General features: G+C 46.5%; 4 protein-coding genes and 2 long non-coding RNA genes across 10 annotated transcripts; 1 reads left to right on the top strand and 5 right to left on the bottom strand.

Annotated features, from left to right (window-relative positions):
• Window positions 1-10361: 10361 nt before the first annotated feature.
• On the bottom strand, window positions 10362-17261 carry LOC137668232 (uncharacterized). 3 transcript variants are annotated; one of them, XR_011048904.1, is made up of 3 exons: window positions 16004-17261; window positions 15559-15728; window positions 10362-11026 (listed from the first exon to the last, which is right to left on the bottom strand). It is a non-coding gene; the product is annotated as an uncharacterized lncRNA (long non-coding RNA). The 3 variants fall into 3 exon arrangements; XR_011048903.1 differs by having other exon boundaries at window positions 15559-17035; window positions 17184-17242; XR_011048902.1 differs by having other exon boundaries at window positions 15559-17261.
• A 2110-nt stretch (window positions 17262-19371) lies between these two features.
• BHLHE40 (basic helix-loop-helix family member e40) lies at window positions 19372-24387 on the bottom strand. Its single transcript, XM_068409422.1, has 5 exons — window positions 24105-24387; window positions 23932-24001; window positions 23571-23678; window positions 22841-22964; window positions 19372-21832 (listed from the first exon to the last, which is right to left on the bottom strand). Exons 1-5 carry the CDS (start codon window positions 24182-24184, stop codon window positions 20982-20984), a joined length of 1233 nt encoding a protein of 410 aa, XP_068265523.1. The 5' UTR covers window positions 24185-24387; the 3' UTR covers window positions 19372-20981.
• Window positions 24388-68933: 44546 nt separating this feature from the next.
• On the bottom strand, window positions 68934-231883 carry ITPR1 (inositol 1,4,5-trisphosphate receptor type 1). The gene is made up of 58 exons (XM_068409372.1): window positions 231764-231883; window positions 217624-217731; window positions 213800-213870; window positions 182283-182398; window positions 178574-178660; window positions 177230-177388; window positions 175907-176005; window positions 175320-175403; window positions 175090-175236; window positions 173511-173606; window positions 172130-172174; window positions 169148-169302; window positions 167996-168095; window positions 167392-167552; window positions 166474-166615; window positions 165936-166094; window positions 165200-165372; window positions 164819-164938; window positions 163301-163495; window positions 162055-162306; window positions 160434-160575; window positions 159639-159792; window positions 159114-159301; window positions 157289-157427; window positions 155762-155820; window positions 154449-154610; window positions 154180-154350; window positions 153191-153256; window positions 152305-152442; window positions 150621-150746; window positions 150048-150248; window positions 148283-148534; window positions 147629-147754; window positions 146770-146898; window positions 142871-142991; window positions 142046-142230; window positions 140928-141076; window positions 139887-139998; window positions 122701-122833; window positions 121679-121869; window positions 109013-109193; window positions 108135-108388; window positions 104040-104240; window positions 102872-102982; window positions 101615-101710; window positions 100728-100850; window positions 99612-99716; window positions 98609-98801; window positions 96579-96701; window positions 93555-93730; window positions 91887-92051; window positions 90590-90785; window positions 89139-89240; window positions 87178-87317; window positions 85708-85873; window positions 85066-85226; window positions 74595-74756; window positions 68934-70271 (listed from the first exon to the last, which is right to left on the bottom strand). The coding sequence occupies exons 2-58, from the start codon at window positions 217713-217715 to the stop codon at window positions 70185-70187; spliced, it is 8139 nt and encodes a 2712-aa protein (XP_068265473.1). The 5' UTR covers window positions 217716-217731; window positions 231764-231883; the 3' UTR covers window positions 68934-70184.
• Window positions 231884-234498: 2615 nt separating this feature from the next.
• Window positions 234499-237557, bottom strand: LOC137667874 (uncharacterized). The gene is made up of 3 exons (XR_011048849.1): window positions 237349-237557; window positions 236870-236969; window positions 234499-234684 (listed from the first exon to the last, which is right to left on the bottom strand). It is a non-coding gene; the product is annotated as an uncharacterized lncRNA (long non-coding RNA).
• A 56-nt stretch (window positions 237558-237613) lies between these two features.
• SUMF1 (sulfatase modifying factor 1) lies at window positions 237614-269603 on the top strand. 3 transcript variants are annotated; one of them, XM_068408941.1, is made up of 9 exons: window positions 237614-237823; window positions 241642-241815; window positions 244069-244143; window positions 255939-256021; window positions 258213-258335; window positions 259300-259414; window positions 260359-260472; window positions 266652-266711; window positions 268268-269603. In XM_068408941.1, exons 1-9 carry the CDS (start codon window positions 237623-237625, stop codon window positions 268286-268288), a joined length of 966 nt encoding a protein of 321 aa, XP_068265042.1. In that variant the 5' UTR covers window positions 237614-237622; the 3' UTR covers window positions 268289-269603. The 3 variants fall into 3 exon arrangements, with proteins under 3 accessions (XP_068265042.1, XP_068265040.1, XP_068265041.1); XM_068408939.1 differs by having other exon boundaries at window positions 268254-269603; XM_068408940.1 differs by lacking the exon at window positions 244069-244143 and having other exon boundaries at window positions 268254-269603.
• A 2116-nt stretch (window positions 269604-271719) lies between these two features.
• Window positions 271720-275289, bottom strand: LOC137667565 (histone-lysine N-methyltransferase SETMAR). The gene is made up of 2 exons (XM_068408349.1): window positions 275038-275289; window positions 271720-273289 (listed from the first exon to the last, which is right to left on the bottom strand). The coding sequence occupies exons 1-2, from the start codon at window positions 275287-275289 to the stop codon at window positions 272477-272479; spliced, it is 1065 nt and encodes a 354-aa protein (XP_068264450.1). The 3' UTR covers window positions 271720-272476.
• Between the last annotated feature and the right edge of the window lie 227 nt (window positions 275290-275516).

The raw sequence follows: 275516 nt of genomic DNA, 5'->3' as shown, positions 1-275516 counted from the left end.
CTGAAGTGCAAAATAGCCCTGGCAAAGCTGGACACCTTCTGCCTCCAGACACTCCCCGACTCCGTGGCTGCCGGGGACGTGCAGCCCCAACCCCGCAGCCTCCATAGCCCCAAAGGACTCGCCTGATGCAGGCGAGAGGCCAGCCCTCCCCACCCCAGCACCGCGCTGGGAGAGGAAGGTCCAGCATGGACTGGGTTCCATTATCATGGACTCTATGATCCCTGAGGGCTCTTCCAACCTGGTTGATTCTGTGATTCTGTGATCCCCACAGCCCCAGCCGAACTACCTGGTTACGGACATCCCAGCTCCAAGGGGAGCAGGGGAAGCAGGTTAAGCAGTTTTATGGAGGCTGAATAATGAAGAGAGAGAGGGCCCAAGCAGCTCAGACGGTGCAGAAAAGCACACAGGGAAGCAGTACAATCAGTACCTGGGAATTTCGGCATTTTTTAGCATTGCTCGTATTTGCGAAGAGCCACAAATACAGCACTGGGTATAACCCAGTGCCAGGAGAAGCTAACAGGCCTTTTCCTTTTTTTTCAGAGGAATGCTACAGCTTAGCTAGTCTAGTCCATGGCTAACAAAAATCACATATAGGAACTGCTTTCAAACACGGGCAGGCCGTGATATAATGTATGCAGCTGGCAGGTAGCCTTCTACTCCCGGACGAAGGGAGCAGCGGCGTCTGCAGCTGATGCATTTCGGGCAGCCAAGCGCCGCACGCACCTCCCTGCCGAGGCTCCCCTGCGGCAGCACGGCTCTGCTCTCCCCTCTAGTGCCTCAAGATCACGGGTCGCCCCAAACACGCGAGAATAACACATTTAATAGCTGAGACCAACCATATTTCGAGGTAGAATCAGTCCGTTGTGGAGGTGTGGTTCCTGCGTGCCTTCCCTCCACGTGCCTTTGCAGGCTTTCCTCTGGGTTGCACTCCTGCATTGCCAGCATTAATGAGGTAAATGCAGCCATAACACTTGCACATGACAAGCGTGGGTTTTAGCAAGGACATACATAAAAGGACAGATAAAACATGCCAGAAACATAACGGCATATTCCAGTACAGTCATCACTAATCATTATTATCAGCACAGGTCTCATCTGAAAAGCCTCCAAGCACCCTGAGCTCACGCTGGAGTGCAGGGCACCCATTGGCTTGCTGCAGGAGGCAAAATAACGGGTTGTGGTTTATATTTTATTCCTTGTCTGAGGATCTGGCAGCCCATAATATTCTTTATTGTTTGTCACACAATTGCACAGGAGAATAGCACCAGAAGTCCCCTTCTGACCATGGTTTGCACTTATATACGTTCGAGATTTCACGGAAGGTAGAAGCTATGCCAAGGCACTCCGGTTACAAGAGCCAGCTCAGAGGCAGCCTGCGTGGTCAGTTGCTTCTGTATGTCCATCATTATTTCAGAGATAAAAGCTTCCTGAGGTACACATTGTAGCTCGCTGCAAACAGATGTGGAACAGGCAACAGCACATCTTATAGAGCAGTCATGTTTTCCACGAAATAATAAATGAATATTTTACTCCTGGGAGCAAATCCAATTTGCTAATTCACCCACTGGAACGAAATAGAGAGGTACCGAGCACTTTTATAGCTGAAAGCAACAACATGATGCTCCCCTCTCCCTGTATTGCAAAGATATCACAGACACTTTCTGCATGGGCTGCAAATTCTGTGCAGAGGAAGTCTCTTCTCATCTGTAACGTGTTTTCAGGCAACAAACTTGTGATTTACTATCAGCTCCTTCCAGAGCCAGCAAATGGGGAAGCTGTGTTTGCTCTCTCAAGCCTGGTGAAGTTGCAGAGTATTTCAGGTTCTCCTATGTCTGTTTGAACACCGTGAATATTTCTCCCAATAAAAACCTGCTATAATGTGTAGCGTAACAAAAGGTGTGTAAGTGTGTCTAAACTCAAAGAAATGATAAAACTCATGACATCAAGTTAATAGTTTGTTCTTGGCATTCGCCTCAAATTATGGGACTCCCAAAACGCCTTTCACTATGATCAGAAGGGCAGCACCAAGCACTAATCTGGGTACATTATTCTGTTGACTGTTCTGCACGGGGTTCTCAGGCCTTTGGACTTTGACTCTGCTTCCCCTTTCTGCCGTCAGCTGTCTGCGTAAGCACCCCGGGAATCTGTGCTCTCACGAGTGCGGCAGCACAGAGCACTTACAGCAATGCAATTACTGAGGCTGTGGCTTGCAGGGTATTTCTGGCATCTGAGGAGGACCAGTCTGCAGATGGCCCTATCAGAAGACGACAGCACATAAAAACAGGATCAGATCATCACTTTCTGCGTCTAGACATTTCCTGGAAATTCTCTGGAGGTTGGAGGTTGTGAAACACAAGAGGAGAGCCACTGGATTCATCCAGTGACACAATACATCCTTCTGGAATGGGTACACAATTTGTTTGGCATTTGTTTAAATGACAAACTACCTAAATTACCAATGTTCTGTAATAACACGAAATGGTGTATTGCTGTATCCTCAGATGAAACATAAAAGTTCACAATGTTTGGACAGTGAAAGAAAAAAATGCTCTGTTACTGCTACGAAGGACAAAAGCTTCAAGGTTTTCCATGCCCGTTCAGGAAAATATTGACACCACAAAGGGAGTCTTTAATCAGTTATGATACGGTGCCAAACCAGCACTGACCAGTAAGAGGTGTGTGTATATGGGGATATTATGTTTCACCTGGTAACCTCAGGGCCCCAAGTCATCACGGTGAGCTGTGTTGGCATTGGGATCCTGCAGCCCAATGCTGCATCCTGCACCTGGGACACCTGCAAAGGATTCTCCTTCTCCACCACGACCAGAAGGAAATTTTCTAAATCACACTGCATTATTTTTCTGAGTAAGAAAAGGGGGGGACAAATCTACTCTTACAGTCAAACAGGGGTGAAAAAGCAACTAGAATGAGATGGGTATAATACCACTGGGACTGCATGCTAGGGCACGATGGTCTGGCAGCAGCTGTGCCGGCCCCATCAGGAGGATCCACACTGCCCTGACTGGCTCTTTATCTGCTTGGCAGCTCCCCTGACCTTGCTGGGAGAGCTGTACTAATTGGTTTCTCTCCGCAGGGCGTTATGCAGGAGGAATGCTAAGTACTGCACGCAGAGGAAAAAGCCTGTTTCTATCCTTCTTGGCTTCACGGGCGGCACGGACTGCTGTGGAGCGTTTGTGGAAGGTGCCTCCCGACAAATGCCACTACTCTGCAGCACTGAAATAAGAAATTTCCCAGCTCCCCAGTGGCAAGGAAGGCGGCTGTGCATGTGCTTTTCCACCCCAAAACATGGCTTTCCTTTGTATCCATAAAAAGCCGACTAATACACTCCTTCCAATTAAGCTGTGATATGAACTGCACTTTGAAAGTTCTTAATCCATTTTATGGTTCATTAACTCAGAAAATTTCATACCCACGGTTAGCCCTATCAAAGAGGATGGAATGCCTGGCACCAATTAGTTCTAATAATGAGCTAAATTGTGCACAGATTTCTGAGTCTGTCGTTAGTATGAGAAAATAGGACAGCTCCTCTCAAAATAGAATATCTTATTGGACGTTTCTTTAATTTGTCTTCGGCTAAAGACTGCTCCCACTAGCTGATGCAGACAAACTAATTGGTTTGATGAGTTGCAGAAGCCTGCTGTGTGGCACTTTCCCCTGCTGCTGAGCACGGAACCATGGCAAAATAATAGTGTCGATACTGCTCTGAGATTTTGCATTTCTGCTTGTTCACGTTCTGTACTTTAAGGAGGCAAATACACCTGCCCTGTTTGTGCTGTCGGATCACTTTGACACTGATTTTCTTTCCAGAAGGACTGAGCTGGCCATTTGTAAAATGTCTTAGGACCCACAGGCGGGGTCTGTTTCCAGCTCTGCATTTTCAAATCTCACTTAAAATATTAACAAAAGGAACAGAGGCAGATGATAGCGTGTATGAGATACGTGTCATCCTTATGTTACAAATGCTTAAAGGAAAGGGTAAGATTAGTGGTCACCTCTAAAGAGATGGACATTGGAGTAACTGATGATTCCTCAATCTACCACACAGCCTGTAACACTGTGTCTTCCTGGGGTTTTACTCAGGGCTTGCTCTTTTGCAAGGCTTTCGGGTGCTGCCACACTATAAATACTAAAGAACCTGAAGAAGCAGAGGAAGGATTTCACTGTGTCTTCCCCACAGCTTTCCTGAAAAAGAAACATGTCTGTTGTGCTGTCACTGCTTGAGCTAAACCAGAAATATTCCTTTGCCATTAAGAGGGAGACACGCCTTGAAAACTAAAACATAACTCTCATTTTCTTAGAGACGTTTGCATGCTGCTAGCGTGCCTTTCAGTCCTGCCTCTTCCCTGCAGCCCCAGACAGCATAAAGTCTTCAACGCACTGGGGAGAAGAGACACAGAGAGGGAGGAAGGTGCCAGCGAGGGAGGCACAGCCCGACTTCCCCGGGGCCACAGGCAGCAGCGTGACTCCTGCATGAAACCTGACATGAGCAGAAGTATCTCATTTCCCCATGTCTTGCATGTTTGTCTGAGAGACAGACTGGTGTGTCAGAGGGGTGCGTGCTTGGACCCTAGGTTTTCCAAACCTCGAAGAGGACTGCCTATAGGTGAGCCCAGGTGAAAATCCTCAGGCTGTCATGCCACTGAGATGACCCAGTGTGGGGTTTGTTGGGAGGCATTCCCTTTCATGCACCTCCTTTACCAGCTAGCAGTCTAGCAGGCTGGAAACGTGGCAGCTGCGAGGCTGGCAAGCTGTAAGATTTTCCATCGCTGACAGTGAAAATATAAATGATCAAAGTAGCTTTAGCATTTTGATTTGGTAGACGCTGGCAAACGCTTTGCAGCGTGAGCTGCTGCATGCAAGTGATGACCTTCAGGAATGCTGGCGTCTCCCCGTGGCGAAGCAGCAGGAGCATGAATCAGCAGAAGGGAGAGGGGAAAAAAAGGATGGTTAAAAAAGAGCCTGCTGTTAGCAGTAAGTTAAAAAAAAAGTTTCCTCCTGGTCCTCCAGTCAGATTTATTAGCAGAGACCTTGGCACTTGCACAGACCCCGGCGCAAAAGCCAGGCCCATGCTTGCAGATTTATTGCACAGTCAGGGCCTTCGCCAGCTCAGTCACAGCATTTCACCCTTTCTGTAATTTAGATTTAAAGTCCAAAAAGAAACAAAACCATTCTTCCAGTGCTAAGTCTAAGCACAAACAGTCTCCAAGTGAGCCTCCGAAAGAACGGCACACAGCCCTCAGCCTCCAGCCCTGTGCAGACACGTGTGCTACCAAATTTAGAGGAAGCCAGCACCAAGGGGAAGCCCATAGGAGCAACTTCGTAGAGGTCCTTGGCTAGGCTGAGTCACGAGCCACCCACCCAGCCACCACGTACACGGAGCCACGGTGGCACCATGCACATGGGGTGACAGCGGCAAGCCCCTGCTGCTGCCACAGTCACCCGCCCTGCTTGGGGCTACCATGAGCCCTGCGTCCCAGCCCTGCTGGGCTGGTGGAGAGGAAGCAGGGCTCGCTACCTTGGCCAGAAACCACAGGCAGCTCTGCAGCACCCTGCCTGACAAATGTGGGTGCCTATGGTTCAGGTTTCCTTACATATTGAAGTCCCACCAAGGTGTTTTGCACCTCAGTACCCGTCAGCCATGGCCCCTCTGCACCACCTGGGCTACGAAGCAGCTTTGATTCCAGCACCAAAGCACTGACCTTGTCCATACAACCCTTCTCAGTTATGCTCCCAATTTTCTGGCTGCTGGCAGAGCACACCAAGTGGTCAGGACAAGAGGTGACCCACGGTGTCACCCAGCGCGGTGTCCCAGACCCCTGAGCAGGTCAGCCCTGTGGGGACACCCCATGCCCAGCTCTTCTCCATCCATCGCCCCTCTTGCTGCCCGGCGGCTGCCTGTGCTTGCTGGCAGCCCACATCACTGCCCCACTTGCCAGTTCCTGTGACGCAGAGTGGGATTACGCCTGGCACAAGCGAGACACGGTCCCCAGAGGGACAATTTCCACAGAGGGCCTGATTGTCCCCGGCCAGAGCCCTCTCAGCGCAGCCAGCAGCGGGTGAACCCCCAGCTGCAGATTGGGGGGGCTGTGGCCACGTCCCCTGCGGACCCCGGGGGACCGGGGCTCACTCGCTTTCTGTGCACATTTGTTCCCTCTTTTTCTCACCCCGGTTCTCTCCCTGGGTGGCAGGTGCTCTCTGCCTTTGCTTGGCTTTTCCAGCAGAGGGGGATGCAGCCTCACCAAAACTGTCCTCCTCGCCCGAAGCCTTCAAACATGCCCTCACCTTCATCCTCACCCTCACCTTCATCCTTACCCTCACCCAGGGATGTGCTCCCTGCGCAGCAGGTTCCCCCCGGCCTGGCAGTGCCAGACCCACACCCCAGCGCTCCCCGGGCACATGGGCACCCTGGGGTCCAGCAAATCTTCTTTTTTAATCGCACGTAACAAATCCAAAGCAACGGATTTGATCTGCGATAAGCTGTTAACGAGAGATGAATGAACATCCACAGCGACGCGCGTCCACGTGTCAGCCCCAGCCTCCACGGGGTGAACGTCTTTGGTTTTCCCCAGAGTTGTCACGGACAAGGGGGGAGATAATCCTGGGAACTGGGTGTCACTTTGAGATGAGGGAAACAGAGGGATGTTTCTTCCCAGCCACAGTGGCTGTATAATGTTCAAAGTCCTTCATGAAGTGTCATACAGTCGGGGGAGCTGAGGCAGGGAGGGGAGAAGCGATGCACCCAAAGGCAGCAGGCAGCCGGGGTCAGGCACAGATCCCAGGTGCTGGGAGCTGTAGTTTCACTTGCAGGCTGCAGAGCAGATATGATGCTCAGGGAGGTACGAGTTTTTGCCCAGGTATCGCTCTCTGCCGCGGTCCTACAGCATCAGCGTGGAGAAGCTGCCCACACTCTCACCTTGCGCTGAGGGAGCGTCCGACCTGCTCCAGGTGCGAGGGGCAAGGCCCAGGCGATGTCTGTGCCTTTAGTGGGGGAAGCAGCAACACATCTACGGGTACAAACATGCTCACATGAACCCAGTCGGTTGAGCTGCACTGTTTTACACCAACCAAATATCCAACTTGTTGCCTCAGCACCTCGTAGGGGTCCTAAACTGAACAGGAGGAGCTTTACCTGTGTCGATGGTGAAACCATTTCTTGGCCAGGAACAGAAGGGAGCACCCAGCTCGCTCTGCAGTCTCTCTTGCATTGGATTCTGTGTGCTCTCGTGGTCTTTATTGTCCGTTTTCATCTCTGCTGGAAATTACATTCCCCATTGGGATTTCATGGAGCATGGTCATCTCAGAAGCTGGGCACCTCACACGCCATCATATCAGAGATCTGCACCCCAAGGTTATTTCCTATAAAATGCTCCTTCTTCCAGCTATGCTATTATTTTCTCCTTGGCTAAATCATCTGAAAATAGAAATAGTCTGCAGCCATCCTAGTTCTTCCTGCTTTATATGCACGAGCAGGAAAGGGAATTTAGGATTTTACTGTAATGCCATACACAAAAGCCTGCTGGAGAGCATCACTCTGATTAGCTCTCATTCTACAACCAAGAAAACAAGAAAGAATAAAAATAAGGGAGAGCCCAGCATGTGGCTTCTGTGCCTTGCTGCTTCAAGGCTCCTCAGAAAACCCGCCCGGTGGCTCAGGGCCCTCATCAATGGCATGTTTGTGCACATCCCAATAGCTGGTTGGTTTTTATCCTCTTTTAGTAATGAGGAAACAAAGTGCAGGAGCAATGTAATGATTTGCTCACTATCACATCAGAAAGCTTTTACTCCATTTGGCAGTAAATGAACCCGGTGTCTAACCTTGAGGCCCCCCCTTCACTCAGCTGTGGCTGTTGCAGGCAGGTAAACACCTCCAACATCTCACCAAAGCCCGAACAGCTTCATAACTGCAATCAATGCATCCCAGCTCGTGGAAGTCTGAGATGGAAAAATTTCATTTAGATCTGGGAATTAAATTAGCAAAAGGGATGAAAAAGAAGAAAAATACCTCACATCCAAGCACACATCTTGGGCAGGATGCATCACTGGAAAAAAATGTTGGGATGTGAATTTTGCAGATAGCTCTGATGCATGGTGGACTGGACTGAACTCCTCGTTCTAAACTCCCTGAACTTTGAGGATTTGATGCAGATCCAGATTTAAAATTTCCATTGGGGCTTTTCTCATTAAAACCAGAAGGATCCAGTTTCCCGACAGAGGCTGTGCCAGATATTAATTTGCCCTTCTCCCTCTGTGTACTTGCCGTCCCCCTCTTCATCCTTTTTCAGTTTATGTGAGTCTTGACATAAGGCACTCACAAACCAAGCACCCTGGGTCCTGCCTAGACCTAGGGAACTCCAGGTTCTGAAAACCTGGGCTAGAGAATTTAGTGCAGATACCTGCATAGGGATTTTTTAAATAAACTTAATCCCAAATAAAGCTCCTCCGAAGCTGTGGGCACTCAGAAATCGTGTTTAAAACCCCAGGAACACAGAAGGGACACAATGCAAACGATGCATCCCTCCTTCCCACCCTGCTAGGCGAGCACCAGTCATGAGACTCACACAGCTCAAATCCCACTGTTACACTTTCCCACCAGACAAATCCTACTTTATTAAACTGAAGTGCAAGGGAATTAGCAAAACTGCCTGATTCCTTCACACTAGAGTATATCTAAGCAACCTAATCCATACACCAAAGCTCCCACTGCTCTTGGAAGCCCTCAGCTGGGAATCCCCATCAGCAGCTCACAATTCTCGTTCCCTTCTGGGGCACGGGGAGGAGAAAAACGTGTGGATACCTGCCCAAACGCATCCCTGCAGCTCTCCTTCCACGGCGGCTGGGTGACCCCCGCCTGGGTGCTGGCTCACGGAATTAGCCACCAGGCTAATTAGTGCTGGGCTTTTAGTTAAAAAGGCTCGTTTGGCTGACCTGCCCAAATCTTTCTCAGCTGCGTCTGATCCCCTGCCCGGGGAGGAGGGGGATTTGGTGCTCAGCTGGGGAGGGATCCCCGCTGCCTGACCTGCCCTTCACCCCGCTGGCAGGGGCAGCCCAAACCTCTGATGAAAGCGAGAGGAAGCGCAAGTCGCTGCGAAGACGCGTTTCATTTACATGAGATAAGCGCCTTCGTGTAGCAACTAGAACTCGGGGGTAATTGGTGTGGTTGGGAGCCCGGAGTCTTTTGTTACACGGGGCGTGATGGGCCTCCTCGGAGGGAGCATCCCGGCGTTCCTGCGGGCGCCCGCTGCAGCCTGGAATAGCCTGGAATAGCCACGTGCTACATCCTATTTCTCGGGAGGGAGGAAGGAAGGAAGGACACGTGAAAAGAAAAATAGCAGTAAATGATCCCGCTTCATCATTTTTTTCCTGTAACCCTTCTGGCCTTACAAACAGGAACTTCATTTTCAAACTAAAAATAAAGCATGATGCCCGCTCCACAGTTGCGGAGGGGTGTTTCCAACTGCGCTGCTGGGTTTCAGCCCCTTTCTATATGCAGCCTGAGCAAGGCATGGGAGGAAAGTGCCTGGCTTTGCATTTGCTATATTTACATCTCATCAGTTACCAGGAGAACAGGATGTCCCAGGGGATCTGAAATAGGATCCCCCGCACTTCAGCTCCTGGGCAGCTCAGCCCCGGGCCAGGTCCGTATCACTGACACTGCTTGTCTGCCCGTGGCCCCGGCGGTGCCCGGGCGGGTGTTATCCATCCCCGGCACGCGGGCCGAGCCGCTCTGGCATCCCAGCCTTCCTCCAGACCCAGTCGCACGCGTGTGGCTGGGGCAGAGGAGCGCCGGGGGGGAGAGTAGGAAGGTCCTGTTTCTCTTTCTGCCTGTTTCTCTCTCAGGGGTGTGAAGTGTGGTCAGAGAGAGTGGGTGGGCAGCTGGAGGGGCTCGATACCCGGTTCTGTGCTGGAGAGGTTACACCTGGCCCTACAGACCCCGCAAGGCAACGAGCTGCCTCCCTCAGAAGCGCGTTGGATGCCCTGCCTGCCTTCCCACCTCGGATTCACACGCCTTTCTCACACGCTGGGCGTAGCTGCCAAGTATTGTGCCTTCCGTGCATCACTCCACCTTGATTTCAAACCACTCCAGCTTGGGGTTTGGGAGTGGTTTCCAAGCATTCAGCTCGCCCATATCTTATCCACACTGGTTTCCTTTATGAGCTGCACCCACTACAGGTCCAGAGCTTTAAATGCAAACCCAAACAAATATGTGGTAGTGCTTCCCATTCCCACTGGGCTGGCCTGGAGTGGGAGTGGAGTGAGTCAGGAGTACCATAAAGGAAAGTGAAATAGATCCACCCTGAGCAGACGATAGGATCAGGGCAGATTAGTAGCCTTGGATCAGATTCAAGGGTCAGCATAAATCTTTAATCTTTGCAAAGTCCTAGAGACTCCCTCCCCTACGCTCTGTCTCACATGCATACACACCAGGCATGACTAAACAGCTCTCTGCGGGGATGGCAGACACTTCAGAAACTCCCGGCTGGTTTTGGTTTGCAAAATAAAACAATAAAGCTGCTCTCTGTTCTGTAAACGTGAGAACTTCCCTGTGCAGGCAGATCACGACTGATGCAAGCCCTGCTCTCGAGATGCTGCCTGGGGACCAGTGTCACCCTGCGGCCGCTGCTCCTGCCAGCAACCGGGGGCTCTTTGCCGACGTGTCCCCTCCAGTTTGCTCTGATCTCATGGTCAGGCTGGAAAACACTGGGCTGCCTAACGCAGTCAGGTGAGAGCTAAGCACAATCCCCACGTTGCGTCTTATTAGGTCCCGACAACACGGTCTGCCGGGACGTCATTAGTTATTATTCCTCTATATTTGCTCCCCACTGACGCTGTGCTCGGTGGACATAATCTGGATAGTTCCTGCGTTTCACGTGGAGCTGCGAGTGATTCGCTCGGGGTAATTGGGGTGGGAGAAATGTCGGGCCGTCCCGTGTGGCTGCGCTGGGCTCCGTGGGGAGCGGTGGGGCTGGAGGAGAGCCGTGCGCCAACTTCGCACCCAACTGATGCACTAAGGGAAAAGAAAGAAATAAAAAAAAGAGCAAAAAGCCCTGGCCTAGTTTTTGTTTCACTGCGCTGGGCTCAGGCTCGAAGGATGTGGTTTGGTGGTCAGCGCGTAAGACAGCGAATGAAAAAAAAAAATTCCTTTGATTTAATCCAGATCTCGGGTCTGTGCGTGCTCTTCCTGCGGCCATTGGGAAATCACACGAGGGAAAACCCAGCCCACGGCTGGGTGCTGAGGGACGTGGCACAGGTCCTGTAGTGCCCCTGTCCTGCTACATCCCACGGAGCGAGGTCCTCAAGCCCCCCATCCATCTCCTCACCCTGTAGCGGGCTCCATCTCAAGCTTCCTTGATAGATTTATAACAATTCAAGTCACTCTTGCCACCGCTCTGTGCGCAAAGGGCCAGGCAAGTTCTGTATAAGTGGATATTTATGTATTCCCACAAACATTTTTAATGGGAAATTGCCTAATATGCCTTATTAAAGGGAAAGCGCGAGCAGCTGGCGGGGGGAGCCTGGCAGTGCCGCTGACGGTGGATGTGTTGGTGCTGCGGCACCTCGCAGCTGTGACCGTTTCAGGCATCCTTTGACTCATCTGCATGGTGATCTCGGTGTCACCGGTCTCCTTAAAAACACCTTTGCCTCGCTCCTGGGTTCAAAAAGCTCCTGTTGCAAATACCTCCTGACCTCAAGCGCCCAGGTGTTTGCCAGCAGCTGGAAAACCCCTCTGCGGTTAACGCGTCACTAGGGTGCAGCAGCCGGGTCTCGTGCTCGTCACACACGTGGCAACACCGGAGCAGGTGCCCGGCTGCCCACTGGCACGGTGCTCACACCAGTGAGACCCGGCGTGCAGTCGCTTGCTGCGGGCACTGGGGACAAGCCTCTGCCACCAGCCGTCCCTCTCCTGGGGCAAACTCCTACCAGGTCCTGGCCAGCCCCACGCCTGCCTGGCTGTGCCATCCCCTCGGTTGGCAGCTCTTGTTTGCTTTTCCAGAGCTGCAGAGGCACGGCCCAGGAAAGCCATCCTCAGGCTTGTGTGCCCCACCGAGGTGTTGGGGTATGGCACCCATCAGGGTATGGCCTCAGGGGCCTCGGTTCCCGTCTGGGGACCAGGGATGTCACCGACTGCTGCAGTGCCAGGCTGCTCTGTTACTATGGGGACGAGCACCGCGGGGACGACAGGAATAAATGCAGAAAAATCCCCGCAGCTTTGCTCTGAGGGCGGCGGCGGGGGTCACTGGGGTGCCATAACCTGCCCTCCCTCCCTGCCTGGCTCTGTGGCCGCCCACCCCTTGCAACACCCGGCTCCTTCATATCTTTTTCCCAATCTGCGAGGCTGACGACTCAGAGCTTTACACGCAGTTGTGGTAACGCTGGCCCGGAAACGCCTCGCGGCGGAGGCGGCGTGCCCGCTGCCCTGCCCGCTGCCCCTGCCTGCTGCCCTGCCCGCTGCTGGGAACGGGCCACCCTGGCTGCCTTGCGAGCATCCCTCGGGGGCCATATGCCAGGCGAGGAGCCTTGTGCCAGGCACATGGGCTGCAGGCACGGCACGGCATGCTCCATGCTCTCTGCCAGCGCAGGTTTTGCAGCAGCCGTGTCAGCACGGGATGCAAAGCGCCCCATGGGTTTGCACGCAGGAGTGGACTGAGTCGGGTGTCGCACACTCACTCCTTACTCACTCGGCTACGTGAGCCGTCGGGCAGAGGCTGAATTCTCCATGACCTTTGGACGCTTGTTTAAACCACGGGAAGCGTGACGGGCAGCCAGCGGGCAGGGAAAACAGGCCGGCGGCCTTCACGAGATGGCGGCGGATGCCGCTGTCAGAGCCTCCATCCCAGGGTTGTCCCTGAGTTGGAGCGAGCATGGTGCCCGTCACCCCTAGAGCCTCCCAGCACCCGGTGTGGGGTTGTGGGGCTGGCCGGCATCCTCTCACCTTTTACCCTCCTAAACCAAGCGGTGCAGCTTGTGGGACACCACAGTGCTGGCGGTCACTTACCTGTCCCTCCTGGGAATGCCCCTGCACACCAACAGCCAGGCTTATCCCCGCGCTGAGCCCCTGCCTGGGGCCTTCAGAGGCTCCTGGACCTGCTTTTGCTCCTCAGCCGCTGCCACGCAGCCGAACCGAGCAGAGAAGCTCCGACAGAACGGGGCCTGCGGAGCGAGGGAGCCCGGCTGTGCCGCAGGGAGGGAGCCGGGGCGGCGCGGCCGAGGCGATGACAGCTCTCCCGAGGGCATCGCCTTAGAAAGCGGCTCCTCGGAGGCGTGGTGATTCAAGGGGAAAACTCTGCAACAGTCATTCTGGGAAGTTTCCGTTTGAATTGCCGCAAAGAGCAGTTTTTCCATGATAAACAGATTGCTTCAGCTCCCCAGCAGCACTGGGGGGGTCACGGCCACCCCCTCCCTCCGCGGCCCTTCCTGCACAAGGCCCTGAGTCACCCTCCACCCAAAGGCTCGGCCGCCAGGGATGGGGTGGGGATGAGGACAAGGACGGGCAGGTCCCTGGTGGGATCCACGCTTGCAGCTGCTGCGGTGCCCTCAGGAGCCTCCCACACCACGAGGGGAATTCAGCCCCAGAGCAGCCACTACGGCCTTGAGGTCAGACGCTTGTTCAAAATCAAGAACCAAAGAAAACTCCTCCCCAGCTGACTCCTGACAGAATCACAAAATCAAAGAGGCTGGAAGAGCCCTCTGGGATCATCGAGTCCAACCATTGCCCTGACACCACCATGGCAACTAGACCAGGGCACTAAGTGCCATGTCCAGGCTTTTCTTAAACCCCTCCAGAGATGGTGACTCCACCACCTCCCTGGGCAGCCCCTTCCAATGGCTAATGACCCTTGCTGAGAAGAAATGCTTCCTAATGTCCAACCTGAACCTCCCCTGGCGCAGCTTGAGGCTGTGTCCTCTTGTCCTATTGCTAGCTGCCTGGGAGAAGCGGCCGACTCCCACTCCACTACAACCTCCCTTCAGGTAGTTGTAGACTGCAATAAGGTCACCTCTGAGCCTCCTCTTCTCCAGGCTAAACACCCCCAGCTCCCTCAGCCATTCCTCGTAGGTCAGACCCTCCAGACCCTTCCCCAGCTTGGTCGCCCTCCTCTGGACTCGCTCCAACACCTCAACATCTTTCTTGAAGTGGGGGGCCCAGAACTGGACACAGGATTCAAGGTGCGGCCTCACCAGTGCTTTGGGAACCCCTGCCTCCCGCCTGCCTTGTCCCCACACCACCCAGGTATGCTCGTTCAAGGGGGTTGCCCAGGTGTGCTGCGGGGCTGCCCAGCACCTCACGTTTAACCGGCACCCCCAGAGAGGCCCTGCAGCCTTGGCTGACCTGCGGGAGCACATTATTTTGGCACTGCTGTGGCTGCTGCTTGCCTCCTCCCCGGGTAGTCACCGAAACCAGGTTGGGTACCTCGTGTCCCGGCCAGCTCCAAGGCAAACATCTAAGCGGTAGAGATCAGCAAGGGAGAGGAATCCCACTCCCTGCGCCTCTTTAATCCTGTGGAATAATGCATACTGTGAAGGGAAAGCTGGATGCGGTCCAGCACTCACTGACAGACCTCCCACTGGTTTCAGTGGGAGCAAGCTGGGGTTTTTAATCAGCCTGGTACCAGCAACAGCAACAGCTCGTCAAGCCCTGGCGCTACCCGTGCAGCGTAACGCCGCTCACATACATTAGCATGTGGTTGCCTATGCCCATAGGTCACATTTCATCTCGGATCACACCGATTTCACAACGACACGTGCTAACACCACGTGATAATCATCAGCGGCTCCTTCCATCGGGGATGAAATATTACCCCGCTGCGCACCGATCAATGGCTGCAGGTGAGCGCTGCCGGCGGGCTTCCAAACCCCCGCTGCAGCGGGAGGAGGCCCTGAACGTGGGCATAACCTTATTAATGATTCCGCATCAAGAATAGAAATAAGAGTTAAATCTTCCCTAAGCTGCTCAGCTCCACATTTGTGCTGTACACATCCCCAGGCAAAAGTGCAAATACGAACTCCGTGCGTGCCCCGTGACAAGGATAAGTAATATTTCAGGCCTAACTGTTTGCATATTCATCAGGACTTTCAAAGCAGAATATATCTGTGTGCCTTTCTTCCAGCTGCCACTGAAAGGAGGCACCGGGAGAGCCCCGTGCCGGGGAAGGGAACGCTGCAGCACCGCGGGCTGAAGGGAAGATAGAGCTGTGCTGCGAAGAGAAAACTAATTATTCCTTCTTGTGTGACAGCTCTGGCAAGGACAGGCCGCTGCCACCATTTTTTGGCCTGAGCTGCTGTTCATAATAAAGTGGCATCCTGTCCTGGGTGATGGAACAGAAAGCAGAGGCCGGGAGAGCAGATAAAACGGACCTCTGGGGCAAGCCCAAGGCTGCAGACAGCTGACCCGGCTCTTCCCCAGTCCTTATTTTTGCCACCCTAGAGCAGGGTTCCCCGGCCACAGCCCAGCGCGGAGGAGGGCACGGGGCACCGCTGAGCCAGACGAGGGTCCAGCGTCCCACGGCAGAGACCTGTGTGCCTTACCCAGACCTGCCTTACCTGGACCTGCCGTAACCCGGCTGTGCCGCAGGACCGTCGGCAGCTGCATGGTGTCACCCAGCCTTCCCCAGCTTTGCAGTTTTTAACAAGGCACACGTGGTGAAAAGCCCTTCCCAGCCAGAGCTTCGCTGTTCTGCCATTTCCAAAGGCACTGGGTGTAATGGCAGTCGCTGGGTCCAATGGAGTGATGTGCCCAGAGCAAAAACACACCCGGGAGAAAGAGAAATGTGTAAGAAATAAATTATTTCAAAATGCCAGGTAGAAGTATTACCCTCTGTTCCTTAAAAACATGGGATTGTGGTGCTGGGGGAGCGTGGGCACCCCCTCCTCGCTGCCCTCCATCGCACCCACCATCTCTAACGCTGCACAGACACTGCCCACCCGGCCATCGAGCCCGGGGTGGTAACGGACATATCCAACATAGGGGACAATGAGTAGTTTTTACCCATCCGGCTGCCACCGAGAGGTATTTGGATGTTTCTCAAGTGCTGTGAAGCGCCCAGAGAAGGGTGGTGGGAAAGGTGTGGGGCGGGGGGGGGCTGTGACAGCCACATCTTCTGGCTCTGGCAGCGAGTCGAGGTGACAAACCACAAACACCCCGTGTCACACAGTGAGGGACAGTGTCTGTCACCGGCTCCGCTGGCCACGGTGACACGACCTGAGCCCAGCAGAGTCATTTCACCTCCAGCCCAGCAGAGCGGCACGCAGCACCAGCTGGGCTCATCCTGCCCCATCTGCCCGGGCATTCCCGACCCTCTCCTTCCATCCCGAGCATCACACCAAATGTCTAAAGGGAAAAAAAAAATAAAAGACTTGCTCAAGACCGGCTGCTTTTTTCCCCGATGAAGCAGCTGAAGCAGAAACAGCAATTATCTGGTTCAGTCTGGTGCTGCTGGCCTGGAACATGCCATGACAACGTGTTTCTTGTTTCAAAGCCTCTTTTGTACTAGGACACAGTTCAAGGGATCTTGCAATGCCTGCATTTGTAAACACGCGGCACTTGCAGCTACACGCTTTGCAGATGGAAGCCGGGGCAGAGCAGAAGGGCACCTCTCCCCGCCGTGGCTGTGGCCATGTCCCGGCCGGGGGAACACTCCCCCCGGCTCCGCGTCTGCAGGCGGACGTGCTGAATCAGGGACTCGGGAGCCCTGGGGCTGCTTAACCATGCGCCGTCCTCAAAAGTCACGGCACGTTCAGAAAAATGGAGTCCTGCTGAAGAAAAAAAAATAAAAGGGAAAAAAAAAATCACAGCAAAAAATGTGCGTCACTGCAGATTATTTTAGGCCCTGGTCCATGCATAATGCAAACAAGCAGCTCCCGGGGTACATGCCTGTAAAAACCATCCAGTCCCAGAGCCCTCGGTTAGAGGAGCTTTCCAAACAGGTGGTGAAAAGCTAAAACGATGCGTCTCTGTGTCCTCACCGGGGTTAGGAAGGGCCCTCGCTCTCAGGAAGGCTCCTATCCCACCTCCACAGCGCTGTATAAAACAGGACTGAGACATTAAAAAATTCAAGAGCGTTTCTTTCCTTTTGAGGCAATCCTGTGCTCGTATCAACCACACCACGCTCAGCATCGCCGCGATCTCCTTTGATCTGCTCCGCACCCAGCTGCCTCCTTGTACTTACTTTTCATGCACGCTGGCTTTATTTTTTTCCTTTTTTTTCTAAAAATCATTGTATCCTCCTTGCCTGACTTCAAGGAGTCGCTCGGGAAGCCCTATTTATGGGTTGAAATGCTGCTGAAAGAGTTATTGCCATGTTATTCAGCTGTTGTGCCAAGCCTGCATGGAGATCGGGTTTCTGCTGAAAGGGTGCCAGGCACGTCTTTTTCCAGGAACCAGCAGCCGTATTTAGCCTCCGGCTGCACATGAAAGACTGCAGTCGGAAACGTGACATTGTGTCAACATTTGAGGCAGGTCAGAGCTGGGTGAGACCATGAAAACAAGTCCGGGGAACTCAGCACAGCCCGCCGGCACGGCGCGGCACGGCACGGCCTGCCACGACCTGGCACCGTGCTGGGGGTCGGCCCCTCCAGCACCTTCCGCCCTCGGCCGCCCGCGTTGCCCCCTCTGCTCTTTGCACCGGGATGGAGCGTGGCTGGGTGGGATGGTGGGATGGCGGTGGGGCAGCGATGCCGCGGTGGGGCAGCCCCGCCGTGGGCACAGCCAGGGCAGGGGGCTGCTGGAGGCACGCGGGGCCACAGGCAGGGCATCCCCACGCCGTGCTGCCGGCGGGCACAGCCCCTGCCCCACGCTGCCGGCCAGGGATGACCAAGGGCCGCCAGACCCTGCTCTGCCCCAGAGGACTCACCTGTCCCGCTGGTGCCAGGCCAGGGAGTCAGAGAAAATCCCCGGCCTGTAATTAGCCTTCGCTTCCTGTGTAAATCTTCTCTCTTCCACTTCTTTTAACAATTTTTTTCCTCCCTGACTGAAGATCTGGAGCTTCTGTGAGTCCTCCTACCATACAAGGTGGGACAGAAGATGGAGACCGAAGGGGAGCGAGAGCCGTGGAAACGAGCCAGAAATCCAGCTGCTAACGAGGCTTCAACGCTGCTGCGCTGAGCACCAAATGCTGTCCCCAAAATGGGGTTGCTCACAGTCATCTTCAGCGAGATCAATATTTAGCCCTAATTAAAGCAAACACAACATCAATATCAGGAGGTATGGAGGCCCCAAATAAACGAACACGAGTAGCCCTGTATTTTTGTCTCACCTTACTCAAGCTAACGTTACTACAAGCTGCCCGTAGTCCAACCGGGCACCTGCCTCTCCTCCGGTGGGGTCCCCGAGGTGCCGCAGCCCAGGGCTGAGCCGCGCTGTCTGGGTCGAGCATTCAACCTCTCGCCACGTTTTGTGATTCATCAGCGTTGTGAAAACCTCAGACACCCCGCAGAAGCACCCATGCCCCGTCCCCGTGTAGGCAGCGAAACCGAGTCCTCCCACCCACCCGTCCCTCGCAGGCCAGAGCCGCGCTTCGCCCATCTCTTGCCTCTGGGGAGAGGTTTGGGGTCCCCTCCGCTTTGCACAGAGGTTGGAAGCAGCGTGTTGCTGCTGGCGAGGCAGGGCAGGAGCCCGTGGGCAGCGCGTACCACATCTCCCGAGCACGAGCCAAGAGGCACCAGGCTGCTCGACACCGAACCTGTGAAAAGTCCCAAACCAGTAAAACAGCCACGGGAGCGCAGGGGAGAAGCGCGGCAGCGGGGTGGGGTGGCCATCCCTGCCAGCCAACGGGCCCACCATGGAGCCAACCGGGGCTTTCCTGGGCGGAGGCGGGTGGCCCTGGCCCCCCACCAGCCACGCCAGCCCTCGAGCAAGGAGCCACCCCGTGCCTCGCACGCCCCCCGTGCCCCTCGCCCCGCGAGGCTGGATGCAGGGCTGAGGGACACTGGCAAAGCAAAGCCCGTTTGTAAAAAGCCCAAAGCCTGCAGAAGACAGTGGACCCTCCATGGCGAGGGGCTACCTTCGCCTCCTCCTCCTCCTCCTCCTCCTCCTCCTCCTCCTCCTCCTCGCTGCTGAGCTCAGGGCAGATGAGCCAACAAGCCAGGCCCAGGGATCACCAAGTGCAATAAGGAGACAGCAGACAAGCCAGCCAGGCTCTCCTGGCACCTCACATGGATCAGGGAGGAGAAAAATCCCTGGGGGTGCCAAGGGAGTTAAAATAAGCAACTCCCCCTGGGGACAGGGGTAAGGGGACCCTGACTGCCTCGGGGCACCGATGGCACGGGAGGTGCCAGGGGAGCCCCGCTCCTCCCTGCCCACCTCAGCCCACGCGAAACGACCCTGCTCAAATATTTACAAGCGCAGGAGGCAAACCCTTATCTTCCACAGGAAAAGAATTATTTTATTAAGTATTTTTAAACAACTACTTAACATTTACTCAAGATAAAAATATGTACAATATATCCCACCTTGAAGAAGGCTCCAAAATATAAACACTGTACCTCTCCCTAGAGAAAAACGAAAATTTCTTCTCTTCAAAAAAAAAAAAGACAACCCCGAAACAAGAATACATTCATGTTTCTCACTTCTTTATGCTCAAGTAGTTATACAAATAGACATCTGAAACGTTTTACCTTTTAATATATTTATATAATATATATATATATTTATAACAGGATTTTACAAATAAAGGCAACAACTGTATACCAAAAAGAAAAAACCAAAAACCGACAACAAAATAAACGATAGAACACAATCTGCAATCGAGCATAGTGCATCTCAACAGCTGGTGCAATGGGAGGGCGAAATGAAAATCCATACAACAGGGTTTCTGGACACGAGTTCTCAAAACCAGTAAGAAAAAAAACACCCAGCACTGCATTTTGCAGTGGTTTAATCATTAAAAAAAGCCAAATTGGACACGATGTTCCTCTGTGGAGAGAGACCCTGGCAGTGCAACGGGACGAGTGTCACCACCCTGACCCTCGCTCTTCAGCACAGCAATGTGGGCCAGGGTTTGCCAAGGAGACTTAAGGAATTTAGATGCTCAAACCCCGCCGGGATCAGACTCCTTTGAGGATCCCAGCCTCGCCGTTTCCAAAGGCACTGACAGGGGCACGTTCAGCGGGCACCGCGCTGCCGCCTCCGGCTCCATCACCCCTCTCGCGGGCAGCCCTCGCCCCACCGCTGCTTGCCAGCTCACAAACCGTTGTCATCTCCCCCAGACCAGACCCGGAGCAACCGTACAGCGGTGGCGCGGGGCCCGGAGTCAGGTGCAACAAGCACAGTGATCCTTGGGATATTTCCTCCCCTCCCCGGCCCAAACTAGCAGCCCACGTTCCAGGAAGGGGCGCCGTGTTAATTGATTTATTAGATGTACGCCATGTAAAGCTTCCAAGCAGCATCTACCTCTTATTTCTTAAAAAATATATATATATATATATGTATCAGCAAAGGTGTGGAGAGAAACCCGTCTTAAGTCTACCTGACTGTGCATGACCAAGCAGTGACCGCTGCTCCGCTCCTCCTCCGCGCTCGGTGGCATTGCCACCGACACAGACACCGCCGACCCACGGGGTCAGCTCAGCTCCGACCACCGGCAGCGGGGCCCTTGCCTTAAAAGCCCTTATGAGAAGTACCATATTTTTATACTCAGACCCTACCACCAAGTCTGCCCAATGGAATATTTTTTCACAGCTTTGCAACAGAGTCGCAGCTGAGCGAGTCAGCTGCTGTTCTGTAGATGCAGAGAGGGAAGGGAAGGAGGAAAGCAGAAAACCCTTTTTTTTTTAATTTTGAAAGTAGTTCTGAATCGCTAACCTGGGCGCATCCTTCATCCTTCTCCAAGCTACCTGACAGGTCAGAGAAAAGGGGATTTAGCTTCCTACTCGCAGTGAACCGCATCCCCACACCTCAGCCCAGCCAATATAGAAAAGTGAAACAGTCTCAAACTAAAGAAAAAAAAGAAAAAAAAGTCACACTGTGCTTAGTCTTTGGTTTCCAAGTTCAAAGGAGGAATCTGCTTCAAAGCTTGAAGCAGAGCCGAGGAGTCGATAGGGGAATGGGCCGGGACGGGAGAAGGGAGTCTCTGGGGCATCAGCAGAGGCGGGGAGATTTTATCAGGGTTCATGAACCCCGAAAGTGCTGCGGCAGAAGCTGGGAGGCTGGGGTACAGGACGGGCACGGACGCCGGGTACCAGCACTTCTCCAGCATGGGCAGGTAGGCGGTCGCGGATGGTGGGATCAAATAGAAAGGCAGGCACAGGGGCGGCTGGTGAGCGTGGGGGCCCAGGAAGCTGCTGGCAGAGCCCATCACGTCGCTGCCAAAAGGGCCCTCGTCCTCCGGCGACTCCAGCCTGCTCCTTTTGGCCGGCGGGTCCTCAGTCTCTTGCTTAATAGAGCTTATTCTCTCCTGCACAGCGTACTTGAGTTCAGTATCCTTTTTGAAATACTGCTGTTCGGATTTGGAGTCACTTTTCTCCAGCTCTCCCCCGTACCCGCTGTCTGTGTCCGTGTCGCTGCCGCTCTGCTCCCCGCTGGAGTGAGCGAATGTCCTCTGGATCACGGGCACGCAGTTCTTCCCGTGCCCCTCCGCCGCTTTGGTCAAGGAGACGGGTTTCTCTTTCAAGTCCACCATTTTGGGAGGGATGTCTGCGGCCTTGCGGCCCTGGAGCACCTCGGAGGCCATGCGGTGCAGGTGGCTGACCAGCTGCGACGGCTTCAGGTCCTTGCCGTTCTCGTGCTTCGCCAGGTATTGCAGCATTTCCTTGGCACACATCTGGAAACCGGATCGAAACATTTCCTGGCTGGAGTCAAGGTTTCTTGATGACAGGTCACCTGAGGAAACATTAACAGAAAGAAATTAAAAATTAACAACGTGCTAAATAGTTCCATTACCATCTTTGAGGTGGACTCGAGGCGATATTAAACTTTGGTTACAGCACAGCCTGACAAGGGGACCTGATGGCCAAGCTGAGCTTTGCAGACACCTCCCTGACCTCTGCGTAAGCGTGTATTTTTATTTGAACATCCACCTGTCTGCTTTTATATAACAATTTTATTATTTTTTAGTATTTACTGTATATGCCACCTTCAACAGGTGCTAAAGTACTGAGCAAAGGAGCTGAGCTGGTGCCTTCTGTGGGAAACACCCCGGGGAAGGCAGAGCGCGTCGCTCTCCACCTCCAGGCACAGCTCCCCGAGCACGTCTGCCCGCCAGCAGCTCTGCCAACCTCGGGCGATCCTGCTTCAGCTCCGAGCTCTACTGCACTCCCTGTGGCTGTCAGAGCAGTGGAAGGCTCCTCAGAAAAACTACATTTCACTTTACCAGATTCACATGTGAAAACAGAAGGAGGAAGTACATCTAAAGCATGATAAGCTGATAAACCAGGTCCCCTCTTCCCCTGCAGAACACAAGCTAGCTCATTTCTAAACAGCACTAAAAAAGGTGTGTATAAAAAGTAAATTTTATGTAGTTTCAGGAAAAAAACCCTCAAACAAACAAAACAGGGTTTGATTCAAAGCTCATGAACACGAATGGCAAGATTCAAATGGCTTTGGAGAGAATCTCACAGCAAACCTGGGCTTTAAATAAAACTACTTAAAATCCAATTTAATTGGCAAACGACTCCACAGGGCACTCGACACTGACCATATTGAGAAATGCACCTTTTTTTTTGCAAAAGCTCATAAGCAAAGCCAGAGAAAAATGACAGCGATTAAAGGGAAGAACTCCTGCCTCCTCCCTTCTCAGGAACGAAGTGTCACAACTGCATTTCAAAGGCTCTGAGAGAAAAGTCCGTCAAGCGCACGCAGGTTCTCACACGATACGCTTTGAATACTCACCCGCTTGTAAACCATTCTGCAGAGCAATTATTTTCTGCTGCTGCTGCTCGATGAGATTGGTCAGTGCCTTCACATGCTTCAGGGTGAGCTCGAGAACCACAGCCTTCTCCAGGTGACCTAGAGTCTGAAAGCAAAGGGACAGGTTGGCGTCTGCCGCGGCGATGGCCACGCACGCAGGAGCCCGACGGGGCTGCCAACTGTTTCCGAATAACAGGGGAAGGACCGAGGCAGTTTGCAGAAAAGGCTTTAAAGGCAGAGCCTTGATCCTGAACCGTGCAGGACAATATTCCGTGACAGCAAGTTGAAAAGCGGGCTCCAGGAACTGCTACCACGGAACCCCGGGGGTATTTTCGGACCAGCCGCATAGCTCAGAGAAGCGTTTTATTTCTCCGTTCTGCTGCCCCTGCTGGCACCGCGACCCAGGCACGGGGGAACCCGCCCGGGGGCTCCCCTCGGCCGGCACCGGGGGCACCCCGCAGCTCACGGGGCCACCCGAGGACTCGCCCCCGGGGCAGCCGGGGATGCGTTTGCAGCCAGCCTCGGGCGTGCGGCCACCGCGGGGTGCGGGACACCGGGGGAACGACAAAAAAAAGAAAGAAAACGGAAAAAAAACCCCACCACCCCACACCCTCGCTGCCATGCAGGCAAAGCGCCGGCCGCGGGAGCCTTTGCGGGAAGGCACCGGCTCCGTCCAGCCCCGGCCCCGGGGCCGCCCCCCGCTCGCACCCACCGTCAGCTTGAGGTGCTCGGGCAGCAGGTCCTTCAGCTGGGCGATGCACTCGTTGATCCTGTCGCGCCTCTTCTTCTCGATCAGCCTGTGAGGCAACTTGTAGGTCTCCTGCAAAGCCGGTGGCAGCGGGTCAGCGCTCCGCGGCAGCGCGCCCTGCGGATCCCCCCTTTCCCCGGGGTAACGGCTGCGCTCCCGCAGACCCTGCCCGCTCCCCGTGTGTCCCCCCTCTCCCCGGGATAACGGCTGCGCTCCCCCAGCCCCACACCCGCTCCCCCAGCCCAGCCCCACGCAGGGGGCTGCCTCCGCCGGGAGAACTCCCCTGGGCAGGGCGGGCTGTCCCGCAGCCCCCCTCCCCATTTACCTTGCTGTCCTCGCTCCTCTTTAACCCCCTCCTGGGCTTGTAAACTTGGTACATGTGCGCGAAGTCCAGCCTGCACGGGGCGAAACGAAAGCAGCGAAATTACCCCTGTCCCCGGGGGGGGCCGCGGCGGGGCCGCTCCTCCCTCCCGAGCCCGCCGGTCGCCGTCCCCTTACCCCGGCACGTCGCCGCTCTCCAGGGCGGGCAGCTTGCCCAGGCACACGGGCGGGGGCTGCGCGCTGGGGATCCGCTCCATGGCGGCGGGGGGGGGGGGTGCGGAGCGCTGCGGAGCGGAGCGAGCCGGGGCGGAGCGGCGCTCAAGGCGGGCTGCTCATGCCGCGTCCGCGCCGCGCAAGGGCTGAGGAGCGGCGGGCGGCGGCGGGCCGGGTTAAATGCGGGCGAGTGGGTGGACGGGAGCGACGTGCGCTACCCTGTGACTGCCGGCACGTCTGGCGGCCGCCGGGGCGGGCGCGCCGGCCCCCCCCGCCCCGCACACCCCCCCCCCCCCGTCACATGAGCCTCACGTGTCGGCAGCGCCGCCGCCGCCGCGCAACGTGCCGGGGGGAGGCGGGGCCGCCCCGGGGCGAGCACCCGGCGCGGGGGGGCGAGCACCCGGCGGGGGCCCGGCGGCAGCGCTCCCCCCCCCGCCCGCCCCGCCTGCACGTGTGTCCCGGTGGGAGCCTCCGCCCCCGCCCCGTTTCGGATGGGGCCCGGTGTCCGCAGCGGGGGTGCGGGGTGGGTACGCAGCACCGGGGCAGCTTCAGGCCTGGAACGGAGCCGAGGGTGCGGGATGGGCCGAGAGGCTCCTACCGGCACAGCGGCGACGGCGGCGTCTTGCCGAGCTCCTTACGCAGAGTGGGAAAACAAACGCACCCCCAAAGCGAGAGGCACAAACACAGCCCCCGGTTCAATCTGCAGCCCCAGAAGGCTGGAAACACCACGCGGAATAACCGAGGGTCGCTACGGAAGGGCTCTCGGTGGACGCCGGTATCACGGAGAGCTTTGGGACGTTTCATGCCCCTGCAAAGCACCCGCAGCCCCTGGGCAGCAGCTGGTGAGTGCAGGGCCCATGGCTGTACCTGCCCCAGCAAAGCTCCGCTCTCGCAGGGCCGTGGTCACGCTGAACAAGTAGGGGCAAGCTCATCAGATACAGGGCGCGTTCACCGAGATAAGGTAACAGCAGAACTCCAGCGCGGAGCCTCTGCTGTCGCCTCGGAGCGTCCTGGTCCGCTCCACAGCGAGAGGACTCTGAGGTCAGGGGGTATAACGTGAGAGCACATTTCATAGGGGCCGTGGAGACGGGCCTTTTAAGGCTCACCGCCAGCTGAAGGTGCGTGTCGTTACCAGGAGGAACCCTGAGGGAAGTCAGAGCCTCGCAGAGATCTGCTAGCTGTCAATGCGAGGTTTAGAAAACCCCAAAACCTCTTCACGAGACCCCGGCTGCATCTCCAGCATAAAGCAGCGCTGTATCAGTGACGCGGGGCTCCCAAAAAGCAGATGCTTACGTTGTCCCGCTCGATACGGTCTTCTCGGTATTTCACGTCTGAGCCCGCAAACCTGGCGTTTACAGCCATAATCTCTGAACAAATTCAGCAATAACCATCAACAAAAATGCAAGGGATGTGTTTGTCCCCTCCTGCACTTCAGGGGAAAGTAACCAGCGTAAGTAACGGGTACTGAATCAGGTGGGTCATTCTCTGCCCTGCAGACCCAAGCTGTCATTTTCCAAACAAAGGACAGAAAAAAATATGTACAATTTTTAATCTGTCCCGTCACTGACCCTCTGTCCGAGGCAACAGAAATAATTAGAGCTTGCTGCAGCTGATTGCTAATGAAAAATGAGGTCTGGGGCCAACCTGCTCTGCATTTTAAGTTCAGACTCCAAGTGTACGTGGACAGTTTCATGCCCATGAATCGCCTGACTCCTGCATGCTCTTTCAGATATTCGGTACATTCCTGCAGTGGGTGGTGAGCTACACATCAGGGTTAGAGGTAATCCCCAATTATTTAGCCCTTTTACTGTTCTCGTGCCTGCCAAACAATTCTCCATATCAGGATTTGCTCATGACCTTAAGGGACGTTGCCAAGGATTTAGGAGTCCCCCTAAAAAGAGGATCCCAATGGAGTTATTACATTCTTGGGCATCAAGTTAGATTGCTGGAGAGTTGAATTACATTTTCCCGGGGATCAGTTTTCATAAGCTAGGGCTGATGCAATCATCAATTTGCCTTCTCGATTTTGTTTGCTGAATTATTTCTACATGGAGGGTTCCTTTACAACGTACAATTAAGGCAGGAGCAAAATGTTTAAAAAGGCTTAATTTTTCTAAAGCCGTCCGCGGAGCAGCAGGTCTCCTGCGCGCTCGTTTCAGGAGGGCTGAGAGTCACAGGACAGCGGCAGCTCGTGTCCAAGGGGATTTGCAGTTATTTACAGGCGCAGTAAAAGGCACGGGCTTGGGGGGCGGCTGGAAGGTGTGGGCTGAGCCCCAGGACCTGCCCCGTCCCCGGGACCCCAGCGATTTGGGGGGGAAACGTTCCGAAAATCCCTGGCACCGACGTCTGATCGGAGCCTACGTGGGCAGCGCCGGGAGTTAACAGATGGGTTGTGGATTCAGGCTTACGATAAGGTTACTGAGGGTGGTTTTGTTTTAAAATGTCTCTTACTTAATATATCCATGAAGGCCAGGCATGTGCCTGTGGCCTGTAATCAGAGCGCTGACTCTCCCTCGCTCTCATTTCCAGCAATCCCGTTTCGGGTTACTGGCACCGGAGGTGAGGGAACAGCCACGGCGCCGCCCCGCAGCCACGGCCGGGCGCTGAGGTTGCGCCACGCACGGACACCGTTAGCCCTCCGCACCTGACGGGCGGCCTCAAGGCCTCCAGAAGGAATTCCCATTACTTTTTGCCCAAATAAAAGTTTCCCAACTGCCCCTAAGAGCGCAGCGGAGCGGGGTGCGCTCCTCGCCCAGCCTTTGCTCAGTAAAAGTGGCGGCAGCTCTTCTGAGAGAGGCAGGTCTCCAGCCACGGCACCAGCCTCTGGGGTGGATTTGAAAGTCCGCAGTGGGCAGGAGGGTGCTGTCAGCCACGCGGGATGGTGCTTCCATCAACCCCCCACCGCCTCACAGAATCACAGAATCAATGAGGTTGGAAGAGCCCTCTGGGATCATCGAGTCCAACCATTGCCCTGACACCACCCTGTCAACTAGACCAGGGCACTAAGTGCCATGTCCAGTCTTTTCTTAAACCCCTCCAGAGATGGTGACTCCACCACCTCCCTGGGCAGCCCCTTCCAATGGCTAATGACCCTTGCTGAGAAGAAATGCTTCCTAATGTCCAACCTGAACCTGACTGCTGCAGGATCCCCAAGGGGCACGGTGTGACTTCGCAGCGTAGGCTCTGAGGAGCGGTCTGTCACCCACCAGGGCTCTGCCTCGGCCGTCTGGTAGCCCGCAGGTAGTTACACAAGCTTGGATTTAGCGTGAAGGCCGGTGGGTTCAGCTGCATGTGTGTGACTCTCCGCCTCAATGGCCCAGCTGGCCACGCTTGCCGCCGCCATGAAAGGAATCGGAGTAAGTCGAGATTTAATATTGCGAGTACGTGCACCCATCGCTGCTTAATTACCTCGGCTGCCATGCCCTCTGCTTGGATAAATCACGGGGAAAACCGAGCGAGAGCTGTGGTCTCTGTGGAGTCGTGGGCAAGCGAGGGGCCCTCCCTCTGGCACTGCCCGGGATGGCTGCCGGGCACCCGAGAGCTGCGGGAACGACGCTGGCACCGCTCAGTGAAACTTGCCCCAGGACTATTCAAATGAAAGCCGTTCCCCTCTTTGAGCCGAGATGTTTGCCAGCACCCAGTGGAGCCGTGGGAGGAGCGCGTAGGTGGAAACTATCTGGAAGTGGCAAAATTTGTGGACATTACAATTCATAATAAGAGAGTTTAGCCCACTTTGGGGCTCTGTTTAATAAAACACGCCGGCTTCCCGGGTGACATCCTGCCCTGCCTCGCACCGCCCAGCCCAGGAGCTCACGCTGTTTAACCAGTTCCCCGCTGGCTGGTTGCACCATCTCGTGGGAAAGAACTCCTGGTGTGCACCCGTGCACAGCCACATACACCCCTCCAGCTGCACGCCCCTCCAGCCTGACCCTGCTAGCACGAGCAGGGACATCGCTTGTCCCCTGCTGCCGTCCCCGGGCTGTGTGGCCTCTGCAGAGCTCAGGTGGGGCAGGGGATGGCGGAGGCTACCCCAGTTTGGAGGTGCCAGAAGGCAGCTGCGGGCAGGACAGCTGGGCTGCCAACCCATCCTGCTCTGGAGCAGGAGCTGCTGCTCCTCCCGAGTGCCAGAGCTGTCTGGTGGATGCTTTGCACGATGGTATCTGATCACATTCCTCCTTCTGCCTCACATCAAACAGTGAGTCAGCGATGAAGCCTCATCAGATGTCTCTCTGCTTCGGCTTTGAGATCTGAAAAGCAGGAAGGATGGTGCTCTGCAAGTATGCAAAGCAAGTAGGATGCCTTTAGATCTATGACTTAGAAAAACCCCACCTTTTAACTACAGCATTATTTATTTTTTGCTGGCATCCCCGTAGCCCAGCAGGATCGATCCCACCGGGGCTTGTAGTCTGGGGAGATTTTGTTCTTTCAGGTCGATGTAGATAACAACAGCTACAGGGCCAAAGTCCATCACAGCTGAGTCAAACACTAACATAAAAAGTATTCTGAACTTGCTCATTGGATTTCAGAAATCCTATGTTCCTCCTGCAGTTCATGTCAGGACACAGATGAGTTCAACCTTGAACTTTGAGCCCGAGCGTGTCGGCCCAGCCTGGTCTTCGCAGGCTTGTAGGAGCACCCGGGCTCAGGCACCTGCTTGCGAGGGAGTGGGGTGTCCCATGGCTGGCTGAGGGCTGCAGCTGTCCTGCGGCGGGTGTGCGGGTGGCTGACTGTGCTGAGAGAGAGAGAGGGCTTACTGGCACTCGCTCGTTAGTAGTTAACGAACATTTGACCCCTTTGAATAAATGGGACGCAAAGAAGACGCAGGCGGTGGGGGAAATGCAGGCACACGGGCTCCTTCCTAACAGGCCAGACAAACCATACACATGAGATTATTGTTTCCTAGTCATGCAGACTCAAAAAACACTTGGATGTGAACATCATTAAGCTCTGGGGTAGTCTGGAGCAGCCGTGGGAGAATGTAACCAGTCATTTTCTAAATAAGAAGCCAAACCTCTGAATCCAGATCCACCTCCTCCCAAACTCCTGGTCTGATCCCATGTGCATCACGAGCCAGATGTGGATTGGGCATTACTCCTGCTGCAAGCTCAGCTGAAATGAGCACAAACGGGAATTAAATGGAATAGGAAATATTCTCGGTGGATTCGTGCCTCATCAAGGTTACCACAGTTTTGTTGACCGCGTTCCTCCGGCACGAAACTGGACCACTCCGCACTGCTCAGCAGCCCCGATGCCATCGGGCATCCCCACCTCAACAGCACCTGGAGAGGAACGTGCCCGTATTTACATAGAAAACGCAGCCCACCAGGACAGAGAACAGGCCAAGCACACCCAAGGCATCCCTACGGGAAGTCCTAGTTGACAGGAATGTCTCTCATAGGGCCCTTCCCTCCGTATCAGGAGTGATCTGGCTGAGAAGACCTGGAGCTAACCACAACTGAGGGTGTTGCTGTCTTTCCCCAAATACTTTCTCTAATGAGGTTTTTAAATAGTTTTGCCCCGCCTACACTGGCAGCCGGAGCACTTTCATCTCCAGGTGAATGGGAACCGAGGTGGGACCGTGCTGTCTGCTGGGGAGGTGATTTCCATAGCGCAGGCGAGGCCGGCGGGCAGCACCCGCGCGATGGCAGGGGAGGGCTCGTGCTCTTCTCCTGCTGACCGTGGCGTGAATATTAACCGCGTGCATCGGCGTTTGAGATGCCAAGAGCACCCTGGCAGCGTGGGTCACGGGAGAGGAGGCGCGTTTCGGTTATACCTTCACGCTGATGGGAGCTGCGCATCAGCCCCCAGGTAGCTGCTGTGAACGTGGGGTTTACAAACAGGACTCGGTTTGTTGCAACCTGTACGTGCGGTGCTCCGAGTAACCACACACCTTTCGTTCTTAGGTGGCAAAGATCACGTCAATCCTAGAGGTTTTTGGGTGGGTGTGGAAGTACTTTCCACGTAAACGCACCTCGCCCCCTCTCCTCCCCTGCGCCGGCCGGCGGAGCAGCGCTGACGTGCAGGCACGGAGGCGAGCGCTCGCCCACCCTCTCCACCGAGGAGTCTGAGACTTGCCTCGTACCTCCGTGGGTTCACCCCCCCGGGGATGCCAGAGTCCGGACAGCGTTGGCCTCACACAGCCGCTCCGCAGGGCTGAGTATGGGATGAATGTTGGAGAGGTCGGACGGTGCTTTGTGCATTTTTCTCCAAGGGAAAAAAAATTATTTCATCACAAAAAATTCACATGGGAGAGATCCCAGTGATCTGGGGAAATACGAATGGCCACACGAGCTCGTTACAACCGTCCCTTCCGATTTTATAAACCGTATGTCTCTCTAGTGAAAATAAAGCCCCAGCCCCAAAGAGCTGCGAACATCTGCAGCTGCTGCCCAGATGTGGTCGCCCGGAGCCTCTGCAGAGGTTTCAGGGGAAAACCCCCCCGTCTGCCTCACACGTAACACCAAAACAGAGGACAGAGGTTTCGCTTTGTAAACCTCGACCGAGGAGACATTAAGTACCTTTGATCTCCAGCTACAAAAATGATCTTTTGATTTAAGATTATGAAAACGAATAACCATCTGCTAAGAAACAGCTACGGACCCACGTTTTATTGAGGCCAGATGGTGTCCAGGGTTCCTACGTCTGAATTCAATTAGCTGCCGGTGTCTGCGTCAGTAATTCTGTATCCACCCAGTCATGTTTTTGGAACAAATACTGTAATATTCCCATGGATCCTCCAGACGGTGGGAGGTGTTTCCTTCACTGTGAAGGTTTTGGGAAGTGATGACTTGGTCTCGTTTTCATCTTACCCTGCTCTGCATTTCTCATCCCTCGCTTCCCAGGGCTCAGAGCTTTCCCTGGGATCTCAGAGCCAGCTGTGGCTCTGAGTAAAGCCATCCCCGATGCCAGTGTGCCCATCAACCAGCTTTCCCTGTCACCCCCACCTCTCCCATCCACCTCTCCTCCACTGGGACCGACGCTGCGGTGCTTTGGAGAACATAACCCCTTTCTAACCTAAGCCAGATCTACTCCAGCCTCCTTTCCGCGGTGCTTACCAGGGGTTTACTCAGGGTTCAGCTCTGCTGAGAGCAAGGTGTCTGTTGCCACCACCTTGCAATCCAGAAGGGTGGCATGATGTAAAGATACAGTCCTTTTAATAGGGTGCAGGAAGGTAGAGATGACCACTTGCCTGACTGGCCACCAGCCCTGGCAGCCGGGCGGCTCTCCTGCCCGGGGAGCCAGGCTGTGCAGAACCCAATTAGCTACTGGGATCTTTCAAATCTAATCATCTGGAAGTCCCTTTTTTTTTCTAAAGGTGTGGCTCGGCACCGCACGCCGCACTCAGCCAGCTGTGTACTTGCACTGCTTTGCCTCTTTGCAGTGTTGGAAGTGGGAAAAATCCTGTTACGGGAGCGGGCTGGGCAGAAGCCCTGAGAGCATCAGGCTGTAATTAGGGGCTGGAGGTCCTCGCTCGCAGCCTGCACCTTCCTCTGCCTCCTGGTATCGCATCTGCTCAAGAGCCAGCCCTGAAAAACGCTCCTGAGCAGAAAGTATCCCTAGCAAAGGGATGGTATTTGCTGTTTTCTCCTGACTTTTTTGGGGAGGGATGGGGCTGTCAAGATAAATTGCTATTTATAGATGTCTTTCTTGAAAGGTTTGCCTTCTTCCCTCCTCTCTCTGTGCACACACTAGCGCAGCACAGACACTGCAGGGCTGAGCTTAGGCTCAGAGAAATCAGCTTGAGCGGAGCCCCCCGTTACGCCAGAACAACACAGAACAGAGATTATCCACGAGCTCCCGCTCAGGCCAGGGCTGTCTCCTCCTGCGAGGACGTGCTCTATGGAGACATCCCCCTGTCAGCTGTCAGCTCTTGCCCCTCATCTCCTGCCCCCATTCTGGGTGTCTGAGCATCTCCGAGCAGAGTCACGGGCTGCACACAGAGTCTGGAAACAGGGTCTGCTGCCCTAGCACCTACCTGGGCTTTATTTACTTTTTTTCCCCCCTTATGAGCATTTTTTAATCTTAACATCTTATAATTAAAAAAGCTACAGCTGGTGAAAGGAGCTGGTCAGCTGAAACGTCCCGACATCCTTTACATCTGTAAAACATGGTTTTACCACCTGTGTGACCACTGGGCCAGGGCCCCTTGGACCATCCTCCTTCCTCTGCTACACTGAGAGAATGTGAACCAGGAGGATGCACTAAAACCCATGGCCAGGGCAGCACCGTCACGCAGCAGCCACCCGAGCTGCCCGTGGTGGCATCTCTTGTTTCAGGGGTTTCTCACCAGTCACCTGTGCTTGACTCTGTTTCAAGAATGGCTTCACGTTATCAGTGCGTGGTCACGTTCCTTCGCTCTGATGTTGTTGCTGGGAATTGTCCATTTCATATTTCTGCCACCAAGGCCCTCGCCGCCGCTACTGGGAGGTGCATCTCCTCCCTGCCCCTCCTGGGGACCAGCCGTGGAGTCAGTGGTCCATCAGGGACACCTCTGCGGGCTGGCTCTGCTCGTCATTCTGCATGGCTGTGATGAGAGACTTATTACCAAATTAGAGGATTATAAGCATAATAACGCACAGCGAAACTACTAATTTCCAAAGATTTTTCTGTTTTTAAAAATAAAATACAAGCCCTTTGCCAGGTGGGTTTTACAAAGAAGGGCTCTGAAGAAGCAGCCATGAGGAAAGAGCAGCAGAGTGGAGGGATGAGAAAATGGAGCAGGTTCTCATTAGAGTGCAATAATTGTCATAATTACTTGAGGAAGCCCGGGGATGGCAGGGCTCCTTCCACGCCGGATCCCACAGTGACTACAAGCTTGCTCGCCTGTGCAGCTGCTATAGGCCTGCAATAGACTTTTACAGCTCTAACCCAAACATCCCGTGCCCCTTCCTTCCCAGGAACTCTCAGGAACCTGTATCTGATCCAACAAGCCACTTAGGGTTGGTTTTTTTCCTTCCCCTTGGTGCTGAACTGCTTGGAAACAGGATTTTAGGCAGCTAGTTCAAATCTGACACCCATCAACATGGATTAGTCAACTTTACGCCATAGTCATCACTCCAGCTTCTTCAGCCTCCGTTGACAAAACTGATAAGCATCCCCACGATGCCGTTACCAGGTGTTCTGGTTTTCCGTCCTCATGGTTTGCCTTATTCAAGGGACCCACCAAAGACCCTCTGATCTGCTGGCAGGTCCCTGGGGACATCCCTACGTCAGCCCAGGCAGCCGGCAGGTTTTGGGCTCCCAAAACTCAACGCAGAACCTTCCGCAAGCGCTAAATCCACCCACCCCTGCCCATCGCCATCACACGTTGCTAACGTCACCCGTTTCAAACTGTTTTGAGGAAGGTTAAGAGTTGGCTGGTTGAAGCCAAAGTTGTGACTAATATTTTATGGGGAAAGTACTTTATGTCAAAACAAGTGAATAGTGAAGCGGAGACATGTGGTACAGAGATGTGTGGAGGTAGGGAGGGGCTTTTTTGTGCCAAATTTCCCTTTTCCCTAAAGGGAGAACCCAAGCTGCCTTATTTCTTAATGTAGAATGAGACAGAGAAGGAAAACTTCCTTCTTTACTTCTTTTAGATCCTCACATTTCTAGAAAGCCACTGAATCACACCCTTATGATGTGCTGTCATGGCCATGGGCCCCCTCGGCTGTCGCTGGTGGCCACCGTGGGCCAGCCCCCCATTGGGCTCCGGGGCTGTTGGAGCCGGGGGAGCCCCTGACCCCCATCCCGCCTGAGCCCTGCGCAGCGCAGGCTGTAACCACGATTGCGCTGCAGCAATCAGGTTCAGGTTGGACATTAGGAAGCATTTCTTCTCAGCAAGGGTCATTAGCCATTGGAAGGGGCTGCCCAGGGAGGTGGTGGAGTCACCATCTCTGGAGGGGTTTAAGAAAAGCCTGGACATGGCACTTAGTGCCCTGGTCTAGTTGCCATGGTGGTGTCAGGGCAATGGTTGGACTCGATGATCCCAGAGGGCTCTTCCAACCTCATTGATTCTGGGATTCTGTGATCTTTCCTTCTCATTGCTCCATCCTGCAGCATGAGGCTGCAGGTTTCATCCTTCCAAGCCTTCCCACAGCCAGAGCAAGCTGGGGAGCAGGCACACACAGACACCTGTAGGAGCATCAGAGGAGCCCAGGGGCAGCTGATGTATCCTTACGGGCTACAAAGCCAACGAGCCGGAGCCAGGTATGTTACACGGAAACATGTGGGTCCTGTGACTTCATAAGTGAAATAAAAGCAATTATTTTTAGTCATTTCGAGCAGGCAAAGGACTCAGCCCTCATAACTACTTTGCTTCCAAAAGTTATTCAAGCCCTATGGAGCCACATATATTTGCTTGTTAACTATGTGACTGTGTTAGCAAAGCCTCCTTCCTCTCTCTCAGGCTAAAACGCGGTATGTAAAATGGCAGTGCCTTTTATAGCCCCGTGCCCGCAAAGACTCAGCTGCAGGAGTCATTTCCTATTTACATTAAAAAAAAAAAAGCCCAGTTCAGCAAAGATCGCTGCGGCTCCAGCCAGCAAGGTGCTGTCTGCAGGTGTGGAGGGTGATTCACGCGGCAGCAGCCCGGGGCTTGGCTCCAGCCAGCACCCTCTGCCCACGGGTTATCTTCGTCCGCCGGCTCCCGGTGCTTCCCCGGGCCCAGGCAATTCCAAGCACACCCAAGTAAAGTCCCAAATCAATCCTGTCTGGCCTCACCCTCTTTCTCAGCAGAGGGTTTGGATCGTTTCCACGGCTCTTTTTCTCTTCCTCCCAGAGGAAGTCCTTAAAAGCAACTCCCTTTGAAAACCGGAGCCAGACCGTCCTCGCCTGCCTGCCCCGCTCTCCTCATCTCTTCTGATCAGAGCAACAGCCCCCCAAGTCTCTCCTACGCCCCAGACGGGCTTTCCTCTGCCCCCCCAAACAGCATCCCCTTCCAGGGACCAGCCCTGTGCTATTTGTGCCCTCGGTGGCACAGCCCGACGCCGGGAGCACCGCAGCCCTGGCGGCCGGCGACCCCTGCTCGGGGGCATCGGGGCCCGTTCCCACTGATAACTACACCGAGGCAGGAGGGAATTAGGAGCTGCACACAGAAATAAAACATCCCATGGCATAACAGCTGGTTGGAGCCTGTCAATTTTGGCTACTCCTTAAAAACTCATCGGAAACACTAAAATACACCCATTTTTGCTCGCCGTCCCATGGGAACGCTGGTATTGTTCCCAGCCAGCAGCGAGGAGCTGCCAGGATGCCCAGAGCATGACATGACCAGCTGAATGCCTCTGGCAACCCCCGTCTCGCTGGAAATCACGGTGCCGTGCCGGACAGGCTGGTGCTGGGGCTCTGCCACCGCCCAGCCCTCTCGGTGCCAACACACAGCAAGAGGCACTGCCCGCAGACGGAGCTTTCAAAAATGAATTTTATCACTATCAGGACTCGTTTCAGATGATCTTCACAGATAGGTACAGCGGCCTCAGGGACAACCCCCCTTAGCAGAGATTGCTCCGTTAATCATTTCGGCTGCAACTCAGCACCACCAAAATCAGCGAGGTTTGAGGTTGGCTCTTCAATCTGAGAAGCCGTGTCACATTGTGACTAGATACTGTGCTGAAATTCAGCTGCCGGAATTATGGAGGTGGAAGACCTTTATTTAGCCCGATCTTCCATCGTGAAACCTCCTCCAGATTTCCAGCGAAACCCCTTTCGGAGCATGTCAGAGTGCTGAGTAACAGGACCAGCGCAGCTGAGTGCCGTGACCTCCTCCAAGCTGCTTATCCTTGTGTATTTTGGACACCAAACTATTTTCATCAGAAACTAACTTCCTCAGAAAGTTAGTGGGAGATCTTTAGTTCTGGTTTTCAAAACACAAATAAATTCTATTTCTGTTTGCAAAGAAAACTCTGAAACCTCCTTTAACCAGAAAACAATTTTGAAGCCCATTCTGCGCTTGCCTCCGTGGTGCTCTGCCTCTTCTACAACCAGCCATGGCTGTCATTTTATTAATCACTTAGCAACATTTATGTCATTAGACATTGGAATGAGCTGCGCAGGGAGGTGGTGGAGTCACCATCTCTGGAGGGGTTTAAGAAAAGACTGGACATGGCACTTAGTGCCCTGGTCTAGTTGCCATGGTGGTGTCAGGGCCATGGTTGGACTCGATGAGCCCAGAGGGCTCTTCCAACCTCATTGATTCTGTGATTCTGTTTCCGAGCATAAGGCTGTGCAGTGCCGGGGTCACCACACCCACCACCAAATCACACGTCCACCCAGCCAACTTTCCAGAAAAAAAAGAAATTAAAAAAAATCTCCTCTTTTGGCACCTCATTCCCACTACTCAAACGTTACCGATTTGGGGTGGAAATTCCCTGGCAGAAGGTCCAGTTTCCATTCTGCATGTTCCTGAGAAAAATGGTGAAGAAAGTTTTTCAGGAGGCGAGCTGTGGTGTGCCAGAGCTGCAGCCTCGCCCAGGACTCACCCAAACTCTTTAAACATAACCCCAGCACACGTTAAAGTTGGGGCAGCGATGGGGAGATGGCTGATGTTGCTTAACCGAAGCCGGCTGTGTTCTCCTCATCGCCTGAGCAGGGATGCTCTGGGACTCCATGGTAGGAGAAGCCGCGAGTGGCCAAAGGAAGGCTCTACCTCCGTCCCACCCCACTGCAGGACGACAGCCATTAGTGGTACTTTTCTGGCATGAGAGGCACCTTCTGCTCATGCACAACCTTCCCTCTGCGCTGTGTCCTCCGCCAGTGATGCCACCAGAGCTGGCAGGAGGTGGCAGACAGGGCAGGAGCACAGTCACATCCACCATCCCTTGCCACCACTGCCCGACCTTGTTTCTTTCCAATTGCAAGACACAGAAAGCCCCTAGAGCTGGCCACGTCCCGAGGGCAGCTGAGGAGGAGGAGAGTGACTCAGAGGAGGGGAGACTTCCAGGTCAGCCAGGCCACGGGGACCCGCCAGCGCCCGTGTCCCAGGGGGGAAGTGAGATGGGGAAGCGGAGCAAGCTGGCACAGGAGGAGGTCAGCAACGGGTCAGGCGGGTGTGCAGAGGCATTTCTGCACTTGCTTTCAGATGAAATTTAGAAACAAATGCTCGTTCTCACCTCTCTCACGAGGGCGTACGACATGGGTACATATATAGGTACGTCTGCCTCGCTGCCCCGCTCCCCCGGCGTTCAGCAGCCTGGGCTGGTGGAAGGTGTCCCTGCTCATGGCAGGGGGGTTGGAACTAGATGGTCTTTAAGGTCCCTTCCAACCCAAACCATTCTATGATTCTGTGAATATAAGGATTTTCTTTACTTCTCTTGCCGATGCTATCACTCAATTGTCATATTTTGTCTCTAAGGACAGTTTCTGCATCAAATTCTGCCAGTAAAGTGCTCCAGGACTTTTTAGTATGAAAAGCACCGTGTAAGTTTAAAACTCTATCTCTCAGTGCCATTAAAGTTACCTAGAAATAATGTAATCCCTTCAATTCTGGAAACTCAGCAGGATGCAGGATTTAATCTTTACCTGTCATTGGCCAAGTACATTCTTGTACTCCACCAAGATGTCTTAGCAACTGCCCTAAAGTGAACACAACGCCACGATTTCTGCTGTTTAGGCTGATGATAGATTGATTTTCACTGCTCGGATAAAGAGAAGGAAAAGAAGTGAAACAGTGAAATGAATAAAAGTGAAAACACAGCGTCGTTAGAACAGCACTACCCACCATTGATCACAAAATGGGATTTCTGCAGCCTGGATGGCAATGCCTCGTCACTTAAACCTCACATTATGGCCCGCGACACCCCGAAAGCCACGGCAGTACAAATCCTGTGCTGTTCCCTGCCTCCCTTCCCCAAGGCAAAGAATTAGGGACAGCGAAAACAAAATCATGGGACTGAAATAATGAGAATTAAAAAAAAAAAAAAGCAATCACAAGACGGGCGGTTGGAGCCGGGCAGCGCAGGGAGGGTGTCCACAGCCAGAGCACGGCGCAGCCCTCTGCCACGCAGGGACCACGGCTCGGGCTCTTGCCACCACGCAGGACCTCTGCAGCTGGGATTTCTCCCTCCTGCCTATCTTTTTGCAGCTCTCCAAGTCTGCCCCTGAAAAGAGGGCACAGAGGACCCAATTCAATTTACTTAATTTTATCTTTTTTTCTCCCCTATAAGGAAGCACCCTTTTTTTTTCCCCATTAAATTTTCAAAACCTGTACATTTTAGGGGTGGAAGCTCCTCTGTATGTCTTCAGCTACAGAGGGACTTTGACTCCCCACCCGCTGCTCTGGGACTGATGGAAGCAGGATAGCGAGGAAGCCGACTCCCATTTCCCGGGAGATGGTTCAGCCAGATTTAGGAAAGACTGAGCAGTCTCCCGTGCCAGGACCCAGTGCAGATGCTGGTGGAAAGGCAGGGATCCAGCTCGAGCACTTGAAGCCTGTGCTACGGCTCATTGCCAGGCGATGCAGCAGAAGAGTCCGTGATGGGCAGCACGCTCAGCTCCCCACGGGGACCCCCAGGCATTCAGCACCTACATACATAACCCAGGGTCCCCTCGCTCTGGTCTGCGCGGGGAAGAGAGGCATTTGACTCCACTATCACTCCCTGGTGACTGCACAGCACCTCAGGCAGCCCTCCTCCAGCCCCGTGGCCCTGTACGTCAGAGGAGAAGCTTGGTCAGATGTGTTGTCCACTTCCCCGCCATGGCTGGAGTCAGGGAAAGCCCCAGAAGGGGAAGGGACGGGGTGAGACCTCATGTCCAAACACGCCTTGCCAGGAGGCAGATGCTCTGTGGCCTCTCCTCTGCTTCATCTTCCTCCCTCCCTTGCCCCTTATAAATCGGTCCTGAAAGCCATTTTCACAAACTTCAGGCTAAGGCCACTAAAAGTTCCTTGGCTCCATCACAGCAGAGTTCATCACTGGTAAATTATTTTGCTAAATCCGTTGAGCAGTTATTCATTCCACAAGGACAGCACAAGACCCCCAAAACATGCTGCGTTCGTGGCAGCAGGCAACCTGCGCATTCAGAGGTGTCAGAACTGTTAACCAATATTAGCAAATCAAACCTTGCAGCAACCCACATCGGCTGACTCCTGGTCTTGTGCCTTGATCACAAGACGCTCTTTCCCTCTGAAGAGCACTGAGAGCAAGGGATGAAACATCACTTCTGTTGCCCAACACCTCCCCCACGGACATGTTCCACTTAGACCTTGGTATACGTGGAGGGGAGCCAAGAAACCAATGTAAGAACAAAAGCAATTCCCGGGCAGCCTCGTGTGGGGCTCTGCTACAAGCTCTGATCAGAAGCTCTGAGCTGGCAAGGTTTTTTCACTCCCATCTTGGTAATCCCTGATTTTTACAGCGCAGATTTAGGACTGGGGTGAACCTCAGGCAGGCAACACTGCACCGCGAGCCATAACAGATTTGGCCATGTGTGGTCTCGTTTCTTAGGGGAAAAAACAAAGATAACACCCTGGAAACTAAACACGACTTTCTGCATCCTTTCTTTTTCTTCTTATGAGGCCAGCGAGGCCACTGCATTCCTGAAAAAATACAACTGCAACGCCACTGGCTAACTCGTATGGAAAGTGGCTCCAGCCCACAGTCAGGATTCAGTATCAGGATAAGTTTTGCTCAACGGAACATCTTTATAAACCCCAGTCCCTGTCTTGCAGAACTGCATTCATGCAGCATTAATATTTCTCGAGCATCCTGGAGCTCACTCTCTCTCTCATTAGTCAAGTGACTTTTTCTTTCTGTAATCAATAATGACCTTCTCCAGAACTAGCTAATTTGAAAAAAAAAAATGTTTTATCGATCCCATTTTAACTGATCTAAACTGAGCTGCCCTTCCTTAGGAGACAATGGGGCTTTTCATACCCTACTCGCTCTCCCTTGGCTTGACCCATTTCCTTTCTTTCTCTCCCCTCTTGCCAATTGAATCAAATCCTGCAACTAACCTTTAAGGGTTCCTCAGTCTTTATTTTGTTCCTATTAACCTTCTGTTTCTCTGGATAATTCTGCAGCCAAGAGTAGGTGTGACTCCCACGTTACAAGTCTAGCTGTGCTGTTGACTCATGTGCTGTGCTCGCAAAGCCAGCTCCTTTCGGGGGAAGGCTTATGCAATGTAGCGAGGTCTCCCAGAGCATATGCTCTTACTCGAGTTGTGAGATTTCTGCTTGTTCTCTCTGCTAAATGAGACTGAAAACGCTGGTGGGCCGCACAGAAGGTGCACGCTATTTCATGAGCCCTTACTACGCCCCGAATGCACACGCGAATCCCTGGGCCCCCGCACAGTCCATGTGAAAGGCACTTTGGGCAGATTCCCCCCCCTCTCTAGACCCAAAAATCAAATATCTGCAGAGATGCTTCTTGGCTCTGGACCACAGCGATGCTGCAGAGCTGCCTGCCCTCCCGGAGCTCCCTGCATCGCCCACCGAGGAGTCCTGCCTGCTTAAAGGCCACGCTACGGTACACAGAGATTATATAAAGTGAACTTAACAGCCGGTCAGATTGGGCCTGCCGTGTTGGGAGGGCTCTCACACAGATATTTTTTTTTTAGGATGGAAACTAGCAAGACATGTGGTGAAAAACACCCTATAGCTTTTAACTAATGTCTTCGAGATCTAGCCATCTGTTACCATGAACTTCAAGTGAGAAGCAGCCACCATTTTGAAGACAGACGCTTAAAAAAGTGAGAGGATTTAGCCCTCGATTCCTTGGACAGAAACCTGCTTCGATGCCAGCCCGAAAGGCCAATGCACGAACTGCAAACCTCTCCGGGTAAGACTGCGTCTTTCCTGCAAGGCTGAGTAAAAGCTGAGCTAATGGCTACCAAATCCAGGAGGGAGCAAGCCAGGGGGGTGCGAGGGCACCGTGGCCCCCCCAGCAGGCAGGAGACCCCGGCGGGCACCTGGGACCTTCCGAGCCGGCGCTGTGCAGCTCAGAGCAGCCTCTGCTATTTCCTGCGAGGTTCATTGTCACCCAGCCCATAAACACACAAGATGCATAAAGTAATCACAGAATCAATGAGGTTGGAAGAGCCCTCTGGGATCATCGAGTCCAGCCATTGCCCTGACACCACCATGTCAACTACCAGGGCACTAAGTGCCATGTCCAGTCTTTTCTTAAACCCCTCCAGAGATGGTGACTCCACCACTTCCCTGGGCAGCCCCTTCCAATGGCTAATGACCCTTGCTGAGAAGAAATGCTTCCTAATGTCCAACCTGAACCTCCCCTGGCCAAGCTTGAGGCTGTGTCCTCTTGTCCTGTCGCTGGTTGCCTGGGAGAAGAGGCCGACTCCCACTGCGCTACAACCTCCCTTCAGGTAGTTGTAGGCTGCAATAAGGTCACCTCTGAGCCTCCTCTTCTCCAGGCTAAACACCCCCAGCTCCCTCAGCCGTACAAAGATAAAACCTCCTTAAAAGCCCTGCTACAGAGAGGAAAAAAAAAAAGCCATCTCCTGCCAATGGAGCCGATGCCCTGGTGATGGAGATGGAGCCCAGGAGGTGCCGATGCGTTGGGGCTGCGCTGCCCTTACACACGCTCCGCGCGCGAAGCCACCGGCTCCTGCAAACGTGACGCAGGAAATGACTAAACGTTTAGTGCTTGTTATTTAGCAGTATTCCTGGAGACACGTAGGTGGTGTGGACAGCATGGTATGTGCATTAAAGTGCAATTTAGGTCAATGATTCTTTGAAAAGACCTTTTTTTTTTTTTTCCTTTTCCCCCCTTCTTCTCCCTTCAGGGGCATTTGCTATTCAAAAATTAACTTTTCCAGCTATCTTTTCCAAACAGTTCCCATCAACTCAAAATAAAACAAAAAAAGGAGGAAAAGTCTGTAGGAATTACCCTGTGTTAATAACATTGTGATGTCTCTGCAAACTTTTTCTCATTTCATCTATTTTTTAATGCTTAGAAAAAGAATTTAAAAGAAGCTTTACAGGGAAAAGTGCATGTTTAGACAAAACCAATAATATTTAATAAGTTGTCTGAGCCTAATTTTTTAACAGGTGAACTGACACCCCAAAATGAAAGCCAGCCCCAGAAAAACCAGCATCATGCGGCGTGCCGGGGCTGCGATCCTCCTTTGCCACGGACCCTCTGGTGCCCAGCAGCTCGTGAAGCATCTCCAAGAAGGCGAGGCGGTGCCTCCAGCACAGCCCTGGCACCTGGGGGAACCTCATCCAGAAACACAAACACTCTCCAAAAGCTGCTACAAAGCTCTCAAAAGCACACACTGCATCGATCTATCATTGTGTCATCTAACAGAGGTGCATTATTGTAAGGAAAACAAGTATCTGCACAGCACCCAAGCGAGCAGAAGGGTCCTCGCCCTCCTGGGAGACACACAGACCCAGGGGAGATAAGGCTGCCGCAGAAAAGCCACGCGACTCTGAGCACAGGAGTCCACCTGCGGTGGGAGCAGACCCACAAAACCCCCAGGTTTCTCCCCGATGCTATTTTCAGTGGGAGCCAGAGAAATGCCAAACTGGAATGGGTGGCAACTCTCCAGTGGGGCTGGGGGAAGGCAGCTGGGGTTGCTGGGAGGACAGGCCTCTAACTCAGACATCATGAAAGAAAAGGTCTCTCCGCTAAAGAAAATAAAATAAATTATTGATGGTGATGCAGTTTCCTGCCAGAGCACCAGCAGTGAGACATTCAGAAGACCCTTTTCAAACAGGAATGAGACCAAGCAGAATGTTGGTCTTCTCAGGCCACCTACTTTTTTTCACCCAAGGATCAGCTACTCAAAATCCCCAGAAAAGCTCATTTGTATCCATTTAATAATTTAATCAATAGTACTGCTTTCAAATCTCCTCCTCACCCTCACTCAAGAAAACGCTGGTGTCCCTCGCGGTATCTGTGATATCCAGGGGATCGCAAAGCATTTCAGGGGGAACTGCTATGGGAGTTGAATTTAAGTTAAATTTAATTAAAGAGGTGTTAAATTAAATACAGCCCGTGACAGAGCAAGGGAAAACAACAGCTACACCACCTGCCAAAGCTCACTCGCACGTCTAGGTACAAAAGCTGGCTTTGAGGAGGGCGAGCGTACTGCTGGGATGCCCAGGTCATCCCAACGTCCTTCCAAGAGCTCCATGGGTCCTGCGGTTGCCAACCGGGCACAGAGCAGGGGTGGGCAGCGGGGAGCTCGGTGGATCATCTTCTCCCCAGGACATCACCTCCAGCAGCCTCCTGCCCCGGGCATGAACCCGTCCCCTCCTGACCCAGCAGATCCCCACACCAGTTGAGTCATCCTGACCTTTAACAGCGCAGACTGGCAGGCTGCTGCTCGCTATTGTTGAACCAGGAGAAGGATCACAACAAAATTTAAGTCCAAATAATTTTTAAAAGCTTCTTACTTGCTTTTGCAAGTGTTTTCTCCAAGTGTTTCACCCGTGCCTGCAAGGTAAGGAAATAGCTGCGGATGACTCCGAGATGCTATTAATGGTCACCAGGCAGCGCTTGTCTATCAGTTCTGAGAAGAATTGTTCAAATCCTTGGGAAATCTCAGATGAACTGGAGATGTGTCTCTGGAGGCTTACATCAGCTGGGATACACGTCTCTCTGGTTAGGTAGTCAGGACGGGTCAGGCTCACAGTGAACGGATTGTGCTTTTGCATGAACCACAGTTTTAATAAAACTTGATTGTGGCAATGGGCTGCAGAGATACGCCAGGTGTGAATCTCATGGGAGAGTCAAAAGGCATGAAAACGCAAAGCACAATGCAGAAGGGCTCAAAATAACCCCTCTGATTATGCAAAACACTACACATAACTGTCTTTAGTTTCCTCATATCTCATCTTTTCTTCCCTCCCTTCCCTTGCTCCCTAGTTTTGGTTTGCTCCTGATTGACGTTGCTCATCTGAGGCTGGGACCAGGCAGCAGCACCAGCAACCTCTTAATAGCAAGCCTTCGCCTGGCCAATTTTCCAGCATTAACTGCCTTTCAAGGCCATTTGCTCTTAGGTATAAAGCCCTTTTTTTTTTTTTTTCCCCTAAGGGAACTGATATGGCAATGCTTTCAGGACTGCTGCCAGGGAAACAGTGTCCCTATTGCTCCTTCATTGCCATGACAGCTACTGGGACCTTTGCTGCGTGTCTCGGTATCTTGGCTGCAGTTCCCCAGACTGAACAATCTTTCCAAATGCAGGGAATTCCCTTCGGATAAAGGGAGAGAGACAGACGCAGGAAAGCTTCGACTGTCATTCCTCAAATGTGTTTCTTCATGCCCTTCCAGGCAGCTGCAAACGCCGCTGAAGGCAGCCGGCACCCCCGCGCTCCCTGCAGCAGGCTCCAATCAGCCCAGGGTACGAAGGTCAATTCAACCTCCGGTAGCGCCAGTTTTACAGACACAGAAATCACAATGTGCCGAAATCAAAATATGGGAGAACTTCAGTTTTTTCCTCTTAACCCACTTAAGGGTCTTAGTGAAAAATGTGTAACCAAAGAAAACAGATATAATACTGAGTATCATTAAAATACGAGTAGCTCATACAAATGCTGTTAGGAAAAAGAGCTCCTACATTTCTGCTCCTCTTAGTGAAGGGAGAAGCTATTAGTGATCACCACAGAGTTCCTCCTCCCTGCAGCTCCTCGTCTCAGTTCCCGGATTAGAGGAGCAGAACCGCTCTCTCATCTGCTCTGTTACCACCCTGACCTTTCCTGAGTCGCCGCTCACTATCTTGCCTGTCAGTGCTGTATACTTTTCACTCCAGACACTCTCTCTGGAGCATTTATTACTCAGAGACCTAATTCAATCACTCAATCAGATTGGAAGAGGCCTCTGGGATCATCAAGACCAACCATTGCCCTGACACCACCATGTCAACTAGACCATGGCACTAAGTGCCATGGCCAGTCTTGTCTTAAACAGCTCCAGAGATGGGAATTACTTAGTGCCACCTCACTCAGTCACAAATGCAAGACACCAGGAGAATCTAAGAGTCCAGCTTCTTTGAGACCCCAAAGTGCAAAGACAAAAAAAATGCCTTTTCCCAGGAAAACTTAATGGAAAACCATAGCTGTGCTACTTAATATTTATTCCATGAAGACATCTCACGTCCTTATTTTAAACAAGGATGACTTTGCATTAACAATAACATCACCCTTTTGGAATGCATCAGCTAAAGACTGTGAGCTTGGGCTGGTGACCAGGGAAGGTGCGGTGGGGAGCTCGTGTGCTTCCCAGTAACGACGCTGGACCGCATTACTAAGCGATACGCATCCTACGTTTCCCATGCACTGTTCAGCGTTTCACGCACAGACCTTTGCTTTCATCTAAAAAACATAACATGGGTGGGATTTGTTTACACTGGGTGGAAGTATATATGAAAGCCAAGCCGGCGACCGCAAGCGTTAGGAACTGGCAGAAAGGGCAACAGCTGTTATGATGCAAAAGTACATATTTGCTTGAAGACTCTGGCTAGAAAACCATTAGAGAAATCCAGACTGATTCATGCTCTGCTCCCTCACCAGATGACTTCCGATAGAGTAACACCAACTTTCCTGGAGAAGCCTGAACCCAGACTGCGTGCCGGCTCCCTCCCGGCCAGCTGCTTGCACGCAGGTACTCAACGCCGGGCCACTTCTGAGACCATGGTGCTGGGACCATGCAAGTTCTTCCCTTGCAAACTAAACACGTACCGCTGTGCTGCTTTGAAGAGAAATTTCCTGTAGATAGATTTCTCTTTGATCAAAGTCTAGCAATTAAGCAAGCTATGAAATGTATGGTTTAACTATAGCATCAACAGTTGAATCACAACGGCTGAGCAAGCAACTGGTGCCAGACAGGCCTCGTTCCCCACGGTGCCTGGGGAGCCCCAGGGCAGCAGGTGAAACCAGGCAGGAACGCTCACGGCTCCAACACCTGCACTGCCAAATCCACCCAGCGACAGACCCGTGGCAGGGCCAGGAGAGAAATGCCTACGTCCTCCGTAACTGGATTTGCAAGCAGCTGTAGAACAGTCTAAGCCTCATCTCTGTCACCAGATGCAGAACAAACCTCCTCTTTTTAGGGACAAAAATCAGGGAAGTGGGAGAAGTTGGTCTTCAAGATGTGAAGACTTTGAAACACGGGCTGAAGTTTGAGCCCGGCAGAAGACGACTCCACAAGTTAGTTTACAATCTTTAAGCACAATCCCCCCTCAGCAAGAGCTTCCAGTTCACCCTTCAGAGGATAAGGAAAAGATGGAGAAATACTTCTGTGGGGGTTTTTTGAGCTTCCTATTCAGATTTCTATGTTTTGCTTGTGATATTAAATGAACATAATATGCTGCCTGAAGAAGGTTTCCACTCTGCTATAAACACAATTGTCCAAAATGAGAAAGGTAAAATAATTTCCCCTAAAAAGTTTGTAAATATGAAAATTATCATCAACTCTTGGGGTTGTTCAAATTTCCCAAGATTTGCAATTGTGATCTCAACATCTCAAATCTTGGTGAAAGGATTTTTTTTCCCCTCATACTAGCCATGCATTCCAGTATTTCCTTGCTAGCAGCAACATATTTGGGTGCTTCTAATTACATCTAGCAGTATTCTCAGAATCAAGCACCAGTCCTAGACACATCAGCATCAATCAGCAGAACTCTTCCTCCACATCCAAATGACTTCACTCGTGCCTGCAAGCTCCAACACATGAATCCTCAAGTAAAAAAGCCAGTCAATCAGGCTTGGGGATTTTGTGCAGTCCATGTAGTACTGGGATGGGACAGGCTTTCCCCCTGCCAGGTGACACTACTGCAGATCATGGCCACCATGGTCAGACCTCAGCTCCTGGGTGGATAAGCACCTTCACAGACGTGAACATTGATCTGGTTACTGTAAAAGGGAAAAAATATGGGCTACTCTGTAGAAAAATAGCAGCAACCCTCCCAGAAAGTCATTAGAGCAAATACAAGTCCTAGCTTTACAGAAATGAATGAAGACTTCTTGTGAGTATTTGTTTTGAGTCAAATCTGCTCCAGGGTGATTTGGTTTGTTCTGCTGATAGCAGAACGTGCTCAGGAGCTTCATACACGAGCAGGATGTAACAGCAGCAGAGTGAGCAAGACCACGCTGGCACCAGAGATTAATTTTACGCCTGTGTTGTACTCCCAAGATGTCCTCATTCCCTTCAGGTTGTGAACAGAGTTTGGGGGAACTGGCTGCTATTTTTGGGGGGGCAGTGGCCTTTTTTTTTCCCCAGGGCTTACAACAAGACCTCTACTCACAGTAATGCCTGCAAACTCACTTACCCGGCCAGCAAATAATGTCTGAGCACGTTGCTCAACCAGACCACAGGCAACAAAGCCACCAGCTGACAATCCCCCAAACCCTCCAGCACAGGCCTCAGAGCGGGATGGGAGAGGGCCAAACACCAATCCCATCAGCAGATTAACCACTTGGCAACTGCTCTGCCTTCCCTATCTGATGGGGTTTGCCCGTACAGCTCACGCAGACCTCTACGGGCCCATGCGTGCGTGTATAACCACCTCACCCTGCGTGAGGGCTTCAGCATCAGCGCTGGTGGCTGAGGTCCCCGAGTTCAGATGGACCACAAAGCTCCTGTTGCGTTGTCCGTTGTTTCAAGTGACATGCTGCCAGCGGGGCAGGGGACCCACAGCACAGTGTCCTCCTCCAGCGAGCTCCCGCTCCCCACAACTGCTTGCATCACCCCAGCACGATGCTGCTTAACTGCAAAAAGGCAGATGTTTGCAGCAACCAAATGCTAAGGGTGCCACATGCACGTTCCCACTTAACTGCGTCCCTTTGGGTTGCGCCCTGTGGAATTTGGGTGAATTGCATTAAGGAATCCAATGCATAATAAAGAAATGCAAGAATTTCCCAGCTTTTCTCTCCCTCCTCCTATGCAGTCTGGCATCAGCTTTTTTTTTTTTTCCCCCTCCTTGCACTAACTTCAAACACTCCCCCTTGGCCTGCAATTACAGCATCAAGACCCCCCAGCAACGCAATGGTTTCTCTGGGCTCTCCAGCTTGAGAAGTTTACTGCCCACACTGGATTTATTCTGTGTTTGTTTATTTAATGGCCCAGTTAGGAAACTCAGGGGAGTGGGACCTGTGCACGGGATACACAAGACCTCACAAGAGTGCCTGGGAGCTCTCTAGGCCAAAACCAGAGCGGCGTTAGGCCACGTTACTTCCCTGTCATTCACAACAAAAACGAGAGGATATCGCTCCCCTTCTCTGTGAGAAAAATCACCCATTTCAGTGGGGCTCCACACAAAGCTGGGCTACCAACACCCAGCCTCGGGCCGTGGTCAGCCACGTGGTCCCCAGCCCTGGTTTCTCCATCAGATGGCACGCAACGGGCTGCAGGCCTCAGGAGCAAGCTTCGCCTCCTCCATTTCCATCTGTCCCATTCCTGGGAAAACTGCGGCATCGAGGATGCCAGTCCCACATCTACAACATTTGTAAACCAGTCTGTAGTTAATCACATCAAACTCCCAGGCTTTGCTAGTGCTGACAGTCCTACTCCTCCACTTTCTATCCCTTCTATCAGAGCAGACTGCATTCAGATGCTGCAGGAAGCAATGATGCCATTTCTCTTAGCTTTATGTAAACAGAAATTCTCCTGTGGGACTCTCCGGCTGTTTTAGTTTCATGTTACGTTAAATGGAGCAGCACAACCAACACAGAAGAACACAGAATCCAGCCCACAGTGAGTAACTGTGAAAGTCAGGCACAAAGGAGAGTCTCTGTTGACCCTCCCTACCCCATGTCCAGGTGCTGGCTGGGCAGGTACAGCCAACAAGAGGCTTCTCGGCCACCAGACAGCATTAAAGGAATGACAAAAGCAAGCACCTGCCTCCTAAAGCACTAGTACAACTTCTGCTCCCATCACCCAGGCCCATGACTTACTTTTATGCTATTCAGAAATCTCCTTCTCCCAGCTCCAAACCAAGACTTGAAGTCATTAGAGGAAGTAATGCCTCTCAGGGCAGAAGGCAAATTTAAAACACTTGTCCCAAATAACAGGAGGTAGTAATTAGGCTCCAGCACCTCCACAGCAGCATCCCTCAGCTACACCCTTCCCTGCACTGCTACAAGGATGTAGGACAGGTACCATGGCCATGCTGGTAAAATGCAGGCTGCAGGAGGCTGGCTTTCTCTGTATGTTTCATAAATCAGCTCCTCTTTTTTAATTTTCCTCCTTTACTCTGGCCTCTTGTCTATCTTTGTTTAAACTTTTTTTCTTTTTCTCTTGTTCTACCCCTTATCCCAGTCCCACTTTTTAAAAAATATTTTTTAAGGTGCCTGTTTCCTTAAATAGTTCTTCTCTCTCCTAGTCCTTCCTCCCTTTTGTTATTATCTTCTCTTTCCCCCAGTTAACCAGTATCTCCTTCCTCTTCCCTGGGGTTTCCTGCAAGGCCATTTGCATTCTTTCTCAATCATATCAAACAGGTGATTTCAACTTAGCAGTGACCAGGGAAACACCTCAGAGATCCCCATGGCATCAAAGCCTCCTGCCACCTCTGTTCACAAAATCTCACTGAACTCTTGCTCTGCAAAGCAGAAGCTCAGATTCACCTTGCAATGAAGTGACGGGGTGCATGAGGTGCTGCCACCGATCTGTTCCCAAAGCCACCCTCCTCCTCTGCTCTCGGTGGGATGTGTCGTGTCGATTCTGACTGTACCGATGTCACACTGTGTGTCTCTTCAGGCCAGGAAGGGCAGCCCTCCTGCTCTTGTGATGCAAAAAATGAAGTTAAGTGCATGATGCCGATGCTCCCAGTAGGCGTAGAGCTGCAGGATGAGGGCTGAGCTTATGGCTGCTGCAAGGATAGAAAGCTGGAGGCAAAATAACCTGGCCACAAGTACCTTGCCCTGCTAGTGCCTGTGCCCTCAGGGGGAAACAGCAAGCTGGAGAAGACAAGCCTTCATATGGCTTTTAGAGAGTAGATATGTTCATTATAGACCAATTAAAATTCATTCCAAATCTGCTGTAAAGTTAGCCCTGGAATCAATGAACGGTCATGGATCTCCTTAAGCGCAGGATTTATGTTTAAGCAACTCTACCATTATGGTAAACCTACCAAGAGCGTGTCCAACTGGGACAGCAAACACCCTGGGTTAATGCTGCTACAGGAGAGCCTCCAGTTCACTTTGTTCATCCCGACTCCATTTTAAAGATGGGCCTGAACTGAAATCCCAGTTAAATAAGTCAACCTTGTTTGACTTATTTAAATGTTTCCATAAAACAGATGTTTTCAAAAAGGCAGATGGAAGCAGTCCAAGTATGGTTTTACGTATCACTTTTTCACTCTCAAATTGTTTTAAGTTAGAATTGGTTGGGAAAAAGGTCTCCAGACCCTCTAAATGCCTCTTGGCCAAAGGTTCACACGCTGAGAAAGCAGAGGGGGAGCAGCCCTGTACCAATTACACACCAATTATACCAGCCCAAGGCTTCAGAACTTGTTCTTCAGGCCAGCCAGAAAATTAAGTAGAGTGAGGTATCAATTGCTAGATTTTTTAAAGTTTTCTAATTCATCTGGAAGTTTACTTGCTCTCTGACTTTTGAGATGCTAATCTGCACTTTCAATCCTTCTGCAGCCACCGTGACAGCTGGAGGCACTTTGGTTTAAACCAAAAGCAGAGCCCTTGGGTGATCACCCACTGTCAGGTGTGGGAGCTCTGGACATGCCGTGAGCCTCGCAAATAGGGCAGCGCTGCTAAAGCCAAGGGGAGAAGGTGATGTGCGCGCCTTGAACGGACACGCCATTGCTGCCCATACTGGGGGAGGACGAGCTGTGCCCGCCCCGTCCCACGCCGTCCCCAGTGCACTGACCCATCTGGCGTTGCTCGACCACTGCCATCCTGCGCCCCCACCCAGGAGCCCTGTGATGCCTCCGCTCCGGCCCCACGTGCTGCAGACATGGACATCTCCCAAAAGGAGATGTAAGGGTGATGGGGGAAAGAGGGCCAGTCAGCATGCTGGGGCACGGGGCAGCGCTTGGGTCTAAGCTGTGGCTGCAGAGAGGGCTTTGAGGGAGGCTTGTTCCCACAGTCCCTGGTGCATCCCTGCTCCGGGGCCAGCAACCTCCTCCCGCCCAGACCAGGGCTGATTTCACATCCTTCCAGCCCAGCATCCCTTCCCAATGCTGCGGGAACTGCTAGCATGGCCCTTCCCGATGCCCAGTTCCTCCTCGTGGCACCCTGTCTGGGATCAGCTGGCAAATAACGCCAGCAAAGGACCGTATATCTTCTGCCCCCAAAAGCATCCAGCCTGCTCTCGGCTGCACCAAAACGCCCGACAAACAGCCAGCGCAAGGGTGCAGCGCAGACATCTCCGGCAGGAAACGGAGCGCAGAACTTGCTCTATTTTAATCCTGTCAAGGGTCTTCTTGGAAGCGAGGCAGAGCCTGGCTGTGCAGAGTTAAGAATGAAACCCTATTTTTAGCGTGTCCCCGGTGAGGTAAGTGCGCGTGAGTCAGACCCCGGCGTGGGATGTTGCATAAGACACAGGGTGCGAGGAGGATGGAGGGAGCCTTCCCTCGCCGCTTCCTGGCATTGTCGTTTCAAGACAGACCCTTCACGGTATTTAAATGCAGGGTTCGTTCTTCCTTCCCCCCCCCAAAAAAAAAAATTTAATTAGAAACAGCAGTAGGCTGGTTATGTAATGTGATTAATTGCAGCATTAGAGTGAAAAAATATAGGGCATACAGGTCTTAAAGATTCACATGCAGAGTCATGTGTGGGAGTGAGACAAGGGTGAAACGCAAGACTTATCTGTTTGATTAGGTCCTTTTCATGGGGCAGTGATTTATTCCCTGAGTAATTTAATCGGAGTAATCTGCAGATAGCTAAAGCAAAAAAAAAAAGCAAATAAACATCCAGAAGACAACGAGACAACAGGACAAAACTGCTTTCACAGCATCTCCAAAGGTTAGCTCTGTACCTTGCTAGCAGGATGTTACCCTCAGCAGCAGACCTGCCCCTTAATAGCACTCACTCACACCAATAAAAATGAGGTTTTTCCATTGAGTCATGATTAATGAACTGCAGACACATGCCGAATGGCAGGATTGCAACGAACTTTCACTATGCTGGAACTTTATCCGAGGGAATATCTGAAGCTTCAGGATTAATTTGCCTTTTGTAAACCTCTCACCGGGGCAGACCTGAAGCCCGGGCTGGCATTCCCTCCTGCCTGTGCCCTCCAGGCACCCGACGCTGGTGGGTGCAGCTCTGTAAATGGTGAACTCTCCGTGGCTGTTGATTAAATTCAACCTAGTTCAATAATGGCAGCAAGTCGCTGGTGTATTCGATTGCTCAGGTGTCCTATATGGCGCTGGGCTGAGCGAAGGCATGTCTTCATTGCAAAACAACGGGCCGTCTGGGTCGGACTGAGCATCCTCACTGCAAAACTGACCTCGGCAAGGGTCTGCTGGGACTCGAGGAGGCATAGCTGGCTGTATTTTAGCACTGCAGGCTTTTAACACTGCAGAAAGAACCGTTGTTAATATTCATGGCAGGGAAGATGAAAAGGCACCGGAGAAGGGAGCTCGTGGCAGGGTACCACGGATGTCTCAGCAGGTTTTATCCTGTGCTCTCGGTGGGGAGAGGAAGGTTCACAGCCTAAGTACGGCTGTTTTTGTACTATAGATTATTCTCCAGGATTGTCTTGATGCCAGCTACCCCTAACTCAAGTCTAAGGCTCCAGTGAATGAAGAAGTATTAAAGGCAGCCTATGAGGAAGTGCCTGAGCTCCCTCTGAACTGAAGGCTCTTCACTTGGTGAGCTCAGTCTAGTTCAAATAAGCTTCATTACTGGCAACCTTAGCTGTAAAGCCACGGCTGGCAACAGAAAAACCCCTAGACTTGATCTCTCACAAACAAATTTATTTGCTACAGCCATGCCATACCCTCGTCGTGATTTCAGAGGCCCCTGCTTCTGGATTTGTCAAGCAGCAAAATGCCAAGATTAACTTAAAAGCAGCTTTAAAATTACTTTGAGTTTGCATCTTGTTTGATTGCTTTACTAATAAGAAAAAACACTAAATGATTCATATTAGAAAAACAGATTTGAACGCCCTTCTAAGGCAGGCCTGGTGCTAACTCTGAACCAAGGCCCTCCGAAGTGATAAAAGCAGAAACGCCCTTCCATGAGGCTTCCAGTCTGACTGGAGACATAATGCGAAGGAGAGTGAACTGGCCAAGAAGTCTCAAGCCATTAGCTGGGTTTGTGCTGCTACCCAGCATTGCAATATTCCTCAGCGCTTTTGTGTATTTCGAAAGCTTCCCTCACCACTGCACGTGATAGCTGAGCATGAAACACATCCATCCATTTAGCATTTGACTTCATCTGTCCCAGGGCCTGCGTTACGTATCACTTGATCATGCTTGCTTCCTTATGCAGAACCTATTTGTAGACAATTATCGGGCCAGATCCTGAAGATGCTGCTCGCTGAAATTTTTCTTTTTTTTTCTGAAAAACAACCCAACCCACCCAGCTTCCTGCTCCTCGCTCCCAGTGTCTGTGCTTGCTTTCACAGGAAGGTTGTCTCGCTCTCCTTTCCCTTTTCCCACATAGGTCAATATTGATCTGATCATTCCAGCAGCAGTTTTGTGCTAACGGCTGTCTCTATGCTGTGCCCTCTGATTAATCCATGACATGCAAACCGTCCTTTCTTGCTTGTTGCCCTTGTCTAGGTTCATTCCATTAGTTCACAACTTAACTTCACAGAATGTTTTACCAGGGGGGTGGTCTATGCTTTACTTCACCAATTACTCCCATTTCTCAACTGCTGTGCAGAGATGATGGCACAATCCCTTATGGGTTCCCTGTCTCTTCAAAATTATCTCCAACTTAATACACAGGCACTGTATTTCCAGCAACATATTTCCTTTTATTGGAAATCATGCCCTAAAAATAACTTGCTAGAATCCCTGTAGAAGTTTATCCACAGGTAGTGCTCTGAAGCTGGACGGGTAGGGCTCAGGTCAGGTCTCGATCCCTATTCCTGATGAGCAGAGCACCAGCCATGCAGAAATCAAAGAAAACATCCCTGTGGAATGGCAACACCTCCTACAAGTTCCCCACGGCCTTGCAGACAACGCAAGCATGGGGCTACAGCACTTTCAGACGCCATAGGTCAAGCAAGACGGATATTTTTTCTTTGATCGTGACTGATTTCTCACTGCATTAGTAACAAATTTTGATGGGCTTTGACATATACTTTATCTGACCCATTGGCAAGGTTCTTCAAGTGGGACCACCACACAGGGATCCCTGGGGTGAACGGCTCATAAAGTAAGTAATTGTAAATAACAAAGAGGAACCAAATGAATTCCTTCACACTGAAAAGCGGCGTACATCTGCTGAGCCAGGAAACAAAGGAAGGATTTCCATGGCATTCCTCTACAAAACTATCAATCATTTCATTATCATGAAACAAGCTTCATAAAATATTCTGTAGTTTTACCAATAAACTGATAAAACCAAGCCCCCATACTGCTTAATTGCACTTATTAGCAAGCCAATTGTCTGTCAGATTTATTTCTTTATGTGAGCCATGCTCCCAAGAAAGCACATGTGATTTTTAATCAAACCTGTGGTACTCACTACAAGACAGACTCCTGAGGGGCACAGCTTCACCCAAACAGGAACATTCATCAGAGCTGGACACAGAGAAGAGGTGGCTGTATCTTGTTATATGAAAACATATGGTTGTATGAAGATTTATCTCCTCCATCACACTCTAATATATTTGCAGACCTGCTTGATGGACCTTCAGGTCAACCTGGGGCTGACCTGTAGCAGCTTTTCTTCAGTTCCTGCCCAGGTGTGGGGCATCACGGCACAGCAGCAGCTGACAGCCAGCCCGAGCATATAAATCATTGACAGAAATACAGATTTACATCCATGTTATCTTTTAGTAGGAGTTTTAGCAGAATACTGGGAATTACTAAATCCAAGGCTTAATGTGGGGGGGTACCTCAGTATGAACAGTTTCCCCTGGCACACCGACAATGGGACACGGCAGGCAGTGGTCCGAAGGCATCCATCCCTTCCCGTGGTGCTCGGCCGGCCTCTGCGGGCACCCCATCTCCCAAGGAGACACCAAGCGCGGCTGCTGTTACCATGGCTTTGCAAGAGAGACCTTCAGCAAACACACGGCGCTCACCAGTAAAAGCTGCTCCTCTCACCGGTTAGCACAGCCGTACAGGCCGGGGACCACTGCGTCACGGCAGCCTCCGCAGCCTGCAACCCCACATCCCAGCAAAGGACCCCCTCAGTATTCTCCCTTACTCCCATACCTCTAGTAACATCGAGGCTCAGAAATTTAAGTTAATACTTTCTCTAAAAGTTTACACAGTTTGGCTCTTTTACAGGTTCAGCTCCACATAATTCCCTGTTGTAATTCAGTAGTTAGACCCAAGATTAATTTAACCCATTTTTCCCTTCAGTGGGGTTACCCAAAGGCAATTTTCAGTGGAATATGAGCCCTCAGCTTTAAACAAATGCTCCATGTTTCTTATTAAACGCTTTTCTGTTTCCTGACAAAGAGGTGAGAGAACTGTGGGACTAAGGCAACCTTGTTTCTTGCAAACTTGGGAGACTGCTGCTCACATGAGTTTGGTTCCTGAAAAGCCACAAGGACAGACTGCAGATCTCACAAAGCCGAGTGCTTCGGTGTCATTGCCTCTGTCTTTCCCTTCCCCTCTCACGTGGATATGCTCATGCCCAAAGAGTGAACTGTTGCTACTTCTTTCTCAGCTGGGACAATTCCATCGCTCACTCCTCTTTTAGCTACCTGTTCTATCAAAACACAACTCCGCAGCTTGGTTTGCTTTGTAAAACCAGGCTGGTCCCAGCCCAGAGTTGCTTGGCGAGCACAGGGAGGCAGGCAGAGGTCATGTCAGTGCTGCCTCCCCAGCAGAAGCGTTCTCTGGTGGACTCTGAACTCGCTGCTCGCTGGCACGCTATCTGCGTCGTTTCTTGGATGGCGCCCGTCATTAAGATTTCTTAGGTCACAGAGAGCACTGAGGTTGAGATAAATGTCTGGAAGAAAAGTTCAAAAACCTGCGCACATCTTTAGAACGCCGCCCTGCTCTTATTACTTCCAAGAATATTCCAGGCAGGACCGGTACACCTATCACAAAGGTTGTCCAGCACCTTTCACCATAAAAACCCTGTTTTAAGTTGGTTACAACTTTGAAAAGCTTCACTGGTTCTTTCAATGAAGGAAGCGGTGGCGGGGCAGGGCTCTTTTATCCATGCTAAAAGAATTCTAAAAATGTTTTTGTGAAAAGGCCTAATGTCACTATGCCTTGGGACTGCAGCCCAAAATCTGACAGTGGAGGGAAGGGTGAGCTTTGCCATCTTAATGATGAAGCAGTCAACCTGTGGACAACTGATAAGCTTCTGAGAAGCTGCAGCTTGTGCACTGTCTCAGTAGAGGTTTGCTAGATGCTCCCAGCTAAATTCCCCAAAGATTTCATCTACACGAGGCCTGGTGGGATCTCCTCTGCCACTGCATATGGTCTAGGCTTTTCAGTCTTAGATTTTGCAACCACAAAAATGGTCTTTTAGGATTGTTTCATGTCTGTGCGTTAATTATTTGGGGCTTCACCATGCCAGCTGCTGTACGCAGGTGGGGAGAAAAAAAAAATACCCAAGAGCCACTGTCTTCCTTTAGCCCACAGCCAGGGCTAAACAATAAGCAGTTGTTCTATCACCCAATGTCCCTTCCCTGACCATGAAAGGGAATCGGGAAAAGGAGGGAGACCTGTGGGTTAAAGTTTAAACAGATTTAATAAAATAAGGAAACCAACATCAACGCTAATACAAAAGACACAAAATTATACTTAGCCCAGAGTGGTGGCAAGTCGCTCCATGGATGATTGTTGAGAAGAGAGGACAAGGAAGAGTATAGTAGAAGAGAACAAAGCAAAGAGCCCTCCATCCCTCCAAGCTTTCCCATTTATAGTGACCCTATACAGAACACACCTGGGCCAGCCTGGGGCAGCTGCCCTGGCTTACTGCTAATGGCCTCGATCACCATCCCACAGCTGGCCACACACTGAAATAAAATGTAACAGAAAGTTGATTCTATAAATTTTATCCCCACAAAACCAGGACAGCCACCTACACCAAGGTGCAGCAGGCGGGCAAGGGAAGGGCAGCGTGGCAGCGGCAGACAGGCTGCCGGCGGAGGGTCCCTCGGCACACCCTGAGGCTCAGCAGAGTGACCCTTCGTGTGCAGCCTGATGCACGCGAGGAAGCGTGGAGGAGGCTTCCACATGCTTGTAGATGTAAAGAAGGAAACAAGATGTAAAGAAGGGGCATGAAGATGCTCAGAGGGCTGGAGCACCTCTGCTATGGAGACAGGCTGAGAGAGTTGGGGCTGTTCAGCCTGGAGAAAGCTCTGGGGAGACCTTCTAGCACCTTCCAGTGCCTGAAGGGGCTACAGGAAAGCTGGAGGGGGACTTTTTACAAGGGCATGGAGTGATAGGACAAGGAGGGATGGTTTTAAACTGAAAGAGGGGAGATTTCGATTAGATATTAGGAAGAAATTCTTTGCTGTGAGGGTGGTGAGACCCTGGCCCAGGTTGCCCAGAGCAGCTGTGGCTGCCCCCTCCCTGGCAGTGTTCAAGGCCAGGTTGGATGGGGCTTGGAGCAACCTGGTCTGGTGGAAGATGTCCCTGCCTGTGGCAGGGGGTTGGAACTGGATGGTCTTTAAGGTCCCTTCCCACCCAAACCAGTCTGTGATTCTATGAGATCCACTGTACAGTGTTCCCAGAGCAGGACGCCATTGCAGCAGCTGGAACCGCCAGGCCCCAGGCACCCACTGCCCTCCAGGTGCACATGTCACCCCGTTTCTGTCCAGCGGGGAGGGCCGGCTGGGCCCGTACGGTACGGGAGAACTTTAATGGGTTTCTGGAAGCCCGAGGCGCCCACACTGCCCGGCTCGGCCACGCCGCTGCTGGAGCTGCCGCCCGCCCGCAGCAGCCCTTGAAGGCGCCCGGCGCTGGGGAATGGCGGGCGGCGGCGGGGCTGCCCTGAGGGCCGCGGGGCGGGCCGGGCTCCCTCAGCGTGCCGGGCCCCGTGCGGGGCGGGGCGGGGGGCGGGCCGCGGCCGGGCCATGCGGAGCGGAACGTGAGCGGGGCCGCCCCCGCGGCCGCCGGCCCCGCCAGGGAGCGGGGGAACGTGGAGGGGGGGGAAGCGCCGCCTCCCGGCCCCGTCCCGGCGCGGGGGTGAGGCGCACGGGGCCGGGCGGGCGGCCAAGGCGTGTCGCTGGCGGGCCGGCAGCCAGGGCCTCCCCCGCGGGCAGGGCCGCAGTCTGCCCGTGGCCGCCGGCCTTCCTGCCGCTCCCCGCCCCCGGTGGCGGCTGGCAGCCGCCGCCGCGGGGTTTTCCAGCCCGTTCCCCCGCCCCGGGGGTGGCCGGCGCTGGCAGGCCCGGCGCGGGGGTGCCGAGCGCTGCCGCGGGGCTGGGCCGCTGCACGGGGGGAAGAAAAAGGGGTAAATAAACCGACCCCAAACGCCGAGGTGAACCAGCTGGCCTGGGCCCGGCAGCGCCAGCGGGGCTGTGCGCGCTGCTGGTGCGATACCGTTTGTGTGCCAGGATGTGGTTAGCCCGGGTAGCAGAGAATCGCAAACAGCTCCGAGATGACCTCTCGTAAGCGGGCCGGGGTGTGTTTGCGAGGGGAAAACACGAAACAACCCAGTAACCAGGCGGGCACCTGCTGCCTCACACCGCCGTACAGGCCATTTCTTGAACCCGCTGCAGGCTCTTCCGTCAGCCCAGCTTTTCCCATTCGTTTTAAGATAAAAACACAAATAAAGCGTCTTCAGAATTTTTTTACAAGTTCCTTAAACCATGGAGTCGTCTCATGGACGTGCGCAGAGGGGGAAATGTCACATCGTGGCTCCCCCAAACTGACCCGGGCTCCCAAGTAACCACCCGCGAACGTGCAGGCTGTGCTGGACGCCGGCACAGCTCTAATTTTCAAGTGCAGCCGTGCGGAGTGTGTTATTTTGGAAATGTTGAGCTCACCTTTTGCTAAGCGCGTTCCCCAGAGATTTCGGGAGGTGCAGCCGGCATTTAAAATAGAAGAACATGTGAGACCTTGTTCCTTCCAAAAGGCCTGAGCATGCACTTGCATAATATTCAAATCTTATCCCTGTAATTACATTAGGTTTACTTTTCACAATTAAGAAAAAAAAAAAGGTTCAGTTAGAACTTCACTTTGCAGAAGCTAATCTTCCTGCTTTTTAACATTGTATAGTTAATATTCTACTTAAATGTATTTAACTTATTCATGAAAAGGACTGCTTCTCAGGCTGTCATCTTGCAGTTTATTATTTATCAGTGCAGAATTGCATTTACTTGGGAGTCTTAACTGATCCACTTGACTCAGACTCGCAAAGATGATGTGATTTTTCCAGACTGAGTCCTTATATTGTGGTAGGGCTGGAACCTAGTGGGAGATTTATGGCTACAACGTCACGTCCGATGTGCCAGTGTCCATTACTGGCAATCCGGGCTGGTCAGAAATGCTGCTGCATTAACTTGGTTCAGCAGAAACTGGTAATTCAGCACTGTTGCTTGATCAGTGTCTTGCTTCCTTTAAGAGAGAAACCTTTCAGATTTTTTAATTCTGTGCCTTCTCATCTGCTGCAGGTATTGTATTTCCCCAATATAATCCTGTAAAATAAAAGTGTTGTTCCATCTCTTAAATAAAATATGCATAATGTATAACTGATGCCTTCTGCAAACCTCCTTTAACACTGACAGTACACAGCAAAAGCGTTCGACATTATTGCTTTTAAAACTACGTAATATGTAGTTCAAATATGTTTGTTCCAGTAATAAGGGAAAAGGCGATGATCGTTGACAAGAACCAAATGAAAAAGAAAACACAGCACAGTCATTTTTAAAGTCAAACATATAGGTTGTGCCAAGCCAAGAGGGAAAAGATTTTTCTGCCGTGTTTTCACACGACTGGGACTTCAAAGGGGATGTTGAACCACCACTGCCTTTCCCATGTGAAATAACCATCGTTGGGTTACAGCTTGGGTTTGCACGGGCAGGCGTGAGGAGCTGTGAGGGGCCTGGGCCGTGGGCTCCCCACGTGCGGTGGGACCTTCTGGGGGCTGGCCTGACCCTGAACTTGCTGCACAGCATTGCGTTGGGCCGTGCAGGAACCCGCTCTGACCTGGCAATGGGCAAACGCAGAAGTAAACAGAGCTGGTGGAGCTGAGTTTATTTGGATTCTTCTCCCTGGCACTGTAGCATTTAAAACTTAGATTTAGGAAGGCTGCTTCAGACTCACCCTGAAGTTCAGCACCAGCCTCCCTGCGGGTACCCCGGCGCTTTCCCAGCCAGCACCGGCACTAATGGCGAGCAGCGCTAGGCAGCGAGAACACAAAACTCCTTCTCTAAAGCTGTTGGCATCTACAGAAGACAAACTATTAAAAATCTACTAATTGCACAAAAAGTGGATCCATTGTGCGTCTTCGTCCTGAGCAGCAGCCTCTTCCGATAGTGCAAGAGATGGCAAATCCAAATACCAGCAGTGACGGGGCAGAGAGGTGATGATTGTGTGGAGAAACGTGGCAAAAATCTGTCACATCCCACACCAGGAATCTCCCCACCGAAACGTGTGTGGAAAAGAAACTGGTAGTATAAGAACGGAGGAGAAGGTCAAAGATAGTCTACAAAATATTTGACCATTTCATACTTAAATAGCTTTTGTGTTCAGCTTGTATGCAAAGTGTCAGACCAATGCAAATTAACACTGCTGAGTCATGGCCAGAGTGGGGGGAAAAAAACCCCTTAATTTAAAATGTGACCTGAAAACTAATATGAGGGAAAGAAAAAAAATCATCCTGCAGCCTTTGAATTTTGTGTGGAATGTCATAGTGTGCGGTCAGGGGACAGTATATCAAGGCAAGATAAACGCTTTAAGATTAACAATTTAAATGAAACACTTAAAAAGCCCAAATTATTGTAAATACCAGGTAAGGAACAGCAAAAATATTTGTCATCTCAGCATCTTTCAAGAGCTGGAAAAAAAAAAGTCCCCAACTTCTTAAAATCAAAGGTGCTGCAGAGCAGATGGGTAAAAATCTGAATAGCAGCAAAACCAGCTAGCAGCTCGGGGGTTATTTTATGTAAAATAAGACTGTATCAACGAAAAGGTGATGATTAAGTCATTCTGGGTTAATTTCTCTACCTATTTTGGGGTTTGTTCTGCAGGTGTTCTGGTCAAAGGCTGTAGAACAGCACAGGGATTGCGTGCCGCTGCAGCAGGGTTTAGCTGGACCCCGTTTTCCCAGCACTAGGGATGCAGAACGGTGCTGGAGGGTGGGCAGCCGGTGGGGAAGCTGGGGCTGGGCAGCCAAGGGGGTCGGTGGTAGGGGGTTGGATTTGGGGCGAGGGTTATCGTTGCCCTGCGCCCGTGCTCATCGGCGCCTGCGTCCCACTGGTGCTACACCTGCTGTCAGGAGGGGTGCAAAGTCCTCGTCGTCATTCTGGCGTCACTCGGGCGTTTATCTTCAAAGGCTCCTGTTGGTACGGAGCTAAAATGGGGCAGAGGGAGGGAGGTGGGACGGAGGACTTTGGGCTGAAACCGTGGCCACAGCAGCAGGGCTACAAGCCGCAGCTTAGGAAGGCCAGCAGTGAGCCTGTGGTGGGCAGAGGTGCTCTGCATGAGGGTTGCTGGTTGTTGGCGCAGCTCTTTCCTTGACTCCCTGTCTTGGCTGGTCCGGTGCCTTCGGCAGCACATCATCCAACGGGCGCCAGGGCTTAGAAATCTCTTTGGAAATAACCTCCAGCCGAGTTGTTCCGTACAGATGGCATCCCTCCACACAGGTTTTCCCGGCCGTTTCCCACCTTTCCCTCAGTTTTGGTGAGCCCACCTGAGGCGAAGGCTGGAGGAGAAGCATCTGCACCAGGGCTTTGGCTCTAAGTGGGTGTTAGGAGAAAAAAAACCCTGAGCATTCAAATGAAGGGCAGGAGTAGCAGCTGTAGTAGAGTTTATATTCTACCCGATCATGGGACTTTCAGTTGTTTCCTATCTGTTTTTCAGTACCATGTCTGGTGGTTATAAAATGAGCAGTATTTATCTGACCCAGGAGTCAGAGACATTACCTCATTGTCACGGGGTCAGCGGCAATTAGACTGCAAAGCCCAGCCAAGCAGTGCCGCTGGGTACAATAGGCTGTGGCAGGCTTAACCTTTACGGTCACCGCTGCTGTGGAGGGACAGCCCAGCAGCGCGTTACAGCCTCGTGGCACCGCCGAGACGGGCCTGGCATTTTAATGGCAAGAGATTAGATATTAGGAAGAAATTCTTTGCTGGGAGGGTGGTGAGACCCTGTCCCAGGTTGCCCAGAGAAGCTGTGGCTGCCCCCTCCCTGGCAGTGCTCAAGGGCAGGTTGGATGGGGCTTGGAGCAACCTGGTCTTGTGGAAGGTGTCCCTGCCTGTGGCAGGGGGTTGGAACTGGATGGGCTTTAAGGTCCCTTCCAACCCAAACCGTTCTGTGATTCTATGATTCATAACCTGTCCCAGAAGGCCCAGGCACGCTTATCAGTATACACATTAAAAGACTGCAATATATTAATTTAGGCAGGATTAATGGTTTATATCAGTTCTACGTCGATTTTGAGTTAAAAATTAAGTTCACCCAAAAAAAAGTTGTAGTACAGATTGAGTGTACCCCAAGTACAGTGATTTATAGCCATCAGTCATCCCGTAGTTACCATAAACACGACGTACGAAGGTTAGGAGCCAGGTCAGCAGCTGTGTGCAGCACAACCAGCTCAGCAGGGAGAGGCAGCTGGATTTAACCTGCAGCCGGAGAAGGTGACGCCGGGAGGGCAGCGGCACCGGGGCCGTACCCGCTCCTGCCTTCAGCGTCACCGAGCCGTGCGCCCGAGGGCATTTAGGACTGAAACCAGGTGCTTTTCCTTTCTGGAGGTGGCAGCCTTCTATTTCTCGTCTGTTACTATGTGGTTATTCATCACGCACTCTTCCCGTTCGCATACAACAGACCTGAATCACAGGTCTGCCCCATGCAAGCCGGAACGTGATCGCTGGATTGAGGCGTTCACTTTCAGACAGCGCGTTTATAGTCACCCCAAGCGAGCCGGCCGAGCCGCCAGATGAAGGCCGCTGGTCGCCAGCTCCCCACTGTTATTCATTAGTGACTGCGAGGGTTTGTCAGGCTGGGTGGGCAGGATGCTGCGGGAACCAGGAGCTCTGCCTCACCCTGGCTGGCGGCCAGGAGGGCTTTCCTCCTCCATGTTGTCACCCGGCCCTCTGATTCATCCTGGCTGCCTGGCTTGCTCTTGCACGATTTCATGCACCACCTCTGCTTTTTTTTTCGGTTCAGGAAAATTTAATGTTCTGCCTATTTATTTTTCCACTGTATAAAAATCTAGTTTTGGCATAGGCTGAGATAACCCTGCTCTCCCAAAGAGAGAAGTTGGGAGAGGGTTTAGGGGGTAGCACTGTAGGTGTTTTACAGGCATGTCACCTTCCCTTCTGCTTTACAATTCAGATTGCTCAGAATTAGGGTGAGGATGTGGGTAAGGAGCAAGACTTCTCCCTACCAAACTGTCAGACTGAGTACTAGGCCCACAAAAAGACTGGGGACTAGAGTCACAAAAGGACTGTCCTGTTTGGGGTGGTACGAGCCAGGTCCCCCACCTTCAGGGCCATCCATCCCTCTGCATTGCTGCCGGTGTCGTTGGCTCTGGGCAGAAAATCTTCACGGGGCCCTGAAGAAACTTGGGAGCGGCCGTGATGGCACCGACATCAAAGGCACCATGAGGAACCTGCATTTCCATCTCTCTTCCCAACATTTACATGGAGTAGGCTTTGGAGGCCACCATTTCCTCCTCTTCCTCCCACTTCCTAATTTTAGAAAAAAAAAAGAGCAGGCTCTCGTTGCCAACCACAAACACGTACCTTCAGGAGAGAGGCTCCTTGATGCAGCAGAGCGGGATGTCTGGGAACACGTTTGGGATGAGCCCATCAGCAGCACTTCCCTGTCTGGCCCTGCCTGTTTGAGGTTTTCTGTAGCTCTAGTCCTGCCTTCTTCCAGACACAGAGCAGCTGCAGGTTTGGGGGTGTCCTCAGGGGGAGTCTGGATTTCCAAGGAAATCATTGAGAAATCGTGGGGAGGTGTTCTTCAAAATGTGGGGCAGGTTACCCACCAGTTGGGGTTGGATGTGGGAGCTGCTGGGAGATACTCTGTGGTTTGGATCCTGAAGGTAGTTGTGCTGCTTAGTTATAGTGGTTCTTTGGTTTATGAATAACGAATCATCCTGCGATTAAATTGATGTGAAAACTCCCATGGTGTGTAAGTAGGGGCAAACTGCAATTTTTAACTACTTTCAAGTATGCTGACACTGAGGGGCTGTAATTTTCTTTCTGTAATTTAATTGTACACGTTTGCTCCCATCATTCATAAGTAAAAGTTTCTAACAGACTTAACAGATTGTGTTTCCATCTCTGTTGTGTAAAAACAGTATTATGGACACAAGCGAAATGGAAATCATAACGTAGAGTCTCCACTATTTTAAGAGTCATTGAAACACATGGAACAGATACGCAATTCCACTCTTCAGATTTGGTGCTCTGAATATTTACTTAGCACTAGAAAAGGAAAGTGAAAACAAACCCGTTGCCTCAACAAGCCCCAGGAACGGGCTTCGCTTCTGCCCGTAGGACCGGGCACCATTTCCAGGCAGTGGAAGGGCCCTGGGCAAGCGAGAGCTGCAAAGTCCTTCCCGAAATTAGACAACAGAGAGAAAGGGGAAAAGAAAAGGGTGAGAACAGCTAGCTGAGGAGGGCTAACGGGGGAGAAAGCGGAGCGATGGCTCTGAGGATGATAGCTCTTCTGGGTGGAAAGGCTGAGTTGAAATGGGTCGGAGCTCCTGCTCCTGGGCAGCACCTGCCTTCGGGCGATCCATCCACGTCAGCCTGTTCTCACAGACTGTAGAGGCAGCCCGGGGCTGTGCCTTTGTCCAGGCACAGCGTGGTTTGCCCATCTCGTGACTATTTTTGACATTTCAGATGCAATTCCAATTGTATCCATACTAAGACTTCCCTGGAGTTGCTTTGATTTGCTCAAGAGCTGTTCTTATAATTTTTTTTCATTCTGGCCTTACATAATTCCATTTCCAAGTGTCCCATCATGCATGTAACTGCAGCAGAGAAGCATCACAACAGCTCATGGGAGCATGCCAGAAGGCGGCTAGCTGGGCTAATGCAACTCTTCGGCGTGGCATCTGCCATGGGCATCTTAGAGTTGAATTTCTACGTGACTAAGCACATTGGCATTGGTGTTTGCACCTTTAGAGTACTGCTCCATATTTGTCTTCCCTTCCTCAGGTTGTTTCAGTTTAAAAAAGAAAAAAAAAGTGGGTTCATATGCTACATGCTGACAAGACTTCGCTGCTAGGGGTGGCAGGAGGGGTATGAGGCTCACGGCGCGGCCGAGCACTGGAAAGATGTTTGTCACTGCAGATTTTGCTTGTCATATGCAGAGATGACATGCAGATCTCCCCTCTGACAGATTGATAGTCATTCCGAGATGCACCCACCCACAAAAACCACAGACATGCTGCTTTACTCAAATCCTTACTTTAACCACTACTTTGTGATGCAAAACTGGTGGAGTTTTTGGTACTTTTTGTTAAAAATGAAATCTTTATAGGGGTTTTCCAGCATCCTTGCTAGTTACTAAAAACAACTCAACATTAGCGTACTGGATGGGACAAGTCAGTTTACTTGTGGGTGGTTTTGACATTCATCTCATTAACATGTTTAGTCTGAAAGAAGGTTGGAAAGGTAGTAAATAAAAATTTGGACGCAGAAGCGCTGCATCTCTCCTGAAGTTACTCCTTACGTCTCAGTTAAAATGCCAGTTTCACAGAGGTGGAGTATTTGTACTGATTTTACTCTGAATATCAACATCTCGTACTGACCAAGTTCAAAGATTAGCGATGTGGGTTTGTCTCTTCTCCCAGGCAACCAGCGACAGGACAGGGGGACACAGCCTCAAGCTTCACCAGGGGACGTTCAGGTTGGACATTAGGAAGCATTTCTTCTCAGCAAGGGTCATTAGCCATTGGAAGGGGCTGCCCAGGGAGGTGGTGGAGTCACCATCTCTGGAGGGGTTTAAGACAAGACTGGACATGGCACTTAGTGCCCTGGTCTAGTTGCCATGGTGGTGTCAGGGCAATGGTTGGACTCGATGATCCCAGAGGGCTCTTCCAACCTGACTGACTCTGTGCAGTACTTGGTGCAGTACTTACCTGGGATATTTTGGCATGGGTGCACTTCACGGGCATCCCTCCAACACCTCGCTTTGGGCGATCATACAGCTGCCTGGAAAAACGGCACGTGGGTCTGCGGGAGCACAAAGAACACACATGGCGACGTCTTCAGGTGCTTATGTTGGAAACGTAAAAGGGAAAGTACTCCAAATAAGTTTCTCTTGTTCAGAAATACAATGGGCAATTTAAAAAAACGCTATTAAGCGTGTGTGTAGGAGCATTTCCCATTCTGGGAGACGAGCTGAATTGTTACACGGAGCTGTATTATGACTTTGCCGACACGGTATCAATCAAGCCCCCATTATGTGCCGAGGTCTCCGTCACACGCGCCCCATCGCGAGGCCCTGCTGCGAGCACGGAGACTCTAATCCCGGCTCTTTGTCCTGCCCGCCGCCAATTTGCTGCATAATCGCGGACGAGGCTTGAATTTGCCATTGTGGTGATCCCGGGGCCGCGGCGCCGTGGCTGGGCTTGCGGAGCAGTTATTTGCATTGCCTTGATTAGCATGTCACCTGCTTCATTAGCGAAGAAAATTCTCATCCACAGACTCGGCCATTCATGCAAATTGAAGACTACACGGAGATCCTTCCCCTCTAGGACTTTCCATTATTAGCAAAATTGGTAGATTCTTTTTGTTCCTTCCTCTTCAGAAGGTCACTTTCGTTTTCACCTCCAAATGAAAGTTCTTATTTAAAAGACAAAATAATTGTCTGCCCAAACTTCACCATACAGCAGTCCTGCTTAAAGAAAGCTCGTTCCAATCGAAGACATCTCAGGCGCCTGCAAGGCAAGTAGAACCCCCCCGTTTCAGTCCAGTCCTTGCACTGATTGCCATCTGCCAGTGCCACCAGATCAGGAGTTTTACTGGAGGTCAGGAAAGGCAAAAAGCTCGCCGCCACGTAGGACCTCACCCTCCGGGGCTCAGCTGAGGGGTTCCTCTCCTTCCATCCCCAGCACACATTGCCTTCTCTCCCATAGCACATGGGACATCTTCCTTCCTTCCTTCCTTCCTCCATCCCCGTTTTCCAGGCTTTTGATATCCGTAGCTATCCCACCCCATTAACAGCGCACACCAATCTCAGTGTTCCTGAAGGATTCCCCGTGTTCAGGTTCATTTCTGATGTCCTGGAGAAACACGATTGCAAAACCTCTGCAGAGCTGGGCAGGGAGAGCCATGCACCTCACCTCGCAGCATCTCCAGAGGTGATGCTCAGCCTCGCAGGTCCTGGCTTAAAGAAACTAAAGGTGTCGTTACAGATTCTGAGCTCAGGTTTTGGAGGGATTTTTTTCCACTTTAGAGTCTACACATTGTTAGTGAAACTTTTTGTGATTTCACAAGATATGCAGCTTTTGTGGAAAAAATACCTGAAATGGGGTATTTAAAGAGATCCCTCACGCAGCGTTTCCTTGGCATCAGCGACAAGTTGCCGTAAGGTGCCAGATCTCAGTCCGGAACGGGAAAGCCCTGACACAGGCGTTAACCTCCGACACTACAGGGCCAGAAGAGCCTTTTCTCCATTCCTCACCGCAGCGGGCAGAGTCGTTCAGCGCATCCAGAACGATCCAAGCCAGGAAGAAAAATCCAGAAAAGTCTTGAAAACCCAAATAGTGCAAGAAAAGTAAAAACGTGTGATGGTTGTGCAGGAAATTTCCCCGCAGTCCTGACGCTGCAGACACGTGTGGCCTGTTACTGGCGGGGAAGGTGGCCCTGCCTGGCGGGGGCTCCGGGAAACCTGACAGATTAGCGTGTCTGTTCATCCCTGGATGGCACGAAGGGAAGAAGTGAGTCAGATACACGTCTCTGCCACGCAGAGAAAATGAAATCCTGCTCCTTCATTGCCCAACCCCAACGGCAGTCACATCCGTCGCGCTCCCTCCGCGTACACCTTGCCAGGAGCCAGCGGCCGCGGAGGGGATGAGGACGGATTTACCAGGATCCCTTTGGGAATGGCACGTGATTACAGAGTCACAATCTCACCAGTAAATCTCTGGCTCAGCGACGGCTGGTCAGGCTGCCCTCCCCTCGGGAGCACTCGCTTCGACGTTGCGTGGTGACCTGTGGCAGGGAGACGCACCCTTTGCAGACAGTTGTGCGCACTCACCAGATTAAAGATGATTAATTGTACCAGGTGGTTCCTGGTACATCTTAATCAAACACACATAATCAGCAATGCTCCTTCACACACAATACTTGGGGCTGGAGTGGGTAATTTTTAACCCTCTCCGACTTCAGTGAGGATGACAAGCCTAAAATATCAGTGGTAAGAGTCTGAGGTATCTAAAAGTGGTGCAATGGCAGGTGAGGTCCCTGGGGCACCAGTGCCTCTCGCTGCCAGAGGAGGAAGGACTCGCTCTGGTGTTAAAACCCCGACCTTTGAGCTGGGAAAAGCCCCGTCCTTACCTGCGAGGCCCCCGCGGCTCCGCTTCCAGGGCATGTGGGCAAGCGCAACAGCAAACCCAACCACGCAGCACCTTGGAGGGGGGACACAAACCACCAGCAGCCTCTGACCGTAGAGTATTTTGCATCATTTATTTAAATACCTATATTTATGCATTTACAAATTTTCATAGCTCTGTTCGTAGCTTTTTTTTTTTTTGCCTTTTTTTTTGTAGACAGTATTGCAGAGAAGTTAGCTTTTGTAAAATGAGGTCCATGTATAAAACTATGCAATGGATTGGAGACGGGGGGACAAACAATTTCCTTTCATAATCTCTAGAATCAGAAACCAAAGACAGTGACTGAATGGAGGGGGTGGGACAGCCCAGGGGCTCTCTCACGAGCATTACAGATGTCAGTGCTCAGCTACAGCCCTACGGGGACAGGTCTCAGTCGGTGCAATGCCTGTTTGCTAGAGCTTTAGCAGGCACGAAGGTCTCTAATGAAAAAATAAAAAGGAAAGGATCCTACACACTGAGAACGCAAAGCCTGGACAGCCTTGTGATAGGTTTTAGGTGTCGTGGCACGAAATGCCCGTAGGAGACTGCACCGACTCACCAGTAGTGCATCCTCATCCCAAACATCATTTTGCATAAAAAGTTCCCTTTAAGAAATCTCAGCATTTAAAAAACCTGGTATCTGAGCTCTTCTAGCCTCAGTACTTTGAAGTCACTTGAAAAATACCTCCTGCTTTCCTCATCTGGCAGCTTCAAAGTAATGTTTTGCTTTAATTGATACCAATTTAACAGCTCACGGATTCCCAGCGTTATCTCTGGGAGGAAGAGGCAACAGATATGGCATTGCAAGGTATTTACACACATGGTACAAAAATGTCCGAGGGTATGAAAAATCACCAGTAACACAATTTTGCAGCAGCCTCATTTACACCTGTAATTTTATACCATTTATTACATTGTACTAACACACCAGATTCAAAGATGTGCACTCCCTTTGGGGACATTCAGGAGTTACAAATATATTGTGATTGCATAATTCATATTGCACAATTGTATAAAAACATAAATACTAGCTATTCTATTTTTATTTTTTTAAATACAAAATACATGTCACATAGTCAAATATTCTTTTCAAGTGCAATTCAGGTGCTTTCTTTAGTCCTTCCAAGAAAAAGGCAATTTTGAATAGTTTTGGCACAACGTTTAACCTCCGTCCGGTGCCAACAGTTCTAGTTACAATACAGATGCCCAAAACTTTATATAGTAGCAGTCATATACATACAGTATAAAAACAGGTTATGTACAAACTGAACCGAACGTACACAGAAGCAGCCTCAGTGCTCAGATCCGAGCTCGTGCTGTCGCGGGGGGTCGGGGACCCTTCTGCCTCATGCCGGTTGCTGCGGGTTCACGCTCACGGGCGGAGGGTGTCCTAGGAGACCGATGCGCTGTTTCTGCTTCCTCTGCTCCGTCATCTGGAAAATTAAAAAGAGTTTTGCTCGTTAGGCCCAGAGGCTTCCTGTGCGTCAGCTCGCCCAAGGGCCGGCGCTGCCTGCTGTGGTTAGTGTTCACCCTGAAACCCACTTGCGACAAATAACGCTCCTCGGCCGCGGTGCCAAGCGCTGGCAGATGAAAGAGGCAGCTGCAGCCCTGGCTCACGCCGAGCTTCACAGCCACAAATTTGCCCACAGAGCTGCCTGCTGCAAGGGCAGAGCTGGGCAGAGCCAGCGTGAGTTAGCGCAGCGAGCAGAAACCTCCCCCTTGGAAACCCTTTGTAACCGGCCCCGCGTGCGAGGCGGAGGGGATGCAGCGGGCGGAAAAAGGGCCGAGCCCTCGAGTCTGGCTGGGAACACACTCTGTGCTGGAGCAGACCGAGCCGACAGCCCTCCCCATGCACCAAAAGCCAAGAGGCAAGGCAGGGACGGGACGTTAACCACCTCACTGCCACACAGCCCAGGCTGTATCCCCATCAGGTAAAATAACGCTTCACCTCAGTGCCATCGTGGCCTGAAAATGGATCATCAGTTTTTATTACTGGTATTGAAAAACGGCCACAATCCAACCCTCTGCTCGCTTTTTTTTCAAACCTTAGAAGGTTTCTGACAACTCGCATAAGCTGACACACCACGTAAGGAACGGCTCCCAAAACAGTAATCTTTCATTCAAGCATAAGGCAGAATTTAGAGTGTTTCTCTTTGGGAATTCACTGAGTTCCCTGCAATGATTTTCCTGTAACATCTCCATCCACAACCATTCAATTTTTTCAGTTTTCAGATAGTTAATCACAAATGTCAGCCAATATAACTGATTGTGGAAGTAACTCCAGGAGAAGGGGGACAGCATGGTCGCACATTTCGCTCATTTGTAACATGCACTTGAATGTATTTGTCTAAAATCTCCAGTTTTAGTGATGGTGAATAGTCGTCCTGTCTCCAGTGTGGGGTACCCCGGCGTGCTGGGGCAGCCTCAGCTCTGGAGTTCACAGAATCAATCAGGTTGGAAGAGCCCTCTGGGATCATCGAGTCCAACCATTGCCCTGACACCACCATGGCAACTAGACAAGGGCACTAAGTGCCATGTCCAGGCTTTTCTTAAACCCCTCCAGAGATGGTGACTCCACCACCTCCCTGGGCAGCCCCTTCCAATGGCTAATGACCCTTGCTGAGAAGAAATTCTTCCTAATGTCCAACCTGAACCTCCCCTGGCGAAGCTTGAGGCTGTGTCCTCTTGTCCTATCACTAGTTGCCCGGGAGAACAGGCCAACTCCCACTCCGCTACAACCTCCCTTCAGGTAGTTGTAGACTGCACTAAGGTCACCTCTGAGCCTCCTCTTCTCCAGGCTAAACACCCCCAGCTCCCTCAGCCATTCCTCGTAGGTCAGACCCTCCAGACCCTTCACCACCTTGGTCGCCTTCCTCTGGACTCGCTCCAACACCTCAACATCTTTCTTGAAGTTCATCGTGGGGAAAGAAACTGGTCAAAATGGGCAGTTCTGGGCAACCTCCAAGAGGCCCCTCCGTGCCCAAGGACCGCACACCACTGCCTTCGCTCAGGCGAGCAGGGTGCAGTCACACTCATTTAACAACCAGGGAAAGGGCTGAAATATGGTAACTCCTCTTCCCATCGCTCTCTGGTCTCGCTCACACACACAAGCTACTCCCCTGCTGAACCCGCTGAGACTTTTTTTTGACTATTTCTCAGGTAGCCCACAAGCTGGAAATGCAGAGAGGCAACGAGGACTTCATTTTAAAAGTGACAATTTACACTAATTAGCTTTACTGAGCAAACTAAGAGCCCCGATTTCACACAGCCAATGATTCAGAGGACATACGAAATAAAAATGGAAAGAAAAAAGAACAACGAAAAGGGACTGTAATAGATATTTTTCATGCAGCTCCAGTCACCAGCCACGTTTGTGACGACGGAGGTCGGGGTCCTGGTCCTGAGCAAGAAGCCAACGTCTGCTGGAGACACCTCATGCTCACCGACATCGGAGGACGGCGCTGGAAAGGGCTTCTGGGTGATTACACCTGATGCCCTGCTGTTGCAGACAATTATGTTGTAATCTTTTTGCACAGAATTAAAGTGATCAAGATTTTAATGGCTCTTGGTGCACTTCTTTGAAAGCAGGCGTGCTGGGTGGCAGTTTCTAACAATTACAGTCTCCAGAAGCCTAACGAGCTTGAAAAGCAAACGAATGAGAGGTTTTCCCTTTATTTAATTACAAGAAAATAAATACCAATAGAAGTTCCCTGAGTTAGTTCCTTTTCCTGGAGACAGCTCCTGATCAGGAGGAGGGATATACTGGTTTTGTCACACAACTGGAGCATCCTGCAACTCGAGCAGGGCTCTCAGTGACGGCACTTAGGGGAATTCCTAAAAGCTATCACAACATTAATGAAGCTGGTTTCCTCTTCTGCTTTTACAGTCAAATAGCTCTCTAAGAGCTAAACCCTTCATTCTTATTTTCACACAGAGCGAGAAGGGTTTTTAGGGCTTGGTTGGCCAAGAGCTGCGAGCTCCAGCAGTAAATGCACTCTGATGCGGAGCTGGCTGCGGCCGATGGAAAGACTCCTGGTGACTGCCGGCCGCTTTGAGTCAGACCCTTCCACAAGAAGACGCAAGACACATGTTTCGAGATAATTGTTTCCAGGCAAAACAGCAAAACCACTACCCAGCGAGGGTTAAAGCACAGACAAAAGAGCAACTGCCTTGATCCTCCATCCTCACAACCAACTAGAGCAAGGGGGTCCATGGCACAGTGTCTGAACACTAATTACAGCAAGGTTTTCCGCTCCCAATCCTGCACATTAATCCCTTCCTTGTGCTCCGTGGGGTGGTGGGTAAGAGGGCCCAGCTCCCTCGGTGAGGCAGAGCATTATTGGAAGGCAGGGAGCCCACCTCAGTCAATACTGGCTTGCAGAGACCCATGTCTCCATGAAGGTAACTGGTGTACGGAGAAACCAGGCCAAGCAGAGCGGAGACGGGACGCAGGGATGGGGTTAGGGTGGGAGAGAGCTGTGCTGCAGCAGGCAGACCCCGTTGGAAAACATAACGACCCAAATCTGGTCACTTTGCTGCCACAAACAGCTCCCACCAGCGCAGGCAACAGCGTTTTCCTTTTTCCTTCCAGTCAGGCTGTAATCCGTATGGACAACATGAAATAAAGCCCTGCTGCCGCCGTGGCTTTCCCAAAGCCATCGCTGGGCTGGGGTTGGGAACAACCCCCACGATCCTCTCAAGCCCCAGCCAAGCCCAAAGTTAACCCAAGTCACACAGAATCACAGAATGGTTAAGGGTTGGAAGGGACCTCTGGAGATCATCTAGTCCAACCCCCTGCCAAAGCAGGGTCACCCAGAGCATGTCACACAGGGTCGCGTCCAGGCGGGTTTGAGTATCTCCAGAGAAGGAGACTCCCCCCTCCCTGGGCAGCCTGTGCCAGGGCTCTGGCACCCTCACAGTAGAGAAGTTCCTCCTAATATTCAGATGGAACTTCCCGTGTTTCAGTTTGTGCCCGTTGCCCCTTGTCCTGTCACTGGGCACCACTGAGAAGAGTCTGGCCCCCTCCTCTTGACACCCACCCCTAAGGTATTTCTAAGTGCTAATAAGAGCCCCCCTCAGTCTTCTCTTCTCCAAGCTGAACAGACCCAGCTCCCTCAGCCTCTCCTCATAAGAGAGATGCTCCACTCCTCTGATCATCTTTGTAGCCCTTTGCTGGACTCTCTCCAGTAATTCCTTATCTTTCTTGAACTGGGGGGCCCAGAACTGGACACAGTTACTCCAGATGTGGCCTTACCAGGGCCGTGTAGAGGGGCAGGAGGAGCACAGAGGAGGCCAGCGCACGGCAACCACTGAAGAACTCCAGTTTCTCAGTGGGTTTTGAGGTCCATGCAGCAACACAGCACTGCTATCAGCATCACCCTCTGCCTTGCAGGATCGTGCTAAGATCTTAGGGTTAAAGCCTGTAACACCACCACCACCACAAACATACTGCACCAGCCATGACTGATTTAAGTTAACTTCAGCTTTGACTTTTTTAATGCAAGTTTTCCCTCTCTGGAGGTGGTCACCGTGGACTACACCGGTCCGGTCAGCACTGCCAGGCACGTCAGCTGGGGCACGGCGCTTTGGAAGGACATTTTGTTTGTTCACTTCTTTCCTAAACACGAGTTACTTTAGAAAAGTTCCTCCCGGGTTTGCAGAAGTCACGGAGCTGTAAAACACCGCTCCGTGCCACAGGACCTTTGTCCTGCCCGTACCAGCGCGCGGCTGCACGTTGGCAGCCAGCTCTCCCTTACCTGATCTTTGAGCTCTGACAGCTGGCCAGAGAGGTTGGTCACAAGCTTCATGGTGGACTCCAGCTTCTCCTGCAAGTTCCTCAACTCGTTCTGCTCCCCTTCCGAGTCGCTGCTCACGAGAGACATGGCCCGCATCCGGGGGAACCAGTCCAGGTTTCTCTCCTGAGGATCACAAACAGTTCACAATTAGTGAGTGTTGGAGTGGCTGAGTGCAGACAGACCTTTAGTGCCACGGGGACATTCCTCAGACACACCAGCTCTGGAGGTATTTTCATTTGCATCTCTCTGGAAAGGCTGCAGAATGCTGGAGGCCACGAGGGCCTTAACTGCTGAAAATTAAGGCTGCTCCTTGATGGCTTTTCCTTTCCAGCAACTGAAAAAATTCATATTCTGACTGGCCGGTTCAGGCTAAAACGTGGGACAGATTAAGTTGTAATGAGTTGCTTGTAAGACAGTTTTCATTCAGGCACACAAATTCTCTGATATTACACATTTAAGTTACAGTCAGGAGCTTCAGTGGACAGGTGCTCGGTTTTATTAACATGTACACACTCACACATACACTCACGTACACGCCAGTGACGTTAAAAATAAAAGCAGGAACGGAATAGAAAGCCACAAAAGAGGAGGAGGGGTGCACACCGCACCTTGACACCTCAAATTTCAACACCCAGCTGGTTTCCTATCTAGTCTGGTTCTCCTCCCACGCTGGAGATACTCGCTAATGTGGAAGTTAAGCGAACGCTGGATGAGATAAGGACGTGTGCGCTCTCACACTGCAACACCGGGGAATATTTTAAACAAAACAGATGAAACAGCAACAGCCAACTGGGTAAGAGCATCCCCAGCCAAAGATCGACCAACATCACTGATGAAGGGTGACCAAGGCTCACCCTGCTTCGCCGGCTAGGCTCTTCGCTGGGCTCTCTCTCAAACCTATGGCTGATTTTTACGGCGCTGCAAACTCACAGAATCCCAGAATCAACCAGGTTGGAAGAGCCCTCTGGGATCATCGAGTCCAACCATTGCCCTGACACCACCCTGTCAACTAGACCAGGGCACTAAGTGCCATGTCCCGTCTTTTCTTAAAAACTCCCTTTGGCTTTTTGCCATTCCCTGCCTAAACCTCTACCTCAAAGCCGCTCCCGCATCCCTCTGCTCCCCCTCCAGGCTCGCTCATTCCTGCTTAAATCAGGGCTCTGCACCTCTAGAGCTTTACAGTCACGTCCTCTCTGCAATTCAGATGTGATGCCAAGATTCATCATCTTAAATTAGTTGCTTCTGATCTGCTCAGAGTTCGCTGCTGCCGAGATGAGCAGGCAGACAGCGGGCCCTTTCCCGTGCAGCGCACCACAGGGTTCCCACGTGATGCAGAACTGCCAGGAAGGCTTTTTTTCTCCTGATCTCTGTTTACAGGGCAGATGGCTTCTGCTAATACAAGAAAAAATATATGTACAAAAAAAATACGCCTTTATCAAGACAAGTGCCAAAATATTTTCGACTTTAGGAAACGACAGTCCCACAATTAAGATTTAACAGTAGTAACAGGCAACATTGCACTGCGTTCTTCCAGCCGCAGTAAAATCCTCGTTAGGGAAGAGCGGGCAGGCTCCTCGCTGTGCTCAGGGCCAGCACCTCCCCCAGAGTATTTCCCCTCCCCACCCAGGGAACACAAACTAAACCAACGGCCCTTCCCTCCCTGCTCTCCTCCAGGCCAGAGGCTGCCAAGGACGGAGCAAACTGGACTAAAATGCAATTTATATTCGCTGGTTTGCCTGGAGCCTGAGGTCCGTGTCCTGAGGCTTCTAGGCAGATGCCAGAGCAGGCCCCAAAGCTCCTGCCCATCCCTTCCTGGCTCAGAAATGGTGTTATTTCACCATGGGCTTTCCAAGCCCATCCCCAGAGCGCTCCCAGGCCCCATCCTTGTGAAGGATGGAGGGGACAAGGGGAGCAGGACCTGGGAACACCGACCTTTCCCTACCTGCAGCATTTTATTAACAAATACCCCAAACCCTTTTCTAACACTACTTTGCCATACAAGCAAGTGCTGCGGCTGCTGCAGAGGCTGCAGCTTGATCCTTACAGGCAGGGGAGGTGACGGGCAGGCTCGGATGGTGAGATCAAGCCAGCGAGCGCTGCGGCAGTGCCGGCTTCTGCAGGCTCGGCAGACGTTTCGTACTCACTGGTTTTCTGAAAGCCCCAGAGCTCTTGAAGTCACTCGAGTATGGGAAATCTCGGCTTTCACTTAACAAAGTGCCTCTCTAGTTCTCGTGGCGACGGTGAAAGATTAAAACCAAAAACGCTCCATGGGAACTCCGCAAGCTGAGAAAGGAGAAGGCGAATGGAGAGGAGCCAAGACTCAGCTCCCTGGGGAGGCTCCTGGGCTGTGAGGACAGGAGTCCCTTCTGAGCCTGACCTGGCAGTACCCTGCGGGGTCCTGATCCCTCTGTGAAAGAGTTAACGGGGGCACCTCGATATCTTCTGTGCAGAGGGGCTCAGGGCAGGACCTACTCATCACACTGCCAGTGTCACGGGGCTGGACCTAGCCTGCACTCCCGGGCAGGTTTCATGGAGCTTGTTGGCACGACTCAAACCCAAAGTTCACCTGGAAGCATTCAGCTGCCACCCAGCCAGAACCAAGGGGATGTCCACCCAGCCTGGGCAAACACCCTGCGGTGAGGAACAGTGGGGACACACGTGTGGGTGACACTGGCACCGGTGAGCTCGCTGGCCCATCGTGGCTGCTGGGACCTCTCCGAGGCACCCCCCTGCCTCCTGCTCTGCGCACACACCATCCCGCACCCCTTCGCTCTGGCAGCGCATGGAGACCTTCAGCCTGTTCCTACAGGGGGTTTCTTTTAAATAAATAACGATGCCTCAGGCCGAGGCGGTGAGGATGGCCATGGGGAGGGATGCAGAAAGGTCAGTCGCCCGGCGCGCGCAGCCAGCCCGGCTCCTGGCCCCGCGCCTGCCGGCAGCGCTCCCTCTGCAGAGTGCTTCGGTTCAAGGTTGAATAAAAGATTTATATCTCCATGATCTAGTTTCTGCTGAACTTTAACTGAACACCGGGGTGCCTTTAAACATCCAGCCCGACATCTTTCGCTGGGGGCTTGGCAAGCCTTTGAGAGGCGCTGAGCGAGCCGTGGAGGGACGGGCTCCCCTCGGCCGTCCCCGTCCCGCCGCTGTCCCCTCGCATACCGATGCGGTTATGCACCGTCTGCCGCGGTCCCCGCCAGCCCCCGGGATCCTGGTGTGCAGTCAGCTCCCTCTTCCCGTCACACTCGCAGCTTCCTCCGCTGCAGCAGACGAACTGACTAAAGCCACTGACGGAAGCTGGCTAACCGCAAGCGCTGGGGTTCGGGTGAGCTCTTTTCTAGGTAAAGTTGGAAAAGTCCCTCTCGGTGAAGCGAGTATCGTGAAATCTCAGACGTGGGGGCGACGCTGACCATCCGCCATTGGAAATTTGAAAAAAAGAGGAAGCGGCGCGGCGTGATGCAGATGCGATTCATTCTGAGAAGCGCCCGCTCCTCCCTGCTCCTGCCAGAGAGTTTATTCTAAGAAAGGTTTCTGCGGCAGCCTCGGCGCGAGCCGTGCCAGGAGCTGCGTTAGCTCCGCTCCTCGGGCAGGAGGTGGCCACTAACAGCCAGGACAGGGCTCGTCCTCGCCGCCGGCCGCCCCGAGGAACCCGCCGCTCCTCTCCTGGGTCTCCATTTATTCAGCTACCGCTGCGCCTGATATTTACGGGGTGCTGAAAGGCTGATTCAATGCTCGTCAAAATAAATCCCCGTAGCCTGCCACCGGCAGCCTGCCCAGCAGCCGTCACTGAGCAGGGCAAGGCGGCAGCAGCAAATTGCAGTTTCTGTCATGTGCTGTAAAAAAATCCCACCCATACAGCTGAACGGCTTCGTGAAGTGCTTTGAAAATTAATTTTTTTGTTTGTTTGTGGCACAGTAAAACTCCTCTTAGTTCTTTCTTGTGCTTCCTGGAAAAAGCCCCACGTCAGGTTCTCTCTCTTCTGCAAAGGGCTCACCATCACTTCTTCCACACCCGGCCGCACTTCTCCCTTCTCCAGGAAAAACAGCACCCGACGGTGTCCCCCCTCCACACCAAGGGTGGTTTCAAATCCTCACATCCCCCATGTCTTTAAACAAGAGGCTGATGATATAAGGCTAATAATATTTTAAAAAAAAAATCTCCTTTTTCACTGTTGCCACAGATTAAATACCGCAGTGGGTTTTGCACTGGTGCAGAGCGGGTAACCTGGAAGTCAGACACCACATTGAAAGGCAGAAGACGACCATGTCCCTGTATGAAACGATCCCCCCTGCACATCCCTGTGACAGCTCTGCTGCGGGTGACTCCCCTGAGCCCAGCCTTGTGTTTACTGGGGTAGTTACCCCACCAGCATCCCCCAGCTTGACGCGACTGGGGCAGACGGCCCTGGTGGGAATCCCTGAAGGCATCTCCTCACTCTTGCAGAAAGGACAGTGACCTGCTCTGCAGAAGCCTACTGCTGCCTGGCGGGACCCACGTTTTATGTAGGACGTGTTACACCACGATCTGCTGGGCAGGCAAAACAATTAAGCATGTAAAGGCTGAACAAAGAGCTGCTGGTGGCCACAGCTGCAGTCACCCACCTCCTCTTGCACAACGCACCCGCGGAGCACCCTGTGGCTCGGGGTCACGGGCTGCCCGGCACCGCGGGGCTGGCGGAGGCGGCAGCGGTGACTCAGGGGACGGCCGCCTCGCCCCAGCCCCGGGCCACCTCCTTGGCACACACAGCCCCACGGGGCTTTTTTGCCCTGGCCAGCACTGCAGACCGAGCGGTTTATTTTCCCCAGCGTGACACCCTCGATGGTTTCCAGTCACAAACCTTCCCCCTCCCTGCCAGGCACGCCGGCAGCAAGGACACGGCGCCCACCCCGCACGCTGCTTTGGGACACGCTCAAATCCCAACACGTTACACAAACCATCACCCAGAGCTGGGCTGAAGCCTTCGCTTCTCTTCTCACCCACTCAGGCCCTTTTCTGTCACACAGCAAAACCCTCGCCCTGTCAGTGGGGATGCTCCCCGATACTCCCAGGTGGTTTATCAGGGAAAACCAAGAACTCGGCCACGTACGGTGGACACCAGCAAGGGGAGGTTTGTTCTGCAGCACGCTGCAGGGCACGCCAGCTCGCACGCCTCCAGAGGGAAGAGCACCCTAACGCTGTGTGGGGAAGATGAGGTTGACCAACCCTTTCTCCCCGTGCAGCTTCTGGTTTGCACCTTAACGCCCATGCCAAGGGTGGAACGAGTTGCTTCGCTATCTAAATGCAAAGCTCGGACCCGTGCCTATGACACAGTGTTTCCAGCAGCCACGGGCCTCCTGCCAAACACACCTCTTGGCTCCTCTGTGCCTCTGCTGTTATTTATTGTTTAACCCTGTAATTAAGTTGGCTAACTCTGGTAAAGTATCTCAAGGTGCAGCTTGCTGGGAAGACACCACCAAATTAAGCACTATCAGCTCCAACTCAGATGCTGACCTCCTCAGTCCTCCTCTCCCGGCTTGCACCCAGTGTCATCGTGACCAGGAGCCCTGAAACCCCATTTCTTCATCTATAACTGAGCAACTACAGACAAGTTACCTGTATGGGCTGCTCTCTTCTGCCTCTGCAATTGGGTTGGTAACTATTGACATCACAAATCTTTTCTATTCGATTCTGCCCCAAAGTACAGGATTTCCAAGGACAAATTACACAGGAATGTAACTAAGTTCCTAATACTCTTTCAGCCTGTGATTTCAGCTGTATACATGTCCTTCACTAACACTGGAATCATTAAGCCCCTTTGGAAATGCTTTGGGTTTGAAGCATCCCAGCCTGCCACTTGCTATTCCTATAGGTGCTGCAGTCCAAATCCAGTCCTGGCCACCTCTAACCAAATCACCCTCGATGCAGAGCCTGGGGACACCGTAACCCTTCGCAGCCACCATCACGTGAGCCTCGTGCAGGCTGTGAATCACACGCTCCTGCCGAGTTTCAGAGCAGAGCCACGATCGTGGCCGGGTGTTTAACTCCTTAGGAGAGGCTCCAAGTTGAACTTGCACTTCTGGAAGAATGTAATTTTAAAAGCCTGACGCTGATGAAACCTTGCTGTTGCTTACTAGGAGGCTACGTCTTGGCAGAAGTTACAGGCTACAATGGACACTCAGAACAGTAATCAGAAATACTTTCCCATTACGGTATAGCACACAGCTCCAGACAAGAAGGAAAAAAGCCCAATAGGATATTTAAATCTCCAGTTTTGTACAAAGAGGTTAATTAGGGCACTACGGGAAATCTTTAGCCTTCATTTCCATTCCAAATTCCTTTAAGGATACCTGCACCATCGCTCCTATTTAGAAATGGTTCGTTTTCAAATGACAACACAACCCAGTTGAAGATTCAGGACTCGGCGCTCTCGACCTGGACACGTGAGCTTGGGCAATCCCTTACACCTCTCTACCTCGCTTTTGTAATAAAGGTTAATGACATGGATCCAGCTTGGTGCAACAATAGATTAAAATTCTGTGGAAGCTGCAAGAGCTAGTTAGGAATCCCAGAATCAACCAGGTTGGAAGAGCCCTCTGGGATCATCGAGTCCAACCATTGCCCTGACACCACCATGGCAACTAGACCAGGGCACTAAGTGCCATGTCCAGGCTTTTCTTAAACCCCTCCAGAGATGGTGACTCCACCACCTCCCTGGGCAGCCCATTCCAATGGCTAATGATCCCGAGAAGACTTTTCCAAACAAGCGTTCATTTTTTAATATGCACATCTGCATCCATAACATGACTCACAGCCGTGTGGCTCTGATCAAACGCTGATGTGAAGGTCCACATGCAAATCCCCACGTTGGGGTATGCAAGAGTTGTGTATGCAAATATTCATCCCTGCAAGTGACAGCCCGCTGCAGCTGCATGCACTACAGCTTACGAACGCAGAGAACACCAGACTGCCGATGTGGTTTTCTACGTCTCAAGCTTCAGAGTAAGAATTTTTTACATATTATAAATGCCTGCACACAGCTGTTTGCAGCAGCCCTTTGCCAAGCCTCCCGTGGCAGCCGTACTGCCGGGGCTGCTGCTGGCGAGGTTGCCACCGTAACTGCAGGCAAACGCAGAGAACTTCAGAAGAAATTCCCAAGACAGGACGGGGAGATAAGACATTTACATGAACTAATCTGCAGGGAGTTGCACGGAGTTCACATTAGTCATTTGGGTGGGGATGTCAATGTCTGGCCAACACGATAAGTGGATCCCCCCCACCTCCTACACACTCGCTATTATTCAGACATCACCTGATCTTCCCTGGTGACTACAAAGCCACAGAGCAGCTGAGCCCTACGCCTTTGTTCCTGGGAAACACGGGAGGCACCGGGCTACCAGCTCTGCAGCACCATTAGCATACCTTCCAGATAAACACTTCTCAAAAGACATCGATCCACCTCGAAGCTTCGCTGCTATCTTAAGTGCACATCTGCAGTGATTTAGCCGGATGAGCAGCAGTCAGGTCATCAGGAGGGCTTTATAAACACCAGGAATTACAGCCCAGCTCTTATTGCCACTGGATGTTTTCTCACATTTCCTCAGATCACTGTTTTTAATGTCTGTTTTGATCAGGCTTACAGCATTCAAAATACTCCTAAACCTTAAACTCTGTTTCCCAGTTTAACTGTTGACTTCTTTCTGCATGCTCCCTTTTAACTTAATGAGCTTCTATCCGTGAAGAAATATAAAATTCACTAAAGAATTATAGTTAATCATTGATTTGCAAGGCTACAGTTTCTTTTTATGCTGGGTCAGATTCCTGCAGGCTACAAGATGAATTCTATGGGCAAGATTCAGCTCTGCCATCTCCAGTACAGTAGATAGCCTCAAAATTGCCTTTCTACACACATTATTTTTAGACAAGAAGACATCAAAATTCAAGATCACTCTTAAAGCTTCTGAATATTCACTCACTGGCACAAGTGAAATTGTCCAGGATTCTTTTGATACCACAGTGCTTAAAATATCTTAAAGCACTGTACAAGCAGCACGGGATGCAACTCACAAGCTGATGGGGAATTTTAGTGTCCTAAATTTGTTGGTTTTTTTTTTTTTTTGGGAGGGGGTTTTTTTTTTTTTTGATGTTCTGTGGTGTTGGAACAACCCACAAATGCTAAATGGCAGAGGGAATTTTTTCTTTTTTTTTTTTTACAAATGCCAAAAGACAGAAATCTGAGAGTTTTCTAAAGATTTTCTGCTGGGAGTCAGAGCAAAGGTGAAGTGTATTTGTGGTGTATCCTGTCATCTCAGTATGATCTGGAGCACATTATGCTTCGTCAACTACTAAAAATGGGTATAACTTGCCGTTGAACAATGGTACGGCAGCGTAAGAGCCCGTGGCAAAGCCATGCCCCATCTTTGTCACTATCTTAGAGTGCCACCTTCAGTCTGAACACGTGGGGAGGGAACCCCTGTCCCACCCAGCCATGACACGAGTGGGCTTTCCAGGAGCATCTGGTGCATGCAGACATGAAGCAGCCACAGGTTCCCATTCGCCCTCCCCACAAATACAAAATGAACCATCCCCTCCAAGAGAGGAATCTCAGTCTTGGGAACCACTGACATGGTTAAGGCTTTCCTTTTGCCTGTCCTAGATTTGCAGGACGAAGACAGAAGGCTTGAGTAAAAGATGAACCGTGCCCCAAGTTACACCTTAGGCAGAAAAAAGGATTTCTGACTCTTACAGAAGGATTTAAAACAGGTCTGGTAGAGAAATATATCCATCATGTTTCACATTCAGATTTTCTACGGTAGAAAATAATGTTTTTAACGTTAAAGGATGACAGAAAGAAATTGTTTCTGAGTTTCAGAGTGAGTTTTGCCAGCTCAGTCCCAAGGAATAAGTCAACTGCAAAACGCTTCTGAACTCCCACGTCAGGGCAGCAGCAGCCTGAGCTGCTCCAGGCACGTCTGCACCAGCTCGTGGCAGACCACTGATGTGCAAAGCAAACTGACTTCCTATTCCACGGCTAGTTCTCAATTTAAAACCGGCTCCTGAAATGCAAAAACCCACCAGCTACAAGACATGCTCCAAACCTCTACCTAGAGCATGTAGTTATATAAAATTGCATCTGCATGAGACGCTTGGTCTATGCATAATTTATCCATATTCCCATTCAACACAGAGTAATTAGCCTTTGCTGACACTTCTATGAATGGAAATTCTGGTACAATTTCTCCACTTTTTGCTTTTATTGCAAACACATTCAGTGACTGGTTTTTGGTTCTTACCTAATTTGAACTGTTAAGCTGAAATAATAATTTGTTAATAAATTGTTTATTCATCAAAACTTTTTTTTTTTAAACTAGTTTTAACACAACGTAAAATCATATTTTACAAGCAGAAACACTTCAAGGAGCACAGTGCTTCCCCCTGAAGTAACACTTGCTGCCGTGGGATAATGAAAGGGAGCCACATAATCAGTCAGACCAGAAAGCAGTAGCAATGTACTTAGTTATCTCACCGTGCTAATCCTCCATCAGGTGACTGCTCACAAGATTTCTTTAAGCCCTCATTACAGAGGCAGAAATCCAGGGCTAGGAGGTACACTTTAGTGACCCCAAAATAACACGTTTAACCTCTCTGAGATCTCGGTGGGATTTACACCCAGGCCATGACAACTTGCCCACTTCAAGGCAGGTTGTACCTCCACAGCCCAAAAGCTACGGACAAATAAGAAAAGTATTCGGCTATTTATGTGTCTGAAGGCAAATACAGAAATAACTAATTGAAACGTTATAAATCAGAAACAGCTTTTTCTAACCAGCCAGAAGACACACAAATTAGTAATTGAGGTTTAGGATCTAATTCCAGGAGCTCTGATCCTGCAGCTTGGCAGAGACGAGGCTTTTAATTCTCTCATTAAAAGGCCTTACAATTGAGTAGATATTAATTTTAGTTTGTTACAATAATGAGCTACAATCACATGACAACAAATCCTACAAGTCAGTTTAAGATATTAATACTGGGACAGGTTATAACCTGTTTGTTATACTTCAGACAATTCCACTAGCTTGAAAAAATTCTCCCTTAAACGTTAGTTTTCAAACCAGAATAGCTGCTCTTCACCTGATGTAAAACCACAGGTACTACCTGGCTGTCACTGCTGCAGCACACGTCGGCTCCCACGAGTGCCCCTGCCTGCACCAGCCACCTGCAGCACGTGCTGCCATCAACGCAAGGTCTTTTATCGAGTCATCTTGCCAAGTACAACTTAAGTATATTATCTTTAGAAGAGGCTTTTAAAACGAAACGCATTGGATTAAGCCTATTATTGTAGAAAAAGTCTTACTCCAAGTTTTTGCTGACTAAATAAATAAAATACAAAATCCTACATTTACCAAATATGCTGGTAGATTGGTCTAATCTAGAAAAAAAAGCAAAACTCCAAACTCACCTTGATCATTTCTGCCACGTAACTTTCCGGTCCTGTGTATTCTGTTGAATCTTTCACTTTCACTAACACAATAAAGCACAAATAATGCCACATGTTGTGCTCTTCTTTAATGTGCTCCTCAAATGTGACTGTCTTGTTATCAAACTTATCTCTTTCCAAACCTACAAGAGTGACACATACAGAACCGTTAGTATTTACAAACTGGTACTAAAAAAACAAGCTCTAAGAACAAAAGTAATTTCTACAACCTGCTGCACTTCACAGTCACAATCATTCTTAAATGGATACTGAAGAACAGGGATAAACTCTCCAACAAATGCCCACAGTGTAGTGAGGAGAGGGAAGCAGGTGTAACAAGTACTGCTCACACTATACGTAACAGAAAACTTCTGGTTAAAAACAGGTAGCTACCTCATATGCAGTTTGTTGGATTTCCTACCATATCTCCTGTTTTTAGGCAAAATGATACCAAAAGCAACATTTGCTTTGCAGCAAACCTCCAAAGGTTACTTCTGTCTATCAACCAGCTGAGGAATGGGAGGTGGGAACAGCCAGTAATTCAACACTCCTGTTTCCTGCTGGTTTGCAGCTACCTCTCACTTTGACAGAGTAACCCCTTATTAAGGGTGTTTCTACACTTACCACAAATAAAGCAAGTCGTTTTTAAAATTTCTTCTTTCTTCTGTTTTTCACTCCTTAAGTCAGCAAAAGTGTCAATGATCACACCAAAAATCAGGTTAAGGACAATAATGATGACCATGAAGAAGAACAACAGATCGTATATCACTCTAGCAGCAAAGAGAGGTTCCTGCAAGATACATATTTTCATAATTAACCACCCAAACAGACGCACATCTAACCCTTACCACGCCGTTCTCGGTTCAGTAACGCTGCCCCACAGCCCCTCCCTTAGACTCTCCATTTCTGATGCTCTCCAATGACAACTTACAACTCAAAACATCAAGTGAAACTAAAATACAAGATTACTGAAAGAAAAGCCCCATTAGTCAGCGACCAGTTCGCGCTCTCTGCAGAGCTGCTCTTTCCCCTTACCGTGCCCAAGTTCTCTTTCACACACTGAAATTTGTTCTCTCCTCATCCCCACCCTGCAAGCCCATCCAAATCCTATCCTCCTATTAATCTGCTTATATATCAATATAGTATGAGTGATGACCATAAAGTCTTTTATTGGAATTTAATTAATTTCATTTATGCTAAGAACCGTGTACGTGGACCTTAAGTTGGACTTCCCCAAACCCATTTCATATTTATTGCAGGTCCGAATACCTGAATACCTAACCCCCATTTTCAGAATCGTCCTGCCAGTTGGGTGCCCAACTTCTATTAAGAATTATGCAACTTTTAAACCACTGTAAGCTGAAAATAAGGCTAAATATTAGAAAACACTTCGAAATTGCAGACAATAAAGAAAAACATTCACTCTGACCAAGATCGCTCCTTTGCCCCCTAACGTGGTTCTGGGGAATGGCCAGAGGTAGGACAGCTTGAGACTCAAATGGGCACAAACAGCTAAAGCAGCAGCTATAGGGGCAGCTCTGGGTATTCTGAAAAGTTCCTGCTGCTTCAACTGGTGCTTGCTCTCTGATGATGGCTCCAAACAACGGCTCCTTCCTTCCCACAGTCCCAGCTCCCACCCAGCGTGGTCCCTGTCCTCTCATCCATTCCTTGTCTTACACATCTTACCTTTCCCTGCGGATGCTCCCCACAGAAATGGTACCAGCTACCACTGCATTGTCATTCTGCCACCTCCTGTGACTCTTTCACTACCTTGTACTCATCTTGTTTCTTCAGATCCTGAATTCCCAAAGCACCGACTGTTGGCTACACCATTTCTGGTCCTTTGGGCCCCCTTTGGACAGCCCTCAAGCTAAAAAAGCCCTAAAAAAAGGATGGGTAGAAGCTTGTTTGGACTGGCTGTTGTTTGATTTGGTACTACAGAGATTTAACTGTATCACACAAAGTGTGGTCCCTTCTAGTCACGCTGTATCCTGCATCTCTTTAAAGGGAGCGTATACACATTTTCCACAGCAGAACTAGGTCTCCAGCCCTACATGGTTATCACTCTTCCGCCCCCGTTCAGTGATAATTTACCTCTTTGGATGGTTTCCTGAGCACATCACCTACTCCACCCCCACTCCTCAGCCCATGACTCAGTACGGTAACAATGCACATCAGTAACGTCTCGCACGTATGCTCTTTATTCTCTTCCTCCATTTCTTCAGCAATCAGTTCTATTAACACAGCAAGCAAAGACATGTTTCAAAGGCAAGAAGATCAGTTTTAAATAATTCTCTCTCTCCATTCTTTGCTGGTTATGCTCTCTCCCCCCTTTGTAAGAACTTGGAAGGGGCTGCCCAGGGAGGTGGTGGAGTCACCATCTCTGGTGGGGTTTAAGAAAAGACTGGACATGGCACTTAGTGCCCTGGTCTAGTTGCCATGGTGGTGTCAGGGCAATGGTTGGACTCGATGAGCTCAGAGGGCTCTTCCAACCTCATTGATTCTGTAATTTCCAGTCAGCTTTGCAAACCTCCTCAGCTCTCTGAAGGAGCTGACCGGCTCTGCTCTGCCTCCCACCTGCCCTCCCCTCCCCACCAGCAAAGATCTCTTTTGTGCTCAGACTTCTGCCTTTGCCTTGGTGAAATCTCTCTTTCCATTTGTGAGCACGCACAGCTCAGCTCACCAGCTGCCTGTTTATACAGCATCGTAGCTTTTTGACAGCTCCGAGGACAAAGTGTTGCCTCTTACACTCTCCCTTGGTGCCTGACAGATTGCACAGCCTTTGGGCTGCACTCAAAACGGCAACTGCGACTTGGGGTTTCCATTGGCTAAAATATCACTGCTTATGGAAACAGCATTGTACTAAAAAAGTAACACGCTGCTTTTGACCCTCTCTTCATTTGCCTGAAGCCTACAACTTCACTGTTTCAGTTGCAGAACTGCTAGAATTAATTACCTCATTCTCATATACTCTCCCTGTGCCCATTACAAGTCTCATGACTTTCATTTCATCATAAATGAGCGGATCCCACCTTCCCACGGACAGCCTTAGAAGGGCCCTGCACAATCCAGACATAGCCAAAACCCCAGATGGTAGAGAAACAGCCAAAGATTTGGGCATCATTAATATCCCTGGCCACATAAGACCCTGATATCAGGGTGATTATTTACGAGATAAAACATCTCTGGAGTTTCCCTTTCTGCAGCCAGAGCGTATAAAGACAAAGCAGCACAACCCTGCTAGAGCTGAACAAAGCAGCTATTCTTGTGTCAGTGTTGGATCTCAGCTCATCAAAGAGGACACTTGAGCAAAGCAGAGCCATCTCCTCTTGCGAGCGTGGGCTCGTGGCCATCATTGACCTTTGAAACGCTTGACCATAGAAGAGCTCCACTTCTAAGAGAAATAGTGATGTTCTGTCTGGCTCTCACAGCCAGCATCATAAATCTCTGAGAAGTAAATTACATTTTCTAGAAAATAAAACTGAAATATTTCAATACCCAATCTGAGGCTCGTGATTATGCTACAAGTAATATCTTGCATGCACTTTTTTGACCTAAAAAACCCCCAAACCTGCCCTGTCTACTTAATCCATTGAGTACTTCCTGCCATGATATTAAAAACAGTTTCCTTAGTTAGCCAGATGGAATAATGCTGACAATAAATGATGTTCTGCTCCATATTTCACAGGGCATTATCCTCTGCGATCCCATTTAATAAGCCTGATGTTTTAAAATAATAAACTTCGCAAAGAAGTGAACTGCATTGCTTCCTTCTCAAATTGATAAGGTAGAAAATCAGAGAATATGACAGTGTTTTATCAAAGTATGGTCTAATTCTAAGGTTCTCTAGTTTAATCAGTCCATGTAACAAATGTCATTTATGCTGTTGGCCTAAATTAATGCTTTTTCAAGTCAGATACTCTCATGATAGCTTTCTTCCCCAATTTATTACATAGCATTTGAAAAAAAATAGTATTAATTTAATTTAAGTTGCTTAACTAGAAAAAGTGTGAAAACTCAGGGTGTGAGTTACAAATTCAACAGCAGACACTTACTGTCTGAAGGAATGACTGAAGAACAGTTTTCACTGCTACCTGCTTTGCATACATCTGAATAGAGAAACTCTCCGGTCATGGTCTCACCTGGTTCTGTGCGATCTAAAAACAGAAGGGGATGAATCAAATGGATAGTGTAACATTTGTTTTTGCATATTTGTTTAACAATATGTTTTGCAAAATTACTTCTCAGATATTAAGGTGCCCCATCACATTCAGTATGTGATTACTAGGCAGATTTGGAATAGTATATTATCCTAGAGTTTAGAAGGGCACAGTACTTTCTGATTTACACATTCAATGATTTTAAATTCAAACATAAAATTCTTATTTCTATGAATTAAAGACCGAAGTTGTGCATTTATTTTGCATCAGCTCCAAAGCTGAGAGAGCAATTAAACCCAAAGAAAAAACCCAAAGCTCTCCTCTAACAAATTTAATTTCTGTGCTTCCCACCCACTGAGGCAGCTGCTTGATGCTGCAGGGTGGAAAAAACCCCCAAATTTTCACTTACATTAAGCAATCTAAGGTCAGCACAGAGAAGTCTGCTATGGAGTTTAAACTGTAGCAAGTATTTGAGGGAGGTTAATACAGTCTATAAAAACTATGAGCAAACCAGAGTTAGAGAGATAAACCCCTGCTTCACAGGAGCATCTCTTTGATGCCCTTCATTTATATTCAGTCTGTTATTTCAGATAAAAATATTTCTTTTTGTTATGTTGAAACTAAACCCCACCACTAAAAGCCAAGGTAAGCATGCAGTGTCTGGCAAACCGAGGCAGACCTGCATTCTCCCAGTGCAGAGCCTCTCCACGATGGCCTGCCTAAAGTCTGCTTGTAATTAAACTGGGGGAGGGAGTAGGTGTAGCTGAATTAGATAATCTCAACTGTTTCAGCAAACAGTGAGGGGAGAAATCTCAACGTGTGCAGAAGAGCCTAAGTGCTATCTCCAGGGGTTCCTCCTCCCCACCCCTCTTCATGCTGCAGCAGATTGCAGCATTTGGTAAAAATACTGGGGTATCTGCTTGCCCCAATTAGTTTGGGGTTTTTTAAATTTTATTTTCTGTTTAAACAGTGTCCTTTATAAAAAAGACATTGTCAAACTGGTGAGGTCATCAGTATGTCTTGCAAAAGGTGGAAGACACTCAGCATGCCCCAAGGAACAAAAGCCCATTAGCTTCGCCAGGGGAGGTTCAGGTTGGACATTAGGAAGCATTTCTTCTCAGAAAGGGTCATTAGACATTGGAAGGGGCTGCCCAGGGAGGTGGTGGAGTCACCATCTCTGGAGGGGTTTAAGAAAAGACTGGACATGGCACTTAGTGCCATGGTCTGGTTGACATGGTGGTGTCAGGGCAATGGTTGGACTCGATCCCACAGGTCTCTTCCAACCTGACTGAGTCTGTGATTACTTTCTTCAACACAAACCATCAAAATGAGTCGCCGGTACCAACCTGGCAATAACGTGTCGTTAGGAAGCCTGTCTACTTCCAGGATAAAGTCATCTTTGAAGAAGAGGTACCCCACTATGGAGAACAGGTAGACCAAGATGAGAGCGAGCACAGCAGTCAGGATGATGGAACGCCCGTTGCGCGTGACGCTCTTGATGACGTTCAGCAAGGTCTCTTCTCGGTACACCAGGTCAAAGAGCTGGGGGACAAGGAACAGAAGTGCTAGATATACAGGGCATGCTTTAAACAGAAAGCTGCTAACACACACTGCTCTATCTTCTTTATAGTATTCTCTGCCCCATCACAATCTCAAAACAGCCCATTTCAAAACGCAATTAGCTTTTTAAGTCTCAGTTTATTAAGTGTATAATTAAATGAGCAATATTTTTGCCCAAATTCTTTGTTTAAATTTCTTTACAGAAGTTTCCTTCATTTTTCACTCCTCTGGCTCTGTGGCAATCCACCAGCCCAGGCAGGTTGCTGGCTATGCTGGCTGACAATGGGAGAACAGGTATTTGATAAACGGGACCTACAGCAATATGGAAAATAACCAATTCAGTCACCAGTGGATGGAGCAAGCATCAAACAAAGGGACAAGAATAGTGTGTTCTGAATGGGATTTAGGGTTTGCTGTAAGAGTGACACATTTTCTCCACCAACACTAGCTACACTCCTTCAGTGCTTATTCTTACAAGCATTGTGCTGTGCAAAATGAATTCCACTCCAAACAGAAAAAAACACGTATGCTGGGCACCCGTGTCAGTCGTGTGAGGTGTGGAGCCTGGCTCCAGCTAAGGAGACACTCCAAGGTTAACCAAGTGCTCAAGAAGCATGGACACTACATTATAGTTATTGATAATAACAAAGTAAACCATCTTAAAGGCTGTGTGCCTCTTACTCAGAGCATGGTAACCATTCAGCTCACATTTCTATGGCTAGATTTTTCAAGGCTTTTTTTTTTTTCCCCTCACCTAAGAGCTTATATGACCTTAAAGCTTAAACCTTCACCAGGTATTGATGATACTTGGAGTCACAGGATTTTAAATTGTTTTATTGTCTTGGAAGTCAGAGCAGGGTCACAAGCAATACATCTAACCTAGAAAACCTGTACCTTAGAAGTCGAGGAGTAACAGAGAGAAATGCTAAAAACCTGCACTGCAACTGCAGACACATTTACTGTAATGGGCAATATTAACTAAACTCAACTTCAAACACATCTTGTATAAGATACTTGAGAAGAACAAAAAAGTCTCTGTTTGTCCATACAAAAACACATTCTGAGGGCAAGGTGAATACCTACCAACAAGCTATAAAAGAATTCATGTACGAAGAGCCCCAGGGCACAAATCAGAAGGTACAGCAGGTGATAGAGAAACTCTACATCCATGATCATTGCCTTGTATCCTTTAGTGAAGGTTCCACAGTTACCCACAAAACTCATCAGGAAAATGATTTTATTACAAACCTAAAGGAAAGATGAACCATACATTATTTACAACATGTGGCTTTCAGGAAAAAAAAGGCAATTTTTCAAAGCTGGAGGTAACTCGGCTCCATGATGATATCGACAACCATCTTGAATTGTTCAAGGGGAGGTTCAGGTTGGACATTAGGAAGAATTTCTTCTCAGAAAGGGTCATTAGACATGGGAAGGGGCTGCCCAGGGAGGTGGTGGAGTCACCATCTCTGGAGGGGTTTAAGAAAAGCCTGGACATGGCACTTAGTGCCCTGGTCTAGTTGCCATGGTGGTGTCAGGGCAATGGTTGGACTCGATGATCCCAGAGGGCTCTTCCAACCTGATGGATTCTGTGATTCTGTGAATTGTCTGTTACACGACAGCGTTTTACACGTCAGTCAAAACCTGCTTTCTGTTGTGTTTTCTGCACAGCTGAGACAGCGAGCCAAAACTAAAACTGCACAGGTCTAACACAAGGTGCGCAGACTCCTGCCTCCAGCTTGTTGTCAAAGGGCGTCAAGACTAAGATTTAAAGAAGAAAGTAAAAACACTCCCTGGTGCGAGAGGTAAACCTTCCTTAAAAAAAAACCAAACCAACCCTGTTCTAAGCATGGTGCTTTCTGCAGTCCAACAACTCTTGCCTAAGGCAGCCCTTACGTTTCCAAAACACGCCCTATTGCTTGCTAATTAGCAAGTGGTCCAGATTCCCTCAGCCACTCACTCTAGAATCCTGCACCCAGTAATCCTGTGTAGCACCAGCCATCAACACCAAAGGAAAGCTGCCTTCAGCTTACCTGGCACCTGCCAAATGCCACAATTACCAATAACAACCACAGTGCAACTCTGACTCTGCAGTCCATGGCATGCAGTGATGGCTGTTGGAGACACGGACTGCTATTAAATGATGCACTTGAAAGCTGGGCACTACATAATAAAGGCCAAGACTTTGAGAAGACATCTCTGCACGGTTCCTGCTGACTCAGAGAGAAACCCTTTTGGCTTACTTGCCACAAGAGACCACAAGTATCTGGGTTTGAGGGTTAAAGAAGTTCTCTGGTGGCTCAGTTCACACATTACTGCAGCAAAACTGCTCAGTGCCCGGCTCTGGCTGGCAGGTAGACTGCAGGCAGGCATCTGGGAAATGCGTTGTTCAGTCAATCTTACACAACCCCGAAAACACTGTAGCTCAGTCACTGAACGGGAGATGGGTTTGAGCGAATAACCGTGTACTTTAGGGTCACGGAGACTCCTTTACATTTCTGGCTGGGGTGGGAGCTGTTTCTAGACTGTGGCAAAACTGAGCGAAACCTCAGAGGTCTCCAGCCTGGGGAACCAGGATTATATGAACAACAGCAAAGCACTTCTGCTAGAAACAGTCCTAAGAGGGAATTACTCGTCCCACCAGTCCCACCACAATGTCCCAGGCTATCTTTGCCTCACATCTTCACAAGCCGGTAAGAAACCCTTACATAAGATGCAAGAGAACTTCGAAAAAGCCCACTTGATACTTACGTTGAATGCACCCAGAAGAAATAAAGTAGGTTGTAAACCAACTGAAAATATTAGTCGTAATATTGTAGAAGCGATTAAGGCTCGGATGCCGTGAGGCTTCGGAAGAGCTATAACGATGGCCAGAGATATCAGCATAGCTGTCCACAGCAAGCCTGACAAGTGGGGCTCCAGGGTCCCTAGGGTGGAGAGGAGAAAACAAAACCCATTTCAATACTTTGTATAACCAAACCAAACCAAAATAACCAAATAAACCATTTTATCTTATCTTTGGTGGAGCATCATTAAGCCTCATGTTCAGACATTACTGGTTTCAAAGCAGTAAGTGGGACATCTGAGCCCAATGCCTTCAGCAGATTTTAATTACAAACTTGTTACTAAAGCATTATGTAAATGGGAAGCACCAGTATTGTAGGATTCTTCATTTTACTGTTCATTACACCTCGAATGCTGGAAAGGAGAGGCATTTTGCTAATGCGTTTGTAGAGGCACTGAATGGGAAGGTGAAGACAGACAACACACTCCTCCAGGTCCAGATTCAGAGCAGATTCTCCTATTAAGCTTTTGGTCAAAAAAACTCCTACCAGTTTTTGTCATCTCGTGCTATTTCTGGTTCTATTTAGGCTGTCCCACGAGACTGCCCTGCTTACATAACACCAGGCCCCTGTTGCTAAAAATACACTTCCCTGAAAGAGCCATTAAAAATACTCAGCCAAAAAAAACCATTTACCCTGGGTTTATGCAGAATATAAAAGACATCTTTCTTAAAACTGACATAAAAAAGGGTTTTTCTTCAAGCAGCTGGTTCCTCCACAGACAGAACGGCGAGACCCCCCACATTTCACAGCACTCCGCAGCCCTTCTGCAAGTACGTACTCAGAGGACTGCTGTGTCTAATTGGCAAGATACTGAGGGCTTACTCCTCCCTCCGCCCAAATTCAGAAGGCTTAGGAAATATTACTCTCATCTGACTACCACGAGCAGCCATTTAATTTTGTTCCAAGTCACTGTAGATTAATAAAGACAGCAGAGGATAGATGGAAATTAAAACTTAATAAGCGTAAAGTTGAACAGATGTTTCCGCTGTCTGAAGGGAGTCTGGGATCCCAGAGCAAGGCAGCCACTGCTGCTCGAGCTGTCACACAGCAAAAGGTGCAGAAACAGAGTCACCGAGTGGGAATGATAAACAGCAGAGAGAGGGGAGGGAGCACAAAACATCCAGAAGCTCATTTAGGAGTGACTTGGGAACTGCGGCGAGAGGCAGACCCTGAAGGATCCTGCCTGCACCTGCACAGGTGTCTGAACATCCCAGCCTTTACAAAGCCATCCACAGCACTCGGGTAGATTTGCTTTCACGAGGTGCAGCAGCTCCCAGCAGGCCTGCAAAACCAACTGGAGTTAATGAAGTCCTCAACTGCTGCCTGTGACACCCACCTGGAAACGGTGGGCACCAAGGCTGCTCATCAGCACATGGAGGGCAATGCCCTGACACATAAGGACCTTCATGGGACCCAGGGCACGGAAAGCGTGGGGCTCAGAAAAGGCTTGTCTCTCCTTCCCAGGGACGGAGAGAGACTGGGAGCAAACTGGGAGCGGTGTCTTTGCCCATGGGAAATGAAGCTCACCAAGCCAGTGGTCACTCGACATCAGTTGCCTGCACCCCAAGCGCTTGCTGCGAGCACGTGGGGTCTGCTCCAGGGCTGCTGGCAGGAGCAGCGTGTTACTGGGAGGAAGCTCTCCCTGCCTCGGGAATTCTCACCATTCCAGTACCCAACTCCAGGAATCTGGTTTTGTTTCTGCTCCTCAGGTCAGAAGCTGTGCAGCTTCTGCTGCAGTCAGATGCTAATCGGCGGCTCAGCTCGCTGCGGCTGAGCAATTCAAGGCACCGACATCCTCCCCCAAATGGTCTGTTTTGAAAAGTCTGGGTTTTTTAAGCTAAATATAAAATACACATGTATTTATTTATTTATTTTACATTTTTGATTGTAACTAGTTGAGGAAGAGATTTTATCAAAATGTTATGTGATAAACAAAGTATTTCAAATATGCAGGGTAGGGCATCTTCAAAATGCCAAACGATCCCCCTCCAAGTCTTGCAACTTGTAACCTCAACGAACTCGTTTAATTACCAGCTTTCCTAGCAGCCATAAATACGGACTTTCAAATTTTAACTTGTGATCTTTGAAACTAGAGACAAAAAAATTCAGTTGCTCTTTGTGCTTGTTAAAACCTTTCGACCAGCTGCTGGCCAGAGGGGATCGGGGTAGCCCCTGCTCTGCTCTCCGAGGGTGCCACGAGAGGTACAGCAGCCGAAACCACAGCCTGACTTTGCAGAAGGTAATTATACTCTTCCCCCACTCAGGAACACCGGGTTTGGGTCTAAAACATCCTGGACCTTCTCACGGGCTACTGCGACCTTTGAGCTGCCTCGTCTTTGGGTTCGGTAGCTCGCAATGGAAAGGTGCAGAGGGAAGTTCAATAGGAAAAGATAAGCGTCGAACTGGCCCTGTTGCATTATGAACCTCCAAGAAAGGGAAGTGAAGGCTTGAATCACCCTAACAGAGGGGAGATGGGCTCTTTTTCTGCATCCTCCATCGATTTGTAATGCCAACCCCAGCCCTTGGAGGCCTCCTGAAGTGCTACGCAACCACGAAAGTTTTATGGAAAGCGGCGTTGATAAAATGCAAGCTCAAGGAAAACATCGAATTAACATTTTTCATATTTTTAGTTCAAAACTGAATTACAGAACTTTAAAACAAAGTAGAACAGTCAAGTAATTAAAGGTGGGTGTCTGTCTTTGATAATTTTTTCCCTTAGGAAAAAAGCATGGCTCTACATTTTCCTTACAAATGCCTCAAGAAAAAGTCAGAACAGCACAATTTAAATCAAGGCAATTAAAAAAAAGGCCAGTTTCTGTTCCACTATCCCCACTGAAGTAAACAGGGATGAAGAGACACAAGTAGGGGACAGAATTTGGCTCATTCTACCTTATCTGTTCACATATTTTTGTATGTTAAATATTGGTACCTCCTCGAATTCCTTTGAATGGATAGAAAAATGCCACGAGCAGGTTCATAAGGACAGCCAGGTTAAAGGAAATACTGCTCCAGAAGGACATGTTGCGAGCACACCAGTATAGGAAAGGTTGAGCTGCAAAAGGGAAAAATAATTCTTGTTAATGGAGCATTTAAAAAAAGAAGAGTTCTATATAAAAAAAAAAATTAACCTCCACCAAAACTCTGTTTATTTTCAGTTTGCCCAAGAGCACAGCATCAACAGCAGTAATATTCGTGGCTTATTCTGAAGTTTATTTGATTGCTCTTTATCTTCAGGGTACTTCCAGTTTCCCAAATAGAGCTTTAAGGCAAAGGACTCATGTTAAAAAGGGAAATATTTTCAAACATGAATGGATTTAGCGGCACACAAGAAGGAGTTCAGAAATCCCAGAGGTCAAGGACTTCAGGTCTCCCCTAATAATATACTTTGTACTTGGAGTCCCACGAAGAACAAATAGGAGGAAGAAAATCTGGACACGTTATCAGAAGACAAGGACAGCTAAGCAGCTACCATTTTTAAATTAAAAATGCTCGGAAAGAAGGGATCAGAGAGCAAAGGAAAAGCAGCTCAGTGAAATTTAGGGACAAGGTGACAATGCAGACTCTGAGGCTGAAGAGTAACTTAATGACTGCAGCAATTCTGAGCCTCACAGCAGCCACCGCCTCTCTCCAGCATCACCTCTTCTGGCATCGTAAGCAAAAAAAATGGGTTGAAAGAATTATAAAATGCCTCATTATAATGAGCTGAAACGCACATATAAAGCAAATGTATTGAAGAGCTGAATGGAAAGGCCAGCCAAAAGGTACCCCATCACTGTGGGAACACAAGCCTCGCTGCACCTCATTAGCCAGGCACACATTAAGCCTCACCAATTTCTTAATTAAGACTTTGGGGAACTTATGGTGCTCAGATTATGGACTAGCACCACAAGCTGAAGGAGGAAATACAGGGGTCTTTAGAAGCCTTTTTTAAAAAGTCCTTCTCAGGTAAGTGGTGCCACATGAGCACAGCACAGAGCACTGCTCACATCATGAAAACACAAACCCGTATTTAAGATGTGAGAAACAGTTGTACAAATGTAGAGTATCACCCAGAGGCCAAACAAGACCAGACTAAATGATTCCAGTTCCTTAAAGAAAAAAGAAATATCCTCCACTTCTTGGTGGATCTTGGTCAATTTGTGGTCTGTTGTTAATTATGGATGTTTTCACTTGCCTGGAGATAGCCTCCAAGACAATTAGAGTAACTAAAAAAATCTAGACTTAAACAACAAAATCTAACAGAATATATGGACTCTGTCAAAGCTGCCCATTTGTCTAGGATGCCAAATGCTCCCACATTCTTGTAGAGTTCTTAGAAGTCGTTTTAGGAAGCAGCTTCCTGGGGATTTTGATGCTGTCAGAAGTACTAACCCAGTGTTCAGTGGAAATAGCTCCACTCTATTTAGGAAGGGACTTAGTCGGCACATCTGCCAGTCTACTCCTTGCCCAAAGGAAGGGCGAATTCTACTTTTACCATTACTGGAAAATGAATGTTTAACCTGTTCTTAACCACCTCCATTGCTGGAGATGCCCTGAGTCCATGCTGCATTACCCAGCCTTCGTCCTCCTTGCAGTGCAAGGGAACTGCTTTGTGTATCCAGCACAGGGAAGAACAGACCATTGCTTTCTTCAGCTGTGTCCTCTCCATTTCTCCCTGCCACCAAATGCCTCCACACATTTGTTCCTTCCTGTTGGATCTTAACAAAGACGACCTGTGATCCTTCTTCCCCCTCTCCCCTGGACCCCCTCCAGTGGGTCCATATTGCTCTCGCATTAAGCCTGACTTCATTACAGCATGTTGCCACTGTGCAGAGGAGCAGACTCCTTCAAAGAATTATCAAGGTTGTTGCCACACCGGGGAACCATCTGCTACCCAAGTCAACATTTCAAACTCCTAAACCTGACCTCAGTGCTCTGCTGGTAACGTTCCACACAGCCGCACTGGCGACAGGAACCTACCTCGCAATTTCTTTTGCCAGTTCATCTCATTAAAGAGGTCTTCTGATTTCATGAAGAAGTCATTGATCTTGCTGCCTTGTTCATCCCTCTCTGTGGTGTAATATATCCGCAGCTTGGACTCCTTCGTGAGGAACTCGCATATACTGGGCACAGGGAAGACGATCTGCTCCATGGTACGGTCCGACCTGACAATCTGAACAGCAGCCTTATTAAAGTTCTTCCTAATTATTAAATGCTATTTTATTTCTTGGTTTGTCTGCTTTTTATTTTTTCCCTTTCAAACCAGCCACACGTAGAAACTTGGACACGTTTCCGTAGAACAGCAGCTTGATAAGAGACTTCATTTAATTTACCTTTCAAAGCAGGCCTACATTTATCTCCAAGACTGATCACTTCTCTGCTGTGGTCTCATCCTGGCAATACTGTTCTTAGCTGGGATTTCCAAGTGAATCCCGCACCAAAGCTGCACTGAACTTCAGAGCAATCTGGTCACCCAGTTGAGGAATCTCACCAAATTTAAGCCACACATGGCACAGGCAAGTATGAGGAGTAAGAGTTACATTTATCTCGCTTATTAGAGCGTTTTGTGAACTCTCCATATTTATGTTTTACTTTTAAAAGGTGTTTTAGATTGTACATCAGGCCAAATTGTCATTTTAATACAGAAAGAATGGTAAAAGCTCTCACTAACTTTATGGATTCAGCAATAGCACCGGCCAAAATGTAACAGAAGCGAAGTTACACTTCCTCCTGCCAACAGAGCTCTGCTCGGCTCCATCTTAAAGCCCACACATGACAGCTCAAAAATAGCTCCCCCCCAGCGGCTGTCAAAGAATAAAATAAAAAAATAAGTACATGTACATTCTTATGTCAAAGATGACAGTCCACACACAGGTAGGCAGCTCCATCAAAATATCACGTATAACACAACCGGTGTTTAACTCTTCCAGATCATTCCCCCCCAACACACCTCCCCTCCCAGCAGCCACCCGTGTCCCCGTACCTCAATCTGTGCCGTGTGCTTGGCGTAAAACTCCAGAGCCTCGTCTCCCTCTATCTGACCTCCCGGCTTCAGCATGTTCTGCAGCTCTTTGTTATGACGAGCCAACTGAAATAAAGGAATGCAAAGGGAGTGGGAGACACCAGATGTCTCTCCATGATATTAAATTTCTGATTTTTGGCATAAAAAAGAAATAGTATGCAGTCAGCTGCTAAGAAAGGGCAAAGTTGACAGAAGGCTTGTTCTATTCCAACCAGACACCCTGCAGCTCTATTTTGGGAGCAAGGCAGAATGAGTCAAATATGTATTTTTTTTAATATCCGTGTTGTACTCCTCTTCTACCCATCCTCACCCACCCTTCGCCTGACTTGGGAAACTTTTCACATTCGGTCTATCCTCCCACGCCCACCCTAACTCAAAGGTGTGCTAATCACACAAGCATCCAGGCAGGGATGGAAGGGAAAATCTGCATCATTTGAAAAGCAGATGTGCAGAGCACTGCTCCAAAAATGCTTCTGGATGCTCTGAATTCACCTTACAGCATAGTGATGGTCTCTCAGATGCTGAAGGAACAAGAAGTCTCTAATGGAGTGATGTATGTAGCATCAATATATTAAGCAGATCTAGAGATATCTTCCCCCCCCCCCCCCCCCTTAGTCTTTTACCCTTCAACCACCACGTTGTGTCAGTACAACGAACCTGACTGGCTCCAACATAGAGAGAATGTGGCAAAAACCATAAAAGCAGAGTGAGATTTCTGCTTACAGTTTAATTGATCTGTGAGCAGAATTTCTTTGGGAGTATAAAGTAACCTTTGATACAGCTGAAAAATAATACATTGCTGCCCAGTGCTGCCAAGAACTTGAATCACACGTCTTCAGAAACTTGGTCAAGAGCCTGCCTGCTTCCCATTGTAAAAGAAAACTCCAAATATTTTCTTATGTTATAGAATTTTCTTTTCCAATTCTTTGAGGACAGGAATTTGCTCTGATTAAAAGAGAACGTGCAGTGGGTTTGCCTCAGAGGTGAGCCATTAAAACAGTTTCAGGGAAAAGCAGCCCTCTTGCTATTCACAGTTTGGGACACTCGGTGCTACAAAAGCCGTAGGTGAAATTCTACCTGATGAGCCAATATATAAATATTGTGTCCCACGTTCCTCGGAGATGCCGCAAGATCTTCCCCATTCTCTCCATCCTCAAACTCCACTTCTCCCTGCATATAAGCCTTCTTTATCACTTCCACCTAGAGAGAGACAGACACAGGGCAATGGAGGCAGCTCAGGCTGAAGTCTGCTAAGGGCAGCAGACACTTGGCACTGGTACAGAGGTGAAAGGGAGCTGCGCACACACGTTCAAGAGGAAGGTCAGTGGGCTTGGCAACACCCAGGATAAACCAGGAGAGCTGAACTCAGCCCCTTCAGCCCAGCTCGTTGGCACAAGACACTAAACTGCACGTTCCCCTCTAGGTAACACATTCCAGGCCACCCTCGCCGCACGCTGCCTCACGTTCTGACCTCTGGCCTGCGCCGCAGCTACGTGCACCGAGACAAGTCGACAGCGTTTCAGCTGTACTTTGAATCTCCCGTTGGTGTTTTCACCAGTTAATACATTAACCAGCCCCAAAGCCTGCTGCAGTCTACTGAGCAGCTTTTAGGTCACAAGAAACGTCCATTTCTCTCTGTCTCTTGTGCAAATAACTTCTACACGTGGATTCCAAAGCGTCAGACGATGCTCCTTCCCTGCCTTACATGGGTTGCTGAATGTCTCCTCCGTAGTGTTCAACAGGGCTCCCCTAATAGCTTGTGCTGCCTGGGACCTCGGCAGACCCGTCCCCTGGGGATATTGCACTCATTCAACCAAATCCTTGAAAGGTCTTCCAGCAGCCAGTGGTCCACGCACAGACCTCTTGCAGCACCTCTGGGGTGGACGTGGCCACACCAGTCTCCCCAGTGCTGCCCTACCTGGCTTGAAGGGAGTGGGGAGCTTCGGAGCGACCCAGGGACTCACCAGCTCTTTGGGCCTCATGTTGTAGAGGATCCTCTCCGCGTTCTCGCTGTCGTGCCTGCTCTCCATGATCGCCAAGAGCAGTTTTGAAGCGTTGTTCTGAAGGGAGGGGAAAACAACGCCAATCACTGCCAGGAGTCACGAGGGCACCCAGCCCGAGGGCTACCGGCCCTGCTGCCAGAAGGGCTCGACATACCTAGTATTTTTTATCAGTTTATTTCCCAAACCCTACTTATTGGCAGACATCAAATTAACCCAAGCCAAGGTTTAGATTTCTAAAATGCTGATGTTTCAAGCTTGTATTATTTTGTTTTGTTTTAAAGACACTGCAGCATCACTACAAGCTCTCAACTCCAAACTGGTGCAGCTCAGCTTTACTCAAGATACTGTTGATGAAATCGAAGGACAGCCAAGGCTGAAGACACAGACGTGCTTCGCTGCTTTTAACTGAAAATTACTCTGCAACCTGCTCATGCCAAGAAGCAGAGGGAGGAAATGGGAAACTACAAGGCACCAGACTACTTTAATACGAACAATTAAGATTAAAATCCATCATGAGTGACAATAAAAACTAATAAAAGTATTTAATTTTGAAGTATAACACTAATTGAGTCTAAAAGCATTTTTTATTTAGAATAATAAAAAACCCACATTACCCATAATAATGGTGTGAGTCGGCAACGGAAAACAACTAGACATTGCACTATAAGACAGGGCAGTAAGTCAGAAAGGAAATATTTCTAAAACATATGCTGAAGCAGGAGCGCTCCGTGACTACTGCTGCTAGAAGACAACCTGCCAGTGTATTTCTGAAACAAGCACCGGGGCTAATTATTTCCACACTAATATGAACAGCCCTAAAAAATTTTTGATGATTAAACATCAACTGATTAAACAACAGCAATAAAGTATTAGGAAACTAGATGTAGCATGAGAAATTTTACTTCCCTTGTATATGTAAAAGCTCACCAACAGAGTAGTTTTCATCAGCTTTAAATTTTTAACAGGAAATTATTTAGTACTCCTCAGCATACCTGGACTGCCTGCATCCCCCCATCTGAAAACTGGTGGCTCCACGTTATCATTTAAAAGATTAAATACCTGTGACAAACAATCTGTGGGCACTGCCTCCAGCTCGCTGATGCATATAATTTTTTAGCACTTATGAATATTGGGATATAATAAACACCCACATAATTCCAACAATAAAATTACGTTTCATCTTACTGTTAACGTGGAACACACAAAATAGTCACTTGCCTTCAGTTCCAACACAAGGTCCATCCTCTTCTTCCCCAAGGGGTTGATGTCGTTGAGAATCAATGCTGTGATGATGTCAATCCCGTTGGACTCGTGAGTAGCAATGCAGTTCTGTCCAAAGAAAATTCATCAAGCTTCGCTAATTGTCTACACTTAAAATGTAGCTAGTGACCCAGCCAGAGAGTCACCTCTGTCATCACCTCGTAAGCTGTCTGAGATGGGAACTGAACAGAAAACTGTGGTCGGTGCAATAACAAGACATTAAGGCATTTTGTTTCAAGCTTTTCCTACCATCAGCCATGGCATGTCCTCCTGACACCACCCAGCCTCAGGAAGCAGAAAGCAACGCAGCTGATAAACGAAGCGTTTACATGCCAAAGCGACCAGGCTGAGTACACAGCTAAGGAAGAACACTGTTTTCCTAAGATTAGGGAGAGTTTATTTTATATGTGCAATCAACACCTACTGCAGTCCTGTCTAACCAAAGACTGTGGATTTCCATAACCTTCTTGCTTACCCTTTAACCTGCTTTTATAACAGCCCATAACTAAAATGCACAAGCTGATGGTGGCTTGCTGGCTCCAAAACCCAGAGCCCTGCTCTGGCACCGAGTCCCACTGCAAAGATGCATACCTGTATCTAAAGGTTGTTACTCCTCCCGATCCGAATTAGAGAAAAACTTTCAGTTATGAACTGGAATGCCCAAGACTATGTCCAAAACCAACCTCAAGCCCCATGGTTATCACCTTCATTAACGAAGCTACAGAGCTCAACCTTCTCCCATCAGGCTGGGGAGCCACATTTCTGGCTTCATTAACAACAGGCAACAGAGCTTGGTTTTAGCAGTATTTTTACTATAAAGTATTTCAAGTACAAAAATTCACCACTCTCCTTGTCTGTCAGGTCTAATAGAACAACTTAAATCCTAGCAAAGTAAAAAAAATCTCTACTTCTTTGAGTGGTTCAACTCCTCAGAGGGGGTCTGGAGAAAGAGAAGTTGATTGTTATGAGTTTATAAAGAAAAAACCCAAACCAAGGGTGGGGCAAGTAAAGCGAGCAGCGTTCTAAGACAACACAAGTCTAGAAGGCTGAGAGCGAAGCCCAGCAGAGCCCACGCCGCGGGTGCAGGGAGAAAGGGCGACGCTTTTGGCAGCTCTAGATGTGTTACCTGGTTTTCGTGGCAGGGCCCCTGACAGTACTCGGTCAGACTTTCCAGCGTCTGGTTGATGAGCGCTACGTTTTTCTCATTTATGTACAGACCAAGAAGTCCAAGTCCACCAGTTGTGCTTCCACAGATACAGTCCAGAAACTGCAGCGTCTCACACACCAAGTTGTAGTTGGTCTTGTTGTTCTGGCAGCGTAGGAAGTTCTGCGAGGAGAGTGGCAAAGCCGGGAGGGAAGGGAAAAAAGCACACAAAGTGATGTTTGGATCGTAACATTTAAACTTGTTTCCTCTCTCCTGTCTTCCAAATGAAAAAAAAACAACCAAACCCAACCAAAACAAAGGACAATTAATGAAAAACAATTTCCCAGAGACTCAGATGCTGTTTGTCAGTGTGTAAAAAGGGACAGGCACTACCCCTTGCTTTTCCTCGAAGCTCCAGCAGAACTCCTACCTTGCTTAATTCTAGCAGGTTACAAAACACTTCAAAGGTGAAAAAACCCCTGAGATGAACAAGATGCAGGGGATTATGGAAGCAGCAAGGTCTTTTCTGCCAGCCCGCAGAGCAGCCCTGTTAACTGATTGCCTCTAGTGCCTGCGTCAGACTAATAAGTCTTTGAAGGCAAACAGACTAAGAAATTGCCAGGTTCAAGTGAAGGCTAAGCTAAAAAAGGGAAACGCTGCCTGTGAATGCAGACTAAAGGTGACAGTGATTCAGCACATTTCACCTGATTGCCCATTTAGTGTCCTGACTTTTGATTAACTTGTCAGAATGTAGAAAGGTTGATGCTACAGAAATGGGAGCTAGTGCCTTCCCTCAAGGAAAAAAAGCAAAACTAATGGATAAAAGTGAAAGCGATGACACAAAATGCTCCTTGGCTGTGGTACGGCAGCTACCCTGATTATAGCTAGGCTTATACCAGCCTCAGCTTCTTGATCCAAAGTCAAAACCACAAAGGAAAGAGGAGCAATGAGGCCCAGAGGCAGAAGGACAATGTGAGATGGCTAAAAGAGGGGAAGGAAAAAGCTGTAAGGAAACAAGACCTCGCTGCACTGTGAGAAACTGCCCCAGGGAATGTCTGTTGTGTATAGATCAAGCTCTTAGTTCTACCACCCAGAGCATCTCACAGGCTATGGAGTGGGACCACGATGGTTCAGTATCGAATGTGCCGTCCTGTTGCTTTCAGTGGGAAGGCACCTTGCAAAGGCAGCATCTGCAGCCAGTTCTTAATGCCTCTACGGCACGTCGGGGTGTTGGAGACCTTGCTGCCCAGTACGCAGCCTAGAGCCCAGTACCCTCCAGAGAAAACACGACGACTGAAAATAAAATTGGCTCCTTTCAGAATACTAGCTTGGTTTGTTTGAGCAGGGATGAACACAGAATCCTTAGAAAGAACAGTTGTATCATTTAAGTGGGTAATTCACCCCAAAGCCTAAATGTTTCCTTTGGACAGCCTTTGTTTTAGCAGAAATCTGATCCCTAATTGGAAAAACTTCACAAAGAAAGAACATAAGTGAGAAGAAAGTCTTAGCAAAGAGATATTTTTAAATGATCAGATTTTTCTTTACAAGCAATCGGGTAAGGCAAGGCATTTTTCACTGAACACAGGCTTGCTCTTTGGTCTTAGGAAGTTACTTCTCACACACGCTTCTTGCCTAAAACACGGCGAGCTAAACCAGCCCCTTCTCTGCATGCAGCAGTGCTGCTCCACTACCCAAATTACTGAATCACTCTCCTGCAGCACGCAGAGCTTTACTGTTCTTTATTACCTAGGCTTTGTCTCCAGGGATTATGAATAAAAGAAACAGTCCAATCCAACCTTAAAAGCTGTATCAATTCCTGCTTTTTTTTTGCACAAAAGCAGTATTAAACCTACCAACTTAGACCTTTAATCCGACCATGACTGGCTAGCGTATTACTACAATATTTTTATTGCACAGAAATAACTCGATAAGAAAAAAACAACTGGAGTACTATGTTTTTTCCCATGAAGATGGGATTTTTAAGCGTAACGCTGGAGCTGCACGCCTGGCTGTGGCGGTGTGGGAGGCTACTGGGCACCCCCTGCCCAGTCCTTGCATTAATTTGAAGAAGATATTGCAGCTCCTCCTCCAGCCCCCGGGGTCAGCTGGTGGGGGATCGCATCCTGACCGCGTGCAACGCGGAGCAAACCGCAGCTTTATCTGCAAAGGGAACGACTGAGTGATGCAAAAGGCACAGCACTGCAACTCCCCGAGCCGTTTCACAAAGGCTTCCTCCTCATCTACGACACGTATCGGCTCTTACAGCCGCGACTTGCATTTTCCTGTTTTTGCACAACATCAGGCTACTCGCAATTGCTAACGGCTTGGTTTCACAAACCTACAGCTGCACAGGGCAGGCGATGCCTGTTCACTTCCAATTTAAATCTAACTTGTGCCATTTTGGAAGACACACAGCTTGCAGAACAGGCCTTACTTATTCCTTTAAGCAGAAAGTCCATCGGCAATATCGATAAGGAGTTCAGTTACAACGTACTAGCTGCAGAGACAAAGATTTTGAAGCTTCAGACACTCCTGCCTCCCCTTCAGGGCTGAAGGAGAAAGGCAAGCAGCAAGGCAGGCAAGCAGCAAGAGGATTACACTGGAAAAATTGTTCCTCCCACCTTTTTTTTTAAAAAAAAAACCAAACTTTTTCTCCTAGACCTGAATGCAACTACCTGCTGTTTGGGAAATCTAATTGTTCAGGATGGTGAACAGCTCAGGCCAAGTCTCTGCATTGGCTTGAATCCCATTTTGCTCCTATAGCTTGAAGTGCCCAGCCAAAGACAGCAGCAGCAAGAGATCACATGCGTGCGGTTTGGACTAGAGCCACATAAAACTGCCGCCCTACTTGTCTCCGACATCGCTAACGGCATGAAAATTGTTCGACAAAACAAAGATCAAATAGGTTTTTTGTAAAAAATTAGGAGAAGCTCTCATGTATGTAACCTCGGCACCTGTAAAATGCTGGGGGAATTACACGTCCGCAGCCCAGGAGCATTACCATACAGATTTGATTTCCCCTCTTGCCAGCAGCAGGGCATTCGAGTTCAGCGGAAGGGATCTGGCAGGTCTGAAAAGCACTCACGCAGGGTCCGACACTGCTGGCGTGCCGTGCAACAATATGCAATCAAGGCAATTATTCCTCCTTTATGAGGGCATTTAGTACATTGTACGGCGTCTCACTAGCTCCTCGCTCGCCTTCAGTTCCAATCCAGCAGCAGTGGTTACGCTGAACAAAAATCATGGTAATTGCAGTCCATTTGTAAGCAAAAACCTTACCTCCTGTGGAGGCACGCGCTGGATGAGATCGTTAACGTACACGTTCTGGGCTCCCTATTTAAATTTACACAAACACATCCCAGAGTATCACAGGACAGCTGAGGCTGGCAGGGACCTTTGGAGACTGCTTTGTCCAGCGCCCCTCACCCTGTCACGGGGCACCACCGAGCAGAGCCCGGCTCCGTCCTCTTCACACCACCTCAGCCTCCTCCAGGGGCTTTACACCCAGGGCCCCGGCCCCTTCAGCAGCAGACCCATGCTTCTGCTGTGGATACAACCTGGAGACCCTTCTTGTTGCCCTTCATGTCCCTCACCAGATCCAACTGCAGCTGAGGCTTTCCTGGTACCATCCCCACGTGTTCAACTCTACACATGAACAGGTCCACGAAAACCCACGAGAACCTCTCCACTGGAAAGTACACACATGCTTGAGGGCAGCTGGAACCAAAGTCCCAGTGCTATTTTCCTACTTTTTTTCCTTTCCCTCCCCAAAGTAGATTGGTAACCTCACAGCCCAACACCTGCTTGCTTTAAGTATGTACTTTTAAAAAGCCACATCAAGTGTAGATCCCACCAGCTACTTATATATACATTGAAAAGACTACTGAGCACTGGGTAACTGGGCTTCCCTTTATTTGTCCAGCAAGGTATAAATACTTTTTTTTGGATTATCTTCAAGGCCAAAGGAAATAGTCGGTCACGTATCAATTAAAAAAGGCAAGGGATTAGTGAGACTGACGTGAGAGCAGCAGCTGCACCAGGCCATGCGAGCACTCCGGCCTAGGAACCAGGCCGTACCTGCAGATCCCGGTTGTGGTTTTCACAGAGCAGCTGCAAGAACCGGAGGATGGGCTGCATTATCGAGATCACAGCACTCATCTCCAGGTCATCTTTGCTCTTGTCTGCCGCAGACTGTGCTCCTTCTCCTGCCGAATAATGGTCGTCGGGGTCAGCCTCCCTCCGGTACGTGTTGTAAGCCTTCCTCGTAGCTGCGGAGGCCTCCAGCAGCTGGTCCCGGACCTCCTCGGTAATTTGGGTCATGGGCTCTCTCACTAAAACACACAAGGACAGATCTTCCTTAGGCGAACCGAGTAAAGGGGACCAGAAAATCTGTTCACACATTTCCCGTGACAGTTTCACACGCAGGCCAGCTAGTCATCAGCAGCTCCTTCGGTAAGTGTGTTTAGTGGGGGGTGAGGGTCTCGAGTTTACAAGGGTATCATGTCGCTCTCTTCGCACCTTTTATACGAACCACATTAAAGTTATAAATTCTGGTATTAATGGGTTAGGGCACACACATCTAGCACTACCAGGAGTTAGGAGAAAAGGACCTGCTCTAGAAGACAATTAGGATTTCTCCACTTATTGTTAGAGAAGGCACCGACCACAACCCACAGTCCAGGGTCGTTACTACGGAGCAGATTGGGGCAGCTTGTCATGATAGACAAGGCGGCAGAGGCTCATCTCAGAAACACTTTTCATCATTTCAATAGCACAATCTCACAAACGGATGCAGAGGGGATGAAGCTCTTGAAATCCTGAGCCAGGGCACCACTGATCTCTGAACTTTGCTCTGTGGGATCAGAGATCAGAGCATTATTGCATCAATTGAAATGAGTTCAAAACACAGCATTTTAGTCCCTTGTCACCTCAGAAACGGAACAACTGGGGTTTACCTCTTTTCCTGCTCGGTACATCTCTGTCTGAGTCTTCATCTTTCTTTTTATTTCCTAAGTCACTAGTGTTGACTGTGACAGTAGCCTTGATTTCTTGCTGTGCCACTTTCATGCGATCATAAAAAACCTTAAAGAACTTCTCAGATTTCTTATCTTCTGTCAGTCGGCAGAAGAACGAATGCTACGAGAGAAAATGGAACAGGATCTATATCTCCATACACAGGTTGAATACAGATTATTTCACCTTTCTGCACTGCGGGATATCCCGAAGGACTGGGAGGTTAATTAGTTTTCAGTAAACCAAAACCCAGAGCGATGGAGACTCGTCCTGTATTGTTAAGGAAGCCCGTTAGCTCCCCTGTTAACAACTTCCAAATATATTTTTAAAGAAAAGCGAGTGCAATACATCACACAAGCCCTAATACATTTAGGCAGCACACTTCTCTCTCAATAACAGCATTAAGGTAAGTACAATGAATTAAGGGTAAGGTAAGGACAATGGAATTGTCTGTAATTTGATTCTCAGTGCAGAAACAAAAGAGGATGAGCAAAATACAGAGGAAAAACAACTGTCCTGCCTTCCCACCCTCCAATCAAAGGGACTGTGACTCATAACGTGCAACAGTCAATGTTAATCACAGTCCAAAGACAAACAAACAGGGCAACGTAATGAGGGATATTTCGTGCGAAGCTTCCATTGCCCCGTCTGCAGCAGCCTTCTTAAAACTCCTTTTAATTCCTACTCCGATATAACTTTAAGTGACAGAAAAACTCGATGCTTGACTACTTTTAAAAAGGTTTATTAACGTTTTCTGCCCATATGCACCGAGAGACAGAAAGTTCTTCCTAAAATTGAGGAGAATACAAATCATGTACAGGTCAAAAATGAGCCAACACAGTGAGCGATCAGACAATTCTTGATGAAACCAATATGCTGTTACATAAATCAGGACCAGAGCTTAAACACGACTGAAGGATGAACTTGTAAGTGGGTCACCTTATGCAGAGTATTATGAAATTAGTTAGCATTCTGCAGCGGCTCACGATCCGACAGCTTTACATGATGAATAGGAATGAAGCCTGATTTATTGAAAAAACAAATTAAAATGGGAATAAGCAATATATCCTGGCCGCTTTTCCGCGCAACGGAGCACACGAGGCCGTCTGTGTACGCCTGCCTTTGATCGCTCCCAAGCTGCTGCAGTCAGAACGGCGCTGCATGACTTTGAAACACTAATAAAGCTGTGTCTTTGATTACGGACAGAGAAGCAGTGCTACTATTTAAAGGTGGTCAATGTTCACACGAGATATCCCTCCTGCCACTGCGATACCTTCTACCCACCCAGAGCATCTCAGGTAAACTCTGAGTTCACTCTTACTTCTAGTGACTAACAGAGAGGAGGGAAAGGAGAAGAACCCAGCACGGGCATCACCCGCCCGCACAGCCAGCCACGCTGGTACCTCCTCCTGACATCCATCCAGTAAAACAGACCTGCCAGGGCACTGCAGGAGATGCCTTCTGCTGAAAGTCACTGCAACAGAAACTCTGCTGGGCCCTGGGACATGACACAAGATGATATGGGTGTCCAACTTGTTTCATAGTATTTGCAGGATTATTCTCTAATCCAATACTTTACACCCAGAATTTTAATGTTTCCTCGTAAAATATACCCAAATAAAACCATCCTTTGTCTGAATGACAGTTTACTTCTCCAGGTATTTTTTTTTTTATTCTAAACTGGTTCTTTGACCTGACCAGACCTAGTGGACAGAATACAGTCAAACTACAATCATAACCCAGAGATGCATTAACATGGTTTCCCTGAGCTGCTGACCAGTAACCAAAGCCAGGGTTGGGTTATTTAGACAACCAACCCTTGGAAGCGTGGTCTGTTGCTTGGTGGCTACAAGTACAGAGAGAGGAAGAGCGTGTATATAAGTTGCATCTTGGAAATTTTACTCTACCAGTATTACACAATAATAGCATTTACCAGCATAAACCATCGGTTCTACAAACCCTCTTCTGAAAAATAACACGATTTGCTCGTCAGGTGAGCGATGGTTGTCACCTGGCTGCATGTCTCAAGAGCCTGGACAGGAGGAGTTCCCTGTGATGGAGCAGCAGTGAAAGAAAAGCTTTTTTTAATGAACCACACTGAAGAAATCCCTTGTATGCAAGTAATTGTTACTTGCTGACAGGCTTGATTTTTGTTGACTTTTCAAGGTTCTTAACTGACTTTCCACTGCACTTCAGAGAAAAAAAAACGAATGAAACAAACATTTCCGGGAAAGCTTTCTTGTGTGTGCTGTGCATACATTCAATGGTTGTCACAAAATGATTGTCTCAGTTTAGGTCAGGATGCCTAACACCTTCACACATACAAATCAACCACATGCCAGCTATCAAAGAGACCGTATTTTAAGAGGTGCGATCTTGCAAGTTGCGCTTGAGCAGGTAATTGGTGGTGATAATTACGACAGAAATCCTAAAATTTATTTACAGATACAGCCTCAAAGCAAAACTTGGAAAAGTCTCCCTTTTTAAAATGGAAATAGAGTGGCCATTCTAGACTACCAAATGCTGGGCTCTTGGCTTGCACACAGACGTGCAACCAAAAGCAAGACTGCTGAAAGAGGAATTGTGCTAGGAGAGCAGCTTGGAACGAAGGGAACAGCAAACCTCGACGCTCGTACGTGTTTTTGAAGAATAGTGCTTTTAAGGTACCACTGACACGGGAGCATTTGACATCAGCTGTTCCTTTGAGGGCCCCCAGGAAACTGATGCAAACCCAAAACCCAAGTGCCTTGCCTGCAAGGCAGAGCGGTGCCCTCAGCAGAGGAGCCCAGGCTGGCTCCTCAGCTCCCAGATTTACCCACCACCATGCTGGGACTTGTGATCTCCTAGAAACCTCCTGTAGGGCACGGAATCGTGACCCGTAACGTACCAGTGTGCAGACTGTATCTGGCTATCCCAGTATGAGGTACTGGAGGAAGAGCTACCTGAAAGGCAAGTGCAGATATGAGCTCCACCTCGTACTTGAGACGCTGTCAGTGGACCAGTTGCCTGCTCATACAAAGTGCTAAAATCATGCAGTATGAAACTGTGTTTTATTAATGACTGTTAAGAGTCACTGCCATTAAACCAGAGACATCACATGACACCAAAGAAGATCACGAGGTTTGCTTTATGAAAGCCGGATTCAGCAAACGGCTTTACAAGCACACGCACCTCAGTGAAACACAATACATCTCCAGAGCCCTGCAACCAGCCGATTAAACGAACCAAGACTTCTCTCTGATCCAAGAATATCAGGGACAATGTGACTGCAATTAATTACACAGCCACACAATGAAAGAAACTCAAAAACATCCACATGTGACATGCACAAGCTTCTAACACGACAACTACGCTCACCACGCGCAAGGACATCACACAGTTCTCCATCATTTGTACAGACGGAGCAACCACCACCTACACAGAATCACAGAATCAACCAAGTTGGCAGAGCCCTCTGGGATCATCGAGTCCAACCATTGCCCTGACACCACCATGGCAACTAGACCATGGCACTAAGTGCCATGTCCAGTCTTTGCTTAAACCCCTCCAGAGATGGTGACTCCACCACCTCCCTGGGCAGCCCCTTCCAATGGCTAATGACCTTTGCTGAGAAGAAATGCTTCCTCATGTCCAACCTGACCCTCCCCTGGCGAAGCTTGAGGCTGTGTCCTCTTGTCCTAGCGCTGGTTGCCTGGGAGAAGAGGCCGACTCCCACTTCACTACAACCTCCCTTCAAGTAGTTGTAGACTGCACTAAGGTCAACTCTGAGCCTCCTCTTCTCCAGGCTAAACACCCCCAGCTCCCTCAGCCGTTCCTCGTAGGTCAGACCCTCCAGACCCTTCCCCAGCTTGGTCGCCCTCCTCTGGACTCGCTCCAACACCTCAACGTCTTTCTTGAAGTGCGGGGCCCAGAACTGGACACAAGATTCAAGGTGTGGCCTCACCAGTGCCGAGTACAGAGGGACGATCACTTCCCCAGACCGGCTGGCTACACTATTCCTAATAGAGGCCAGGATGCCACTGGCCTTCTTGGCCACCTGGGCACACCGCTGGCTCATGTTTAGCCACTAGAAATTTAACTAATCTACAATGTTTAACAATAAGTGAGTCTGTGCCCAGTGCAGGATTGTTAAATGAGGGGGGGGGGGGGAAGGACCCAGCTGAAGGCAGCTTATTTGTAGCTGCCATCATCACCGCACCCTCCGTCATCACAAAGCTGTTTCAACAGACCGCAGCCGGCGAGCTCTGCCAGACCATCCGGACACAACCCAAAGAATTCCCCAGGAAAACAAATATTTGATTACCGACAAACACGGGAAAGCAAAGCCCCAGCAAACACCTCACAAATTAAAGCCAACGGTTGCCACCTCCCTCCCCACTCCTCTAATGCCAGTGAACAGAAAACACCCCACGAGCTTGACTCATCAGGGATATTTCAAAGAGGAAAAGTCCCTCCAGATACAGGAGAAAGATCAGCACTCTGGCTTCAATTCAGGACATTTTATTCCAACGCTAGAGAGAGATTATTACGGGGCTGTTAACTTGCTTGGGTTATCCGGACAGGCTGCCAGCGTGAACTAATGCAAACCTTGTGTGCTACTTCACGTCTGCGGGGAGAGCTTGCCACCCCCGTCCCGCTGCTCAGAGCTGGACTGCTTCAAAGCAGCCCCCCTACTAACACAAGGACCGAACCCAGCGCAGATGCCAACCCTTTACATTCTGCCTAAACACATCGCAAGGGCTTCCACTGCAGAAAATTCAAACGCAGCTTCGCTTTCTCTCCCCCCTCATTTATTTATTTTAAATGCCACTGATCCTCCTCTTTTCTTGAAATCTTTCATACATCCTGGCTCGCTGAAGATCCACCACTCTGGGCGTGAGTGACAGATGCCATTAGTCTTGCATAGCTTAAGGAAATGGCAGCTGAAATATTTCATGCTGAACATACTTCACAGTTTGAAATAAACCCATAAGGAAAATCTGCCAGAACACCTCAATTCCCTGGGTTTTTTTTTGCCAACTGTAAAATAAATGTTGTCCTGAAAGCAGAGGGGGGACTTCCCAGATCTATTTTCCACAAATAAGACAAACTCTCTGTCACGGGCATCCACACGCCGTCCCGCAAGGCTCCGCTCCCAGCTGGAGATCCTGCCCCAGCTCATGGAGGATGTTTTTGGAGGGGTATGAGTGCACACAGACAGACCCAACAGTGCTCGTCACTCCCAACCAGGGTTAAATGAAAGCAGCAGAATTATCCCACTTGCTTTAGGAAGAGCCATGTCCTACACGTTTTCCTACTGCAACACCTAAAACCTTGATGCAATTTAAAGTCATTTTGCAAAGAGGAAAGCAAGAAAAAAAAAAATTCAGAGAAGCTGTGAAATTTAAGAGCATTCTCAGACTTTTGTCATTCTGCAGGGTCACAGAATCACAGAATCAATGAGGTTGGAAGAGCCCTCTGGGATCATCGAGTCCAACCATTGCCCTGTCACCACCCTGTCAACTAGACCAGGGCACTAAGTGCCATGTCCAGTCTTTTCTTAAACCCCTCCAGAGATGGTGACTCCACCACCTCCCTGGGAACATTACGGCCCCTCCACATCCTCCCAGAGCTGCTACCAAGCCCCCGGACAGCGAAGTGACACTGGGTGGTCACCGGGAGGTGAGGGCACAGCGGGGGAACGACCGGGAGAACCGTGACTGCGGGGCTGGGGGTTTAAATCCCCCCGCAGACGGAGCAGATGGCTTCCAAAGCGTGGGAGACCCGGGGGCCCGACCTGCTTTCAGCACGGAGCCTTACTGGAGCTCCTCCTGCACACAGGCGGGAGCACGCGCCCGCGGGTCACTCCGCTGATCTGCGCCAGGCTCTCGCATGGCAGGAGCATGAATCCCACTTCCCCGCCGACCCAGCGAGCTCTGTGTAGGTGTGAGAAACAAGGAAGTCTGCAGACTCCCCAAAAGAAAAAAAAAAATGTGTAATATCTTCTTGAGAGACAGAAGAATTAAAGAAAACCATAGCAACAAGTCAGTCCACCTACCCAAGCCACCCACCCACCACCAGTTTCATTTGCTGACGCACTTCAAAAACAAGCTGGCTCCTACCCGCTCGGGAAGGTGAGCAAGCCCTGAGAGCTCATTAAATTCCCTTCTCAGCGACTCGTGTGCGCCTGCAGCCAGTGAGCAAGGGGATATAAATAGAAGTTATATAACATCGCTGTGTTGATTCCTGCGCTTACCAAAAAAAAAAAGGCAGCATGACCTTGTTTTGCTGAATAGCTTGCCTCTGCCTGCTCGTGGTGGAGGACTTTAATCCTCCCAGGGATCATCTTAAAAGTTTATGTTGGCCCTGGTTCCCACAGAGAGGAATAGGGAGAATTAGTGATTTATGTCCCTGCTCCTTACAGGACCAGGGTCACACCTGAACGCCAAGAGGACTGACACAGGGACGTCCGTGGTACCCAACAACAAACAAGGCTACCAAGGCTGGAGGACTAACCCTGATGTAGCACCTCTCCTTTTTTCCACCTACACTGCTCAATCACACAGGTGGGCACCTCAAAATCTAAGCATAAAACCCCGCTTTGGGCAAAAAGACTGAAAGATGCTATGGTACAGGAACACCGATGGCCCAAATATACCTCAAAAAGGAGTTACCAGCTATCAAGTAGAAAGACTGCAAGTGGTATCATCACAATCTCACCTATGCATCTTGCTGCCCTCAATAAATATGAAATCATCTCTGCAGAAATGATTCCTTGCAGCTTTTGGCTCGCTCTCTCAGTGCATTATTAGCAGGCTTGTTTGTTTTTAACGTGGTGGCACCAAACGGCTGAGTGAGATTGAGACTTCGCTGCGCTAAATACATCAAAATACAGGGGAGAGAGGTGGCGTGCTCCCAGCGGTTTGCCATCTCGAGTCTCCTCACGTGCTGCAGATCAGCAGAGCATCAGGCTGTGGATTTCCTCAGCGCTGACTTAATTACCAGTGCAGGTTCTGTGCCTTGTTTGGAAGGTAACTGCGCCGTGGAGGAGGGTCTGGGCTTCACGTTGGAGAGGGCTCTCTTTCACAACAGGACAAGGTCACTGCCTGCAGCTGAATGCCATGGCTGATGGAGGTCCTTACCAGCATTTACCTTTTTTTTTTTAATGTCATGTTCTGAAGTAACATACTCGGAATGTAAAAAAAAAAATTATGGTGTATTTTAACTTGAGAAAAATTCATTAAAACAGTGAAAGAAATAGGTGATTACTCAATGCATGCCCACAGCTTACTGGGTTTGCATTCGTTTCCTAAACAGGGATTATTAAAACAACGTAAAAAACATATAACATCCTGTATCAAAGAATTCTGCCTGTTATAAACAAACAGTGGATATTTTAAGAGGCTTTTATCAGCGACCAAAATTTCTCAAGTGCTATTTACGAAAGTTTAGCGATCCAAAGATATTCCTGCGTCTGAAGCGTTTACCACCACGTACCATTTCGTGTGCTTGCAGATAGCTGTGACTGCTGCAAATTTTCTAAGTAGTAAATCTGGTTTAAAAAGTCCAAACCACAAACCCTAAAGCACCACCATGTCACTAAATCTACATTTTGTATCACCGACACTTCTGTAACATTTTGTAAGATTTTCTCCCTGTTTTGAAGGGCAATTGCAGTCACGGAGAAAAAGAAACTCAGTGTTTTGGCAACTGAATAGGATGAGACACATTCAGGCCAACAGGGAAAGTGAGAGAAAGAAGGAGGGTTGACTGGCTGGTCCCAGCTATCTCACTGTTGGTATTTCAGCATCTCTTATCCTTCCGTTTCTGCCGCAGTATTTCACAGCCAACGCAGGACACAGACCTGCCTCAGCCACTGCTCCCTCACCAAGGAACACAAGAACTGGACAGCTCTGTACTCAAGTCCTTTTGTGCATCAATTCTGCAGTTAATTAATAACTATTGATCGTCTTTGGACGGTCTGAGGCACTGAGCTCAGCAAAGGAACCACAATTCACCATGCTGGAGTTTTCCTACTGGTGGCAACGCACGAGGAGAAGTAGCAACTAAGTCCAAGTCCATGTACGGTGCAAGACAGAGCTGGAGACAGGAGAACTGTGTTAGTCCAGCTTTTTACCCAAACCAGTATTTCCTACTAAACCAGACTAATGAAGAGCTGGCTGCTGGGATTTCTGGTGTCTCGCTCGTTCAGAGCCCCCCATGGTACCTCTGCAAGGGGCAGCACAGTACCACATGGGCACAGCCCCTAAGGAGCACCCAAAGGAGGGCCCACAGAACGCACGGCTCCTCTGCGCAGGCCGAACTGAAGGGCTCTGGAAGTCAAAGCAACTCAAAGCCACACAGCTTTTTGTACAGTCACATCTCAAAGGAGCCTCACACATACATGGTGAGCTCCAAACCCTGGCTCAGCACACACCGATTTGCTCTTCCCATGCCATGATGGAGGCACAGCTCTGGTCCACCACCACAGGCTCCTCGGTGCTATCTCGAGGCGTGGTGGCCTCAGGTCCTCATCCCATACTCAGCTGCTGGGGGAAGGAGGGGTGTAGAGCGATCCCATCATCATCCTCTGTGCAGGAGCAGTGACTCTGCTCGGATGCCTTAAAGCTAGGAGCAAATCCCACTTGTTTCCTGAAAAATAATCACCTTTTCCTTGGGTGCTGACCCCCATCACCTCATCTGCTGTATCTGCAGCCCTCCTTGGGAGGAACTGTGGGTGAAGGGGGAAACAAGGCACCGCCGCGCTTCGGAGCGGACCTCTGCATCACATCACTTCGGGGTAGTGCTGTAAAAACTGCCTGAAACTAAACTAATGTCACCAACCTCATTTTACCTTCCCTTGCTGAAAATACCAACATGTGCGTGCGGGTAATTTGTCACGCAATCTAACTTTTGAGAAGATCCCTAATTAAACGGGCAGAGCGAAGTCTCCATGGAGAGGCAGTTATGTAAGGGACTCGACTTGCTATTAACTTCCACCAACCAAGGAAACCCGAAACTCTGCGGAGGGGAAGGCAGAGTAACGGCGCATATAATTTTTATTTAGCAGATGACAGACAAGCGTTACAGAAGTCCTCAGCAATTTCCTCCGCTGTCATTCATTTGCCAGGGTTGCTTTAACGGAGGAAAACTCGACGAAAACTCGCATCTCCTCCGAAGGAGCCGCAGCACCGGCCACGTACGCTCCGGCAAAGCGCAGCCCAGGGGGACGGGTGCCACGTGGCAGCACCCCGGGCGCAGGGGGATGCAGGAGAGCGTGGGGTTGGCGGGGCACCCCCAGGGCTGCTCTGTGCAGAACCGCTGACGCCAGCTCTCTCGAGGTGGATGCTGAGGGTTATATAAAATTAATAAAGGGGTTTATGTAATTTTCAGTTCAGTGAGCCGCAGCGTTTGTCAAGTTAATCTGTCGTCCGGTTTTGACCCCGCGGTTCCACCTCCGCTTCGGTCTCCTTACAGAGGAGGGCAGGCTGCCCACCGAAAGCCAGAGCTCCTGCTGAGCGGGAGCCACGGGCTCACCGGACGCAGCTACGACTCTTTCATCACCATCTCTGTCACCAAAGAACCTGACAGCGTTTCTAGGTGAATTCCAAAAACTAAAAATAACCCAGAAAAGTTTCCACCCAGAGAGCTTTACGTGGGCAAAGACCTCTGCCTTTCTCCCAGAACAGTTAATTTCTCACATCTGCCTTCACCCCTGTAGCAAAACACAGAGCAGCTCAGGATTCCACGTGCCACACACCACCAGCTTAGCCTCTTTCCTAAGCTAAACTGGGAGGTTTTTTCTTGTCCTGCTTCTCCCCCACAGTAATTTTCTTAACAATACAATAAAAAGCACTCCCGCTAATTATAATAAGGAACATTTATAGATTTGCTTTTCTGCTGGAGTTGGCAACCACCTACTTTGCCTAGCCTTAATACTGGCCCTGCATGTACCTAATGAAACAGTAACGCCTATTCCAGTTATCCCTTCCCACCATCACGGGGATCTGCTCTCCCACTGAAGCTCATGGGAGTTACCCGGGAACTCCCATTATTAACCGTATTACAATCATCATGAGCGAGCTCCTGTGTGTCAGTACAAACCTTTTGCTTAACTTCCAAGCCAAATTCATTTCCCGTGTGAAAACCTGGAGTTAAGAAAATGCCATGCAGGAGTGACACATTTCTGGCTTTGCTGCCAAAAAGCCTTTCTACATAACCTGTTCCTATCCCACCAGCTTCCTACTCTCAAAGGCCTGTAGATAGGAGCAACTTAAGTTCAGTAAAAATAATTAGGACTGAGCTCAGAATGAACTTGTTCAGAATACTATAAATCCAGAGCTGCTAATAATAACCAAAACAATTGTGAAATTAAGACAAACCGTGTTAGACCTCCAAGACAAAGCTGGCTGATTTGGCTAGGTCATCTTGCACAATGACACCCTCTGCCTTCTCTATCTTCTGGGTGAGCACACGAGCTGTTCTTCCTACGTGAAGAGAGAACAGCTTGGTTACGTGAATTCACCGTCTCAGGACACCAGTTTAACCTGGACATCATTCAGCAATTACTCTGGGAGATACAGCCCTGCAATCATGATTTCACTAATGAGAAGCCTCCACCTCCGCTTTGATTCACCAGCACTGAGCCAGCTGTTCTCCCAGAAGTTAAACTTTGTGGTTGGCGTTTTTTTCCATTAAAGTTTTACTTACTTGGCTTCCAATGCTCAAATACTACTGAACGATCAGAGTGCTGAATAGTGCTGTTCTTGACTGACATTGCAGCAGTCCCCACGGGCCCCGACTGTGCTAGAGCCAGTGCAAGTAAAGCAAGGCACGAGGAGCTCGCTATCCAGCACCAGGAGATGAACCGATGCAGAGGTAAACCATCAAACATCTTTGTGCACTCATAAACCTTCTTTTTTTGCCTGTTGCTGTCAGGCCACTGGACTGCTATAACACAGAATATCTACGTTACAAATGCTCCATAGGACCTTTTCAATAAAGTCCCATCTACAACTACCTGAAGGGAGGTTGTAGCGCAGTGGGAGTCGGCCTCTTCTCCCAGGCAACCAGCGATAGGACAAGAGGACACAGCCTCAAGCTTCACCAGGGGAGGTTCAGGTTGGACATTAGGAAGCATTTCTTCTCAGCAAGGGTCATTAGCCATTGGAAGGGGCTGCCCAGGGAGGTGGTGGAGTCACCATCTCTGGAGGGGTTTAAGAAAAGCCTGGACATGGCACTTAGTGCCCTGGTCTAGTTGCCATGGTGGTGTCAGGGCAATGGTTGGACTCGATGAGCCCAGAGGGCTCTTCCAACCTGACTGATTCTGTGCTCTCTGCTTTGCATACAAGAGTAAGAGCTCCTGGGTGTGTCCAAGACCTCAGAGCTTACAGCATTAACTGTAGGCATCACAAGTCATTTGGCTCCTAAAACATGCTGTACTGGAAAGCAGCCTACACCAGAGCCCCCCCAGCCCTCCGCCGCTGCATCACAGCACTACGCACACACACACCGAGTAGCTGCTGGCTGCCCAGGACATTTTCTGAAGGTAAAGACAACCGCCAAGCGCTTATTCCTGAGTGGGAAAGGACAGAAAATAGTTACTCTGGTTTGCTGAAGTAACATCTACAAAGGCCAGAGCGCAAGAGGAACCGGTAGGACCGTACGGCGCGGATGTGCACGCGTGATGCCATTCGTTGTAAGCGCCCCATGCCAACAGCTCACTCCCAAGCACATAGTTATCCTACAGACTCCCAGCTCCCAGACACAAAATGCAAATGCAAACTAAAGAATCTCCCTTTTTGGTGACAGAGGTGTCTTTGGAGATGGAGCGCAGGTTTCCCTCTTTGTTTTGAGCAGATGAGCTAAGGAATCTGCTTCACTTCTGACTGAAAGGAACAACCTGCAAACCTGACCTCCTTCAACAATTCACCGGTTGTTGTGGTCAGACATGTGAAACACACGGCAGTGGGGTAGGAATAGCGACGGATAAAGCCCACTGTCCAAGACAGAAACAGACTGCTTGCAAATAGAACGCACACAATGTCAAAAGAGTAAGACAGTACACGTTCAATGAGCTTTGTAGGCATGTTTTGCTGTAATAAGGTTTTACTTTCCATTTGGAAGAATACTGTCACAAGCTAGTTGTTGTTGTACGTTCATTAAAATCCACACCAGGCGCAATTCTCACTTAGGGACAGCAAACCCTTACTTAAAACACAGAAACGAAGGACAGCAAGATTACAGGAGAACGGTGGTGGTCTGGAGCATACCATACACTGTTACTTTAAATTCCAGCCTGAAATCTAACAGCTGGTTGTAAAAGTCTCTGAGCATGTTGGCAGTTGCTTAAACTTACTCATAGAAGTAGTCACATTAACTTATGCTGCAGCGCTGTTTTGTTATACATTCCTCTATATCACCCTGGGAAGTACCTCAACTACCAAGCGCCCATGCAAGCATTTAATAAGTTAACTTTTGCAAGGCAGACACTAGTATTTTTCTTAATTACAGGTCAAAGATCATTTAGTCATTTCCTCTCCCATCTCCTCAAGTTTCCTGGATTTCATAAAAACATTTCCCTTCCCAACACATTTTAGTTATAAGCTTGAAGTTTTCCATTTCCCTACCTGTATTGTAGTGTTCCCACCTTCCAGAAGGGCAATGGCTAGCAGGATGCTCTCATGGAAGACTCTGTCACTGGTGGCGTTCATGATGAGATCTATGACCAGGTTGGATGCACCTTCTTTATCCAGATGACACTGGACATCTGCCAAACTCATCTCACCTCGGCTCATTGAACTTGATCCAGAGCTTCCTCCTATAAAGGTGATCACGAGAAAACAGGTTGAGATTCCAACCCCACCACCCTTCCGTGATGGCATCTCTCTTCTGGTTTAAATTATTAACCTATCCTGAACGATGCTGATAGGTTTTTTGGTGCATTTTTTTGTTTCTGATCAGGCCTGCTTTCAACAGGATTACCCACTGTCTCCATCTTGAAAAGGCAAAACCCACTGAACCGTGTTTTGACAAAACGTGCTTTGTATTATTGACTTTAGCAATGGTCTCAAAGTAAATAAACTGCACTTTATAACCGACTTCAAACCACAATTTTGCTCATCCTACCCTGCAATCTCTCTGTAACAGAGTGAAACGTTTTTGTTTCAGATACAGTTAATAATCTGCCATCCCTATGAGCACATTTCCCAAATATTATTGCAAATATTACATTGATCAGGTTTCCTAAGTGCATTCATCCAAAGCAAACCCACAAAATTCAGGCCAACCCAGGACAGTCTCTGGGAAGTATAAAAAGCTCTGCCTGCTTAAAGTGCTTTCTCAAATGCAGTCAGGAGAAAAAGAACACTGCTCTCATCTGCACGAGGACAAAGCAGTTGACATGATTAGAGACAGGAGAGCGATGCTCCACTCAGCCTAAAGTGGAACCTCTCAAGGAGAGTTAAAACACGTTGGAGTTTCCAAAGCCAGGAGCAACGTGTAAGTAGGGCTTCTTCCCCATCCATGGGGAGAGTTGCTTCTTTTTGGGGATTTCACAGAACAGAACAGTAGGGGAGAAGTCCAAAAAGGGGAAAAAACCTCTTATTTCACCTGACTTGCCAGGCAGACACTGACACAGAGCACGTCCTACCTCCTGCCCCGGCTTTGCCGGCGCCGCCGGCAGACAAGGGGCCATTGCCGAAGGTGGTGAGGCTCTCGCGCCGTCCCGCCGGTCTCACGTTGCCGTAATAACGGTTGACCAAAACTTGTCTGAGTGCCTCACCCTTGATTCAAAGAGGATAATGAAATCACGACATGAGTTTAATGAAGAAATAAAGTAGTAGTACTCAGTAGCAAGGGGACTGCTGTTATTAGCCTACTCGCAGCGAGGGAGGGGGAACTGAAACCGTGGGGACTTGGAAAAACCCACTGAGCATCTCCCGCTGTGCTCAGGCAGGCTGGGACACCGGGGGTCTCACGGGGCTCAGATAAAACACGTGTTCCCAGCACCAGAAACAGCTACCGAGCAGATTTTGTGCTAAAGCTTTCTAGACAGATTTTATTCTCAAGGAGCTTTTTTTTTTTTATATAAATTAAGATCTATTGTCTCAGTTTTATATGTAAAAAAGTGGCATCTGTACAGCACCAAAAAAACAAAGAGAAGGATTAGAGACAGAGCATCATTAAGAAATGATTTTGTGAGGAAGCAATCCCCTCTTCTCCAACCCATCCTATTTGGCCATTTCACATTACAGGGACACACTCTTTTCTCCCCTCCATCAGCAACTGATGCGATCTGTCGCCGGCAGCCGCCGAGCGGAAACCCGAGCGGTCCCCGCTGCCTCCCAGCTCTTTGTTCCCCGCGTCCCTGCTGGCAGCCGCCCGGTCACGCCGCAGTCAGCATCCGAGCACATGAGCCCGAGGACACCGCAGGGCACCGGTCCTCACGTAACCCCGGGAGCACGTGCCGCTGCCGTCAGCGGAGGAGACCGAAACACCTCCCGGGCTGAACGCTGACCTGCGGACGCTGCACCGCGCTCACCTCGGGCTTCACAGGGATTCCCAGGGACCAGAGCTGGGCAGAAGCTAGCAAGCTATTCTAGCCAAGAATAATTTCATATTAAAAATCTGTTGGGATGAACTAAAGTATCTTGATCTGCATCCACAAAACAAGTGCTCGACACTGATTTTTCACTCGCATTTCAAACCAGTTGTCTGACTGTGTGTCATTTAACTACAAGGTTTAATATCAGCTGTCATGCAAGTGAAACCTTACTTTTTAAACTTTTACAAGAGGCCTTTAAAACACAAATAAGTAAATGGAACAACATAAACGTGCATTAATTGGTTCATACAAAGCTCCAGCACAGCCACACCGCTTTTGATAAAAAGCTGGCACCCACAGAAGGTACCTTAGAGAAATCCTTGTACCCCAACGCACTGGGAAGACAAAACCCTGTCTGGAAATTCAAGAGTCCTTTCCCAAATTTCAGACATCGCTTCCAAAGGGAGAAGCCCAACCCCTGCCTGCAGCTGGTCAGGGATCGCTGCCCTCCCCGCGAGGCTGGTGCTAATGTCACGGCTCCTGCTGCCGTCTGCTGCTGTCACTACAATGCAGCAGATTAAAAACTGTTCCTACAGATTATTCGTGTGAAAGCTGCAGCACAGGAGCTGCGTTTCAGGGAATCAGATGGGGATGGGGGAAGCGGCAGGGAGACAAGATGTAAAATAAACACGCCGAGAGCTTTCCAACCAGCTGCTTCCAAAAGTTCCCAAAAAAAAAAGAAAACCAGACAAGTTCCTTTGGAAGCAAGAAGAAGATGAGCACTTTTCCATGGGCATACGCTTCCTATCACCGCTTGGGCCAACTAGTGAACATGTAGGAGAGGCAAGAGACTCAGTGCAAAAGCTCAAGCAAATTCGTATCCCAGAGGAGTTACTCTGACTGACAGCGACATGAGAGTGTTTAGTACACGCCATAGTGCTTTAACCATCTTCCTGCTCTCAGTCTGGCAGGTAAGGAAGGCGACATGACAGAACAAGGCCAAGCCAGACAAAAAAAACCCTTAACTACATCTTCCTTCTACACGTGTACTGATTAGAGAGGCAGCTTGGTACCCGTACAAGCCCTACGCCAAAAATGAAGTTACAACGGAGTTCTCACATTGCCTTTTCCTCTTCTGTAAAACTAACTGGGCAGTCACCATATCCACCAGCATTTTAAACCAGTGATTTTTACGACTTACTACAAAGATAACAGCACACGTCCAACCACAAGAACTGCTGTTCGGTGAACTCCACCTCCTTCTGAGTTCAGAGGGCAACTAAAGCTCCTGGGGTTGTCTCTAGACTTTCCTTCTGGCCCACTGCGGAGCAGAAGGCAACTTCTGTCCCATGGTCAAAACACTTGGGGTGAGCGGAGCCGTCACAGGGAGCGGCTGCTCCGAGGACAGACCTGCAGCACCTCCGTTGTCTATCGGAGTCGTGTACCCAAAACAGGACAAGTCACCAGAACATCCAGGTGGGAACACGTATGGAGCGTTTGCTGTTTCTACTCTGCCAGCGTGCTGACCCACGGCTTTGCAGGCTTGGCAATCTGTATTCACCAGCATTTCTAACTGGGAATAAAAACTTTGCTTCCTACAGAATTATTCAAACCCACTGTGTTAGCTAACAAGTATACGATCAAAGTAGAGGGGAGAAAAAATAAGTGGTATTTAAGAAACGTTATAATTAATTCAGCTGCAATGCTTGGCTCCAAAACGGTTCTTTAACCATCATGTTAGTGTTGTACACCACTTTGATGCGCACAGTGTGCAAACAAATATCACATGTTTGGCGGCAATAAGACAAATCAAATATGCTACCTAGAAAAAAAACCCAACAGCATTCAGTTTCATCTGCATTCACCACCAAGGTAAACTAACAGCAAGTAGTACACAAACCTTATTGCAAATATATCAGTAAAGCAGATGCAATACACAACTCAAGTGATATAAAAAACCTGTTACATTCTTTAAAACAGAGAATCTTTAACAAAGTTGAAGAGTGAAGTGGTTATAAGTTGCTGCTGTTCTGTTCCTGGCTGCAAGAGCAGAAGAAATCGAGAAATGTATTAATGATGGTGGTTTTGCAGCTTGGCTGTTTGGCCGAAGCAGGCGAACTCCACGAGCACTAATTAATCTCACTTCATAATTGTGTGATCATCACCAAAGGGGAGGTGCTTTGAAAGCTGAACAGACTAGACCGGGATCTGAGGTTCAATTCAGAGCAGCCAAGCACTTGCCCCTTCCATTTACTCCAAGAGAAGGTGCTCCAGAACCCCGTTTTGCAAGTGCAGCTGCTTGTTTTAGATTTTCCAAGAGACCAACAGCAAGCAGTTAACCACAGACGTTTCCTACATGACTTACACTTCACTGTTTAAAAGGAAAAGGTAGAGGATTAGTTCTGAAAGTGCTTGACTGCTGTACATACCCTTCTATGATCCTCCAGTTGCCTCTGTGGTAGACTTTGATCGAGCTCCTGCTGCTGCGCGTGCAGAAATTTCATTTTAAAGCAGAACAACACTAGAGAGACACTAACATCTTTGCACTCATGGAAAATATTAAGGGAAGCCACAGCTGAGAGCAAGGGGGGAGATGAGGAAGATCGGCTGACGAGCTATCTGAACAGAACATCTGCCCCCAACTAGCTCTGGCAGTACTTAACCAGTCTGCTCTGCCACCCTCCAGCAGACCCCCATGGCATGCACGTATGCCAACCCCTTCTCATGGATCTAAAGAAAACACAAAGTCTGTCTGATTTTACAGTTACCAGTAAGACACAGAAGTTTTTAAGAACTCAAACCATGCATGCCCGTGCACACAGATACACACACACAGATGCCCCGTCCCACCATACGCACACTTCGAGGAAGTGTAGGTACTGCAACAGGTCTGAGCGTGGTCAGTGAAGCTCCTTGGAGACTGCAGAGGGCCTCTGACACAACCTGGGGGGTTTCTCTCCCAATGCCAGGGACTGCAGGAGGGTTTCACTGATTTACTGAGCAAAGTCCCTCGGCATGGGCATGTTTTCAAATAAAATCTCTCTTATTTTAGGTATTAAGTATCTAAAGGAAGTAAATTTTCAGGAATGGAACTTCCACTTTGTAAACCTGAAGTATGTTGAGTGTTTGCTGCTTTAAAGCATTCTGAAAATGTCTAAGAACAACCTGCTCTACACAGGGACCCATATTAAACCAGAAGCCACCTCTCAAACATCTCAAAGTCATTCCACGACCACTCAGACTTTCAGTTTACATGTAAACACTATTCCACAAAAATTACAAATACAAGGTCTAAACCACCACAAACTGCATTTTTTTCTTCATTATGTCGAAACATATTTATAATCTTCATAATTTTATAGCTCAGAATATCGACACTATCCTAGATTTAGGTTTCCACGTGGTTTCAGTTAGGGTTGCACTGATACAGCACCCAGTTGTACATTCTACCAATGCCATCTCTGGATGTCCCATTAATTTCAACAGGATTTAAGATTTCATTAATTCTTATGTCTTCATTTTGGCAAATAATCTGCCTTAGGTGAACTGATGCTGGGGCATCTCACAGAGGAAACGTGCCTACATCGCAATTCACTACTGAGCTGGTAACCTTGAAGATGTGAAGTGACCATTAACTGTTTCACTGTGGCAATTTAAACTGGACACCCAGCTGCTCTGGGATTATGAAGCTTCCACTAACTCCTTCTGACACCTCCATTTCCTTATCAAAGCTTTCAACTACAGGAGCAAAGGGAAAGCCAAGTTCTGCGTTAGGAGCCAGAGAAATTAAGTCTCATTTTGTTAAGGCAGGGGGATTTGAGAGGAGACTTTTCAAACGCTGCCTCCCTTGAAAGCTAAGGGGAAACGCTGAAAGGTCTGCACTACCTTGGACTGGGTAACACACTTCTCCTTTGGGAGAAGATTTGGGACTGGTTTAAATGCTTTTATATATTTTATATATTTTTGGACTATCATGCTGATGCTCTATTGGATTAAACAGCTTCAACCAATCTACTTATTTTCCACTGTCTAACACCACGCAGGAACACACATTTCACAGGGTTTTTCACCGACAAGACACTCCACCAGGACTACTTCAAAACACCAATATTTGCCTGTTGCACAAATATAGGTGGGTGACACACCTCTACAGAGCTTTCCGTTTCTGGAGGTTGCGGCAGCTAGTTGAAAGTAAAATGCAGAAAAATTAGTCATTCTTCAAGAATCTTTCATCCCAACAGAAATCTAGTGGTCAACACTTAGGGGAAGGGAGCTAGCAAAGCACTTGACTTAGCTGAATCATCACAGATTAATTACAGCCATAATTACTATTTACACCCTCCCACCCACCCAGCTTGCTCCGAAAAGGGCTACATTCTGAAAATTTAGCTGGTACCCTTTGAACATCCCAAACTGCTTTGCATGAACGTAGAGGCACAAGCGAGAAGCTGTAGTTGCAGGTGCACACAGGCTTGCGAGGAGGAGGAGGAGGAAGCCAGGGCTGCACGTCACACAAAGGCAGCAGCCTTGCAATGTTAGTTTAAAAAAATGCTTTCAGTGGATTCTCCTCTATAAACATACTTTTCCTGAGATAAAAGACACCTGATACAGTACCAAACACGAACAATAAGAGGCTAAACAGGGACAGCTTTTCAAATTTAAAATGCTGATCATCACGTTGAAACAGATGAAGATGAGCAACTTTTATCTAGCAGAGCTTAGACACACAACAGAGACCTAAACATTCAAATGAAACTGCCTACTAAATCACGGGCAAATTGATTTAACTTCTCAGGAACAGACACTAAGAAATAAGACGAGGACGATGCAGTAATTCCAAATTAAGTCAGCCACCCATTGTCCCTGTCTGCCTGGAGGGCACACGAACTAGACAGACAAATCACGCGTAGGCTGGGAGAGCGACCGTGGTATTTTAAGCCAATATCCACTGCAGCCTGGGAAATGCACAGCAAAGGGGGAGGAAGGCCACGAGATCCAGAAGTCTAAATATGGAGAAGACTCCGCTTCCCAGGAAGGAGCCAGAGGAGCGAGCGCTTCCCCTGCGGTGCCCCGTGGGCAGGGGCTCCTTGGCCAGGAAGAACCCTTCTCCTCCTAACGGCCTTTGCTCCTGGCTAAGTCACACGGCCTTTGGTACGCCATTTCCTTGCATTGTCACCACGCTTGGAAACTTCACAAGCATGCAAACCATTTCTCTCTTGGCCAAACTGAAGCAGGGGGTTATTTAAGCCAGAGGACCAAAAGTTAACAGGAAGAACCTCATTTACGCAGTTCCTGCACAGCCCGCTTTGTGCGCCCTCGCTGCTTGTAGGCCGGACACTGGGAACGCTGTATCAAGTCATCAGGGAGTCCAGGCACGTTGTCCTGATTGCAGACACCATCTGCATCACTTGCTTCAGAGCAAAGCAACACACTCCTCCGTTCTCAAGGAGTCAAGAGCAGCAAGGAAACTGTGCATATTCCCCTGTAAGGGAAACTGGGTGCCTTCCTTCCAGGGAAGGGGAGACTGAAGCTGGCAGGTCAAGTAGCTTTAGCTTCGCCAGGGGAGGTTCAGGTTGGACATTAGGAAGCATTTCTTCTCAGCAAGGGTCATTAGCCATTGGAAGGGGCTGCCCAGGGAGGTGGGGGAGTCACCATCTCTGGAGGTGTTTAAGAAAAGACTGGACATGGCACTTGGTGCCATGGTCTAGTTGCCATGGTGGTGTCAGGGCAATGGTTGGACTCGATGAGCCCAGAGGGCTCTGCCAAACTCATTGATTCTGTGATTCTGTGAAGTGGACGTGACTGCCACAAGATAACGTACTGGACTTTGGACTCCAAATGAAACCTTCCTTATTCCTCGGCTTACACCATGACCCCATTTTGATCAAACATACCCGTACCTTTTGGGACTGAAAACCAGCACAGATGAAGAATCAGCATGAAATTAGTTTGATCTTTCCAACTTAACTGGAGATGGAAAAAGTACATATTCTAGCTACCAAATTCCTGTACCTCCCCACTGTAGCACAGGCAGCACATATAAATAGATCAGCATGTCAGAACCAGCCCCACAAACTCATCTGCAAGCAACAGCTACTGCCCTTGGCAACGTTTGGATGGATCACTCCAAAGAAGTGTGGCCTTCAGCAATCTTTCAGTAAGAATATAAACTCCAAATACTGAAATTGTTATTCTTTGAGTCAAAATGGGTTAAAATAACAGAGAATTACTCAGCTATAGTTACTGTGCTACACTTTGCACTATCCTGTGTGCTGCAACAGCAAAGTATCATGTTATGCTTCACCAGAAGGATCGAATAGGGTGGGAGAGCAGACTGAGGCAGTGATTTTGCTAGATTTCTTGTGCCTCCGTATACCTCAGCCCTCCCCCTAAAAGGGAAGTGATGGTTTGGGGGCAGGGGCAAGTTTATGGAACACTGAAACCCCTCACTAACAGCAGCCAGGTGAGTGCCATGGACACAGTGGCCAGCTTTTAAACTGGAACACAGTGGGTGGCAGGGCCAGAGCAGAATACAACATCTTTACTTCTTGCTAGCAGTAGCAAAAGTTCCTTTCAACTCGCTCTGCAAAAAAACCCTCTTCCTTTGAAATTTCCATTCCCGCAAGGCTGGCAAACAAACCACTCATCGTTAGCTGTAACAGGAGAATTACAATTTCTTTGACCTGTTGGTGACCGTAATGCTTCTAGCATCCATTTCCCCAACACAGACGACGTGTGTTTCCCAGAACGGTCTTTATCTGACTCAACAGGGGATGTATCCACCTCAAAAACAACCAAAGCAAGCGACAGCTCGAGTGTGAACTCATTACATCTCAACGCAGGAGATATGGAAGAGGTTTCATTCCTTCTCCTTTACGGTTTTGAGGAAGGTAGGAAAGTTTTATTTTCATTTGCTTTCAAAATAACAATCAAGATCAAAGTTGTCTACTCCTGTCTTTCACAGACGACTCAAACCACTAGCACTGTGAATAAAAAAGTGGAAATGGCTTGAGGAAATGCAGAAAGATTTTCATTCAGGTTTAAAGCCTCAGGATTGCTTTTCTCAGTATTTTTTTTTTTAAACTCAACTATGTAGTAAATATCCAGAGCAGTGAGTGCTGAAAAGGCTTGAAATGTGTTTAAAAGGCAGGTGGAGATTCCAGTTCTCATAGACTGGGCCTGCTCCGGATAGTGGCTTCAGCAGAACAGGATGGGAAACATCTCACATTGTAATGTTACAAAGGGTGGGAAATAACCTTATTGGAAAAACTCGCATGTTTGTGTGAGCACACACGTGAACACTCAAAAACCTGATTCTTTTCTCTTCAGCCTCACCAAACTTTGGAATTTTGACAAAATAACGGACAAACCAGCACACTTACAAGCACAAACCTCCTCCACTTCAGGCCATCTCCGAGTTCAAAGGATTGAGAGGTGACGAACCTCAGACTGCTTAACTACCACACAGCTCCTTGGAGTTGTTTTCCAAGCAGTATCTCAATGGGATACAAAGATGACTAGCTGGTAGAAGGCAATAGTAAACTGACACCTGTCCTGGGAGGTCTTCAAGATCAACACTGAGCATTTTGAAGCAGCTTAGTCAAAGTAAATTGATTTGGTTCAGTAGAGAAGCCATGGTGAGAAATGAGAAGCCCTGCGCTGCGCAGGCAGTCGGGTTACATCACCGAGTGGTCCCTTCTGGTCCTGAAATCTGTGACTTCAGGAACCAACCCAACTCCATGCACACGGCATCTCATTATCAGGGTGGTGTGGGGAGAGATTTTGGCATAAAGGAGGAAATCAAAAGAGGAAACACAACTATAGAGTCAGTCAGCCACAGATCACATTAAGCTTTTGATAGCTTGGTTGTACACCCAGATGCAAAGAGCTACAGTGAAGCTCTCAGATATACGTTATTCTGAAACCATTGCCCTCTGCCTCCACTCTTGCATTACCACCTCCCATATCAGCTGGAGTCCCACTGGGACCAGCTGTGTAGATACAGTCCTGGAAGCCCCTTTCCACTTTTTCCTCCCTTTTCTGAATTTCTCCTCTTTTCTCTGTAAAACACATTCAGTACAGCTCTTACTTGAAAGCCACACAGCAAAAGCACCACCTAGTCTGACTCATGACAACAGACTAGAGCACAAATTATGTTGCTGTCCTTCGTAACTCTTCAATTATACTCCACGTAGGTTATCTGCTTGCCAAGTCTCCTTTGTAAGGCCAAAAGTGTTACCGTGCAGAACTGAGAAAAAAATTGGACAGGAAATTTCTAGCCTCTGCAGATGATCTGTAGGTGTCTGTCAAAAACACCTCTGACTTGCTATGGGTAAGTTTCAGGGCAGAGGGGAATAATTGGGAACGAGGAGCACTGAACTGCTTTGACAAGCTTCCCACGTTACAGTTTACCATTGTAACAGACCTGCAAAGTCGCCCAGCAGTGTATTTTTAGTGATGGAGGATCTCACACCTCCATAAATTAAGAGGCAGTGGGAGATGTGGAGCCACACCTTGTCCTGGCACAGGCTCCTCCAAGCCAGGCAGCTCTCCCAGCCCTCGCAGAAGACACGTGGGGTTTATGGGGGGCAGAGACAGCCCCCCAGCTCCCGCTGGCACGCGATGGAGCAGCAACCACACGCTTACACCCCCTCGGCTCGCCGCTGCGGCGCACACCCAGGTCAGGGACATGGCTAAATGGTTCCCTCCCCCTTATCTCAGTGAATTTGCAGAGACTTCGTGTGCCGCCAGACGATGAGGTGGGAAATTTGGCGTAAAGGGCTGTCAGTGCCTGCACTGAAAGGTCACCGAGATCTGCCTACGGGAGTGCCTCCTCTCATTTTCCAGAGTTTTCAGTTGAGAAAGCATGTTTTACTTGGGCTGGGGCTTTCCTGGAGTTAGAGACCTCAGCCTCTGATACGCTACCGACCTTCAGTGGGAGTGCAATCACTTGCTTCTCTTTAAATCCTCAATCTTGCAGGTCTTTCACAAAAACTGAACAGAGTAAGAACTATCTTTGCTACACATTTTACATTAGTTTTAATTAACTAGTAAGATGGCATAACTATTTTTTTTTTTGTTACAAATAACTATAAGAAATGTTCCAGTCTCCTTTTCCAAAGAGCTCACGGATTCCAGTTCGTGCAATAAAAACTGTCCAAAGATTGCAGGATTTCTGAAGGAAAAAAAATATAAGGCAGCCCACAAAAATTTATGAGAGCCTGCATTTCCTCCGCTTGAGACATAACAAGTGAAGCACTGTCTAAGTGCAAAATACACAAGAGAAATGACCATGAAGTAAGCCCTCTCTACAAGGAAAAGAATTTCTAAGTGCACCTCTCCAGCACTTCAGGGGTTAATATATTTTCCAACTCCAATCAGAAGATGCATAAAAGAGCACCTATTTTACACCTTACTCAGCCATCGTAGTTTTAGTTTATCATTGACAGAGAGCACTGAGAAGGTTATTTCACTCAACCTCTTTGAACCAGGATTTTCAGTTCCCTTTTCACCTACTTGAAACCTCAAGACCAAAGTGAAGAGGTGAAAAAAAAAACAACCCCAAAACTATATTGAGTGGGTCTGCAGGTGTATTTTGCTGGACACCGTTTTATCAGCTGCATGAATAAAAATAGAATAAAAATAGAAAGACCCCAACAAGAAAAAAAATATGGGGGTTTAGTGAATTCAGTTTTTTAACTTCAAACCCTAAAAAGGACTAAATAATTACAAGGGAAACGCCGGGTGCTTATAGGGTTTTGCTGGATTTGGATGTTTTGGTGTTTGCTGGCCCCTGCCCCAGCCCTGCGGGGTGGGGGGGAAGCAGCAGAGCACCCTGAAAAACACCGCCCAGACCCACGGGCACGGCACCGGTGGTCAGGGGCAGCGGCAGCAGCCCCACAGCCACGGCAGCTCCCGGCACGGCGCGGGGGCCGGCAGCCCCGCCGTGACGGTAAACATCTCCACCGCGTTTATTGGCAATTACGGCTGAAGGTCACACATCAGCGGCGGGCCTGAATTCCAGGAAAAAAAAAAAAGCTGTTCTTATGTAACTGCTGCTTGGATGTTGGCAGGTGCCCAGCGGAGCCGCTCGCTGCAATGTGCCTGGCGGGGCGGGGGAAAGTAGGACATCCCGCAGCCCGTGGAGCATCCTCCGCATGCCACCTGCAGGCCAGCACTGACGCGGCTCTCCTCCTCAGTCCATAAAATATTCATGTGTTTCTCTAGGATGGATGTGTTTTACTGCCCAGGACTCGCACTGCAGGTGGAAACTGGGCCGCGGTGTCCCCAGACGCCTATCTGGACCCAGGAGGGTGGACGGGAACGTCTCGTTGCGAACAGAAATGCCTCAGCGGGAGGGAGCTGCGCTGCCTGAGCTGTCCTGGAGCTCAGGGAGCCCACGGTGGAGCTCACCATCTCAGCTTCAGCTGGGAAACGCTGCAAAATCTGCATTCGGATCACGCCCAGGCTTTTCAGTGGGTTGAGGATTGAATTAAAACTAAATTAAGCTGTTGTGGCTAACTACAACTGGGGTTTAGTTATCGCTGCGGTGTGAAGATTCACACTTCATAGCACTCGAGAAAGATTTACCTCAGTCCTGAACCTCTTCTCCGAGAGACCAGCATAGTCACCAGCTCCATCAGTGAGAGGATTACAGCAGACTGGCTCCTTACTGGGCTGGAACAAGAGAGACTCAGCCCAAGGGCTTCACAGACAACGTGCCAGTGGCATTTTCTGCCTTCCTTATTACTGGAGCAACCCGCACACAGCCTATGCTACCACCACCCCGTTCAGCTGGGGTCAGACCCCTGCAGCTCCTCATACCCTCACGATGCTGCAGGAGAGTCCACGGAGCCAGAGAACAGCAGCCCCACTGCAAACCAAGAGACAAGCTCTGAGCACACAACTCCCCGAGATCAGACAAAACTCAACACAACCATGTTGCCAGTAATGCACAAATAAGGTGCAAAACGGGTTAATGGTTTTGGTTTTCTATCAAAACAAATTGTGCTTTTCATCCATCTTTCAAGATACCTTTTTTGCTCTGGATTTTAACACCGGCCTTACGCAGTCCCTACCCCAAAGGTCTGTGCACTTCTACAAGCTTACAGGAACCTGAACGGTTTGGAAGTGCTGCGAGATGACTCTCATTCACAGTTTATCCTAATTTCTGTCCCCAGAAGAAAAACCTTTTACACAAATCCTGCCACAGAAATGGGTGCTGCAGAATTCAGAAAACATCTCCAAGAGCTTAGAGATGCTCTCGCCGTATCTCTGCCAGACCAGATCATAGCTCTCAGACTCCAGTAATGGCTGTTGACATCAAACACCACATACACCACTTCTCCCAGTTACCAGGGCACTCCCTCGCTTCACTCCCAAAAGCCCTAAGGGAGACCATAATGCCAATTCTCTACCACGACTTTCAGTAACAAACACATGGACCTCCTGGCATTTTTGGTATCTTTTATTATTTGGACCCACTGCTCACTGAAATTACCTTGCAGTAAGCAAGATATATAAATCTACTCACGTACACAATCACATAAATACTATGAAATCGTGCCGTAAGACAGTTGCTTTGTAATAGTTTTACCCTGAGGGAATACAAAGCGTTTCAGCTGATCAGAAAAATTAAATTCAATTAAAAAAAATAAAAAAAAATAAATTAAAAATTAAACAGGAAGGGGAGTTAATAATTTTACTAATAATGGAGATTTCTGTATTCTTTGCCCTAAATGTTTACAGTTTCCAGGATTGACAAGGAGGGAAAAAAGGAAATCTCAGGATTTCCTTTGAGACTCATCAGTGGTTCAAGCTCCATCTGAATCCCTTTCTATACGCAGCCAGTGCTCGCTGCCGATGGTTAGAAACACGTGCTCCCTCCACACAGTTGCTCCACTGAGGAGCAGTAAAGTTCCTCCTTTGCAGCCTCCAGACCAAACCCTAAATTGCTCTGCATGCTCTGGCTGATTTATTGCAGGCAAAGACAGCACATTACAGCCAGAAACTGAAGGGGAAATAGTTTCATATTATGATTTAATTTGCAATTAAACAATTCAAGTTTGTCTGAAGTTTCTCCAAGATAAAATTATATATATATATATACACACACACACACATGCTATTCTGGGAAGCTGTAGCACCACACAATCTAAGGGGTCTACCCTCCAACCCAACCCTGGGCACGTGTACAGCTTTTGGTCTAACTTTTGTGACAAAGAGTTTGCATTTCAAACCCATTTCAACAGGCAAAGTCACCAAATATGATTTGGTTTTCAGAATGAAGTTTACCCAGGCAAATTCAGCTGATGAACATCAAAATTAACAAGTTCTACAGAAAGCAATTTGGCACATTTCATTATCTACTCTACTGAATAAAGAGCAGCAACATTTTAAGCGTTTTAAGTGGTTGAATTTTGTTCCAAATAAAAGGCTGGCTTGGGAGAGAACGCAGGAAACAAAGCACGGAGAGGAAAATATTTCTTTTTTTTCCTGGTATTTCAGTAAAACAAGGTGCCAGTCAATCCCTTTCTCAGTATTATACACTTATGCAAAAAGCCTCTCAAATTTAGCACCCACACGTGGGGTTTTTTTGAGCTGGATGAGGAAGTTGCAGCAGCAGAGACAGCTCAGCTCCCTCCCTCCGCCCCGTGCCCGAACCAGACACACCGCTTCGAAAAGTCCTTCGAAAGCTTAATTTCAGTTGAACTGAAAGTTCTCACTCAAATGTGGCTTTTCCGCCTGTACAACAGCTCCCTACAGCATAAACACAGCCCGGGCCGCTGCGCTGCCAGCCGAGGGCACGTTTTTGATGGTAGGAAGCTTTTCACACAGAAACAGCTTCAGAAGTCAGTAGTTTTCACAGGGTTACACCACATCCGAACACTTTACGTGGCTTTATCCACCAAACCTTGAGGCTGAGCAGCACCAGGAAGGACAGCGAGATGCTTTGATGAGCTGCATGGCTGTCACCCTTTCGGTGAAGCCAGCAACAGAGGTTCTGCAGAAGGACCCAGCCTTCAGGTTCTTCCACCTTGTGTGAACACCATCAGACCTCAGCACTGAGTTCTGCTGAAGGAGCCTGTCCACCGCTGACGGGGTGATCGTGGCCGAGTGCTAAATGCTGACATTTTAATGGTGCTTGTGGCAGCTGATGCTCCAAAAGCACCCAGATCCGGTGCTAAACTTCACGGGATCTACTATAGCACCAGATGATTGCAGACTGCCAGAAATTATAGCTGCATTTGGACTAATACTCCAAGTAACAACACGTGGAATTGGTTACGGTAACTACTCCCAGCGTGGACACATGGCAGACTGAAAACTCAACTAACTCACTGACACAGGCGCACAGATCGGAAAGCTCAGTGCTGAAGAGACAACAGGACAGGTCACAGGGCTACTCATCAAACAAACACCATAGAAACAACACTAGGAAATAAATAAAATTAAAACCTCAGCATTATCCAATTCAATGGTAATCTGCCGGAAAAGAAAGAAGGGGAGGAATTGAAAGCAAGCGTTAGTAAGAGAAATGACAAATAAATTTCATGTTAGGGTCTTATAAATCATTTAACACTTTAATGCTGCAGTCCAACATTGTGTGTATTTTACACCTGGCACGAGTAACACCAGCAAGCACCCGGGATGTGGTGGGTCAGGGAACCAACTCTGCTGGAAGCGCTGGGAGCTTCGGAGGCAGGATGTGCCCTGGCTTTGTTCCCGTGCCAAGGGACAAACCACTGGCTGACCGACGGCCAAGAACTTCACCCTTGGGCATCAGAGTCACCCCCAGCGTGAGCTGTAAGCAGCAGGAGGAGTGGGGAGGCTGGATTTCCAGTTTGGGAAGGGAAATGGGAGTTTTGAAATGTAAGTCCTGCAGAAGTGAGGAGGCACCCAGCAAGACGTGCATGAGTGACATGTTTCAGCAAAGTAAAAAACTTGGGTCTAGCCTACACTGTCAACGCAGGGAAGTTTTCTGCCTATTAAATATACCACAGTCTGCTCCCCGTCACTGAGCGAAGCTGAGCGCGTGCCAAGACGAGGAGCCTTCAGCAGCATGCAAAATGTGGAGCCTTCCCGCGAGCCTCTGTACATCTGCGCTCTCACCGCGGGGTTTGCGTGCTGCAGAGGGATCCCAGCTGCCTAACGAGGCCTTCGCTAATGGGAGCACTCATTATGCTTCCCACCTACACGAGGGACAAGCGCACGGGCCAGGAGGGTGGGGCGTTTTTCTCATTTGTGCTGGAAGATTAAGTGTGAGAGGAGGAGGACAATCTTTTTATAAAGCAGACTGCTCCAGCGAGCACCCACATGGTATTACAGCAAAATCACACGCTGTGCCAACCTGCCATGGCACTCTGCTGTCAGCTCCGTGCACATCTCACCTACGAGCAGTACCACCTGCCTCATTGATATGCTGGTCACCAGCATCTTTGCCACCTTTTTGTAGGGACTCCTGTATTTAAAATGGGTGCAACAAGGGTTTTTTCCTTCCTTTTTTAAATTCCAGGATGATTTGAAAAACAAAAGGTATTGCCTTGTAAGTGGTGACTAAATACAGTTATATGAGTCACAAGGGAGAATAAAAACGATTGCACTTCTCGCTGCCAGACAGTAAAAGCTGCTCTACCACCACTACCAGCACTCCCTCTGTAAGCCATCAGCTGTTTGTTCATATTCAGAAATCCACTTCATGGGCAGGCACACTCTTATCTTACATTATGTAACTGATTTACAGTTTCACAAATTAATGCATTTTCTACACTTTGAAGATTTTTAGCATCTTGTGGGGTTCTCCATGGTCTGAATGGTGCACATTATATTAATGGTATCTTCTAGAAATACTGCTTTCACCCAAATGAAGTCTAAGGAGCTGCTGTAAATGAATTTCCATGTAGAAAAATCCCTGAGTGGCATATTGCATTTAAAAGAAAAAACCTCAAAGCTCTCATTTGGGTTTTTTGGTGTATAATATATATAGTATATATCATCCACCCTTTCTGTTACTTAAGGTGACCTCGGACAGCCTCTCTTGGCTGTTTTTAACAGGATAATGTATGCTGATGTGCTAACAAAGGGTAAAAATACATAAAACTATGATTACACTTAATCTTTTACATCCTCAGCGTTGGGCAACAGGAAGTATCAGCACTCTGCCCTCGTTACAGAGGATCACCTAGCCCAACTCCCTTCTGCAGGAGCAGGCTACAACCAGTGCCCTTCCAGACCAGACTTGTGCTACACCGCAGATGTCTTAGCAAAGGGACCTTGAGGAGAAGGCAGAAGGTCTCCACAGGGCTTCATCTTGTGCTGTTACAACATCCCAGCTGGCCCCTCAGCCCCGTGATGCTGCGGTTCCTCTGCCTTCAGAGCATCTCCCTCCCTTGCGGTTGCAGCCACAAACAATGATTATTATGATGAAACTCTCTTACCTCCAAAGCTTTTACCTTTTCGTGCTGTGAATCTAGCACTATGCAACAACTTTAATCCCTACTGCAAGTGAGAATTGGATACGAGACATGACCTGCTCCCAGTTGCAGCGAATGTCCTTCCACACCGCTGCTTCCCCCAGCCCCAGCTCCCAATTCTCAGTTGCTCCTGAGCACGTTCCCTGGGAACAGCTCTGTGCACTGACTGTGTGGCATGGTAGTAACCCAGGCTGCTTAAAAATGCATGAGACACCTTCAACTAGGATTTTGGGATTGACTGTAGGAATGCCTAGATACACAGACATAAATGCATATACACACTCTCCTGATGCAAACAGAGGATACGTCTGTACCTACAGGAAAACGTTCTTTTTAACAAGACAAAGAAGTTTATGTAGGAAAGGGAAAGAAAAAACAAACATGGGTGGGTGTACAGAGAGTTTCCATCTATAATGCACAAGATGACAACTCAGATGTGTATAAATTAAAATTAAACTACAGAATATCCTCTTGTTGCAAGGTTATGTGACCTGATGAAGAGTCACCTAGACCCAGACAGCAGATAAAGAGGTTATATCCTTCATAAAAAGGTAACAAAATTAGGTATTTTTTACAGTGCCAGCAACTGCAGGAATTAGACTTAAACTTGCAGGTCTAAAGTAGAAAAGCAACAGAAACAAGCTTACCTTTCAAATTATATTTGAAGTTATTAGTTGACTAAAAATGTTTTGTTCCTGATCCAGTACAGAAGTGCTTACACATACAAAAAACAGCTTGGAAGAACGAGAATTTTATTTTCCTTTACCGAATAATAAAGACAGTGTTTAACACAGAATAAGGAACTATAAATTACATTACCTTTTCTCCATAGCCTCTGTCTTTGGTCATCATTTCCCTGAGCGTCTGTAATACTTTAATACATAGTTTCTCCTCATTCTCCTCGAGCAGCTGTTTAGTATGCTTTATTAACCTGAAATAACCAATCAATCACAGCACATTTTAGTACTAATATTCTAAAATGGGATAAAATATACGTGGCTATCTTACTTAATTGGTTTAAGCTGCAAACAAGTTTTATTATCACACCATTACACAACCATCTTGGGAACGTTCTCTCAAGAGCAACATTTAACCAGCTACCACGGGCTTTGGTGAAGCTGTGAAGGAAGCTGCGTCCCCCGTGGCAGGAGGACAGGCAGGTAAAACCCTCTGACTCCAGGCAGAAAGGAACTGGGAAGGGGCAGTGGGATTTAGGACTTGCTGGTCCTCCAGAACAAACACCTAGCAGTGAGAAAGAGAACTATTCCACATGCTACTATGTTAAAAAACATACTGAGAGTCCTGGATAGCGCAGTTAGAAATCCATCCTACCCAGGATTTGTTTGTTACTCTGGTACCTAGTTTCCATAAACTCTCTATATAATCCTCCAGGAGGTGATGGGAGAAGCTGGATTCTGCTCTGAACGGCCTCTACATCTTTCCTTTTTCTTCCCTGAAAATTTGGACAGCATCTGCATCGGCTGATGCACATGACATGCCCAGCATCAAGTGCTACAAGATCAAGCACCTTGCAAATATTACTAGGGTTCAAGGCAGGGGTAGAATAACAGGGAGCAGCTCAAATTTTTTAACTCATGTTCATGACCCTTACATCCTGCTGCAAATACAGAAATTTTTAAATATTAGCTGTGAGAGCCTATCAAGCAGCCTTTCCTCACCTCAAGAGCTTTTTTTTTTTTCCCCCCTCCCTCCAAGGACAAATTGTATTTACCATACCATGACCCACTGTGATTTACAAAGCTGGGCAGGAGGACACCGTTCCATAGGGCACAGGAAAATTGGGAAAAAGCAAAACATCACACCCCCCCTCCCAACAAACCAGCCTTCAAGGCGACTCACTTGCAAATGAAACCTCCGCTTTCACATTTCCTCCTCGCGTCGGTGTTCTCTGGGAAGAGCAGCTCAGGCCTGTGGAGCACATCCACCAGCACCGACAGCTCTGCCTGGACCAGCGGGCGTAGGCGATCCTCTAAAGCTGACACTATGTCCTAGAATATAACCAGATCAAGATTTTAAACATTAAGTACATCTAAATTTATATGCAAATTAATTTTATAAACCGCAAAAGAGGGACAGGACAGTTAGGTCTGTCCTGCCTGGATAAACTAAAGACCTCAGAGTTTGGCCAGATAAGACTTTCAGGTTTATTGTTTAATAGTTGTCTTTAAAAAGGAAGCCCTGATTTCCAGCAATCCCCTGCATTACTCAGTTCCCCTGCCCTCCCCATCTTTGTAGGTGCTCTTGATACAGAAGAGAGAAAAATGCAGGTTCATAGCTGTGCTGAAACTTTGTGATCAAGATTAGGCTATTTATGCTTACACAAACTGTCAAAAAAGTTAAAATTATGCAAAAATTAAAATTATCCTCCTTTTCCTCAATGTTTGGAAAGCTGTAGCTAGCTTAAAAATGAAACCACATTTATCCTAATACTGAAACAAGCAGAAAATACTGAGATACCTATGAAGCCAGAGAGGAAGTTTAATCAAATTGAAATGGACAACGAGGAATGGATAAAGATGGAGAAGCTATTCAGTGAGAATGGGCTGGGCAGTGTTTTTACATTACATAATAAAAGTTTACATAAAGTTAGTTAGAACTGTTTGCCAGAAAAAGCTTTTGACCAGAGAATGAATCTCCAAAGGATAAAGGCATCATGCAGGATGATGAATTTCATTTGGTACAAAAAAGGTTTTATTGAACTATCTACAGATCTGAACACAGAATACAGCTATAACACATCAATCCTTATTTCTAACGTGAAACATTATGTTTAAAGAGTCTTTTTAGCAAAATGGTTTACATTTTATTTTATATACAGTATTGCAGTATTATTATATTCAGCATCAGCTAACTTGATTACCATGTGGCATTTTGACTTGTTAATTAGTAAATTCCTCCTTTTGTGTAGGCATGCAAGTAAGTGCTCCTCAAAGGAGGAAGGGGTGCTGTGTAGTCACCTGTAACCTTTCAATTATGTTTCGATAATCCCTGGAGGCAGCGAGCACCGAGTCTCTGCGGGCAGCATTCCTTGCAGTCATCCGCCAGTTCATTGCAGTCTTCTGCACAATGTTATGAGATTTCAGGAAGAGATTGTTGACCTGACTGTCCAAGTCTACAGGAATTGCAATGGCACGGCTTTTTGCTGCAAGAAGCAGAAGTTAGTAAGAATTGACTCCTTCAGTCCATGTATCACAACCAATGCAAGAACAAGACAAACTCTACTTGCAATTTTATCTACAATCTCCTTCGTGGGCATTTTAAACAATGCAATGCTCAGCCCCTTGCAATGGGTCAGACCTCTGTGTAGCATTATGTTTAAAGGCTTTCACGCCTCAGAGCTGTTTACTGTCTTTAAAGTGTGGCAATAGTGTCTGTCCTTACACACACACTCCCAACATCTCATGCTAACACACATGTACACCTATCCAACAGAATTTGGCCTCAACATCTAGTACAAATTACTCTTGTTGCTACTAAAAGTGGAGCAAATTACTGTGAGGAGTGGCACAAAGCCGTTTCCCTGCTGCAGATCAACAACACTGCAGAGAGTTTCGAGGTTAAATGGAGAAAGCACTTCAGGTTACAGTGACACCACCTATTGCTCAACCATGACAATATATCAACACAACTCTGACTTTGCGCTATGCCTTGGCTCTGAGTTATCTGCAAGTGGCACCTGGGGGAAGTAAACTGCACTGTCTTTTTGGAAGGATGACGTGTAAGCAGCAAATACTGGATGACCACATTTGCAGCAGTTAGTTCTGATGACATCCATTTCTTACCTACATCTGAGAGGACCCGAATGCAGCTCTCCACAGATGCCTTTTGGCTTGGCATTAACCAGTTGCAGTGGTACACCCTGAACACGCCTTGCAGCAGCTGCACAAACACAGGCTGGCGAGTCTAGGACACAAAGGTAAAGAAAAGTCCAACTCATCACACCATATTGAGATATACCAGCATCACCTGGAGGTAATACCAGTTACCAGCTTCAGCTATGACTCTCTGCACACCAGTCATTTCTAACTGGTTTGCATCCACTTGTCAGGCAACTTCATGTTGTAGACAGCGTATCTACCACACGATCAGCAACTGAATGGAAAGGGTTGGAAGGGAACTATTAAACAGATAGCTTCTAAAGCATAAAGCCTCAAGTAATTGAAGTCTGATTAAGCAAAGGAAATAAGCTCTCATCTTCATCTGCTTCATCAAGAGTTACCAGCAAACCTGGCATACAGAGATTCTTCCTTGAGCACTGACCAGTAGCTGACTCAATAGGCTACAGGTAAATGGGACTTTGCTCTTGGCTAAATGACAGCACAGCTCCAGAGTTGAAAACTCATCATTTCAAGCATTATTAGCTAGTATCTAATTTACTGAAGAAACCAGCTGTGTGTTTGTTACTTCCAACACAGGTAGTAGTTAGTGGTAAACACTACAGCTGCTACGGATCAGCCAAAATTAAGGTGTGGTTTTTAGCCCTGTATTTCGCAAGGCGACTTTCCACCATCTCCAGGTGAGGTGCTCCAACACACACATACACATGAGCTCTGTTCTTTCATCTTTGCAACATCCCAACAACATTGACCGAAACCCCTTGTTTGGTCTTGTACAGTAATTACTTAGTAGAACAATTCATTTATTTCACCTGTAGAGGAAAGAGTATTTTAAATATTTCAAATGAACCTACATTGAGAGGGAGTACCCTGTGTCCCTGTGCCTACTAGCTATGTAACGCTTCTATGAGCTACGTGAACTACACCACAGTGCAAAGCCCACAAAACTTAGGAACCAGTGAAAAAAAATACCTCTTTTATTCTGGTCAAGATTAATGCCTGTTTGTAAGAAAAAAGTGGAGTTAGACGAAAAAGCCAAAACTATTAGATAATTAAATCTATTAGATCAACTCATCAAATAACAATGTCATGAAGTATACAAAAGGAGAATCAAAATTCAAGAACCAAAAATTACTAAGAGGCAAATACCTATTATCCTTTCTAGAAATAAGCCAAACACCAAAATCATGGACAGTAGTATTCTCTGAGGGCACTGAGAATACCTGTGCTTTCAGATTTAAGCCACCCACATATCCCTTTCAGTTCATGTTTAAAGACTTTTTGGTCTTAAAAAGCTTCAAAGACATTTCAGTTGCTTAAACCAGGTCAATAAATCAAACGAGAAATTTACTCCATGGTCCACAAGCCTCCAACTCCACTTGCACAGGAAAGCCCTGGGCAGCAGCACGCTCAGGAGGCAAACAGGCTGAACAGTACTTGTTAGAGACAAAAAGTTTTGGACAGCTATTCTTTGAGAAGACATATTTATGTTCTCCTAACTTGATACTATTTGAACTGCATGACAGAGTACAAGGTGTTCCTTGAACGAGCAAGGCTGGTCCTGCCTCAAAGGAGGCATCATTTAAGTCAAACAAGCCGTAACATGACAGAGCGTGAGACAAGAGGCGGCTCGCGTGGGAAGAAAGGAGATGACAGGGTGCTGCAGAAAGGACAGGGAGTGACTGAACCCAAAGGCAACGCACAGGAGAGCGGCAACGGTCACTGGCCTGTGGGGACAGCAGCACCAGAGCAGGTAGCAGGGGCTGCAGGCTGCCCTGCAGCATCTCAGAGGGAGGGAAAAACCCCAGAGTGATGTACACCAGCCAGGTGGTCCAACAGGCTGTGCTCCTCAGGTGGGAGAGTGCCCAGCTATGGGCAACAGTCGTGACAGGCAGAAAAAGGGAGAGAAACAGGGCTTTCAACTTAGAGATGTAGAGGAAAGATGAACCTACGATAGGAGAACTATCAACTGAGGTGGTGAGAGAGAGGTGAAATAAGTTACTTCATCCTGTGAGATAGAGGGGGAGATTGAGAAACTGAAGAAAAGCTGCTGACAAATAAAATCAACAGCTCACTAAAATAGGATGGTAAGGAAGTGTATGCAAATGCTGTACACTCAGAGATGACAATTAAAAGCACGACAGGGAAGAGAGGAGAAGGGCAGAGCTCCAGGGGACAAGGCTAACTTGATCTCAGTTCTCATTTTCTTTTGATGACATTTGGACACAGAGGCTGATTCCACAACAGCAGCTGACATTTTAAAGTCACATGAGGAGCAAATCAACTGCTGGACTGCTCAGACTTGCATGAGTTAAGCCAGAACCCTCATAAAGCTGCTCAGGCCAGACAGCTGTTGCAGCTCCCTGCGCTCTCCCAGGCAGTGCCCACAGTTTGGCAATTTAAGAGCATCCCAAATGCAGCTCTGTTGCTTTCAGCGTGACTGTCTCCCTCCCTAAGGAGGGCTGTCTAAGCCCGTGAGAAGCAGGGCTGTGGGGAATGCTAAACAGCTGGTAGATCAGGCTGCCCTCTGGTCATCCAGACAGGGGTCGAATACATGACCTGACTCAAGGCGGGCTGACTGTCCACACAAGAGACATGGGTGTCTCTCAGGGAGAAGCAGGACCGTCACTACTCACGTCAAGCACAAAAAGTCTTTACCTGAAGCACAGTCAGGCAGCAGTTTTACGTACACTCCCCTGGAGTGCTGCAGTCACCCAGACAGCACATCATGACCCAAAGGGTTAGCAGAAATTCTTTGACGAGGGACTGACACATCAAATTGCCAGATGTCCTTTATGGCTGCTTTGGGGAACCAGATGCCTCCTAACCTGCTGCCAGTTGCATTCAGTCACAGACCTGGAGTTTGCCCTGTGAACAACTGCCTTTGGCATGATGAGGCTGCATCAAGTTTCAACAACTACCATGCTCAAAACTTCTGACAGACCTGCCAGGCACCTGACCACTCCACCCACACTCCTCCCAACAAGTTATTTATGAATACATGAATGATGTTATCTTTGTGCTGCAACACAAATATTAGGGCAATGTCCTGACACCACTGTTCTGCAGTGGAAATCCCTACCTTCTGTCACTTCACAAACGTTCATAGCTTCTCCTCCACATTTCCCCAACTTTTGAACAAGACAAACTATTCAGCTTAATGGAACACACCAGAGCTTTTGGAAATTTTTTGGTTTTAAAGGAAATTAGAATCTTCCTATAAAAACATGCTTTCTTTAAACAATCACCTTTGCACCCTCTGTACTGCAACACCCTCTCCTCCTGCCTGGAAAGCCTGCCACCAAAGCTTTATCTTCTTATCTTCCTTCTTCATGGCACTCTGGAGAACTCCTTGCTGCCATGCTACTGCTTTACCCCTGCTAGACAGCTAGCATGCCAAACTATTGCTGAGCAAAATCGCTTCTTTGCTCTCCTACACCTGCCCACATCATCTTATTCAACTGTACTCTGATCCGAGGCCACAAAGAGGACACAGATGCAACTGCAATACAAAACGTACCAAAAAAATCCTTTATTTCCCTACTTGCAGTGGGATTTTCTCACCCAGAACCTGATAATGACACACAGAAACTCTCTCTAAAAGACCTGTGTGATCTCAGGGGTAGTACAGGGTTGAATCTACTAATGAAATAACGTGACACTTCAGCCTCTCCAGAAAAACATTTGTACTCTGATCTACAGATCTTTCCACTCCTGCAGCAAAAGAAACATCCTGGTCACACAGAATATGTATTGTTCATACAAACACATGTTTCTTTTTAACTGGTAAACAGAACCAAAGTGGAATGAACGTAATTGCATTTTCTGTCTCTACATCCTCCTACCTGCAAAGTGGTGCTCTGATCAGAGAAGGGGGAACTGAAGAAGGTGGTGACAATGCTCATCACTATCTCTGTGACGTACTTCTCCAATATGGAGTCAGCATGCTTTCTGTCGCTGGTGTTGTTACAAGCCTGCAAGACAATCCATTCTTAGGTCAGAAGCAGCTCAGCCAAGGTAGAATAATAAGTGTTACAGACTGAAATTCTTGATTGCACGCTGTTCTAGTCACAGCAACTCCCTGCCACAATGGTATTTATGACACTTGGATCTCTGGATTTCCAGCACATACAAAAGCAGAAGCCCAGCACCGTTACTGTTTTAATGTGTTGGCATACAGCATGTTTAGGAGGGAAGGAAAAAAAACCAGAGTGCCTTAGAGGAGAGAAAGTAGTAGGGTAGGGAGGACTGAGGTGTGATGCTTTCGTATGGGGAAATACTTGGAATCCCAGGCAAAAAGCCATACGGCCAAACAAATGCCAAGCTTGGAAAAAATTTGTCCTGACCTGCCAAAAATCGTTGACTCTTGCTCAGGAAGGAGCTCGCTATCCCGGCCAGAATAAGCAAGCCAGGTGGCAGAACAGAAAAAGGCATTAGACAAAAGAGCAGGGTGTGGGGCTTTTCTGAGGTTTGTTGGTTGTTTTTTTTTTTCTTTTGAAAAGGAAAATATTAATGTGTTCCATGGAATATGACTAATGAAATCCACAGGCGTAAGGAAAAGACGGCACATATAAATTTGAAGGAACACAGTATTCAGGGTACTTACTGCCTTGATGCACTGTTATGGTCTTATTCTCACTGCTCTACACTAAATAGGTTCATTTAAGCTTTTTTCATTCAGTTCCTAGATACAGAAATCATTACCCGACAGATGTCAACCAGGAAGTTCTCAAATAGCTTCCACATGTGATTACTGGTGTAAATCTCTTTCATTTCTACTTCTGTGTCCACATAGCAATGATTCAAGAAGTTGATGTATGCAATTTTGACCTAGAAGTAGACGAAAAAAGATTGCCATTAAAAAATGGTATTATGAATGAATATAATGTCACATTAAAACTGCTATATAAGTAATTTGTAATTCTACTTCTTCCTTTTCTTTAAGCACTGGTGAAATTTAATGCCATGAATAGCAAGACATCATCCAATAAAAAACCCCAGGATTGCTGTAGACAAAACGTCAGCATAGTAATCACTTCCAGTTCTGCAGAACCATCTGTTCAAGGTTAGCAGCATACTCCATAAACGTCTCTGCCTCAAGAACCCTATAAAATAAGCAAGTCCAGCATCACATCCCCACTTTAAGGGTAAGGAAACAAGTATGAAAGGATTTAACTTAACTATCCAGATTTACTGGGGTTGCCCACAGCAGAACCAGGGAAGGAATCCCGCTTCCCAGCTCACCGTCCACCTGCACCACCACCCTTCCCAGGCCAGACTCAGTAATATCACACCTCTCTCCCTCAAAGCCAGCACATTTCAAGAACATACAGGCCAGTGCCTCCAAGCAGCCCTCACCTCAGGTATGCAATCCTCGTGGGTTACTACCCTAACAATGTCATCCAAAGGAAGGAGGGAGTTGCATTTTATTTCTGTGTAGACGTTTTTGCCCTCTGTGCACACAGCCAGCAGCTCTACTAAGTGGATGTGGTACATCAGCGGGCTGTTCTCATCCATGCGATCCCTCTCTGATCTCATCATCTGCACCAAAGTCTGGAAGGAGGCTCTGTCATTGTAGAACACCAGGACGTCTTCTCCCGCGTTCACCAGCTACCGAGAAAGAAGAATATTCCATCAGCAGATCAAAGCCCGTGCGTGTCCCCACAGCATCCTCCCCTATCCTGTGGGCCGGCTGTCACAGTGCAAACCCCCATAAGCTGTTCCTTAGACACTCAAAAGGAGTGCAGCCCACCAAGGCAGCTGGGCACTCCTCTTGCCCTCCCTTCATGGAATAGAGGGCTCGAGGATGACATTTTCTCTTAAAGAATTTACCACTTCTGAACTGCTGAAGAACTTCAAAGTCAGCCCAACTGACTGCTTAGACAGAAGCTGTGCCAAGAAGCTTGTGACTTTCCATTGTGCTTTTTTATTTCACGTATATTGCCTCAGCTGACTCTAATACAGCTAGCTGTAGACACACCGTTTTGTTCAGAGGAACGCCCCAGGGGCACGCCGGATGGGAGGACTGCAGGGCTCAGTAATTCCACCCTTCTGAACAAACACCATCCATTTTCCAAGGCTAGCGAGTGACACGGTAAGTCACACACTGATGACTTCTATCAGTTTCACATCTGAGACCCGGATGGTCACATTTTCAGAGCAGTTCAGACCTCCTGTAACTCCACGAAGGGAAGGAGAACGAGCAAACCGAGACCTGCTCCAGGCTGGGCACCTCCGAGCACGCAGCTGGAGGGATCTGGGGCTGTCCTCCCGCAGGGTTCGTGGCAAACAGCTCGATAAAACACAGCAGGCAACCCCCAAGGCAACCCCCTTTTCTCAGCAGCTGCTGACCCCCGTAGAAGCTGATTGCTGAGCACCTCGCAAACTCGATTCCAAGTTGAGAAGCTCATGAAACCATTTTTGAACTGAACGACAAAATATGGAAGACCTTCCATCAATCTAGGAAGATTGATACACAAAAGCCAGAGTTTGACAAATCTGATCCTCGGGCTCCCCCTGCTGAGGAGGCCAATAAAAATCCCATTAGATGTGCTGTCAAACCGATCACGTCCAGTATCCAACTTAAAAGGGATTTATTCACCCTTCTCTTACCTCCCTCTTCTATCCTGACACCCCAGTTTCCCAGTTATCTACACACCTAAATTCCTGAAGACCCTCCGACTTTTCCCCCCTGCAGCACTCAAACAGCTGAATACGAAGGTCTTGGTAAGGTAAGAAATTCCCATCAAAATACCATCATGGTAAAAGTTTCCTTCTGCATTAGTGATCTTGAAATTAAACTATTTCTCTTCTAGCCAGTTCTGCTAGAGAAAGGCACCCTTGCTTCACATGCCCACCCATATGCTGCTGTGTAGAAGCCTGGAAAGTAACTTTTAAGTATCATTAATAACCGACCACTCGTTATACCTCTGGGTGAAGAGCTCAGAAAGCTTTTGGTCACAAAAAAGCCTGTGCTTTCTGGTAGCTATATGCTCTTTTTGCATTGAGAGAGCTAACTGTCAGCTTCTTGGCAGTCCCAGAAGCGAGAGGATCAATTTGTCATTCTCACCAAATGGTATGTGAAAACTTCTGTTCAGCCCTTGCACATCTCCGCAGCTCTCACCTCAGCCATTACCATATCTTGGCATTTCTTAATGAATTTTCCTTCCGCCTTGACAATTGTCTGCAGGAACTTTATGTACTGAACGTTTCTGCCATGTGTTTCGATGCAGTGGACAAAGTGTTGGACAACGCGCTCGTTAATCTCACTGCAAAGCTGGAAGTTGTTCATGAAAATGTGCTGCATTGTTACTGCTTCCAGAATCTAATGGAAGGGATGAAAGAAAGAAAGAAAGAAATTAGAAAATAAACAAACGGCCAAACCCACACAGAGATCAGGATAAAGTCAACACTCCTGCAGGGTGCAGGACTGAAAAGAACATTTCCAAACAATCTTTCAGCACAACAGCTTGTATCTAAGCGTATTTTTCAGTCCACTTCAGTCTCTTGAACTTTCTACACTGAAATGGTCCTAAACAAACAGATCTTGCCAACTTCCAAGGCTTCAGAATGAAAATAAATTGTGACCCCTTCAACCAGTCTTGCATCAGAACAGGCCCAGAGGCGATCACCAAGGACAATCCATTGTCTTCTCTTGCTAGAAAAAACATAAATCATGGCATGAGGTTATCCTTACCCCTGGGTTAAGGAACAGGTTTATGTGCTTGTGCAGCAGGGCCTGGTTCTGTTGGTTCCCAGCACAAAAGTTCTGTAAAAACTCGTGTGCAAGCTTCATTATCTCCTGCATCCTCGTGTCTTCAGCCTGTGAGTGCATGACAAATAAGCTGGGGTTAAAAAGAATCTGAAGGTTCACTTTCAGGTGAGGACTGGCTGAGCCGCAGCTCCAGCTCTGCAAGGGAACTGTCACGTCTCTCTCACACTCCAAAGAAAAACAAACCTCCACCCAGTTCACAGACATTAGGGATGAGTTTGGCCTGCTTCACAGTTTTAAAGATCATCAAAAATAAAGACCATAATAGAAATTACAGTAGTTTATTCTCTAAAACTGCACAGTCCATGGCCAAGCCTGCCAGCAACGTGCTTTAGTCACTTTTACACTTCTGAACATACCAGCACGTTGGCCAAACCACACATCATCACCTTAGGGTACACAGGAAAACTGCCACGTTCCACTGAAATGCATTTCAGCAGCAACAGATAGGTAGTTCATGGCAAAGCAGAGATGGAAAGTTATTATTGCAACAGTTAAGCCCAATTTATATTTACTGGAATCCACACACTACTTGCATGCTTCCAAGTACGGTTCGGGAACTGGTGCCTTTCCTCTGACATCAGTGTGGATTACCAGCCCACTGATGGTATGAAATGCAGCTTGGAAAATTAGTGTCTGCTTTTATTTTTAAGGAGTTTCATATATTTCCAAGGGTGAAACACCTTCCACACTGCCTGTCCAGTATGTATCCACATGTATGGGACAGGCAGGTGACAAGAGGTTTTGGAGGGTGTTTTTGCTGCCGACTTTTTAGCAAAATATGAAGCAAGACAGCATGAGACTTAGCTTAACAATAATCAAAGCTACTGTCTGGAATTACTGGTTCTCAGAAACCTGTAGAGTCTGGAACAGAGGACAGCAGAGTAACGGGGAAAACGTGACGAGCTCCCTCACCTATGTGGTGATAAGTACCTGTCACCTGTGACTAATGGGCAGCCAAAGCGATGAACTTGGGGTGTGCTTCATCAGCACAACGTGGTGCTGTGCAAGCTCCAACCGTACAGCAACGCAGTCAAAGTGGGCTTCAAACTGCTCCACTGAGCTCACACAGCTAACTGTGAACAGCAGACCTCGCCTGGAGAGCCAGCTGGTATTTATTCATTTCTAGGGAGGAGCCTGGGACTCTACAACTGGGGGGTCTGTGTCTAACTACTGGGCAGACCCGCTGATAAATCCCATGGGAGACCAGGCACCCTCGTTTCCCTTCGTGTTCCCAGGATGGCTGTCACACAGCTACCTCGTAGCAATAACGAGGGTCTTGCTTCCACCAGCACAGCTTAACTTCCAGGCAGCACACACCTCCCATGAAAAGCTGAGAGTTGAGCCTTGGTCTTACTCTGAGCTACGACGGACAAATATTTCTTCAGGAAATAGTGCACAACACTGTATATTCAAAGACTTCAAACAAACAAAGCTTATATAAGCGCCTCATTATTTTTGAAGCATGGATATTTCATGGGCTATGAGGCTACATAAAACAGCCTCTGTGAATCCAACATAAAGGCAGAAGTTCAGGAAGATTCAAAGGAGGTATTGAAAGCCCATTAACACGACTCAAGGCAAGGCGACAGCCACACAGAAACCCAACCTTTTCGTAGGGGATCTGCAGCAGCTCCAGCACGACCGCGTGAGCGCCCATGTTCCTCAGGAGCCGCTGCTGCTGCTTACGGCTCTTCCGGACCGAGGCGCTCTCCTGAACGCAGAGCTTGCTGAGCCGCAGCACGATCTGCAGGAGAGAACTGGCTTTAGAGCTGAAATGCTGGGGTTTGTTTCAGAGGTGGCTCCCAGAGAGCAGCAACAGTGAAAAATGCATCTGCATGGACCAGGTCAGCTTTTGAGGTCTCATGGTGAGGAGCTAAGGCCAGACTCCTGCAACATCAGTAGATGCAAAAGGACCAAGATAGAACCAAGAGCTGCCAGGACATGTGGGGGCAGAAGGCCAGGCAAGGGAAGCAGTTTACTGTCCTGGGCACCATCCACAGCATCTCTAAGTAGGGCTGGTCCTGCAGAACTCAGCTGCGTCAAGCAAACCCACCATCGGGCTCCGCAGTATGGAGCCACAGAAAGACCATCAGCTCACACACCAGTGCCAACGCGTGCTCCTTGACTAGTATTTTTTAAATTAAATTTCAACAGCACAGTGGTTTTGAGTGCAAGGTACTCAGGGCAAATTAAATAGCTTCTCCACTCGCTTACTTCCTTCGTAGCCTTCAACAATAAAAATATTGTGTTACCATTGAAACAGCAGCAAAACGTCGCGCTTCTCACTAATCCATTCTTAAGGGGAGAATACACGTCGTGCTTATTATATTCCTGGCTTCCCATTCAAGCTGGGATAGGTTATTACTCAGCAAATAGTTTCCACAATGGAAGAGTGACTCAGACTTTCCTGGGTGCCTCCCTCTGACTGCCGCTCTCCAGAGCTGTGTTACTCATTTACACTGCCATTTAACTACCACGAAGCAAAGTCTTACCTCTTTTACTACACGGTAGTTGTAGCTGCTAGTACTTTCAGGCTTTTGGGACTTGCTGTGACCTTCCTGGGGATAAAATCAGACAATTTATTAGTATCTTATACTATTATCTTCATGAAGGCTAAATTACCGTTCTAGGATAGTGCCCGCTCTCTTCCTGGAAAGGAGGGTCATTGTGCAGTTTTCTGATACTCTCAGAAAAATACATATAATTATCAAGTCACATTGACCTCTACAACACAAAATAAGGTGAGAGCAGGGTGATTTTAGAGACAGCAACCTCCTGTCCTTTCCTTGTCATATTCTGTCTGTAATCAAGCCTTCCCCCAAAAAAACTTACTTTCTCTCCCTCTCTATTATTAAACTGCCATTGCATAGATACCAAGGGATGCCTCACAGCACTACGCACAAAGGAACGAGTAAATTACTTTTATTTGCTTCCAACAATAAATGTTCATAACTCAGGGACTATTTCTTGAATTCCCTCACTCAGTCTTTTCTATTTGATTGCAAATTATATGGAGGAAAAAGGTGTTTAATTAGTTCTAAGCCAGGTGTGCATGCCAAGAAAGTGCTGTATTATCAGGCAGAGATAATGCACCATTCTCTTCTGTCATTTAATCACAGTGCCATGATTCAAAATGCATCACCTGGACAGCCCACAGCTCTCCCCTTACATTATTCGAGGTACTTTTGGCAATATAAAACCCACGTGATGAAAGGACACAACTTGGGAGCCGGAGCAAACCCAGACCAACTCTCTGGTAGAGCCTAAAGATGACACCTCAGTGGCTGCTGATCCTGAGCAGTTTCCACTTGAGACTAATTGGCATCAACTAGCTCAAGTTCTCCTCTTATTCTTGCCTTAATCTAAAAGCAGTACAGATAGCCTCACCAGGCTACGCAGGGTGCTGGAAAGATGGCTTTTTGTCACACTTCTGGAAACAGAAATATTAACACATGGATTTGTGCAAACACAACCTCATTACCTCTTTTTTCTTGTGTTCGTTTTCACCTTGCACTCCATCCATAGGCTCATCAGGACCTTGGCCTTTGTACACCCAAAGCTCCGATTTTTCCACAATAGACCTCAGCTGGTCCAGATCTTGTTTTATCTGCTTGTAGTTGTCAACATCTTGGCTGGTAACAAGCAGTTGAACCTTACATGAATGCAGTCCATTAGTTGCACACAAGCATTGTTTTTAGCTGCAATATATATGTTCAGATGAGGAATAACGCCCTTAATACACACACATACCTGCTTAAAAGCTTGAAGGACCTCCTGCCTCTGGCTGAAGTGCCGGAAGAGCAGCTGAAGTGCTCCAGAGACCAGAGGAGGGTAATCATGCATCGTTAAATGCAACAAAACTCTGAGAAACGTTCTGCCACCATGATCATCCAAATCCAGTGGTGTATTCTCCTCACTGAAAAGAGAGCGTAGGATTTAACTAGCGTATTAGACTGAGTGTCCCAGCAGGTTAAGTCCAGTCAGCAGTGGTAGAAAACCTTTCTTCTTACTTTTAAATAAGGGGGAAATTTATTAAATCAAGTGCTATCTTAAGACACCCAGGGGTTTTTTGGTGTCCTGCTTAATAGGGAGGCTAGTCCAGAATCTCAGCTTACACTGACCCCCAAAAATGTAAGTTGGATAAACTATGCCAAAATATTTGTCCCTATGTCAGCCTCACCCTATTGCTCAAACAGTTCTTGCCCATTCCTGGTAGTAACCTTCCTCACTATTTACAAAATAAAACCCTACCTCAGTATCCAGGTTGCAATGCTAATTATGTTAATCACTTGAAATCCTCCTTTTCCCTCTCTTTCCCCCACACCTCTTTTCCAAGCAGGAGAAACTCATGCTGTATTTTTTTTTCCTGTCAGTGCCCCCTGAATCTTTTCCATATTCTGCTTCCAACTGAGTCTGCATGCTTACATTAAAAATTCTGGTTATTAATTCTGTAAATGAATCTCTCCTTCTGCCTTCATTTAAGAAATCAGTTATCTTATGTTTACAGAAAACAACTGCAGCTCTGAGCAGCTTAAGGACAAGCTCAAGTAACTTGGAGCCTGTCACTGACTTACTGTCCTGTGATTTAAGAAAGGACATAAGCCTCTCCAGAGGCAGGCAGGTATGGAAGGCACAGCTTGCTTTGTGCTGTCATCATGTGCAGCTTCATGCTGCATCATACAAAAAAAGGATGGCTAAATATCTCTATCTCAGTGGAAATCCCAATCCTTGCCTACACAAACTTCTCCACCAAAGATTTCACTGCAGCATTCCACTTTGATGCACTAATCCCCCAACCTGGCTTTCACCCACACAAGCAAAGCCCTGCCATGAAGATCTTTCCCCTGTCCCTTATCTGTGGCTTTTAATCCAAACAGACACTACTTTGAGCTGTATCAAAGGCATTTCAGGAAAACGAAGCCTAGGTAACTGTGGCAGCTACTCCCAAGCTTTTTCCAGGTACCACCTCCCTTTCAGCTGCAATCCCCACTCCTCAGGAGCCCTGAGGGCTGCGGTCTGGGAACTCCTGAGTTACCCCTTGATTAGCACTAGTGAAGAGACACTTTCCTTCCGCCAAAGATCCCCTCGGCTTGTTCTTCAATATGTTCAAAGTCTAGGGCTCCTGAGAAAATAAACAAAAATACATTAGGTCACAGCTGCACCAAAGATGTTTTTGCAGCCTAAAAAAAATTTAAACAGCAAGTGGTGACGTAGGAGTAAGCAAGGGGGTCATGACAAGCTGAAAGGAGCGCTGAGAGGCTACTGAAGCAGCCTGCTAAAATAACTAAGACAATAAATTAACCTGTTCTCAGCTCACAAATTAAACTGCATAATAATTTCAGCAATATGCAGGCTTATTCCTCTCTCGCCTATTTTCAGGTTGCACCAGCATCATTCCAGGACACTGGTGGGACCTGGTGTCATTCAGAGGGGCCATCCATAAGAAACACCAAACTTCAGCCTTGAGAAGTAATAAATTCAGCAATGAAAGCAACATCTCTGTGGCTCAACAGACAAAAAGGTCTTTGCATTTTTCAGTGTCAGGTATACATTATCACATGGGCAATGACCAATATTCTGAAATAAATAAGAATGGTAAAACAGACTTGGAGCTCTCTACTTCACAAAGGTTTGCACAAGGGAACACAAAGAGAGTGTGGGGGTTTTATATCCTTGCCAAAAATGTTTACCCCCTTTCTTCCAAAGTCCAGCTCACAGAAAGAGCTCTCGCTCTCCCCGCCAGCCCAGTCTCGAAGGCCCTGGCACCCCGGGGGGCTGCTGGACAGGCAGCCCAAGAAAGAAGTAAACACATCCCCTTTGAAGTGAGATCAAAAGCAACAGCCTCCTCCCTTTGAAGACTTCACATCTAAACCACATTTTCCTTATCTTTCTCCTTTGCATCTAGGGATAAAGTCCCCAAATTGAGGAAGAAAAACTGTTTGATGTCTAATAAGCTGCACTTTTAAAGTCCAGTTATTCCTACACAGTACAGGTCCTGACTGCAGGACGCTCCTTCCCCTAGGAAGCCACACAGCAATTGGCAACAGCCCATCTAACTAGTCCACTAACTATCCTGCTTTCAATTAAGAACAGTGGACACAAGCTCCTCAACAGCTAACTTTCATACCCCTGTCTAGCAGCACGGAGATACAGACACCTCCAGATGTCTTGCCTTCCTACAACACCTTTGGAAAAGAGAAATTTGGGTGGGTAGAGGCATCAGGCAGGGGGGTCAGATTACTTTGGGTACCCTTTTCGTTCACCCAGAAACATTAATAGCAAAGATTTAATTTGAGGTTGATGACACTTCACACATGATAGTGTTTATTTCAGGTTTTCTTTAAAGGATGTATCTCAGGCTCTTGGTCACACTTAACAAGCAAGAGAAAGTACAAACAAATCCTGTGTTTTGTTCGGGGTATGTGGAAATGATCCCTGTTCTGTTATTCCTGCTGCTAGCAGGGTACTCTGCCTCAGTGGCACCACTCATATGCCCACAGAAGAACCTGAATCAGTTACCCAATTAGCACCTCTGAGATTGAGGAGTCTTCCCTAACCCACACAAACTCATCCTTTGCAAAATAACTAACCTGGTACGTTAGCTGGCATTTCTTGACTACTGCTTCCAGTGGGCGACTCAGACATCTGGGCGTTGCTTTCATCAAACTCATGTTTAAATATACAAAGCAGGCAGGAGATTCTGTAGTCCAATCTCACATTCAAAATAAACTGATGATACAGAAGCAGGAAAAACGTTGAAATAACTTGCCTATTTCCAGCACACGTACAATTCACACATGATGCAGTGCTACCAACACGCAAGACCAACATAGTAAAGATGTGGATTTAACTTGGAGAAGATGTACACAAGCGTTCTCTTAAAAATCCCCAGAATTCAGTAATTTTTTTCAGTGATTTCAAAGAGCATTTGATATACACACCTACCACAGCTACCAGTGCAGGGGGGCTGTAGGAGCTAGTGCCAGTGAAACCTCCAGCGTAGCAGAGACCACCTTCTCAGTGGCCTTCCTCCCTCTTGAGGAAAGCACAATGCAAAGAACACTCGCAGTTCTCCCAGATTTACAGGAAAATGCTTAATGCCTGTTTTAATAGACCACGGTAACAGAGGGAATACTGGCACACTAAAATATCCCACCGCACATGCCAGGCCGTAAGAGAAGTTCTGGCTTTCACTAAAATTAGCAGTGGTGGAAGGAAGCGAATCAAGCCTCCCTACGTGCTGCATCTGCTGCCGAGGTGAAGGGCATAACCTCGAACCCAGCGACGTGCAAAGCCTCCCACGGGGCACAGGGAAGGCACGCCGTGGCTCTCCTGCTGCTGCACATACTGTCGCCCACAAGGCTTTTGCAGCATTCTGGCCTCCGTGAACTTGCCCATGAAGCTACTGAACAGAAAAGGGACTCCTACACCGAGGGAGGGAAGATGGATTTCAGTGTATAAGTTTGCGGCAACATCTAGATCAAGGCAGCACTGTGGAAAAGGGAAAAAGCTTTTCTCTCTGTGTTTCGAAGACTTAGGAGTGAACAAGGGAGAAAAGCCAAAGATGGAGAGACAGCGAGGCTGGCAAATGGGCATACACTAGATCACCAAGCTGGTGAAGGGTCTGGAGGGTCTGACCTACGAGGAACGGCTGAGGGAGCTGGGGGTGTTTAGCCTGGAGAAGAGGAGGCTCAGAGGTGACCTTAGTGCAGTCTACAACTACCTGAAGGGAGGTTGTAGTGGAGTGGGAGTCAGCCTCTTCTCCCAGGCAACTAGGAACAGGACAAGAGGACACAGCCTCAAGCTTCGCCAGGGGAGGTTCAGGTTGGACATTAGGAAGCATTTCTTCTCAGCAAGGGTCATTAGCCATTGGAAGGGGCTGCCCAGGGAGGTGGTGGAGTCACCATCTCTGGAGGGGTTTAAGAAAAGACTGGACATGGCACTTAGTGCCCTGGTCTAGTTGCCATGGTGGTGTCAGGGCAATGGTTGGACTCGATGATCCCAGAGGGCTCTTCCAACCTCATTGATTCTGTGATTTGAGGCTGATGGCTGTACAAGGAGGAGTCTCAAGTATCTCCCCTTTCCTTGGGGCACTTAGCAAGCTGGCCCTGTAGACTCAGAGAAATTACTAAGACAGTAAGGTGGAAAATGAGCTCTCCACTTCAGCAAGTCAGATATTTACAAATCACTGGTAAATATGCAGATGTTTATTGCAAACTCATTTCTATTGAATTGTTTCAGTATTGTCATATGCAAGTTGAGTGCTGCATGCCTGAAAAAGTCACCCTGGCAATGCTTTACCAGTTTAAAAGAGGCACATACGAGGCAGGAGTGAATTACAAGGCAGCATGGCACTATATTAACGCTTAGATTAAAGACAGCAGAAGGTGCTACATTAATTTGCGCTGCTAGTACCTGAAGTATTTCGATGATCTTCAGCTTTGTATCCATCACCAGGATGTCCTCTTTCTCTGGTTCACTCTGCTTGACGTTACCCTCAGGAGCAGCAGCAAGCGGAGTCATGGGCAAGAACCCACCGCCTCTGAGCACCACCTGGGTCATCAGCTCACCAACTCCGTGGATCGATCTCATCACATTGCTCCCTTCAGAGAGGTGGGCAAACAGGTAAGGTTATGATGGTGTAATGGGACTGCACTAACAGGGCAAGGACCCTCCACGTGCTATGAAGAGAAATTGTCTCAACATTAAACAAGGCCAGGTGGACACCTAAACCCCTGGAACAGATGGAAGTCCACAGCAGCACTGCAGTACTTTCAGAACCCCCTGCCCTCTCCCTCTTTCATCCTAGGCATCACTCAGCTGTACAGCCAAGCCACAGACAGAGAGGAGTAGAAGATTTCAACTCCACACTGACATTTTGAGATGAACTAGACACTGCCCAAGAATGATGTGTTCTGCCAATCAATTTTTCAGCCTTACCTTTACTTTCCTCGCCTTTTGCCATCTTGGTAATAGGGAAGATGGTAGTGATGTGCACGCAGTCTAATATAGCAAGGAGGATTTTGGTTAGTCTGAGGAGGTCACAGAAGTTGTAGAAACCAAAATATATCAGATTTCTGGCTAAGTTAACAACCTACCAAAATAATGATAAAAAAAACCTGATTAATACTAAACATTTTGCTACCACAATCAAGTTGTCTTAACACAGTGAAAAGACCAAGAACCTGGCTGCAAGTCGTATTCTTATCATAATACCTCATAATTCCATAATTCTACTTGCCTATTCCCTCAAATACTTTAATCAAATATCACAAATTTTCTTAAATTAACGGTTATTTAGGGAATACTGTCACATGGATTTGCTACATATTATTTGCACAGACAATTTTGATAGGTCAGTAAGTCACAGGACACTATTGTTCTCTTCCTAATACTGTAAGCTCTAGAGACTATCTGCATGCAGACATCATGGTTAGTTTTTGAGAATATTTATTCCAATAAAGCTTTAATTTGCAATAACAGTAGAGCACAAAAAGTAAACAGGGCTGCTGCAAATCTGAGACATAAGCTCACATTCATTAACTGTATTTCAAGAACTATCATTGCAAACTGTCATGAACTTCATCAGTAGATTGCACGAGGAGAAAGGACTATATGGGAAAGTAGGAGCGTGCTGAGGCTCAGCACTAATTGCTTGCCAATGCCTCTGATGTTGAAAAAAGTACCAACATTCCACAAAAAAAAAAAAGGATAAAATCAGAACTGGATAACTACCTCAAAAGTGAGCTTATTTTTCTCTTTATCAGAGAAAGGGAACCTCTGACACACCACATCTCTTAAATATTCCTCTACAAATTCCATTGTTTGGGCAAATCTCTCCTTAATTTCATCTTTGGAAGTTCCACTGCTATCATAGCTGAAGAGGAAAAAAACAAAAAAAAAAAACAAAAAAGAAAACAAAACACAAAACTTAGCATGCAAATACACAGGGCTCTCTTTCCCAACACAATTTTTCATTGGTTTGTCAAAATTGCAGAAAAGTTAAAAGCTGTTAAATAATTTATCCAAACGAGGGAGTCAGGAAGCTGACACCATAATTTCCTGGCTTTTGCTGGTTTATCCCATATGCTCATTTTGTGCTATTTAAAAGTGTCTGAGGAAAACAAAAGAGAGACATTTCGTCCCAATAAATAAAAAAAGAAACCCTGATTATCTTAGTGGAAACAATGACAAGCTACGCACAGCACTCAGGCGAACTGATGCGGCCAAGAGATGCTGACTGTGGATGCTATTTTCCTCCAAATAAAAACAATATATATGCAAAGCAGACATTAATTTTCCTTAATACTAATTCTAGGTTTGTTTCCCAGCACGTGCAGAGAGCATTCAGAAAAGACAACCTCCACCACCTTCCACTACCTGCTTCTGTTCTCCTGTTTGATCACACATCACTGTTTAGCCTCTGCCAGAGCTGAAGCCATTTGTTTTTCTGTTTTGGCATTTAAAGTTGAGTATGATCTACTGCATCTCTCTCAAAGAAAACTAGGCTAGCAAGGAGGGAAGGGAGGGACAAAGAAGTAACCACTAAACATCAGTACTAATACTGACAAGACACAAATTCCTAACATTTAACACTAATTTTAAATGTTCATTTTCTCCAACCAAAAAAAATTGATTTCTGAACAGCTGAAGTACTACAAATATTAAATTATTTGTATACTATAAAGAGTTGAAGTACTACAAATATTAAATTATTTGTATACTATAAAGAGCTGTAACTATGAAGAGTTAAGACTATGGTCAAGAAATCATGTCTCCAGCTTAGCTGTGGTTTTGCATATGTTTTCCACCACTGTATCAAGAGTATTTTCCATCAGAGGGTAAGGAACGTGACTGTGTCTCCAGCACGTTACTTGTTTCAGCGTCTTCCCCCTTGTTTTTGCTTTTGATTGTGCGAGTTACTGTATGGACAATCTGTCCTGAAGGGTCTATACTCTAATCAAATAAGGCAGGAGGAAAAATTAAATAGTCCTCCCTTGCTTTCCCTCCCCAGGGCAGGGTCACCTGCCACATCACCCCCATCAGAGACAGACCATCACCGTGATCACGGCGTGTTTGGGAGACAACCTCCTGCCTCATGGCTGACACCACGCAGGTACAGGAAGGGTATTTTGTTCCCAGGAAGGCTCTCTCCAGCAAACATTCCAGGCAAATGAAACTACAGGGTCTGAATAACGGAACTAGTGAGAATATGTTATGGGTTTTTATTATTATTTTTTATTTTTAAGCAGAAAAAGTATAAATAAAATGCATGAGTTTAAGAGTGAACTGGTTTTATTTTAAAAATCAAGAGTGATGTGATTTCCTTACCCACACCATTCCAGCAAGTACTTACTCATCAATAGCAATTTCAGAAGGTATTTCAGACCACAGACGAGCATACTTCACTGGTGTTACTTGTTCCTGGGGGTCACGATCAACATGCATGTGAAGCATTAGCCGGCAGAAAGAGGCTCTCAGATCGTATGGCAAGTTTTCATCAGACATGCAACGGAGAATGAGGTCCACATCCAGCTGGCCAGAGATTTCATTTATGGCTAAGTACTGTCGATCAAGGCACATTCTAGCAAAGAGGTTTAGTTGGTATCTTCAGGGGAAACAAAAAAATACACAAACAAACAGCTTACACTTTAATTTCCAGAAGTGTCCACTGGGTATAGCACTGATATACTCTTATGTATTAGCAGAATGCACCTTATATTTTCCAATAATATAGCTAATATTTATTATGCAAAGAATAAAGTACCCACTGAAAACTAGTAAAAGGTAACACAGTGGCAAATAGAACATGTAATTGAAAGCAGACTCCTTTTCACTCTCAACACTCCTCGTGGGAATTTGACCAAACTGTATCCTAAACTCTTGTTTTAAGCATGAGTCTATAATGTAAACTAAAAATAATTAACACCATCAATTCGACTTAAAAACAAGTGCAAGAAAATCTATTTTGAAAGCAGATACAATTTTTTAAAATACATGTCTCCTTTTGAGCTCAGCCCTCCAACAGGCTCAAATAAAAACACGTATTAAGAAGTCTACTGCAAGAACCATTTCAATGCAAAATAAGCTATTAAAAATAAAAAAATCTAGTTGTACTTTCTGCATCACCACAATCGAGTCCGTCAAACTGCTCTCAGAAGTTTATAACCCAGACACAGGAATTTGGTCTGGGCTGAAACCTGATCTTGCACTACGCCAAGAACTTGGTGTCTTGTCAAGTCATCTGGAAACATCGCTTCGTGTCAGAAACTGCTAAAAGCATGGCTTAAGCAGTACAGAAGAGCACTGCACGTTAATCAAACCAAACTTGCAGCATTTTCCTAACTTCATATTGTCCTGCTGAGAACTACAGGACCAGTAAAGGCTTTGAGCTTAGTGAGAAATTGAGAAGGCAGGTGGAACAGCAGTAACTTTGTGCTTTCAGCTCTCACTTCAAAGAGGCTTCATCCTCACTCCGCAATGGCTATTTTGTTCATGAAACCAGTATCCTCTTTCCCAAACCAGCTACAGCCTTTATACCAAAGGCTTCCCCACAAAGCCTCGATGAACTTTGCTAGCCAACTACTGCACATGCTGTTAACCTGTAGTAGCTGAGTACGTCCCGATCTTCCTTCTGCCCTTCCTTAGCATCCTGAGCCAACTCTCTGATACTCTTACTGCGGATTTCCTTGTTACTGTCTCTCCAGAACAGCCACACTTCTTCCTCATCTTCTCCAACTTCCAAGGCATTTTCTCCACTCGACACTTCTTCAAACTCAAACCGAGAGAGGACCAGCCTGCCAGAAGGAAGTGAGGTTAGATTACAAACTGCCAAGACCCGTGCAGATCTTTTTGAACATTTCTTTAAAGGTACTTGGTAAAAAAGACACTTGCTAAAATGTACTGGTGACGTAGAGGTAACTGATTTTATGATCTCATCTGCACTTGGAAAACACAAATTTTATTCTTCAACTCTGCGAAGTAAAAGCAGAGTATCTTACTCTTTCAGGAGTAGCAGTTTACTACATAAAATCTTTGTGTTTTCTTATTAAAAGCATGAGATTAGAATTAATTTGGATTATAAGCTTTCCAGTCAGCCTTAAAAAGACCAACATTTCAGCTCCATTCAACTGAAGAAGATAAAGAAATAGGAAGTTAAAGACATGTCTGACTTTCAAAAACATCTTTACAGGAGAACTGGTTCAAAGATCATTCAACAGACTAGGAGAGGATTTGGTAAACAAAAATATCTAAAAATTTATTAGTTCTGTATCCCATAAATGCCAATTGCATCAGATTCTTTCTGCTTATGTGGCGAAATAACTAGACACAGATCAGCTACTAAAACTAAAAAGGTTTTAGGGGCTTTTAGCTCTTCAGCAAAAAAAGATCATATATCTGAAAAAGAAAAGACAAACTAAATACACAAGGATAACAACAAATGAAGCAGCAACTTTAAGTGCTGGTGGAAATAAATACAGTCTTTATGATTTCATTAAGAGAATTAACTGTGCAAGAATACTCTCATCCACTTGTGTTTTAAATACTACCTGACAAAGACCTGCTTCCCTTTTGCAGTATTTTGATAATGATTATCTGTGCCCTATTCCACACATGGAATAAACCCATCTTTTGTGAAAGATAATTGGGATTTGGTGTCTGCTACGATGCCTCAGCAATGGCAGGGCAATGCAGAGAGCTGGAGACCAAAATCCTGACCGCAGAGGAGAGAAAAGGGTGAGCAGAGATGCACAGCTCCTGCTTTGCTGCAAGCTGAGCTCGGTGGGCACGTGCCCAAGAAGTGCTGGCTCACTTCAGACAGCTTATGGAGGAAAGCCTGAAGCCCAGAGGAGGACCAGGCCCACAGGACCCCGCATACCTTCCTGCTAAGTCTGTCTGCTTTGATCAAACGTGCGATATTTGAACGACTTCTCCGACTGCAGGACTGACAATGCATATGGCAGACGTCTGCTGTCACCAATACCCATCCACTGTGTACTTGAAGAGGACCCCACACACACCGAGCTGCTTTCTCTAGACGTGCCAGCAGTGCTTTCAGCTTTGAATCCCCTTCCTTCTGTTTCACACTAGGAAAACCATCTTTAAAGGCATTAACTTACTTAGTTTCAATGAGGATGTCTGCGTTGGCTGGATTCAGCACGGCTTTACAAATCAACTCCTGTGTCACTGGGATAGACTTGTTCATGGAAACGCACAGATCTGAGAGGTAATCCAAAAACCTGTTGGAAAACGCACGCCAAAATGGTATCAATCCTTGTTGAGATCTAGACTGCAGCAATCTACATTTCAGAAAGAAAACATTCAGAACTCCATTTGAACATTGCAGAGCGAGACTGTTGCCCGAGGGGGGAGTTATGGCAAGTGCCAAAAAAAAGAAGTGAACTAGCTCTGCTTCCTTACTAGCAAGCTGGCAGGTACAGATTTTACTCAGAAGGCTAAGAGAAAAAGGATAATGGTATACTCAAAAATGTAGATCTCACCTGGGCTCCCTGTTTTTCCTCACAAGACTAACAAAAGTGTCAATCTCGGCAGCTGTGATGTGCTTCTCCAAGAGCTTGCGATTGTTATGAAGCAGTGCTGTGATAGTGTCCTCGGCCAAGACGTCGTAGCCGATTTGCTTCTGCATGAATCCAAACTGCTTCGCAATGTATTCCTTCAAAACACAGACAGAAGAAGGAGGGTGGTGTAATTAATTCTCAGAATTTAAGAAAACAATCAGTAACAGAAAACTGTTTGGCAATATCAACATCCCGAAGTGAACTGTGTTAAGATTCAAATTGTTCTTGAGAGAAAGCAGGTGATGCCAGATAACCTTAACACCTCCCTCCCTCCTGGGCTACACACCACCAAGTGTGTGGTGTCTATTTATCCTGATCTGATATGAGTTTGTTTTTAATAAAGAGCAACAAAACATGTACAGCTGTAATTCAGAGGACAACTTTCACTGGAGCTTGTAGCATGCAAGAGTGAAGAAAGTCTTGCAGCAATCAGCAACTCTGTTTTCTCAAATTCCCCTTAGAACTGGTACTAATTACATTGCATGTAGTCTCTGATAAAGATCAAAAATACCAGATAAGAGTAAAGCTGAGCAATCCAAAAATCTCTTGCTGACTGTACGATCACAGCACAGCATAGCAGGGTTGTGATGTAGCTTTACTTTTTTTGGAGCACAGGAACTACATTAGTGCTGTTGAAAGCTACAGCCATATTTCAAACCTGATTCTTTCTGTAATCCTGCTGAGAGTGTCTCAGCACTCTGTAGCAAAGCCGGCATATGTGTCTGAAGGGAGCATGACGCTGGTCTCCAAGCTCCTCCAACCGCAACATGGGGCCATCACCACTGTCCGTAAATGGTGCTTGCAACAACTTGAAAATCTATAGGTTTATTAAAAAACAAAGATAAAAACCCATAAAACATTGCCTTAATCTGATTAAAATAAGTGCAAAAGCACTGCGTCAGCATCTTTAAATTTCTAAAAGGTACTTCAGAAATACACTATAGCTACCAAGTTTGTTTCTTGGCCATTGAGTAGCCAGGGCAGAAGACATTGTTGATCACCTTTACACAACACTGTATTCTGTTTTTTTTTTCTTCTAGCAATGCTATGCCTACAGTCCAGCACCAAGAGCCTGCTAAAAGCTAGAAACTCAAAGGATCTTTTGGTCCCAATCATTTGGCCAGGTTCTCTATTATTAGCTTCTCTTTTCTGACAGCTCTTCTTGTAGGCAGAGTTTAGAGAAAAACGCAGCCTACCTGCTTTAGAATATTCTGTTCTCTCATCAGTTTTTGCCGTTCTCTATTAGGTTTAGAAAACACCACTTCAAGAACGTCTTGTCCAGAATTAGTTCCACCAGTAACAAAGTAGACCAAATCCTCCAACAATTTGGTAACAGATCTACAGGAGGGCCAGAAGTTGTTAATACAAGACTACAAATTCCATCTGGTAAAAAAGTCAGTGTAAGTTTACACAGATTTCAAAATGCTAAATCAAAAAAGAGTATCAGAGACTGACTGAGATGCTGGATAAAGCACATAGGTTTGTACAGAAGTTAAAATTAGGAACTAATTCTCCCTACTGCTATAGCCTTACTGTCTAATGGCTAAACCACAGCAGCAGCAAGACAATGGTATCACTTCAGGGCAACTACACGCTCTCCAGGTTCTATTTGGTGCCAGAAAAAATAAATCAGGTGATAATCTCTCCCAAGGCCAAATAAAAGACATTGGCTATAGAAGCACATGGGCCCTGGTTTTACACAGCCCACTCTGAGCTCTTTTTGTGAGGCCATGTGCTTTTCACAGACATTGTCAGAGGATTTGCAAGAAGTCACATGTTCAGTCTTCACAAGATGGATTAGAAATTCCCACACTCAATTTGCAAAGCCCGTCAAGAAAGGTATGCTGTGGATTACTCCTCCACGTTCACAACAACAGTTCTCAGGCTCTCATTCCACAGAGCAACAGGGAGGGCTTGACATAATAAGCTTGAGAACCTCCACTCTGGACACCTCAAAAATAAAACTACTGTTTTGTTTGCTTTTTTTTTTTTTTTATATCTAATCACGTAGGAAACAAAATCCCTCTCCTGAAGACAGCATACATAGATTTTCAAAGAAATGGTTACTGAGTAAAGGAAACAACATTATCTGAACCAAATTCTTGCTTCCTCACCTTCTTTCATTCTGGGTTATTGTTCCCTTTTCCAACTTGCCAGCAATGGAACCTAAAACCTTACTTGCATCATTTGCAAAATCCAAGTCCCGAACCTCTGCAGGGGAAACTGGTACTATAGCAAAAGCTTCTTTGTCCTCTTTCACTGGAGAAGTACCAATCTGAAACCCAGAGAAGTTTTATCATCAAACCAAAAGGCAGAAAACAAAGTAGTGATTCACACACTCAGTGATAATAAACCAGAGGAAAAGCCACGCTCCACTTAGACAGTATGAGGCTACTCATGGAGTCAAACTTAGAGAACAGTACCACTCTGTGCAAGCTCAAAGGGGTTCCTAAATCCAGAGAAACCTCAGGAGAGACTGAAAAATGTTGCTGTAAACAGTGGAAGAAATTCTCCTTGTGATGACTGTCGTACAGTAGAAATTGAACGGTGTAACTAGTAAACTCCTATGAAAACCTGATCTTTTAGATAGAACATTTTGCACAGGCACTATTCATTGCTGTTTGACAACCCCAGCAGGCTCAAGGGACTGGAACTTCTACCACTTTTGTGGAAGTACAGGAGTCAAAGGATGTGCTTATGTACAGTAACAGGACTTACTTTAAGCATCACAGGTTTCTCCTCCTCTTTATCAATAGGGATATTGGTACTATGAACCCAGGTGTTAGTGCAAAGGTGTCGAAGTCTGACATAAGAGTTCCTGAAAGAAAGACAAAAGTTTCAAAGCATGAGTCAGTTTCCCAGATGGGAAATCTTCACATTGTTCGAATTGCAAGATGTTGGCAGGAACAAGCGGAAAAAAAAGTGTAATCTTCATCCGTGCTGCACACCATAACGGGGATAAGACTCCTCTTTCCTTACTTCATTCTACAAATTCACCTTAAGAACTCATCTTATGTAGTGAAACAGATTCTGCTATAAAACAGAACTGCATCTACACTTTGTTGCTGTAACTCAGCTGCTGCACAGTAACAAATTAAGCCTCTTCCAGTCCTCACACTTCCATGTGCTATAGTGTATCGGAGCTGTCAGCTTCCTCCTTTACCTTTGTATTTTTCAGCCCATAACTCCCCGATAACTATTTTACATTTTCTAAACTGAGAATTTTTTGACTGTTTGTGTAGCTAGGCAGTGTTGTACGAGCACCAAAGGCCCACTAAGATACCAGAACATGAGACCAGCAACAATTTTCTCTAGTAGAAGTCCTACAGAGACAACAATTCCCAGACTTCAGTGTTCTCAGGTATTTCTGGCAATGACACTATTTTGCATGTACCAGCTCTTTGACAGGAGATGTCAAGCCACAGTCAGACGAGCATCCTAGACCGTGTATTTTTGAAAGCTACAGCATCTTTTACACAGCAAGAGGGACCATATGAATGGTAAAGAACATGTAAACAATAGAAAATGAAGTGCTAAATACTCAATGTTACATCCTAGCTAACATAATACAGACAGGTCATGGGAGCGGCTTGATAGGACACGCAAGGCACTAAAAGCCTTTAGTCTCAGTTTGTTCACTGGCAAGGAAGTCACTTAATCTCAAGTTTCCCATCTGTAAAATGAGGTTCTGTTACTTATAACTCAATTGTAAAGTACTACAGTGAAGCTTCAGGCACTTGGGAAGTATTTCTATATTAATTTGAGGAAGAATCTTAATTCCAACGGATTAAAAAAAGAAATAGTGGGAGACAGCTTTACCTTAAAAAAAAAAATATCGAAAGTGAGTTCTAACAGGATGCATAGCTGTACCTGGGGACAAGGCTGTCTCCTCCTCGCAAGGTGGTGGGGTCCAACTCGAATATGGAGGAGATATCGTTTCCTTCAGGCACGGACACCAGGGAGTATGCCATCTTCTCCTGAGCCCCACGCAAGCCTCTTCTGGAGGCATCCTGCTCAGGGTCCAGCTGTGGAAGAAGCCCCATCACACACAGTCAGACCAGGCCCTCCAGACCCACCTGCCCAGTCTTTAATAGATGTCCCCTGTGATTTGCAGACATAACTCTGAACCACTCCAAGTACCAGTTAAAGACAGCTTGGGTTTAGGACACCAGTAAAACTGACCAGGAGCTGATCTTGCCAAACATTTCTTCACATTCCCTGGTGTTAATAACTTCTGAGTATTTCTGGATCACAGACACAATAAATCCTAAACCACAGAGGTTAGACTTGCAGCCCTTGAGCTGCAAATATAAAAATCAGCAACCCTACGTACCAACAAGCTTGCTGGGAAATAATCAACTTCAGCAGCAAACCCAGGACTCACATCTGTCAATCACAGACAAATGAAACAAAAGCTAATCAAGAGTTAGCTGTCTTGCTGCTCACACTTCAGCTTATGATGCGCTCAGACACAACGATACACTACAAAGGACACAGCATCAGGAGTATCTTTATTTCCAAGGTGCTAGCAAGTTACCAGCCTCCTTTAATAAAGTAAAGATACTAACATGGACTGAATAAAACCCTGGATTTTCAGACGAAAGGACAAAAAGGTAGGAAAAATAAAGATAAACTAGGGAAAAGGAATGACAACTTTCTCTAAAACCTTTCCTAGGGAACTACCAGTTATCACTAGTCAATAAAAAAGTTGCTAACTGTCTGACACAAGACAGGAGCCAGCTGTCCATGTATAAACATCTAAATCCTAGACGTAATTTTCAAAGTGATCAGGCAACCAATTTATCAGCTTCTCTGTGATCTTGGCACCAGTGGAAGGTAAGCACCCAAAGCAGTCAGCACTCAAGCACCTTCCAAAGTCCTGGTGTCAGGCACTGTAATCCTTAACCATACGGAAAAGGTACCTCACACTGCCTGTGCCTGGGATACTCTGTAGTTAGCGCATTTGTAGTCAATGAACTTGGCTGCAAAGTTGTGACATTTGAAGTCTGATTTTGCACATGGGAACAGACCGTTAGCTGTATGGAAGAGAAATACACACAGGGAGGGTGCCTTCAAGAGAAGCAGCAACTCTACACTGAATGGAGTCCATCTGGAGGCTTCACACCAGGAGAAATTCCTTCACTTGGAATGAGTTCTCCAAGTTTCAACTGACTCCTTCATCCCCACAGTAAGGCAGCTGCTCTGTATTCATAATTTGTACTTCAGGAGACAACTGGTCACTTCTTGACACTGTGGCAAAGCTGAAAATGAGTAGTAAACCAGAAAGTAGGAAATGGGGCAATTTAGGGAGAAGTAAAACTTCAGCCTCAAAGCTGACTTAAGCTCCCCCTTTAATGTTGCCAGAGTACCAGCTGCCATCAGCCCTATTCTTGTACAGCTCACTGAGGTATAAGGAGAAAACAACAAAACAGAGCTGTGCTAAGAAACTTGCCAACTTGCAGACAGCTCACATCTGGGTGAAGCGGGAGTTCGCACAAAGTTGGACAAAGCAGCCTACACCATCCTGCCACTAGTGAACGTTAAACGATGCAGTAATTGCATCAGAAATCAATGATGTGCGCCTGATCCTGCTCTTTATGGTCTATTTTTGCCACCTAGTGGTAAAGAGACAGAGCAGGGAAAAATCAGCACGACTGAAGCCAGTGTCTGAACCTTTATCACTGCACTTATTATCAGATGAAGACATTAGCGTAACACCAGTAGGATGGATGTCTACAGACAAGACCTTGACACTGATTAACTCTCAACAAGTTAAGCCAACACAACAGTTCAATGTTGGATTTCCCCCCAACAATAGCTTTGTGGGTTGGTTTTCTGTTCATTTTTTCATTTTCCAGCATGTTTACTGAAGTCAAGCTGTCAGAAGATCTGTGTTTGCTGCCAAATACCACCGAGAACTAATCAGGATAACAGCTCAATGTCTGGGGGCAAGGGTAAGCGTTTTAATGGCCAGGCTATAACGGCAAATCCTTTTAGGAGGAAAACTCCACCTCACAGGATTTCAAAGCATTACAGTGCATTTTTAAAAATCAGAGTAGTAGTTCTTTTTCGTATCCAAATGGAGCAAAACTTCCATGATACAGGATAAATGACCAAGAAAGCTGCATAAGCCTACAACCAAATCCAAATAAAAAAATGTAATCCACAATGGAAAGTGCTGTTTATCTGTGTTCAACTACTGAAGCAATGCTGTTTCCCTTTGGCACCAAGTAGAAGCTTCTATTAGTACAAAGCATCAGCACACTCAGTCTTTGACACAACAACATTTACTGAACACACCACAGACTTGCTTTCACAGGAAAATCAGAAGAATGGCACCAAAATCATTCTCACCCTGCCATTCTTGCATTCTCTAGCCCCTTTATCCTGGCTTTCCTGTGATAAGCTAAAACGAGAGAGGGAATTAATTTCTTAAAGAAGGTCAGATGACTGACTGGCACAGCACTACGTGAACGTCCTGTTAGGGGCACTTGCCACCTGGTGTCACCTTGAGCAACTTGCTTTTCAGACCTATTCAAGAGAGCGCTTGAAGGAAGCAAAGGTTTAAGAAAGAGAAAGACAGAAAAGGAGATGCTACAAAGGGGGGAGCCGAGGGGGTCCGGGTAACATATAAATTCGGTTCCTAGTGCATTGCTCTTCACTAAAGCCTAACCCAGTTTTCAATACCCACTCCTCTGGACAGGCCTTAAAAGCCTTCAGATCATTCTTAATCTTTTAGTTTCTTCACTAGCAACCAAGCCTGGCCCATCTATGCACTGGCCAGGTAAACACCTGGGCCTGTGTCAAGCCCTCCTCAATCAGGGGCAAGATCATACTCTTGCCTATACTTACTGAGGATTGACACTCCAGGTCATCTTCCTCATAGTCAGGGTTTACCTGATGAGACAGAATCACAGGCACGTCAAAACTAACAGAGCTGGAAGTGGGAAACAACCGCAGTGCGGCCTAAACTCGTTTGTAAAAGATGCTACAGCACTACCAGGCATGCAGACAAATACACTGTGCAAACCCCTCATTCCTCATCAGGCATCTGTCTGGCCGTTAGTTAAGTAATCTGCAAACACGCAGAGAGATTTAACTTGTTCAGGATAATCACTAAAGGAGCAAGAGGGGTAGAGAGTTACCAAGTTTCAGAGTTTTTTTTAAAAGAATCCCAAGTGGAATTTCCAACCAGAAATTACTGGCTTGGCAGAAATCTTTTAGAACAACCACTATTCTAACCACAGATCAGGTGAGCAATCTCCTCTGGTGTATTTGTGCATGATGTAAGACCATGTTTTTGTTTTGGCTGATTAGCAAACCCAAGATTTACTGGAAAAGCTCTATGCAGGATCACTACTGAAAAGGATTTGTGAGCATGCATGTGACAAAATGCTGCTGTTTTTTTTTCAATCCGCTTATTAAAAGAACATAAAATGGGATATTTAATCTGGGCTTTTCCCACTGACGCTCTCCTGTCAACAGCATGGGCTGAGACTGCCCTTCTGCCCTGCTACGCACTCTTACATCCAGGACAGCTTTTACTTACAGAGTTTTCTGTATTGGCATGTTGATATATCTAAAGTAAATAATACTAGTTTTAATCATCATGCACGAGAGTTAAGCAGCAAAACTCACAAAATTTTTATTTTTCTTTTTAATAAAATGTTCAATGGGGAAAGAAGGATGCTTACTATAGAGAAAAGATTTATTTATGTTGTGCTTGGACAGCTAGGCGCTACCTGCAGTTCTTACAAGACTGGTCTGCAGTCCAACTGCATTTCCATTTTACAGCCAGTTTTACAATTCCGCTCAGAAATCAGAAATTCAAGAGAAACTAACAGCAGTTGAATTCATTTCCCCCAAAGGTTCGCAGCCATTTACAATTTATTCATCCATTAATAAATTCATCTTGATTCTGCTGCCCACATGACAGGATACTACTTAGTGTCTATTCTGTGCGGGGGAAGAGTTATTGCCTCTAAAATTCATATAAAAGGTGAAATAAGCTCAAGACTACCCCTGTACCACGGTATTATTTCAAGTCTCTTTCACCTTGTTTTCTATGTTTAGCCATCTACTTTTATATTAATATTAAGGACCCAAACACCACTCTCCTCCCCTCCCCTGTGTCTATTTTTAGGGCAGGAAATGAGAGATTTTCAGAAGGTGTAAAAGGAAGAAAATACTGCAGAAGGGAAGGCTGAGCTCCTAATCGAGCCCCAACACCTACCTCTGCTGCTAGGTAGTGTCCAGTCGCAAGGTGTTTGAACCTGAAAAGGCTGTTCCAGTACCCCGCACCACCACGGCAAGGATCGTGCTGCACCACCTACGAGGAAAGGGAAACCACACTTACACCAGTGACCTCGCTTTTCAAACACAGCACTTACTGTATGTCATGTACAGGTAAGAGGAAACAGGACGAGGTGCTCCAGAAAAGGTGAAACAACCTTTCACAGAATCACAGAATCAATGAGGTTGGAAGAGCCCTCTGGGACTCGATAGTCCAACCATTGCCCTGACACCACCATGGCAACTAGACCATGGCACTAAGTGCCATAACTAAGTGTTTCGTATGTGAACAGCCCTCAGTACAGTGAATACTTTGAGCAGACTACAATTAGTTCACCTCAACAATTTACAAACATTGATTTTCTGCTCGTTGTCAAGTGACAACATCTGTTCACAAAGTCACTGACCATGGCTGGTACTCCATTGGAGTCTGGTGAGCGATGGCAGGAAGATGATGGTGCAAGTTGGCAGAGAAGTAATTAAAGAAGGTGCTCTAGGTGTACATGTGGTGTTAGGTCTTGAAACAAACCTCTTAAAGAGATGCAACAGATTCTTTCAGGTTTTGACCTTGTGAAAGTAGGTGAAGACACCTGGAAATGCCTCAAACGCAACGGTGTTGTACAAAAGAATATGAAGACTGTCACATTGACTCTCTAACTTCTCCCGTGGCAAGTAGAGCCTCCAACATCAGATGATCTGATACTCCCTATCAGCTGCTCTGTGGGTGCACCAGCTTCCTTAGGGAAAAAATCAGCATAAAACCTGTGCCTTTAGGGGAAGGACTAGCTTACCTCTGCCTCACACTGGCCCCCGGGCAACTGCACACACACGGACAGTTACCACAGAAGCTACTGATGTGTTGTAAGCTGTCAAAGTAATGTTAATTCTAAGTAGGCTTTAAACGTATATCAAAGCAGATAGTCCTGGAAAGAGCATATGAAAAACCCCTATCCACCACTGCAATTCATTTTGTGATTCTCACATGGCAAACATTTAAAATCATAAACCAACCCTAATCACACCAATAGAGTGAGGGTATTTTAAGAAGCCAGTGATGGCCAAGGTGTTAGTCACACTATTTAAAAGCCAAGTAAAGAAAAAAATGGTCCAGACAAGCAAGGCACAGAGCCTAGCCAAGGGCTGCAATCTCCTATCAAATGAGGATATGCATAATCACGTTATTCCACACCAAAAATAGCGTGTTCAGTACACTCAGCAGGACAGCTGAAATTATTAGCTGGTGCTAAACTTCACTGACTGGTAAGAAAATGACTTCATAGATGCTTCTCTGTCCCCTTTTTCTGAATTATCAAGAACCTGTATTTGAGAAATACCCGCAGCATTAGAAATCAGCACTCAGTTTTGATTTTGCACTGAAAGCACAGTAAGAAAAGGAATTTTAAGATTAAACTTCAAACACCAGGAAGAATTTTACCTAAAAAAAAGAAATCCAGACACACATTTTTTCAAACAGTCATTGCTCCTACAAAGCCAGCCCCAGCCTGGGTTACGATTCGTACCTCTACTTCCCACAGGGCTTTCGAACTGGTTGCAGACGTGGCCGACTGTCTCCCTGTCGTTCTCAGGAAGACGTGCTGCTTCTTCCTGTGCTCATCACAAGTCAGGAACTTCTCCTGTTCCGCATGGAACAGCCTCACCACATCCCCCTGTCAAAGCCCAGACAGCACGGTCAATACAGGCATTACCCATCAGTGAACAAGTTACGAGCAAGTAGAGTTTGGAGTCTTACCCCTTTGAGAATATCATCTTTGTTATCACTCCATTTCATGAAAAGGACTATTTTCCAGCTTGTATTGCAATTCACAGAGTTGACCTAAAAGGAGAACTACAACCATTAGTCCCACTGCCTTGTGCCTGCGCAAGATACTGCCACAAACTGCTGCCTTATTTTTTAGACAATTTTCAACAGCATACTGCAGTCCTTGTTGCTTTACTCTGGAGTAAGAAAGCTCTTACTCCAGAAATTCTCTCTTGAGAAGGAAAGCTCTTTCTGCATGTACTCCAGAACAAGTAACTACAGAGCTGACTTGTAGGAAGTCACTTGCTACACATCACTGTGCTATGACTTTTGATTTTGAAGGAAAATCTTATTTTTAGCCAGTCAAGCAAAAGAGATCAAACCCAAACCTTTCTCTAGCACCCAAAAGATATGAGAAAAGTCTGCCAGCTCTATTAAGTCGCTAATTAACAAACCATTCCTAAACAATGCTACTGGTACCAACCAACTTGCTGATTTTCACAAAACAAGTCCTAGCAGATCAGCTGAAGCACACAGAGGTTTGCACAGCTGCTCCAGCTGTGTTCATCTGCCCTTACCTCATTGCATCCCGGATTATCGACAAGCTGATGGCTGCTGGCATGGAGAGGCTGGCCAGCGTTGACAGGATTCAGGACTACTTTGTCTCCAATGACAACCTGTAGATAAGTGCAGCATCAGACAGAAACTTGCAACCTGAGAAAGCTCTTTTTCTTTCTTTTTTTAATATGTGAGTGATGGGAGAAAATCACCTTCTTGGAGTTTGGAAAGATGCCAGTCTGAGTATGAAAATCAGGATTCTGTTTGCTTCAGAATTTAGCTCATCGTACTCAGTCACTCAGGCAGAAAAAAAGCCTGCACTATTGGAGTCAGAGGCTTACAGCAGCAGCACAGACTGCAGTTCTGGTAACCAGCCTTTCTGCTGCTTTCCATGAAGTTGTTTCATTGGTCAACATTTAACAAATAATTCCTATAGCAAAAGGTCAGCCAAAAGTCCTCCTCCTCCAAGACGCACTTTCATTTGTAAAATCAGATCCTTGACCAGGCTGGCATATGACTCGAGACAAATGCACTTTATTATGGATAGTAAAGGTCTTGTTCTCCCCTTCTTCTAGGGCAAAATCTTACTTAAACTAAAAACCAAGAAGCCTTTTGTGTATGGAAAAGCACTTAGTGATAAAGTGTCTGAGAACTGATGTGATTTTGACTGTGTTTTGGCTTTACCATAGAAAAGGAACAGTCACATCAAAATGCATGGGGCTAGTCTACAGGATAAATTATTCTTATTTGATAAAGTTGACTGTGTTTAGGTGCCAAATGTACACCTGGACTATACCATACAGCACACTGAAGCTTATTACTTCGTGGTTTCAGGCAGATCGTATACCCAGGTGATTCAGATTTGTACAAAAAGAGATTAAGGGATTAAAATGGTAATGCAGTTAATTCAGAAGGAATTATTTTCCAGATTTGCCATGAACAGGACCCTTTAACCTCATTATTACCTCCTTCCTCATATGCAAAATGATGATGAATTTTGATTCCAAACTGGCAACACCGAAAACCAAGATGCTGATTATTTTTTCTGAATCTACCAAAGGAACTCAACATTTCCTCCCATTCTGAATTGGGCAGGGATTGTGAAAGGCTAGTGTAATTAGGTCCCTTATTCCTTCCACCGTTAAATCATTCCATGTTTCCAAAATACAAGTTACCATAGCAATTTTCCTCCCCCTCATGAGAGCATAGGAAAAAGGTTGTTCCTGCAACATCACGCACTAGAAGATCTGTGCATTTCATTAATTGCAAGACAGCCCTTCTGAAACAAGCTTTACCCAGCTGTGCACAAAGCAAGACCTGAAGATCCTCCTCTTAGCACTTACACTGTCTCCAATGGAACGCAGTTTGTAGAAGGGCTGGATGTAGAACCAGGAGCCTTCATTTCCAGCTTCATCCAAGGTCACCCTCATAGCATTCTTCTCTAGTAGAGCTGGAAGCCTCTTATTTACTGTTAAGTATTTGTTACTTTTTAAGTGAAGCAGCTAGAATAAGAATTAGAGTTCAGTTCTAAGAATGCTCATTTTCCCTCCCCTCAGTAAATAGTGAGCGAGGGTAAGATAACCACAATATTATACAGAAATTAAAATTAAAACAATTATATAAAAATTTTGATGAATTCAGGAACAATTTCTAAGTGTTTCAGTATATATACAGTCCTACAGCTCAAAACATCTTCAGCTAATCCCACTGTCCCTTCTCTAGCAAAGGATAAACATTAGAAATACCCTCATCCCTTTACAACAGCGTGTTCAAAAACCCAGGACCACAAGTTGTAAAATGCTGGGGACTGAGCAGTTTTCCCTGGTAGGAAGGGGGTGGTGAGCAGCAAAGCTGCTCTTCTCTTGCTTTGCTTGGTCTGATGTGTTTAACAGAGACCATGACTGCTTCTCTGAAGACTCTCCTCGAAAAGCCCCACTCTTCAACCCTCTGCTGCACCAGCACGAACACCTAAGCTGCAACAGGTCACACCCCAGCTCCCGGCCCAGCCAGCACCAGCCAACTGTTGTTAAATTGCCAGTAAATTCAGCAGACAAGTACTTTTGTATAGAAAGCTGCTTTTTGGTGCCTTTTGACTGCCATAAATAGCAGTTACCCACAGAACATATGCGAGTTATGGGAAAATACGGGCAAAAACTTATCACTGCTCTTAATAGTGTTAATGTTTGTAGTCCAATTAAAAAAGGATATTATTTTTCTTTCATCATTAAATGTAGATTTTTTTTTTTCCCCTCAAACACGCAGGCCAATAATGCACTTAATTTAACCCTGCCCTTCCTCCATCAGGTTGCTCCTGCTTTAAAGGGCAGCCAACCCATTTCTCCTCGCAACAAGAAAGCCCAGCCTGCCTGTGCTCCTAGCCACCCCCTCTGTTGGCTGGTAGGATGTCAGCAGAATGGCCAACTCTACTGAAGGCTCTAAGAAGTATTTCTGAAGAAAGCAATCATATGGTGACGTAAAAAAAAAAAAGCACAATTAACCCATGATAAAAAAGTGACTCCATCGTAACTATACGCCCAGCTCTTGCTTCACAGCATCCCACCTCAGGACACTGTCACACCCTGCAAACCTACAGACTCTTGTCCATGAATTCCAGAAATTTAAAGTCACATTGAGCAGGGGAGGTTGAGCAAAATCCTACACAGCTTGCAAAGTCCTTCACAGCCTACCTGGATAACATTGCCGTACTGGATGACTGTTCCCAGCAGCTTTCTGTTTTCAGTTTCGTTCTGTTTCTTTTCCAAATCTGCCGCATGCTGGAATGAAAGGGGAACAATTCAACTGCTGACTGTTTTATAAGAAGGGACCAAACACTCCAAGTTCTTTAAGAGTATTTCAAAGAACTGGAGGAACAGCGAGCACCTGCAACAGCACAATTTCCTTTCTCCAACTTCCAACAGCGTTATGTCCAACTCCCTTTTTCACCTGTTTAGGAGGACAGACCCACATCATTTAAGCAATCTGTAATTAGGGTACAATTTGACAAAATTTTGGAATAAAACACGAGATGAAAAACTCAGACAAGACAGAAGACACCATCCCCTATGGAGGGAAGGTGAAGAGGCATGGGCAACAACTCAAGCCAGGAAGTCTGTTCCTTCCTACTGACTTCTACACAAATTGAAAGAAAAGGACCTCAACTTTGGGTCTTTATTTTCCTTTGCCACTATAGGCCCCAGCTTTCCCACAGCCTGTCTTTTTATGATGACTCTAATCATCTTCACCACGCAGCAGGATTATTTAGGAGACACTTAGAAATGCCCACTGGGGCTCTGAGTACCCGAGTTCCCACCCTCCCCGCACCACGTACTGCATAGGCTGAAGGATGCTCTGCGCTACATCATCGACTGGCTGTGAAAATACAGCTGGGCATTTCTGTATCACACTAACGAGGTAATAAGAGGGAAAGCCCTTGCAAAATTGAATTATCAGAGGGATACATGGTTCTATATAATAACTAGTATCTTGCACTTTGTTTTGTTTTAAAAGAAGTGAGCTACTTTGCCCAGGCCTTTTTTAAACTATCTCATTTGGTAAAGAAATTCTCTCTTACTCTACATGAAAGATGATTTTTTCATTAAAAAAAAAAATCTGTATTTGTTTTAACCAATACCTGGTGGTAAAGAGTAATTTAAAACTAGACTTTTTTGCAGGCTAAGCATCAATGTTTATGCTTTGGTTCTCAGATCTCAAAGACTATTAGTAGGTGCAGTTTTTTCCTGGAGGAAAAGAAAGCGCCCACGGTTCCTAACTGTAGTAGTAAGGTGAAGTAGTAACAACACAGGACAAAGCCCAGCTACTGCAAAAGCAAGATCTACCTGTGTACAGAATTTCATCATTTTCAGCTTACACAAAATGTGCTTAGAAGTTGTGCAAGGTATGATAGCTGGCTCTTGCTCCAGGAGAACCTGGAATACAGCTGCTCATTCCAATTCAAAAATATATTCAGAAATACAATGCAACATAATTTTCTCGTTATTATTGAAATGCAACTTTTTTTGCTTGATTTCCAAGTATTCTGTCAAGAAAGGATTTCAAGACACTCGGGCTCTCTCAACTATCAACAGCAATCACAGAAGACATGACTTCTCTGCCTGCACTGCATTGGGTGCAACGTTATTATAAAGAAAATAGCATATTTTGTGAAAATATGATGAAGATTTGGATGCATTTCAAAAGCACACACCAACACTAATTCATTCAAGCAGAATCCTTTTCCCTGGCCACTAGGTGTCAGCTGCCCGACCAGCGCTGATTCTTGGTACCAAAGACAGACAAGTGTCCCAGATTTTAAATCCCTTAAATGGCATTAACTTAAAATAACCCGACCTCAGCATTGAGCACTCCACGGCAGACAATAAATTCCACCAGCAGACAAACAGAAGCCAAAAAAGGCAAGTGATGATGAATACATCTTGCATCACCAATTTAGTCAGAAACTATATGCACTGATAAAGAAATCTAATCATGGGCAGAGCTAACAACAGCAGGCACGTGTTTCAGGGCACGGCCCCCCTAATACACATCATGCAAACCAGTTTTTTAGTGTATTCCATGTGCCAACAAATGGAAAAATGACACATGGACCCATATGATTGGCAGAAAAATAAGTTTGGATATGTGAGCTCCAGGTCACTGAAAACCTGATTTGGCACATGCTTCATAAAGCCTTTATGTCAAAGTCATCCATATTAAATAATCTCCAATAAACCTGTAAAGTACTCAAATCTTTTCACCAAATCAAGCAAGTTCATGCACAGCAGCACATTTCTGTACAAAATCACTCAGCTGGGGCTAAATACTGGAAAAATCTAATCCTATATTTCCATAGGGACCCCGGCACAAAATGGTGAAGTGTCAGACGAATGGGAACAGGTCCCAGACATGAACTGGCAGGTACTGAGGAAAGAGAAGACAACTTTCAATGACATTGTAATCCAGGGCAATTACAAAGTAATTTTCTTCTACATGACGCAGTATTTAGACCATACTTTCTCTTAAAATCCATGAACTCACACACATAAACTCTCCCCTTCCCTTATACACCAAAAAACCCAAACCCAGAACCTCCCCACTGCTGGCATGGTTTACTTCTCTGATCATAATTGAAGGGGCAGGAGAAATGCAGCACGAGTGAGGGACCTTTGCGCTACAGCCAGCACCAAAATAGCTTTCTCCTTGCCCAGTTAATACTTCTAGGTTATAAAATGATGTTTTCAGAAGCAAAATGAGTCAAACAGCCTTTGTGAAACGCAGGAGCAAGGCAGCCATATGGCGATCAGCAAACGACACTCTCCTACAGGGCCATTTTGTATTTCAGTCTACAATGAGCTTAATATAGGCTTAAAGAAACTAAAAATATTTAGAATTGTAATTTCGACATGAAGTACTCTAGCTGTGTAATTTTAACATAAACATGGAGTTTATTTAACTCTAAACTGAACAGATGGTATTTAAGTTAAGTTGGCTTTTTTTATATAAGAACTCTAAAAACAGCAATCAATTACCTTACTGGGTTTGCAACTGCTGAATGTCAACATTTTACCCAGAAAATATTAAATACTGCAAGTTAATAAGGAAAGAGAGGCTGTCTGGCCTTATAATTACTCATAATTGCCCATCAACCTTTACATGCATTAGCAGCAGCTATGCTTGTTTGAGGAGTCCCAATAGATTTATCAGACCGGTAGCTCTGATGGCATCCACCAGCACAGCTCACGTCCGTGACCTCCCACGGCGAGATGCAACACCTGAGAATCCTCTACTCCATGTAGCTGTTTGAAGGGTGCCGTTTTTATGCTGTTACCATTCACAATGCCCACGCAGAGCAGTACTACAGGTTAGCGCAAGTTAACGACAAAATTGCTACCATGACTCTAATCCAGTATCATAGATTAGGACAAGAGGACACAGCCTCAAGCTTCGCCAGGGGAGGGTCAGGTTGGACATTAGGAAGCATTTCTTCTCAGCAAGGGTCATTAGCCATTGGAAGGGGCTGCCCAGGGAGGTGGTGGAGTCACCATCTCTGGAGGGGTTTAAGAAAAGCCTGGACATGGCACTTAGTGCCCTGGTCTAGTTGACATGGTGGTGTCAGGGCAATGGTTGGACTCGATGATCCCAGAGGGCTCTTCCAACCTGGTTGATTCTGTGATAGCGATACTGGGACACACAGACCTTGAACAGCGTGTTGTCATAAATCAGAGGACATTTAAAGAGTTAGACCTCAGCGACTGTCTCAAAAGGAGTTTTGTACACTGATTTCTATGTACTTTCTTGGTGTCTCCTGGTTAAACGTGTCAAGTTGACTGGAAATACGTATTTAAAGCAGTACGGATGACAGTGTTGATGATCAAAAGGAGCCTAAACATGAATACTTACGTGCAGTTTATTGAGTAGCACTGCATCTGTTGTGCTGTTAGCTCCTGGCTTTGCTGCTTTCCAGAACTGCTTCTGAGCAGAGTATCGGTTCATGGGACATAGTTTGAACAGGCAATCTATAAAAACAGATGAAATAAACAGAGATTGCTTCAGCCATTCGTAATTATCTGGGGTTTTGCTGCTAATATTGTCCAAATATTCCAGCAGCAAGGAAAGGTTTATAAACAAATTCCAGAAAGCTCTTGATCAGACAAATGCTTTATTTGGGCAACAGGAATGTTGCCCCATGAATGATAAAAATTAACTGTTGCTGCCAAACATGTGATGCAAGACCTGAAAATTTATAACTTGTCCCAGTCAAAAACGCTAATATACTAAAATGGTGACACATTTCAGTGCTTTCCTAGGCAAACATTCATTTTACACACTTTTTGTTTTCTGCTTTAGCAGGTACACTACTTCACACAATTAGTGGTAGGTTGGGGGTTTTTGGTCTGGGTTTTTTTTGCTGTTTGTTTAGTTTTCAAATCAAATCCCTTCTATTGCTAGGGAAAATGAGGCACAGAGAATTGCAGAAACTCACCTACAGCAGTAGCAGCAGCATAAAATACCCCCAAACAGCAGCATGCACAAGCACAGACATCCAAAGCATAGCTCCAGGTAACAGCAAACCCCTCGGGGTGTCAGGATCTTCACCCAGTCCATCACCTCAGTTTATTTAACATTCTGCCTGGCAAACGCCAGGAATTACAACTCATTAGTCTTATTAAAAATACATTTTTACACTAAAGAGACCCTAATTTACCAGTAATAAACCCAAATTATTTTTCCTCCTCTCTGTTGCTAAGCAACTGAACATCCCAAAAAATAAATGAAGCTATTCAGAGACAGTGCTGGAAGTAGCAGCTTAGAAGTTTTAAACAAAGTGCCCCAAAAGCCAGGAGGGCTGTTCCCAGTGCCTCCCTGGCCATGGCGTGGCTGCAAGGCTCTAGTTCACACGGCATTGCCCAAGGCCCTGCTGTGCTCTCACAGGCAAGCACTGCAACGAGGGCAGCAGCGAGCTGAAGGACCTACCTGGGGGTTTATCTTCACTCTCTGGAAAGCCCAGCTGCCTGTGGGCTGCCTTGCCAACAGACACACTGGGTGCAGGTCATCCAAAAAGGGAAAAACCCCCCAGTGAAGGCATTTCAGCTCTGCCAGAGGTTGAAGATGCTGAAGGGACTGTGCCCCGCTAGAGACAGACCTTGGTCATCTTGCCTTGGGATGCCATTTGAGATGGACACCTTCACTCTTCTCACACCTTGCTTAAAGAAAAGACCCACTTGCTGTGGCACTGCCTGTCTAATCCACCCTCAAAGCACCGTTAGAGCACACCAGGCAACATCAAACACCTTTCACAGAAGGGCAAAGGTCTGTCTGCAAACTAGATCCCCTCCTAACGGGGTGAAGCACCAGCAGCAGGTTGTCATTTCACCTCCCAGTGAGCCACCGACTGCCCAAGGGGCTGATCAGCTTGTCCCAAACCCCCACAGCAATTCTGCAGCCTGCTTAGCTGGTGGCCCAGTATGCCAGTAACAGATCCAGCAGGAGCTGGGTATGGCACTGGGGACCTTCATCAGCGTGACATAGGCTGTGGAAGGAGAGAAAGAGCTGAGGGTACGTGGAAGGGCATTTAACTGCATTTATCCAGAAACATTCCCCTCCACTCTGACACCACCAGCTCAGAGCTTCTGAACAAACAAGAAAAGGGGAAAACTAAGCGCAAACCACACTTTCCAGGTTTGGTCTCTTCACTGTATTTTTCATTTACATAAAGATGATTCACGGAGATTGACAGCACAGAATAGATTCAAAAAGTCACTGCGGGCTGGCATTTTAAGCTGAGACTATGCATTGTAAGCAACACATCAGTTATAAAATTTTCTATTTTTGCTTAAACCATCAGTTCACACAATGACAGCAATTAACACACAGAACTGCATAGAAGAATTAATTGTATGCTAGATATAGTCACAGTGCAAGTGTACTTTTTTTTCATCCTTTTCAGGCAAGAAAGTTGACAAGTTAGGCTTAACTTCTATATTGCTAACTGCAAGCAATCCCCTCTGTTCCCTGTAGTACACAAGAGAGGTCTACAAGTGTTTGACCTTGTCCAACACAAGAAGGGAAAACATAACATGTTTTTCTTCGGTTTTCTTCCTAGTTACAAAGCTACAGACCTAAAACAAACAATGAAAAGCATACAACATTTTTTTTTTCTAGTATTTGTTCTATGAAATCTATTTCTTAAGTGGTTGAGGAGTTAAACTTCACCTTATTCATCTTAATATGACCACCAGAGGCTGGTTAGTACTGAATGTATTTCACCACGGGTCAAACTACATGAACTTTATGGCCAGAAGACTTCTGGATCTCCAGATTCCATAAGCTCATATGTTTGCAAAAGCCAACATGCAAGGATGTGCCAGCTGAGTAGCATCACGGTCAGCAATCTGCAACCCACAGTAGTGATGACTGTGTGAGATAAACCAACAACCTGTCAGACATTGTACTGTGGAAGTCAGGTCTATTTCTAACAGATCCAAAATGAAGCCAAAGCAGCTGAAACCATCAGCTATCTGCTCCGATCACGGCTTCAAGCAGCTTCAGCCACATGGGAAAGGTGATAAATAAAGCTATTACTGCAAAGTAATTACATCTCATTATACACTGTTGAATATTAACCACGGAGGAACGCATTTTCTTTTCAGATCTTCATGATATACAGTGAAAAATGGTAGAATTGCACACTGAGTAAGTATAAAAATAAAATATGACGTAACTGCTGATGAAATGATGACACATCATCAAGCCTGAACACCGAAGAAAGGTCGTGCAGGAAAAAGTGACTGCATAATTGTACACTACCCCATCACGCACACGGATGATGAATGAAGGTTATACGGACACGTATTAAATGTGCATTTCAATGTTTCCAAACTAAATCCCGTTCTTTCATCAGCAATTGCTTTGCATCTAATAAAGTGGACTGAGTAAGACCATAATTGCACCATGTAATACCTTAATGCTTTCACTGTTTGGACATTTAGATCCCCACATGGGCCTCTGCCACCTGCAGCTCATGAAAATACCATCAGCAATGTCTGGCTGTTCTCTGCTTGTACCAGCATCCCAGAGGAGGAATCATGGTCTGAAGTATTCTGGGATCCAATGAAGAGAGAAACTTCTCAGCTACATGACTCCAACTGCAAGTCTTGCCACCCCATGATTTGCACTTTCTCTTCTTCCTTTTCCATTCCCTTCTCTTGTACTAGACCTTGCTCCTTTCCTACCCAGTTGCAGTCTGCAAACTTCCAACCTTTCCTGCCAGTCCAAGCCCAACCAGTCAGGTTCTCTACTTCCATCCTGATTAATTTATTCAGCCCCTAACAACGGATTAATCCATCCCTTCTCTTCCCCCCTCCATGACAACAATGGACAGGTCACCGCCTAATACTTGAGGAAGGATTATGTTTTGCTGAGATAATCCTCATCTCCTGAGGTTTCCCAAGTTCATCATCCAAGGCACCTTCCACTCCCAAAGCATAAGGAACCAGAACTTGACAAAGAAAAGGCTGGGCTTTTTTCCTTAATCATCAACACAGTATTTCGCCAACCACTCTTTAGGAACACAGCTAGGAAAAGAACTCGGGGGGGGCGGGGGGGGGAATAAGCCAAAACAGCAAAACTTAGAAAATATCAGGCTGGAAAGGCATCCCGTGATGGAAACTTTCAGCCAACCTTGAGCCTCCGCAGCACATCCACCTCCACCCTGCAGGGAACAAGAACTGCGCTGCATGGGGGCAGGTACAGGTAGTATGTTAAGGAGATTATAAAATATAATGCAAGACTTGTCCAAAGTTGCAAATATCCACTAACTTCACAGACTGGAATGATTTGCAGAAGCGAGTGATGTATTTCAGAGCCCACCCAAGAGACAGTCACCTACTTTCACCACAAGCTACCTAGAAATACGTAACTCAACCATACCTATGCAATCTCCGTCCTCCCTTCCGAGGGTTTCCCCACCGCTTGGGGCATTAAGTGATGTGACTACCTCAATTCTACCCTCCGTATATGAAGGCAGCTCAGGAAGTTAGCCTGGAGAAGAGGAGGCTCAGAGGTGACCTTAGTGCAGCCTACAACTACCTGAAGGGAGGTTGTAGCACAGTGGGAGTCGGCCTCTTCTCCCAGGCAACTAGCGATAGGACAAGAGGACACAGCCTCAAGCTTGGCCAGGGGAGGTTCAGGTTGGACATTAGGAAGAATTTCTTCTCAGCAAGGGTCATTAGCCATTGGAAGGGGCTGCCCAGGGAGGTGGTGGAGTCACCATCTCTGGAGGGGTTTAAGAAAAGACTGGACATGGCACTTAGTGCCCTGGTCTAGTTGATATGGTGGTGTGAGGGCAATGGTTGGACTCGATGATCCCAGAGGGCTCTTCCAACCTGGTTGATTCTGTGCCTCTGTGTGATTCTGTGAAGTTGCTAAACTGACGCTGCTGTCATCCAACGCTCTTCGTGGTGCCTCAGTCTCTGCTGGGTGACAGCTGGACACCAGCCACCTCTCAAACCTCCCACCTTTGCTACCTTCCCACTGTGATCAGCTCAGCTCTGAGTACACAATTCTTCTCACTCTGCCATTCTCTTCCAGGTCTCTAACTGATCTAGGAGCACCTCTAGCTGCAGCCTGGCTGGTTGTGTAACACACCACTCAGCAGTTCTTCCAAAGCTCCCCCGGCTATTTTAAGCATTCAGCACAAAGTATTCACCAACTTTTCTGCAGTTGGAGAACGCAGGCATCAAATATTCTTTTGGCCACAAAGAAGTGTGTCATTTCATTTTTTAAACACTCTACAAAGTGCCAACTGGAGAAAGGTAAGAGTCAAGAAAGAAATTATTCCCTCTCTCAAAAAAAAATGTACTTCAGAATACTTTCAGATGAGGGAAACCTATAAAGATGAAGGTATTTAAATGAGTCACAAAACCTGCTGAATATTTAACACCAACACAGCTGTTTTTTCGTTACTTGGAAAAACCAAATTCCTTTTTGCGCAGCAATACTAAAATTAAAGGAAATTAGCAATTCCCTGTTGAAATTCAGCAGTTTCTTCAGACTTTTCTATACTTAGATACCTGATATTTCCCCAAGGCCAAAGCGTGATCACAGGGGAGAATAGATGTAAGGATAGTATGTTTTATTACAAAACTTTAAATATAAAAATAGCAAAAAGATGAAGACAACATAGCTGGCAACAATGGAAATATTGTAAACAGAAGTTCTCTATATTTATGAAAGCTGCACAGCTTTAATGCACTGACAAGGATGATAACACCCCACAGGATGAAGAGATTATTTGTTTAAAGACAAAATGAAGACCTCTTTTGTGTTTAAGTGAAATATTTTCACGCAGGAGGCATAGAGAATAATACAAAATACATATATTCAATCACAGGCGAGTTTCACCTCCTCAGAAGCCCTCGGATTACTCCATCATCTATTTCTGTCCTTGTTCCTTCTGAGGTTTAAAATGAATAGATGACAGCCTAAGAGGTTCAAAGAATATAGAACAAAAGCAGCTACAGAAATGTGTTGATTATTAATCATTCCTGCATTTCCATGAAGAGGGGGGAAAAAAAAGAACCTGATGCTACTGAAATGACTGTGATGAGAAGACATCCTTTCATTTTCAGTTCGCAGTGAACGAGCTTTGCTGGGAGCACAGCAAACCGCTTCAAAACATGTATTTTGTCAGGATGTGCCTGACCTGCTGTCCCTGAGGAGCCCACTCCATCCACAGCCCCAGCAAAACCAGCAGGAAAACAGACCCAAACTGTACACAGCCCAGGGGGGGACGACGACTGAAGTCAAATCTCACGTTGCCAACAGTTCTGCCATGCCACAAGTGGGGAAAATTTAAGCGCAGGTGAGAAGGGCATTGGTATTCCAAGCCCAAACTTCTTGTCACTATCACGCATGTCACTGCAAAGCAACTCAATCATTCAGGACTCAAACGCTGAACTAATTACATGACAAAATACATTAGAGGTTTCTGCTGCTGTGGTCTGTTACCTCCCTTCTGCATGCTGTTGCATCGTGCCTGTTTCAAGGGCTTTCAATGCTTCCCTTTTTAAAGCAGAATAAAGCAGGAAAAAAATCACCCTGCATGACTTATGGTCTAAATATATTTTAATTTCTTAAGTTAAAATAACCACCCTCAATTCATATCTGCAAGACACAAGGGTAACCACCCTCTTGCCATTGTACTCATTTATGCATAGTTCTACCAGTGGAAATCGCCACTTCATTTCTTCCAGCTGGAACAACATCAGAAATAATGGAATTGTTATCAACTTACAGCTGATGTATCAAACCAAACAAAGGGAGGAGACTGCAACAGTGATTTCAGAGTGAAAAATTACATACCTGAGAGCTGGACACTGAATATCAATGCCTGCTAAATCAACAGCATTCATTAATGCAACATTAATTAAAAAACAATGGCTTTTTGAACACAAATCAGCATATGACTCCACACAACATTTTTAGTAACTTCACAATAATAAAGACAGGGTTTAGATGCACAGCATAACCAAAGCTTACAGAATCACGGAATCAACCAGGTTCGAAGAGCCCTCTGGGATCATCGAGTCCAACCGTTGCCCTGACACCACCATGTCAACTAGACCATGGCACTAAGTGGCACTTACTGTGGGATGAGGCTGTCCTTCAGTGAAAACTGAGCAAGGCAACTTTATCCTAACAAGGAAGAGCAAACACAGCTCCTCACCTGCGGGGAAAATGATCCCACGAGGCCCTGACCACATTGCCATGTCTCATGGTAAACTAAGAATCAAAGCACAGACGAGTCACACCACCACAAACACCCTCCAAAGCCCCCAAGACCACAACAGTAGCAAAGTGCCCCAAAAACTCCCAAAAGACTAACATGAGAAACGCACCTTTAGGGAAACATCTTCAGTACCAAAGAGTTCAGAATACACCGATGTTTGTTTTATTTCTGCATGGAACCTCTTTGGTCTCCTTCAAAAAGAAAACTGCTACTCGAAAAGAGAGAAATATTTAGACACTGGATATACAGGCAGTTCCAAAAGGAAACAGTGCAGGAAAGACCAGATTCCTTCTTCAGTCTCTGGTAGGAACAACGCCGAGAGAAGATGCTTCGTGAAAACACAAAGCCAGAAGGGACAGCAACGCAAGTAGAAAGGAAAAAACACTGATGTGTTTAACTAAAACATACCCCATGTGGTATCTAGGGGGTCAGGTTAAGGAATTTAAGAAAACTGGCAGCCTCCTTGTCACTGAGGAGTGGCACCAAGATGGATAACATGTCCCTGGATGGGACAGGGCTACCCATGGCTACAGGAGATCTATGAGGACAACTCCAGAGAGTCTCCTCAGAGAAACTGCTAAGGACAGAGTGTGACTATGCCATGTATCCTTGAAAGCATTAAGGAACAAGTCTTATTTATGGACACAAAGGATAAGTTTGACCAAGAGAAGCTGCTTAATTTAAGCTAAGAATAATCTCAAGAACCTTTAGAAAGAGTCAAAGCATCACAACGGCTCCTGGCTAGTAACAAATACAAGACAGAAAAAAACTCTTTATGTTGAGGAGAGGGGAAAAGGAAAAGAAACAACCCAAGAGAAGAGTTCACAACTGCACACATTAATTGGAGCTAACCCAGGATCTCAGGAAAGCTATTGGTTTCAGTGAACATTTTTACTGTCTCCATCTCTGGCCCAGCACAAAAAGAAATCCTGGACTAGAGGCAAACCTTGCCAAGAGGCAAGTCTAAAGTTAACCCCCTCTCTCTCCCACAAGTACTGAAAATCAAGTTTTGCACCCTACAAGGAGAAGCATTCATACTCTATATGAAGGAAATTCAGTAAATTAATGTGAATAAGAGCTGCAGAAGCATTTTTAAGCAAACTGTCATGGCTTTAGCCTTTGTCCTAGCCTTGAGAGCTGTATTCTGAACTCGGGAAGCCATCCACTACCTCCCTTTTAATACTTTCCATGATAAATCTCCCTGCAAGGCACTAAAACACAAATCTCAGAACATGAACCCTGCCACATTCTTCCTCAAAATCTTCAGATCTTTTCAGTCTACATCGGCAGCATTTTACCCTAGCAGTGAATCAAAGCATAGTCATCTGCTGGCCATATTTCATTTTATTTCAACTGCTCATCCCTTGGATTTCATTTTCACATTTGCTTCTTCACTTGTTCCTGCTTTTCCGGAACAAAGTTCCTGCTCAAAACGGGTCAGGAAGCGGGGGCAGGCGCAGGGAATGGCTCGGACAGTCCGAGCACAGAAAGAACAAGAAAGATCAAGTTTCAAACACCCTCTGAAAGCATCAGTGTTGAGCAGTATGGAGAGCATATGGTTGTGCTATCGGACAGAGCTGACGTGACTGAACAGCATAATAAAAGTCGTTTCTATTTAAGAAAGCTTCGTGTGCGTGTCGTAAGGAACGAGCCACCACAGAACCACACAAAACAAAAGGGAAATTTTTCAGCTGTTCGATAAAGTAACTCGATTTTCAGCTTTTAAATGCATTTGGCTTAAAGAAAATCCATGTCGCCAAAAAATAAGATATAGGGAAGTTAAATAAATATTTGATAATATTATTGAAGTCTAGGTTGGAAGAACTGAAGAAATAATAAAACTGAACTCAGGGCTTTAATTTTTCTTAGCTAATGAAGTGCTTGGGATCCCTTGCCCGAAATGCTCATTTGTTTCTTTCCTTCTGCACTGCCGTCTTCCCAGTTTCTGGCCCCACTGCCTCCTGCAGGATTGCCAATATCACAGGCTCACAGGACTGGCAGACCCTTAGGAAGCTTACTTAGCTCATCCCTCCCTCCCAAATGGAGAATTAACCATGCCTACTCCATTCCTGACATATCTCTGAAGTCATCTATGCCAACACTCCACTATTTCTATATCTAACCTATTTATTCTTACTATTTAAGCCCATTACTTCTTTCCCTCTCCACGTGGGCACGCAGAACAGAATCTCTCCTCCCTCTCCCAGCAGTATTTGCAGACTCCTCTGTCCCACAGCTACCGAGATGCAAGACTAATTGGTCTTGTTGCTGACCATTACCCTACCCTGGATTTTCTCTGGCTGGCTCATATCTTTCTGGACGTATGAGGTGCAGTACTAAACAAGATACTTCACTTGAGGCTCTGCCAGGAAGTAAAATTGGAAAAAACAATTACTATGTCTTTTGGCAATGTTTCTTTTTATATATTCCAAGGCAGCAATTGCACTTTTTTAACAGCACAGCATCGACGATCCCTCTTCAAAGTGTGATTCCTGCAATCCCCAGATCCTTTCCTACCGCACTGCTGCGTGTGCCCATCCTCCTCCTCCCTGGATGCAGTCAACTAAGTGCAGTCTTTGACATATGCTCCCACTGAACTGCAACACCATTTTTCAGATCATTTCTTCTATTTTCAAGGTAATTCTGAGTGAATTCCCAAGTAGTTATCTTCTCTGTGGAGCTTGCAGAGGACAGCCAGCTGTGAAGAACGCCACCACCAGTGGCATGGCAGCAGACAGCATCCATACACGTGTGCTGCCAGAGAGATGTTCAACACTTCCAGTAAACTGGCTGTAGATGGACTTGAGCAGCACCACTTGGAGAGCTTAGCAAAGCAAAGATAAATGCAAAAAGCCCAGACCTGCCTTAACTATACGAAACGCCACCCTGGAGTTGAACAGAGCAGAGTCATGCTGAACTGTGCTGCACTCCCAGGCACAGAGAGTAAAACACCAGTGTCCACATCCATTCTCCGAGTCTGAAAGCTTTATTCCTTTGCTTTCTGTTCCTAGGCTTGGCTCGAGTGTTTCACCTCACTTACTGAGGCCCTCTCCCTCTCTCTACTTTAAACAGCCACCATCCTTTTGGCAGGGGACCAGCGATGCTCCTGCTGAAGCCTATCAAACGATGCTACTCAGCCTGTCCAAGTTCACTCGGGCGCCGTACGCCGCTCCCCTTCTCAGGAACAGAGCACAGAAGACGCCAACAAATCATGCAGCTAATTAAAATGTGGCCAAGTCCTCCATAACGCAGTCTTAGCACTGAAGATTGCACTCTGGTTGCCGTTTTATCAAGTAGATTATGCCAACAAGGTATATATATGCTGTAAACACAAGTGCTGCCATATATTGCCTCTGCTCAAACTGTCTGCAGCAGCATCCCCGTGTGTTACAGCAGAAAAGAAAACACTTGAAGCACTACTAAAAAGCACAGTATTCCAGTTTGACAGCACAGAAGAGTTAAGCTATGCCAGTGCCGCTGCTGAAACACAATCTACAGCTTTAGAGATCAAAAATGAAAGTGCAAAATAGTCCCTAAACTCGTAAAAGAGCCCCTTGCAGGAGCAGCGAAGAGCAGTGCTTTACCAAATAAGGCCAGCGAGAGCTGGAAGCCAAAGCAGCGAAGCCACGGCGGGTTAGAACAGCCAGACAGCTGGATAATAGAAATGTGAATCAGCCAGCTTCACTCGACCGGATTGCAAATGGGAAGAACAAATGTTCAGCGACGACGAGCGGAAGCAGAGCCTGCCAGCAGAGGCCTGAAGGCATTTATCCCGAGCCGACAGCACATTCTTACTGGGGTTTGGGTTTTTTTAATGCAATGCAATGCTGTCATGCTAAACAGGCAACGGAATCCCCATAGATCACGCCTGGAAGGAGATGCTGACAGGGCACTTACCATCACCTGAAGTGCTTGGCACCTGAGTTTTGCAAAAACAAAAATCCAAACCCTAAAAACACGCTGGGTATCCCAGACTGACACACACTTCACCCTGCTCCAAAGCTGCCAGCGTGCTACTAGACGAGGACAAGCACAGCGGCGGAGCTGCTGAAGAGAACGTTGTTCATTTTTCAACTTCAAAAGAAAGCGAGTTGCATTTTTTCTTCCTTTTTTTTAAAAAACACACGGATGTCATTCGCTTTATTTTAGCCTGCTCTTCTACTTAATTATCTTCCAGAAAAAAAGAAGTAGAACACGCTATCATCCATCTCTAAGGGGTGTTTCGTACAGGCTCCAGCATAAGCTTTTTGCAGAAATAACCACTCTGTGTTAACTTGGTGTCTATTTTCCAATGGACTTGGCTGCTTCTAGGGCTCCACGGTTTATCACAACTGATTATGTCCCTGGAAAACAGATTGTAAGAGCCTGCAACAGGAACACCAAAACTTCATACAATAAATCAAGGAGTTAAGACACACCTGTAAAGGAAACCATCGGTTTCATTTCTTCAACTTCTTGTCCAGCTATTAAACACACCAAGAAGTTTGGGTTTAGGTGCTGTAATTCCACATGACAATGCCTGCCTTATTTCCCCGAACTCCTCGAGACAACAGCAACACAAAAACCTCCCTTTTGATACCACAGTATCGAATACTTGATACCGCAGTAAGAACACGCAAGCGATGGCTTCCTAAGCCAATTTACTTCAAGAACAAAATATTTACCAGTCGTTGAATTTCAAAACCTATTAATTGTTGCCTTCTCAGTGTGTGTGAATCAACAGGTCCACTCGTTTCAGTCCCCTCTCCTGCCAGCTGCAAAAATATGAGCAAAGCTGTCCATTAGTGTGGCCTTTGACAGTCACAGCTGGGAGGCCTTCACAGCAGCATGTAATCAACTGAAAAATGGGAAGGGAAAAAAAGTGATGACTGAACCTTTACCCAGCTATCACCACAGCACGGAAACCTTTATCCTTAATATTGAAATGGATGCGCCGTAAATCAGAACGTGTTCTCCCAGCCTTTATTTGTCCTTGTGATGGAACTGTAATGAAGCCCTCGGACCATACCAACGCATCAAGGCGTCCACCTTGCCAAGGGAAGCACCAAAAAGGACTGTGCCTTACCATGGCTATTGCCACCACCCACACATCCCTACCTGTATTTGTTTCTGCAAAGTCTAAAGAAAATAAATGTACTCAAACCACTGAGTGCTACATCGATTCAAAAATTTCTTTTTCCATAAAGAACAATAATTAGGTATTTTCAGTGTTTTAAGCCATCTTTCAAGCTGTCTTATTGACATAATAATAACACATCAATCAGTGTGGAAGTAAGCTAGATTCAAAAGTGATGGATGGGCTGGGGAGAGCTACTGAGCAACACCAGCTGCATCACTGTCTGAACACATCCTACACTCGTATCCACACAGAGTCAGCAACGATAGTTGTCTTGGATCACGAACACCTTCCTCAGTAGCCCAAAGCAGCAATAACCTTCACAGTTCAGAAAAATGCACTGAAGCCCTCTTTTGACATTGCCTGCTCCGCTCCTGTCCCTTCTCTTCCTTCGTTTCAATCACTGTCTTTTTTTCAATTATTATTTGTATCATAATGGTATTAAAGCTCTTTCCTTGTTGCTTGTGTCAGGTGGTCCAGCCTCTACTTAGAATCATAGAATGGTTTGGGTTGGAAGGGACCTTAAAGATCATCTAGTTCCAACCCCCTGCCACAGGCAGGGACACCTTCCACCAGACCAGGCTGCTCCAAGCCCCATCCAACCTGGCCTTGAACACTGCCAGGGAGGGGGCAGCCACAGCTTCTCTGGGCAACCTGGGCCAGGGTCTCACCACCCTCACAGGGAAGAATTTCTTCCTAAGATCTGATCTAAATCTCCCCTCTTTCAGTTTAAAACTGTTCCCCCTCATCCTGTCACTCCACGCCCTTGTAAAAAGTCCCTCTCCCTCTTTCCTGTAGCCCCTTCAGGCACTGGAAGGTGCTAGAAGGTCTCCCCGGAGCCTTTTCTTCTCCAGGCTGAACAGCCCCAGCTCTCTCAGCCTGTCTCCAGAGCAGAGGGGCTCCAGCCCTCTGAGCATCTTCATGGCCTCCTCTGGACTCGTTCCTACAGCTCTCCAATGTCCTTCTTGTGTTGGGGGCCCCAGAGCTGAACGCAGCACTGCAGGGGGGGGTCTCACAAGAGTGGAGTAAAGGGGCAGAATCAAATACTTCCAGATCTACATCAGGTTTATGCCCTGATTTTCAGGATTTCAGGTTTCAGATTCATCTTCCTTTTCTACACAAGATCTTGGCATTCAGAAACAGCAGAAGCGACTACGAAAAACCTGATTACATCCAACAGATTTGATAATATCGATTTGCAACTGTTGCTCTGCAGAGTGGAGCAGAGCAACAGCGCAGACAGATGAATCCTTTGGTGGGGGATGGCAGGCCAGACTGAAACGGCGACTCAGTCAAGGCAGCCCCAAACACGGACCAAAGAGCATTCAGAGGCAGGACCTAACCCTGCTGCTTTCACAGACGTGACGGCGTGTTTTACAAATTACTGCAGCCCTCTCCTGCTCCGCTGTAAATTTCACAGGAGCTCACAAGAAAGACAGCAACGGTGATGCCTGAGCAGTGTCGTTTCACCTGGTACGGTGCCAGCCGCTGTTTCCAACCACTAAAAAATGGCCCTTGGCACCGACAGCTACAAGAGCCCTCAATGCACCAGCCCATGCCAGCTCTCCCACGGAGCAGGTCTGAAACAATGCCTTCTAGATTTATGGCTTCAGAGGAAAGTTGCAGCAGTAAGAGGCAGCACTTGACTACATTGCTCATCTGTAGACCCCAGGGATAATTTTTACCCACAACAACTTTAACACATGCTTTTGGAAAGACAAGTACATCAGCCTCTTGAACCAAGAAGTGACTCTCATATGATAAACTAGACCCGAGTTACTAAAGATGGATCGCAAGTATTCTTGATACTGGAGATGCTCAAAAACTAGATCCTGCCTGGGAGTCAAGAAATAAAGACTATTTCAGCAAATCACAAATGAAACCCAGACCTGATGCTATCCAAAGGCTTAATCATGGAAAGCACCAACTGGACTGATTAAATATGTGGACCTTATTCAAAGATAACTGCTACAAGCAGAACAAAAACACCCCTCAAAACACCTGAGGATATGCAAAAAAAAACCTAAGTGACAAAGATGTGAAAAGTCGATTACTGGTAATTTCCTGAGCTTTTAGATCTGGATGAGCACTTGGGACTTCCCTCATTGACTTGCAATTTTAGGAAGTCACTCACAGTATAAAAGGGAAGTCACTAGAAGCAGTGGTTTAAATTTACTTGCCTGCCATGTCTCTGGATTTTCAAAAGGTGAACTTCAAGTTATCGAGCATGTCTTTTATTTGCCCTCTGAAAACACTCAGAAAGCCTGCTACTGTTCTATTAAAATACACAAACTGCCCATTAGATATTTTCAGGCACAAATCCATTATTTTCTCACTGAAGATCAGAGCACTAGCAACACTACACATTAACTTAAATGAAGAACTTTAAGAAACAAGGATTATAAGACTTAACCAAAAGGTATTGGCTGGTACAAACTCCTAATTCAGTGAATTATATTTCCATGATCTTCTACTGTCATAGAAACAGAGAACTATTAAAGACCTTAAGTGGTCATTAGTGCCTTGCACCATCCCACAGGAGCCCTTCCACCATGCAGTTCTCCCCTCTTGGTCACTCAAAAAGCTTTGAAGGCTTTCACAAGGTGAAGCCATTTAAAGTATGGTTAAAAACATTACAAAGACTCAACACTTAGAGAAGCTGCTCAAGGAAAGCGTTGGAGAATCGTGTGCACTGTAGAGCAGCAAGTTTCTGAGCCAAAACGCTTCTATGACATTGTGAGAGTAACCACATTTTTTTAAAAGGAAATATCAAGGCTGGAAGCATGATGGTAGGTCCCAGCACACGACCTGCAGGGCAAGGATATAACAGAGTTTTTGTCTTCCATCCCTGAACCTGCACTACTACAAACATTGCCAAATATAATTTTCATGCACATTATCCCCACTTCTTTACAATAACATGTCTTGAAAATTGTCATCAGGTAGCCCACACTCTCAGACAACCCACGTCTGGGGCCACAAATGACCGCTAAAATCAGAAAGCTTTCAGCCTTCACTCGAGAGCCGCTCATGGAATACTAATTAACTTCATAAACCCCAACGTTATTCCAGAGAACAAGTTTTTCTCGTCAAACATCCCTGCGTGGTACTTCTACTAATAAATACATCCAAATAACTGCTGAGTAGAAGCCTTAAGCCATATGCTTGTTATGTATACAAATCAACTTTTTTTTTTTACTAAAAATATTTAAACTTAAGACTACTGATACACCCACTGTGATGTAGCAAGGATGGATAACACGGACAGAAGCAAGCAGAAGGGGGTATCCAATTGCAATAATGGTATCTTGTGTAATTTCACCGTTACATCCAGTCCTGTACTGTCAATTTGCTGCTCTGTGGGGCTATGACCAACGGGAAAAGGCTTCCAAAGCTACGGCACCCTTAGCCTCAAACTCTAGAAACGCCTGACCTCATGAGAAGAGACAAACAAATGTTAACACACACACACAAAACCCAGCTGGCCAGGTCACAAGCATCTTCCAGGTAAAGGAGGTTTATTAATTATCAGCACACTTACTGTGCTGGCTAGATGAAAAATTTGCAAAGCGCTTTTTAAAAGTAATACAGTTGTACTGGACATCATTCAAAAGCATCATTAAACAATGCATAAAGGCACACAAGATTGCCAAGGCACACTTGACTAAAAACAAAGGCCCATGAAGTCCACCATGCATGCTAGCTCTGTAACCTCTTCCCTCCCAAGCAGATTTCCTCTCTTTGAAAGACCCACCCTTCCCTACGTGCCTTCCAAGCTCTTCCAAACGAACGCACACAACACTTGACAGCAAGAAGTTCCTAGGATTGTTTGCAAGAGCAGACTTCATGCATTCTCCTCCCCCAGTCTTCCTCCCAGCGTGGCCCTAAAGCAGCTGGTTCCTGCCTACTCCCACCCCACGCTCTCCTCCATGGCAACACTTCAGTGTACCAACAGGGAAATACAGAGAAAAATGAATAAGGAATTATTTCTGTGTCCTCAGATCTAGCACCAGCATGATGCCAGTAATCAAGAATCATTGCAAAGCAAGATGTCCACTTCAGCAATTCTGTCAGTCGCATAAACGTTAATCGAGAGGTTGGACCAGCTCCATACGAATCTAAAAAGCCCAACGTGACAGCTGGTTGTGCCACAGACTCGTAAGCACAGAAAACCCCCACACAGCTCAATCGCAGACTGTTAAAGAAGTCACCCTGTAGATCACCGCAGCTTAGGGAAGGGTTATTCCATTAAACACCTTCCTTTTCTTCATCATCAAAAATATCTGGTCGCTATCATCTATGCTTCCTACCACCCTCAAGCTTCTGTCCACTAAATAAGGATGAAGAGATACATTGCAGCCCTACCACATCAAAGAACAGACTCACATAGTTCCTCCCTGTACAATCTGCTAGTTCTGTTCTGTGTATTTATATAGGTTTTGCTCAAAAGCTCCCTTTGATGTGTTCAGAAACAGCTCTCACCAGGCCACCCAACTGATTTTGCAAAAGCTCTGCCTGGAATCAACGCTCTCCAAGCCACCCATACCATTCCCAAGCAAAGAGCATGAGGACAGAAAACACAGAACAAGGCAGGTCTTGTCCTCAAGAACATGTAGCGCTGTACAGAGGAACACAGAAGAATTTATCCGAGGTCACAACCATAAAGACAAGATATTCATATTGATGCATGCAAGGATGTCCACGGACTATTCGGAAGGTGCCGTCTGACCAGCACAAATAATAAATATCTATAAACAAACGTTCTCCTTTCTACTTACCAGTACCAGGATACTATGCCTTTATACTCCTTTAAAAATCTAATTATTTAAAGTACGTTTAAAATTAGCATAGTACAAAATATACTTCCAATGAAGTATCCACCAATAAAAACTATCTTTGGAGAAAATCTTAGGCCTTCCAACATGAGCCACATGCCAACTGAGCAGATATTCAAAGTAGCTGAGTCATTGTGGTTTTCTGAAATGAGCCTTTAACCACGACTTGAAGGAAGGAACATTAAGCGACAGGCACTTCAAAATCTCTGAAGGAAAAAAGTTTTTCTTCTAAAGTCACTGAGTTTTTAAGTCTAAGGCTGCAATTCATTTTCCTGACACTTTTGTCCCTTTTCTTTTTTTTTTTTTTATTTTTTCTTTTTGAGTACTTTGATGCCTGGTTCCCAACACAATGCTTAACTTCAATCCTGTATTAGCCATAATTTAAACCCTGCACGACTATCCCATTGCTCTTCAGAGCAGTTGACTGTTTGGGATCTCCGACTGCACTGTCTCAAAGGTACTTCTCTACGTCAGGACTCAACACTTCTGCGTGCACAGCGAGCAAAACCGCCTGTGGCAATGGACTTGTGTGACTAATCTGAGTTTACTACAACCTCAAGGCCTTTTTTTTCCCCCCCTCTCCAAACTCTACAACGTTTCCCCCCTCCCCACTACCTCCAGTTGTGGTTTTAGAGCCATGGTGACAGCAGGGCCACCAAAGCCATGACCAGGCTCACTATATATATAAAAACACAGAGCAGACAAGCAAATCCAGTAGTTTCTGCACAGAAAAAGTACAGTAAAGAAAACAAAATGTAAACATTGGGTACCTGAGGGGAAAGCAAGGTACAGCAAGATGGAATGAATTCTGCATGAGAAGCAGACAGCTCCACTCCATCCCTTCCCAGTTACCATCAGAGAGCCGCATTTTAGGCAGAAACAAACCTCAGCAAAGGATCACAAAGATCCTCCATGCAGCACAAATGTATGCAAGCCATCAGTTATGGAAGCTTTAACACAGAAAACTGAAAGAAATAAATTTCTGCAAACAGAAATCCCCTCCCCCTGGAAAGTATCTGGAAAAAAAAAACCCCAAAATACTTTTTCTGATTTTTTTTTTCCCCCCAAGAACTTTTACTCCAATTTAATGGGTGCTGGCTTGGGGTGCAGTGGCAGCACAAAGGATTGTGGCAGCCCTCTGGGAACCCAGACTGAAATGAGTTTAGCCCCAGAACAGCTGCAGGGCTTCCCCTCAATCCAACATTTCATAGAGGCAAAGCACTAATCCCATGTGTTCCCTTTATGGCTTTCCCTGCTACCCATATGTCTTCAAGGTCCTGAAAACTCCTGTTTAGCATTGAGGATTGTGAAGACTGAAAGACTATGGTGATGGCTGCTGACCTTTCAAGGTAACTTCAGCTAAATACTAAAACTAAATCATTATGAAAACACCCTCTCAATTTTTTGCACCAGATAAAAATTAGAAATTAAATGTCAACCATAACATTGAGATTAAAAGAAGCTGATGTGAAATATGAGCGGATATTCATAACAAGCTACTACAATTAAATATAAAATCACCTATGAATAATGTACTCCCTTCTCTTGCAATTTTTATTTGTGCATATATACACATACACACACACGCGAACCTGTAAGGAGCCTGTAAGACAAATAAGCTGTTCAACTCCAAAGAGTTCTCTGCAGACAAATTCTGATCCCGACGCAGAATTATCATCTGTCAAGTTTCCCAACTCTTCACAAAAACTTTAAGCACATGACTGACAGCGTACGGAAAAAAATATATTTGGTATTAAATCTTGTAGATCATCTTTGAAGGATCTTCTCCTCATTGTCATTCTTCATGGCCAAGGCCATCTGCCTGACAAAGAGTGGGAGGATATAAATCCTTAGCTTATTTTAAAGCTTGTCAATGATAACCAAGAATTATCTGTAAAATCTGGATTTTCAGACTTTACCTTCCAGTCCCTAAGACATTAGCTCATCGGGTGCTGCCATTCTTATTTAGAGGATGTACTTTGCAGCAGGGAAAGAACATTCTCCTGTGTATTGCTCAGTACGGAGCACACGCAGGGCACGCAGTCACCATCCCGTTTCCACAGCCGAATGCTCCTACAGCAACCAGCAAAGATATAATTGTTGTTTCCCAGAAAAACATGGTGAGTTACTCTTCTAGTACAGTACCTCAGGTTCTTACCAGCTTTCGTTGTGATCACACGGATATGGGATACATTATTTGCTTTTTAATCAATATGGAAAATGCACCTTTGAAGGACAGAAGTCAACACAACCCCCAGAAAAGTTGTGTGTATGCTCCAAAAAGCACCTTTGCTTAATCCTGATGTTAAGACATAAGAGAAGTCAAAGGCACCTGGATGTTTTTGACAAGAACATCTAGTTAAATCAACATAAAAACGCTGCAGCTGAGAAAGTCTACTCTGTCTGGGCTGAAGCCATTTGCAACTAAGCAAAATCACAACCCACCGCTGGGTTCTTCAGCCTTTCTTTGAAGCCTTTGGTGCCAATTAATCAAAACTTCCAGGCTGGACTGATGGAGCATTTGCCAGATCGGTACTGCAACTTCTGCTTTTGGGGGTGTTTTGAAAAACACTGAAGGAAACACCCAGCTCAGTCCTCTCTCTGGCCACATTCAGCATCCCAGCACCTTCAGGCTCTAACAATATCCTTCAGAGGTTTGCAGAGAGGGGACTAAACTTTTCCTCTTTCCACATAGGTACCAGTACCTTCTAATAATATGAGATTTATTCTTGTCTCTTCAACAATAAAGCACAGCTTTACGGTGCAAGGAGCAGCTGTGGACTGGAATCCCCAACACAAACCAACCCTTCTGTACTGAGCCTCCCTCCCGGTCCCAGAGACAGCCGGGCCACCACCAGCCTGAACCGCTGCCCCGTGGGGCTGCTGAAAGTTATCCGGTGCTGGCTAGAGATCTTGTGCTGCTCCGAAGGGGAGGGAAAGGATTTTTTGTAGCTATAGCTAAGATTTTTTCCTTTTCAGGATGACTGCTCCCTCATCCAGCTCTCTCACTTCCTCATGCCTACAAGTTCTGTGTTTATTTTTTCCTTGTATAATTTTTAACCTCGACGAATAAAAGGGCTGACATTCATTAAATACAAGGTCTAAGTGCTACCAGATTGCTTTTGCATAGCAAAGCTTTCTGTATCCTGAATAAAATCTGACTCAGAAATAATTTGTTCTAGTTAAAGCAGGGGAGGATCCTGTAGCAGCATTTTCCAGCACTGTCACGGTTTCTCTGCTGTCAGGAGAGCTTGGAGGTGATTTCTGATTCTAAAAATCTGACAGAGCTACAGAAAGACTCTTCAACCAAAAGACAAGGAGTTATGTTTTCACTGAACTTCTGTATCTTATATAATCAAAACAGATGATAATTGCCAACACTGAGAACTCAGCACTGAGTATTTTCACAAATTAGGTACGAAGGAAGTGTCAGTCCTAACACATAAGTAACTCTCTTACTCGACTGAATAACAACTTGTTCATTAGAATAAAATTTCTGAGGAACGCTGCATTTCGTGTCAGTCAATCTGTAATGGCTATTCTAGTGTTTGAAACACTCACATGAGACATGCCAACCTAAATGCCTTGATTTCCACAGTGAGATAACAGTATTTAATAAGAGCTACCAAGCTCAGGTTTCTCAGCATCTCTGCTAGGCTGCAGCCAGACCAGCTGAAGGCAGAGGCACAACCAGCTCCGTTACCAGTTGGCAGAAAGTCTCCACAAAATAACACCAAACACTGCGTGCATTCTGACCTTTGCTATGACCACAGAGTCAGGAGTTTGAAAGGCAAGTGTAGCACACAAGAAACAGCCTCCTACATATGCCATTTTTTTAAAAAAAGCAAATGAGAAAAATCAGCTCAGGTATGTTTGCAAGCAATGCTTTGTCTAGGTGAGAAACACAAAGCTGCTTTATCCTGGTTGCATTTGTTAGGGGCCTCTAAATGCTAATCCAGGATTTCTGCAACTCCCTACCCCAGCCAGTCAGTTTTCAAGCAAGGAAACAAACTGCTATTTTCCAGTTTATTCCTACAGAACCAGTAGGTGCTTTTCAAGATCGACCTCAAAGCAGCAGATTCCTTTCTGGATTGCAAAAAATGCAATGCAGTTTTCAGAATCAAGAACCTTCACCAACAACTCACTTGTTTCCTAGCATTTGCATCACAAACTTTAAAGTCATGCAGGAAAGACTGGAGATTTTTATACAGACAGGTCCCAAACCACAAGCAGCTTGACAGATTAGCACTGGCACCTTGATCTCCACCCAGCAACGTGAAGAACTCAGCTGGAGGTGCTATTAATGCATCGATAATTGGAGAGAAATCACACTCAGGTGTTGACACATTGAGTACTCTATCTTGAACGATGAATCCAAATTCTACAACAAGGAGGACAGGGTATTCAACCTCCAGCAGCAATGTGGGAACGGAGGAAGATGCGAGTGTCACAGTCTACTCACTGAAGACGACTGGCAAGGTCTGGCTTTCATAACAGCACGTTCTCATGGCTGGCTATGCTGGCAGCCTCACCATTTTTCTTCAGACTGCTCTCAAACAGAAGTACTTACAGCATTACTTACAGAAGTACTTACAGCTGAGGAGATACCACCACTTTAGTCAGGACTCTTGTTCACTGAAGAACAGCCCACCCAGAAAACGAGAAATGAAATTATTTAGCTTCTGGGTTGAGGCTCGGTTCCTCTTTGTTTAATGACTTCCATGAGGCACTTGGCCACAGTACCTGTAAGACCTCCTCGGTATGGGTACTTAGCAAGTTTATCTCTTGTTTTCTTAAGTAAATAACCTAAATTGAAAATATTTTTGAACTGCAAGTCCTTTCAAAATATAAAGCCTTACTTTTTAGGTAAAGTAAAATTATTGAAGTTTTTGGTATAACTGCTACCTGCAGGCAGCACAGAACTTCACTCTGTCCTAAAAGCAACAGAGAAGTGAGATTCTACAGAACAGACTCTCTGAAGAGTTCGACACAGATGAGATCCTCAGGGGTGTCACAGAGCACTTGTCTGCTCCCTCTGAAAAATGAAACACCTCATGATCACACCAAGTCAACAGGGAAGAGGAAATCAAATTTGGTGACGTAAAAATGTAAAGGGGAAGAAACCTTGAGAATATCAGTCATACCTCTGCTGAAGTAAAAGCTAGGTATGGCCTCCTACAGCTGACTGGGGAGGGCAGCTGGGTTTACAAGGCAGAAGAACTGAAACCCTGAAGCATGAACATTCTAATCCAAATCTGAATTGGAAGATCCAAGAATACGGATCACACCTTCCAGTGACTGTGTGCTGTCTCAGGAATCACAAGCTACACGTCGCAGAAGTAAAACCAAGAGAGCCAAGAGGATCTGGTGACAGCTCAGCTATTCAAGTGTCAGCGCATTCAAGGTGAAAAATGTTTTTCTGAATCAAACTCCACTGGGTTTGTCACCAAACGTTTGTGCTTCTACACATCCAACAGTCCAAAGCTAAGTCTCAGGAAATTCATTAAGTATTTGCATATTACACGTTTTTCTTATAGTAATACCCAAATAATCAACTTGCACATAAGAAAACCTGATAATTCATCACAGTTCCTCTATTGCCAAGAAACAATCCTGGACTCTAGGTTACCACAGTTTGATAAAATCTAACCCAAGGCTAGGTCAGTGAGTCTCAGGCGTAACGAATGCACTCTCAAGTCAGGTGTTCTGGACCAAGGGCAGTATTTTCCACGCCAGACCTTACCAACCAGCCTCTCTGACTCTCTCCCTTAAGTTTCTCAACACTTTAGACAACCAGTGAAAAGCTGAAGATGTCTAGTACCTAATACCTGGGAGGCTGCTTCCCTCAACACAGAGCTTTTTCCCCCAAACTTCATTACTTTATCCATCTGCTTCAGTATTTGCATCCTTCTATATGAGTAAGACTCCTTCACCTGCAAAGCACTCCAGCTGTACCAACAAAAAACACACCACTAGCTCTGAAGTTTATCTAAAGGTCCTCTGGAAGTACTTAGTATTGACGAGACTTACCAGCATCTCAATCTTCCCAGCTTACAGAACAGGCTCTGAGAGCTTTTAAAAGGAACAAAGTAGGTTGAGCGCACAGAAGAACACAACAGTTGAACTACCCTAAATATTAAGCAAGCCACAAATTTTAATAACTTTGCTATATTAAAAGATATGCACCAATGTCACCCCGCCCCCACAATTCATCAAGGCATTGCACTCCCTTGGGCTCGTGTGACTAAGTATAATATTTCATTAAATATCCTGTTCGTACTGGCTTATGTACTAGGGAACACACTAATTTTAGAAAACTGATTAGCTAGTTCTTTCTAACTGAATGTTATTGTAGCTAAGGTCAGATTTTGCACTGAAACTATGGCAACAAAGCCACAGTACTCTTTTGTCTACAAGGTTGGGGCTAGGTTTATTAACAGTACTGTTCTACTTAACAGCTAAGCACTGCTTTTTGGCAATCCCTCCCTCGATCCTACCTGAAATACCCTGAACTTTCCAAGCTCAGACCTGCGAGAGCTCTTGAGAAAGAATGAACATTTCAACCAGCATTTTACTTATTTCTTCATTTTTAGGACATGGTCACGGCACCAGCACGTTCCCCCTGTCCTCCTGCACAGAACGTCTCGTCAGTACAGAGCTGCTACCCACATTTTTCAGATGTGCAAATGAAGTGCACAGATCATAAAACTTCACACTAGGAGTTCAGTTAAATCCCCCCTCATTCTTTTGCAGTACCTTAACCAACAGATTGCGTTTTTCATGCAGCACTCCAGTTATGCATATTAATGGCCACTTTCTATTTCAAAGGGGCTTTGCTCTGCCTTCATCTAGCTGCAACACATCTCCGATGAAAGCAGTTTAAGACCAGAAGTTGGCAGACAGCTGTTTGACCACAGTACTCTAAGTACAGACCAGCATGCAAATGCAACCCAGTCAATCTTCACAGCCTGTGCCTCGTACCCCAAGCAGACCTGTCTCCTCTTCTTGTTCAGTATCAACAACTTTTTTCATGTCAGGTCTCACAGAATCAACCAGGTTGGAAGAGCCCTCTGGGATCAGAGTCCAACTGTTGCCCTGATACCACCATGTCAACTAGACCATGGCTCTAAGTGCCATGTCCAGGCTTTTCTTAAACCCCTCCAGAGATGGTGACTCCACCACCTCCCTGGGCAGCCCATTCCAGTGTCTAATAACCCCTTCTGAAAAGAAATTCTTCCTAATGTCCAACCTGAACCTCCCATGGCAAAGCTTGCAAGAGTGTTAAACAGACAGTCTTGTAATCTGTGCCATACAGACCTGTTCCATTATGGTCTTGGTACTCCATCACTAGGACACAGAAAAACTGTGCTAAACCATCTCGATTAAACCAATCATTATTTAGCCAATCATTTATCCACTGTTTCAGCAAAGCACATTGGCACCACGGAGTTGGAATGTCTTTAGGATGTCCTGGTGCTTCAGCACACATAGCTACCAGCTGGAGTACAAACTTGTCTTCCAGTAAGGAATCACACTGCAATAGATGTGGCAAATTGAATAAAAGCAGCTTTTAAAAAAAAAAAGCTTCCCTTTGGTTCCTGCATCCAATCACTACTGGATTTCAAAGCCATGCAAGCTCCTTCTACACTTTTAATCAAGTTACAGCAGCTACGCCGTTAGAATATAACACCTATTCTCTAGCTGTGCTCATAACAGGGAAGCTCCAATTCCTCCTCACCTTGCTGATATAGCAAGCCATATAAGTAGTTATCACTGATGAAACTGGCACAAAGCCCATGGTTAAACATGTCTGGCAATGAGGTGATCATGATGTCCCTCTGAAGCCACCAAGGGCCAGCAGAAAAGGCAGCGTACATCGCCTACCGCCTGACCTGCAGAGAGGGAGGAGGCTTGGCCATGCTCATGGAAGCGGTGCATCAACCCTTGGTTAGGATTCCCTCTCTCACAGCGTCTTCACAGCATCTTTTAGCCTGGAGAAGAGGAGGCTCAGAGGTGACTTTATTGCAGCCTACAACTACCTGAAGGGAGGTTGTAGTGAAGTGGGAGTCGGCCTCTTCTCCCAGGCAACTAGTGATAGGACAAGAGGACACAGCCTCAAGCTTCACCAGGGGAGGTTCAGGTTGGACATTAGGAAGCATTTCTGCTCAGAAAGGGTCATTAGCCATTGGAAGGGGCTGCCCAGGGAGGTGGTGGAGTCACCATCTCTGGAGGGGTTTAAGAAAAGCCTGGACATGGCACTTAGTGCCCTGGTCTAGTTGCCATGGTGGTGTCAGGGCAATGGTTGGACTCGATGATCCCAGAGGGCTCTTCCAACCTGGTTGATTCTGTGATTCTGTGATCTTCCAAGCTTTGGCAGATACAAAGCACATTTGTCTGTATGAAAATGCAACACTTCTGACTTTTCAGTTTTTTGAAATACCTAAATGCCACGGTGACAATTGTCTGTAACATTTGCTTGCACGTAGGATGCAGTGGGCTAAAGATTCACATTTTAGAGGCAGTGCTCAGGATTTCTTCATCGTATAAAGGGCATGAAATTCAAATGCATACTAGCAGTTGGCAGTTTTCTAGCACAGTTCTATAAATACTGAGAATCATACTAAAGGATTCCTCATCAAGGCAGTGAAAGTGTATTTTAGATATTTTAACTATATCCTAATTCAGCAAGATTGAGAGATTTTTCCTACTCAAAATGACCCATGCTTCAATTTTAAGTAAAAAAAATGATAGGCACAACATTAGACTGTATTTTTATCATTTTTCTCTTCCATTATACCAACCCAAAAGTTTCATGATATTAGTACTCTTTTTGAAAAGGGGCTTAAAGAAGCATAATTTTTTCTTTTCATGGTGTTTGGCCATAAAACAGAGAAGTCAGTTAAGTAGATATTTCCTACTGTTGCCCCATTTCCTACTTTTGGTATTCAGTGTGTGCATTTTAATCTGTTTTGGACATCTCAAAACAGAAAAGGAGTCACTTTTCTATTGCAAGTGATGTATTTCTCTTCAAGACCACCAGGCTAAGCTTTGAACTTAGCACTCAAGCACTCTCCAAAGTTCTGCCTCCTGCATGAAAAAGGAATCCTGCTCTTCCATCTGCTAATACATGGTTATCAGAGTGAAAAAGGCCATATTTAGACACTTGGTTAAATATTCCTTAAAGGAATCTAGGGACCTTAATAATTAATATACCCAAACATTTCACCAGCATTAGAAACTCCATGTTCAAAGAGAAAAAGAAGCCTAAATTTGGCCATGCAGCCCAGGTCTATCACCTCTCTTCTCACCATCATTCCAGGAATATGCCCTCAAACCTCTGCAAAACACCCACTCAAACTCATCTAATATATTCAGAAAGTCACACACAATTCAGACTATTTCACATCGAAGTTTAAAAAGCCATCTGAGCTGACAGAATTGCTTCCACCAGAGTAGGTTTGGAAAAGTATGCTTGGAGAGCACACAGAGAGAACAGGATTTGAGGCTACACACTTGCCTGAACACATGATACGCAAAGGCTTACACCACAAAAAATTCTTCTTCATGAGTATGAGGGATGGTACTGAACTACCTTACAACCTAGAAAGTGGCTTCTATATGCTGCTAATATTTTTTCCAAAACTAACAGGCAGAAGGATCTGGGTATTTGGTTTAGCTTGTTATTAATATTCTGAAGTGTCTGGGAAAACTATGTTATGTGGCCATTCAACTGAAAATTCCCTTCATCTCAGTTCTAATGCCAAACTATAAACAAGCCTGCACTGGCTAAATAAGGCTAAATAATCCTGTACATATGCAACATGTCATCTAACTCCATAGCCTCTATCAGTACTGCATAAATTATATGGTTTCCTTCAAATTAAACAAGGCAATAGTGTGCAGGCTTCAGGTCATTGATGGCAAAGCTATGAAGAACAGAACATAGTCAACAGCTTATTGACTTTCATCAATGCTGACCACAGTGCAAATGTAAGAGAAATCCATCAAAAGAATTGGGGTGTGTATACAAATATTTGTTTTAAATGCATATATATTTATATATTAAAGCTTCTTTGTAGTGCCCAGGTCGTTTCTTCTGTTGACAATGAACTTGTAGTTCAAAGACAGAGCCCCTCCGTGCCAGCCTCATGAAGGCAACGCTCAGGAAGAGCACACAGTATGGATTAGGATCAAAAGAACAAACAGAATCTGAACTACTCATCTTCTGCTTCACCATGAGGGTATTTTAAGTCCAAGATACGGGTTCATTCCTTGAACATCTTGCCAAAAAAAGAGTGTTGCCCAGCAACTACTAAAACAATGTTCTGGAAGGAGGTAGCTGCTGGACAAATTAACCCAGTAAGTGCCCTTTTTGCCTGCAAAGCCTCTGGATCCCTGGCAGGCAGCTCTGCATCCCAACTGGAGCTGGAAGGCATCTCCCGAGAAGGCTGTCAGACGGTTCTGGTGTAGTAGCAGAGTCTTGCATTAAGCAAACACACTTGGCTTAGCGCAGCGCTACGTTCCAGTACAAAATGAACACAAATAAAACCTCTGCAAGAGCACACACTAACTCACAGAGCACAGAACCAGCAGCTGAAGCACAAAATTATCAGCCCTGGGCTCTGCTTCGACTTCGCCACTATTGCTAGGTCTGACTTTAATTTGCAAAATAGCTATCCATCTCCGTGCATTTAATTATGAATTATTTCTAATGAAACCCTGGTGCTTTTAGCCTCGCTAGAGGGTCAGCTGTAGTTCATACTCTCCACATAAACCCATGCATATTACAAGGATGTTCATTTATAGTCATTATTCAGATGCACAGTCATACTCAAAGACAGTAATTAGAGCAGCAATTCCAGCTTCATAAAATACCTAAAATGTCTTTTTTTGTTCAAAGCCGTGCAGATAACCAGGGAACTGTCACACTTTTGGTTTTTTTTGAGACTCCTACAAGTAGGATTTTTTCCAGGAACCTCATCTGTACACTGTATATTCAAACCAGTTAAGTAAAATACTCTTTCACAAGAATTTTCATATTAACATTTTTAAAAAGAAACACCCCCATGAACGTATTCTTAAGTCTTAACGTTTTGCAAGGCAGTTTTAGAGCACTTTTGAATTAGTTGGAGCTGAAAACATGAAGGGCCAGAGAAACACTGTACTTTAAAAAAAACAAACCACATCCAAACCACCATATTTAAAGTGGATGCAGAAAGCCAGAATAAAAAAAAAAAATCCCCTGAAATCTCACAGACCATAATTACCATCCAACTTCAAACCACACTCTTCAGGTGCTATCTACTTCTGATTGGGATTGGAAAAAGGAAGAAAAAGAAGAATCAGCCTTCACACCTTCAAGTGATCAAAATAATATTTTAAGGACCTAGAGGCACAACAGCATTTCATATGTGAAATAACTACTGGTAAACACTCACAGTAACTTGAGGGTGCTGGACTAATACCTTTCTTTGGAGTTCTTTCTAATACACCCTCTGATTTAGTATCTCATTTATATTTTTATACCACACGCCAAATCTTACCTGAACTCTATCCCACCTTACTCAGCCTCCTCTTGCACTCCATCCCCTTCAGGGCTCCCCCACCACCAGACTAATCCACCAGCCTACTTTTTCCACAGCTTCTGTCAACACCACAAGCCCTCGTGTCCTCAGGAGACCTCTGTGCGTTCTCCTCCAAGCAGACTGAAAGGCTCTATCGCTCCCATCTCCGACTCCAGTCGTGCCGCTGCAAATCCTTCTGCTCAACCCACTTCATCCGAACACACATGAAGCTTTCCTCACTGAACTGTCCTTAGGACAACTTGAAGCCAACGTTTTTAAAAGGAGTGACTTACTAGCACACAAAAGCCACCTCTGTTTCTGCTATGAAGTGCTTGCTTTTAGAAACACATCCCTCAGGCAGGGACTATTTTCACACCACAAGCAGGTTATCAGCGTGTAGTGACAGCACATACTCACGGCTCAGTACTACTGTCAACTGCCTCTTGTGGAGGGGCTCTCCAGGAAGAAGGATGGTGCATACACAGCACCACTTTGTGCTCAGCAGCTCTGCTGTATTTCAAGGGTCTAGAGCAGAACGGAAACAAAAACCACCACCCTCTAGACCAGGGCCCTGCTGCTGCCACGAGATGCAACTGATTAAGTGTAGCCTAGGCAACAAGACTTCTTAAAACCTGAAACACCCATGGCTAAAAAAAAATAGCAGGATGGATTAATTCTGCCACTGGATATATATGCTTTAGTTTCACACTGAATTTTCTTGAGTCATGTATGCATAGCTAAGAAGTGAATCTTGCTTCTAGATATCTCTCACCACTTTGATTAAGGAGGAAAATTATATTTACAACTGTTTTACATCTGCCCACAGAAGACAGATCTGCTCAGAGAAGCTTAGAATTACATTTCTTGAAAATACTACCCGAAGCAAGATCCTCGAGACTGGCCACGAAGTCACACGTTCAGTGTTCCTCCCAGAAGGTGACTTCAGATTTGACTGACCTGTGACTGGACGCCTTAAAGCACAGCTCCTTTGAAACTGGATTCGCACATAGATATAAAACAGGTTAGAGCACAGAGGCGTTTTTCCAGTACTGTGTAAAGCTAGAATGTAAGTCACATTTGATTAATTTCGTTCCTGCTCTAATGAGATCTTCAAAAGTTACTTCTCAGTTACCAGTGCCAGTGTTTTGCACCTATTCGAATTCAACCCAAGATCACTCTTCTTCTCAGGCCTCAAACTGCAGGGATCCCATCAGCTGTGATGACTAGTATGGACTGTACAAAATCACTGAACAAATGTGGGCGCCACGTACAAGGTCTACTGGATACTAGACCGTTTCCCCATCAGCTCCCACCCCACGCTGCTACTGTACGAAAGGTATCCTGTGCTCCTGAGCTGCCGTACCAATGACACTGCCCAAGGCAGTGAAGACTAAATCCCAAGTATGACAAAACTAAATACTAGGACTACTGAATTACATTCACCAGATGCCCATGGTTGCTTTATATCCCAGATGTAAATGTTGTTGTTTGGATAAACGCACCTTAGGGAAGACCTTGTGTTCCATTTGCAAGGGAGGTATTTTTGCCAAGTGTCATAAAAACACGCAGTAAGATTGCAGAGACGTGGCTGCGGTTCCTGACCCTGCCAGAGACTTCCCATGCAACACCCCAGACAAGCCTCTGGGTGCCTTTGCTTCATAATAAAAAAAGGGGTATTTTCCATTTGTGTTGAAGATGGTGCAATAAATGTCATTATTACTACTTCTGAACCTATTTATGGTGGAAAGCATTTTATCTTAGACTACACTTATAAAGCATGTGTATAAATAACAGAAATGCCTGCTAAAATTTTATGACTTTTGTTGCCATTTACCATTAAGCATAAACTCCTCCACAAAAGCTCTAGTGAAGTAACTACAAAGGTTGGAAAAGGTTCACACCATTCTTTCTCCATGTATAAATTATAAGTAATATGAGAACATTTACAATGTCTAACCACAATGTTTTATGTCAGACAAATGTCTCTCTGTACTTGCAGTTCCTAACTGTGCTAGCCAGAATTGCCTTTTTCTCATTCTTTTCTCTCCCTCTCCCCTCCCCTCCTTCTACACCCAGCAGTCTCAGTCAAATCTGGCTTTACTCCTTCATATGATTTTAACGTCAAGAAATGCCTAGAGGCAGGGCTCTAGTTCACCAAACTCCATTGTTCTTTTTCAGGAGAGCTTAACATTTAATGCTGAAACTTTCCCAGGTTGTCTCTTCCAGTGTTTGAATCATCAGCTGTTTAGTTTTCCAGGAAAAAAGGGAGAAAAACAAAAAGAACTCACAGACTTCAGCAATATTCTAAAAAGAGAGTTTCATTATATGAGACATCTTCACTTCACAGCAAAAAAAAAACCCCAAACAGCAGCAAACAAAACCAGCAGTACAGAAGGTATCTGATTTTCAAGGGCAATCACCTGCAGTTCTGGCCAAACCCCAACAGAATTCTGGTAATTCTGAGCCTCTGATAAAGGCAAAGCATAACCAAGGAAACAATATTCATCCAACAAAGAAACAAGACAGATTCTGCTACATCTGAGAAGAGCAATAAAAGGTAGATAAAATTTTTATAATATTTGGCTGAGTTATCCTTTGGGTAAAAGATGTAACCAAGGGATAAAAAAAAAAGAGAATTCAATAAGTTTTTTCCAAACAAAATCCCAGTTATTGCTTCTCTTCCTGTTTGAGATTTCTTCTTAAATCAGCCCTAGCCAAACTGTGCAAAGAAGCGGGCATTAATTTCTTATCACCAAGCATAAGTTTCCTGGCAGAATGAAAGCAAAGTCAAGTGTAGTTAATATCGAATGAGGTCAAACAACAATAGTGGTTACAAACATTTGCTCCTTTTCATTTCCCTCCTCTCAGATAGATTTTGTACTAAATGCATGTATGGTAGCACGGAGAAAAAGAAATGAAACTTACACGGACCCTGTAAGTTTGGACAGCTCTGAAAGCCAACCTCAACTGCCAACCCCACCTCCACACCCTCACAAAGCATTCTTATTAAGTCCCACAACTCACTTCACACAGATGTAATAATAGTTACACGATTGCACAAAATGAAGAACTTCTTCCAAGCAGAAGGGTAATAAGCTGTCTACTAAACTCACCTCTGAACTTTTTGGGGGGGTTGTTAAGATCACCTGCTTCTGGCTGTACAACACACCGATCATCCACAAGGCTGCAAAGAAATGAGAAGCAAAGTGAGATTCTATTCCCTTGCAATTGCTCACATCCTTGTTAGCAAAACCAAAGTTGTTCACTTGCAATATTTTATCCGAGTGGCCACTTCAGCAGAAGACATTCCCCAAATGCCAACTTATGCCAGATCTTTTTAAGAAGCATGCAGCTAATTTGTACTGTTGCCCAGAGCTATGCTCCTGGATAGGTGGGACAATAAATAAGTCATTGCTCCTGTATACTGCATCATCTTTATGTCCCCTCCTTGAGGTGCAGACAGAACAGCCCATATTCTAGTTAGGTGACAGACAGCCTTAGAACAAGTGTTGCCTCTTGGACAGATTGGAGTAACGCTGCAAATGTGTTTATATGAAGGGTAGAGAACAGGAAAATACGATGACTGTGCAAACTGGACACTGCCCCTGTGACCCCTCAAGTATTAAGAAAAGGCAGAAATAGTAACTGCCACAATAACAATTTACTCCCAAGAGAAAGGAAGGCATACGTACACCCTCCTGCTCACCCATCATAAACACAACATAAGTCAAGGGATTGAACTACCCTCCTCCTGTCCTACCCAGGAAGGAGGTGAATTGGACAAGTGAACCCAAGAGATTCCAAAAGGGAATGCCAGGACAGAGATTCTCCTGTAAATACACATCAGCAAAAACCCCACAGGGTCAATTCAAATCCCACAGAATAAAGACAATAGTTGAGATGTTCTGCCCTTAGCACGCTTTGGATCAACATGGAATTGCACTTTTACCAAACGCTATTTCCAAATTGTGAAAATCCAACTGTAACCAAATATTTTGTAATTTCTGATTTGATCCTAAATGACTCAATTTGGCCCCTTAAAACCAATCTGTCAAAGAGGCTTTCTACACAAAAGCAGAAAGTAAAACTCCAAGGTCTTAAAGGTTTGAGAGGTCCATTCTCATGCAGAATCAACTTGAGAAAGATTGAGACCTAGAATATGAGAGTTGTTCCTTGCAGAGGCTGGTTACATGCAGGGAGCATCTTGAGACAACAATTATGGAAAATAATGAAGTGCATAAAAATTAAGAGATCAGAGAGATTAAGTGGACTCAGTTCTATGCATCTAAAATTTGCATATGCAAACATTCAGAGTAAATTGCTTTTTCCCCATGGATTTTCTCCCTATTCAGTATTATATATACACATATATGTGCTCCAACAAGAATGGCAGTATTAATGTCTGAGCTGACTGAAACACCTGCTTCTAATGAACAAAGGGCCAAAAAAAATATCAAGTCGAATGGGTTACTCTGACCATCCCACACAGAGATAATCTCAGTGCAATATATCGCTCTCATCCTGAGATTAAATTGAAAGTAAAGAGGAACTTCCCAAACTCCTAAGAAAAAAGTTTTACAGGGTGGAAAACACAAAAGAGGATATATTGTACACTGGTAATCATAATGATGACAGCACTGAGTTTGGGAAACAGCAAGAGTGAAGTCCTGATTGAGCAACAGTCATGTCATAGGAATATTAAACAGGAACACTTCAAAGATTTAGAACATTAGAATGTACAGTGGTATCTGTCTCTCAACCTTCATTAACCACATGAACAAGTCATTACACATTGTTATGACATAAGACTGTCAAAACTCCACATGGTATAGAGCACAATTACACTGAATCTTTCCTTTGCTGCTTTAATTTTCTCCAGGACAAAGGCTAAATTAAATATGGGACAAAACTAATTTGGTTACGAAGGCTTATTAACATGATAATGCATTTCGTGTTTCACATCGCAATTGGGATTTCTGGCTCAAATTAGGCTCAGAAGATGCGTGGCCATTATATAATGTAGTTACCTTAAAACAGTACTAATCAAATCAAAGAGGATGCTCGTAACACTAAGGGATCTTTAGACCTGCCACAAGAACATCTCATCAAGCCTAGAAAATACACGTGCTTACGGCCCGTAAGGTCTACAAGGACTACCCATGGTGAAAAATCTCTGCTCAGCAATGCCATCAAAAGCCACAGCCACTGCATAGTGTTCATCATGCACTGTACGGGATTAAACATGACATAACAACTTTCTACTTGTTCTGGAATTATTTACTGCCAAACTTGCTTCAATACTAGGAAGAAAAAAAATAGCCAAGTGTATAGTATCGCTCAATTCGTTTTGCCAGTTTTCAGCAGATAGTATTTGGCCAGTTACACAGCTGATCGAGTACTGCAGAGTGCACATGTCATATTTGACGAGTACCTGGGAAATGTGTCAAATACATTCGCCAAATACTATTCGACCAACCCTACTTACTACATCCCTTGCTTTTATCATACCTTCTTTCCCTTCTGGCAGCATCCCATATTTTCTTCTCTTTCCTATAATAGATCATGGTGCATCTTCAGTGTCTGCTTCCTCCTCTGCCCCCTTATTTTGCAGAATCCTAATAGCTAGAGGACTAAACCTACAAGTTAGTTTGGAGGCACTCAGGTGAGATTCCAGCCCATTTTTTCCTGCCGAGAGACTTACCAGGATGCTGTCTTTGTACCCTGCTTGGGAGCTCCGTTTATCAGATGCATCTGGACAGTAGGCATCAAGAAATTTGCTGTCACTGTACCCACCCTGAGGCCCTTACGGCTATGGGAAATGAGAAAGAGCATGTTGCGTGCGTGCCCACTCACCATATCATCAAGCTTCCTGGTTGCTTCTTTGCTCCTCATTCAGTACTGAAGTACCACAGCAATGTGTCACGCGTGCTATTTCCCTCCCTCCAATTTCTCACCGCTTTGAAACAAGGTGGCAGATGTGCTCTTTGAGCTTCTCATCCAGCCCCCTGCAAGGTCTTCCAAATCAGTACACAGCTCCACCGCCAACTGCTGATGTTTGACGAGATTTCTCCTCAGCAGCAGTTGAGCAGAATAAAACATACCCTGTCACTCGTCAGAGCTGTATTTCAATCCCATGGCTTTTCTCTGCAAACTCTTCCTTTTCCTACGTGAACAGCTATTTTTTGTTTAATGAAGTGGCATACACTTCTTACTGCTTAGGAGGCACTCTCCTACGGAGCACCTACTCTGATGTCTTTGCAGAAGGAAGCGCAAAGGAGCTCCATGGGGGAGCACGCCGGGGGCAGGAGCCAGCGAGGCACGGCTCCCACCGCAGCTCCGGGGTGCTGGCCATTGGTAAAGCTGAAGATTCAAAACGTGTTCTCTTTTGACTGGAGAAGAACAATTTTGTTTGTGTAAGAAACCTCAAATACTCTAAGAAAAGACAAAACTAGTCATAGTGGTAAGTCAGTGGTATATAAATGGTTTGGCTCAGGGCTCCTTGTTTTTCTTTAAACTACTTACATTGCCTATGCTACATCTTTTTTTCCAATCAGCAGATTACACTGGGGCCTATTCATTCCTGACTGGGGAGGGCAGGGAGGGACAGGACGGGACACACGGATGGACACAGGACAGACAACAACATGAAAATCATTTTCTTACATTCATTCCCTCTACCCACACCTTAACTTGACAAGCTGCTTCTTCCCCACCAAGGACATCAAAACCACACCATGGCCATCGATACACTCTCCATCCTCCCGACATCTAGCTTGCCATATTAGCTTTAGGCCATTTTTAAATTTAGGGTCAAATCTGCACATAAAGCTACTGTGCTTTACCCAGTAGTTCCTGGGCGTCAGGCTCAGGATAGCTAGCTGAGTTCCTCTAGTCCTTCTTATGGATGTTTTTAGTGTAAGAGAACAGCTGTTCTTACCCCAAAGTGCTAATAAATCCATTTGTTGAGCCCTCTGCATAGAGAGAACAAATATCTCCAATATGAAGGAAGCTCGACATCTTGTCAGTCATCTCTGGCTTACTGCCCCTAGAAGAATAAAGCACAACGTTACTATTTATCAGGCAGAATTTCTCGGTACAAGCTACTGGAGGTTACAACAGGACACTTTGCTTTTGTTTGTTCATTTGTTTGAAAAACTGAACAGATTTTTGCAGAGGAATTTCAGGTATCAAAGAACACACAGCATGTCAAAATGCTTGCTTAGAAAAATAAACTATGGAAAAACAAGCAGCTACTGGTATCCCAGATGCTCGCAGCCATTTCAGCCCAGGTGTACCGACCCGTTTCATCCCATCGGTGAGACGGAAAGGGGGAAGAAAAGTGGGCTGCCTCAGTCTAAGACATATTATTTGTATCATCTAAATCACAACACATTTCTTTGCCAGGCTCTATCAGAATCAAAGGTGTGTTTTACAGGTCCTCTGGTGTGCTGGAGTGGTGCTTGTGGGAATTGTAATGTAAAATATTGACATGGTTCATGTTAGTATTTTTTGGTCATGACAAAATATTGTCATGATCAACACTGAGGTAGCCACCGGTCCTAAAGACAGCACCAGGTGAAGACCCACTGAATATGCCTGACAACAGATTTTTGCATCTAAAAACATTAAGATTAAGATTTTTCACGGTCAAATACTTCAAACTATGTATGTACCAGGAAGCCAAATCCCTGTGACATCAGGAACACTTCAATCCTGTTTTTGAAAAAGATTGCCTAAATGTACCGCTGAGGAGACAGCCACTGAGTGCTGTCAGCTTCCACAGCGTTAAGAACTATCTTTATTTTCTTTAAAGCCCCAAATCCTGGACTGAACAACACAGGACCTACCTGTCGTTTAAATAAGTACAGAAAAGCCGAGTTTCTATCTGTCACAGCAACAGAGAGACAAACAACACGAGCCCAGATAAAACCCAGCCCAACTGAACAGATTTTCAAAGACATCTTTTCCAAGGCCATTTCCTCGTTTCTGGGAGATCCTCCTAAGCCGTGTTTTTTGATCACCGAGTTCAAAACGCTGAAATCGCTTTCTGTGCTTGAGGTTCCAAACAGCAGGCAGCAACGCAGCTCTTCCAAGCTGCTCCTCGCAGGCTGGTGGCTTGCTCTGTTAGGCAGCCCTGCCAGTGAACGCTGCCCAGGACCAGACTCCCAGATTTAAGGGAAAATAATTGAAAATACTTTCACCCTCTCTGACATCACACCCAGATCAGTTTTAAATGCTTTACCACCAGGAGAACTAAGCAGCAGGAAATTCTGCTTATTACAGAGCACAGCCCTGACATTGTACAGGGGATAAATATTCCCTTTCACTGAACATTATCTTGTTTACCAAAAGTGTAAGGATCAAGTTTATTAAGCAAGGCTGGAGCTCAACAAGGACAGATTCATGGAGATTTAAAAGTTGACGTTGATAATGCGCTGCCAAGATGAAAGTGCAAGCAAAAACCTGAAGCCACACATTTCTTCTAAAAAGCTGCAAACAGCCATCCCTCCTCACTGCCTCACGCCCAAAGTTTTGGTGGTGGTAATAGTAATAACTTTCATTATTATTAAGTCAAAGCACATTACAGACATTCTCACGCCTGTAAAACCCTGTGTCATTTGTACAATTAAAAACAAATTCAGGAAAAACAGAAAATAACAGGCCAAGTTCACATGGAGGGTAAAGAAGTTTCAGCTCCTCCGAAATCAAATCTGTGTGCACGCAGAAGCAAACCACTTGGCTTCAGGTTGCTTCTTTAATGCCAAGTCCTTCAGCCACTGCATGTTATTCAGTCCATTCCCGTCCTCTCTTGATAAGTGGACAGAAAACATCACTACCTATTTTAAGATATATGCCACAAAACATACAGAAATATGCTGAGTGACTGAATTAGCATCACCAGAAATACAGCTTTCCTCATTTCCTGACTTGGACATTAACTCCGGACACTTCATACTAAAAAAGCTTTTAAGCCCTCAAAATTAAGCTCAGCCCTAAATTAATACAGCCCAAAGCAAAAGGAATCTAAGTCAGCAAGAAATGTAGATACTTCCAAACGACCCCTTTTTACAACGGCATTTCAGGTATCCCATTCGGGGTGTGAGGGGCATTACTCATGGACTACAACATCTTTCCTTTGGAAGAGACAGATGTTCACCACAGCTGTTCCCAAGAGAACCTGAAGGTCAAAATCACTGAATTCCATTAGAGAAGAGAATTTTTGCTTGGCAAAAAAAAAATTATTATCTCAGACCACTGACCAAAACCAGGCCCAAGGATGGATGATCAAATTTCTGCATTACGTTCCAGAATATAGCCTCAATTTTCTTGTATTTTCTTTACTGAGGAAGATCCTGACATACCATGACATACACCATGATATGGTAACACTAACATACCATGTTGTATACCGTGACAGTGTAACCCTTAAAATAATTCTTTTTGAACTCTGTTTTAACGCCTATCAGCATGATATTATCTCCAACGCAACAGGAGACACTCAGATGGAGTGTGCCTCCACTGCTCTCATGAAGCATGCTGTCAACTCCAAGTAGGGTGAGCCTCTTCGTAAGATACCTGTTTATCCTAGGGCTTACCTAGTCAAAACTGGTATGAAGGACACTGTCTACATCGATTATGTTCTTGATAACTGAACACCAAAAGTCAGCCCACTTGACATTTATCTTTAAACGTGCTGTTTCTGAGGTTGGCCAGTGCTCAGGAACATGCTGAACTGGCAGATGGAGTGAGGGACTAAATGACCCAACAGGCCTCCTTACATACAAGATTTAGAAGGAAAGAGAATAATTTCTAAACTGATTTAGCTTACTTCAAAAGCTGCTTTCATAGTCTCCTCACAAGGGACTCGTGACACCTAACAAAATTACTCCACTAATTGATCACTTATTTGCGTTAAACACTAAATGATCAGCTATCACAAATGGCATATTTTCTACCCGATGAGAAGGACAACTGGGATATCCGAGACAAAAAGTACAACTGGAAGGTTTTCAAGAGCAAAGTTTCCAAGCACCCAGCTTGAAAACCGTTTAGAAACAGGTCTGATGGTCAACATCAGCTGACCCCGCTAATCCCCCCAAAATGAGACCTCTGTGGGAATGTTCAGCTGTAGAACCCAGTTGAGGCACTAAAAATCTGTCAACCTCAGCACATCCATCCAAAGTTCATAGCACAGGCTGGCCATGGGGACATCAGAGAACAGGTTCCCTCCTGGACACATCAGCCAAGCATCCACGCGTGTCCCCTTGGCCGGGGAGGGGACGCTTCCCTCCCCGTATCACGCTGGCCAAAGACACGAGATGACCGCCAGAAGCGCCCTGGAAGTGCAGGGCAGGAGGATTCTCCACACACTCTCAGTACCCAGCTCTCACGGCTGAAAGCACAATCGCGCTGCTCAAAAAGCAATTGTGCTCAGTAGACAAATACAACCCTTACTCTGCGATTTATTTATTTTAGATACACCAGTGCCAAGAGCAATTGATTAACACTAGAGGAGGGATGGCCCTAAGAGAACGCTGCAGTTATTGCTACGCACAATCCCAGTTTTAACGGCATTCTCACATCCTCACAAGAGAGGAGCCCTGCAAGAAATCCATCGTGTTCCAGCCGTAACACAGCAGCGTCCCGTCCGTGGAGCATTGTTGTCCTCTTCCACGTAAATGCTGGAGGGAAAACAAGATTCCTTCTAGGTAAACTTACTTGAGAAATGAAAGATAACGAAGTGCTCTGATAAGGAAACAATAGCAGTGTGGCAATATCAGTACAGAAATCTAGCAAAAGTGAGCCAGGTTTCTCCAAACAAGCATTACAAGGCTTAACTCAGGTGGCAACAACATCACCGAGCAACACAAGTTTTTAAAATAACATTCTTTTCCCACTGAGCTGAAGACACTAATTTTGACAGACAGAAAGACTTAATTTTTAAGATGATAAATGAAACTTGAACTAAAAGTGGACTGTACATTGAGAAAGAGATGTCTGTGGGTAGATATAGTCAAAAAATCCCTGAAAGATGAACACATTCTACAGTATTTTTTAAGCCTTGACTGTTTGAATTCTTTTAATTATGTTGATGACTTTTTAAGGTATATTATCTATATAAAATTAGTGTGTCTTTAAGTATGTTCTATATACAGTTTATCTGCACAGGAAAATAAAATTAAGTCTCTGTTTAAGAAATAAATAAATATAGAAACCTGCTGAATTTCATGTGAATTGCAAGGTCCTGCTTTACAAGTAATTTTGCCAGTCTATAGCTTTGCTCCATGGGATGGGATCTGAAAATGCATTAGCTCAATCCAGGCAGTGAATTACAGAATCACAGAATGGTTAAGGGTTGGAAGGGCCCTCTGGAGATCATCTAGTCCAACCTCCTGCTAAAGCAGGGTCACCCAGAGCATGTTGCACAGGGTCGTGTCCAGGCGAGTTTTGAATAGCTCCAGAGAAGGAGACTCCACAATTAAACCCAGGAAAACTTTCTATCCATCCCAAGAGTTTTAGGACTTGCCTTTCCCCTACTACTCCACACTCCTTTGGTGAACACAAATCTACATCACAGGACCGCGAGTTTGAACTTCTCTGAACACAAAGTGCCATAATTACGCGGTTCTTTTTTGATTTTCTTACTTATAGATTCTCTTGTCCATATCCTCAAAACAAGGTGCGTTTCATATGGCAAAAGCCAATGAAAAGCACCAATCTGGAAATGCAAAGCCAGCACTTTGACAGGGTTTGTAGGCAGCCCTTTACCATCAGCGCTGCAGTCCTGCAGACTTCTCCCTCGTAACGGTTTCCACTGGCTTTCAGGAAGACTGAAACGACCCAGTCATATTTTAGGGCACAAGCAGAGCACATACTTAGCCTAATGGCCTTGAATAAGCCCGTATAAGTTAGATATAGCCACTGAAATTCAACTCTGAGACACGTCAATCCATTTTCCTCACGAAAACACATTTCATAATGGCAGATAAAGCACAATTAACAGTGAAAACACTAAGAAATCAAACTGACTGTTAAATATCAAATACCTTAACGAGACAGCTGCTTTTTGAAGATCTCAGAATAGGAAATGCAACCGCTTTGTAAACATTTCACGCTAATTTCTCCCATCACTCATGTAGATCTTGATGCTAAGTTAGAAAAAACAGGCTCCAGAGCAATGCTGAGAGTTTGCTTTCCTTGAATAGCAGAGTCAAGGCCCCCTTTTGAAGTCCCTCCTTACAGGGACTGTTTGTCACAGATTTTTGTAGCATGCTATTCCTCATCTCGAGCAATTTAATGCCGAAAGGCTTTTCAAAGAATCTGAAGCTATTTTGCCAATACCATGTTTCACGTGCCTGCTTTGTGTGGGCTTTTAATACTTTAACCTATGACTGCAAATCCTATTTGTAAAATAAACGCGACCAAATATGTCTTATTGCTGACGGTTTGATTTCCAGCAACTGGGATACAAATGACTTAATCGTTTTAAGATGTTTCTAATGATGTTTGTTCTGAGCAAAAAAGCTCCTTGCTGTGCCTTGCAGTCCCATGATGTACTCAGTTCTCTATTATAATATTTTCACTGTGGTTTAGTGCTCAATTAAATAGAGACTGGCAATTTTATATGTACCATTACAGAAATTGGAGCAGCACTTTATCAAAGTCTTTTTCACTATTTACATTGTTTAGGCAAGAATAATATCTCAAACCCTACTGAACTGCTTCAACTTTATTCCTGCTGACAGGAAACTCCACAGTGAAATTTTAATTTTGGTTCAGTTTTTAATAGGGAAAAAGATGAGAGTTTAAGAGTAGAGAGACAACAAAAAAGCAAACATAAAGAACGGCTTAATGGCATAAGCTAATCATGCATTAGCCATGGTGATGCTAATGCCATCACCATCTCTGGAGGTGTTTAAGAAAAGCCGGGACATGGCACTTAGTGCCATGGTCTAGTTGACATGGTGGTGTCAGGGCAATGGTTGGACTCGATGAGGTCTCTTCCAACCTCATTGATTCTGTGATTTGAAGAATCATCCATAAATTAACAGATATCATTAACATTACATCAAGCCTTGATCAACTGAGAACCCACAAGACCAGGCAAGTCAGTGTGTTTGAGTCAAATGGAATTGGGTCCTTAACATTTGTACATTAGACCAAGCAAGGTTATGTTTTTTTAAACACACCCAGACCCTGGCTCCCTAGATTTAAGTGGAACTCCAGTGCTTAAACAATTTGGTAAATTCAAACTCTCTAACAAGATTACTTGGTCAAAAACTTGGCCCTCTAGGCTTTATCCAATGTTTCTCCTAACCAACATTTCTCAGACGACTTCCACGGCTTTTTGGATAACACCCACCCAGCATGCTGCATCTATTTTTACAGGTGCAGTTAACTTCAAAAATCTGAATCAAAACCTCATGTTCCCCATTCTTGTTTCAATTAAAAAAGAGGAAGGTTTCCTCCCTGAGGGCTATGAGAGAGATTCAAAAGAATCCCATTAAAACAGCCAGAGCAAGGAGGAAGTGCTCTATTTAAAAAGATCATCTAGTGAATAATCACTCTTCTGGGGCCGCAGGACAGAGCACTGTCATTGGCAAAGCTTCTGACTTAGCAGATCCAAAAGGAGCTCCTGGCACACACCGGGGAAAGACAAACACAGCGGGTTTTGGGGAGCAGAGCGCAGGCCGCCGGGTGCGCACCACGCACCGAGCGGGCTGTCGCGGGGAAGTTCATCCACTCAGCTCAGCACCAAGCCAACAGCAGAGCTAAATCCTGCTGTTTCTCTGACACCAACGCTGTTGGTAGCACATGGAAAGTGACCACGGCACTGGGAACCCACAGCCAGGCCGTCTCCAACGTCGGGCTCCTCACCCTCCTCACCAGGAGGCAGCTCAGGAATCGCGTTAGGTTTTGAGAGAGTTCAGCACTGCTGGTTTTATGCACATGAAGTTACATTTTAGAGATTACACATTAAAAAAAAATATCAGCATGGTACCCTTATCTACCACATGATCTTGTTTTCCATTTAACTGCCACCTTTCATGTCCAGGAGCCTGCTATCTGCCGACAAATTGTCATTTGATGAACCGTTAGATTAAAAAGGAGAAATGCACTTTCTCAGAGAAAGTATTTTTCCTCCTAACGCTTACAACGCAGCGGATCTTTCTACAGTTTGCAGTCTGAACAGGCAAGATGGAGGGTGGGGAAGAGGAGGAGGAGGGAGCAGCACAGCGCTATGACTTTCTCAAGGACACGCAGCAGGTCAGAGTCAGGGCCCAGATTTGAATCCAGGTCTCCCAAATCCCCATCCACCGCTCCACACCACCTCCCTTCTCCCAGGAGGAAAACTGGTCTCTTTGCACATCTGACCAAGCATACATTCCCTCTTTTCTTGAAGGAAGCTGGAAGAGGCTATAAATTCATACAGCAAAATGATGCCGATGGTAATTATGTTCTATTCATACTATTTGGCACTCCACAGATCAAAAATTAAGAGAATTATTTACCGTACCAATGACAAAGATATTCAGAAGTTACTATGTCATAGGTGCAACAAAAGTCAGTTTAAGGAAGAGGAAGAAACAGATAACGTAACTAATTTTGTTACCTTAAACCTGAATAAACCCTCACTACGGGAAAGCAAACATGCACGACACCCTTTTCTCCTCAGAAAGAGAGCCTGCATTTTTTTCTTATTTTCCCACTGCAACCAGACAAGCTAGTTATAGAAAATTCAGGTCGAAAGGAACACACTCATAACAACAGGCCAGGCAGGAGTTACACTTTGACAGCGGTATCTTACACAGCAGCCATCAGACTGATGTAAGAAACGACTGACGGATCCTATTGACAGGCATCTGCAGAAAGCTGAAAAAAGAAAATCTATTAGAGAGACACTGTCAGGGAAAAAAAATCATTTTTTTGTTTCAAACCAAGTATGACCTGACAGCATCTTCTTAATTCTATTAAAAGTAGCACTTAGTGAAGTTGATACTCACTGAAGTTTGTACTTACTGGCTCTAACCCTGATGGGAGAAGGCAGCTTAGACGTCAGCCTCTGGACGAGGCCCCTACAAGCACACTGTGTTTTCCAGCATATTTCTATTAGAAGGAGAGAGTTGGAACACGCCAAAAGAAACAGGGCAACCAATGTCATGGGGAAAGAGAGCAAGCTTGGTTTATAACACCAACTGGAGTTTGGCCAAGGAAGAAAAATGGCCAGGGAAGAAGAGGGTACAGAACAGTCCCAACTTCATTTCGCACAGCCGTGTACCTGCTGAGGCTTCACCACAGAACAGGCTGTGTCCTACAGCCCCATGCCCCACGTCTGAGCCTCCACGCTTCCTTCCTCACGAGATACATGCTTTTTACCAAATGCAATACTCCCTAAATTTACCAAAATATTTTCCTTGTCTGTCTGCCTCACTAGCCTTCATCCGCCTGTGTCTGTTCATCTTCCTCTGACCCTACTTGCCCAACACTTTCACCCTTCCCACGTCCTACACCTCCCATTTCTCCCTTCGCCCGTACTGCACCTTGGTGGGGGCTCTCTCTCCTCCATGGTGGCACTGCTGTCGTTGTCCACGACTGGGCTTTGCTGGACTTCTCCTGGTAGCCTTGGGTCCCCGCCGGCAATAAAGCTAACGATTTTCTTCCACTTGCAAGTCTCTCCTATTGAAGGCTTGTAAGTCTTCTCTCGTCTTCCAGATGCAGCAACCCCTACAAGGGTAAGCTGGCTGCTCGTCCCTCCTAGACACCTCAGCAGGCACCCAGGTCTGCAGACTAAAACCCAAGTGCCTGTGACAAGAAGCTGAGGAGGAGGAGCCACTACCACCACATGATCAGCACGTGCAGAGAACCACTGGTGGCCAGAGGACCTACTTTGAGCCCTGCTGATCTAAAAAACACCCGACTGGCTGGGCTCCTTTACAGATGAAGGCTCCAGCTCCCAGGATGACTTGCACATGTTGGCCCCTCAACAGTAATTTTCTAGAATGCAAGCACCAGCCATTCTTCTGAAGCAAAGGTTCAAAATACTGTACCACCTTACCTCATAAAGAGCATTAGCAACTGAATCTACTTAACCCTTACAGGTGTAGGAGCGGCCAAGGATTGTGGAGTTACTTTAATCATAAGATAAGTTTTCAATTAACCCTTTAGATCGAACATCATCAGCCAACTCAGGTATCTGCCTTCTCGGAGTGAGAAGTGAGATGCAGACAGGACATATCTGGACTGCAATCAAAACTGTTTTCTTCAGAACTTCTTAGCCGATTTCTGAATTTCTGAAGAAGTAGATAGGATGGGCCAAGGCACAAAAGAGATGTCTGAAGAAGTTTCATACTAAACTGCTACTAAACAACTCCCAGAAATTAAAATAAAAAAGCAAGCTACAGCCTTTTGGCAGTAGCCATTTTTTGGCCTACTGTGATCAGATACATTCTTACATGTATAGGCACAGAGATTAGCGTCTTCTGACTGCAGACATCTTGCACACAGCAAGAATGAGGAGAGAACGAACTATCTGTGTACATCATTACATCTGGATCCAGCATCCAAGCCTCCTTCCTTACAGCTTAGTATCAGATTACTCCAAAAGCCCAAACATTATCTAACATCCTAACCCAGAAATTTGCTTCCTCTGGCGTTCAGTTTTCTCGGAGCTATTCCCCATCCTTTGATAACCTCTTCAGCTGACTGATCAGTGAGGTACGAACACTCAGCGTTCTGCAACACTCCTCGTGTTGGCGTTCTGGCACGTGAGGATGCAGTTACAACACCGCGAGCCATAAACCAGCAAAATAACACACACTTCCATGCACATTTCTAATATATTTTCCTCTCTAGAGGGTTAACTTGCCCAGATCGGAAGTGATATTTTATTCTCAATATAATCCTGTTAGGAAGGAAAAATAAGTTCTGATCTAAGTTCTGATAGGCTTAACCAAACCCACAACTATGAAAACGAAACTTTTCTGAGTTCAGAATCCACAGCTAAATTTTGCAGCTTTCCTCGTTTGAATTACGGTTCCTGCAGTTTTCATTTTATCTTAATTTTTTCCCCCAAAGGAATTTGGTCCCATAAAACACAACTGCTCTGAAGACTTGGAAATGTACTTTCTCAACAGGTACAGAACGAGCAAGAATAACACACGCTTCCTGCGGCTGCCTCTGCCAATCCAATGAGCAGTCGCAGCACCCTGGAAAGGGAGTTCTTTCTCCATACCCAGCCACCCTCCCTCTGTGCCAAGACAGAGAACCAGGCAGTAACTGCTGTAGCGCTTTTGTAGCGCCCGTCGGAACAGGAATCAGAAGGAATATTGCTCCGGATCGAAGCTCGTGCTGTTTGGCACCCTGCCTCCCGCAGCAGCCGCTGGGGGATGCACAGCAGAAGAGCACAGGAGTCATTTTGAATAGCTCCGGACACAGACAGGACCCAGCTTAGCAGCCATCCATACTGCCCAGGGCTTTTCAAGTCTTCTCCTTTACCCAGTAAAGCAGGACCTGTCTGTACCCAACACAGGCCACTGTATGAAACTGCTCAATGGCTTTTAACTCATCTGCTGTACTAGCACACAAAAGCAGCAGAAAAAAGGCTCCAGGCTACCGAAGCAACAGAAAGTAGTGAAGGTGCTATCTCAGCAGCAGAAGAAACTAATACGGAATGTACTGTAAGGCAGATTTTTACAAAACCGGATTAATACCACGGTTGCATTGTGGCAGAAACGTTACATTTACATAACTTTCTAGCAGCACACCATCTTCTGCTTCTAACCCCCTCTGGTCTCCGTGAGCTGCTCTGGTGAGGCTGCCTTCCCTCACGCTCACCCACAGGCAAGCAAGCAGCTCGTCTACCAGCTACTACAGAGCCACTACCCTCATCCCACCTCCCACGGGATCTTGAGATTCCTCCCGTCTTTAAGGCATAATCCTACAACTGTCTTATATTTATGGCGTAATAATGTCTCAAAGACTCCCTGTACGCTCTGCAACTTGACACATCAGATACTCCTAAGGAGTACGCTCTGCACTGAAGAATTACCACGCAGAGCATCACAGGGGGACAGCACACTCAACAAAACAACCAGAACGGGCTACACCTGCTCTTCTCACTGCTTCATGGAAGGGGAGGTACAAGACAAAGGCTCCAGACACCTGGCTCCTGTTTTCAGCCTGCTTTATAGCACTGAAAAAGACATTTCACCTCAATACTGTCCATTTCAGCAATTCATCAGGAGAGATCAGCTCATCTTACAGGAAGCAGCTGAAAGGAGCTCCTGCTTCCAGAATGGGCTTCTGGACCACACCAGCCAGTATCTGACCAGCCACTGGGACTGTTCCCTTTTCCCTGGCACACACACACAGTACTGGAGGAGCTGGAACCTTGGCTGCACATTTCACCCAGAATCTGCCACCCTCGCAGGTGACTGGCCATCTCACACTGCCACGCTGTAACGCTCATTCAGCACTGCCTTTACAAGTAGAGTCACTATAAAATTAGACCAAAGCCTCGCACCACACAACCGCAGGACGTCATGGCTTGCAGGTCTCTCGCTAAGTTGCAATGGCATTTGTGAGCTGCCAGACCTTTAGACTGTTTCTTCACTTCAACTTGATTTTTTCTGTTTTCTAGTCTACCCCACACCAACAGGGACTTGTTGAGGTGATGTGAGAGGACTGACGGTGCCATGACTAAGATTGCATTACACCCCTCGTTTATAACCAGAGACCATAGCTGTTGTTTACACCCCCCTCCGCCCTCTTCATCAGTCCCAGTACACCTCCTCCATCCAGCTGTTCTTACCCAGACCTGCAGCTCCAACAACGGTCACTGAAGAAACGCACTGACCAAGCGTTCGCCCCTTCAGTGTTCTTCGCTAGAGCCTTTTCCACCCTCCAACAATGGTGTTCAGGACTAGCAAATCTTAGAAAAACATACTATTTCCCACAGTTAAGCTCCACCCCACGATTGCAAAGGCAAAGCAAAGTTACTCTTGCTGTTTACTTCCTAATTTATGAACCCCTGCAAGAGGAAACCAGATTACTCTCTATTTCAAGGTTTAATCAGCACTGCAAAACAAGCACATGGGCAAAAAACTCATCTGAGTAAACACTTTAATCTCAGGGTGGCATAAGGTACTTCAACAAGAAAAAAGTTGTTATTGAGAAACAAAAGGCGGCTTAAAGAACATATTAGAAATAATCAGCTCAGCAAACAGCTTACCTGACAGCACTCCTGTAACAGCTTGTTTTGAAAAACACTGGAACTGTGGTTTTCGTTTCCACAATGACTCCTTTTTTGGTTTACACACACTGACCACTACATTCACACCATTTCAAGTCGCTGCTCTCCACAGCAGTCAGCTTTCACATTTGTTTCATCAAGTGTCCTGTTACACCAGAATTTTTGGCCTGATCGATGCCACCAGTTTTCACCACTCACTGAACAACCAGTGTTGGACAACCAACGCTCTGCTGCAGTCATGACACCACGCAATACTGTGATTGTTTCAGGCACTGACCTTACACCAGCAAAACCACTGAGCACTTAGAACCTGGAATATTTGCTGGGTGAGGAAACTGGCTGGAAGTAGTGGTTCAGAAAATAAACAAACAAAAAATCCAGTGCCTGGTAGCCCATTAACTTAGCCACAGAGAAACCACCAAGGGAAAGAAATGGATACTGGCTTCACATCACATCCCACACTCATGCAGCCGTACCCTGTGAGGAAAGCAATCCAGACGTAGGCCTTTGGGCTGGGCTCTGCGTCAGCAAGTCTTTTGGCTCAACAGGTCTGGAAGTCCTGGGATACCAGGCAAATTTCTGAGCACAGGAAAAGAAACTCAAAGGCAAATAACAAAGTGCACGCTTAAGAAATAAAACACATGCACAAGTACTGGCTCTCATTAATAAATAAAATGAACAGCTACCACACACACACACTACTCCATGCATGACTTCAAGTCACTAAATCTCCATAAGGCAAGGGTCTGGATTGTATTAGCCACATTCTCCCTCCCTGATTTGTCGGCAGCAACACCACAGCCCAAACCACCTGCAGCTGAGCAGGCACAGGTGAACAGTCCCATGGTGCATAAGGTGATGATGCAGTAATTCAAACCTTTCACCTGTTGGAGTTTTTTATACAAACTACTGTGAGCCAGACATGGGGCAAAGAGGTTTTTTATGAGAGGGGAAACCCTGACTGACCCCACGCCATCACTGCCGCACGCAGCTCTACAGCAAAGCCCCCCTGCACCCAGGGTCACACAACAAGGCTCTGTGGAGCAACAGGCACACGTAGCCTGTCTGCACGGTCAGAGGAGCCCCAAGGCAGCCTTCAGCCTCAAAACAACCAGCGTGACTAGCAAGAATTAAGCTTTTAGTATGAAGACATAAACCCGCTCAGACTTACAGCACATCCCACGTACATGGGGAATGCACATGTGCCCCCTCCCCCCCGCTGAGGTCCAGTTATTGTAGTCCAGGAAACAGCTAAATATTTGGCCTGTCAGCCCAGTTACCAAGACCCTCAGAAACATCCACCCACCCTTGCCCGGCTTTTGACCATTTAAGAATAAGATCGCCCATAGCCAAGTCCCCATCAGCGCTCGCAAGTGTTTACATAACGCGAAACATCCCCTGCGACTCTGCCTCAAGTACGAGAGGAAAAACACGGGGAAAGTTGGAGCGGACACGCTGCTCCCCCGCCGAGGCCTCGCTCGTCCCGTCGACAGGACCGGCGGCGAGCCCCGGGCGGCGACCCCGGCCCCGGCCCCGCTCGTCCCTCCGCCCGGCACGGCTGGGTGCCAACGGGCACTGCGGAACGGGGACGGAACGGGGACGGCGGAGAGGTCTCTGCCCCGTCCTGCGGGGGCTCCCGCGGCCGGGCATCCCCGCCGAGCACCGCTGCGCCGGCCCAGCCTCGGCACCGGCTCAGCGGCGGGCTGCACCCCCGGCCCCGCGCCCGCAGCCCCGCGGCGGCCTGGGGAAGGGGGCTGCCCCGGCGGCCAGAGCCGGGCGGGCTCACCACCTCCCTCCGCAGCCCCCGCCCGTCCCCCGGCCCTACCTGGCTCCGTTGGCGGCGGGCCGGGCTAGCGGCGCCTCGGCAGCCCCATGCTGGCGGCGCGGCGCTGCCCGGTCCCGTGAGGATGGAGGCTGCGCCGAGCTGCCGCCGCCTCAGCTGCACATCCACATGGTCACTGCGCTCGGAGCTCGCCGCCGCGCCTTATATAGCGCCGCGGGGGGCTCTGGGTAACCGAGTCCCGCCGGCGCCGCGCCGCCGCGGGGAGCGCCCGCGCGGGACTACAACTCCCGGCGTGCCCCGCGCCGCGCCCCAGCCGGCGGGACGGGGCGACCCCCGCGCCGGGGCGCTGCGGGAGGGCCCTGCGGGCGGCGGGCTCCCGGTGGCGGCCGAGGCTCGCACAGGTGTGTACTCTCAGGACGTGCGGCCCGAGTTCGGGGGCTCGAAACGGTGTTTGGTCCGGGGGGGGCTTCGCACAGAGCCCTGGCACCGGGCGGGCGGCGGGACAGGGGCCCACCCGCCGCCGGGGAGCAGCGGGATGCACCGGCACTGTCTGACCGGCCACAAAACCGGCAAGAAAATCGAGCCAGGAAAGATAAATACTTAGTAAATGAAGGTCTTAGCGCGGCTGGGGAAGTCCACAATAGCGGAGAGATCACGCTTAAACACCGCGGATTGGGATTTCACAAGGTTATTTACAGGCGCTGCTTTCGCTTCTGGGGTAATTCAGTTACTGGAAGAGAAGAGCCTTTGGCTGAGAACGGTCAGCGGTACGGAACGGCGGTAACCGGGGTAAAGCAGCGAGGCTGCAGAAGAACAGTTTAAAACTTTGAAAGTAGTGAGTTTTACTTGGTTTCCTCTTCGGTAAGACCATCTGGCACAGGGATGCTGCTAACGTTAACGCCTGTCTGCTGGCAACCCAACTTCAGCCAGAATGACCAGCAGTGATTAAAAATAAGAAATATTTCCTTTTATTTATTACATTATGCAATTATTTGTCCTTAAAATATTAGTCAAGGTATCTTGTCCACGATTATACTGCAACTTTTATGCCCTCTGTAGGGTACACGGGGCTGTGTTTGGCAGCACAAAGCGCCTCGCTGAAGTGGATGCAGTGTTTGTGCTGCAGAACTGCTGTATCACTTTAACTGGCATAAGGTGAAGAAAACACTTCCCTCCTCTCACTTCCACCCGCAGCTACCCGCTGCCTCAGATAACAGATAGGAAACTGTAACTGCTGCTGCCACGCTCATTGCTGGTTCCCTCTCTACAGCAGTGGACCGCCGCTGGAGAAAGGCAACAAGTCTCCATCAGCCAGTGGTCCGATTCAACACAACCTACCACTATATTGGTTCTTCATTAATAACATCAGAGGAGTTGTAATTATGGCTGTCAAGCAAGAATATGCCGAAGTTGAAGTCCATGATTTAGGAACTTAAGCGAAGGTCAGTGAATAGAGTTCTGTGATTTTCATAAATGGCTGCAATACTACAAGCCATTACTCATCAGAAATTTGGCAGGGTAATGGTGCCTAATATCATTAGGTAATCCTAATGAATTCTCGTGTAATCAAGTCTAATCTCTGCATGAGTTCAGTAGGCTGAGGACAGTGAATGGCTAGAACGTCTGGTGCGCTTAGGCAGTGACACAAGGACTGTCTCTAGAGCCAGTGGCAAAGAACGTAGCCCACTGCACACCTTTAGGGTTATGAACCATCTTCATTACTGAGTGCTAAATAAGAGCAGCAGCAGTATGTTAGAAGTTGTGTGTAAGGTAAGGCATAGTTTTGAGGGATTTCCCACAGAGAGAGGATGAACGGGTCCCCCAGTCACACCCAACCTGGCAGTATCAAGTTCTGTGAGCATGGGATGCACAGGAGACAGCAGAGGAGACCTGGGACACTGCTCTAACCCAGTCTGCAAATCCTCAGTTCCTCGTCTGAAGAGCTGCATACATCTCTCTATGCTTCTACAGCAGTCACGTCATTTGTCTCCTGCTGCTTCTCCAGCCTACCACTCCTCTATCTTGCAGCCTCTCCAGAAGGTGGAATATCAAAGGCTACATTTTCTCTCATGGACCACATTTGCTCTGGGTCTTGGTCAGTTCTTCAAAGGCTGTGAAGTTTGTGCTACTGAAGGCCCTTCAGCCAAAAATACTGAGCAAGTAGTGCAAAGAATTTGCTAGATTTGAAGGGATATTGGCAAAGACAAGATAATCATGAAAATTTCCAACAGTGGAAAATGTTTCCATTTCTCTTTAGGAACTTGCTTTGGGATGCTGCTGCAGGCATGGTGAGTTCATGTCTACAATCTTACAGCTATAAGAAGAGATGAAACAGTAAGGCTGTCTGCAAATGAGAAATTTCACACTCAGAAGTACCGTAGAGTTATTCTCTTAAAGCAACTGTTTCATTGATAAGTGAACTACAGCAGGTGGCCCCTGAGTTGGGGAATAGGGTCCTACTCACTCAGTAGCAAACAAGGGTTGGGTTTATTCACACACAAATACACAAACAGGCTCTGAGGAATGAAAACTTCAGGAATTCAGAGAGGAAATAGTGAAAAAAATACGACTTGGTAGATATCACTTCAGTCTTTAGAGTGCTATAATGTAGATGTTTAGCCCAATCACATATGTGATTTCAGTCACAGGAAAACACTTTGCAAGAGAGGGGTTTTTTTTTGCTATTACTCTGTTGTTTTGCTCCTTTTTGAACCTTATCCTGGTCCATCACTACCTTATTTGTAGCAATTATGTGAATTCAACATTGATGAAAGATGTTCAGATGAATTTTGAAGTCTTTTATTTGCCAAGAATAAGAACAATATTATCTTGTTTTATGCTGCCAAATTTGCAATCAACTGTTGACTTCTCTGGACTATTTTGGTCAGAAAGCACTCCAGCCTGCTGGGTGGGTTTGCATATTTTTTGCCTCTGCTGTTGGTTCAGCTGCACAGGCAGCAGCCCTAGAAGAAAAATTAGAACAGAAGATATTGCAGGCAGCCACCAGGACTCTCAGGATCAAACTGTCTAATCTTGCTCGTGGCTGGTCCTCATGATGAAGCAGATGATCACAAAAGCTTCCCATCGTCAGACCTGTCCATGCCAGCACTGCAGCACTAGGAGATGAAAAGCACTACTAACAACAGGGACAAACGCTAGGCAACATCTCAGCTTTCCAGCTAAGTGCTGCAAAGTCTCTCATTTCTATAATATTTTAATGACACTGAAATCAGTGTCTTAATCCTGGTGTACTCAGTGCAAGGGAAGAGAATAATTAATCCCTGTGTGGAAGAGATTAGCTGCCTGTGAACAAATTACTTAGGAGCACAAACAGATCAATAAATGACACCAGCAAAAGTTCTCAGAAGTCCTCAGGATTACAAATGGGAAGTTGGATGTTGCTCAGAAACAAACTGTAATTGTAATTATTTCAACTAATCTCCTGAGAGAATAAAGAACATAAACCTTCCTGATGGAAGTACAGAAATGATGCAGAAAAGAATTCTAGGAAAAGGAGCAATGAGGATGAGTGGGCAAGATACACTAGAGAACTGTGCCAGCTCATTGGAAATCAGCTGATTTTCTTGAATTCCATCATGACACAGCCAGAATCCCATGGCTTTAATAAGGGGAAGTTATCCTGGCAGACTGTTTTCAGTTCTAGAAGACTGTAGAATTTGGATACTTAGATTTTGCTGTTATTTCAGTAAATTGCACTGGAAATGTGGAAGGAAAAATAAGTTACATTTACTTTGCATTTTCTAATGCACGGGGCTACGATCAGTGCTTCAACATAAAAGGAATGTTTACATTTTCTGACACCGAAGCAGCAAGGGTTGATTTTATAATTAAATTTGTATTCGTTTGTTTTCCTGCACTCTGTTCCTTTTCTAAGTACATCACAGGGCAAAAGGGACTAATGACAGATAATTGAAATGCATCCTTGTGAGGACTGCCAGCACTGCCATTTTACACACAGTAAAATTTCATACAGCAAGTACAGTTGAGTCGTGTTCCTTTCCAGTACTAATACAAAGCAATGACAACAAAGAAACCCTCCTTCACTATGGCCATGCTTCTTTTTGCTGTACAGTCCTAACCTGTACAGGGAAAAATTATATAAAATATTTTGAATTAATATCCCACAGAATGAGTAAAGATTTCTTTCAGTATAGTGTAGGATCCAGAAGATCCATTCTGCTGACAGCCCTGAACAGAAGCTCCCACACAAAGTAAAGATTTACATGACAGAGCACCAAAATCTTCAACAACTACAGTGAACCACAGGAAAAAACGAAGGAAAACGAGGGCATTACCAGTTCCCTGATGTAGAAGGTATTGACAGTTCTGGATTGAGCAAGCTGGTCACCATCTGCCTTAGGCTACGTACCTTGGCTGTGCAATGATAGACAAGAATACAAAAGCAGTGCACCCTTTCTGCCTGTGAATGAGACAGCAGGACTTTGGATTTATGGCACACAAGAAAGCAGTCATCTGCACTTGCTGCTCCCCCAGCTCCTTAGCAGGGGGACAGTGAGTGGGAAGAGCCTTTGCTCTGATCACAAAGTCCCAGCCAGCCGAGCTGGCACACAGTGGGGTAGTAATTTGCTTCTTGCTACTAATAGCAAATTGCTGCCTCTCCCAAGAGCAAAGTAGGAGGCCATTGTGCCTCTATGAAGTACGTTTCCATTCCTGACCTGCTCAGCTTGCACACTACCATGTTGCCTTTCACCTGGCTGGTAACAAACTGCTTCTCAGTCACCTGCACTGAAAACTCCTGTAAAAAACCTCAAACCTGCAGTAACAGGATTTGATGTTCACTTGGAAAGAAAAGCAGGTTTCTCCTTTTCCCCTTCCAGGGATATTTTTACCCCCTCCATGGTGATGTTTTTGCCATAAAGACTGATTGTGGCATACTTGGTAAAATCCATTTTTAACCGTGAAAAATCCAAATCCCAGGATAGATACACAAACAGAAGTGCCCGAGGAATTCACCATCGTTTATTTTTTCGTAAGTCCTTATTCTGAAATGATGCTGAGTTGCATCATCCCCCATTAACAGAGGAGATGAGGGTTCTTTTAGGAGGAGGGCATGTACACACTCTTACGTTACATACTGCTATTGTACACAAAGGTGTAAGCACTTACTTTTTGGGCCTTAGACCTGCACTTTGTACGAGTGTCTGACATTAATGCTATCTACATGCTGTTAGCTATCCTTCAGCTGCAGTTTCGTTGCAGCAATTTCCTACAAAAGAGAAGAAAGAAAGAGTGAGCTTAAAACACACGTGAATACTGATGGCCTCAGCCAGAGACCAAGGCCTGGAGAACACCATCCTTGGTGCAAGTGACTACATCTTGAATAAACCTGACCACCACCTCCATTAAACACTCCCCGTTAGGCACCAGAGCGCTGGGAACGGTCTCTGCAAAAGCACAGGCCTGTGTGCTTTATTTAGGCCGTGTTTGCTTCAGGGCCTGGTAACTTACACAACAGACAGGGAAACCAGATCCAACTCAGGGAAGACTGTGACAGGAGGCCGTGGGCAGCCGCGCACCCTCCCGGGGAGCGCCCCGCGGGGATGTGTCCCCCCGCTCCCTCACTCTCCTCACGAAGCCTCACGTACCTGCCCGGCCCGGCCCGGCCCGGGGCAGAGCCACACGCTGCTTTCCGCGGGACCCCCGAGGCGCTAGCGGCGGGGTCCTGCGGGGGGAGCGCCCCAGCTCCCCCTGAGGTGCGCGAACGGCCCCTCCGGGGGCAGGAACGGCGGCGAGGGAGCGGCTCGGGCACAGGCCATCCAGCTCCCGCCTCCGCCACCCGCCCCCGCCGGGCCGCGGCGCTGCCCCTTTAAGGCGCGGCTCATCACCTGACCGCGGGCGTCACGTGGTATCTCCGCCAACATGGCTGCGCCCGCGGCGGCCTGCGCGCCTCGCTGCCTCCTTCTCCTCCTGCTGCCGGGGCTGGCGGCGGCCGCCGGGGAGGAAGCTCCCAGCGGGGGCTGCGGGTGCAGCGCTAGCCGGGGCAGCGGCGACGGGCGGGAGGTGGCGGCGCGGCGGTACTCGGCGGCGGCGGGCGGCGGGCGGAGCGCTGGGCACAGGCCGGTGAGCGGCGGGGCGCGGGGCGGGGGGAGTCGCGCGCTTCCCGCCGCGCCCTGAGGGGGGAGGCCGGGCGCGCTGAGGGGGCGGGCGGGGCCGTGGGGCGTCCCCGGCGGTGCGGGGCGAAGCAGGGCCTACTGCGGGGCTCGGGGTTACCGGGGAGCCCGAGCGAGCGGGCGTGCCTGTGGGAGCTCGGGTTAAAGCCGCTGGGGCCGAACTCCTGGGTTCTCCCCTCTTGGGCACGGTGCTGCGGCTGGTGCTGTCTCTCTTTTCCCGTTCAGCGAGCCCGAGCGTCTCCCAGGCCGTCCTGAAGACGGGGAGAGGCCCGGGCAGCGGTACCCGTGTCCTGGGGGCCTTCCCCGCGTCCCCACCCGTGTCCGCCCTGACCGCTCCTCCCTGGGCCAAGCTGAGATGTGACAAACGGATTCGGGGTGTTTCTCCCGGCTGTTTTGTCCAGCCTCCCCACACCTTTAGCTGGCTAACGCCGGGCATATGTGTGCCAGAGCGCTTGCCTGAGCGGGGCCATCCATTGCCGTACGGCCCAGGGAGGTGGTGGCTCTGTTAGGGTAGTCCTGTACCTGGTGAGTATCAGCACTGCTGTGGCTCTGGCTGCCCCCCACCCGTCGCTTTTAGGTCTCTGTATGAATGGAATTGAAACACCGACATGGGATGTGTGTGTCTTTCAGCAAAGCCATATTTATGTATCCATACCTAGATATCCTTTGAGGTTCTCTTCAAGTGAAAGTCTCTTTAATTGCTTATTCCTTTCTATTGCTGCTGCTGCTCTTCTGAAAGACGCCGTCCAGAGCTGAGCGTGCCTTCTTGATGAAGGCAGAGTTTAAAGTAGGCTGATGTGCTACGATGGTGCTTACTGCGAAGGGACGCTGAGACTTTTTGTATCATTGGAGACCGAGAGCCTCACTGGATGAGATATCTTCAGTTATTAGAAATGGGATTGCTGTTTCATTTCATGAAAGGTGTCAGTAAACTTTGGCAGACAAAATTACATCACAGCACACTTGGATCTTGTTCTTGTGCGAGATGGCTTGCAAATAGTGCAAAGATGAGGGGCTGCCTCTCTAATTGCCTCTTGGTGGTGTAACGCTGGGAAGCTGTGTCAGCTTGGGGAAAGCCTGTGCCACACAGGCACCACGGACACTTAGCAGGTAAAGGGAAGGATGCACAGTGGTAATTATGGCTTTGCTATTGCAGGCTGCACTTAAGAAATTTGAGTATATTTGAAGAGTGTGAATTAAATACTCCCCAAGTGCAGTATGGATTATGTCACTAATCTACATTTCATGTAATAAACTTCAGCATTTCACTGTGAGTCTCGCTGCAGGGTGAAAAAAAATCATTTGACTCTTACCTTGTGTGAGGCAGCTGGCAACTTCAACAGCAGGTGATGACAACTAATTGCTGCTGGATTTTAAGCTATGTTCAGCACATAACTTGATTATGCTTAGCTAGAAAACATTCTTACCAGAAGGGAGGTGAGGGAAAAATTGGCTTCTACCTCAACCACAACTGGGATTAATTATTTCCACTCCATCTTGAGCAATGAGGAGCTAGTACTTTAGTGGGTCTGCTCTACATTACCGTAATATTTTCAACATAAGTATAACCACGGGCAAATGCAGTCCCTGTTGTTGCAGTTGAGCTTTGAGGACAATGAACTGCGTGTGCTAGCTAAGTAATGTTGTGAAGATACAGGCAATTATTGTTGCACACTTATTGCAGTAAATCACCTAATACAGTAAATGACATATCTGTCAGCCTCTGCTGTTGGATTTCTGCCTCTGTAGTTCAACTTTGGTATTTCTTAGAGATTAGTTCCTTGCTGTTAGCTACCTGTATTTTAAAACTGGATGTTAAAGCTGCTTAATTAACTATACAAATGTGTTTTCTGGATGTGATTGTGCAGAAAATCTGTTCTCCACTTAGTGTTGCATTCCAGCGTCCTCAGCTGAAGAGCGCTGAGATGTCTTGCAGCCTGTGATGTGGTGTTATCCTAAAGCTGGCTGTCAAAGGAAGGTCCTGTTTCCCAACAGGAGCTGTGAAATGAGCCTTGGTGGGGAAGGGTAGTCCTGTGGAGTCAGTATTTGGTATCAGTTGGGCACAACATCGGTGGACATGCCAGAAGTCTCAGCTGTCGCTGTGTGAGAGGGCTGCAAAAGCAGCAGGTTCACAAGGAAGCCTTTGGACATTGCTAGCTGAACGTGCACTGGCGATCTGTGGAGATTTTTCAGGTTTTGGCAATGAATGCTAGGCTGCAAGGCGAGAGTTAATTTTTCACATGCCTTTAGACAGCAGCTCACTAGTGAGCTCTGAATCTTGCTTTGAAGGCTGCTCCAAGGAGTTGTTTTAGCTACAGCGGGTTGGAAAGAGATTGGAAGGAAGGAAGTGGTGCAGCTTCGTGCCACATTGTCATTCCCTAAGTCCTAAAAAATGTAAGCAAATTTATCCTGAAGCCCTTTTATGGATTCAGTTAAAGACAATCTGCAAGTGCTCAGATTCTTTATAGTGGAGAAAAAGTTATGAGGATGCAGCTAGCTTCAAATGTGGCTAGTTCAAAGGAAAAGTATTTGTAGCACACTTCTTAGAGGCCTTTTGCAAGTTGTGTGGATTTTAAGTGTTGCTGGGAGAGACCCAAGCTAAAGGAGAGATCTATAGTGGAGAAGAAACAACTCTCATACATCTAAAACCCAGGCTGCTTTTTCAGTCAGACCTTAAGCTACACTTCTGGAGTAGTGTTAGAAGTGTGCTACTCTGGAAACTTCTCTCTCAGTGAATATTTCTGTTATTAGACTTGAATTTCCTGCATACCAAACATCAGGATCTTGCAAAAAAAAATGCTGCTATCTCTTAGAACTGGCTTTGCTCATTTTAGGTTCTGTCGCTGGTCTGCCTGCTTGAATTCCTTGTAAGAGTAGTGTGTGATCACAGATCACTGCCAGGGTATGTTCAGCAATATGATGTGCTAGATTATTTTCCACAGTGGATGTGTATGTCGGTGCTGGATGGCTCTCTTGAGGTTCACCCACTCCCAAGCCTCTGACCGTTGCCAGAGGAGGAGTGAGGTGGCTGAATTCAGTGTGAGTGAGGGGGTAAAGGTAGCTCGGGAATACTGAAAAGAAAGGAGAGGGAGTTTTCTTCCCCAATTCTTTCATCTGTTGATGATGAGTTGGGTACCTTCTTGGCAAGCTAGCTCTTGGGTAGTCAGCCCTTGAAGCATCACCTGCCATTGGGAAGTTTTTGTGCAGCCTGAGCTGTCATTCTTCATTCCAGCACAAGCTTCTGAGCAGGGATCATGGATGCTGTTGGTTTTTGGGTGAGGAGTGTGTTGCTCAGTCTGTGGTCTTTAGAGGGCTCTCAGGAAACATCTGATAAGGCATGACAAGACCTCTGGGGCCTTTGTCTTCCTGGGAAGAGCCCACTAAAGCTGAGGGAAAATGTGTTTTGTTTCTCTGGAAACTGGCTGAGGCCTTAAAGGGAAAACATCTCATTGAAACAGTTAAAATGTTATTCTGTCACTTGTCCTCTACTTCTGAAGCTTGAGGCTCTTGCCCAAGGCCAGTCTTCCAGAGGAGTGGAATATGACTGACGTGAAAGTTTGTCTCATCTCAGGCACACAGAGCTGCAGGTGCTGTGTCTACCTGCCAGTTAGCAGCATGGTTAGTAATAAAAATGCCACTGTTGCCATTTTGTTGTGCTGTTTTTGTCGGTGAAATGCTGCTCAAAGCAAAAGCACCTGCAAAGATGAGGTGGACAAGACTTTCCAGTCTTTCACTTTCATAATCTTTCGAATGGTGTTTTCTCTGCAGATGGTGGCTATTCCAGGGGGAGTGTTCACAATGGGCACTGATGAGCCTGAAATACAGCAAGATGGAGAATGGCCTGCTAGAAGAGTCCACATTAACAGCTTCTACATGGATCAGTACGAGGTCAGCAATGAGGAGTTTGAGAGATTTGTGAATTCTACTGGGTACGTTACTGAGGTAAGGTAGAAGGATATATGGTCTCCTGTCATCTTTGTGTTGGCAAAATCCTCATTAAAAACTTAGGCTTTTCTTTTTTGAAGGGTGTCACAACGCTTGCTTGGGATTTGCATACTGGAATGTTTCTGATATTAGTAGCGTAGAGAGAAGATTGTCTTGCCTTGCTGCCCAGGAGTCTGAAAGGGCATTTAGGTGTAAGCTGTTACATTTAGTAAGTGTCTTGATATCTGAACTAATATCTTCCCTGATGTATGACTGAGGCAGCCTGGGTGAAGCTAACAGAAAATGTCTATGCAGGGGTTTTTTGGGTTTTTGTTGTTGCTGTTTGGGATTTTTTTTAACCTTTGGGTCCTAGGACATCTTTGTACCAGTACAACCATGTTGTTAGATTTTTCCTTATTTAAGAGGAACAGGGGAGAAGGGATTTGAAAATCAGCAATAGCTGAGGACTCTGCAGGCTAGTTCAGTGCAGCTACTTGCTGATGAGCTGAGCAATAGGAAGCCGTGCAGTCTGAAGAAGGTATAATAGCAAGTATAATAATAGTTTTGTGCATGTTCCTGGGAACAATGGACTCAGAATATGTTAAGGTTCTTCCAAGAAAGAAGCTACTTGTGCCTGAGGCTCTGATCTTTCCTGACAGTTGACTGTTCCTACGCAAATTTTATAACACTCTGACAGGCCTTTTAGGCAAATAAAAGCCTCAGTAATGATCGGGTCTCAAAGGAGGCACTTTGCTGAATTCACTTGATGAACTGGTTGGTTCTCATCTGGAAGACAGGATCCTTCTGCTTGGATGAAGGGCTTCTTTCATCTACGGAACTATTTCTGTTTTTAAGTTCTTAGCTCGATAATTATGAAAAAAGGTTGCTTAACAATTTTGAGTTTGAACAGGGCTTTCTTGTCAACAGCTTCTGGAGTGAGCCCATGTGCAGTGGTATTTAAGTGTAGCACTGCATCAGATGGAGTCTGGTTCAGACAGCACTTCATGGCTCAGCTGGTGTAGCTGGGTGCTCCACTTACCCCTTCTCCCTTCCCCCCTCACATGGGACCCCCTGTTATGCTGGATTAAACTCAGAGTTGAGTAAACAGCATTGATTCTGCAGGGTTTTTTTTGGGGATGCAGCTGAGCTGTTTTTTATGTATTTAAATAATGTCCATATTACTTACTGCAGGTAAACAGAGCCAGCCTCCTTCTTGCTTTTCTTTTGTGAAGGGCTAGACTGAAGTCCAGTGGCAAACGAAACCTGAAAGTAAATGGAAAGCTGAAGAAAAAATCTCCAGATGTACAGCTATCTTGTTGAACCAAAAGTATTTTCTTTTTTACAAACTTAAAAAAAAAAACAACTCAAAAACCTTGATGGAGGCTGTCAGACTGAAATCTGGGGTCCTTTAGATGATAAATCTGTTTGCCTCTGTCTGGGTCTTCCAGATTGGTCAGGAGAGGAAAAAAAAAAGTGTTTTTTTTCTTCTCTTTCCTTTCTGAAACGGAATATATAAAGATTACAGGCATATGTTAAAACTTCTTGCAATTTGGGTGGCGAATGGGATCCTTCTTTCAAACTCGGCTTCTTAAAGAGTTCTGAGCATGCAGAAGCAGCTCATGGTGATGATTCTCAGTCTTTGAATGACTATAATAAAATGAAGGAATTGAGAAAGGCAAATGTGTTGAATTCTGATAACATGTTTTGACTTCCCCTAGTACAGCAGTTCACTTAGTGTACTTGGTATCGTGTACTGTCATTCATTGCAATGATTTGTATTTTTTGTTTCTGTTGGCTTTATATAATGCTAGAGATAATGATTGGGTTACTTTTAACTCTTCTGTGGTTGTTGGAACAGCACTTTAAAACGTGGTACTAGTGGTAATGAAGGAGCAGTAAGTGATAAGGCTTAAGTCCTTTATTGTGATTCCCAAAGGAAAAATAAGAGAAATTAAATATGCCCTTGAATGTTGGATTATTGACTGTACTGCTTTAAAGCAATTGGGACAATTGGAACTGCATTTTTAATTAATAGAAGTAAAAACATTTGCAGAAGCTCTGAGCTGCCATCTGTCCAGTGGCTGTTGAAGAACAATGACATCCAGAGATAAAATGCCTTCTCTTCTGTTCCAAAATAGCTTCCTTGAAAGAGGACTCAAAATTACTATTAGAATTTCCTGATCACTGATAAAATAAAGCTGTAAATGTGAGTGGCGTTTTAAGAATAACATTCCTTTGATAACATGGTTGAATCTTTTGTTCTTTCTATAGGCAGAGAAATTTGGCGATTCCTTTGTGTTTGAGGGAATGCTGAGTGAAGCAGTGAAGGCTGGCGTCCACCAGGCAGTGAGTAACGCAGCAGGGTGAAACTTGCTTAGCAAACTTTGGGGTAGATGTGTTAGCAATTGTGGCAGTAATATCAAAATTGTGTGATGTTCCCAAAGCCATGTACAAAAATGGGGTTTATGGAGGGGTGTTTGGCCTAGAATAGACTCCCTCAAGTGTGGAGGGTTTACAGTCTATTCTCTGGTCTCTTTCTGGCACGTTCTGCCAGTGCAGTCTTATGTCCAAAGTGGGTAATCCTGGATCCTACCGATTTAAGAAAATGAGGAATAATCTGTGTATCTGATCTGATAGCGATGCTTCCATGAGAGCTTTTTCTAGGTTAACTAGAGACAAATATTCCAAAGAAGTGCCACTTCTGTGGCAGACCTGAGTCTGTAAGACTCCTTGTTATGGTTGTGAATGGCTTAAGTTTACTGTGCTTCCTCCATCTCTGTAGAAGATGCTGTGTGTCTTGCTGTTTTTGCAGTTCCCTTCATCTTGCTAGGGCAGCATAGTGATTGTGGTCGGTGCAGTGCTGATTAAACTGGAGCTGATCCTGTTTTCCTCTTCAGTGGAAGTGAATATTGGTTTTAAAAAAAAGTTTTTGGTAGCAAAGCATCCCTGCCCGCCCCTTTCCTCTTTCTGTTGTGAATGTGTTGCTGAGCCTTTCTTAGGTTTCATTTACATCCTCCTTAACAGGTCACTTAACCTTTACGGGCTCCCAATAGTAAGCAGATGATGTCCTGTCATCTCCCCGATGAATTTCTGTGCTTTGAGCAGAAGTTTGGACAAGATGACCTGCTGAGATCCCTTCCTGTCAGAATTATCCTCAGGTCTGATGAACATGCCTTTAAAAAGGCCTTAAAATGAAGCATTCTGATGTGCACAGTGTAGCAATGTGGGGGGGGGGTGGCTCCAAGTTGCATTTACTCTGGATGGGAATTTCTTTGCTTGTTTTGGTTAATTTTCTTTTGGATCACCTTTTGCACCTTCTGATGCTAGATAAGCAAAGAGAGACAGGTGGGACAGTCTGGGATGACATTGTTTCTTTTAGTTAGTAGCAAGGTTTTGCTTGTGCACAACACTTGATCCAAGGTACAACTTGAAGAGTTTAGAGGATTATTATTTATTATGCAAACAGCTGAGAATACCTGGGGGTTTAGTATTTAGTCATTTAACTTTCTCCAAAATAGTTCATCACACAAAGAATTTTCCTTCCACGTTCATGGTGCAATAACTTAGAGTAATGAATATTTATTGTTCTATATAAATGATGCTCTGGGTTGAGGGGGGGAAGTCTCTAGAGTTTGATTTTTACCTTCAAGGGGCAGACTGATAGATCAGAGGTTTCAGGAAGCCCTGTGTGAATACGTGCTGTGAATGGCAAAATGCAGGGTTTGTTTCCTACTGCAAGGAAAGGAAGATTACGAGAATAGTCTGTTATCTTTTAATTCAGGACTAGCATTTGTGTCCTGTGAGATATAAGATGACTAAATTGGACTCGCTAAATACTAGCGTAATGAAAGTAGAATAAATGCAGATAGGCTCATCCCATCTTTACACCAGAAAATCCATTTGTCGGTAGCAGAGAAATTATTTTTCCTGCCCTAGTTCTGTGATGCAGAAATCCCTAAATCAGGCCCTCTGTTTTAAAACAAACAAACCCCAAGAATGCTGGTGTAAGCTCAGTCTTGGCTATTTGTATAAATACATACAGAGCGTTGGGAGCCACTTTCCTGGGTGTGTCAGCCAAATTTCCAAGTGTTGGCTGTGATGCTAACAGAGCAAGTATCGTGCCAGAGAGCTGGAACGGAGCCCAAACTGGTCTTTTTGGCTGCTTCTTCATGAATGTTTTCTGTATTTATTAAAAGTAAACTTCAGGAGACTGTCCTTTTGCCATGTTTTTCAGTGTTTATTATTAGGTCATTTTGCTAATTACTGGCATGCAGAGCATTGTTGGAATAGGCGGAGAATAAGATTGTACTCATTTTTTTGGTGAAGTGATCTGGAGAATAGTGACTGCCTCTTAGTTTGGCACTTCTGAACTTTATGCTGATGCTGTGGACAAACTTGTGTTCTAAAACATGGTAATATTGTGAGAAGGTGAAAAAGAAACTAGAAGCTGTTTTTCTGCCTCCTGTCTGCCTGTCCCCTCACCAGCTACATGGCATGAAATCTGACTTCTAGCAAGGAACTTCTGTCTGCAAGGAGAAGGTGTCAGAAGGCAGCTCAGTGGTGAGTTCAGAGCACTGTGCAGACCTTAGTTGCTTTGAGGGTTTTTGTGTCAGTGCAATTTGTAGACTAGAACAGGCCAGCATCTTTCAGTTGCAGGGAAAGGGAAGCATCAGCCATGGGGATGTGGTGTTAGAATGTAATGTAGTCAGGCTGCTTCTCAGACAAATTCTGTGCAGGCTGTGCTTATCCTGGCTAACTGAAACTAATAAAATACATTAGCAGTTTCCTATAGGTTGTGCTTTCAAAAAAACAAATTTTTATAGACAATTTGCAAGAAACTTCTTATTGCTAAAAGCAGAAGCATCCCAGCTAGGAGGCAGGGACTTTAAGGGTTCTGCAAAAGCAAATTCTTCCTAAGGATCTGCAAGCTTAAATGAAATAATAAAAAATAAAAAAATAGCTTCGTGTTACATTGCCCAAAATGTTTAAACTCTACTAGTGTCTGCTGGGGGAAAAATAGCGAAAGGAATCCAGTACTATTCAATTATTTTTTAAAAAGTGAGCGTGTTTAAAACTTGGCTACTGCAGCGTAACTGTTCAAGTGTAATCAGAAAAAGTGTAAATTGCATGAAATTCATTTGCGCCAGCAGATAGTAATGATTGGCAATAGAGAAGATTAAGACTTGTTTCTCAATGTATACCTTAGTCAACTAACGTTTTAGCTTGTGGTATGTACCTTCTTGAATGGAAAGTCTCCATGAAAAGCAGAAATAGGATATAAACGTTGGTGTGTTACTGGTACTGAAAATTCCTCCACCAAACTGGTGGGAGACAGGACTGTGTTATTGCTTTGCCTTAGTTGCTCAGACGTGGTTTTATAAGGCTCTTCTCCAGTTGAAGCACAGGGTGCTAAATGCAGGTGTGAATATAGGGGAAGAGCAACAAGAACGTGTGTTTTGGAAGTAGTATTTCATATGCAGTGAAAGAATTGGGGAGAGGTGGAAGTGAAGATATTGAACCAAATGGTATATAACATCTCCTATGAATAATGAGGTGTGTGTGTGTGTTGGGGAGTATCTGGGGGGTTTGCTCTGTTTGGCCACTTCAGCTCCTGCAGTTAAACTGGACAAATTAATCATAGGTCCTGAAAGGAAGCAGACAGCTTAATTAGAACAGAGGTGGGGCTGGTGAAAGCTAATGCAGGAGCAGTTTAGCATGTAAAATAATTGTTGGAGCTTTGGGTGTGCATTTCCTGGAGGTGAGGTGGTCTCCTAGATAGCCACTGCTACAGGAATGTGGGTTGGACCTAGCCCTCCTCTGGAAGGGAAGCAGTAAAAAGGGGTGTAGCAGCCAATAATTGAATTGTTCTAGATTTCTGGGAACTTGAGTTTTAGTTTTGGCCTCTAAGTTTGTGGTGGTAGCATGGCAGAGAGTGAAAATTTAGCACTGTAACAGATGAGGGTGTTACTGATAGAACTGGTGAGGACTTTTTCAAATAAAAAAGGATTTTCTAGGGTGAGGATGGAAGGTCCTTTGAAACCAAAACGTTTTGTGTGGGCTTAACAAGTTTTGATAGCTTCACATATTAAAATAAGTTCTCAGACTTGCAGATTAAAACCAACTACTAATTACTGCATCTATTACAGCTATTAAGTTATGGCCTTTTTTGGATCCTTGGCCTTTGGTTTAGATGTCATGGATAAAGCACAGCATAGAATCGCCAGTAGCTTGGCACTTGGAGGTTATTTTTTTCTTTCCTTCTCTTTTGAAGGAATTTGGGGAAATGGAAAAAGCTCAAAATTTAGAGATTTTGCTATTCTTATTTTGTGATGAAACTGCTTTCCTGCTCTTTTATCTCCCTGACTGAGTTAAGGAGGAAGTAGAGAGGGGGAAACGCATGCCCAGTGCTATTATTCCATGGCATTGTAAAATGTCATTTATAGGGCATTTTAATGTATCCTAGAGCAAAAAGCATGGGGATTGTGTCTGTGAAATGAGAAGGTACTGAGGCGTGCTTGCCAACGAGGGGATTTGAGAGCTCTTGCAAATAACTGCAAGAGTCTCGCTTGCTGTGCAGCTACCATTGAAAAGGTAAACAGGATAGCACTTACTGCGACTGGAGTACAGCCTAAGTCAGATTTGCTCACTGGAGAGTAGGGGGAACATTTTTATTCTTGGCTTGTGGAAGATAGCAAAATTAATTTTTGCTTCTAGGCCAGATAAACCCTGCAATGAAGAGACTGAAAGCGTACAAATGTGTGTAATTCATTTGTCTTTAGGAGGTATTGAATTTTGGGTCTGAGAATGCAATGAAATTAGTTCACTGGCAGACTGGAGCAAATGCTATTAAGGAGTTCTGGTCAATCTGGAACCATTGGATGCTATTTTCATCCCTGTTTGTATGGAAACCTCTGCAGTGGTCATGAGCTGTGCAATTTACTTATTTATAGCAGTGCCTCTAGCCTTTAACTCAAAGGGCATAGTCCCATTCTAAAAACAATGAAAACACTATGCATTTCAAATGAGGATTTCAAATTAATAATGAAACAAGCAATGTTTGCAGGTAGGATAGCAGTGCTAGCGTTTGCAGCAGTTACTAGGGAGAATGTACCTTCTGACAGCCTGCAGTAATAACTGACTTATCTGTGGCTTGGGGGAGAGCAGGTAGGTTATTGTATAGCTTGTCTGATACTGTTAAAATGTCAACATACATAGGATGCATAAGCAGAAGCTGACAAATACACTTATTGCTATTTTAAGGGTAAATTTCACCTATACCACACTTGGCTTTTGCTTTTTCAGAGAGGAAACTGAAATCAAAGGAAGAGGTGCACGAGCCTATTTCTTGCAGACCCCAATGCTTCAGATATCCCCTATAAGGATTGGGGAAGATGGAGCTATTGAACTGTTAATATCCATCTTATGCTGCACTCCCACTACTGGGATACAGAACGACGTGCAGGAAGCATCTCTCACTGGGAATTACTGGTATTATTAGTCCGTATTTATCGGCATAAACTTCAACTTTAAAGCAGGGCATTGCTTAAGCCTCAGGCTGTAGATATATCTGTGCACACCTCATTTTCTTAAAGCTCACGTTCATGTGGTTATTGGAAAAAATCACTAGCTTGAGTTCAGATTTAGATGACTTCCAGAGATGGAACTCACCAGGAATATCAGTTCCTCAAAAGAAGCTGCTTTAGATTCCAAAACTTGCACTTAATGAATCTTACTGGATTTTAGCATCAAATATTTTTGGTTATTTTTCTTGGAGGATTGACATAGCTGTGAAGTATTACACTGTTTGAATGAGATTCAATGACCTTTCCTTATGCAAAGGAAAAGGTCCCTTCATAAAATTAAAGTGCTAGTTTCCAATTAAGTCTGAAATCCTTTTCCTCACTGATGACTTAAAATATATTTATTCTTATTCTATAAAGCTGGTGCCTTTTCTTTTTGCAGTACTGCAGTTTCAAACTACTTAAAATATTAGGACTTAAGGCAGACAGTATCAGTATTCAATATTGAACAAAACCCCTTGTTGCTTTCATTTCTGAGTTAATGAGGGAGGGCAGTAACCTTAGAAAATAAGAATGAAAAGAGAGTTCTGTAAACAGAGCCTTTGGGGAGCTTTTAATTGATACAATAAATAGCATGGGACATGCAGTAGCATTGCAGAAGCTGGCGACATCAAGTATTAGTATCTTCTGGAAAAATACTCAACTGTACTTCTAAGCTGTGTCAGCATGCTTAATTACTGATTTGGTGGAGAATTTGACAATCGTGGTTCAGTTTATGTACGTAATTATAGAAGGTTTGCTCTGTGCAGAGTATCTTCAAGTACAAATATGAATTACAGCTGCATATGTAGATTACATCTCCCTTATGCAGCTGCTATGACAACCTTAAGGGGCTAGGAGACATCTATTCTCTGTCGTGAGCCTCCAAGCGCTGTTCTCTTCCTCACTATTTACATTGCAACGTCTCCCTGACTCAGTTACAGCTGTTTCAACTTAAACACAAGCCCGTTGCCAGGGCGATGATGCGCTGCGGAGAAATAGGTCATGTTCGTGCTGTTTGCAGCGCGGCGGCGAAGAGGAGGAGCGGAGCTGGAGACGGGTGAAGGTGAACAGGGAGCGTGCGTCTGCCGGAGGGATGTTCCTTGCATTTGGAAAATGGCTTTAAAATCGAGTGGGACCCCTGCGTGGCTCGGGCTTGCTTCAAGCTGCCCCTCGTGGTGTGATGTGTTCTGAATCTGACTGCAAAGCTGAATTAGAGCGGGGGGCTGAGCTTTGTCTCTGCCCTCCGCTAATCCCCCTCTCTGACCCAGAGCAGGACGTCACGAAGGTAGTGACAGCAGCCACCCAAAATGCTGCGTGGGTAAGCGTCAGCTGGGAGCTGGGCTGTGCCAGTGCAGCAGCCCACGATAGCTGCTGCTTGCAGCTGCCAGGGACTGCTGAATCGCCATCCCAATGCTCGAGGGAAAAAGTTTTTGAGGGTTGCTGGGAATCTACGCTAATACTGCTTAGAAAAATAGCTGTAAAGTTACTTGTGACCAAGACCCCAACGAGTGTGATTTGTGGTTTCTGAGGGGAAAATGACAGTGGCTCATCTGTTGCCCAGTAATTATTTTTATTTCTTAAACTCTCTGCCCTGCTAAAAGTGTTCTATTTTCTGTCTGCCTCTTCCTTCATTAATCAGCTGTTCAGGGTTTAAGATATGGCTTAGAGGAGGAAAAATTGTCAGAGATTTATGTGTATCATCTGCCTCACATGGATAAAATAAAACCTCATCCAAAAATTATATTCTGTACTGAATAACTAATTTTTTCTCCCACCCTCCCAATGCTAGCAATAAGGGTGTCCAGCCCACTGGGTGTATTTCCCAGAGATGCTGCTTCATAACTTCCCTGCTTCCAGCCTGTGCACACATTGCTTTTGCAGCCAAGATAATGCTTTTGCAAATTAAAGATGTTCAGTGCTTAACGCAACCCGATTCAAACAAGTGGTAACCTATTAAATCAGCTTCTGAACCTGAGGTGTGTGTATCTTTAAGAACCTATGGCTTAATAAATGATTCTTGAAGTGTTTTCCACACTCTGACTACTTTTCACTCAGAAAATCTCTTTTCAGACAGTTGATTCCCAAATTGCTGAAGTTCTTACTCTGCAATAAGTTTTCCTTCTTCCGGATGTTTATCTTGTCCTAGTGTACGCAGGCCTTTCTATATTAAAACAGCATTATAATGCTGTAGCATAGAAAAAAAAATGTTTGGTGCTACATGTCTGGACACAGCATGAATTTCTCATCATCTTATGGGCCTGACTTAAGGTTAAAATCTACAGCTTTGTTATTTCAAGTGACTTGCTACATGTTAGAAACGGAATTAGAGCCAAGATTAGCTACTCAGTTGAGTTTATTTTTGGTAATTCTTCTAATACATAAATACAATTTGAATTTAAAATTTGGAGCTAAAGCGGGGGGGTGTTTTTATCTAAGGTGGCCAGTGCCATGTTAGATGCAAGACCAATACACATGTTTTCATGGTTATTAGCTGGTTGTTGGGGTGTTTTTGTGTGTGTTTTTAAGGGTATTCCCCTCCTGCTTTTGCAGTACTGGTACCAGTGTAATGCTGCTAATAAAACTGCCTTTCCTGATGTTCCCTGCTTTCATTTATTCTGTGTACATTTAGGAAGGAATTTTCTTTAAGGTAATTGTGAAGTAGTCTAAAAATCTTGAAATCATGAGTTAGTGGAGCAATTAAAGTTAGGATATCCCAGCCTACTTGGAAAAGAAAATTAAATACTTAAAATTTTGAATTTTATGCAAGCTGATAGTGGGAGTATAGGCGTCAGTTCTGCAGAATTGCTTCGTTTGAGTGGAAAACTTGTAGGTCGGAATTAACTGTTAGTTATCTTCCCAGTATTATCAGATGTGTTCTCTTTTCTTCACAGCGCTACGAGTCTGTGATAAGCAGAACAGTGAGTTCTTAAAGTTTAATCCTGGAGCAGAGAGCTGGATAATCCAAGTTTTCAGCTGGATCAGACCAAAATGAGCACTGAGCTGCTCTGCCTCTGAAACGTGCTTTGCTCCTCGAACCGCGTTTCCTCGTGTATTGAGGCAGTTGTGTGACGTTTGCAGGGCAGTTGTGTTTAACCAGTTCTCCTACAAGTGCGAGGCTGTCTGTAGAGAGTTAATCAGAATGAAGGAGGTATTGTCCTCTAATTCAGTATCTCTTCAAGATCTCTTCAGCTGCACATGCTGCTATTTTTACAGAATGAATCGGTTGCCAGTCTCCAGAACGCATGTTTCTGAGTGAAGCACGAGAACACTAAGCATTATGAAAGTAACTAAGCTCATTAGTGGCAAGGGAGGGCTTTGCTGTATTAGCTGTGATGTTGTAATATCTCTGTCTAATTAGCTCTTCTACTAATTAGATTTAGAGCAATTAAAAGCTTTAAAGACTTCTGAGAAGTTTTTTGAAAGGACTCTCAGTTTCAGGTACATGACTTTCTCTTTTGGAAGGAGCATCTTGGTGCGCGCTCACTGGTGTCAGTGGCTGGCTTAGATTAGTTTCCAATGAATTATTGAAGGCTGTACGTAGTCTATCACTGTTATCGCTGTCCTGGTACTATATGTGTAACTTCTCTAAAGATCTGGGTGTTCTGCAAAGACTGGCAGCCATTTGGTGTTCAGTTCAGCAGAGCCAGAAACAGAAGACATGCACACGTAGTGCTCTCATGCGGAGAGATTATATTTTTCTTGGTTTAAAATAAACCATTCTGATTGAAAGCATCTGCTTTTTCTTTTGCATAACAAAAATGTTTTCCAAAATTAAAGTCTTCTAAAGCCTAAGTCTTTGCAGTCTCCTGCAGAGATTTTTATCCAGAAACCAGCAGTTTAATTTACAAAAATGTGTTGTGCTTAGAAACTATCAGGATGAAATCTTGTGATCTTTCAGATTAAAGGACAACCTTTAGCAAGTGGTACTGTGGCTCTCTTAATTTCCTTAAAGAGCTGTAAAATTCTAGCTTTGGATTTCTGTCCTATCTTGAGTATAGATGAAAGGTTAAAGCTCAAAACATACAAGGAATTGGTTAAATCAGACTAGTTTTAAGCATGTTGACTGTAGTATCTGTTTAGCAGCTTGGTCATTCTGAAGCTTTAGTGCTATGAGAGTTGAGTGGAGTATCTCTCTGAAAGATGATCCCATCTTTGGGTTTGAATGCTCAGTAACAGAGCTGTAGTTTCTAGGAAGAGATCAAACACTTCTCATGCTTTTTTTAAAAAGGGTAGGGGCTCTGATTGTGGGGAGAACGTTGTTGGCTTTGTTCGATACTGAGCCAGAACTATGTGGTTGATGTTGTTGATTTATGTGCTTGTCATGCTAGGGAGATCAGAAAACAGGATGCTTAAGAAATGTCATACTTTAGTAGTATGCCTGAAGGGTCCCGTTTAGGTGGAGAGCACGTGGACACAACATCTCAGTCATCAGCCAGCTGCTGAGAGCACCTTTATTTCTTTTGTACTTCACACCGATGTCTTCTCTTCACTCACTTTGGAAGAGAGAGCATCAGAAACCCGCGTGTGGATGGCTTCCCAGCCTGGAGGAGTCCTGCAGCGTGTTCAGGGATTCCAGAGCTCTTGCCTAGAGCTTGCAAAGAGCTGTGGGCTCTTCAGCTGAGCTTAAGCCAACAGCCCTGCAGCTTCAGTCCAGGATTGCTATTGATTTAGAATGAGCTTTTAGGAAAGGTACGCAGATGTATGCTGTAGGCAAAATCTGTATGTGATGATGGGAGAAGAGTGAAAAGCTGTCATGGGAGCTGTTATAGCACAGATTGATCAGATGCTTTAAAAATGAGATAATATATCTTTGTGTGTTAGCAGCATTTCTATTTCTTAGGCACTACGGTTTATTTTCCTACTGAAACATTCAAATGAGGTATCTGATGTGTAGTTTTGACTGGAGCTTTTCTTAACAACTTATGTTTGTCATAGATAATTTTTTCTCTCACACACATGTAATTAGATGTTAAATGCTCGTCACTGTTGAAGGATGCAGCTTCCTCCTAGAAGCTGCTGTTAAAATTGTTTGACCAGGCTGACACTCTGTCTCCGAGTACCAGCTTTCAGTGACTTTTACTTTGGGACCTCCCTGTGAAGGATTTGGTGAGTTAAAGGATAACGCTCGTGGCACAATTCCTACCTGTGTGTATAAGACTTTACAAAGTGTTTTAGCAGCACGATGAAGAGAAATAAATATTCTACTTCTTCCCTTTGCCATCTCTAGAGCGGGGAAAGCTGAGGGGCAGTAGAGAAGGCAGAAGGTGCTGAAGGTTGTTCTACAGGCCAGTATTAGAGTAGCATCTGGACCTCCTAGGTCTAGGGCTAACCAGCTGGTAGGTTGTTTAACTTCTAAAGCATTGAGGGCTTATTTACTTTGATTTTTGTTCGTTATGGAAATTCTCTCTTTAATAGGGGTATTTTGGAAGCAAGCACTCAAGCTGCTGGGAAAAAACACTATTGATGGTTAGCATAGTGTTCTCTTTTGCCTCAACTTTCTGAAAGGACCCATTATTAAGATAAGTATTTCTAAGTGAATGTGAATCAGAACAGAACAGTTAAATGTACTGTGCACTGACCTTCTGAGCTTTGAAGTAAGCTTAATAGAAGAAATCCTTAATGAATGTATTACAGGAATAATTCCTTGGCATTGCAGAACCAAATTTGAGACTTGTGGTTAGAGAGAGGTACTTGATGTCTGCGTTGTTACACAGTATTTTGTCTGCAAGCTTGAGGTTGCTCAGTAAATCAACTAGGGAAGAAAAAAAAAAAAAGGCTTCACTTCTGTGGCTCTTCTGTCTCCACCTTCTGGAAGCTGATAGCAAATAATTTAAAATCAGCTTACTGAGTTAATTAACTGGAAAGCAAATGTGTCGCAAGATGCGTGTTTTGACCCTAGTTAAAGGACATCATCAGGAATTTGTTTTAAGTTATTCCAAAACACTGAGTCTAGAGAGCAAATAATTGGGATGAAAATACTCTTGAAGCCAAAAATGTCTTTTTTATCATCTCTGCAGAATGTGTCAGGCTGAAGTCAGCCAGGAGGTTAGCTGGTTTAGCTGTACTGTGGGCATGCTGTTGTAAAAGAACAGAGCACAGCTGTCATGTTCCAGATGACCTCTTCCAGCCACGACCATCTGAGGGTTCTTGGCATGTGTTTGCAGAGGTGAAGAACTGAGAATGTCTGAGAGGGCCAGTGTGGCCCACCACAGGTAGTGTGCTGGAGGCTGTGCTTTCAGAGAGAACAGACTATGCCTCGTATCAGACCTGCAGGTGAGAAGACGTAGAAGGGAAGGAGAGACAGCCAGAGGGCAATGCTTCAGAAAAGTACACTCAGGATTTGGTCTCCCTGTCGCTTGTTTTTGGGTGGTGTTTTCTTTGGGCTGTTCCCTGGCCAGCAGTATTGTAATGTGGATCAAAGGATCACCTTGGTTTGTCAGAGTAATAGGTCAGTTGGCTGCAGGCAGAGCTGTGAGCTGTGGGTGACAGCTTTGTAACCTGTTGTCACATGGTGGGTTTTCAGAATAGCCTTTAGCTGGGAATTTGTCTTCTTCCCTGACCATTCTTGTCCCCTTTCAGGTTGCAGCTGCTCCGTGGTGGTTGCCTGTGAAGGGAGCCAACTGGAAGCACCCTGAGGGTCCTGACTCGAGTATCTCCAACAGGTAAGCCATAAATGGCTATTCAATTATAATACACGGTGCTTGTAAATATACCTGTAAACTTGCACCAGGAATGGGGGTGCAAGAAAGGGTTTTTAATTAGTTACGTGTTTGCTGCTGCTTCTGTGACTATTTTCCCATCTTCCAGTGTGTTGCATGCAATATGCAGTGGTCGTATGGTCAACGATGTAGGAGTATTTCAAAAAGGTCTGTGAGCACTTTCCACTTGAGGAAAAAGAGGCAATACTAAAATGTGCCTCAGTGTGCTTTCTATTCACATTTATGTATCAACAGTGAAACAGGGTAGACCTTTAGAGGATCAGCAACTGTAGAGCATTTGGTGCAGATCTGGTTTTGGAGAGGAAGACTAGATACTACTTGCATGCACACTGCAGGAGTCCATGTAGCGTGTCCTCCATCTGGGATTTGGAGGCCCATCTCTCTGGCAGCAGATGACTGACGAGTTTTGTGCTTTTTATTGTATTCTGACTTTGTGGGCTGCTTGTTGTGGAAAATCAGTTGTGACTTCTATGTGGAAGCTTTAAATGCTCTGGAAAACTGTACTTTTTCTAAACAGGCTATAGTTAGTGCCATGCTTTGCTAGCATGAACCCTGAAACTTGTTGATCCATGTCTTTATGCAATCTCTTTCCATTCAGAAGTGGAATGAATTTTATGTGTAGAAAAACAAAAGGCTTCATTATTCTCAGGTGCTTTTTATGGGTCCTGCAGAGCTAGCCCTGGGTTGCACATGTTGAAAGCCATTGTTCAGTTACGTATGATTACTCGGACGTCACTGTCTTCATTTGGGACCTCTTACATTGCAACTCTTTCTCTTGCCAGGCAGGTGTCAATGAGGTTGGCACTAGCTGGCTTAACTAGTTAAAGTTTCAAAACTGCTGTTTGAAATAAAGTCAGACTCTCCAGCCTACATCTAGTACATGCTGGCATGTTTTTGAGCCCTCCAAGGACAGGGCTATGTTAGTGTAACATCATCCGATGGCTGAACTGCTTAGTAACAATTGTCTGTTCTCCAAGGGCAATGAAAGAATTACCTGAGGCAAAAATAGAGATAATATCAGGAGGTGTTGTTAGGGGGAGCCAGAGAAATTTAGGTCACAGTCAGCAGATAAGAGTTGGAAACCTGCCATGTAAATCTAGTTGTGTAGAAGTGTGGCACAAGCCTGACCTTGTACAGCTGCTGGTGAACTTGCCACGTGGAAGTAGCCTGATGGACCATCAGGCATATACTGGCTTGTTAAATGAGGCAGGAAAGACCAGTTAATAGGAAGTCCTCTGTATCTGTCTGCTGGACCAATACCCTCAGCTCTTGAAGTATCTTGGTCTATTAGTGGCCTGGATGGGGAGGATCCTTGTGACAAGAATGACGAAGCATTTTTTCTGTCTTTTTCTGGAAAAAGAGACCAGGCTTCTAAGGGCAATCCTGGAACCAAACCAAAGGAGAGATGGGAGCTTTTGTGTAGACTGTGGACTGCTTGAACCACCTAAAGAAAAATACTTTTTTGTTAAATTTCTGCAGTTCACTGTTTCCTGGATTGGGTGCTGCAAAATGTGATGTTGCTTTTTCTCATCTCGCCTCTCCCTCAAACCCCACAACTGACAGCAAAGAACCTGCAGCAGAGAAGAGTGGACAGGAGAGTGAAGAGCATTTACCATTAAATTGCAATTTTTCCTATTGAGAATCTTGGCTTCTTATTAAGATACTGTTAAACTACCCTAGCCAGGAATAATAATGCTGCAGGGGTTTGGTGTCTTCCTTTGGGTCTCTGAGCACCTACGTTTCCACAGAAGCCAGTGTATCGATAGTTCTTCACTGGCTCCTGGGTGCAGCAGGTCTCTGAGGTGGGACCATGAGAAGCACAAGCCACAGCTGTCTGTGTTAACTGTGGAGAGCTGTACGTAAAAGCATGATGAGACAAACAGAAGTTAATTATTTTTTTCCTCTTCCTTGTTTTTCTCAGATGGCTGCATTTCCCTCCCAGCATCTTGCTGTCTTTCTTTAAATAGCTGCTTCTGTAAAAGCAGTCTGATACCTTGTCCAGTTGTAACTGACCTGTGAACTTCCTCACTGTCCTTTGTGGCCATCTCTAAGAGTTTCATAAAGTGCTTGTGCTGTGTAGCTGTGAGTTGCCTACTTCTGCTGATGATCTTGGCCTGTTTATGTTGTTCCCCAGAATGGATCATCCAGTTCTTCACGTTTCCTGGAATGATGCTGTGGCATTCTGCACGTGGGCAGGGAAACGATTACCAACTGAGGCTGAATGGGAATACAGCTGCCGAGGGGGCCTTGAAAATAGGTACCTGTCACAAGTGTGTCCCTGAGAAGTGTTTAAAACTGGTATTTACCAGATAAGGAAGAGTTGTGTGGGTTTTTATTACCCTCAATGTCTTTTTCTTGTGTAGTATGCACATCCGTGGTAAATATAACACTGACTTGCTCTGAACAGATTCCTTTAGGTAAGAATTTCCTGAAATACCTAACTGTAATCTGAACTCTAATGGGAGGAGAATGCAGAGAGCCCAGGTGAGCAGGAGATGTGACAAAATGCCAAGGCACGGGACTGCTGCTATTGCAGGAGATAAAAGGTGTCGCGAAAGAGCTTAGTGCCAAGGCCGAGAGAGTTGCAAAAGAGCTTAAGAAGTAACTAACTACATCACTGCACAGCAACTGTAGGGCCACTGGATCCACCTGTTATCTGTGGGCTTGGGGAGGAGGGGAAGACAAGGTGAATAACAGGCTTATGGTCTCCTCTGTCCTGTGTCCTGGGCTTCATACCACACAGGGCAGTGGTGCCTTTCCCTCCATGTACAAATTGTCCTTGTAGAACCCTTGCTCTCCTTCAAAACCTGATAGATGTTGGTACAACTTGTAGGACAAGAGGACACAGCCTCAAGCTTCGCCAGGGGAGGTTCAGGTTGGACATTAGGAAGAATTTCTTCTCAGCAAGGGTCATTAGCCATTGGAAGGGGCTGCCCAGGGAGGTGGTGGAGTCACCATCTCTGGAGGGGTTTAAGACAAGACTGGACATGGCACTTAGTGCCCTGGTCTAGTTGCCATGGTGGTGTCAGGGCAATGGTTGGACTCGATGAGCCCAGAGGGCTCTTCCAACCTGATTGATTCTGTGATTCTGTAACTGGAACTAAAATACAAACAGTTCTCCAGGGTAAGGTGGGGAGGAAGGGGGTGTGTGTGGTATGTCTCATTTTTTTATTAAAAAAAAAAATTGGTTGGCAACTGTTCTTCTGTATGTCTTTTAATAGACTCTTCCCATGGGGCAACAAGCTTCAGCCAAAAGGTCAACATTATGCCAATATCTGGCAGGGAGTGTTCCCGACCAATAACACTGCAGAAGATGGATACAAAGGAACTGCACCTGTAAGTGTGTCTCCAAGTGAATTAATCGTATGGAAATAAACTTAAGTCTTCCTAAACTTGAGGTCTGTGTTCAACACAAGGAACCATGGCTGTTCTCCATTCCTGTACTCTTTCACCTTTAGATTTTTAAAGTCACAGTATGTTTCAGTGCAGGCTTGGGTATTACCAAGGGACACTTTTTAAAAGCTAATTGAAAAGTAAAGATTACTTTCATTTGAATGTTTAGTTCCTCTCAAACTGACCTCCTTTCCCCCTTTCCAGTCAGTTCATAGTCAGATGCTGAAATACTTTCTGCCTGCACTTTTCACATTACCTTCTTTGAACTCTCATTTTTGTGGGTAGTTGTTCCCGAGGCACAAAAATCATGCGATAGTTTAAAAGAAATTAAACTTCCCTTTTTGGAAAGGTTGAGTCTGTCTAGTATGGCAAACAATGGAGTGGAATTTTAAAGGCAATAAAGAATGTGAATGAATTATTACATGGTAGTTAAAGTAAGTCCAAGAAGTTTCATCATAGAGAGATCTGCATATGCATGAGCTGACAGCCACCCTTGCCTTTCTTTGATGGGAAGGGGAGACTGGAAGTTGTAAGCATGGGCATGGAGGTCAGATCACTAACGCTCTGTGCAGGTCTGTGTCTGGTTGTCAAACAGTGCCTCTCTTCAGAGGATCAGTCTCCAAAACCACTGAGAAGATGCTATGTGCCAGCGCGGAAATGTGGTGCTGAGAACATGGAGGGTGATAATAGTTTATTCTTTAATTCTATTTTATTTAAATGGAGGGTGTAAAAGTGTTACAGTTCTGCACTGCTAATTTTGAGATGTGAAGGCAGAAGCTCCTAGGAAAAACAAATGCACCTTCAGCAGACTGGTCCTCAGGATTAAAAACCTTACTTTGTGTTGAGTGGTTTACAGAACTGGCCCTTGTGTTCCATGTCTTGTCCAGGTCACTGCATTCCCTCCCAATGGATATGGCTTGTACAACATGGTAGGAAACGCCTGGGAATGGACGTCTGACTGGTGGGCTGTTCATCACTCAACAGAGGAAGTTCACAACCCTGTAAGTGTTTTATTGGTATCACATGAAGTGTAGAATTCCCTCTTGCTACTCTAATCTGGTTGCTGTTTGAAAAACCTACTGTTCCTTGCTCCTCTCTGCTGTGTCTGGGCTGTGTGCTGGTGAATTAGGAAGGATCACACCACAAGTCATCAACACAGGAATTGTAGTGCTCTAGTGCCGTTTTATTTATTTCTTTTTTGTTGGACAGGCCTCCACAACTGGTTAGCAGTTGAATTCTTCCAAACTGGAATCACCTTACATAAATCAAGAATTTGCCAACGCAGTGGAATTACTTTCAAAAAAAATAAAAAAAGGATTTTTGTTCGTTTAGGTTGCTACAAGCTGTACTACTTTTTTTTCCCAGGTAGAGAACAAACCATTGTGAGTTATCTTTATGGCTCCTACTAGCTCGTTTAAAACTCAACGTGTAATAAAGCTGAAGTTTATGGGCAGAAGTAGCTTACCAGCTACTGGTAAGATGGTGAGAAACAAATGTCGTGTGACTTTTACCCTCTGTTAAACTGAGTTTGCTTAGGTTTTTCAATTTGGCACAAACATTTTGCAGACATTTCAGAACTATTTAAAAATTGGGTGTTAACAATGATGCTTTTAGTTTTTTTTTTTCAGTTGGAAACTAATTGTCAGAATCTAGTGTCTGAGGCAGAGCACTGCAAAGTGAACTCCAAAGGGTTTTTCTGATTAGATGGATAAGGAAACTGAATCTCATCATGTGAAAAGGTGTCCCAAAATAGCCAGGCTGCAGTATCTTCTGAGACATTACAAATGATTAGCACCATATCTATCAGAGCCAATCTCTTAAGTCTCTCCAGAGTACAAGTCAGCGTAACCTATATATAGGATGTGTTCTTTCTGCCTGAAAGACTAGGAATTCTTCTAGAGGGTCAGAGCTTAGTGAAAGTTTTTTAACATACTTAGTTTAACATCTGAAATCTTCAAAGCAGTTTTCTAGTACTGGAGAGCTTTTGGGTATACTGTGGGTTGGTTACAAGGAGTGTATGGAATTTTGTGCATACATTATTTTTTTTGTAACTGATTGGCTTGCGTTCACAAATAACTACCAAGAGCAAAAATAAACTCTCAAAAGGCTCATAAAAGCCCTTCTAAGCAGAACTTTGTCGTGCATTTAGATTTAGGGGGCCAGACTGTTACCTACCGTGGCTGTTCTCCAGTACCCACTGTGCATTCTGGGGATACTTCGTTAAGGGATTCTTTACTTGAGTGAGTACCAGGAGATCAGGAGCGAGCTCTCTTGCTGCTGTTCTCTGAAATTGTTGTGCTTACACTTGAAGGCATCTTGTAGTTGCATGGAATGGGGCCCCATAGCAGGACAAAGTCTTGCAGCATGTCTTAATCATGTAGGTGAAGTGGGTTTTTGTGTGGCCAAACTCAGTTTGGGGGGAATCATAAAATCCACTGGAGAAAATGTGAAACTGATACTTCAACTCCTCCAGTATTGGCAGGGGGTGAAAAGCCAGAGCACTGCTGCTGTCAGAAATAAGAGCTTCTGGGCTGATTTTTCTCATGAGTGGATAATTCCACAGTTTAAGACCACCTCACAAAAAAAAGGTCTCTTTTGTACATCTTGCAGCTACTGTTTGGTGCACAAGGGCAGCACTAGGGAGCACCAGGGTTGTGTTGTTTTTATCTTTGTTTGAAAAATGTAAATGATCTTTTGGCAGACAGTAGCCAAGTGCATGTGAGATCAATCAAACCACAATCCCTTTATGGGGCTATTTTAATTGTGGTGACTTCTGGCTCTGATTTTTTTTGTATACAGTGCAGGGTTTCTTATGAGCTGCAGTTCTCTGTTTGAAAACTGCTTTAGCTCAAAACAGAGTGGCCGTGTAGCTGACACTGCACAGAAGAATATGATGCAACTTCAGAAAGCATTTGTTTGATGTAATGAAAGAAATACAACTTTTTCATTTAAAAGAAAAAGCTTCTATGATGTATTTTAATAACTTTAAAGAATAATCCTGCTTATAAGGTTTGGTAATTGAATGCACAAGCACCTGTAATTATGCGATCAGACTGTCTATTACAACATTATACTACAAAATAAACTTGCCAATATAGAGGGAATTCTGTTCTTCAAATCTGGGATCAAAGTCTGGACAGCTCTGGCTCTCTACGTATGGACAGCACGTGTCCTTCCACTCCAGTGCCAGGTGGTACGCTTCGCCAGGTAATGGCATAAAACAATATTTGATGGAACAAAGATTTGCTTGTTTTAATCAAATGTGGCCTTAATTGCCGTGCTCTGATTAGTTTTTATTATGGGTAAGCACGACCAAAGCAGGTTTCCTTTATCTATAAGGAAGATACGAGCATGAGCAAATACTAACATGGCAGGCTGTCTCCTTTTTTTAATTACAAGAAATATTTGATATTGAGCTGGGACATTGGCCAAAGTTGATAATGTTTGTACACTTTTACTTTAGCAAGGGTGTTAAATGCATGCATTATTCTAGAAAAGCTGTTGGCTGGGGGGATCGTGGCTTTGCAGGATGCCATACCCAATGTCTGTGTAGGAAGACAAAGCAGTGATGTTTTTGGGGTTTGGTTGGGATTTTTCAGTACTCCTTAAGCAGCCAGTGCTCAGACAGGAAGGAGTTTACATTTCTACATCTGCAGATGTAAGGACTGCTGAGGTCTTTTGTCAAATAAGGGAAAGCTTAAGCAAGTGGTGCAGGTAGGAGAAAGACCACACAGAGAAAAGGACTCTGGTCAGAAGGGCATGTGTGGAACTGGTGTGTGCAGCGTCAGAAGCAGGGTGTCACTAGTAAGGGACATCTAGCTCTTAACACCTTTCAGGGAGTTGAAATCTCTTGTTCCAGTTTGTCTGTAGGGACTTGGCTGCTTCCTTTAGCCCCGTTTGGAGCTGGGAATGGGGCCTTGTTTTGGCCAACGGAGCTGGTTCATGCTACAGTAGACCAAGGGGCTGCAGCACCTTTCTACCCACCCAGACAAAATTGTTCAACTTCATACGCTAAGGAAATGGAGTCCAGGTGGCTTCATCCTGCACGTGACATGTTTGAGGTTTCTTCGGCAAGGCTGGGGTAGGAAAAGGAGTACAAAAATAAGACGTGAGGCAGTACAGGGGAAGGACAGCTGCTTGCCCTGAGCTTTACTGCAGTGGTTGAGCTGTGGGCTTATGGGAGCTGTAGTGAAGGGCTCCTGCAGTAAAGGAATGTGAGTACAGCCCTTGGCTGCTGGGATGCTGACTAATATCTGGGGGGCTTTGAACTCCTCAGTCTCTAGCGCTAAGTAGGGGATTGCACATGGATGCGGAAGCAAACCATTAGAGAAAGGAAAGGCAACACTTTATTCCAACACCCCGTTCTCCTCGGGTAGACAAACCTGTGATACAACAGTACAAAACAATGTAAATGGGGATGGGGATCCTCATCAGTCTGGAATAAGAATGTTGTCCTCACTTAGTTTTGGTTGCTTTCACGTCAGCCCACGTGGCTTTGCTGGGGACCTCGGTGATACGTGGTGCCTCTTGTCGAGAAGCTGAGCTACATAATGAAAGCATAATCCCTGCCTGCTGTGTTCAGCGCTGTGGCTCTAACTGTAACTCCACAATAGCCTTCAAAGGAGACCGGGAGTTTTTGTAAGCTGCATTTCTAACACTAGGAAGGAGAACTGAATTCACCCTGCCCTACCTTTTGAGGCGCTGTGGTTGTTTTTTTAACCTCCCTCAATTTGAGTGCAGTCACGAGCTGAGAATGGTATCGGTCTAGCTGGTCTCTTGCATAGAGGTGCTTGTGCATTTGATTTTGTCCATGTGTAAGGAGCCGGATACAACCGCAGGGACAGCTGGTTATCCCAGCTTCCTCTGATCTTTTCCTTTGCTAAACTGCAGAGCCAGACAGGGACGTAGCAACAGCGAGAGAATCAAACGTAGCCCATAGACAGCTGTCAAACAGGCTGTGATTGTTTCTCCAACTAATGTCTAGTGGTTTTCTGCTTTTTCGAGAACTTTGCGAGTTGTTTTATGATGAACTCTCTACCTTCAGTGATTTTAAAGTGTTTTGTAATAGAATAGATTGTTGGAGAACACAGTATCAGATTTTTGCAGGCGGTGAAGTGTTTCAGTACTGTAATCCTGCTTCACAGGCTGGGGGGTTTCAATTTAACTTGTTATTTTGTTACCAAATACCTTTGCTCAGTTTTTGCCTGGCAGAAGATATTTGTAATTAATAAAAAGAGCTTATGCAATTACCATTAGGTTTGGTTCACGTGCTGCTTCAGTATATGTTATCCCTGTATAATTGCTGAAACCTACAGTAGTCTTGTGGTTGGCCAATAAACCTTCTAATCCCGAATTAGCTTGGTTTGTAAAAGTTACTCTGGAGTGAAGAGCAAACATTGCTGCTCTGTGTTTGCATTACAATTTTTAATGGGAAATCCTGCTCAACAGCTCTGTTGTTCTCTGGTTTGTCTTGTTCTCATGTAGCTTTTTTTTAGGTCAGTTTTATTCTGGCTGGCTCTACCCTGGCTTCCCTTAAAATGAGATTAACAGGCTCATGGAGTTGATTGTGCTTGTTAGAGGCTTATCTTAGAGTGGGGGTCAGTGTGAAGGTTTGTGAAGACCGTTTCCAGAGACCCTGGAAATGGAGAAGCCTGTCCTGTGGAGGAGCACCCGGGCTCGGAAACGAGCAGACACTGCCTGTGGGTGTGGTTTTCCTTGGAGTATTTGTAGGGTGTTAAATGCAGTAGTAGGCTAACTTTTTTCTTTTTCCTATCATATAAAATTTTGCAATAAAAACCCCCATGGTTTCTATTCAGTGTTGCAAATGCTTGTGTTGATTCTTCTAGAACTTTGCCTCTGGTAATGCAGGACCTGGGGAGGAGACAACGCTGGTCAAATCAGTGGACACTGAGGAAAGCTGGAGAGGGGTCGTTCCCTGGGCAATCCTCTCTTTAGGAACTTTCTTCTTACAGGGAAATTATTCCTGGATTCAGGAGATGTGACAGAAATGAAATTTTTCTTTGGTGACTGCACTGATATTGGTCAAGGTGGTGGTGGTAAGGTTTTGCAGAAAGCACAGCACCCTTCAGGTACTCCCAGGATAAATGCCTGGCTGCTGGACAGGAGGAGACTAAATAATTGGCAGGATTTCTTTTTCAGCAGTTGTCTGTTTTTAATCTATTATGGTACTTTTTATGGTACTATTTTGTATCATTTACATACTCTATAGCAACGAATTCTTTTGTCCTAACTGCTAAAAACTGGGCTGGTGACTTTTTTGTAACCTATATTTTTTGATAAAGGGAATGGTCTGAGCAGAGAATGCAGGGATTTGGAGAATCTCAAATTTCTTCCTGTATCCCACAAATTCTTCTGATAAGGTTTTGTCTAGAAATCCAGACTTGATTTGTACACCCTACCAACCAGTGAAGAAACAACAGCTTGTACCTCGAGTTAAGTGAAAAATTCTTTATTGGAGGCTTTGTACATGATAATAAAACGTTTTTGTTGCACGCTAGTGTAACATGGACAGAAATAGAAAGGAGAATTGCTCGCCTACATAATAAATATGCATCAAGGCAAGCAAAAGAGTGTTATCAAGGCAGCCCAGCTTTCTCCTTGAACTATTAGGCCATCCTTGGAGTTGGAATTGAAAAAGAATAGAGAAATAACCTCGTTAAATCAATTCTAGGGCCAATTTCCCAAGCACTTCAAATAAATCACACACATTACACTGCAAATGTACACGCAATTACAAAATTGTTGCTCTTAAGTGCAGCGCTTTCGGAGACCTCTTTAGCTGTCATGATCCCACAGACTAACAAATTTAGTACCTCCTCACTGGGAGATGATGCAGAATGTCTTGCTGCACAGTCACTAGTGTTTCAAACTGGGTTTTGGACTGGAAGGAGACCAAGCACAAGGCACTCTTGGCCAGTGGGCAGCAACTCCAATGTTAATATTTGCAGCAGTGGGGAGGGAGAACAATTACCCTCCCCTGTCTGCAAGTCTTTTACAGCATAATTATGTCAAGGTTTCTGGTTCAGGCACAGCTGAAGTTAGTTTACTTTGAATATTTATGGCTGCTCCTTATCCATCTCCCTGTTGTTACAGCTTTGTACCTTTACCCTGTCACTGGCAATTGTTCCTTGAATACTAACCAGCGTCCTCTCCCCTGCAGAAAGGGCCCTCATCGGGGACGGACAGAGTGAAGAAGGGTGGATCCTACATGTGCCATAAGGTAATGTGAAAAGGCCTGGGGTATCTTCATAGTGATCTTGCCTCTGAGTACCTGACTTGACAATGAAATGATCTTCTGACAGTCTCCTGGCAGCCTGGATGCTTGTTAAGGGGTTTCATGCAATTTAAGGAAGAGCAATCCCTCATGTTCTGAAGGAATTCTTTTTGGTTAGCTTGGAATTACAACAAACTGCTTTACCCAGTATGTCTTTTTAGATGTAGCAGTTAAAATTGATGTATGCCTCTAATGCTGTTTTCATTAGAGTGCTTGGGTGATACTTGTGAGAGCATGGATGTGACTTTTTGTAGCTTTAGAATGACTCTCAATCAGAAGGGCTACCAGGGTTTGCAGAAAGATTGCTGGGAGGTGAATGTTTCAGCTTAGTTGACACCAGACTTGAAATTCTGGAAAGTCTGGATGCCACCACAATGCGATAGCTGTTCATGACACAAATCATGTTTTAAACTCTGTTCCTGCACTGGAAAAAATGCTCATTGTGGATCTCCTTTGTCATTAAAGCTGCCCTGTTCTTTTTCCCTTGCAGAGCCTGCAGCTGGCAAATCATTCTCATAATTAGATTTTCTACAGTGAGATCCCATTTTCTACACTGATTTCTTTCTTAGGTGACATCAATGTCAGATGTTAATTAGCAGTTTTGATTAAATTAACACTGGAATAGACTTTTCTTTAATGATGAATAATGTGACCCATTTTAAAGGCTTGTGAAGATTCTAGTCTGTCCTAGTCTTTTTTGTAGGTGATAAAACTAGGCTGTGTATAAAGACAAAACACCCCACTGAACACTATTAGTACAAGGGCTCTTTATTAGGTGCCTTAAAATCTGTTCAGCCTCATCTATTCTGCTGCTGTTCTACCTCTCTGAGTTGACAAAGGCTAAAATTGCACTTTTTTTACATGTATGCTTAGCAGCTACTGTTATTTTCAAAATAGTTCAGCTTCTAAATCCTCTTGTGTGCCGCGGAGGTTCAGGGTTGGCCTCTGCAGGGTGAGGCAGCAGCACCTGCTCCTGGCTCTGCTCCCAAAGAGCTGGTGGGGAGCTGGGGTTTGAGTCTTAGATGGAGATCCTGTTATCATGGAGATAACGTCAGTGACCTGCTGCTCGGCAGGGACAGCGGGAAGGGGTCTGGGACCCTGAAGGCGTCTGGATTTAAAGGAGAAAACTACCCTCTCCTCCCCACTCTGCTCTGTTCTCCCTCACAGTGCTAAAAACGGGGGGGGAGAGGAAAAAAAAAAGAAAAAAAGGTGTTTGCCATTCCAGAAGCCTGGTTCTTGTACAAAGCACCCTGCAGCAGTCCTCTCCTGAATCTTTAAAGATAACATTTTTGATCTAAATTGGTCTATCAGAGAAATTCAAATCCTACAAGCACAAGACAAACACCAGTGCGGAGGTTATTTCCCACTGACATACACGAGCGGCATCAGATGGCTGTGTCTGATGGGGGTTAATCTAACAAACTCTTGCCTAAGGAAGCACGAGCTGTGATACGCTCTGAAGTTCACTTTTTCTCCTCTTACTCTCAGTCTTACTGCTACAGGTATCGCTGTGCAGCCCGTAGCCAAAACACTCCCGACAGCTCTGCTTCGAACCTGGGGTTCCGCTGCGCAGCCGACACCTTGCCAGAGCCTCGGTGACCACGGGGGCTGTCACACCAAGACGTGAGGTGCTGAATTTCACCCAAAGAAGAGATGTGTGGAGTGTCACTTGCTGATGACACGGAGTAGCAAAATCTAGCGCTTAAACTTCCTACTGGGAGAAAAAAATTGAACACTGCTCAACAGTGCTTGAAGAACCTTCCTGTGTTTATCTTTGGGGAAGCTGCCCTGGACTTTTATCCTGACCAAACTTTTTATGGGTGAATTATGTTGGTTTTAGAGAGTATTCTGGAGTTAACTAGCACAAAACCGAGGAGAAACATGCTGATTGTGTTTTAAAGGATTAATTAATAGCTCCTTTAGAAAAGAGGAAATAGTTTTATTTATGTATAGTTTGAATTTCTACACTCAAATCCAATAAGCAAGGACTTTATAAGCTTCCACACAGCTTTAAAAGAAAATTGAAGGAGTTGAGAAGAGGTGAGGGCTGGCAGCCAGCCAGCCACGCAGGCCATTAGTGCTGCCTTTGTCTTACATTCCTGTTGCAGTGAAAATCTGGCCCAGAAATGTGCTTTTTCTGGTGAGATACTGGCTGCTCTTTAAAGTGCCTTCTGCAACTGAGGGATGATAATCCTCAGGGTGATGATGATTAGAAATGTTGTACATATTTGAATAAAATTTCAAGCATTTATTTATGCTGAGGACTTTCATTGATGGAAAAACACTGGCACTTTGCTTTGGATTTCTCTTGGACGTGGGGACTTATTTTGGGGACTTGCAAATTGCAAAAATGGCATCATTAGAAATTGAAGCTAACAAATGATTCCACTTGAATAACAGGTAATGAAACTGAAAAGATGGCAGGTGTGACTGCGAGCCCTAAGGCCTAATAAGGTAAATTTGGAAACTGTTCTGTTGTGGTTTTTGGGTTTTTTTTTGTTTTGTTTTTTTTTTAAAATCTTAACAAGGATTTTAGCAAGGAGGAAGGGAAATGGGAATAATGAGAGCTACCTCCTTTTGGGATGACTATTTCAGGCCTTTCACAAAGTGTTTCCCTCCAACGGGGATGAAGGGAACTCTCATAAGCAGAAAAAATGATTGCAGAATACACCACTATGACCTGGCACTCTCATAAGCATGAGAAAAGCTGTGGTAATATTTGGTGTAGTAAAGGCTGCCTTACCAGCATTAAATGTTTAGTTACCATCTATGCATTAAAAACATCTATTTTATTATAAGTAATAGGGAAAGATTCTTTCTATCTTTATTTCTGTCTTTCTGCCACAAGAAGGAATACACTTTTATAAGAGACTTTGCCTAGAGCTGGTTTTGTTTTTTATTCTGGAAAAAATCCTTGATAAAAATACACACACAAATCTGTGTATTGGAAAATTCTTATGACTATTTAAATAAACAGCTTCATGCTGCCACACCATCAGGTGTATGTCAGTCAATACCCAGTGTGCTGTGGGTGGCACGTGGAGAAAAGTCTTCCTGGTCTTCTGTGGAGATGGTGGAATGTGTCCCCTTCGTGCTGCTCGTTTGGGTAATACTTTATGTTATTGCATTGAACAGCCTTGAATTAATCAGATCAGATTTCAAGGGGAAAGTAAACCTCCAAGTGAGTGAGTATTGAATACTGAAATACTGATAATAGAAAGGAGGGAGGATTACACAGAGCTCACGGTCTCTTGAGCTGTTTGGATTTGTTGTGAGAGCACACTGAGCTGTGCAGTACTAGACTGGGACTGTGAAGCTGAGAGGAACCCAAAGGAAAAAGCAAACCGAAATGCAGCAGGTAGAAACAAGGGTTTGTTTTCCTTTTTAGTAGGACTTTGCTCCACACGCCAAGGCACAGCAGAGTCTAAAGCACAGGCTCTATGCAAAAGAGGCATTAACAATTGCCATGATGGTTTAGAACTTAATGACAACATATTATTTCGTGTTCTGGCAAGGCCTTTAACGTGGCTGGCTGTTTTACCAGCACAAGGCTCCCTTGTTCCGTGCTGTGGAGGTTTGTTCTAACCAGGTAACTGACACTCGGGTCACTTGCAGCAGCACAGGCTGGCTGGGACTGAGAGGGTAGGGTTGCACTGAGACAGAGGCTCGGCTGTGTTCTCAGGTTAGGGCTGCTGATGTGAGGACGAGATGCAGCTAATGGTGGTGGGGGGTTGGTTTTTTTTGAATCTACACTTCCTTAACTACTCCAAATCATGCCAAGTACGTATTCATAACAGGAAGCTAACAAACAGTGCTGTCATCTTGAAAACCCATCTCATCTTGAGCAACAGGAATACAGATGGTATAAAACTAGTCCTGAAACTTTTTCCAGGAGGGAAAGAGGAAGTAGATTGGATCATCCAGTGCTGCAGGCTGAAGGTGGCACAATGCCCAGTGTGGGGTGAAAACCAGGTACACCAGGTAAGGACAAGAGAACCTGCAACCCAAGCTGCATTCCGGTATCTAGTGCTGCGTGTGTTCTAAGTTACAGGACCTGGAGAACAACTCTCATGTACAAGCAGGCACCCTTGATCAGGCAAGGAATAAAGTTATGGCCACTCAGCTTGTAAACTACTTTTGACAAGCAGCTGAAATCCTCTCGAAGCTTTCTGTACTCATGGAAGTGACACTTAATCATTAACTAACTCTTAAGAAAAATCACGTGGCAATTTTTATCTCAAACCACAGCCATATGTAAATCTCAACAGCAGGTCTTCATCATGGAAGCATGAAGGTCTACATTAAATGGGGAAAAGCTAACACTGAAGCTTATCAAGGAAGTATAGATAAACACAAAGATTTTGTTTAGCAAACAGCAAAATAATAGCAGTAAAATGTCCTTTATCCTGTGTCAGTATCAGGTTAATTGTTCTGGTCCACATCAAAGTTGTCTTTTATTAAAAAAAAAAAGTTACCACCAGCCTGCAGACAGCAGAGCGCCCTGAGAAGCGCTACCCTGTGTACAAATGTTCTGTCAAAGGTTATGAATACAGTTAAAGGTCAAACTGCACAGAGCAAATAACCCAGGGGTTTGTGCCATGGATGGCACGCTGTGGCATGACTAAAAAGCAGCATTTCAGTTTATGTCATATACCAGAGGGGGGGGAAATTCAAAACAAGCCTGTCTGAAACTTCCTTAATGTGATTGTTCTAGAAAGGAAGTGAAGTAACATGCAGTTGCAGAACGTACCCCATCTGGTGAGCTCCCTCATGTATCCCTGGTGTAAGGAGACACTCAGTAAAGCAGCATGTGCTTGTGAGACCTGGACAATGATGGAAAGTGGCAATGACCTCTGTGGGGAAAGGACAGGCCTTGCTAATGCTGCCTGGCTCTGCAGGGACAGTGAAAAGGAACGCTCACGTCTGTGCCAGCTGTTCAACAACATTGAAACACAAATTTGGTGTTGTTCAGATGTACTATTGTTGCAGAAGTCTTATCAGATGAGCTTTCAGACAGACATGATTTGAAAAGATGGGATGATTGTACTCTCTGAGCCTGCAGCACTGCGCCGTCTGCACAGAACCTAAATGATACAAAACTGAACCAGTCACTTAAACACAGATTTTGGCACACAGCTTAGATGTGACTGGAGATGGAAAATAGGGGGGGTGAAGCATTCAGGCTAGCTTTTCTGGGCAAGGTTTTTACAGCAATAATAATTAATTATTTTTTGTGGAACCAAAAAAATTTATAGCAAGTAATTTAAAAAAAAAATAATTTGTTTTAATGGGATTTAAGAAACCTAATGCCCTTCTTGCAAATGTCAACATTCCTTGGTCTCATTCTCTTACATAAGTTTCAGTGACAGTTCTCGTTGATATCATGTGTCCTTTCTGTGTACCAATGTTCATTCTTTCTGAAAGGTACAAACTCAGAGAGGTGCTTTCACATGCAGCAAAGTGTCAGAAGAAAACAAGAAAAACCCACCAGGCCTGGCTTAGTAACTGATTTTGGAACATCTTGAAGCTCCAGTGCTCCTTTCTATCATACCATCCACCTTGAAAACAGTCTCTACGATGTTGCACAAAGTTATTCTCAAAATCTTGTCTTTTTACTTAAAACCACACGTGCTTCCTTGGTGGGATACACAATCAGAGTTTTATTTAACTGCAATTTAACTACGAGGGAAAATGGTATTTTTCAGGTATGCTTAGGGACTGAAAGGCTCTGGAGAGCTCCCTGAAGAAGTGTCTGGTGTGGCAAAGAGGGAGCTGTCCCAAGGTAAGAAGGAAGCACACGTGCGGGAACCACAGTAGCAGGGTTTTCTCAGTCTGTTATCTTCCTCTAACGATTGTTCTTCTCTGTTACTTACTGGTAAATTATGGAATCTCCCAGAATAATCATATGAAAGTTCCTCTCCAGCGGAAATATCAGTAGCTGCAAAAAGTGCCAGTTTAGGCACCATTGAGTCAACTCGAACTGGCACCATAAATAGATTTGGTTCACAAGAATGATTCAGGAATCTGCCTACGTTACCCACGTACGTAGGGTCAACAAACGTCTCCAGTATCTGCCCGCTGTGGAGGTGCTCCCTCACCGCTATGAGGTAGTTTGAATCCTTTGATGTCTGGGCCTGAATTCTTCTCCGTGCCTCATTAAAGCCTAAAACTTCACCAGCATATTCACACACAAATCTCCCTTTAGCTATGAATTCCAGAGTGCGAAGGCCCCACCCTTTCTTCTCAGTCTTGAACACCTCCAGCCTGAACTGCAACCCCCTCTGAACAACCCTGTTCTGACAGGATTCCCCACACTGGCACATGGCGTTGCACTCAAACACGGGCCTGGCGTACTCCTCCCCTGCGGCTGTAGGCCTGAGGCACAAACTGTTGTAATTTTCACCACGGCAAAGACACGAGCACACGTGAACCACACAGGAGCTGGTAAGACAAGAACAACCTGGAAAGGTGACTTCAGTGGGGTCGATGTCTCCGTCTGCTCCGGCCACGCTGTCTGGGCTATACTGCGAAGAGAACAAGAATCAAATCCTTGTCACGTTCAATGCCTCTTTCCACACAGGATATCAAATTTTTAAGTCTGTGTCTGGCAATGACTAATCTCTGAATGTAGGGAACTGAAATCATGAACACTTCTTTCTCCTGTAAACTTTTTCTAACTCCAAGTCTAACTTTTCTAAAACATTTTAAAGAATGCAAATCATATATTCCATGTAGACCAAAAAAGAATCAATAGTCTGTTAGTGACTGAATTTCTCAAAATAGTCTACAAGCCAGGCAAAAAAAAAATTCTTAGCAGGAAAAACATGTCAGCTAATTGAATCCAGTTTATTAGAGACAATTTTTATTTATAGAAATAGCGAAGTATCTTTAAAGTAATTTTCTCCCCCTTCAAAATGCTCAATAAGCTGCTTACAAGGTTAGTTGATAGTTATTTTAAGTCACAGAATTTCAAATGCCCAGTTTTGTTAAAAATGGACATAGATACTTTCAATTGATCTCTTCAAAATGTTGTATTCAAACCTCCTCCTTCTAATTCTGTTACAGAGTGATGAGGGTGTTGCACTACTCCACCTCTACATATTTACAAGGAAGCTGAGCTAACTGCGCTGTTGTCAGGGTAGAGTGTGAGATGGTATTTGCTTCACCCTAAATTCTGTCTGCGGGAACAGATGTGGTTCAGTTCAAGCATCCAAGCTTAAAATCAAAATTACACTAATGCCCCCAGCAGGTGAATAATTATAGAACCACAGATGGCTGCAAAGTAAAAGCTGATGGAAACTTTGCTGAATGTGAAAATCAAAATGTAAGGACAGCTACATCTATATTTTTACTTTCTTCTCAGCATTCAGCTTGCAAAGATTTGTTTAGAAACCTGGAGCTTGTGCTATTACTAAATATTACATTTCATAGTAGCTTATGTCTGGTAGCTTCTGGGTGTTGGGAAACATGCCAGTTCATTCAGAAGGTTCTTTTTTTTTCATAAACATCAGCTTCTCACTCATTTGGCTTTACTCAAAACCAAGTTTACCAGCCCTTTATCTGTTCCCATTCACTGTGTACAAGCAATCCTATTTCTGTAAAATATCAGCACACCGTGAAATTTAAGAAGATTAGGGTCTATTGGGATTATGTCTTTATTTTTTTTCCCCAGGCTTACTGGAAACTTCTTCATTTTGTTTTCTAAAGACCCTCTAATTAAAGCGAACTCCTGGGCAGGAAGGTGCACTGCCAGGAAATGCCTTTGGAGCTTCCTACAACTAACACAGACGACAAACGCCTGAGAAAGTGTGGAAAAAAGCCTGAAGTATCGTCCTGTATTTATAGATTACACATTTTCTGGTAAACCACCTCAGAGGGTTGTGCAGCGGGAAGCGGCTGACAGGGCTGCCAGGCGTAACTCCCGGTCTACTTTCAGCTTACGGTCGACGCTAGAGCCCTGCAGCCAAGAGCTTGACTCCTCCTAAAAGGTGACGGCGTAACTGCGCGATGGAAATCCACAAAATGCCACATAGCGAGAAAAAAATGCGTATCTGCGTAACTGGAACGTGACGGGCGAGCAGGTAACGAGAGCAGTACCGAGGGGCTGGGCGTGTAACAGCCCCACAGCCCTGCGGGACGGCAGCGGCTGCCTGAGGGGACGGCGCCGGCACACAGGCTCCCTGCGGCGCCCCGGGCCGCGATGGCCGCTTCTCCCTCCCCTCCCCGGTCCCCCCCAGTCCGGCTCCGAGGGCGGCCACAGCCCCGCCCCTACCTGAAAGGCCGGCGGGGCCTCCCCGGGCGGCCACAGCGCCACGGCTACCGGCTCCCGCCCGCCGCTCACGTCCGCGCCGGCCGCCATTGCTCTGTCCCGCCCCCTGGCCCTGCGGCGATTGGCTCTCCGGGCCGCAGCCTCGCTGTGGGTGGGCGCGCAGGCGCTGTGGTCACTCGGAGCGGCGGCGCGGGAGCGGGAGCGCGAGGGGGAGCACGAGCTCGAGCTCGCGTGGCGTGGGCGGGAAGCCGCCATCTTGTGGCGCTGCTGCCCTCAGCGAGGCCAGGCGGCGAGGGGAGCTCCGCGCCGCCCTGCACCCGGGCGATGAGGCTGCCCCGGGACAGGGGCTGGGCGAAGGCGGTGTGGCTGCCGCTGTGGGTCACTCCTGGCGACGGGGCTGCCCCTCCGCAAATCGGTGCGGGTTTGTGTGATGTATGTGAAAGCACTCAAACACGAGTAGTTTTAAATGTTAATTACATACT

Source organism: Nyctibius grandis, chromosome 10, assembly GCF_013368605.1.
Source record: "Nyctibius grandis isolate bNycGra1 chromosome 10, bNycGra1.pri, whole genome shotgun sequence".
NCBI lineage: Eukaryota > Metazoa > Chordata > Aves > Nyctibiiformes > Nyctibiidae > Nyctibius > Nyctibius grandis.
This window is presented reverse-complemented; position numbering and strand designations above follow the sequence as displayed.

Excerpts from the sequence above, each read along its gene's own strand:
- BHLHE40 (XM_068409422.1), bottom strand. The coding sequence starts at position 24,184 with ATGGAGCGGATCCCCAGCGCGCAGCCCCCGCCCGTGTGCCTGGGCAAG. Across the intron at positions 24,002-24,104 it reads GAGAGCGGCGACGTGCCGGG|GCTGGACTTCGCGCACATGT; the intron begins GTAAGGGGACGG and ends CGCCCCGTGCAG. Across the intron at positions 21,833-22,840 it reads GCAGAATGGTTTACAAGCGG|GTGACCTGTCATCAAGAAAC; the intron begins GTGAGTATTCAA and ends ATGTTTCCTCAG.
- SUMF1 (XM_068408939.1), top strand. The coding sequence starts at position 237,623 with ATGGCTGCGCCCGCGGCGGCCTGCGCGCCTCGCTGCCTCCTTCTCCTC. Across the intron at positions 259,415-260,358 it reads GATACAAAGGAACTGCACCT|GTCACTGCATTCCCTCCCAA; the intron begins GTAAGTGTGTCT and ends TGTCTTGTCCAG. Across the intron at positions 266,712-268,253 it reads GATCCTACATGTGCCATAAG|TCTTACTGCTACAGGTATCG; the intron begins GTAATGTGAAAA and ends TCTTACTCTCAG.
- ITPR1 (XM_068409372.1), bottom strand. The coding sequence starts at position 217,715 with ATGACTGACAAGATGTCGAGCTTCCTTCATATTGGAGATATTTGTTCT. Across the intron at positions 159,793-160,433 it reads AAAATAAGCTCACTTTTGAG|GTTGTTAACTTAGCCAGAAA; the intron begins GTAGTTATCCAG and ends TTATTTTGGTAG. Across the intron at positions 150,249-150,620 it reads ACCTGTTCCTTAACCCAGGG|ATTCTGGAAGCAGTAACAAT; the intron begins GTAAGGATAACC and ends CCCTTCCATTAG.
- LOC137667565 (XM_068408349.1), bottom strand. The coding sequence starts at position 275,289 with ATGGCGGCTTCCCGCCCACGCCACGCGAGCTCGAGCTCGTGCTCCCCC. Across the intron at positions 273,290-275,037 it reads AGGCCCCGCCGGCCTTTCAG|TATAGCCCAGACAGCGTGGC; the intron begins GTAGGGGCGGGG and ends TTCTCTTCGCAG.